At 45.1% G+C, this 288,358-nt stretch overlaps 1 protein-coding gene across 8 annotated transcripts; it reads right to left on the reverse strand.

The window, feature by feature from the left end:
* Positions 1-22,097: 22,097 nt before the first annotated feature.
* On the reverse strand, positions 22,098-233,516 carry gng7 (guanine nucleotide binding protein (G protein), gamma 7). Of its 8 annotated transcripts, none has more exons than XM_086004477.1 (6): positions 233,436-233,506; positions 190,901-190,965; positions 158,301-158,407; positions 87,719-87,789; positions 53,731-53,851; positions 22,098-30,484 (listed from the first exon to the last, which is right to left on the reverse strand). In XM_086004477.1, exons 5-6 carry the CDS (start codon positions 53,809-53,811, stop codon positions 30,359-30,361), a joined length of 207 nt encoding a protein of 68 aa, XP_085860603.1. In that variant the 5' UTR covers positions 53,812-53,851; positions 87,719-87,789; positions 158,301-158,407; positions 190,901-190,965; positions 233,436-233,506; the 3' UTR covers positions 22,098-30,358. The 8 variants fall into 8 exon arrangements, with proteins under 8 accessions (XP_085860603.1, XP_085860604.1, XP_085860606.1 ...); XM_086004478.1 differs by lacking the exon at positions 233,436-233,506 and adding an exon at positions 233,228-233,369; XM_086004480.1 differs by lacking the exon at positions 190,901-190,965 and having other exon boundaries at positions 233,436-233,516.
* Positions 233,517-288,358: the final 54,842 nt, after the last annotated feature.

Genomic DNA, 288,358 nt, shown 5'->3' on the forward strand with positions numbered 1-288,358 from the left:
TACGAGACCTCGCACCCTCGGGGACCGCTGTAACCCACTACCCATTACCACCCCCCCCCACGACCCGATATCCAACCCCAGCAGCCGGCTCGCCTTGGACCGTCACCCACGAGGACTACACTCCAGGGCCCCAGCCTACACGGGACGCGACGCCGGAAGCTCCACCACCCCTGCCGTCGCCACGTCGATCACAGCGGCAGACAAGACCTCCGGAGAGACTCCAATACACGAACTTTTAAATACACTTCACCCCGCCGGACTCATTTTTAAACAAGGGGTGAATGTGGTAAACCACTGTCATACCTGTCTGTGTCTGTATGTGTATTCCACTAGGTACAGGTCTGGACATGCCTCGGCTGACTCCTCCCACTATTCCAGGTATATAAGTGACTACCTCCCAGTCCCTTAGTATTCTGGACGGGTCGACCACTCGAGACAAGACCTTCATTCTTTAGTTAATAAAAGCCTGATTGTTACTCGCTCAACTTCAGTCTTTTGAGTAATTGATGGCGCATCAGAGGGTAACCCAAATGGTTTGGTAATCCTCTTTGGCAAGTACATTATGTAATTTGAGACAGCTTAGTCTCTTGTTTCCGGAGTCGCTATCGCTATTCTGGTCTTCGGAGCTACTGTCCGCCATCATTTGTACCTTCCTGTACTTTTCTTTATTGATTTTTTGTTTTCTGTCAGTGGATTTATTTTGTCCAGATTGGCATACCCGTGCAATGTGTCCAATCTTACCACGTTGCCTGCATGCTTTGCCCTTGAACCAGCAGTCCCTCTGGTTATGGGTGGATCTGCCGCAGCGATAACATCTTCCGAACTCCTGTGTCATTTTATGGGTGCCGAAGCCCTGTGTCTCTTGTTGTATCTCTGCAGCTCCTTTTGCTGCTGCTTCGTATGATACAGCCATACTGAAAGCTTTGTCCAATGTTAAATCTTTTTCAGAAAGCAGTCTTTTTTGTGTTCCTTCACTTAAGAGACCGCAAACAAATTTGTCTCGAAGATAATCCGATAGTCCTGCTCCGAATTGGCAGTACTTTGATGGCTTTCTTAATTCAGTTAGGTAATCAGCGTTACTTTCATTCTTGCGTTGATTTCTCTTGAAGAACTTGAATCGTTCCGCTATCAGCAGCGGTGTTGGGTTTAAATGCTCCTGCAGGGTATCAACAATTTCTTTAAAAGTCTTGTCCTTTGGTTTGGCTGGAGTGATTAAATTTCGTAACAGCCCGTATGTCTTCGCGCCCATTAAGTTCAGAAGTACTGAAGCTTTTTTTTCATCTGTTATTCCATTTGCAGTGCAATAAACCTCTACTCTTTCCACGTATGTGGTCCAATCTTCTATTTCGCCATCAAAAACCTCAATATTACCAGATTTAGGCATTTCAGAAAAGATATGGCGCTTCCTGCGCTTTTTTTTTCTCTCTGTAGCAACGATATGGCGCTTCCCGCCGCTGCTACCGATAACAACGCTGTTTTACTGTGGTTTCCGTTTATTCACTGTTGGAGACTCGTTCCTGACGGAGGTCTAAACGCTGAACTGCTTGCCGCGCCAGCCATCTCTCGAGTGCACCCTCCCAGTCCGTTATTGCTTGCCTCCGATTTCGCTGCCTGTCTCAGCTGTAGAGCCTGCCGCTGGAGCTCCAGCCTGATGCCCAGGAAGGATTAGCGCAGTACCGGTCACCAGCTTGGCCAGCTGGTGAAACCACAGTTTCTCTTACTTCCTTGAGTCTTCTGGACGCTGGAGGAATCGATGTCCTTGAGGTGCTGCCGAATTGCAGGTAAGTCCGTTTCCACTTCGTCGCCACTGTAGTGTCCGTGTGTAGATAAAGACACTGAAGACAGGAGTTGGTTCATAGGTATTTACTAAGCAAGTCTGGGGGGGGGTTTCTAAAGGATATACACAATACACAGGCTTATATAGCCCAAGTGGCAATTACCGGCATTACGCACACCTGGGGCTCTTAAAGGCACATACACCATAATTGCTCTTAAAGGCACATACACCACAAAACTGGGAATCAAACCTGAGACCTGATTGGTCTGCAGGATTTAGTTTCACACTGGGTTGGCAGGCTATAACTAGTGGGGTTCCGCAAGGATCAGTGCTTGGGCCTCAGCTATTCACAATCTGCATCAATGCTTTGGATAAGAGGACCAAATGTAACATATCCAAGTTTGCTGATGATACAAAGCTGGGTGGGAATGTAAGTTGGGAGGAGGATGCAAAAAGGCTTCAAGGGGATATAGACAGGCTAAGTGAGTGGGCAAGAACATGGCAAATGGAATATAATGTGGAGAAATGTGAAGTTATCCACTTTGGTAGGAAAAATAGAAAAGCAGAGTATTTTTTAGCTGGTGAGAGATTGGGAAATGTTGGTGTTCAGAGGGACCTGGGTGTCCTTGTAACCAACTACCTATTGATTGAGCTCCCCGTTTTCTTCCAAGTTATTTCGGTTCATTTTTTTTCTCGTCTTATTCGGCTGTTGCCAATTACAGTCGAGATGGTTGATCAGTTTCCAGGTTTCTACCAAACACTGCTGTGCACAGCATCCCCACCTCCCCCAATAAGATTTTTATTTTAGAATAAAACTAACGAGGTTTGTGAAAATATCATTAAACACTTTGACATCTTTGTGCACAATTTTTTTTTAAATTACACTTTATTTCAGGGGGTGGGTTAATAACCTTTTGGAATCCTGCAGCACCTCAACGGGACAGAGAAAATAAACCGGGAACAGTACTTTGATACTGCTGAGAAGCAGGATAAGAGGGCGCGTTTAGAACAGATGTCAAAAAGTATTTCTTTGCAAAGAGCCTGGAACAGACTGCCAAGAAAGGTGGTTCGGGCCTAGGGCAGTGGACTCATTTAAAGAACAGTCCAATGCTATAACGTGAAGGCTGGCGTTGTGGAAGGATGAGATCAAATGGGCAATTAGGCCTTTGTGTGAACACATCTGGTGATTATTTTTAGAATCAGATTCAAGGAAAATAGGATGCATTATAGCTGGGCTGGAACTTATTGTGTTCCCTACTGATTCAACTTTCTGAAGCCAAATTCCACCCATAAGCAATATGGAAAATTATGCTTTGTTCATCCGAACCATAATCTTGAACTTTCCGTCCCGAAACTGATTGTGTTCACCTTGGAGACGCACACCCTGCTGACCTCCTCAATAAAATACAAGGAGATTCTTTTTTTTTTTAATTTAAAAAATTCAATACATTATTTTTTAACATATTTTCAGGGTTCCCTGTTGGCTTTATTGTGCCTGGTGTGAAACTGGAGCACACAGCCCGCACAGGATGGCGGTGAGTGAGCTGATTTGAAAAGAAATAACACAATTGGTCGTGGGTTCAGGAGGGAAGAGAGAAATAAAACCAGCCAGGGCTGCCCGTTCCTGATCGCTCACCAGCGATCCATATCGGAATGTCAGGTGAAGACAGGACAGGGTTCGGCTGTGATGGTTGAATCGCCTGCTGACATTCACCATCTATGGTCACACGTGAAGAATGACGACTGGAGTCAGTGGCTGTTGTGCCTGTGAGACTACATTCCAACATGAGTCGGTGCTAGGCAGGAAATTGGGGAAGGAAGGAAACACAACTCAGTGCATCTTTTATTTTAAGGATGATAAATATATTTTCAGGAGATTATTCTCTTAATGAGCAGTCTGAAAATTATAAAATCTTTGGTTCTAAGCAAGTTTCCCCACAGAACACAAGCATTCAATAAGAAAATGTTTGGCATATAGTGCAGAGACCAGACATTGTAGACATTTCAGTTACGTCTGATACTTAGGATTCGTGTAGACTTTTCAAATTCCCAGTCGGATAAAACAATTAGACTAAACATCCCCGTTATCCTGTCTGTTCTCCTTCCCCCCACACCCGCCTCCCACCAGTCTGATGCACTGAAATGGTACACATTCGGTCTCTACTGTACAATAAAATGCTGCTATAGTCTGTTACTGCTGCAAAATATCTTCTGTCTGGCCAGATGCGATACAAAATTTCCTCAGTCTAGCATACAGTAAAATATCCACCCAGCTTGGCCTGTTTTCTTGGAACAAATTCCCAGTCTGGGCAGCTGGAATTGCAAAATACACAGTCTCACTTTAATGCAAAAATACTTTCATGTCTAAGTAGGCAGAACATTATTTTGAGAAAAAGAGAGAATTCCCAGACTGAGGAGAACAACAACACTTGCTCCAACAAACTATATTGTTTCGTGCTCTCATTTTTAAAAAAAATCACAGACACAGGAGGTGGGTTTTATGAGCGGTCTAGTCTGTTCATGACTGGGAGTCATCTGTCTGCTTGCTCATGCGTGGAGCTTCACCAGCGTGTGAAAGCAAAAACGTCCTGGCCCTTTCCCCGTTGGCCCAGGCTTCTCAGCAGTGTGGAAATTCCTAGCATTTTATTCATTGCTAGCCTCTTGCTCACTCTGACTTCACCTAGCTTGGAGAGCTTCTGGAATCTTGTTTTTATCAGAAGTCGAAGGAAATTACCTTTCCTTCCTACACAAGAGACTCGGGGGTTTACCCTCCCAACTGCTGTCTTCCATTCAAACCCAGATTTCCAATCAGTCCTGATACAGATGCCAGCCTTTCTGGAACAGACAAAAGTTTCCAATTTTATTTTTCTGCAACGTATTATTTTTGGCATCTGTACTGTCCATTTATAAAATTATTTTCTTACATTCCTGAACAAAGATTTTCATGAACTATAAACAAAAGAAAAATTAAGGGGGAGGGGGGACACCACAGAATTTCCTATATTTTGTTTTCTCTGAAATTTGAATTTAAAAAACCCTGTAAACTGAGATTGTGCCAACTGTTGTAATCCATCAGAACCTGTCATATATTCAGACCGCCTACAAATTGGCTGCCGCGTTTCCTACATTATAACAGTGACTACACTTCAAAAAGTACTTCATTGGCTGTAAAGCGCTTAGGAACGTCTGGTGGTTGTGAAAGGCGCTATAGAAATGCAAGTCTTTCTTTCCTTCTGTTTTTTCCCCATTTCTCCCTCTTATCCTGAAGGTGCTGATTCCCTGTTGGCATTGGCTGCCCTCCAAACTTTTGCACGTGGTCATTCCTCACAAGAGCCTGGACAGTGAGTGTCAGTGGGCCGGTTGACCATGGGGGTAGGGGTGGTTGGGGTGGGGGTATCACAGCTGATCAATCCTTTCCACACACGAAATACACACATTTTGTAGAAGTCACCGGGAGTGGAATTAGGAGAAAACAAATTGTCCACTGTCCTGGCTGAGATCAGCTACCTCAGAGCTCATAACCACCCGGAACGGTACATCTACTCATTAAGCCATTAGTACTTAGTACAGGTAAAAAAGCAAATCATGTCTTTGTACGTTGATTATCCCCTTTTCTGTTTAGGCTAGATGCTGCTACTTCACCCTCAGTTAGGAGAATGATTGCAGATACATCCACTGCATCTCTGAATGCTATTAAAGAGATGTTCCATGCAATCTAATGATGGTTTGTTGGATAGATGCACCTTCTGGTGTGGCTGGGTCTCACCTACTCAGGATCACATCATGTTTAATCCCCAGGGCTGTGTTCAGTTACCTGATCTGAGCTGCAAGTATTAAATTGGTCTTAGTTCTGCTGCACTAGGGAAGGGGAATATAATATACAAGGATCCTGCTCCCGGTCACTATCCAGCTACATCTGTGAAAACTTGTGAGCTTCCCTTGACGGTCTTGCAGGTATAGGCACAGCTGGTACAGTACCAAGCCATAGAGATCCGAAGGTCCCAAGTTCACTGAAAGGACACAACAATTAGCCTTTGCCGGAGTAGGGAAGAAAAAATCTGCCAGAGTTCCTGCTCTTGATCACTCTCCAGTGAATCCTGCTTGAAGGTGTACATGTCTGGATGTTAAGTGGATAGGACTGGAGTAAGCTCCATGATTGAATAGTCTGATGGCACCTTCTTACCTCCAGACTCAACGATTCCAAATCTCTCCCAGCCAGCCTTCCACTATCCATAAACTTCAGCTCATCCAAAGCTCTGTTACCCATATCCAATCCCACACCAAGTCCCATTTACCCATCACCCCTGTGCTCCTGCTCAAACCCTTTATGGTCTCACCCCTCTCTATCTCTGTAACCTCCTCCAGGCCGACAACACCCCCAGAACTCCGCGTTCCTCCAATTCTAGCACCCTTTGCAACCGCCTCACCATTGGTGGCCATGTCTTCTGCCGTCTAAACTCTGGCATTCCCTCCCTAAACCTCTCTGCCACTCCAACTCCTATAAGACCCGCCTTAAAGCCCCACCTCTTTGCTCAAGCTTTTAGTCACCTCTCCTCATAGCTCCTTCTTTGACTCAGTGTCTGATTATTATTCTGTGAAGAGCCTTGGAACATTTTTTCTATGTTAAAGGTGCTATATAAATAAATACAAGCTGTTGCTGTTGTCTAGATTCACACATGTAGACTAGTCACTTGGGCAAAGTACTGAATGGCTGCCAGTGACTGTCAAGATGCATTCCAGCAAGAGTCACCATCATAAGAAAATAGAGGAGGAAAGAGGGGAAAACTGGAAAAGAAGATACCTTCTCCCAGCAAAAAAAATAAAAGTGCATGTTTATGGTTAATGGGCGAGGACAGGATCTGGTTTGGCTGTTTTGTCTCTCTTGGTACATTCACTGGAAAAGCTCATTAATGAAAAGCACTCATTTGGAGAAGGGCAGTTACACAGAATTACATACATGCAACGTCTTTCGGCCCAACTGGTCCACGCCAGTGTTTATGCTCCACACGAGCCTCCTCGCACTCCTCTTCATCTAACCTTAGCCTTCTACTCCTTTCTCCCAGGTGCTTACCTAGCTTCCCCTTAAATGCCTCTATGCTATTCACCTCAACCACTCCTTGTGGTAGAGAGTTCCACGTTCTTACCACCGTGTCTCAACAAGAGTTAATGCCTTCATGAAAGGAGGGGGGGGGGGGAAATGGAAAGACAAGGAAAAATTACAAGTGCCCCTCTAGCCCCAACCTGTCTAAGGTCATTCTTGTGCACCACTTAGTCGCAATATCAAAAGTAACCGCGGCAAATGCCTAAGAGGTCGGGTGGTTTGCCACCCTTGCAGCTATGGGATGGTTTTGCATTTCAGGGAGACGCCACTAGAAGGAAAAAGTAAAATGACTGCCCTATTTAACATTAAGCCAAATAGACTAGGAAATATTTCCACAGTGTGCCCCAATAGGCAGTAACAATTTCAATATTTCAATTTGGCACATAGATGTATTTTTCACAATTTAAAAGTTTCAGCTTTGTCTTAGTGAAAGTTTAAGGTTAAATTCACACCCGTTTGAAAATGATGATGGTTAAGGATTCGCCCAATGATTCTGTGCATCCGTTGTGCAAAATTAATACAAAAATCAGGATTTTTTTTGGGGGCGCAGTCTTCTCCCCTCTGCCCCTGGCTACATCGAGTGTTGCTGGAATATTAGGAGAAATTGTCTCCTTTGGTGCTCCCAGTGCATGTCAGGTGGGAAGCTTGGTACCTGTAGCTAGTGAGTTTCTGTCCATTAATTTTAATGGATGGAAAATTGTGGGCTGGGGGTGGGGGAGGGGGGTTATGTAATCTCACTCAAGTGAACAATTTCTCCCATCATTCCATGGGCAGCAACTGCCCTCCACGTGCCTTGCCCAAGTGCACTGTTCCCTCTAAGCTGCATGCATGCGCGGCCGCGCAGTAATCTACAAGGTCCTGCGCAGGCCGCTCGCAAGCTTTTACATTGGAAATACTGCTCATGCGCAGAAATTTAAAGGGACCGTGCATTGAAAGAAACAGGTCGCGCAGACCATAGTGCAGTTTACAGGGAACAGTGCCCAAGCGGCCATTCATATTTGAACATGGTCAGAAAGGGGTTAATTTTAACCTAACCCACTTGGGATCAGATCGGTCACCTGTTTTACACCCCGCCTGATTTTACTTTCCTTTGATTTCAATGCAGGGAGGAGGAGAGGTGTATGAAAAAGCATACTTATATCTTGTAGAACAACAGGGGAAATTATTCCAGTCTAATCAGTGTGAAATTTCCAATGTATGGCTCGTCAACAGTGGAAAATAACTATTGTGATAAGGGAATAAAAAAGGATTTACCCACTGGAAAATTCAGCCTCACCAGTTTATAAAGTAATAGGATTTTAATCCCAAAGGTGGTCATTAGGGGCAGTTTCTCTGAAACTCTATTTTTAGCTTTGAATTTTGCTCTTTTGAGTACTAGGTTAAAGCGTGAATATATTCATTCTTGTGTCTTTGAGTATATTAGCAATGCAGTTTCTATTTTTACATTATGGTGGAAATTTACTATTGCAGTTCTTGAAGAATTATGTAATTAAATTTACAAGCACGAGAGCTTCTGCTATAAGTCAATTTCTGAACAGCTTGACTTTCAGTATTTGATATTCTTTACAATTGATTACAAATGTACAGTAGAATATATGAAAACACAATACTCCTTGCAGTAACACGAGAATCATTGCTTAGGTCCCCCCAATGGCTAAGTTGATAATAACACTGCCCAGTCTGGTACTGTGCTTTCTAGACCAGGAAGGCACCAGTTTTGACCCTTGATTTTTTAGCCGATCTGTCAAAGCAATAGGTATAGTACAACTGATCACTGTATTCACAGACTGGCGAAGGAAAGTTCCCGTTCCTGATTGGTACTCCTACTGGAAGTGCATCTATGGATTTTGGGCGAGAACAGGTTTTGGATTTGACTGTGATGGTCCTCACAGTCAATTAGTCTGCCAATACATAATGGCCCAGAAATTCGGGTCGGGGGCTTCCCGCAGGTGCAAGCCCCCGACCTGCACTTACCTAGTGCGCCGGCCGTTGAGCTGTGGGCCCGCGTGGGATTCCGATCCTGGGCCTGCTCCAACTGCCAGCGCGCAGTGCTTGCGTATCCCAGGGGCGCAGTTAGTTCGATGCATCCCCTGGGATCACGTGGGCCATGGAGAGCCAATGGTAGCAGGGAATGCTTCATTCATAAGTTTGACAGGAAGAGCTGTCAAACCTATAAATACTATAAGCCCCAAAACATCACTAAAACCTCAAATAAATTTTAAAAAAACATCACATTTTTAAAATAAACTATAAATTACATGAAATAACTATTTTAAACAATAATTTAAATTTTTGAAAAGTTTAATTACATTTTCTAACGGGGCTAAAAATAAACTTATCTTTCTTTAAAGTATTTAAAAATAATAAACCTGTGGAAAAAATGCTTTAATTTTAATTAATTCACCACTTACCTTGTTAAAAGCAGGCCTTGCACCTGCTTTTTAAAAGTGTAACTGCTGGAGACTTACCCTCCCGGAGAAACCTGCAAAAAAAAACGCAAGTTCAATGCGCACGCGCTGCCTCTCCGGCGCACGCGTTCGACTTCTGAACCCCTTCTTTCAGGGGAACAGAAGTGCCGGTTTCCCGTGCATGCGCAGTGCATGCATGAAACCGGCACTTTCGCTGGGCCTACGCGTGAGTACCCTGTGCGTACTCACGCGTTGGGACCCGAATTTCTGGGCCATTGTGTGGGCTCTCACATAAACATAATAAGGTACCAGACGGTAACCGTACTCCAGCCACAATCATAGAATGATACAGTACAGAAGGAGGCCATTCAGCCCATCATGTGTGCCTGGCTCTTTTTGAGATTTATCCAATTAATCCCATTCTTCTGCTCTTTCCCCATCGTCTTGTAAGTTTTTTCCTTTCAAGTATTTTTCCAATTCTCTTTTGAATGTTACTATTGAATCTGCTTCCATCACCCTTTGCAAGCAGCGCATTTCAGATCACAGCAACTTGTTGTTTAACAAAATGTTTCCTCCTGTCACCTCTGGTTCTTTTGCTAATCACCTTAAATCTGTGTCCTCTGGTTACTAACCCTTCCGCCAGTGGAAACAGCTTCTCTTTATTTACTCTATCAAAACCATTCATGATTTTGAACACCTCTATCAAATCTCTTCTTAACCGTTCCTGCTCTAAGGAGAACAACCCCAGCTTCTCCAGTCACTCCACATAACTGAAGTCCCTCATTCCTGGTACCATTCTAGTAAATCTCTTCTGCATCCTCTCCAAGGCCTTGATATCCTTCCTAAAGTACGGTGCCAATAATTGGTCACAATACTCCAGCTGAGGCTTAACCAGTGTTTTATAAAAATTTAGCATAACTTCCTTGCTTTTGTACTCTATTCCTCTATTAATAATACCAAAGATCCCATCTGCTTTTTAACGGCCTTCTCAACTTGTCAAAGATTTGTGTACATCCACCCCCTGGTCTCTCTGTTCCTGCACCCCCTTTAAAATTGTACCATTTAGTTCATATTGTCTCTCCTAATTCTACCGACCAAAATATATCACTTCACACTTCTCTACGTTAAATTTCATCTGCCATGTGTCTGCCCATTTCACAATCAGCACTTTCTGGAAGGGTATTGAAACAAATATAAATGTAATATTTTTGTTAGTTAAGGCCCTTTGCATCTTATACAGTTTTTGTGTGATCTTGCAGTTTTCTCATTTCCTGAAGGCACTGACTCTCATTGGTTACAGTTCAATGGGTATCTCGCTGAAGAGATCATTTTCGTGTGCAACTCCAGACAGCAAGTGTTGCCAGGCTATTTATCCAGGGTGCATCACAGGTGAGTGTGTCCCACTAAACATGAATGACTCAACAGAAGTTCAGATAGCGATCAGGAGTGGGACCGTAGCTGCCTCTTTTCCCATCGCTAGACCAGACACACAGAGGCAAATTGCAGCACCCCAACTGAGATCACTTAACAGCACAGACTGGAGACTGAATCCGGCATCGTCTGGCTTGGATGACTTAGTACCTCTACCCATTAGGCAAGCTTACATGTTTTCAGTAATCAAGGTCCTTTTTAGCTTTCCATTGTAAAAAAAACATTTTTCTTCACCTCCTACTCTGAAGGCACTTACTCTTTCTGTGGTACAGTAGCACAGACTAAGAATACCTTCCAGGACTACATGGCTCAGTACCACATCAAGTGATACATTTATTGTCATTTAGTATTCTTGAGATTTGGGCAACCCTGGCAAGATAAGGCTGCACTGAGGATTGGGCGTCCTCAATTGCCCCGAGAAGTTGGTGGGCCATTCTTTTAATGATTTTTTGAAATCTGAGTGACTTGCTAAATCAGTTCAGAGAACATTAAGAGCTAACCAGGCACAGTCGACTAGACACACGTAGGACGTGAGAAGCAGTTGAGGTTTTTATAACAACAGCAGCTTTCACGGTTATTTTTCCTCTGCTGCCAGCCCACAAATTACCTAATTTATTGAAACCAATTTCCCAACTTGGCACAGGGTTTGAACTCAAATCTATGGCTACTACACTACCATACCCATGTGTTCTATTAAGGGGCATAGCACTCTATGTATTAGTAGATGTAGGCACAGTACTAGGGATAGGCATTATCTTTAGAATCCAAGTCCATTTAAAGGTGGCAAGATGTCAGCAGGTCCTCCTCGTGAATGCCAGTGGGTGACATATAGGGGGAAAAATTCAGTATCGCCCTGTTTGGGGCGCCATTATCGGCCGTTCGCAAAGTTTAGCGCATGCCGCTAATTATCGCCTCCGACGGCAAACTTGGCTTTTATCGCCCCTGGAGGTGATTGGAGCGCTAAATCAGGCGCTTCACACCTGTCTTAAGGCGCAAAGGCCAAGGAGCTACCTCAGAGCGCTGGCGAAGTTCACGTGATGTCAGTCAGCAATGGAACACAGACACAATGGCGCTGGCCAGTTCTTAAAGGGGAGGGTCGATCTTGCTCTCCATCCACATCCTGCTCATTGCAGCCTTGAATCTCGGCCTGGAGAGACCTGTACATTAAATCTGCTGGAAAGAACAATGGAGACACCCAGGGAAAGAGCTCAGAGTGCAGCCCCCACAGTCTCTTCTAAATCGATACAAGGGCAAATCAAAATGAACCTGCAAAGTGCTGCTTAGTACCCAAAGCTCCTTCACACAGCGTTGAATCTCTCCAGAAGTCTCTCTCTCTCTCAGAATGCGTGATGCAAAAATGTCACCAACAAAAAAAGGCAAGAAGCGGTCGCCTTTAAATAGCATTCCCCCAGTCCCTTCCTGATTGCAAAACGCTCCCCTCAACCTGTCGTTGCTAGCGGCAGGCGGTAAGGCAGGGGGCGCCACTCAATATCCAGTCTGGGGCGCTACCGGGGCGTTGCACACTCGACTAACGTCACGATCTGCCGGCGCAGGAGATCGTGGCGGTAGTGTTTAGCGCCGCCGCAAAATGCCTAGTTAATTTCGCGAGCGGCGCAAATATCGCCGCGCCTGGGCGCTAGTTGCTTTGCGCCCCATTAGCACCCTCTTAAGGCGCTACCGGGAAGCGCAAACCAACTGAAGTTTTCCCCCATAGTATGAACAATTATGTATAGCCGGTGAAGTACACTTCACTTTTATTTTCCTGCAGTTAGCTTATTACATATTAGTAATTACGTGAATTGCTTATTTAACTGGACGCTGAACTGTTCAAAGGAGGGTAAAAAGTTCTTGTCACGTCTCACTAATGTAATGCAATCTGCAGGACACTCTAGAGACTCTGGCAGTCAGGATAATGATGTTAGTACAGCGCAGCCAAGTTACATCTCAGGAAGTTTAGCATCCCATTCTCATCCAATAGAGTCACTGGGAACTGACAAGTACAAAGGCCCCATGGGGAATAATGACGACATCTTACTGGTAAGCCTGTGTAGTAATGAATTATTGACTGTTTGGAATACACTGGACACGTAGCATACATTGGCCTCAGCTTTACACAGGCTTATGTAAAAGAATAACAAAAAAATCTTTGTCTACTTTCCTTCAAGTGTGTTATTTCATCCCCGTTTAACCCTAACACTGCAAGCTTACATACTTTCAGGATTTAAAGTTCCTTTTCAGCTTTTCATTGTTTAAACCTATTTTTTGCCCTTCTCCCCTAGAGGTACTAAGTCTTACTGTGCTCTCATTCCATGGATGGCAACCCTGTACCTTGCCCAAGTGACTATTCTTCACGTAGAAGCCAAGACTAAGTAGATATTCATCCATGAAACAAATTACAGCCAAACTCAATTCTGTCCTAGCCTAATATATACACACAAACACACAGCTAGCAGGAGTAAGGATCAGGAGCAAGAATTCTTGCTGATATTTTACTTTCCCTAACCCATCACCTAAAAACAAATTATCTGGTCGTTATCACATTGCTGTTTGTGGGAGCTTGCTGTGTACACATTGGCTTTTTAAAAATTTGTTTATGGGATGTGGGCGTCGCTGGCAATGCCAGCATTTATTGCCCATCCCTAGTTGCCCTCGAGGTGGTGATGGTGAGCCGCCTTCTTGAATCACTGCAGTCCGTGTGGTGACGGTACTCCCAGTGCTGTTAGGTAGGGAGTTACAGGATTTTGACCCAGCGACGATGAAGGATTAGCGATATATTTCTAAGTCAGGATGGTGTGTGGAGGGGAACTTGGAGGTGGTGGTGTTCCCATGCGCCTGCTGCCCTTGTCCTTCTGCTGCGTTTCCTACATTACAACAGTGACTACACTACAAAAAAAATACTGCATTGGCTGTAAAGCGCTTTGGGATGTCTGGTGGTTGTGAAAGGTGCTATATAAATGCAAATCTTTCTTTTTACTGCCAGACTTGCTGAGTAGCTAACACCACAATCTGAGGATCAAGTATAAGACCTTCCAGAATTGCAAATGCCATTTGTTGCAGAATGCCTTAGGTCCAGAGTGTCGGGAGTCACACATGAAGAATTAGTTATTTGCAGGCAGTGCTAGAAAGCAGGTGGCACTTACAAAATTGGATCCCAGCATGAATCGCCACCTTTGGAAGAGGGTCGAATGTTAGGAAAAAATCCTGATAAAACGGTTCCTTGTGTAGGGGTAAGTGTATATAGTGCGAGTACCTGTCTGGGGCAGAGGGGAGGTGGAATGAGACAATGGTAAGTTTCCCTAACCAATGTTACCCCCCAAATTTTTTTTGGGTGCGTGGCCCCTTTAAGTGGCTGCGCGGCCCATTCAGTTTCCCGCACACGCAAAATTTAACACTGCAAAAGCCGGTCCCGGGCTGCGCGTGTTCCCTCTAATGTACAGAACACCTGTTCCATTTCCATGCTGAGAACTACTAAGCCAAGCATATTCGTAGGAATTGGAACTCGCAATCTTCTGGCTCAGTTTCAATTCCTGAACTGCTGAAGTTCCCAGGAACAGAGCGTGCGTGGGGGAGGCAACGAGACGTATAGGAAATAAATAATTTCTATATAAAATTGAACACAATTTTGGGGCTTTTCATGTTGTGATAAAGTAAGAGTGTGAAGCTTGAACAATTCACAGTATTTAAAGCCCAATAGCGTAATGCATCCCACGCACCAGAAGGGACTGTGGAACTGTACCCTAGCAAGAGCCAATGTTTTCAACAGAGGAAATAAAGTGGGCCAAATAAACAATGCATCTTGCCATTTACTAAATTTTTTACACTGATCATAAAAATAGGTATTAGCCATGGCCCAATGGTAGCACTCTTGCCTCAGAGTCAGAAGGTCATGGGCTCAAGCACCACTCCAGACTTGAGCACATAATGTAGGTCAACACTCCAGTACAGTACTGAGGGAGTGCTGCACTGTTGGAGGTGCTGTCTTTCAGATGAGACATTAAACCGAGGTCCAGTCAATGGAAAAGAAAATAGGGTGCAAATTTAAAGCGGGCTGCTGATTTGCTATCGCCCGTTTCGTACTTTTGCCGAAGATCAATTTCAGCCTCATGACCGCCAGTTTGTGCCTCTCCTTAGTGGCATATCTGAAACTGGAATTCCACCACACTATAGCACTGCCATTCTTTAACCAGGTGCCTCCTTCTCCCCTGACCAACTTTTATGACTTGCAGAGGCAAGCAGGAGTGGTGGAGAATGTATATTGTAACAGTCCACAACACAGTTCACTGGCACAATAACCCACTGTGCCACAATCCCCATGGCACTTTATTGTAAAGAACAAACTTGAAGACAGGATTGAAAATGTGAATATTTTATTGTGTTATCAATCCATTTTGTAACATTTCCACAAAAAAATTAACACTGTAATGAACTAGGCTATGGCACATTGGAAAAAATGAAGATTAAAGCTAAATTAACAGAGAAAGAATGCTACATACACACTTCTATTTACCACAGTAAGAAATTCAGACAGGTTTGGCAACAAGGTCAGAATTTGGCAAACAATTTTGCTACAAAAACATTCTTAAATGATCTTAAGTATTTTCTTTAAATGCACTTTGCGAATCTGGTTAACAGGTTAAGTGCTAAAGCTCTAGATTATCTGCATAAGGTTATCAGACAACCGAGGTGAGAACATGTACATTCCTGTATAAAATAAAATGAGTTGTAGTTTTCCCCCCCATTAATATAACCCCACAGTCTGGCAACTATCTGTCATTCATACAGCATGTGACCTTAGAGCCAAGCAAATTTTGACATCAACTTTTAAACCTTAACTTTTAGTTTTGATTGGACAAAAAAAAGTTGGGATGCTACAGTAGAGACGAGTACTTCCTAGCAATGGGGAGGGGGATGAAACGGGTTGGTTTCAGACTCCTGATCTGTATCCACTGACTGCGGAGTGTGTGTGTGTGTGCACGTGTTCGAACCACTTACTTGCAATCATTATCTAAGCTCACACATGAAGAATGGCCTTTGATGGAGATAATGTACCAGTGAAACTATGTCTGAGCAGGAGTCTCTGCTGTTTGAGGAGGAGCAAACTGACCAAAATATTTTTCAAAAACTGGCCAGCCACTTGTGGCAAGGAGTCGATTTTCTGCCTGTTGACTATGAATAGGTAGAATCTATCCCAAGTATCAGACTTGAAAACATAGGCATAACTGAAGAAAGTGGGGCAAGGTGTTGAAAATTAAAACCCATAGGGTTAACTAGATGTGAACAAAGCATGGGGGGTAGTCAGAGGAACAGGGTACTGTTTGTACATTTCTAAAAATGTTGACAACTAAATATATCTAATTTCAGAGTCACCAAAGATTTAATTTCTTCCTGTTCCCCCACGGAAGCTAAAAACCACAAAATAAATCAATACAGAACAGCCACAGGGAATATGACATCAACTTTCTGTCAAATAGGGACAGGATGACAGGTTTATCTCATTTCTCAGGAAGGTTTGAATAGCTTGCCCGAGGAAGATGGTCCCAAAGAGGTTACGCAGTTTGCTGAGTAGTGGGATAAGAAAACTGTTTACAGCTAATGATCGCACAATCTGATTAACTCACGCCTCTGCCAGAACAACTTAGGAACATCTCCTGAGCCTGTATGGAATGGGATTATTACTGGACTCGTCAAAACCTCTCCTGAAAGAAATATAGTGTATCCCTGTCAGGGCACATCAAATTTTCTGTAATACATATACTGATGACTACATAAATGTGCTACCATTTATATTGCAACGCTGCCTGTGGAGGCACAGAATGCTATCTCACAGTGTCTTCACTCACACTCTATTGGAAACACATGTCTATTGTTATTGGGTAAACTTCGGATCAGGTCTGTTGCCAGGTCCCCTCCAATTGTGAAATAGTTTGCTCCCACTTATAATGGTCACTTGGACGAGGTCCAAAAAGTGCCTTTAGCCTGTGTAACTCTTCAGGAGTAAAAGGTGAAGGGAGAAATTTGACAATGGAACAGCCACCACCTCCCCCCAGCAAAACAAAATGTTGCTTTGTTTATATTGTGCATGCGCAAAATCTCCCATTGAAGAGCCAGTAAGCGGCCTGCTTGGGGCCTCTAGACAATTGGGCGGCCACGCAGCTTAGCAGGAACTTGCTCTACACTACATAATTTGGTGAAAACTAAAGCAGTAGCTTCTGATTTCTCATCAGTAATGATTCCTCCCCTTCATCACCAGCCCAATAACCAGTCAGCTTAAAATACTTCTCAAAATCAGATGCCTACAGATTGGGTGTCTCGGTTTCCTTGCTTTTTCCTGCCTACCAGAGCAGCAAGGAGTCTAAATACTGGTTAGACAGCAATCTTTCGCCGGTGTAGAGGCAGTTAGGTCAGGAAGGTCCAGAATTGTTCCCCAAGCTGTGCTGCGGTCGCGGATCCTCAGCTGTGACAGCAATAGGGTACTACAACTGACCTCAAGGTGCCTAGGCTAGGGAGAGTATAATTCAGGCAGGGTTCCTGCTATTGATTCCTAACCAAGACTCCTGCAAAAGTGCACACACATTGACATTAGGTAAAGACTGGATTAGACTTGGCACTAATCCCTTTGCAGATTAAAAAGGAAAACTGTTAAATATGAAGACGTTGAGGATGCACTAGTCACGTGGTTTACAGAAAAATTCACCCAAAATCCCAACATCACAATGGATCGTGACACGTTTATTGAGAAGGCGCAGTTAGGCGTGGAAAATCTCATCGCCAGAAATGGGTGGTTTAGTGACTTCAAGGCTCGGCATGGTATGGTATTGCCTACAAGAAAATTTGTGGCGAGGGAAAAAGTGCCAACTTGTCTCACCTTAACGAGTGATAGACTTGTCTCCACGAAATTCAGGATTATAATTCGGGCCATATTTATAATGCAGATGAGACAACCTTGTTCTTTATGAGCATCCTGGACAAAATCTACTGTATCAAGGAGGTAAACAACATAAAGGCAGTGTTTCAATTCTCATCACCATAAACATTACTGTAACAGATAAGCTACAGCTTCACGTAATAGGGAAGTCAAAAAAAGCACGATATTTTAAAAAGGTGAAACATCTACCAATTGATTACGAGGCCAACACCAAAGTCTGGATGACGAGATATTTTCACAAGATGGATCCAAAAATTCAATCAAAAGATGACTGTTTGATTCGAAAATAGCATTAATAATCGATAACTGTTCTGTCCACCCTCATGTCAATAGTATTTGAGCCATTAAGTTAGTTTTTCTTGCTTCAAATACCATGTCCTTAATCTAGATAATGGATCCCTAACTGAAAGCTTTTAGCTAATACAAAGTCGACAGCCATGGACACCAAGGAACAGCTTATGGAAAACCTACTTGGAGGCTGTGCAACATTTTAAAAAAACCTAGTGATTGGTAAAACAAGAGACAATGCAGAATTGTTTTATGCGTGTTTTTTTCTACAACCCACGATGATGACTTCCGTGGATTCAAAGCCAATAAGTGCTGAAGTGCTGAAAAAGATGCTGATCAGGTTCTGTATAAATTCCTTGACTTGCAAAAATGAGGGGTTCGTAACTCTTGCTTTTAATAAGGATACAAATGAGCAGTGCATTGTGACACTGGCAGATGAAGGTAACAGTGCCTCAGCAAACAAGGGTCAAGACGACAGCTAGGAAGCCGAGGAACCTGAAAGGAACAGTCCAACATCGCCAATATTTGGCACATGATGTGCAAAGAAGGGTTGCAGACATTAATTTCTCAATAGGAGCCATTGAAAGAAAGGGAAGCAGCAGCTAAGTATTTGGATAAACTACAAATGCCAATCTGAAAAGAACGTGTCATGTTTGAGTTAGTATAGTCTTAAATGATGTTTTGTAAAAATAAGTTAAGGAAAATTTATGTAAATAAATGCACAGGAATTTTAAATTCAGAAACTCAGTGTCAGTGATCATATATTTATATAATTATGTCCTCTTATTTTGACAAAACACTTGTGAACAGAATTACAATAGCACCCAACATGTCGACACAAGTGGGTAGGAACACATACACGTACTATATTTATGATAAGCTTCATTAAGTTTTAAAGTAGGAAGCATGTGGAAGATGTACAAATTGTGGAATTTTTCTTAACAGAGATTCAGTTATTGCCAAGGATGGACATGTCACATGAGCGAACTGCTAGTGAAAGCAGGCTTACGAAATAGTTAAAAAGTATTATTGCTCCAGAGCTTCAGGATTTTCCTCCAACAAAATTAGATTTGCTCACTCCAGTGTAAATAGAGAGCCCTGCAGCCAGAGCAGCAATCTGGGTCAGGTGAGTGATCTGTTCACTATTATCACAACAATGTGCTGCCACAGAGCAGTGAGTGGGGTGGAACTGTGATGCGGGTGAAAGTGGCTTTCCTGGCTGGTGCCGGCTGTGTGGAAACAAACAATTTAGTGATGGAAAAAATGTAGTGTGAAAAACGGAGTCCTAAATTGCAAACCATGCACAATGCTGTGTTGAGAGACAACAAATGGAATGTATCCTCAGTGTTGAAATCAGGCCTCAGAGCACTGCCTCCTCCCCATCTCATTCATAGAATCATAGAATAGTACAGCACAGAAGGAGGCCATTCGGCCCATCGAGTGTGTCAGTTCTTTCAAAGAGCAATGCAGTTAGTCCCACTCCCCTGCTCTTCCCCCATATCCCTGCAATTTTTTTCTCCTTCAAGTATTTATCAAATTTCCTTTTTGAAGGCTACCAGTGAATCTGTATCCACCGCCCTATCATGCAGTGCATTCCAAATCCTAAACACTCGTTACGTAAAAAGGATTTTCCTCATGTCTCCTCTGGTTCTTTTCCCAATCACCTTCAATGTGTTCCCTCTGGTTATTGACCCTTCAGCCACTGGAAAAGGTTCCTCTTTATTTACTCTATCAAAATCCTTCATGGTTATAAACACCTCTTTGCCAGAACCTGAATGCCATGGAGTCCCCTAAATCCTACCCTTTCTGATAATCTAAAGGTGAACAGCCAAGCTTACCTCATCTTCCTTCCTACTCTGTTCAATCTTGGGGTGCCCTGCACTATGACCTCAGTTTCTCAGTAAAAAAAAAATGGAATGATGTTTCATTTACTCTGCAAAAAAAATACAAATTTTGAACAGGATAGGCATTGCTGCAGATCATGTACCTGTACTCATCTCAAATTGTACATGATGGGGATGGAGTGTACTTTTTTCTCCTACCAAAGCCAATCAATAATTTGAGTTTAAAAAAAGTAATTGACAACAGACTTTTCTAATTATCTGCATTTCATGAGTAACACACTGATTTCTGAAGAGTTACCTGCATGTACTTTATTTCCCTCAATTAGTTTCATGGAGTATGTTGTATTAAACAGAATAAATAAAGTGTTTTTGAATACCAACATTTTAAGGAAGCCTAAAGCAATTCTTAAATCTCAGACAATTTAGCTACATCTTATGCTTTGAGCAGTTGGCAAGAGTCTGCACCATCAAAACATCTCTCAGGTTGGAAGGTCTGATAATGGGAGACACTCCTTACTGTTGAGGGAAACCACACTCAATGAGCACAGAGTTAATTAGGGTGAAGTGTGCTTTTGGTCACCCACTAAACTGTATTATAAACATTGCTGTTAGGAACAACCAACAACTGATTTCTATTAATTATAAAATGTGCTAATCACAAAACAACTTCAAAACCTTTCCTTTACAGAAAGACAATATTAAAGATTTATAGATACTGGTACTTTGGTAAAGTGGAATTATCTATCGATCAGACACTTGTTTAAAATGAAGAAGTTAACTGAATTAATGAAAAAGCCCCTTTTACTGATGCCAATAACGTTCAATGAGATCAAACAAAACTGGGAAGCCCAGGAGGAAACGAATTACAATACAGCCTTCGACTGAAATTCCCCATCCGATAACTTACTGACTCTTGGCTGTGGCACTAAAGGATGGAGATGGACATGAAGTCTGCAGATTGGCACCTGCTCAGATGGAAAGAACCAGGGGATGACTCCAGCTGGCCTACTCATGCACATTCTAGTTTAAAAGTGACATTTGCAGAGGCTTGAGAGCAAGTCACCCTCTTGCTCTTTTACTCAAGAATAGGGCATAGCAGGGGCATCGAAGCAACTTAATACCCTTCCTACATTACTCTTTTTGAGCTAGAAAATCTCCAAATTTGGCCAAAATCTGAAGCCAAAGGCCTAGTACAGGTAGACTATCCTTTATCCGAACTTCCGAAAACCTCTAAAAACCGAAAGTTTTTTCGTTCAGCGTAAGTCGTGCGCACGACATGACCAGAGTGGCGCACGACTTACGCTGAGCAGGGCAGAGGGTCACAGAGTTCCCTCCTGGGTAGGAGATTGCAGGCCGAGCCAGGCAGTGTGAAGGAGGTACCGGGAGAGTGAACCCAACAATACAGCAGCCCGTCCGATATTCTTTTCTCCCCCGACCCGACCCGCGGCCCGTCCGATATTCTTTTCTCCCCCCACACCCGACCTGACCCCCGACCCGTCCGATATTCTTTTCTCCCGACCCGACCCGAACCGCGGCCCGTCCGATATTCTTTTCTCCCCCCTGACCCGGACCCCCCCCACCCCGACCCCCCCCCCCCACACCCCGACCTGAACCGCAGCTCATCCAATATTCTTTTCTCCCCCCCCCCCCCCCCCCACCCGACCGGATTTGCCGGCCAGCTTAGTAGGAGTCAGCCAATATCCGGCTTTCCAGAGAAGCAGGAAAGGGAATGAGACACGGAACAGTCGCAAGAGGTAGCCTGAACTTTTAAAATTTATATTAAATACAAATTTCCCAGTTTTATAATAATACCTTCTGAAATCCAAAAAATTCCAAAAATCGAAACTCAGCTGGTCCCAAGGCTTTCGGATAAGGGATAGTGTACCTGTATAGCAACCTTGTAGCATTCCAGAGTCCTCGCTTTTTGAAAAAATTAACTCCTGGGTCAGATCTGTTTTGCCTACAGTAAAACTGCCCGAGTTTCTGAACTTGATTTTTCACCCCATTAATTATAGAGATTGAGGTCACCATGTCATTATACAACACATTATGGTGGCAACTGGCACATTTTGCCTTAAGAGCCACGTAATAAATGTTGGCATTAATGTTTGAATTGCAGATTTTTTTTATTTGGATACAAAAATGAATTTCCCATTTGAGGAAATTACCACAAACACTTAGGTCAGAAATTTCACCCAGAGTTGGATCTTTTGAGAATTTGTCACTCACTTTAAATCAAGATCTTGGTGACATAGCTAAATTAACTTTAAAAAAAATTATAAACATTCTTTGATCAAATAAAGATTGACCAATTATTCAGCTATTTATAATGCAGAATACATTTTAATATAAAGATTTCATGCTCTGAATACATAGGTGGTATCTTTGTAAACTGCAGAGTCTGTCTTCCATTGTCCTTTCATTTTGAAATATACACATAAGCCAGTAACATTTTTAAACTTATCCAGTTAAAATAATAACCGTGTTAAAATAATCTGCCAAGTCGTCTATAGTTGTAAAACTCAACAAAAGTTTGAGCTGCCAAATCGGAGGGGAAGAATGAGAACTTTTCCTTCTCAAATTAGAAATTTAAACAAAAACATTCAGGTCACTTAGTCTCCGATTGATGCCATCTTCAATTCGAATGGGACCACAGGACTCCGGGTTGCTCCAATGTTTGTCCTTTTAGAACAAGGGTGTCCAAATGAGCTTATAGATGTGGTCTCCAAGCCCTGCCATTCTGGCCCACAAAGCCCAACAAAATCTAGTCACATTTAGATTTTTATTTAAAGTTGTTACATTTCTCCCGTTTTAATTTTGTGGGACCGTAGGTTTGGAAAGGGCTGTCTTAATACTGTTTTTTCATTAGTGGATAGATCCTAAATCAGAAAACCAAGAACTAATAATCTTGAAATACATACAATTTAATGGGAACATGGATTTAAAATTTATATGTGGCCCAAGGCTCATACAGACAAAAAGTTTGGATAAGCCTGTTTTACAGAAAGTTTTAATTCAAGCAACTGTCTTATTTTAGATGCTGAATATCAAAAAAATCTGTACTTCAATTTTTCTGACATTTTTGGCACCTTTTTGTGTTCCCCCACCCCACCCCTCAATTTTCTCCACTTCTCTGAAAGGCACTGACTCAACAACAACTTTTAGTTATTTGGCGCTACTCATGTGCAAGATGATGTCTCTGAATGCTTTACAATAGGAAGGGGATATGGTGGACCCAGAGCATGGGGAAAGGGAAGTGGAATGGATGGGATGAAGAAATTGAAAGAACAATTGAAGGAGGATTTTGAGAAGATTTTTGAAAACAGTGAGTGGATAGCAAGGCTGAGGGAGCTGGGTAGAGAATTCCAGTGGGAAGGGTGGCACTGGTTGAACAAACAGCTGCTCATGGTGAAATGGAGGAAGTGTCTGGGTTAAGGCTTCACAGGCAGTAGTTGCCCTTAGGTACCTCATCTAATAGCCAATGTGCCTCACAATATCAGCAGGCAATTTGACTGTAATGGGCATCTCAGCCAAGCCCAATCATTTCCTCAGCTAAGGTTCACAAAATTCACTTCTAGCAGGGGTTCTTGGATTTCAATCAGAAGTGGGAACCCTGATGATTTTCCCCATTTAAACTTGGGGCAATGAGGCCAATCATAGTGCCACTTCCAACGCCGTGACTGAGGACAACTAATTCAGCACAGATTTTGGGTGGAACCCAAGAGCTTCCTGGTCCAGTTACTCACTGGATAAACTCACTGAACAACTTGGGGGGGAGGGGAGGGAGAGAAATTTAACACCTTTAAAAAAAAAAAAAAAAAAAAAAATTAATGCAGAAATTTTTTCAGGCCATCATTTGCACTTAGTAGTTTTGAAAGGCGTAGTATCAAATGCTCAATGTTCTGAATGGTAAAAGAATGCTTATTGATTAGGAACATTCCAAACCCAGGAAGAATGGTTGTTAGTGAACTGAAAGCACTGCTGTGTCCTGCTTGTTATTCTTTTCAGGATATAAATATGTGTGTGTGTGTGTTGGGACACACAGTTCTGTTATTTCTACTGTTACTAATTAATCGTATAAAATTGCATTTAATATGGTTTATATTGTATTCATTAGAATTCATTTGATTAAGGGATCAACTTTTTTATGTCTTAACTCAGTGTTTTTTTAAATTTCATACTCCAGTAACATTTTTGGTAAGATTTTGGTTTTAGCAAATAAATATTCAGGGTTTTATTAGCAACCTGAAATAAAATGCAGTTCTTTACAGTTCAGAAATAAATTGTAGCACAACGTACTTTTGCTAACACACAATATAATCATCGGCAAGTAACTGTCCTTGAAGTTGTAAACATTATTTACAGGGGAGAAAAACTTGACTAACTGTGTCCTGATCACATTTTAATTTGAACATTGTGCATTCTAAATTTCTCTTCTGCAAGCAAATATCAAGGACTTGAAACAAATTGCTCCTTTAAAAAAAATTCTCTTCTCGCCTGATGTGCTGACTTACAGTAGCACACCCAAATAGCCAAGTTTCATAATGGGCAGTCTGCTTAACTGAGCCACGAGTTGAGTTCTACAACTGAAGGTTAACAACATGTTTAGAGAGCAAGGGCTATCTGTTTGATTGACATCATTATGTAGTGGTGTATATCTAACCTGGAGACCTCCAAGGACCCAGTTGAGATAATCACAGTCCAAGCTCACTCATGAACAATGGCCACTTAAGCATTAAGCTGGAAAAAAAAATCAATGAAAAACAGGAAGAAAATAATTAAAATGACCAGCTTGGGACACAGACCAAATAGAAGTCAGTGGCTGAACTGGGGACAATATTAACTATTGTTTGGCAACTACATTTCCAGAGAATAGTTCTGGGATACCACCAGTATTAAGCATACGTGTACCTGAATGCTGAAAATGAGAAGATATCCCATGATATCAAAATGATGGGAAGTGCTAGACTGACCCTACTGCAGAACACTTGTAAAGTGGCATTTAGTTATTAGTAATCAATACTTATTAAAATTGAATATATTTTAGTGTGATATTAATAAAAAAACATGCTAGACTGGGCACAATGATTCAATTTATGAATTAATTATATCATTTTGAATGTTGAACCTACCTCTATACCTTTAATAATTAGAATCGTAGGAATTTACGGTACAGAAGGAGGCCATTCAACCGTGCCAGCCGAAAAAGAGCTCTCCAGCCTAATCCCACTTTCCAGCTCTTGGTCCGTAGCCTTGTAGGTTACGGCACTTCAAGTTCATATCCAAGTACTTTTCAAATGTGATGAGGTTTCTGCCTCTACCACCCTTTCAGGCAGTTAGTTTAAATTATTACAAATAAAAATATTTCAAGAAAAAAATATTGAAAAAGTTCCTTGGTAGCATGCCAATGGAGTATGCATTACAGGTAGTTCCAGAAATGTATGTTCAACCTACCCACCATCAATTATGAGATAATATCTCGATCAAACTCCTCTTTTTTACAATTTCAGATGAATGTATTACCTATGAATTGATTCAAATGAATACACCAACATGCCAAACATTTGGACGTAGGATTCCTAATTAAACCCTTTTGTACGGGGAATGCTACAAGTGGCCTCAGTATCTCCAGGCTAGGGAGGAAAACGATCAGTCAGAATTTCTACTCCCAAGTGCTGCCCAGTGCACATGTGTGGACATTCAGTAAGTACAGAGTTAGACTGGCTGCCTATGATTGAATAGTAGTCCTGATAATCTAAGTTTACACATGGAAAATGGTCACTTGGGAAAGGTACTGGAGGGTTGCTGGCAATCATATCCCAGCTTAAGCCATCACAGGGAGCAGCAAAAGGGAAAAAACAGAATCAATATTGGCAGATAAAATCAACTCATGCAAAGTAGATTATTTGTGTGTTTAACCATGTAAGCATTTAATGGGAGAATCTACACCAACTTGAGTCAATGGCAGCCTGAAAAACTGATCATTGGTCAGCTAAAATTAAGTCTAGGTAACTAAAAAATGCAGCCACACCCAATCCAAGTCAAATTATTTTTGCATATACAATGACTACTAGTAATTAGAGTTTGAAGGCCACTATCAGAAAAGGGGTTATATTTTATGTTGTGTAACGACTGTGCTGTGTGAATGATTGTAAGTACGGTGCACAAAAGTACTGCCAATATTTATAGATTTTTTGTGCATAGATATTGAAACATGTTCTTGTAGTTCCAGGTCCAAGGTTAGACTGTGGCAGAAGGACAGACCACAGTAAGGTTCTTTCACAATATGCCTTTCTAACTCTCCTCCCCCCCCCCCCCCCTCAGTAATTTCTTTGATAACATTTTGGACTATTTCTACAAGTACAGTAAAATTCATCTATGAAGTGTTTTAATTTTTCATTTGGGGAATTTATTTTTCCCATTTGTCCAATGACTGGGGCAGAATGGCAACTTGTTTGGATATTTTACTCCCATTGAAAATAACAGGGACTTGAGTACACAATGCATATTTTTATGCCCCTTGGGCTCCAGCTGCAGCTGACTGGAACATGTCCTACAACATTTTGCATTGCAAAAATAGAGTTTTTAAAATTGATGGAATGTTTCCTGATCTAGCAAAATTTTGTGGATTAAGTGTCCAATTTGCATCATAAATAGATTCCAAATTACATCACACTTTTTAACCTTTGGCTCAAAACACTGGTTCAAAGGGTTGGGCTGGTGTCATAATGCAGTCCACTGGCACGCCAATATGCAAGTTCACACCTGCAATGTGCCACATTTTGAAGTTTCAATCTTGGTCACTGTGGTTAAGTTAGAATTGTTTGGATCATTTACATAAAAATCAGATTGTGTTTTTGATCAAGATATTGAATTGATCAGTTTTCTTAATTTAATTAGAAGCTTTGTTCCTTTGATTCACTGTAGTTTATTCCATTGTGAAGATTTGTATAATCAATGGAGCTGTGCAAGTGTTCATATATTTCAGGATATTCAATATTCTGCTGATATGTATGAAATAATGTTGTGTTTGTCTGGAAACCTCTGCAAAGAGTTAACAGAGGTGTTGGTTTCGACAGCAAAGGAAGGGATTTGAAACAGAAGAGGGACTTATTTTGAAAGCAGTTGTTTGAAGCGAACAAGAGGTCTCAGAAACAAGGCCTGCAAAAAGGTGAACAATGAGAGTGAACAAGAGGCGTAATGAAATTACTACTCGTTATTAGAAATGATTGAACTCAAGAAGCTGTTCTTAGTGCAAGTCTATGTAATAACTTTAGGTAATATGCTCTATTAGGGACTTCTGCTACATAGATAGTATTTATCTCATATTCCTTTGCCGGACAGATTTTCATCTTTCATCACCTGGGCAGTAAGCATTGTCAGGGAGGAGAGCAGAGAGGAAAATTGGGTGGGGAGGGCTGCAGGCTTGTTATTGAAAACACACAATTTTCCTACCATTAATTTAAATGGAAGGAAACTCGGGCGAGTTCTGTTACCAGTGTATAATCTTCCATGCCCGATTTTTTTCTTGGTGTTCTGCCCAGGATGCTTAACACCAATTTTCCCCCTAAGGTGCGTGGGTGCACAGCCACACATCAATCAGTAGGTCCAGCACAGGCCTCTCGCAAGCCGTTGCCACTGGAAGATAATGCGCAGCAAATCTAAAGGGACAGCGCACAAAAACAAAATTAGAGGGAACATTGCTTAACACCCAGGCAGTAAAGATGAAAATGTACTCTGTTGTTTGTAAATAAAGAAATTAATTGTTGTTTCTAAAACCGCTTGTCTGTGTGGCAGTATCTGGCATTGTAAAGAGAATTTGGCAATGTGTAGATGACTACTTCCAGTAAACAGATCACTGGAAGTAGAGTCAATGTTAGCCCCTCTGGTTCACACCTTTGCAAGAGCATAGAAAAGGTACAGCACTGGTATCAAAAAGGTACAACAGTGACTGCACTTCAAAAGGGATTCACATTGGTTGTAAAGCATTTTATAACATCCCATGGAATTTTTAAGGCGCTATATAAATCCAAATTCTTTCTTTCCAGATTGCGGGGAAGAAGGGTTTGCTTACTGGTGTTAAGACAGCAGAGAGGGGTGATGGCACTAAAAACCTTAAACAGCCACGGTGGTTGGGGATGGCAGAGTTGAAGCCATGTGCTTCCCACAGGCAGGAAAGGACACAGCAATGAAGCGGTCACAAATTCCCTCAGACTGTCAGCACAAGTAGCAGTGCCCTGCCGCCTAGTACGAAAGCAACTTCAAAAATCATCCAGATATGTACACTATGTATCTTGCAAAATAGAAGTAGTGCCGAGTGAATTAAAAAAATACAATAATTTCAGCTTAGGGTTTCTGAATAATATTCACCATCTGAACATCTTGATGGAATTATTACCTCCAACACTTTCAGTACTGAAAGAGTTGAGAAAGTTTGAGTTTGCTGTGAATATAATATGGATAGTTATTTACGAGGTTAATGGATCCGTGTGCGTAATGCAGACTGGAGGGTTAGAAGACATTGCAAACTTTAAACTCAGGCAAGTTGTTTTGTCACCTACACCCTGAAACTGAATGAATGCTTATAAATTCATGTACACATAGATTTTGGTTATCATTTATAATATATACACACAAGACAGTGAATTTCCATTTCAATTTTCCCTTACTACTGCAGTCCATTTCTTTGATGTGGAAGCCTTCCAATGTTGGTAGGGCAAAGGCTATTCTCAGTTGTATGAGGTAGGACCTGAAGGTATATTAAGATCATGCAGCATTACCAGGTAGTTATTTTTATCCCACAGGAAAATTCACTATCTGGGTAGATATCATTCACATTTGGCAGTTGTGATTAGAAGGAAAACCTCTCCACAAGATACAAAAAAACTAACTTACAAATGCATGTAACTACGACCGCTGTATAAACGCTACACTTTCAAATTAGGAATTTAAAAAAAAATTTAAAGACTGTTAACAGGGAAAGTACAAAGTAAAATCCCAGTTGGCACTAGTACTTTCCCATTTCATCTGGTGTTGCGTGAAGAATCAAGCTGCTCTTACACTAGTTTGTTGGCTTTAAATCAGCAGCACGCATTCTCTATCTCAACACATGTATTGGGATTCTATCCCTATAGTTTTGTGTGAACTCACAACAACCAGGAAGCAAGCACTGTTGTGTTGGCCAAGTAATCTGCACTGAAAATAGGGATACCAGAACTTCCCTGTTTTTTAATAATTCTATTTTGAAATACAATCTGTAGCACTTGCTGATTTCATTTGAAGATTGGGGTTTTCCCAAAATTTAATAGCTTCACAGTCCATAAAAAAACGATGGATTTAATAACTTCCCCAAATCAATAATTCAGTCAAATCTTAGCCAATTAGAAAGCAGATCTATGTCCAAAGAGAGACGAGAGTTAGCAAGGCTACTTAAAGTTTTAAATGTATGATTTTTACTATTTCAGCATTTACTACTCTCAACAGTGTTTTGAGGGTCACCAGAGGAAAGTAGTAAATAAGTTAGGTGCAAAATACATTGCTCTCCCAGCCAGTCTTGGCCATTAGTGATCTCTCCACCTCTGCAAAATGCCAAACAGCCAAATGCGCTTTAGCATCATGTGAATATATTTTTTAAACCAATACTGATGCCAATATATGCAGTGTTCAATATAAATTAGCAGTTGCCAGTGTAAATTAAGACACACTGCAACAGATTCTATTCTTTACCACACAACCTAAACCCAAAATGTTAATACAAAGGGTTAAACTGCTTCTGATCTACCACACACACAAAGTTACACTCTGGGAACCCTTGCTGCACACACAGTACTAATTTAACAATGTTCAATTTTCTAAAACACATTTTCTGACATATCCTTGATTGAAACGGATGTAGATGCTTGGGGCGATAATATTATTTCACTAAAAGCTCTCACCATTGAGCAGAATTAATTAAACTTTCTAACAAAACTAAAGCACCCAGTATTAGTCAAATTGAATAAATTGAATAAGCAGAGTAACTTAAAAGTGCCCTTATTTACAAACCCCCGTTAAGTACTTAGTAATGGGTATAAACTATTTCCTCTTCATTTTACGTTTAGAAATACTTAAGACATTTAATTTAGGATCTCTATTTTGTGTTAAGTATTCCAAAATTTATTAATACCAAAAGGTGCTCATACTGTACAATTCCATTCAATTGGGTTTTCTGGTAGTGAGAGAGCTTAACAGATCCTTTTCTTCCCTCTCGCCGCACCCCCCCCCCCCCACCCCCAACTAAAAAAAGGGACAACAAATTTATCAACTGATAATTCAGTCAAACCGTAGACAAATTAGAAAGCAGAACGATGACAAAACATACCCCTTTAAAAGCCCTCCCTTGCTTGGTCTGGTGAAATTAATTCTCACCGGCTGAAATTTCTAAACCCCCGTTGCTAGATTTGCAATCGTTGTTCAACTGTAGTTCTGAAAAAACAAGTACAATCCCTATTTAGACACCTGTATTCATTGTTTTGAGTATTTCTTGCTGTTGGCAATCATGAATCAGATTCTAATGCGCTGTGCTTCGTCTGTCTGTGGGCAAGGCTATAGGATAATGCAGGGTTTTTTCTCCTTGAAAGGATTCTCAGACGTCGGGACTCCAAGAATCAGCGGGTCGCTCCGGGCATGCTGCTCGCAGTAATTCATAAGGTCTACAGCAGCTTTGGATACCTGTTACAAGAAAACAATTTAAAGAAATCATTCAATAAAATTATCCTGGGTATACAATGTGGTAACATTAATATTCCTTGCCCCCTTCCAATTTCCTGCCTTCCTTACCTGAAGGAGTCAACTCTTGCTGGGGAACCATTTCACAGACAACAGCAGCCCTCTGGTGCCTTGCTCACGTGTGAGCTTAGACAGTCAGCAAGCTATGTTGTTCCATGGGCGTCCGTCACCTTCTGGTACCTCACCCAAGTGGGCACACTTTATGTGAACCTAGACAACAAATGCCAGGAGGCTATTCATCCTTGGTGACATCATAGATGAGCACAATTCTGACGTTGCTCAACATCAAGATACAGATCACTTCTAGCAGGATTAGTAATAAAGAGAGGGACCTCCAGATGATTTTCCCCTCCTTAACCCAGGAATGCTGGAATCAAATGTGGCACCCGTGTCACAGTAGCAATCAGCTAACTCAGTACTGACTAAGTATTGATTAGTAATTTTCCTGCTCTGCATATGTTAACTATTTCACTCTTTTAACTAGCTGAGCCATTGGTAAAACCTTACATCATTTTTAAATTTCACATACACCGCAGAGGAATTGACCTGGATTAACCCAGATCATATTTGCATATTGACAATTTACCCACAACGAGAAAAGGAAAGCTGTCGGCAATCAAAGTGGTGAGTCACACCCTTCTTTTTCACCACCTCCAAGTTCCACACCATCCTGACTTAGAAGTATATTGCCGATCCTTCGTCACTGGGTCAAAATCCTGGAACTCCCAACCTAGCAGCACTGTGGGAGCACCTTCACTACACGGACCGCAGCGGTTCAAGGCGGCGGCTCACCAACACCTTCTCAAGGGTAATTAGGGATGGGCAATAAATGCTGGCATTGCCAGCGATGCCCACATCCCATAAACAAATAAAAATATATATATATTTGTACGCCATGCACACGTCAATGTGTTGTTGACAAACCAGGAGGCAAAAATGGTCATCTGTGCACTCTCAGATGCATTTGCAATGTCTTAACATTTACAGAGCAAAGCTTAGAAATTCGGTGGGCTGCGCCACCAGTTAGCACCCAAAGAAGGCACTTAGTGGGTTTAGCGCCACTGGCCACGCCTCCCGCGAAATTTAGAGGGGCACTAATGGCGGCGTTAGCCGGTAGCGCTGCGCTGCCACCGATGAAGTCATCGATGTGCGCAGCGCCCCGCTACCGCCCCGATATTTGGTAGCGCCCCCCCCCGCTGTAACGCCGGTCGTAATTTGCGACCGGTTCAGGGGGGCCTACCTGCGGCAGTAGAGGCGCAAATTAAAGGAGGTGCGGGGCGGCCATCTTTGTTGTTGGCCGCCTGCCAGCACCTCTCTGCGCTTCTGTCCCCGGCCTCCTAACCCCACCCCCGCGTTGTGCCGGCTGTGTCCCAAGAGCCTGGCACTTCTCGGTGCCGGGCTCTTTTGCCGGCACTCGTGATCTCCGATCGCGCTGCAGCAGGCCCCTCCCCTTTAAGAAGGGGAGGAAGGCCTGCAGTACTGCAGCGCGCCGTGCCGCAGCGTGGCGCTGCGGCACGTTGCGCTGCGATTTTCAGTTGCAGCGCCCCAAGACGGATGCGGGGCGCCGCGCTTCCGTTTGGGACGCTCAAACTGAATATCTGGCTGGCGCTCACGGCTCCTTCCGGGGCGGTACTTCCGGCGCCCAGGCGAGACTGGCGCCCCAAACAGGGCACCACCGAATTTCTAGGCCCAAATATTTTATTGTGCAAGAACACTATCTATATACGGACAATACTGATTTTGCCATGGAAGGACCGAAATATAGGAAGTTTAAAAAGGGCTCTCCCATAGTTGTGTGGGTTTAGCCAGTGAGTACCTGAGCCATAAAAAACAGGAAGCTCCCAGGTATGAGTTAGCTGATCAGAGTTGCAGTGGCAGTAGTGGTGCTACAATTAGCCTCAATGACATGACTTGTCCGTGATGCCCTCGTGGTTGACAGTCTGCTGAAACTCACCGTCAATGGTCATACATGAATAATGGCCACTTGAGTGAGGTAGTGGAGGGTGATTGGCATCCATGGAACCATACCCTAGGAAGGACTGAATGCCTTCAGGAGAGGAGGGAGGAATTGATAAAAAAAATTTTTTTTAAAAACAGTGTTTGCAGAACAGCTTTGCATTAAAGTACCATTCATTAGTATGAATGATGATAATAGATTTTGTATGTGGCTGTAAATATTTATCAATAGTACATCTGATTATTGAAAATGAGCTCAGTGTAACTGAGAAGTTTTTTTGAAAACAAAGCATAGCTAAACAGCACAAGCCCTACCATACAGAAATATGTCTTCAGTTAGCCCATCATGGCAGCTCTGATAGTCTATAAATAATCCTCATCCGAGACGTCCAGAGCTAAGAGAGGAAGCATGGTGGCAGGAGGAAGCATGGTGGCAGGAGGAAGCAGCGGGGAACTGTAGAAGCTTCTTACAAAAGGAAACCATACAAATCTAGACATGGAATTTCCCTGTGTTCCTGGTGCAGATTCAGTACTGTAATACAGTACAGTTAAAGTTTTATAAAATCAACTCAAGAACTCTATAAATAAAGTTGATCTAAACAGGAAATTGGTCTTGTACCAACATTGAAACTGGTTAGTCTGGCGCTTGTCCAGTGAGCAGAAAATAATTTTAACATATAACTGCTGTGCAATATTGAATAACTACTAAGGTGATCTTAGACAGGACAGTAGTAGGAGTGATAAAATTGTTCTCAATGCCCCTTTTGGGGGTGTGGAGAAAAGGGAAAGCAACCAGGGTTTCTCTTGCTGACCACAATCCAATGCCCCATGCTCGAAGGTCAAGTGTGGGACTCAGGTGAGGACAGGCTTTGCGGTAATGCCCCCTGTTGTTGAAGAGTAGACCATTACTAAGCATCAAGGCTTCCATGCAAATAGTCTCCACACGGTAAGGTACTAGAGTGCACCAGATGCATGTGGAACTGTAAGGAGAGGGAGAAGTTTCAGCCTTGGCTGAGTGGTAGCACTCGCACCTCTGAGTCAGAAGGTAGTGGGTTCCAACCCCACTCTAGAGAGTTGAGCACATCATTTTGGCTGACATTTCAGTGGAGTACTGAGGATGGGCTGCATGGTCAGAGGTACTGTCTTTCAGATGAGATGTTAAACCGAGTTCTCGTCCACCCTCTCAGGTGGACATAGGCCCCATGCTACCATTCACAGAGTGGGGGAGCTCTCCTGGTGTTTGGGCCAATGTTATTGGTGCAACCAACATCAATGAAAAAACATTCTGGTAATTTCTCTCATGGCTGTTTGTGGGACCTTGTGCATAAATTGGCTCCTACATTTTACTGCATTATAACAATGACTACACTACAAAAGTACTCCATTGGCTGTGAAGTGCTTTGGGATGCCCTGAGGATGTGAAAGACTCGATAAATCTCTCTTATATTCACATTGCATGTTGCTGTTTTTGCCTTTATAAATCTGCAGAGTAGAATAGTTTCTTGTGTATCCTGCCTTCACATGTTTTAACAGTATTTTCAGGCACAAGACTGAACACATCACCAAAAGTGGTTCTGAATTGTTCTTTATCAACCAGGCCAAAAAAATCTCAGTAGTAAACATGTCTGCCAGACTCAACATTTCCCAGTCTCCCTGGCAATGATGATTCACTTGTTTATTGAATTTGGCGATATGATGGTCCAAGTAATTTTTGCTTGATGTAGGAATGCATGAATGTATGGAATGCACTGCAGTGGGTGACCCTAGTGTCTGTAACAAGTTGCAAATTAAAAGGAAATATTGATCTGGCTACCAACCAGACTGACTCAGTGATAAGTTTCCAGTCTGGGAAACCCCCCCAAGAAGAATACTGCATCTTCCTCAAATCAGGTATGGATTTAAAAAAAAGGTAAAGAGAGAGTTAAATATAGCAGTCTTTTTTGTGGGAAATATTTATTGCTATCTAATGGTCCCTGTCCAGTGCTAGCACTGTGGTGTAATATTTGAAGTAATGAATAACGGCAGCAAGATCAAGTTAAATTATACTATACTCAGGTAAACAACTGCTTTGAAATAAGAACAGCACTGTACAACATGCAGTCCACCCCAGTCTTAATATGGCAGCTAAAAAAATGTGCTCCTTCTACTTTTTGCCCATCTCTGAAAGATACTGATTATGCCGGAGGAAGAAAAGAGAAAAGGAGAAAAAAGGAAAGAAAGAAAAAGGAAATAAAGAAAGAAAAGAAAAAGAATAGAAAGAACAGAAAGACTTGCATTTATGTAGAGCCTTTCATGACCTCAGGACGCCCCAAAGTGCTTTAAGTACTTTTGAAGTGCAGTCACTGTTGTAATGTAGGAAACGCGGCAGCCAATTTTGCACACAGCAAGCTCCCACAAACGGCAACGTGATAATGACCAGATAATCTGTTAGAGTGATGCTGATTGAGATAAATATTGACCAGGACACTGGGGATAACTCCCCTGCTCTTCTTTGAAATAGTGCCATGGGATCTTTTATGTCCACCTGAGAGTGCAAACAGCACCTCTGACAGTGCAGCGCTCCTTCAGTACTGCACTGCAATATCAGCCTATATTTTTGTGCTCAGTCTCTGGAGTGGGATTTGAACCAATAACCTTCTGAATTAGAGGCAAGAATGCTACCAACTGAGCCACAGCTAATGCCAAAAGCCTAGGCAGGTTAGTTAATTGTGGATGGCCTTGCAGCCAAACATGACCCCATTCTCACACGACATTCATACGTGCATTTTTCCACAGGATCCATTAAGAGATATCAGGATCTCCTCCCTAGCCCAGGATCATTCCCAATGAATACATTTAAACGTCTGCAGTAGATTTCAGTTATAACGGCAGAGATTTTCTTTACCGCGGCGGGCAACGTTGGTGGCGGCTTCCTACCCCGCTGCTGGCTCCATCCCGCTCTGGAAAATGATTTTACATTGATGGGGCTTGTTAAGCCCGCCCAGTGCTTTTGCTGGTCCAATTAGAGGAAGCGGGTCTGGTGACGTCATTCATGACTCATCATCGGCCGGTTTCCTTAAAAGGACCATGGCCAACTTTCTTTTAACATTTGTGCTGTCAGTGTTCCACAGCATTGAAGTGCTGCAAACACTGACAATGACGGCATAGAGGTGCAGGACTGCACCCAGGTTCTCCCATGACTCCCTCCATATGACCTCCTCTTCCCATCCGATGGGCTGAAGACACCTCCCCAGGAGACCAACACAGCCTGGTTGCACATTGCACAGGAAGGCACAAGCAGGGATGTCGTCAGAAGGACCTGGGTGCAGTGGCGCAAACCTTTCAATGATCTCAGTGGATCATGAAACATTAGTACAAAGCCACACTCACCTTCATCTTGCTGTGCCTCTCATCACATCCCCATCACGCTGCCTTCCCTACCCTACCCCTGCACATCCTTACCCACACCAACTTACCTTGCACCTCCACCTATCCTTCTCTCTCTATCTATATTATCACATCCCCATCTCACTAGCCACCCCCCATACTAGTGCAATCATACCAACTAACAACACACAAGGGTAGCCACTTTGGCTTTTTATCCAATGTTCATGTAAAGTTTCTGTCAATGCGCTGTCAAACATTGAAACCTTTATTTTCAACACTTTGCATTCTTGGGACAGATTTGTGCGCACCTTTGGAAGTGGCTTAGTGAGTTGCAGTGAATGAATGGTGAGACATAACAGTACCTCCCGCAATGGTGATGAGTGTGAAAGGAATGGCTTGGACATTGTAGGGATGCTTTATGGTGTTGGTGTAGGGTGCTGCCAACCTGGCGCATCTTGTGGCAGCCAAGGTGTACAGCATCAAGAGAAGTAAATCTGGCCATGGTGAGGCCATCCCTGGCCTCCCGGGCAGCAATGTGCTCAGGTGCTGATGCCCTGTGTCCTGTGCAGCATCAGGTGATTGCGGAGAAGGTTGGTGTTGTTGTTGGTGCTGCTGATGTTGGGGCTGATCGTGCTCGGATTCTGAGCACCAAGGTGAGACAGTATAAAGGGTACCCATGTTGATGGAATAGATGGCAGGTGAAGTAGAGATAACAGAAGCATTGTCAATGGTGAGAGAGTTCCTCCAATGAGGTAAGAGTGAATGGAGAGTGCAAAGTGGAAAACCTGCTGGAAATCGACTTGAGAAACAGCTTTGTGGCTGAGGAAAGTGATGTCAGCTGGGAGCTTTTACTGTACGTTTGAAGCTGTCAAGTAATCAGCTGCAGCAATGGCCACTGAACTCCCGCCTCAGGTTGACAGCCATGGTCCCCGAACAGCATGGTTCCCGTGGTCAAAGTTAAAAGTGAAAAGGTAAGTTTAAAAAGCCTGTGAATGATCTGTCAACTAGATGGTAAAGATGTTAATTGGGTCCCCCAATGCTGCCTGTCGGGTCTGCTCAGCACCGACAGACCCGACATAGGGAAAGGTGTGTTGCGGCGGAAATTAGGGATAGCATAAGATCCGAGAGGACATATAAATTGGCCAGAAAATGCAGCAAACCAGAGGATTGGGAGTAGTTTAGGATTCAGCAAAGGAGGACAAAGGGATTAATTAAGAGGGGGAAAATAGAGTATGAGAGTAAGCTTTCAGGGAACATAAAAACTGACTGTAAAAGCTTCTATAGATATGTGAAGAGAAAAAGATTGGTGAAGTCAAGTGTAGATCCCTTGCAGCTAGAATCAGGGGAATTTATAAAAGGGGAACAAAGAAATGGCTGACCAATTAAATAGATACTTTGGTTCTGTCTTCACAAAGGAGGACACAAATAACCTCCCAGAGATGTCGGGGAACATAGGGTCTAATGAGAGGGAGGAACTGAATGAAATCAGTATTTGTAGGGAAATGGTGTTAGGGAAATTGACGGGATTGAAGGCCGATAAATCCCCAGGGCCTGATAATCTACATGCTAGGGTACTTAAGGAAGTGGCCCTAGAAATAGTAGATGCATTGCTGGTCATCTTCCAAAATTCTAGAGACTCTGGAACAGTTCCCATGGATTGGAGGGTAGCTAATGTAACCCCACTATTTAAAAAAGGTGGTAGAGAGAAAACGGGGACTTATAGACCGGTAAGCCTGACATCGGTAGTGGGGAAAATGTTAGAGTCCATTATAAAAGATGTAACAGCAGAGCACTTGGAAAACAGTGACAGGATCGGACAAAGTCAACATGGATTTACAAAAGGTAAATCGTGCTTGACTAATCTACTGGAATTTTTTCAGGATGTAACTGGTAGAATAGATAAGGGAGAACCAGTAGATGTGGTGTATTTGGACTTTCAGAAGGCTTTCGATAAGGTCCCGCATAAGAGATTAGCGTGCAAAGTTAAAGCACATGGGATTGGGGGTAAGGTACCGACTTGGACAGAGAACTGGTTGGCAGACAGGAAGCAAAGAGTTGGAATAAACGGGTCTTTTTCCGAGTGGCAGGCAGTGACTAGTGGGGTATCGCAGGTATCGGTGCTAGGACCCCAGCTATTCACAATATATATTAATGATCTAGACGAGGGAACTAGATGTAATATCTCCAAGTTTGCAGATAACACAAAGCTGGGTGGTCATGTGTGCTGTGAGGAGGATGCAGAGAAACCCCAGTATGATTTGGACAGGTTGGGTGATTGGGCAGATGCAGTATAATGTGGATAAATGCGAGGTTATCCACTTTGGTGGTAAAAACAGGAAGGCAGATTATCTGAACGGCAATAGATTGGGAAAAGGGGAAGTGCAACGAGACCTGGGTGTCCTTGTGCACCAGTCGCTGAAGGTAAGCATGCAGGTGCAGCAGGTGGTTAAGAAGGCAAATGGTATGTTGGCCTTCATAGCAAGAGGATTCGTGTACAGGAGCAAGGATGTCTTGCTGCAGTTTTACAGGGCCTTGGTGAGATCACACCTTGAGTATTGTGTGCAGTTTTGGTCCCCTTATCTGAGGAAGGATATTCTTGCCATGGAGGGAGTGCAGCGAAGATTCACCAGACTGATACCTGGGATGGCAGGAATGACGTATGGAGAGAGATTGGGTCGATTAGGCTTATATTTGCTAGTGTTCAGAAGAATGAGAGGGGATCTCATTGAAACTTATAAAATTCTAACAGGACTAGACAGACTAGATGCAGGAAGGATGTTCTCGATGGCGGGGGAGTCCAGAACCAGGGGGTCACAGTCTAAGGATAAGGGGTAAGCCATGTAGGACTGAGATGAGCAGAAATGTCATCACCCAGAGAGTGGTGAACCTGTGGAATTCTTTACCACAGAAGGCAGTTGAGGCCATTCATTAAATATATTCAAGAAGGCGTTAGATATATTTCTTAAGGCTAAAAGGATCAAGGGATATGGGGAGAAAGCAGGGACAGGGTACTGAATTTGGATGATCAGCCATGATCTCATTAAATGGCGGAGCAGGCTCGAGGGGCCGAATGGCCTACTCCTGCTCCTATCTTCTATGTTTCTATGAAACTAATTTTCCACCCAACCCGCCACTGATCCCCCAGAAAATTCCAGCCAAAGTGTCTGTCTAGTTACAATGCATTTTTTTGGCTGAACCTCAAACACTATTCTAAGAAGGATCCACTGCATTATTTTCAGATGTTGAGCACAGTGCAAAGGAAAATCAGATTTGAGAAAGAAAAAGTTTGAGGGTCATCATCATAACATTTTAGGCAGATATTTAGAAATGCTGGGCTGCTGCCCAGTTCCTCCTGGGTAGCAAACTAGTTAAATGTACCACAAAGAGTAGTAATGAGCCCAGAAGATCAAAAAGGTACCATTATCTGGTCCCTGGACCCAGTTAGTAAATCAATTTCAGCAAAGGTAGCAGTGTGTGTTGGGGGCAGCATTAAGACCCACCCTAGTGTCTCCAAGATAGGGAGGTGGTGGGTGGGGGGGGGTAGTATCAGCCAGGATTTCTGCTCCTGATTACCAACCAATACCTCCTGCTGGCAGTGTGCGCCACTATTTGAGGGATTAGGTTTGGGGATCAAATCGGATGGCTATTAAATGGAACAGCAAAAGTTGACACTATCTGATCAATCTCCCAATTGGCTGAATTACCAGACAGCCATCACTACAACATGGAATCGAACTTCAGCACCAGTTGCTATCTTAGAAAAAGTGATAAAAATCAGAGGACAAGTTAGAGGTTGAGGTTTCAGAAATCAAAGAGAAAAATTATGTACATTGGGCTTGAAATGGGATTCCATAATTGTCGGATTTAAAAACATGTTTTTTCCCTTATTTTATCTGGATTTGAACGACAAACACTGCTGTTGACTTTGTCTCCCTACCCTTGGCTGGCAAGGGATCCCTGTAAAAGTTACTGGTTTGCAGTTTTCAAAATGGAATCTCTAAAGCACCTGTTAATATTCTAGGATTTCTCGATCATAAACCAGTAATCCTAATTATAAATGGATGCAATTATAGAATGTGATCCCCAAAATACCAGAAGAAAAATCATAGATTCCCATATCATTAAAAAATGGAATTTGATTTGTTAATCACTTTAAACCAGTGGCTGTAGTCTTTGTGCGTTAACTTTGCCATTTACATATTAACACATGCAGAGAATACAGGTGAAACAAGGAATAATTTTTTTTTTCTCAAGTCCTGATCTGAAATTTGATCTAGTTTCACCCCAGCACCAAATTTTCACTGTTTTTGAAAGTTCCAAAATACATCCTGAAAAATTCCTGGAAAACTTTTTCAAAAATAAAACCTGAAACCACGCATAATACAAGACTGGATTCAGTGCATAACAGGAAGGCTTGTAAAATATCAGTGTAGTCCAAACAAGATCAGCTGTTCGTTGCAGATTATAAACGCACCCGCTAGTACACCCATTTAATCCTCTGGCCCACTTAAAACAAGTTTCGACAATAAATCAGTAACATCCTGTATGTGTCAGTGATGTTTTGTGCTGCCGCTATTTTCACCCCGTAAATCATATTTAATATTGTCCTGAAGTGAAAATGTTAGCTCATTGCGACCTCTAATAGTTGAGAACTACTTCACAGTAAACACAGCACCAAGTCCCACCCACTCCAAACTCAGAGTTTGAAAACACACAGTTGACAATCACTTCAAGCCACTTTGATATTGATGATGGGGTGCCAGGAGAGTGGCATTAAGTGGAGTCCCACAACATTCAAGCATCAAACTCCACTTGTTATTATAGCAGCATGCAGCTGGCCCAGTCAGTGGTCCAAGAGTATGAGTTGCATGCTTTCCACTGCCTCCAACAGCCAGTCTTGAAATACAGGAAAAAAAGCATGTAGTATAGGAGGCATGTAGTTTGTCTATTTTATTATTGACTAGCTGAAGTGCCCAGCGGGGCCGAGGGATTTTTGAGGGCATGTTGTTGTTGGAAGCGAGAGAGCGGGCGGAAGAGAGAGAGCGACTGGGGGGGGAAGAGAGAGAGCGACTGGGGGGGGGAAGAGAGAGAGCGACTGGGGGGGGGGGAAGAGAGAGAGCGACTGGGGGGGAAGAGAGAGAGCGACTGGGGGGGGGAAGAGAGAGAGCGACTGGGGGGGAAGAGAGAGAGCGACTGGGGGGGGGAAGAGAGAGAGCGACTGGGGGGAAAGAGAGAGAGCGACTGGGGGGGGAAGAGAGAGAGCGGCTGGGGGGGGAAGAGAGAGAGCGGCTGGGGGGGAAGAGAGAGAGCGACTGGGGGGGAAGAGAGAGAGCGACTGGGGGGGAAGAGAGAGAGCGACTGGGGGGAAGAGAGAGAGCGACTGGGGGGGAAGAGAGAGAGCGACTGGGGGGAAGAGAGAGAGCGACTGGGGGGAAGAGAGAGAGCGACTGGGGGGAAGAGAGAGAGCGACTGGGGGGAAGAGAGAGAGCGACTGGGGGGAAGAGAGAGAGCGACTGGGGGGAAGAGAGAGAGCGACTGGGGGGAAGAGAGAGAGCGACTGGGGGGAAGAGAGAGAGCGACTGGGGGGAAGAGAGAGAGCGACTGGGGGGAAGAGAGAGAGCGACTGGGGGGAAGAGAGAGAGCGACTGGGGGGAAGAGAGAGAGCGACTGGGGGGAAGAGAGAGAGCGACTGGGGGGAAGAGAGAGAGCGACTGGGGGGAAGAGAGAGAGCGACTGGGGGAAGAGAGAGAGCGACTGGGGGGAAGAGAGAGAGCGACTGGGGGGAAGAGAGAGAGCGACTGGGGGGAAGAGAGAGAGCGACTGGGGGGAAGAGAGAGAGCGACTGGGGGGAAGAGAGAGAGCGACTGGGGGGGAAGAGAGAGAGCGACTGGGGGGAAGAGAGAGAGCGACTGGGGGGAAGAGAGAGAGCGACTGGGGGGAAGAGAGAGAGCGACTGGGGGGAAGAGAGAGAGCGACTGGGGGGAAGAGAGAGAGCGACTGGGGGGAAGAGAGAGAGCGACTGGGGGGAAGAGAGAGAGCGACTGGGGGGAAGAGAGAGAGCGACTGGGGGGAAGAGAGAGAGCGACTGGGGGGAAGAGAGAGAGCGACTGGGGGGAAGAGAGAGAGCGACTGGGGGGAAGAGAGAGAGCGACTGGGGGGAAGAGAGAGAGCGACTGGGGGGAAGAGAGAGAGCGACTGGGGGGAAGAGAGAGAGCGACTGGGGGGAAGAGAGAGAGCGACTGGGGGGAAGAGAGAGAGCGACTGGGGGAAGAGAGAGAGCGACTGGGGGGAAGAGAGAGAGCGACTGGGGGGAAGAGAGAGAGCGACTGGGGGGAAGAGAGAGAGCGACTGGGGGGAAGAGAGAGAGCGACTGGGGGGAAGAGAGAGAGCGACTGGGGGGAAGAGAGAGAGCGACTGGGGGGAAGAGAGAGAGCGACTGGGGGGAAGAGAGAGAGCGACTGGGGGGAAGAGAGAGAGCGACTGGGGGGAAGAGAGAGAGCGACTGGGGGGAAGAGAGAGAGCGACTGGGGGGAAGAGAGAGAGCGACTGGGGGGAAGAGAGAGAGCGACTGGGGGGAAGAGAGAGAGCGACTGGGGGGAAGAGAGAGAGCGACTGGGGGGAAGAGAGAGAGCGACTGGGGGAAGAGAGAGAGCGACTGGGGGGAAGAGAGAGAGCGACTGGGGGGAAGAGAGAGAGCGACTGGGGGGAAGAGAGAGAGCGACTGGGGGGAAGAGAGAGAGCGACTGGGGGGAAGAGAGAGAGCGACTGGGGGGAAGAGAGAGAGCGACTGGGGGGAAGAGAGAGAGCGACTGGGGGGAAGAGAGAGAGCGACTGGGGGGAAGAGAGAGAGCGACTGGGGGGAAGAGAGAGAGCGACTGGGGGGAAGAGAGAGAGCGACTGGGGGGAAGAGAGAGAGCGACTGGGGGGAAGAGAGAGAGCGACTGGGGGGAAGAGAGAGAGCGACTGGGGGAAGAGAGAGAGCGACTGGGGGGAAGAGAGAGAGCGACTGGGGGGAAGAGAGAGAGCGACTGGGGGGAAGAGAGAGAGCGACTGGGGGGAAGAGAGAGAGCGACTGGGGGGAAGAGAGAGAGCGACTGGGGGGAAGAGAGAGAGCGACTGGGGGGAAGAGAGAGAGCGACTGGGGGGAAGAGAGAGAGCGACTGGGGGGAAGAGAGAGAGCGACTGGGGGGAAGAGAGAGAGCGACTGGGGGGAAGAGAGAGAGCGATGGAGAGAGAGCGACTGGGGGAAGAGAGAGAGCGACTGGGGGGAAGAGAGAGAGCGACTGGGGGGAAGAGAGAGAGCGACTGGGGGGAAGAGAGAGAGCGACTGGGGGGAAGAGAGAGAGCGACTGGGGGGAAGAGAGAGAGCGACTGGGGGGAAGAGAGAGAGCGACTGGGGGGAAGAGAGAGAGCGACTGGGGGGAAGAGAGAGAGCGACTGGGGGGAAGAGAGAGAGCGACTGGGGGAAGAGAGAGAGCGACTGGGGGGAAGAGAGAGAGCGACTGGGGGGAAGAGAGAGAGCGACTGGGGGGAAGAGAGAGAGCGACTGGGGGGAAGAGAGAGAGCGACTGGGGGGAAGAGAGAGAGCGACTGGGGGGAAGAGAGAGCGACTGGGGGGAAGAGAGAGAGCGACTGGGGGGAAGAGAGAGAGCGACTGGGGGGAAGAGAGAGAGCGACTGGGGGGAAGAGAGAGAGCGACTGGGGGGAAGAGAGAGAGCGACTGGGGGGAAGAGAGAGAGCGACTGGGGGGAAGAGAGAGAGCGACTGGGGGGAAGAGAGAGAGCGACTGGGGGGAAGAGAGAGAGCGACTGGGGGGAAGAGAGAGAGCGACTGGGGGGAAGAGAGAGAGCGACTGGGGGGAAGAGAGAGAGCGACTGGGGGGAAGAGAGAGAGCGACTGGGGGGAAGAGAGAGAGCGACTGGGGGAAGAGAGAGAGCGACTGGGGGGAAGAGAGAGAGCGACTGGGGGGAAGAGAGAGAGCGACTGGGGGGAAAGGGGAGGGGAGGGGGGAAAGGGGAGGGAAAGGGGCGGAGGAGGGGAGGGGGAGGAAGGGGGGAGGAAGGGGAGGGGGGAGGAAGGGGAGGGGAGAGAGGGGAGGGGAGGAGAGGGGAGGGGAGGGGAGGAGAGGGGGAGAGGAGGGGGAGAGGGAGAGGAGGGGAGGGGGAGAGGGAGAGGAGGGGAGGGGGAAGGAGGGGGGGAGAGGGAGAGGAGGGGAGGGGGAAGGAGGGGGGGAGAAAGGGAGGGGGGAGCCAGCAGTCCCTCTCCCCTCTGCCGGTGAAGGCTCCGCTGAGCTCCGTGCCGCCCCACGCACTGACATGCCGAGCGCAGCGCCCCAGTCAGCCCGAGCCCCGCCCTCTCGAGGCTGGGCCTGAGGCGGCTTGAGACGGCCGATTGCGGCTGGCCGGGCCCGGTTGCCTTAGTAACCCTCCTCCCCTCTCCGCCTCCCGATCTCCGGGACTGGGCCTGAGCGGCTTGCGACGGCCGATTGCGACTGGCGAGCCCGGTTGCCAGGGTAACCCTCTCTGCTCCCCCTCCCGAGCCCCGCCCCCCCTAACCTGCTCGCTTCCCTCTGGCCACGCTCTGTGTGGAGGTGCGCGTGCGCTGTGCAGCGCGAGCGCGAATGAAGCGCGAGGAGCTTGCAGTGAGCCCAGCCAGCCTTTACCAAGATGGCTGGCCGCTGGTTCGGAATCGGGCCCAGCCGGTGGGGGGGTGGGAGGAGCTTGCCACAAAACAATTGCCTAGGGTCCAGCATGGCTGGCAACAGACGCCCAGGCTTCGGGGCCTACCTGCAAAAACGGGCAAAGGTAGGAAAGTTAATGAGATTAGAGAAAAAGATTTAGAAAGTAATTAACTTAAGAAAACAATGTGTGTTTTAAAAGCAACTTTTTTTTTTGAAGACGCAGAAAGCGGGAAAAAGAAATGAAATGAAAAGTTTGGAATCAAGATGGCGGCGACTCACCTCGGTTCAGAACGATAAGGCCCGCCCACACACGCACCGATTGGTCGACCGCCAGGTCACCGAAGCGTAGGATTGGTCAATCGTCCCGTCACTCGACTCTAGGAGGGCCCGCCCGCACGCGCCAGGAACCCGCCCCCGCCACGCAGCGATTGGTCGACCGTCGGGTTGCTCGACCGTACGATTGGTTGACCTCGACGTCACTCAATGCTAATGAGCAGATAATGAGCGGAATTTTGAACGTTTTTTGGATACCGCGGGCACAATTTTTGTCTCACCGAAATGTAAATATGCTTACGACCGTTCTGGAATCGTAAGCTTTCTTTTGATGTAACACACGTGTAGGTACGCTCTATAACTTTTGATTGTATAGCCGGACAGAGAGACAGAAAGACAGACAGAGCGACATACCGTTTTATATATATATAATACAATATAATAATAATGTGCTGCTGCTGGGGTGGGTGAAGGGAATCTCTTTCAACGTAATAATTTTATACATCTCTACTTGGCAGTAGCCAGCCCAATTTTGTACACGCAAGAACAGTCAAATGTAATATTTGCCAAGTCCATCTCTAACTGGCTGCCTTTCATTTCACGAGATATCATAATTCCAGTTCTCGGTTAACTGTGAATACACATGTCTACTCACATGCACTTCCAGCAGGGGACACTAGATAACAATCAGGAGCAGTAACTCCATCGTCCCCTCCCTAATCTAGGAGTGCTGAAGCCAATTGGACCATCCCTACTGCTTCCCCAGTTGAACATAAGAAATAGGAGCAGGAGTCGGCCATTTGGCCCCTTGAGCCTGCTCCGCCATTCAATAAGATCATGGCTGATCTTCTACCTCAACTCCACTTTCCTGCACTATCCCCATATCCCTTAATATCCAAAAATCTATCAATCTCTGTCTTGAATATGCTCAACGACTGAGCCTCCACAGCCCTCTGGGGCAGAGAATTCCAAAGATTCACCACCCTCAGTGAAGAAATTCCTCCTCATCTCAGTCCCAAATGGCCGACACCTTATCGTGTGACTGTGATCCCTGGTTCTAGACTCTCCAGCCAGGGGAAACATCCTCCCTGCATCTACCCAGTCAAGCCCTGTAAGAATTTTGTATGTTTCAATGAGATCACCTCTCATTCTTCTAAACTCTAGAGAATATAGGCCCAGTCTACTCAATCTCTCCTCATAGGACAATTCCCCCATCCCAGGAACCAGTCTGGTGAACCTTCGTTGCACTCCCTCTATGGCAGGTATATCCTTCCTTAGGTAAGGAGACCAAAACTGTACACAATACTCGAGGTGTGGTCTCAACAGGGCCCTGTATAATTGCAGTAAGGCGTCTTTACTCTAATACTCAAATCCTCTTGTAATAAAGGCCAACATACCATTTGCTTTCCTAGTCGCTTGCTGTACCTGCATGTTAACTTTATGATTCGTGTACAAGGACACCCAAGTCCCTCTGAACACCAACATTTCCCAATCGCTCACCAGTTAAAAAAAACTCTGCTTTTCTATTTTTCCTACCGAAGTGGATAACTTCACATTTCTCCACATTATATTCCATTTGCCATGTTCTTGCCCACTCACTTAGCCTGTCTATATCCCCTTGAAGCCTCCTTGCATCCTCCTCACAACTTACATTCCCACCCAGCTTTGTATCATCAGCAAACTTGGATATATTACATTTGGTCCCCTCATCCAAATCATTGATACAGACTATGAATAGCTGAGGCCCAAGCACTGATCCTTGCGGAATCCTACTAATTACAACCTGTCAACCAGAAAATGACCTGTTTATTCCTACTCTCTGTTTTCTGTCCGTTAACCAATCCTCAATCCATGCTAGTATTTAACCCCCAATCCCATGAGCCCCAATTTTGTTTAATAACCTCTTGTGTGGCACCTTATCGAATGTCTTCTGAAAATCCAAATACACCACATCCACTGGTTCCCCCATATCTATTCTGCTAGTTACAACCTCAAAAAACTCTTACAGATTCGTCAAACACGATTTCCCTTTCATAAATCCGTGTTGACTCTGCCCAATCCTATTATTATTTTCTAATGCCCTGTTACCACGTCTTTAATAATAGATTCTCGCATTTTCCCTATTACTGATGTCAGGCTAACTGGTCTGTAATTACCCGTTTTCTCTCTCCCTCCTTTCTTAAATAGTGGGGTTACATTTTCTACCTTCCAATCCACGGGAACCATTCTAGAATCTATGGAATTTTGGAAAATTACAACCAATGCATCCACTATCTCTATAGTCACCTCTTTCAAAACCTTAGGATGTAGGCCATCAAGTCCAGGGGATTTATCGGCTTTCAGTCCCATTAATTTCTCCAGTACTATTTTTTTACTAATACTAATTTCTTTCAGTTCTTCATTCTCGCTAGACCTTTGGTTCTCCACTATTTCCGGGAAGTTTTTTGCATCTTCTTCCGTGAAGACAGACACTGGGGGAGGGGGGGGGGGGATTTTAACTCGGGTGCGGGATGGTGTCGTGTTATCCGAATTTCGTGTTTCCCCACACGAATCTAAATGGATGTGGGAGATTGATGCAATTTTAACTGAATTGGCCAATTGATTTCCAACGTGTGGGAAGCCTTTGCAAATGGGTTTTTCATGACTGAAAGTCCCCTCCGATGATGTCATCATTGCTGCTGCATTTAAGGTCCACAGCAAGCCTTGGTTCTTCTACAGACTGTCAAGCTTCTTGACTGTGCAGTGTGAGGGAGCTGCAGCAAATATGACAAGCAGGAGGGCCAGATCAGCTTCTCGCTTTGACGAGGTGGCACTGCAGGCATTAGTGGATGGGGCTAGGGCCAACAGGGAGGTGCTCTTCCCTTCATCAGGGAGGAAGTGGCCTCCCACTCAGACCAAGGCAGTGTGGATGCAGGTGGCTGAGGAGGTCAACTCCTTGGGAGTCACCCGCAGAACTTGGATACAGTGCAGGAAAAGATTTCATGACCTTCAGTGCACTGGAAAAGTGAGTATGAATTTCCCATCACCCTCAATCTGATCCCCATTGCCTTTCCTCACCAGCACTCAGCTTTAGCAATCTCTTCCTCCACATCCCACTTGACACTGACATCCATGCACCCTTACCCATTCCCTCTCTCTCTATGCTCACATTCACGTAACTATTCGACCATGCAGCCCTCACACTCCCTATCACTCTGATGCTTTGAGCACAACTGACAACACACAGGGAGGGCCCTTGGTCTTGCAACCTCACTCCATCTTTGTCTCCTTCTAAGTATCTATGCTATGCAATCTCTACACTCACTCCTTCATTCTCACTCAACCTCCACTTGTCTCCCTCATTGCAGGAAAAGAGAGCTCACAACAAGAAAGCGCGAGCCAGGACAGGAGGAGGGACAGCCTCAATAGCCCCCCTGACCCCCTGGGAGGAGGCCGTCCTGGAAATTATGGGAATAGAGGATGATTCGCGCGTGGGGGACGGACAGACGGGTGTAACACAGCAAGCTGGTGACAAAAAAGTTTCCCATCTCTCTCTGACATTGCATGAGTCGCTGATAATGATTGTGAAGCTCTAATAGATGGACTTATGAGCATCTGCAATATGCAATGCGCATGTAACCTTGGCATCACATCTTTGACTCTTTCCTTTACTCCCCCACAGGACCATCACAAGCATCCGTCCCCCCTAGCCAGGAAGAGGCTGAGCAGCCAGACTCCTCAGAGGAAGCTGCAACATCTGAGGGCGCAGCATCAGCCGAATTTAGCGCACCCAGCACCAGCGCAGACACTCACACCTCGGTGGGACCTTCGGGACATAGAGTAGTGCTGTCACCTGGTGTATCACAGCTCACAAGTGAGCATCAGCAGATTGTGGAGACAGGGACAGCAGTGGAGAGTCCTAGTCGGAGGGCGCAGGACTCTGCCAGCTCGGCTCAGCAGCATGTCGACCCTCTGCCTCTGGGTCCATCCACAAGATCAGAGGTGATGGAACTCCAGGCACAGATGCAGGAGTCTCTGGCAGGTTTTGTCTCTAGGGTCGCTGCGAGTGTGGAGCAAATGGAGGAGTCCATAGCGAACATGAGCAGAACCTTTGTGGAGTCATTGGCGCATGAACGCATCACCACGGAAAGGATGGCTACCTCTGTGAAAAGGATTGCTACCGCCGTGGTAAGGCTGGCTACCGTAGAGGAGAGGATGGCTACGGCCATGGAGCAGCTTAGTCGCTAGGGTATGGAAAACATGGTCATTGTTCAGAATAGAATGACATCTCTTGAGGAGCGATGGGCATCTACTGAACAGAGAAACCAGACCTTCATGGAAGTCCTTCTGAGTAGGACTGCCATTGCAGATACGGGTCCCCATGGCCCCCCTGATGTGCAGCAAGGGGCTCTCCAGCCACTTCCAGGTGCTGGCTCCTTCTGGCCTGTGCAGCTTCAGGTGGGTGAGCAGCAGCCTGGCGCTCCTGCTGCTGTTGCTCCTGGTTCTGCTGCTGCCGCGGCTGGTGCTCGAGCTCCTCTAATGCCCAGATGGGAAGGAAATAAATGGCTCCCATGCTTCTGGTATATGCCTCCGTTGAGGAAGCGCTGAGTGAAGGTAGCGAGAGGAATTTCCCAGGAGGTCACACTGGAGATGGGTGTCAGGCTGCAACCTTCCACAGGTTTGGTTAAGCCTTCTAAAAGTTGCCCCAGACCTGAGACCACTAAGTCCTGCCACCTGCAAATCTTGGCTGATCAAATCTCCTCTCTAATGGTTGACCTGCAGTTGATAGTCAGCAATCCAATCGTGCTCCAGCCAGGTTTCACATTCGGGTTTCCCACCAAGCGTGTTTCATGTGGGAAAAGGGTTAAATTTGCAAGGGCCTTTCAAAATAGGATTATATAAAGGCCATTTAGTGGTTGTTAAGGGCCCTAACGACCAGTCCCGCCTGTTGGATGCGGGACGGAGTCGGGACCATCAGACACGACTGAGTTAAAATTGCTCAGTCGGGAACCAGGCCGGGGGGGTCCCGCCCGCCAGTTTTTGCGATTTTAACCCCCCACACAACTCCCAGCCCGCCTCCACGGCTCAATGAAAATCGAGCCCAAAGTATTTGTTTAATTTCCCTGCCATTTCATTATTCCCCATTATAATTTGTCCTGTCTCAGCCTGTAAGGGACCCTCATTTACTTTCGCTAATCTTTTCCTTTTTACATACCTATAGAAGCTTTTACAGTCTGTTTTTATGGCTGTTGCTAGTTTACTCTCATATTCTATTTTCCCTTTCTTTATCAATTTCTTGGTCCTCCTTTGCTGAATTCTAAAATCCTCCCAATCCTCAGACTTACTACTCTTTTTGCCATCATTATATGCCTCTTCCTTTGATCTAATACTATCTTTAACTTCTCTTGTTAGATCAGCTAATGGCAGAGGCCAAGGATTGAACTTGGTCTGTATTACCCAGGTACTTAAAAGACAGACTCCCCGTTATATAGCGCCTTTCACGACTTTGACATCCCAAAGCACTTTACAGCCAATTAAGTACTTGTAGTCACTGTTATAATGTAGAAAACACATCAGCCAATTTGTGCACAGTAAGCTCCCACAAACAGCAATGAAATAAATGGCCAGATAATCTGTTTTTGGTGGTCATGGTTGATGGAGAAATGTTGGCCAGGACATTGGGAGAACTCCCCTGCACTTCTTTGAAAACTGCCATGGGATCTTTTACATCCACTGTAACCAGCTAAGCCATCAGCATAGTCTGAGCTTTCTATTTCAACTTAAACCGATTGATGTTAGAAGATTTTTTTTTTTTCTCCCAAATTGGCCATTGGGTCTTTATCTGGTTTTTCGCCTCTCCCGGGAGATCACATGGGTTCAGGTGGATGCAGAGTGATAGAAGATTTGAGGTTAGGATCAGATCAGCCATGATCTTATTGAATGGCGGAGCAGGCTCGAGGGGCCGATTGGCCTACTCCTGCTCCTATTTCTTATGTTCTTATGCAATTGAATGTGCTGTGACGTCCTTATGCCACTGGGATTTTCATTGCATGCTGCTCTGTATACATTAGGTTTTCTTCTGGCGTGGACAAAAGGGTTAAATTTGCAAAATTCTGCAGTTAAAATGGCAGTCGAATTGAACGACTGCCAGAGTCCAGTCTGGCAGTCGTTCAATTTTCCCCTTCTTGGAAAATTTCCATAATTAGGATTCGTAGAAGTACATTTGAGAATAATCTTTTGCAGAGACGGAAGAAGCTGAATTTGAAATAATTTGCATGATTCAATGGGTGGGATCCACCGTCTAGTTCAAAACACACACTGTTCAGAGTTTGAGAGTTACATGTCATTAACTGGCTCCAGACTCCAGACTGTTATGTGCTACGCCTGCAGGGCTTTGATTTAAATAGGCAAATTAAAGTACAGAACCTCAGGAGTCAGGCAGTAGGGTTTAAGTAAATGTTAAAAAGTAAAACAGAAGCTAAATTAAAAAACACATTGCTCTATGATAGCTAAAAATATTACTATGAAGAACATTTCTGGAGTCTAGGGTAAACATTAATCTCTTGTATTATGTGACTGGCACTGACCCAAGCAAAGAAACAATGACTCCTTCATGCAAAAGCTGCAGAAAACTGGAGTTAACATTTGAAGAGATGCAGTGTACATGAAAGCTGGGCTACAGCTGAGGCAGAAATGCAACATGTGCAAGACTTGAGTGTGCAAAAATGCAGCATGTACTGGAAGTGCACTGCCTAAAGGATGGTGGAAGCAGATTCAATAGTAACTTTCAAAAAGGAATTGTGTGTATATACTTGAAAAGGAAAAATTTGCTGGACTATTGGGAAAGAGCAGGGCAGTGGGACTAATTGGATAGCTCTTTCAAAGAGCCGGCATAGACATGATGGGCCGAGTGGCCTCTCCAGTGCGGTATGTTTCTATGATTCTAAGTCAGGGTTCAGTTTGTGTCCAGAAATGCAATGCACCTGGAAGTTAATTCAAACATCTATCCACTCTGCCTGCCATTCTCTCACATACCTTTCCAGTCTACTGATTCGCTCTGGCAAGGCTTGGAAGCTAAGCAGAGCCAGGCCTGGTTAGTACCTGGAGGGGTGACCATCAGGGAAGACCAGGTGCAGAAGGTCACGGAAGGAGCCCCGAGGAGGGGCGGTTGGTGAGAAAGTCACGGAAGGAGCCCCGGGAGGGGCGGTTGGTGAGAAAGTCACGGAAGGAGCCCCGGGAGGGGCGGCTGGTGAGAAAGTCACGGAAGGAGCCCCGAGGAGGGGCGGTCGGTGAGAAGGTCACGGAAGGAGCCCCGGGAGGGGCGGTTGGTGAGAAAGTCACGGAAGGAGCCCCGAGGAGGGGCGGTTGGTGAGAAAATCACGGAAGGAGCCCCGGGAGGGGCGGCTGGTGAGCAGGCCCGGGCGTTGGGCTGAAGATTGTCGGACAGGAGGAATGGTGGAAATGGAATGGCGGCGCGCACAGACGCAGCGGCTTTGCTTCTCCCAGGACGGTGCTATTTACGTTTAATGTTAATGTTATTTGTACTGGACTCATGGGAGCTTGCAAGATCACATTTCGTTGTGCATTGTACAATGACAATAAAGTTGAATTATTATTATTATTATTATGATGCAGAAATGCAACATGTACTGGGGTGGGATTCAACCTATGTGGAAAAGTATAATAGTGTAGAAGCTGAGATTCAGTCTGTGAAGAAATACAGTATGAAATAAAAAGACTTGCATTTTTGTAGCGCCTTTCACGACCACCAGACGTCCCAAAGCACTTTACAGCCAATGAAGTACTTTTGAAGTGTAGTAATGTAGGAAATGTGGCAGCAAATTTGCACACAGCAAGCTCCCACAAACAGCAATGTGATAATGACCAGGTAATCTGTTTAGTGATGTTAGTTGAGGGATAAATATTGGGCCAGGACACTGGGGAGAACTCCCCTGCTCTTCTTTGAAATAGTGCCATGTGATCTTTTACGTCCGCCTGAGCGCGCAGATGGGGCCTCGGTTTAACGTCTCATCCGAAAGACAGCACCTCCAACAGCGCAGCACTCCCTCAGTACTGCACTGGCGTGTCGGCCTAGATTTTTGTGCCCAAGTTTGCATAGAAACTGGAATTCAGTTTGCATACAAAACAAGCGAGTGTCCCAATGGCTCAGCTGATGTTCAATGCAAACTGTGGAACTGTGAGCCATGCAGACAAGGGAAGTTCCACGTTCCAGCCTCAGTATGTGCTGAGTAAGGGTGCTACTATTGGCCTCCAGACTTTGGGAGTGAAAATTAGCCAGAGTTACCATATCTGAACCGCTCATCAACTAAGTTGGTGTCATTAGTAAAGACGGGGGAGATTGTAGCAGAAACAAAATTAATGCAGTGTGTAAAATAATCACCCATTCCAATGCGATAATGCTTAAGCAGTAGCTCAATGGTTCTATAAGTTCATCCAGTGAGTAGCTGAGCCAGTTTGATCCTTCACCTCTGCTGAGTTAGCTGATCTCAATCAGGGTGGTAGCAGTGGCTCTACAACTGACTTTTATTTAGACAGAATAATAATAAAAAATCAGCCTGGATTATTCGTTTGATCATTATACAGCGTCTCTTAATTGGAAGTGCACGTGCAGATCTCGGGCGAGGACAGGATCGAGCTCTGCTGTGATGTTGTCCATAGTTGAAGTTGTCTGCTTGACCTATTGTCAAGATAGACACATGAAGAATGACCACTGGGCAAAATACTAGAGGGTATATGCCCATGAAGCAGCATCCCAGCAGAGTCAATGCCTTCAGGGGAGGAGGAGGAAGGATTGTTAAGAGACAAAAAAAAACGAACCAATTTTACTCTCTCGTATAACTCATCTCATCTGGATTCTTTTAATGTGCCCTAATCCATCCCACAGATCCTTCCTGCCCTCTTTAAACCATCTCACCTTGATTCTCTCAATGCCTGCCTCAATCCTCAGCTGTTCCACCAGTTTCCGTGCTTGTGCTATATTGTTAGTTGTTGACATTGTCTGCCATCTATTCTAGGCCAAGGCCAAAGCGAGGATGCTGTAAGAGGAACAAAACACAGAATATCAATTTTTTATAGGAGACTCAAAACATCAAAACTTCCAATACTTGATACAATTTTGTGTTTCAAGTCCAACTATCCTTTTATTGAAAGAATTCCTTGAATCCAAAAATTGTCAAAATGCCAGCGTTGCAGTAGTTTAATGATTATTTTGTTCAACTTAATCCTATTTTTCCACAGAAGTCCTTGTGATCCTAAAGAATTCCTCTCAGGCTCTTCGCTAGCCCATCATGTTGGTTAAAAAGCTTTCCGTGCTACATTCACACTGCTGTGAAGTCCTGTATGAAATGTTCACTTCAATCAATACGACATCTTTTACATCCAGGAAGCCAGGTTGGACAAGGCCACAGACAGCATAGCTCAATATGGTCAGAAAAGGTAGCCAACACCCTTTCCTCTCTTCCACCCGAGATGAAGAGTTCATTCCCTTATTTGACATTCCCCCTAAAGAAAACAGTGGCATTCCTTCTACCAGCTTGAGGATGAACTGAACAAAAGCATTTGCAATAGTTTGTGTTGGGCATCTGATTTAAATGTAGATGCTCACCCCACAATCTAATCTATTGGGCCAGCCAAGCATTTCTGTATCTAAAGATAGTGTTAAAGATTGCACTGTTTTACTTTATTTGGAATGTTCTACAAGCTGAGGAAAATTCTATACCATTCATAAACCATACAAGAAAGACTTGTATTTATATAGTGCCTTTCACGACCATCGGATATCCCAAAGCACTTTACAGCCAATGAAAAGTTTTGATACAAACACATATACTTTTAAAAGCTGCAAAGTATATTCAGTAACCAGAAGGTTTGTAAATAAACCAATGTCTTCTATAAGGTATTTAAATGCAACAAAGTGATAACGTACCTGCTTTTATAGTGGCGCTATTTTAATTCAGATTCCAAGGGAACAGTAATTTTGAGCCAGCTCTTGGTGTTTACACTGCTAAATTCAGCTCCCTTTTCCTGGCAGCAACCCTGTAGAGCCAGTTTTCATAGGTCTACAAGTCTGCCACTCCAATAAGGGAGCCACATTTAGTAGTGCAAATGCTGCGAGCATCAAAACCAGTGTCCCAAGATCCAAGTTAAATATGTACCAATGTAAAAGCAGCTGGTAACAAGCCTCTCTCCTCCTTCCCCACAAACGTGAAGCCTTACATTGGGCTAAAATAACAGGAAGGTTTAAGGGTGGGTGTGGTACAGCAATGTTATGAAGCAGCAAAATGGAGTGCCATGTGGTGGCAAAATGCATCCTCAATCCTCCACTCTGCTGAACTCACAATCTGAGAGGTACTGCTGTGGAAGAGATGAAAAAAATAAACCAGAGGCTTGATTATCCTTGAGCTGTTGTTGTGACCTCCTGGAAGCCAACTTAGAGCAGCAATTGTCGAGGCCTGGACTGGCCATCTTGGCAAAAGTCAGTGTGTAGCCTGAGGAGACCAAAGGGGCTGGGGAATAAACAGAGGACTTCAGATTGTAATGGGACATCTCGCTAAAAGGTTTCACATATAAAGAAATTAATGTATGCTATTAAATTGGGTGCAGTGTAGCACTTGATCTAGTACTAAACAATTAAAGATGAAGATTGCCAATATGTGCTCTCCATTCAAAGAGGTTTGGTAGTATATCAAAAAATTGCATTTTTAAACAGCGTTCATGTCACTGAGAATTGGGCCTTCATATTATTGTATCTTGTGCATAAATACTACTGCAACTGGCTTACAGAACGAACAGTCACACTGACACTACTGTTAACTATGGCAGCCTCAGTTGCTCTGAGCTGTTCCAAAACCAGAGGAAAAAACATAGCAGAGCCGATTTGATTTTTTAACAAAATGTGCTGGGCATGTTACCCTACAATTCAGTTTGCACTGTCATTTTTCTTAAAGAAATATTCTAGGATAAACCTCTACAATGGACTCATCCCGAGTATTTATGCAAAAAACGCCCTGCATCAGAGGAAAAGCTGTTGAATCGCAAGGTCTTGGTTACCAGTTATATTTTATTGCTTCCACTGGAGCAGCACAGATGCTGGAGCTGCAGCTGGGGACCTTGGCCAAATGACCACTGTTCATTTGTGAGCCTTGTGGCAGGCTGTTTATCAAATCATACTGCATAGTAGGAGGCCATTCTGCCCATCGTGCCTGAGCTGGCTCTTTGGTAGAGCAATCCAATTAGTCCCACTGCCCTGCTCTTTCCCATGCCCCTGCAAATGTTTCCTTTTCAGGGGATAGCATCACAGCAAAGTCTGAGCTCTCAGCTCAAATCTAAGCTCTCACCTTCGATCGAACACACGTGTATTCTTCAGAATGGGGCCACAGGACAGCTATCAGGAGCAAGAAACTTGGCTAATCTTTCCCTGCGGTGTGAAGGCCAAATGTACTCTACCCCAGCTGACATCAGTTAACGCAGCACCTGCCAGGGATACAGCTTCCTTACCTGAACTTTTTTTCAAATTAAATAAATGAAAGGTATTTTTAGTTGAAGACAAGTCTTCTGTGTCCTTTAAAAATAGTATTTTACAATTTTTTTGTGAATGAATGGGATAATACTCCTGGATTTGAAAGCTACTTGTTTAAAAAAATTGAGTTACATAAAAATACACCTGTCTTGATATCGGGGAAGAGAAAAGGCTGCAGCTGGCTGTTAATACTTTCATCTGCAGCCTTTTTTAAATGCATGGGCAGATTTTAAATAGAGTGCCCATATGTGTTATGGACTAACTCTTGCCAATAAAAACAAAAAACAAAAAAGACATTCACGTGACTTAGCAAAATGTACTAAACACACAAATCTAGGTCAGCGCTTAAAGTGTACAGTCATATTTTAGTATTTCAGTAAACATGTTTTTTTCCCCTAAGTTCCAAAGAATCCCAGATGTTTTTATTATACTTTCATTTGAAAGAGAACAGATATTAGCTGATCTCAGCCAGGGGCATTTATTTTCATTTGAAAGAGAACAGATATTAACTGATCTCAGCCAGGGGGGGGGAGAAAGAAAGCAAGCAAGCAAAGAAAGAAAGCAGCAGCCAATTTGCGCACAGCAAGCTCCCACAAAATAGTGCCATGGGATCTTATGTCCACCTGAAAGAGCAGACGGGATCTCGGTTTAACGTCTCATCCAAAAGACGGCACCTCCGACAGTGTAGCACTCCCTCAGTAATTGAACCCACAATCTTCTGACTCAGATGCGAGGGTGCTACCCACTGAGCCACAGCTGAAGACGCACCAATCTGTGTCACCGGTCCTTTGTGTGGGGGTGGAAAAGAAAATGAGCCATGGTCCCATCCTGATGACTAGTGACCCCAACTGGAAAGCATACCTGCATGAATGTCAGGTTAGAACAGGATCAAGCTCAGATGAGATGCCCGCCACAGTCAAACAGCTGCTGATTGTTAATGTCTTGGCTTACACATGAGAAATGGCCACTTGGGCAAGCTCTATGGAAGAGTACCTCAACAGTTAATGTTTTCAGAGAGGTAATTGAGAGAGGTTAGTAGCTTTTAAAGCTAAAATACAAATTAAAAACCTTTGGGGGAATTTCAAGCTATAATTTCCACTTACAAATCTTAAGAACTATAAAGAAAGGAGAAAATGCAACTAGAATATACTGCCTCTTTTGAGGTTTCCAATATGATCAAAACTAGTCTCTAACAAGTGGGATTTAAAGATTTAGGCTGTTGGTGAATAATGTTTATTTATTTCAAGTCACTAAAGAAAGAACTTGCATTTTTATAGCGCCTTACATGACCTTATTACTTCCCAAAGCATTTTACAGCCAATGAAATACTGTGGAAGTGTAGTCACTGTTGTAATGTAGGCAAATGCAGCAGCCAATTTATGCACAGCAAGCTCCCACAAATGCCAGATTTTCAGGGTTAAATGTTGGCCAGGACACTGGGGGAGGGGGAGGGGAGGAACTCCCCTTCTCTTTGAATATTTTTTATGTCCACCCGAAGGGGCAGAATGGGTCTCTGTTTAACTCACAACCTTCGGACTCAGAATGCCATCACTGCACCAAGGCTGACACGAACAGCCTTGCTCTCATCAGTATTGCAGCCTGTGTAGGGTTAAGACCAGAAAGTTCTCATGTCAAAAGCAGGCTGAAAGTTGTAAAATTTAGGTCTGGCAAGTGCAGTAATCACTGCGATAAAAGCCTATGAAGTGCGCCTTTCTTTATAGATCATTTAAAGCTATGACAAACCTAATATAATTTCCAAGCGCTGTATTGAAAACTAAAATGGTTGATTATAAATGGCTTTTGCATCCAAGGTCAACAATGTTTTAATCAAGAAGAAGTTAAATTAGAGGCCATCTTTGAAGGGGAAGGAGTATTTTAAATGCTAATTCAGTGATCAGCACCCCAGATAAGAAGTGCTGTTTGCAATTGGTATGCCAATAACGCAAGTAGGGATGGTAATCCAGCATCCGAAATTGGCTGCTTAAAGCATAATCATTTGTTTACGTCTGTCTTGAGGAAATGAAGCCATTGCAAATAGTGGTTTGGATTGGCATTGCTGTCATGGAACACTATTGTTACGCAGATGGCTATACCCCCTGTAATAATAAAACATGATTCGCAATACCATCTTCAAAGAAATTGCATGAATTTCGAAAGGGAAAATATGCTTTTTAAGCGCTCTTTAGTCTTATGTTGACCAATCCACTACAGATAGCTGGATCAAGTTCCATTAGCAGCACTTAAGTACCCATAAGCTGTCACTTTTCAAGAGTTTGCTGGGAAAAGTTGGAAGAACTAAAAACTCAACAGTCAGTAGAGTTATATATAGGATATCTTCCTACACGTGAAGAGCACTGCGTAAATGCTAGCTGTTGTAATTTGCAGACTTGTGCCCGATGGCATCTGGGCTTTTTTTTGCTTCTATAAATCATTTTATTTGTAAATATATCTGGACAGTAGTTTAGTTTCTACAAAGTGGGCTAACAGTGTGATATTCTCTATCAATCCATTTAAGAGGAGGCATAGTGGGCATTCTGTGTGTTCTTCATAAGCAACTTACCACAATTGGGGTTGATTCTTAGTCCCGGGTCATGCAGCAGAGAATAAGAGACGCGGTTGGCTTATGGAAACTGTTGCAATGCCGTTAACGAGAAAATGGTTTTGGTAAAAGCCTGAACTGTACCATATCTCAACATTTGTCTCAAGTCAAGTGCTGTACATATTTTATGTACTTTTATATGTGAAAATATGTCGTTTCCCCCTCAATTTTTCTCACTACTTTTCCTGAAAACAGGTGGGGAGCAAAATTTCAACAGGAGGGCAGGATCAGTGCGTGGGAGGCCCAAAGTGAGCAGCACATCGGAAGTTCAGAAGCAAGTAACTCCTGGCTGATTTTAATACTCCTGCTCCCCATAGAATCTTACCAAAGAAGAAAAAAAATACTTACCTTACCTGCATCCCACTAGGTTTCTCTGGCAGGTTTGACACTGGGTGGGCCTCCCCCCGCCGATTCATCGTAAAAATCACATCACAGCGGTGATATCACCTGGACGCCACTTTTAGATTTAAATTATTCCCCTGCTTGCCTGCAGCGCGAGCTTCCAGCTGACTTCAAAGTCGGCAACGATAAGATGTTGCCGGGCAGAAACTGTGAGATCTCCGGCCAGTAAGTGGATGATCCTAACCTCTCCCACACACCGTTCCTGCTCTTCTACCCCATTCAGTTTCTTACTTTCTAAGATGTAGGTAAAGTTTCTATTTTTCCGACCAACGTGCATCACCTCACATTTATTTATGTTAAAGTTAATTTGCCACTTAAGTGTCCAGTCTGCAAGATTTCTGATGTCTTGCATTATGTTGCATTCTTCCTCAGGGTTAGTTATACCCCCTAGTTTCATATCATCTGTCAACTTTAATATTGAGTTACTTGTTCCCAAGCCAGAATCACCCAAGGTTGTTGGAGACGCAATTTAAAAATATAAAAGTTATATACAGTAATGGAGTTCTGAACATGGCAACAGTACTGGTGAGCCTGCACAATATTTAACATATTTTACAAACTTGGATAAAAACTTTATATTGGAGAAGTTAATTGGAGCCCACCCATGTGTCTGGCACACCTAGTTAAGAACACAGATGCGGCCGGACCTGCTGTGATTTCCAGCAAAAAAAAAGTTTTTTTTGTCTGTTTTTTGTTTTTCATACAGACCCCAGCATCTGCAACATTTGACCCCTTGTGACCCCACCTCATTGTTCTTTGATGTAATGTTTTCCTGACTGACCTGTTTGGACACCATTCACACCATTGATCGCTGTGATTATCTCTCTGCCGAGGTGTGATAAATGGCAGTTAGAAAGATTACCTGTAATCATCTGGCATTATTCTCTGACTATATAAGCTGTGTCTTTATGCATCTCTCCGCTTCACCTGATGAAGGAGCAGCGCTCCGAAAGCTTGTGATTTCAAATAAAACTGTTGGACTATAACCTGGTGTTGTGTGACTTCTTACATTTGTCCACCCCAGTCCAACTCCGGTATCTCCACACCAAGAAAATGCATGCATGCCAGTGGTTGAGTGTCATTACATCTTATCATTTAGTCACTTAACAGGTTTTGTTTTTAAATTTAAATGCAATTTCATTGAATGCAAAGGATGCATTTACAAAATATGCGCTATTTTTGTACAGCTTGCAGATGCATTGCTGTACTCTACAAATTTTTTCTATGCAGATCAACTACTCTACAAAATAGATTGCAGTTAGCTGCCCCGATGGCACACTTGATAAGTCCACTACCCAGTGTGGACTGAGCCATCAATACCAGAAGATCTCAGTTTCCACCCCTAGTCTGTGCTGGACTATCTAATCTCCGCTAGGAAATGCCTTGGCTGGGAAGGATATTTTCTAAAGCAGCTATGGTGCTTACTCCTTATTACCATCCAATGACTCTTGCTCGAAAGTGTGGAAAATGGGTACGGACAGAAATCAAGGCTCAGCTGTGATGCCCTCTATGGCGGAATACCCCATGATCATTCACTGCCTAGTCTCACCTGTAAAGAAAGCCACTTGGGCAAGCTACTGGAAGGTAACCAGCACAATCAAAATTGTAATCTATGATAAGACAACTCCTTCAGAAGACAATAGAGGAGAAAATTGAGGGCTTTAAAACAAAAAATCACAAATAGGTTTTAGCAGTGGACCAGTGAATTTTGAAGCAAAATATAATAAAACAAGACATTGAAAAGTGGTTCTCTTCCTCATAACAATTAATGATGGAAAATTGCCCTTAACAGGCAGTATACACCCACCATGCTGAAATGTGTTTTTCTTGTTTTTCCCTGGGATTTTACAACAAGTTAAAACGAGTGCAGGTATTTTTTCTTAGAAGAGGAGTTAAGGTGTGTAAATTCAGTGTTTTAGCAATCAACCACAGCCCAGATATGACACAGCAGAGCACCCTGGTCTGGTAGCTACAGACATTGCTTGGAGTAGCGCTTTAGTGGTGTACTCTTCAAGGAAATGGGGGGGGGGGGGGGGAAACAACGTTCAGGAAAGATCCCTGAAACTTGCAGGGGAAAAAAAGTTAAGAGGCAGAGTTGAGGGGATTTTACTTTGCATTTAGTCCTAGCTATAACTGATCGAGGAGTTCTTGATCCTGGGGAGTGGGACTAATTGGAAAACTCTTTCAAAGAGCCGGCGCAGGCGCAATGGGCCGAATGCCTCCTTCTGTGCTGCAAGATTCTATTCTATGTTCCATTCCCAGCATTGACATCTTCCACCTCGCTGAGCACACACTCCGCCACTGGCTAACCACCCAAACAAAGTGACAACATTCAAATTACAAGAATGAAAACCCTAGACTTTCTAAACTATTGTATTTATATCTGCAGCAAACCTGCAGCAATAAAGCAAGTAGAGCAAAACAATAAACAGGACAAAAAGGAAAACAAGATTAAAAGTAATGATAAACTGGTCTAAATGGTACTGTTGTGAGTAAATAAGCCAGGTCAGGTTCTATAGCGAGTTGTCACGAATGATACTGTGGTTTCGAGCTATGAAACAGATGGAAATAGGGAGGGTAACTTGTCTGGGCCAGCAAAAACAAAGACAAGAACTGGGTGGGAAAGAGCAGAACGGCTAAAATTATCTTCCAAGTAAAGCGGGAAGGTGGGTGTAGAAACCATGAATAGCGAGAGCCAGTTCCCTATATACATTAACTAGCTTTGTATTTAGAATAACTATTAACACTGGCTCCAAAAACACTTCACCTGAACAATATACATAAACAATGCAAGTGTTTTGCTTTCTCCACCCCTCCCCTCAAAAGTCAATGCACTAATGTGAAGTGCTAACATTGTATTCTTCACTTGACTGGGTTTCAGCCTTGAAAATGATGGTGCAAGATAGCAAATGGGAGCTTGCAGGGCTTTTGGCATTGCGAGGGTTAACTGCTGGGAACCAAACCACAAGCTCCATCTCCAAAAGACTAGTAGTTAGTGGTTACAGATGCAGACAGCAGGCTGCATGCACACAGCAGTGAATAGACAGCTGCTGCAGGATTTCTGCAGTCCGTCTACCTTTTGTGATTACATTTTATAAATATACTAGAAAATTAGTTGGGGGAAAGGAGTGCAGGGAGACTAGAGTGAAAAAGTACAATATTATGTTGACTGGGTTTTCCAATACTACTCCCGCAAGTGCAAAGAGGAATATTCACAGTACACTAGGATAGTCATAATTGCAGCTTTGAACCTATTTGCACCTCACAAGTTCCAAGAAACTCCTAGGGGGCAAGAGTATAGTTTAAAGGGATACTGTCTTTCAAGAAAAAATGCTCATCAAACCATTTTGTTTGGGTAATTAGAAGTCATTACAAATGCTTGTGTGCGTGAGTAGGGTGATAATAGATTTCAACATGATTTACAGTCTCCTGATAATTTGAAGGTGAAATTTAGTGCCAACAAAATTGAATTAGGTAATTTGAATGAAGTAACTTCAAATTAACAATAAACTGTACTTCATTGTTTATGTTTGAAAATGAATGGAAAAGATTTTGCCAAACACTTTTTCCAGAAACACTGCACCCCTTGAAGACTTTCTTATCTTTGCCAATTTTCCCTCCTTTCCTGTGAGAAAGTGTTTAGCATCCAGTGTTGTCTGGTGACATGGGGGCCAATTTTCACTTCTGGGCGGCTGACTGGCGGAGCGCGTCAGCCACCTGCTCGTCAAGTGAGCAAGGAGGCCCAAGGCATTTTGAGCTCGGGCCTCATTTAAATCTCACCAACGTGCTGTACGCTCTGAATGGGCATCCTACTGCAGCTTGCTGGCTCTGGACTAGTGCAATATCGGGCAGCTCAACACCGCGCCAGTCCCCGCAGGTAGATCTGGGCGAAGTGGAGGTGCCAAACCAGTGAGCCACAGCATTTTGTGGGACTAGGAGAAGCACTGCGGTTCTTCCAGGCTCCATAAATATATAACCCAGAAACATTTGTGTGCATGGTGCACATTCCGCCCATATGTCCCTGAAAATTGCAATCAGAGTCTTAACTGTTGTAGGAACCTAATTTGCATAAGGAGGGTAGATGAGGGTAGTGTGTTTGATGTAGTGTATATGGACTTTAGCAAGGCTTTTGATAAAGTTCCACGTGGCAGATTGGTCACGAAGTTAAAAGCCCATGGGATCCAGGGCAAAGTGTCAAGTTGGATTCAAAACTGTCTCGGAGGCAGGAAGCAGAGGATAATGGTTGATGGGTTTTTTTGTGACTGGAAGGCTATTTCCAGTGGGGTTCCGCAGGGCTCAGTACTAGGTCCCTTGCTTTTTTTGGTATATATTAATGATCTAGACTTAAATATAGGGGGTATGATTAAGAAGTTTGCAGATGATACTAAAATCAGCTGTGTGGTTGATACTGAAGGAGGAAGCTGTAGACTGCAGGAAGATATCAATAAATTGGTCAGGTGGGCAGAACAGTGGCAAATGGAATTCAATCCGGAGAAGTGTGAGGTAATGCATTTGGGGAGGGCTAACAAGGAAAGGGAATACACATTAAATGGTAGGACACTGAGTAGTGTAGAGGAACAAAGGGACCTTGGAGTGCATGTCCACAGATCCCTGAAGGTAGCAGGCCCAGTCGATAAGGTGATTAAGAAGGCATACGGAATGCTTGCCTTTATTAGTCGTGGCATAGAATACAAGAGCAGGGGGGGGGGTTATGCTTCAACTGTATAAAACACTAGTTAGGCCTCAGCTAGAGCACTGCGTGCAGTTCTGGTCACCACATTACAGGAAAGATGTGATTGCACTGGAGAGGGTGCAGAGGAGATTTACAAGGATGTTGCTGGGAGTAGAGAATCTTAGTTACGAGGAAAGACTGGATAGGCTGGGTTTGTTTTCCTTGGAACTGAGGAGGCTGAAGGGAGACCTTAGAGGTGTATAAAATTATGAGGGGCCTAGATAAAGTGGATAGAAAGGACCTATTTCCCTTAGCAGAGGGGTCAAAAACTAGGGGGCATAGATTTAAAGTAATTGGTGGAAGGTTTAGAGGGAATTTGAAGGGAAATTTCTTCACCCAGAAGGTTGTGGGGGTCTGGAACTCACTGCCTGAAAGGGTGGTAGAGGCAGGAACCCTAACCACATTTAAAAAGTACTTGAATGTGCACTTGGGATGCTGTAACCTGCAGGGCTACGGACCAAGAGCTGGGAAGTGGGATTAGGCTGGATAGCTCTTGTTGGCCGGCGCGGACACGATGGGCCGAAATGCCCTCCTTCCGTGCTGTAACTTTCTATGATTCTATAAACAAGAGACTTACCACCTGAAACAGGTGGGCGCTCTGGTTGCCCCAGGGAATTTCCCATCCCTAATCCAACTACACTGAAGCTAACTGTAGCACCAGATTGTACTAGAAATCTTTTGATTTGTATGGCTCAACCACACACCAACTGAGGGCGTGGCTAAAACCTGGATTGGCCACATACAGTTCTTGAAAGTAAAAACCTATGTGCTAGCACTACATAGGGGCACCGACAAATTGCACAATTGCGTCTGCCACTATATTAAAACATAAGAAGGTGGGAACAAGAGTAGGCCATTCAACCCCTCTCATTTACACTGTTGTTTAGGTCGATGTACAGGATCAACACAGACCACTTTATTTCCCTCCTGCCTTGCCTAAAAATGTACAATGAGAGATACCAAGAAACTTGTAAAGTATGAAATGTATTCCAAACTAAAAAACACTGCCTTAAAAATGAGTTATTGTGTGTCTACAAAGCATTATTGCTATAAATTATATTGGCTCAGAGAAAGGATCCTTCTGAAAGTCTAAATTGTCTAGATCTGGGCATTTTTTCCAGTCACATTGCAATAGGTCTGCACTATTATGCAAGAGGTCATATGCCCAAATTCGTTCAAAGTTATTTACATACATCTGATTTTGATGTACAAAAATGTTAGAGACCACACACGATTTAAAAAAAAAACTCTCTTTTCTTCACTGCTCTCCTAAAGGAGTTGATTCTTTGCTAAGGTACGATTTGATACCAGTCAACCTCCAGTACTTCACCAATTGGCCATTAATAATCTATGATAGTTAACAGTATTGACAGGTTGTTTGATCACCGGGAATACAACTGAGCTCAATCCCATCCTCGTCCAGCATTAACACACAGGTACTTCCAGCAGAGGTAGTATTTGAAGAACAGAAACCCTAGTCACTATTCCCCTCCCTAAGACAGCAGTGCTAGGACACCCCTACTGTTGTCCAGGCTAAGATCCATTAACTGAAACGCAGATCAAAAATTGAGCCTAGGACCTTCTGGTGTGCATGGCTCAATTACACACTTCTTTTCCAAATGAACCATCGGGGTGCCTGAGGCCAGAAATCTGAAGAGAATACCCTTTACAACGATTTGGCAAAATGTTTTAAAGTTGTCATAGGAGGTAGCTCTAGTGACTAAGCAGAGTGATCCTAGTCTGCACATCTCAGTAATTTATCAAAAAACTGTTCAATGGTCTATACTTCAACAAATGGTATGAAGTGCTACACAAACAGCATTGACAACTTAGGTTTCTGTACTGCCCTTCTTACACAAACATCTTCGAATGCTTTCCAAGGCAGAGGGAAAAAAAAAGTGAACACCAAGCTGAAGGGAGACAGGAGACAGAATGAGTTTTTGGGGGGGGGGGGGGGGGGGGGGCGGGGGGCAGCAGTGGGGGAGGGTGAAAGCAGTGAGAAATATGGGAAAGTGGAAGTGAGGGAGTTCCAGAGGATAGATGGAGTATAAAACTGAAAGAGCAGCCGCCAATGAGAGAGTGGAGAGTAAGTCGGTGTCAGAGAATTGGAGGGTGTGTATGTGAGTGTACAAATGGAGAAAACCTTTTAGATAAGTTGGTACAAGTTCATGTAGCGATTTGAAGGTAAAGAGGGTGATTCTGGAATCAATTCTCTAGGGCACAATGACAGGGATGATTGAAGTGCAGGCTTTGCCTGAAAATGTCTCCATATCCTGAACCGGGTCAGCGAAGCAATAAGTACTTGTGGTATTTTACAGGGTAGCAATGGCATTACAAATCAAGCTGCATTTCGACTGGTACTCTGAAGACAAGTACCTGACAGTCCCCTCAACATCAGGGATGTCAAGCCCAAATTATCAGTCTACTAACCTGCATTTTAACATTGAAATTAAAGTCAAATGATCTCAATGGCAGCACATCTATAGCACCAGTCAGTCTGGACTGCGTGCACTGCCTCTAGGCTTTACAAGGGAACATGGGAATTAAGTACAATAAAGTCACCTGAAAATGAATATTACCAGCTAGAAACAATCTGATATCCATCTCTGCAACAGTAATATGATTAAGAAGAACAGACATCCCCAATGGCTCAATGAGCTTACCTAGTGACTCACTGAAGCTGCATTTGTATTGTTGCCTGGAGATAGTAAGCTAATTATATTGCTCTTCCATATTTAGCTTTGCAACGTGCAGTTAGTCCTCAATGCATTGCAAAGGGCTGCCATTCTGTACCTGCATAGACTACTTGTGACATAAAGGCCAGTTAGCAAACACGAATAGAAACTCATGACATTGTATCATGATATTACTGCCATATGCTGTGCATTAACTGGCCCAAGGAACACTTGGTCTTTTTAAAAAAAAAAGTCCACTAAGTATATTTTGATATGGCCGCTTACTGTGCAGATCATGCTCTACAAGTTCTAGCAACTGAGCTCGAGTCATACAACTCACTAAGGTCCCAAGTTCAAACACCAATCTGTGCTAATTTAGCACTATAACTGCATTAGTGCATCTTAGTTAGGGAGAGGAAAACTGGTGGTGCTTCTACTCAATAGCTATCCAGTAATCCTTGTTAAAAGTGTGCGTGGGTGAACGTTGCAGGAAGACAGAATTGGGCTCAGCTCGAACACCAACATTCACCATAAAGGCTCACATATGAATAATGGCCACTTGGGTGAGGTAGTAGAGGACAAATAATGCCTATAGAACCATACTCCACCTAACAGACAATTACTTCAGAAAGGTAGGGGGGAAATCCCCATAAAAAGGTTAAGAGTTAGGAGAAAGTTATTACTGAAAAATTAAAGTAAATTTTCTACTTGCGCACTTCCAGTGCACAGCCGTGCCAGCCAGAACACACGTGGGGAAATTGCGTGCAAGGTACAACTGTTCATCCATTTCAACATTTCCCTACATTACATTTCATGTTGAGGGGACTGTGTCAGCAGGTACCTGTCTTCAGAGTACCAGTGACTGCACTTCAGAAGTACTTGATTGGTTGTGAAGTGGTTTAAAATGTACGGAGGTTGTGAAAAGTTTTTTCTACTGATAGGCGAATTCCCAATACAGCTTGAGGATGGAGTTCCACACCAGGAATGCACAAGCTGAAAATGTATCCCATATTGTCAGACAGACTGCACACACAGTGTTCACTCCAGACTTAATTGACTATAAACAATCTCATTGTACTGATTCTGGAGTAAATGCCAGTGGAGATTTTGTATGGTCAAACAGCTTGCTGACTCTGTCTAGGCTCAGGCATGAAGAATAGTTATTTAGGCAAGGGATTGGAGAGCACTGGTGCAAGAAGCAAGGAGTCAAAAGTCTTAAGTCTTGGCAGAAGAGGGGGGGGGGGGGGCCGGGGAAGAGGGAGAATATTTTCATGAATAAAGAGGAAGGGGAAAAACCTGCAACAAAATTCTATCAATCTAACTTTATTACAAGGGAATGGTTGCACAGTGGTTATGTTACTGGACTGGTATTCCAGAGGCCTGAACCAAATCCCACCATGGCCGCTGTAGAATTTAAATTCAGTTACTTAAATAATTCTGGACTACAAAGCTAGTATCAGTAATGGTGACCATGTAACTGCCAGATTGCCGTAAAAACCCATCTGGTTCACTAATGTCCTTTAGGGAAGGAAATCTGCCATCCTTACCCAGGCTGGCCTATAATTAATAGGATTACATAGGATACACAGCACAGAAACAGGTCATTCGGCTCAACCAGTCCATGCCGGCGTTTATGCTCCACTCGAGCCCCCTCGCGTCTTTCCTCATCTAAATCTATCAGCGTAACCCTCTATTCCCTTCTCCCTCATATGCTTATCTAACCGCCCCTTAAATGCACCTATACAATTCACCTCAACCACTCCCTGTGGTAGCGAGTTCCACATCCTCACCACTCTCTGGGTAAAGAAGTTTCTTCTGAATTACTTATTTGATTTCTTGGTGACTATCTTATATTGATGGCCTCTAGTTTTGCTCTTCCCCACAAGTGGAAACACTCAGGGCTGGATTTTGTCAATGGCGAGCTTTTGGAGGCGGGACTCCCACTTGTTGGGTTTTAGTCCCGCCTCCATCGACTTGTGGCCAACCCACGCTATTTTCCCTTGATTGACCTCGTTAAGCCTGCCCAGCGGGCTCAGCAGGCCAATTAAGGGAAAGCCAGTTACAGGTGACGTCAGCGAATGCGGTTTCATCTGTCAAGAGCTTTTGACAGATGAAATGTCATCTGTGAAGCTGTCAATCACTGACAATCTGTCTTCTAAGTTGTGTCTTTACTCAAGATTCAATTAGAAAGCCTTCCTGACCAGAAAGCAGAATGCTGCAGCTTTTGACAGTTCAGCGGCCATTCTGCTTTCTGTGCCAGTGAGCTGAGGGACTCCCGAGACCTGAAGGGAGGAAGCCTGTAAAGGTAAGTAAAACTGCTTTAAACACACCAAACGTACTTACCTCTGTACTCATGCACCCATCACTCACCTGAACACCGGACATCTCGACCCCTCCAAGCCCTTCAGCCCGCCTCGCTAACTTGGTGTGGTTTGGAGCCGTCAGGAATCCCACACTTCAAGAATGAAAATAGGGATTAGGCTAAAAACTGCCTGTTAACAGGCAGTTAATTGGCACTAATCCCTTCCCGCCTCGGGGAGGTGGGTCCCAGTGCGGGTCGGGTACCCGCCTCCTTTGAAACTGGCATGGAGGTGGGTTGGGGGCGGAAGAAGGTAAGTAAAAACTTATTAAAACACTTTACACACACCTCACACACTTACCTCTGCACACATGCACCCATTACTCACCTGCACACCAGACATCTCGGCCCCTCCGACCCCCGCAGACCGACGGCCCGCCTCGCTGACCCTGGCGAGGTTCGGAGCCGTCGGGAAGTCCACACTTCAGGGCTTAGCCAAAAAACTGCCTGTTAACTACCTGTCAACAGGCAGTTAATTGGCATTAATCCCCTTCCCGCTTCGAGGAGGCGGGACCTGGTGCGGGTCGGCTACCTGCCGCCTGGCAAGATGGCACCCACCCCCATTTTCCTGGCAGTCCCGTCTCCAAACCTGCCTTCCCAGGGCTGGCAAAATCCAGGCCTCTGTGTCTACAATATCAAAACCTTTCATAATTTTAAAGACCTCTATCAGGTCACCCCTCAGCCTTCTCTTTTCAAGCGAAAGGAGACCCAGCCTGTTCATCCTTTCCTGATAGGTGTACCCTCGCATTTCTGGTATCATCCTTGTAAATCTTCTCTGCACCCTCTTCAGTGCCTCTATATCCTTTTTAAAGGTAAGTACTGCAGGAAATACAGGGACAGAGTGATCTCCTGGACGAGTTTCGATCGCCTAGATGGGAGAGAGAGGAATTTCCCAGATTTTTTCTCCCAAATTGGCCATTGGGTTTTTATCTGGTTTTTCGCCTCTCCCGGGAGATCACATGGGTTCAGGTGGGATGGAGAGTGGAAGTAGATTTGAGGTTAGGATCAGATCAGCCATGATCTTATTGAATGGCGGAGCGGGCTCGAGGGGCCGATTGGCCTACTCCTGCTCCTATTTCTTATGTTCTTATAATATGGCGACCAGGATTGTGCACAGTACTCTAAGTGTGGTCTAACCAAGGTTCGAAACAAGTTTAGCATAACTTTCTTCTTTTCAATTCTATCCCTCTAGAAATAAACCCTAGTGCTTGGTTTGCTCTTTTTTATGTGACTTCAGACTAATGTGGTCGACTCTTAACCAACGTTCCCCCTAAGGTGCGTGGGCGCGCAATCAGGAAGCCCTGCACCGGCCGCTCACCAACTGTTCCGCTGGAAAGAATACCGTGCAGTAAATTTAAAAGGACTGCACACACAAAAAAATAATTAGAGGGAACATTGGCCAGTAAGCCACTCAGTTGTACCAAACCGCTACGGCAAAGTAACTCCCTCCCTAACAGCACTGTGGGAGTACCTTCACCACACTGACTGCAGCAGTTCAAGAAGCTGGCTCACCACCACCTTCAAGGAAAATTAGGGATGGGCAATAAATGCTGGTGACACCCACAACCTGTGAATGAACTAAAAATAGTGCATGCTGGAAATCTATAGGTGGTCAGTCAGCATCTTAAGAGGGAAAGGTAAATGTTTTGGGTGGCACGCATCAGGTTCTGAAATGTTAACTTTTCTCTTTCGGACTCTGATCAACATGCTTCTAGAATTTTCTATTTTTATTTCAGATTTCCAGCTTTTACCGTAACCGGTTAGTTATGTTGTTTTTGGGGGAAGCTTTGTAGTTTCCCATTGACACAGCATCAGCATTATTAGAGATCATCGTACTGCTAAAGGGGACTATGTTATAAAGGGCCAAACACAGTGGGCAGAAGTTTGAATTTTCTTGGCCCAGATGCAAGTAAAGCAACGGTATTTGATCTGGAACTATAGAAACTTTCTCCCCGCCTTCTCTCGAAGGCAGCAACTCTTGCTGGGATATGGCTCCACAGCTCTCCAGTATCCCTCTGCCAACAGTCACGGTCTAGGCTCGTGCGATTAGATTATCTGACTGTAGAGGACATCATCGAGTCCGATTGCATCCACAAGTGCATTTTCCAGCAGGAGTTGCTAGATACCGATCAGAGCAGAAACCCTGGGCAATATTTGTTCCCTCACCCGGAGGGCATCGAGACCAACTGTAATATCCCTGCTAACTGAAATGAGCAAGCTCTGTACAGATTGGCAGGGTATACAAACATTACTTTGCCATTGACATGGAGCATTGTAGCATAGTATATCTGTGGCTAGGGGTGGAAAATGCTTCGCTCCCCCTTCTCCATCAGTACTTTGCTGCTTTAATCTTACAGGTTGTCATCTATTTCATATTAGACAATGTTTCTGGGTTTAAAAAGGTTAAACAAAGCAAAAATAAAATGCTATTGGTGCAATCATGCAGTGTGGTGTTCTCCGAACTCGAGGGCAGTGTGACAGGTTAGCATGCCGTCCCAGGGAGTTATCGTTTGGCCTTGAGACCATGATCCTCTACAGGGCGAGTTCCTCGCCTTGGCCACGCGGTTGGTATAGGGGACAGCAGAGGAGTGCAGGTTAGATGATTATTCAATGGAGGGAAGTGAAAAAATAATGCCTATGGACAAACAATCTTGCAATGTTCTTACTCAACTATTTGTGGTTAAAGACAGGGTGCTAAATTCTCAAACTCAGCTATGTTACTTTAAGACAATAAGTGCAAGTCCCACACGGGCAGAGGGAAATTAGAGAGTTGCCTCTCACATCCACTATTGCACACCGTAAACCATTTTACACGAACTATTTAAGGTTGGATTCTGCGAGACTGGTCTGTGCGTGTCAGCATTTACACTACTAAATCTGGCCCTTTTATCCTTATTTGTAGGTCAAAGAAAAACTGGTTCTACAATTCTGCTACTGGAGGATGGGGATTGGATCTAGAAGTGTAAATGCTGGGATTTGGCTCACTGACTCTGATCTCTTGGATCCAACCTAAGCAACAGCAAGTATAAAATCAGCGTTGCAGTGGCCAGTTTACAGTGCCATTGGAATAGACCTAGATCAAGTCATTCATTTGCCTTCCTGTCAGCAATTTACATATAGACTGGGGAGAACAGTGTAATATTACCCTTAAATAAAAACAGATGACTCTCGAAGCTTAATGCCATAGCAACATTGTGTTTAGATTCAACTTAAGCAAACTCGGCCTCAATCTGATCTCTAAACTGCATTATATTCAGGTTCATTTGTGCACTTTGAAGTTGTGCTGGTGTAAAGCAGACCTGCTGCAGGATTGCTTTCCACACTAGCACTGATCTGATGCATGTCAGTGCAACTTGGCAGTAAAATCAATGATGAAGTGCCATTACCATGTGTTGAATTCTCCACCCCATCTTTTCCTGATTTGTCCCATGTACATTCAATATATTAAATGTTGATTACTGCAAAGTCTCTATTTAACTGTAACATATGATCTAAATTTATTGTTTTGATTACTTTTCCAAGTCAGTTTGCTTCCTTTCTGTATCCAAAAGTAGTGCCTCTTATTAGGGTACCATTTCGCAGATACCAGTTACCCTCTGGAACCTCATATATGGCCACTCTTCAAATGTAAACATCAGCAGGCTATATGTCTGCTGAGGCTAAGGGGAGATTTAATTGAGGTGTTTAAAATTATGAGGGGCCTAGATAGAATGGATAGGAAGGACCTATTTCCCCTAGCAGAGGTGTCAATAACCAGGGGGCATAGGTTTAAAGTAATTGGTAGTAGGATTAGACGGGAGTGGAGGAGAAATCTTTTCACCCAGAGGGTGGTGGGGGTCTGGAACTCTCTGCCTGAAAGGGTGGTAGAGGCAGAAACCCTCATCGCATTTAAAAAGTACTTGGATATGCCCTTGAAGCGCTGTAACCTATAATGCTATGGACCAAGAGCTGGAAAGTGGGATTAGGCTGGGGAGCTCTTTTTTTGGCCAGCACAAACACAATGGGCTGAATGGCCTCCTTCTGTGCCGTAAACTTGTATGATTCTATGATTGACCATAGGGTATCCCACTTTCCAGCAGGGGTCTGAGGATAGTAATCAGGGACAGGGACCCTGGAGGGTTTCCCCCCTGCCTGATCCAGTCCAACTGCTGAGGTCAGCTAACGCAATACAGAATCTGGGACCTTAGTGTCTGTATGGATTAATACTACCCAGGTGGTGCCTTTACCCACTAGGAAATACAGCTGTCAGCAGAAAGCATATTGAACGCAAATGCAAAACTACTGTACTTTTACCTTGATAGGGGCAACATTATTGTACAGAATAAGCACAGCTTCACTGTAACACATCCAAAATGTCAAAGCATTTAGGTTTCATGTTGTACTGTTTTTGTCCTTGTTAAAAAGAAATGGATATTAATTTTACCTGGGATTTTGTTGGGACTTATTCCACTTTCTACAAATCCAATAAATGGGCATGTAATTAAAACAGTCAAAGTACCTGGAGGGCAGAAAAGATGACTATGGAATGAAAACAAACCTCGTCACTGCCTACTGAAAATATCTCTCAGGCACGCGATTGTCTTTCGGTTCACATTCCAGCTTTCACCTCAACAAGGTTTCTGCGACTATTAGTTACCAACTTTCATGAGTCACTTTCAGCCAGCTTTAAAGCTCGAGGGAGCATAGGATTATTTGCAGTAGGTGGAACACTGAACTCGATTACAATGTAAATGATTAACTCTGAATTAAATTATATGACAGAAGTTATAATTTAGTTTTTCTTCTGAGTTTGTCTCTTCTTGAAAAAGGAGGTTGGGAGGGTGGGTAAGTGTGTGGTAGACATTTGTTAGTTTGTTTGTTTTTATTTCATCCTGAAGGCACAAACTGTGTGCTGGGATACCGGGGTAGATTTTCCTCTTGGAGGCCTTGGAACAGTGCTGGGAAACTGGAAAATCTTGCTAGAATACAAGATTTGGTCACTTGCAGCTGAGCATGATTTTCTTGCAGGTGTTTTAGACAAGCCTAGTGGTCACCAAAAAACAGCCAGACTTTATTTAATTCTAATGCATTTCAATTAAGCTTAACATGACTTTCCATTTACTTAGGGGAGGATTAAGATGGATACTCCCTTCGCCCATCTGAGGCTTGCTGGTCTTTTTGTTTTGCAGCACATTTTTAATACAAGGCTTTATTAATTTTTGTTGGGATTTTGATGTGTTTTTTAGTTCTCTTGACAGTGCATAATGTTTGTTAAATCTAAAGTAGCTAACTATTGTCCACTTATTCACCAGAAATCCAGTTGCAATTAAAGTATTTACAAGATTTCAGCACAACAGGATGGGCAGGAAAAAAGGACAAACAAGGTGCTTGCACAAGCTGCTACCTTCCAGAGGGTGCATCAGGCGAAGAGTTCTGAACAGGAATGTTCACCTTTGCACTCCTCCTTATACATGAACTTCTTGCACATGTGCTTCAATCCACTATTTTCAGGAAAATAGTACCTCATTGCAGCAACAACAAAATCCCATCCCCTTTAATGGCATGCAGCAGCCCTTTAGCAGCTGTTACCTCAATATATTCACCCTCCTCCCCATACCATTCACTGGTGTCCCTGCATTTGCACCGAGAGCCTGTTACAATTAGGAGAAGGGGGTGACTTGAAGATCCAGCCAAACCAACCTGGAGAAAGGCCCAGGCTTAGTCCTAGTCTGGGTTGGGTTAGCTGATCTCAGCCAAGACAGTTGGAGGTTTGCTATATTAGGCCAGTGCTCGTAATGTAGTGAAAGTTCCTGTGTCAAATGGCCCTGGCTGGAAAGTACGTATGTGTGGAAAATCAGGCAAGGATAGCATCAGGCTTCGATTAGATGCATCTATAGTCGAATATTCCACCAACAAATTATTTAGGCTTACACAGGAAGAATGGCTACTTGGGAAAGATAGTGGTTGGTGGCTGGGGCACTGCACCCCATCAACAGTCACCATCTTCGGAAAAGTAGGTTCACATTTACTGCATTTTAGCAACACGTGTAACATGGTATGCAAGTGTAAGCAGGTGAATGTGCTTTTGTTCATTCAGAAGGTTGTGGGCTCAAGCCCCACTCCGGAGACTTGAGCACATAATCTATGCTGACACTTCAGAGGAGATGCCACTCAGTTGGTGATCTCATAGCACTATTCAGAGAACAGCAGGGGAGTTATCCCGGTGTCATGGATTTCATTTAGCCCTCAACAAACATCACAAACAGATATCTGGCCATTTATCTCATTATTTTTTGTAGGAATTTTCCGTTTGCAAATTGGTTGCCGCATTTCCCTACATTACAACATTGACTACACTTCAAAAGTACTTCATTGGTCGTGAAGCACTTTGGGACGTCCTGAGGTGAAAAGTGCTATGAAAATATAATTTTTTCTTTCTGTGCTGTGGTACTAAAAGCTTTGATGAATTTATTTTAAGCCCGGTTTCCACCCTGTTCTGAATAACTTCAGGGCTGTACTGGCAATGACTGCATTATTACTGGGGTGTGGCAAGACTCATCAATACTCATCCATTCCTCTGACAGGATTCAGAGAATGCTCTATATATACTTTAAGACTGTTTACATTCTAATTACACCAATAATCTATTCATTCTTGCATTCCATTGGGACATTCTTAACATCTAGCTTGTGGTACCTTATAAGCGGAAAAAGAAATTAAATCTGCAAAGAGTTCACACTTGCATTTTCATGACATCAAATTTAAAGCTTAAAAAGTACTGCATTTTTATGTAATTTAAGATGACAATACAGTAAGGTTCAAACCTTTGAACAGAAAAGCTGAGCAACTGCTTTCAAGAACTCTTCAGAGTTAACATGCATGCCGAGCACAACCGTAACTATTAATACTGAAATAATAGTATTTCTGTATCCAATTAAATTAAATATTTAGTTTATTCAAATTCAAAAATTATTCAATTTTTTCCTCTACATTTCTTCAAAGCCATCCACATTCCCATGAGAATGCAGGCTAAAGACTTGCTGCTAGGCCTCTCCAAAGCGACTCTGTAAAGGCTCCCTTGCTCATGGTACAGCTGGGATGCTAAATGTGAAGGGGCAACTTCAAGGACAATATTAGAATTCTGGGGCACCAAATTCACAAGGAATGTTCCATAAAGCTTCCCCGATAGTTTTGTGGGTAAATGGACAGTGTGGACTTAAAGGGTTAAATAATGACAGGTTGGATAAACTTGGCTTGTATTCCCTTAAGGTTAAAAGGTTGTGTAGTGATCTAATTGAGGATTCAAGAGTAGATACAGAGAAGTTATTTCCTCTGGTGGTGGAATCCAGAACAAGTGAGCCACATCAAGATCCATTCTCAAAATTAGAGCTGGTCATTCAGGAGTGACATCAGGAAGCCCTTTTCACACAAAGGATAGTGGAAATCTGGTATTCTCTCCTCCAAAAGGCTGTGGATGCTGAGTCAATTGACATTTTCAAGACTGAGATTGACAGATTTTTAAAAATTAGTTAAGGGTATCAAGGGATATGAATCAAAGGCAGGTAATGGGGAATGGTAGCATAGTGGTTATGTTACTGGACTAGTAATCCAGATGCCTGGACTAATGATTCGGAGACGCGAGTTCAAATCCCATCACGGCAGCTGGGGAATTTAAATTCAGTTAATTAAATAAATCTGGAATAAAAAGTTAGTATCAGTAATGGTGACCATGAAACTATCAGATTGTTGTAAAAACCCATCTGGTTCACTAATGTCCTTTTAGGGAAGGAAATCTGCCGTCCTTACCCGGTCTGGCCTCTATGTGACTCCAGATCCACAGCAATGTGGTTGACTCTTAACTGCCCTCTGAAATGGTCTAGCAAGCCATTCAGTTGTAACAAACTGTTACGAAACACAAGAATAAAAAAACCGGACAGACCGTCCGGCATCGACCTCGGCTATGGACACGACAACGGCACACCCAGCCCAGTCGACCCTGCAAAGTCCTCCTCACCAACATCTAGGTACTTGCGCCAAAATTGGGAGAGCTGTCCCACAGACTAGTCAAGCAACAGCCTGACATAGTCATACTCTCAGAATTATACCTTTCAGCCAATGTCCCAGACTCCCCTATCACCATGTCTGGGTAGGTCCCGTCACACCAGGGGTGGCGAGACAGTGGTATATAGTCAGGAAGGAGTGGCCCTGACTCTGGACCCCATGACGTCTCATGGCTTCAGGTCAAGCATGGGCAAGGAAACCGCCTGCTGATTACCACCTACCGCCTTCCCTCAGCTGATGAATCAGCACTCCTCCATGTTGAACACCACTTGGAAGAGGCACTGAGAGTAGCAAGGGCACAGAATGTACTCTGGGTGGGGGACTTCAATGTCCACCACTAAGAGTGGCTCAGTAGCACCACTACTGACAGAGCTGGCCGAGTCCTGAAGGACATAGCTGCCAGTCTGGGCCTGCAACAGGTGGTGAGAGAACCAACATGAGGAAAAAAAACTTACTTGACCTCGTTCTCACCAATCTACCTGTCGCAGATGCATCTGTCCATGACAGCATTGGTAGCAGTGACCACTGCACAGTCATTGTGGAGACGAAGTCTCATCTTCACACTGAGGACATCCTCCATCGTGTTGCGTGGCACTACCACTGTGCTAAATGGGATAGATTCAGAACAGATCTAGCAGCTCAAAACTGGGCATTCATGAGGCCCTGTGGGCTATCAGCAGCAGCAGCAGCAGAATGGTATTCCACCACAATCTGTAACTCATGGCCCAGCATATCCCTCACTCTACCATTACCATCAAGCCAGGCGACCAACCCTGGTTCAATAAGGAGTGTAGAAGAGCATGCCAGGAGCAGCAGGCATACCTAAAACTGTGGTGCCAACCTGGGGAAGCTGCAACACAGGACTACATGCATGCTAAAAACCAGAAGCAGCATGCTATAGACAGAGCTAAGCGATCCCACAAATCAACAATCAGATCAGATCAAAGCTTTGCAGTCCTGCCACATCCAGTCGTGAATTGTGGTGGACCATTAAACAACTAACTGGAGGAGGAGGCTCCATGATATCACCAGCCTCAACGATGGTGAAGCCCAGCACGTGAGTGCAAAAGACAAAGCTGAAGTGTTTGCAACCATCTTCAGCCAGAAGTGCCGAGTGGATGATCCATATCAGCCTCCTCCGGAGGTCCCCACCACCATAGAAGCCAGTTTTCAGCCAGTTCGATTCACTCCACGTGATATCAAGAAACAGCTGAGCGCACTGGATACAGCAAATGCTGTGGGCCTCAACAACGTCCCGGCTGTCGTACTGAAGACTTCTGTTTCAGAACTAGCCACGCCTCTAGCCAAGATGTTGCAGTACAGCTATAACACTGGCATCTATCAGACCTGAAAGGAGTCGGCAGCCCCGGAGAAGGCAGAGGATAAAGAGCGCGGGAGGCCGAGGACAGCGGACCTGAAAGGAGTCGGCAGCCACGGAGAAGGCAGAGGATAATTCAGAGCAGCTGAAGTCAGTTAATTAGGGAAACTATGCCTATAAAAACAGGCTTCGCAGTGCGATCTACACGGAGTGTGGTTTGCAGAGTGCTGAGAGTTGGGTGAGTGAGGGAGTTAGGAGGAGCTCCCTTGCTTCCTCTAACTTTTCACCCTGTAGGATTTGGTTCTTACTTTACACCCAGGAAAGAGTCCGAGAGCGGGAGCAGTCAAACAACAACAACTGCAAAACCGCTAAAGTGACGTCACAACAAGGGAAGGAGCTGATTGGTAAGTAGGACCTGGTGAGTATTTCTACAGTCCAGTCGTTAAAGTAAGGTCTCTAGTTTAGAGTGAGTAGTGTTTAAAGTGAAGTAAGGTCCCAGTGTATTTAATATTCTTTAATTTAGAGGAAGTAAAGGGAGTAAATTAACAGTAGGACAGGGCAGGGCAGCTCGGCAGTGTAGAGTGCTCCTCCTGTGCTATGTGGGAAGTCAAGGACACTTTCGGTGTCCAGGGCGAACACGTGTGCAGGAAGTGCCTCCAGCTGCAGCTGCTCGAAATCCGCGTTTCGGAGCTGGAGCTGTGGCTGGAGTCACTGTGGAGCATCCGCGAGGCTGAGATTTTTGTGGATAGCACGTTTAACGAGGTGGTCACACCGCAGGTAAAGAGTGCACAGGCAGAAAGGGAATGGGTGACCGCCAGACAGAGTAAAAGAACTAGGAAGGTAGTGCAGGAGTCCCCTGGGTCCATCTCCCTCTCCAACAGATTTTCCGTTTTGGATACTGCTGGGGGAGATGGTTTCTCAGGGGAATGCAGCAAAAGCCAAGTCTGTGGCACTATGAGTGGCTCAGCTGCACAGGAGGGGAGGAAAAAGAGTGGGAGAGCAATAGTGATAGGGGATTCTATCGTAAGGGGAACAGATAGACGTTTCTGTGGCCGCAGACGTGACTACAGGATGGTATGTTGCCTCCCTGGTGCCAGGGTCAAGGATGTCACTGAGCGGCTGCAGGACATTCTGAAGGGGGGGGTGAACAGCCAGAGGTCGTGGTCCATATCAGTACCAACGACATAGGTAGAAAGAGGGACGAGGTCCTGCAAGCAGAATTTAGGGAGCTAGGAAATAAATGGAAAAGCAGGACCTCAAAAGGTAGTAATCTCAGGATTACTCCCAGTGCCACGTGCTAGCGAGAGCAGAAATAGGAGAATAGACCAGATGAATATGTGGCTGGAGAGATGGTGTAGGAGGGAGGGATTTAAATTCCTGAGGCATTGGGACCACTTCTGGGGAAGGTGGGACCTGTACAAGCTGGACGGGTTACACCTCGGCAGAACCGGGACCAATATCCTCGCGGGGGGGTTTGCTAGTGCTGTTGGGAAGGATTTAAACTAGTTTGTCAGGGGGCTGGGAACCTAAGTGTGGGCCCAGAACGGAGAGAAACTGTTAAGTCTGTGTGTTCCAGTTGTATTAAGATTAATTACTGACACAGACTACAAGAATAAAGTTCAACAGGTCTTTACTAGTTGGAGGTCAGGACTATACTAAATACAATATCACTACACAGTACTTATATACCGGTGGTCACCACCGATATTACGTATACAGCAGCCAGAGAAAGTAGTACATCTCAAGGTGGAACAGCCTTAAGTTCTCTTAAGGTGGAACAGGTTACATACACCACAGAAACAAAGCTGGAAGTGCAAGTTAGAAAAGTAGTCAGCAAAACTAGTAGGGAGCAGGAACAAAGGCCAACAGAAAAGAAAGTCAAAGTGCAGAAAAATATTAAACAGGCAAAGTTGAAGGCACTTTATCTAAATGCATGTAGCATTTGCAACAAGGTGGATGAATTAATGGCACTAATAGAAGTAAATGGGTATGATGTAATTGCCATTACAGAGACATGGTTGCAGGGTAACCAAAGCTGGGAACTGAATGTTCCAGGGTACTCAACATTTAGGAAGGACAGACAAAAAAGAAAAGGAGGTGGCGTAGCGCTGTTAATAAGGGATGAGATCGGTACGGTAGAGATAAAAGATCTTGGCTTGGCAGATCGTGATGTAGAACTGGAATCAGTTTGGGTGGAGCTAAGAAACAGCAGAGAGCTGAAAACATTGGTGAGAGTTGTGTATAGGCCACCAAACAGTAGTGGTAATGTAGGGCACAGTATCAATCAAGAGATTAGAAGTGCATGTAACAAAGGCAATACGGTAATCATGGGGGACTTTAATCTACATATTGACTGGGCAAATCAAATTGCCACTAATGGTGTGGAGGACGAATTCTTGGAATGCATTGCAAGATGGTTTCCTGGATCAGTATGTGGAGGAACCAACCAGGGAACAGGCTATTCTGGATCTGATATGGTGCAATGAGAAAGGGCTAATCAATAATCTTGTGGTAAAGTTTGAGAGTGATGTAGTCCAATCTGAAACTAAGGTCTTCAATCTAAACAGAGGAAACTACAAGGGTATGAGGGACAAGTTGGCCATGGTAGATTGGGAGACTACACTAAAAGGTTGAAGGTGGACATACAATGGCTAATATTCAAGGAAATAATGCATAATTTGCAACAAACATATATTCCTCTAGGGCATAAAAACCCAAAAGGAAGTGATCCAACCATGGCTAACAAAAGAAATTAAAGCTACTACAGTATTGAGTCAAAGGAGGAAGCTTATAAAGTTCAGAGAAGCGGTCAGCCTGAGGATTGGGATGTTTTTAGAAATCAGCAAAGGAGGACCAAGAAATTGATAAAGGGAAAATGGAATATGAGCACAAACTAGCGAAAAATATAAAAACAGATCGTAAAAACTTCTATAGGTATGTGAAAAGGAAAAGACTGGCGAAGGTAAATGTAGGTCCTTTACAGTCAGAGATGGGAGAATTTATAATAGGGAATGAGAAAATGGCAGAGAAATTAAATACTTTGTTTCTGTCTTCACGGAGGAAGACACAAAAAACCTCCCAGAAATACGAGAAAACCAAGGGTGTGGCGAGAATGAGCAACTTAAAGAAATTATTAGTAAAAAAACAGTACTAGCAAAATTAATGGGACTAAAAGTTGATAAATTCCAAGGACTGGATGACCTACATCCTAGGGTTTTGAAAGAGGTGGCCATTGGGATAGTGGACGCATTGGTTGTCATCTTCCAAAGTTATATAGATTCTGGAATGGTTCCTGCAGATTGGAGGATAGCAAATGTAACCCCGCTATTTAAGAAAGGAGGGAGAGAGAAAACGGGGAACTACAGACCTGTTAGCCTCACATCAGTAGTTGGGAAAATGCTGGAATCTATTATAAAGGATGCAATAACTGGGCACTTAGAAACTAATAGTCAGATTGGGCAGAGTCAACATGGATTTATGAAAGGGAAATCCTGTTTGACAAACGTATTGGAGCTCTTTGAGGATGTAACTAGTGGAGTAGACAAAGGGGAACCGGTAGATGTGGTGTCTTTGGATTTTCAGAAGGCCTTCGATAAGGTCCCACACAAGAGGTTGGTGAACAAAATTAGGGCACATGGAATTGGGGGTAATATACTAGCATGGATTGAGAATTGGTTAACAGACAGAAAATTGGCTAACAGACAGAAAACAGAGTAGGGATAAACGGGTCTTTTTCATGATGGCAGGCTGTGACTAGTGGGGTACCGCAAGGAACGGTGCTTGGGCCCCAGCTATTCACAATCTATATCAATTATTTGGATGAGGGGACTAAATGTAACATTTCCAAATTTGCTGATGACACAAAGCTAGGTGGCAGTGTCAGTTGTGAAGAGGATGTGAAGAGGCTTCAAGGGGATCTCGACGTGCTCAGTGAGTGGGCAAGAACATGGCAGATGGATTATAATATCGATAAATATGAAGTTATCCACTTTGGTAGAAAAAACAGAAAGGCGGAGTATTTCCTAAATGATGAAAGATTGGGGAATGCAGATGCTCAAAGGGACCTGGGTGTCCTTGTACATGAGTCACTGAAAGTGAATGTGCAGGTGCAGCAAGCCATTAGGAAGGCAAATGGTATGCTGGCCTTCATTACAAGAGGATTTGAGTACAGGAGTAAAGAAGTCTTACTCCAATTATATAGGGCCTTGGTGAGACCACACCTGGGGTACTGTGTACAATTTTGGTCTCCTTACCCAAGGAAGGATATACTTGCCCTAGAGGGAGTGCAACGAAGGTTCACGAGATTGATTCCTGGGATCGAGGGACTGTTGTATGAGAAAAGAGATTGAGTAAACTAGGCCTGTATTCTCTTAAATTCAGAAGAATGAGGGGGATCTCATTGAAGCATACAAAATTATTACAGGGCTTGATAGGATTGATGCTGGGAGAATGTTTCCCTTGGTTGGGGAGTCTAGAACCAGGGGCCACAGCCTCAGAATAAAGGGTAGGCCATTCAGGACTGAGATGAGAAGAAATTTCTTCACACAGAGGGTGGTGAATCTTTGGAATTCTCTACCCCAGAGGGCTGTGGAGGCTCAGTCATTGGGTATATTCAAAACAGAAGTCGATAGATTTATGACTAGTAAGGACATCAAGGGATATGGCAATAACGCCGGTGAATGGAATTGAGGCAGATCAGCCATGATCTCATTGAATGGCATAGCAGGCACGAAGGGCCGAATGGCCTACTCCTGCTCCTATTTCTTATGTTCTTAATGGGGAAAACTGCCCAGGTATGTCCTGTCCACAAAAAGCAGGACAAATGCAATCCGGCTAATTACCGCCACATCAGTCTACTCCCAATCATTGCAAAGTGATGGAAGGCGTCATCGGCAGTGCCATCAAGCAGCACTTACTCACCAATAACCTGCTCACTGATGCCCAGTTTGGGTTCCGCCAGGACCACTCGGCTTCAGACCTCATTACAGCCTTGGTCCAAACATGGACAAAAGAGCTGAATTCCAGAGGTGAGGAGAGAGTGACTGCCCTTGACATCAAGGCAGCATTTGACCGAGTGTGGCATCAAGGAGCCCTAGTGATGTGCCATCAATTACTCAAAAGACTGAGGTTAAGCGAGTAACAACCAGGCTTTTATTAACTAAAGAATGAAGGTCTAGTCTCGAATGGTCGACCCGTCCAGAATACTAAGGGACTGGGAGGTAGTCACTTATATACCTGGAATAGTGGGAGGAGTCTGCCGAGGCATGTCCAGACCTGTACCTAGTGGAATACACATACAGACAGGTATAACAGTGGTTTACCACACCTAGTAAAACTGAAGTCAATGGGAATCAGCGGGAAAACTCTCCACTGGCTGGAGTCATACCTAGCTCAAAGGAAGATGGTTGTGGTGGTTAGAGAAAAGAACAGGCATGGTCGGGGGATGGGCAGTTGGCTCAGGTAACTTTAACCATGCAGCTTGAACTTGCAGTTAGGGATAAGAATGCGCCCACTATTCGAGCCAGGGGAACTTAAACAGCAGAAGAGTGGAGACTGTGGGGAAAGAGAGCAAAGGATGGCAATGGACTGTCAAGGATGGCAAAGGAGCTCCCTAGGGAGCTGCCAGGACGAGCGCAACAGCGAGGTCAAGGCCCAGGCGTGGCGCAGCGTGGACCAGCAGCGGGGTCGGGGCCCAGGGAAGGTGCGTGGACCAGCAGCGGGGTCGGGGCCCAGGGAAGGTGCGAGGTCGGGAGGACCACAATGCATCCTACGAAACGCATGCAGAGGACCTGCGAGTGAGTGAGTGAGAGTGTGAGTGTGAGTGTGAGTGTGAGTGTGAGTGTGAGTGTGAGTGAGTGAGTGTGAGTGTGAGAGTGAGAGTGAGTGTGAGTGAGTGAGTGTGAGTGAGTGTGTGTGAGTGTGAGTGTGAGTGAGTGTGAGTGAGTGTGAGTGAGTGTGAGTGTGAGTGAGTGTGTGTGTGTGTCCGGGAATCGATAGAGAAATCGTCTTGGATCCCCTTGCCATTGGACCAAGACCTTGCTCCGTCAAGCCCGTGTGGTAGCTGGTGTGCAACGGCCACCCCACGTTAAAAGAATTCACGCACAGGCATCTTCCACCCTTTAAAAGTCATCCTCGGTTCCGAGGGACTGCCTAAGAAGAGGTTAGAGGTCAATCATCACAGCCCAGAACATCGCTGCAGGAGTTCCTCAGGGCAGTGTCGTAGGCCCAACCATCTTCAGCTGCTTCATCAATGACCTTCCCTCCATCATAATGTCAGAAGTGGGGATGTTCGCTGATGACTGCAGTGTTCAGCGCCATTCGCAACTCCGCAGATAATGAAAGTCCATGTCCCCATGTAGCAAGACCTGGATGACATTCAGGCTTGGGCTGATATGTGGCAGGTAACATTCGCGCCACAAAAGTGCCAGGCAATGACTATCTCCAACAAGCGAGCGTCTAACCACCACCCCTTGACATTCAACGGCATATCCTGTGGGTCACCACTGACCAGAAACTTAACTGGACCAGCCACATAAATACTGTGGCAACAAGAGCAGGTCAAAGGCTGGGTATTCTGCGGCGAATGTCTCACCTCCTGACTCCCCAAAGCCTTTCCACCATCTACATGGCACAAGTCAGGAATGTGATGGTACTCTCCACTTGCCTGGATGAGTGCCGCTCCAACAACACAAGAAGCTTGACACCATCCAAGACAAGCAGCCTGCTTGATTGGCACCTATCCACCACCTTAAAAATTCACTCCCTCCACTACCGGCGTACCGTGGCTGCAGTGTGTACCATCTACAAGATGCACTGCAGCAACTCACCAAGGCTTCTTCAGCAGCACCTTCCAAACGCGCGACCTCTACCACATAGAAGGACAAGGGCAGCAGGTGCATGGGTACACCACCACCTCTAAGTTCCCCTACTAGTCACACACCATCCTGACTTGGAAGTATATCGCCATTCCTTCATTGTCTCTCGGTCAAAATCCTGGAACTCCCTCCCCTATAGCACTGTGGGAGTACCATCACCACAGGGACTGCAGCGGTTCAATGCAGCGGCTCACCATTACCTTCTCAAGGGCAACTAGGGATGGGCAATAAATGCTGGCTTTGCCAGCGAAGCCCATATCCCATGAATGAATTTTTAAAAATGTAGTCCAGGTACAGATGAGCCAAGATCTAATTGAATGGTGGAACATGCCTGAGGGGGTGAATGGCCTACTCTTCTTTCTATGTTCCTATACTGAATCATATGGACCAGTAAGGTCCAATCTTTGATCCCAAATCCGTATTCAGTTGGCTATCAGCCAGGTCAGCAGGTGGACAGCAATTGGACTCAGCATTCTTGCGACACAGGAAAAATTAGCCAAGATTCTCACTTGATCACTATCCAGCAACACATGCTTAAAAAGTTCGCACATTAATGTTAGGTGAGAATAGGATCAAACTCAGCAGTGATGCCGCCGCCGTCGTACACGGTTCAATAGACAACCAATATTTACGACCTAGGATTCACACGAGAAAAAGGCTGCTTGGGGGTGGTTCCTTGTTGCTGGTGCCTGCAAGAGTCTGTTACTCACCTCCTCTACTGACGGAAATTAAAAGAAAATTGGCAATAAAAGGAAAAACAAATAATTAGAACCGAAAATGTCAGTGGAAAGAGCACGATTGCAACCACGAATGGTATAAATGAGGTGCTCAGCCTCTGGGAAGGAAAATTGGATTGATAAAAATAAAAATGTCTCCTGCAAGCAGAAACTCACAAATACAGAACTGTATTCTTGAAGGCCCTAAATTCTTAAACACAATCTCTCTTTTTTCCACATTTACCATGGGAGAAATGATTTAATTTGATCAGTATGCGATTATACGCCGAGAAAATGTTGGCAAGAGCCACGGAGAGAAACCACTGCAGACATTTGGAGTTTTAATGGCCTCTGCTTCCTTTCTTTTGTACTTGTCACAGGACAAAGAGCTTGTTCCATTTTTAGCTTCACCCAAGTCACTGAATAGCTGAATAAGCTATTCAACTCGGCAACCACAGCAGTTTGAGCTGAATTTTACAGGAATGAGACAAGGATGAGAACATTGGCCACTCTGATTCTTTGTGCATACATCTATATTGGGTGAACAACTAAGAGCATTTGCATTCATGTCAGGAGAAAATAGTTTACTTACTGTTCAACAGTTGACACAATCACAATGTGAAAAACATGTTTTTTTTGTGTTGTTGACAGCATGTAAAAATTAGTGACTAATTCGCTGAAGAGACAGAATCATAATCCGGATTGCAAGGGTACATAAAAATAGATTCCATAACTCACCACATCAATCAATTGACCACATCAATGGCAGCTTACAAAGGCCAACTATTAACAGCTTAAGAGCCATTTTGAATATTCAGCATCTGTATGTTTTCTTATGCATAACTTCAGAGAGATTTACAAGTTTACAGTACTGATTACTGTACAGCAGAATTAGAGAAATGTATAAGACCATAGGATATTGCTGAATTCACAAGGTAAATAATAAAATTCTAAACCTGAGTTTGGCAGTTCAGCGACATGGTGCGGTAGAACCTGGGTTTGCACCTGCGACTCTGTGCACGCGGTTTCTAATGAGGCGTGGCCAATGTAGGAGGGAACAAGTCAACTTCATCGTAGAGAGGAGAAGTCAGAGGGTGGATCACCCATAACTAGTAACTGGCCACAGAGTGGCATTAGCAGAGACCTACCCTTTCAGCAGGGGAACAAATGACATGTTGGGAGAAAGTGTATAAAGGGCAAAATAAAGTTTGGAAGCTGTAAATTTTAAGACAGTATTCGATCACCCACACTTCTCAGGCAAAAATAAAAAAAGTTGCATCTCTCTTACTGCGATTGCCTCTTTCCTCATCTCCCACTGTAATTCTGTGCCTCATTCGGTCTTTATTTTTTCGCCCCATCTCCTTTATTCTTGCGCTATATCTCGGTATGTCGTTGACTCCAGTCTCTCTCGCTTTAGGTCTCCTTCTCCTGTCACCCTTCTATATATTTCTAATTCTCTCTATGTCTCAAGGAGCAAAGAAGCCAAGCACTTGGAACAGACCGATAGTCTCGCCAGAATTATTGGGACGATCCTGGTAACCACATGGCTAACATTATGTCAATAGACAAATGATTAACAGAAACCAAATTTGCTAATCACCAGGCTGCCACAAGCTAAAAAATATTACGTTACAAAAAATGAACATATTTGTAAAACTATTTACTTACCACACTGGCGGTCTTTTTTGAGCTGCTTGGTCAGCTTGTGTACCTTGCTGATCGGCAGTTTTTTTTCTTATCTGGTTAATGAATGAAAATGGTATTTGAGCAAATTAGCATCAATCACTTAAATAGGATTTGCAATTAGGCGGCTTTTCATCCAAATGATATTTGAGTCATAAAAGCATTTGTGGTGTGGCAAAAATTTGAATTGCAGATTTAAAATGCGACAGACACAAGTTACATGCAAAACATTTAATGACATAAAATAATTGATATTACACAATAATAAATGGTATTAGAGTTGCTTTGGAGAATAATGATTCTCTGTTGTAAATGCAAACTGGAGATAGGGAGCAGAAGCCAGATGCATGCCCAGGGAGCAGAGCACAGACTGGACTAACGCCCGGGGAGTGGAGCAGATGCCAGTCCCATGACTAGGAAGCAGAGTGGAGGCCAGGCCTTGGGGCAAAGCAGAGGCTGGGGAGCAGAGTAAAGGCCAGACCTGAGCCTGGGGCATGGTGCAGAAACAGATCCAGGTCCAGGACGGAGAAACCTGTTAGGGAGGCCGAGAAAACAGGGAAGAGCAGGCAGGTAGTGCAAGAGGCTTGGAAGAGCGAGAGCAGAGACCTGAAACTCTCAAAGGGGAAAACCATTAGCCTCAGGTTGGCGAGATGGATGCAGAAGCAACACCTGGGGTTTGGGGCTCAGGGTTTTTTGGGCATGTTATTTTCTTGCACAGGTGCAAAAGGTAGCTAACAAAGAGGTTTATGATGTTGTAAATTTTATTTCAAGGCTTGTATAATGCAGGTGGGCAAGGAACTGTCCATTTATATTCCTGCAATGTAATTGGTTGAATTACTTTTAGTTGCAACGTGAAGTTTTTTTGCTACAGTGCAATGGGGAGAAAGGATTTACACAATATGACTATTGAATAACGAACAGAGAAAATAACCAGTTAGATAGGAGGAAAACACACCATAATGAGAAGAGGAAACTTGACAAAGAATGAAAGAATTTGCATTTCTATAGTGCCTTTCAGGTCCTCAGAATTCTCTAAAGTGCTTGACAACCAATGAATTATCAATTAAGCGTGGTCACCATGACGTAGGCAAATCAAGCTGCCAATTTTCACATAGCAAGAGGCCACAAACAGCAAATAGATAAATAACCAGTTAATCTGTTTTGGTGGTGTTGATTGAAAGATAAATGTTGGCCAGGACACTGGAAAACTCCCTGCTCTTCTTCAAAAACGAGCCAAGGGGCCATTTGCATACACCTGAACAGCCAAACAGGGCCTCAGTTTAACATCTCATCCAAAAATGCAGCACTCCCTCAGAATTGCACTGAGGTGTCAGATTATGTGCGTAAGTCTTTGAGTGGGATTTCAACCTACAACATGCTGACGCAAATGTTAGCTGCCATTGAACCGAGCTGGCAGACAAGAAACAATGGCCATAACTTAGATGACAGACTATACACGCATGGTAGTCAAAAAAAAGTGCTTGAAGATACTTTCATAGAACAAAATAAGCACAACTGTCAAACCACAACAATTCTTTGCTGCACACTTAATAACAGTACCTTTAGTCAGCTACAAAATAGAAATTCAATGATATATTTGCATGCAAACAGTTAAAAGGAGTTAAAAGTTAGGATTTACTTGAACCCTTCTACAAGAAGGGGTGACTTGAATTCTTCTACAGGAAGGGATGATCTAACTATATATGCAATCCGAAGCAACCTTTAAAATGCTGCAATACACAAATACCATTGCATCAGTGTTGCCAGGTTCTGTTTCAGTCTGTTGCAAAGAAATGCCTGGCATTTTTTCTTCTGTTGGTCAACAATCTACCAGCATTCCCCAAAATACCACACAAGCTAAAACCCAAGTTAAAAATGTGTTGTTTGAAAGGTTTGTGCATAAATGTAACTGAATATAGAAACAGATAAAGAACCTCCCCACCCCACCAATGCAGTGATGACCTGAAGATCACTGCCAACGTGTGACTGACGTCGCCAGGCAGAGGGCAACAGCTGCTGTTATACAATGAATCTCTCTCTGCACCATTTAAAATGCGAGTGAATAGCAATGACATCATACAGAATGCCACAAGAATAATGTCAGCACAAAGGCTTTGAGAACTCTTCCTGTTATCCCACACAGAGGCAGCATTCCCATGTATGGCTGCTGAGCAAACACTACATTGGAGCCAAATGGAGGGGGATAGGATGCTGGCTCCTACATACTGACAGTAAGTATTAGACTAGGAGATCCAAAAGTATGAAATGCATGCTTTAGAAGGCAAGTTTTTGCAAAGTCTGCTGTTGCAATCAAGGCACTAATGCTGGGTAAATTCCAGAATTGTGAATTCTCATCTCAAGTGAATTTAAATATGAAAATAAATGGAAACATGTAAAATGTCCCCAAGATTCAGTGGAGAGATGTGTAGCACAATTACAACAAATTGAAACTGAATTTTACTTTCTCAGAGAACAGAAAATGAAAACAAGTACTGGGAATGTTCCAGTTTTACAGATAAAACCTTTTTAGCATAAAATCTTATTAAAAGGGAGAAACATTGGCTTAGAAATTGGATTGTGCACGATCCGTATGCAGCACATGCTGCATGCGCCTGTTAGGCTGGCGGCAGGGCCACGGCAAATTGGTCTGGCGGCCTCATTAATATACAGGAAACTCTCTTAACCGGCACCTAAATAACCGGAAATCTCTGTTGACCGGCAAAATTCAGGAGTAGGTTCAGGTAAGTTTTACTTCATATTAGTGGCAGTTCCTGGATCTGTGGCTGTGTTACTGGGGTTCGTGCACTTGTTGCTAAGCAACAGGGACGTTTGGTCTGTGGCCGGAGTTCCTGCACATGTTGCGAAGCAACAGGGAAGCCTGGATTTGTTGCTGTGTACGGAGCTCTCGTACCTTTCAAACTATACCTCTCTGTAATCCGGACTTTCTGATAAACCGGCACCACGCCAGTCCCGTCGGTGCCGAATAATAGTTTCCTGTAGTACCGGCAAGCTGCTTATACTAGCTGCTGTTGCTGCCCCAGAGGTAGACCGCTGGTCACCGAGGAGGAAGCAAGACCGGCTGGCTGGGATGCCAGCCAAGAGCCTAAGGTGAGACTGGGGAGTTGGTGGGAGGCAACTGGGAGGTGGGGCGAGCGGTGGCCAGCAGTTTTAATGTGGAACCAGGAGGACCACCCCTGCTCTTGCAGGCTCCATAGTAACGTGAGTATTTTGTTCAGGGTGAATCAATTTCCCGTTTGGCTCCAAACACAGGCATTAGTCCCCTTATTAGCATATTCAAGGAGCTCGACGCCTGCTGTAGGTGGTCACCAGGGATGTCTCTACAGCGCACAAACGCATATGACAGACCGGTTTCCGATGCTGTTCGAGCGCAGGAGGTTGGCCGACTAAATTGGACGACTTTGCATCTGTTTTCCGCCTGGGTACAAGGTTCAACTTCACACCCATTATCTTGCAAGTAAACAACTCCTAAGCTACAGTAAAGTACTCAATTTTTGGTTTAGAATTTATATTTAGTGATTAAATGGATGGTACTTTGGATTAGGACACTGTACCTTTACTTCTGGGAGGTGGGCTTTAATCTGGTCTAGACTGTCGGAATAATATTCTCTCCTTTCTGCCAGCTACGAGGGCGATACCTGAAATGAGCTTGGCTAATTAATGGTCCTGAATTCACAGCACAAAATAGCTGGTAACTTCGCACCAAACTACAGCACTGCTCGAACAAAACACGAATGGCGTGAAAATTCAAACTGGCATAGTGGGGGGGTGGGGGTGCTTCTCAGAATTCAGGCATATGTTAGTCCAGAGCAGGGGATTTTTAATAGATCACACCTCAAAGTGTTGGTGACTTTCACTGGATGCCAATGGGAAAAGTTCCATTCAAGCACCAATATCGTTCGCCATGAATGTAAATCTCAGCCAACAAATGCAGCAGTGACCACACCACATAAATGAACAGCAAATAAAAACAGAAAACGCTGGAAATACTCAGCCGGTCAGGCAGCATCTGTGGAGAGAGAAACAGAGTTAACGTTTCAGGTTGATGACCTTTTGTCAGTTATATCTCTAACTTGTTTCAGTTCTAATGGAAGGTCATCGACCTTAAACGTGAACTGTTTCTCTTTCTCTTTCCACAGATGCTGCATGACCTGCTGAGTATTTCCAGCATTTTCAGGTTTTTATTTCAGATTTCCATAATCCGCAGTATTTTGCTTTTCTATAAATGAACAGCAGATTGATACGTATCTTAGAGAGCAGCTTATCTTTGTCTTTCAGGTGCTGTTCAATCTGCTGTGCTTTTCTGGTATTTTCCACTTTTATTCATTAGCAAAACCTGCAAACTGCTTCCAAATTATTACAACAGTAATCTATTTAAATTGACAGCAAGTAGTCATCCCATAACAAAAACAAATTGGAAACTTTTCCACTGTCTAGCACTGCTGGCACACTCCATCAGTAGAAGTTACAAAGCACTGATGAAGCCAAACAAACATTCTCTCCATGCCACGAGCAGTTCTTCTTCGGCTGTCCCTCGGAACCGAGGATGACTTGCTTCCACATTAAAAATGAGTTCTCGTGACTGATGAGTCCAATGCGGGACCTACAGTCTCCATCACAGGTGGGGCAGGTGGGTGGGGTGTATGGCGTTCCGGTCCGTCACTGTTGGGGTTGTCCATGAGGGTCCTGACGTTCCAGGTCCCGAACTTCATTTTAAAGGGCGGAAGATGCCTGTGCGTGAATTCTTTTAACGTGGGGTGGCCGTTGCACACCAGCTACCACACGGGCTTGACAGAGCAAGGTCTTGGGCCAATGGCAAGGGGATCCAAGACGATTGGAGACCAGGCTCTGCTACAACGGCCTAGCATACACACAAACATACTCCTACTGTCCTCCTCCCTCCTTCCCGCAGGTCCTCTCCGTCTGGGTTTCGTAGGATGCATTGTGGTAATCTAGACGGCAGAGGTGTCTGGGAATTTGGAAGCTAAGTTTAAGTGAAGAGCCAGTGCTCACTGATGAAAGAGTACAGTGATACCCACCTTTCCACCCAGCAAAGGATGACTGCAAAAAATGGCATGTGTGTGGCAGGGCTTTTAGATTGTGTTGTAAGGTCAGTATTGTTCAACTAAGTTTCATCACCTCAACGAAACTCTGCCTGTCCTTACAGCTCTCAAATTCAAAACCTCAGCTACTTCCACCTTCGTAACATCACAAGTCTCTGCCTCTGCCCACCTGCTCCTCAAACCCTCAGCCATGCCCTTGTTACCTCTAGATTTGACTATTCCAATGCTCTCCTGGCCCGCCTCCCATCTTCATAAACTGCAGCTCTGCTGGTCACATCCGAACTCGCACCAAGTCCTGTCCACCCATCGTCCCTGTGTTCGCTGACCTACATTGGCTCCTGGTCCAGCAATGCTCGATTTTAAAATTCTCATCCTAGTCATCAAATCCCTCCATGACGTCGCCCCCTCCATATCTCTGTAACCTTCTTCAGCCCTACAACTCTCCGAGATCTCTGTGCTCCTCCAATTCTGGCCACTTGCGCATACCCAATTTATAATCATTCCATCATTGGCGGATGTGTCTTGAGCTGCTTAGGCCCGAAGCTCTGGAATTCCCTAAATCTCTCTACTTCCTTTAAGATGCTCCTTAAAATCTACCTCTTTGACCAAGCTTTCGGTTACCTGTTTCAATACTCTTATGTGGCTGTGACAAATTTGGTTTGATAACAATCCTGTGAAGCACCTTGGGATGTTTTACTATGTTAATTGTGCTATATTTGTTTAATATTAAAAGTAAATTAAGAGACCATAAACTTCCAAACATGGAACCATTCAATTAAACGTACATCCAGTCAAGCTGGGGTTTTGTTACACAGGCATCAATCATTCTCCAGAACCTCACCCTCTTGGCAACCCCGATTATGTAAAGCTTACATTAATGCCCAATGCGGTCCTCATCTAACGTATACATGCAGCTTCCAGCAGGATTCAGGTTTAGGATGGGAACTCTTGCTGATTCCCCCTCCCCCCCACCTAACCAGGAGTTCAAGGCCAACGGCTAAACTGGCTGAGATCAACTGAATCAGCACAGACTAGGAATCGAACCAGAGTTCCTCCTGGTCAGTATACCTCAGTACCACATCATCCTATGCATATTTACTCACTGAGCTGATTACACATTATAAATGATTGCACAGATTATAATTTCCAGTGGTGGAAGAAACACCGGTGATAAGTAACAGATTATTGCACAAATGGGTAAAGTAAAGTACATTGCTGTGTACTATGCAAACATGGCTTGCAAAGCATGCAGTCCTCTTACCAACACTGTATGCACGTGCTCTGAAGATGGACAGTATTACATTTCGCACTAAGTAAAGGGAGGTTTAGCAGAAATAATCTGCATTCACACTTTGCCTCTCAGCTGAAGTGCCATTTCAGACTCGAGAAACAATTTTAACATTGCCAACATGTGAACTGCTGTCCCTGCTCCCTAAAAAGGGAGGCACCATTATTACAACACAAAAGCAAAATATTGCAGATGCTGGAAATCTAAAAAGCAGGAAATGCTGGAAATACTCAGCAGATCAGGCAGCATCTGTGGAGAGAGAAACAGAGTTAACGTTTCAGGTCGATGACCTTTTGTCAAAACCATGTCTGCACTTCACTTAATTTTGTCCTGGTCTGCTTCAACAAACTAGTTAATATTCTCTTACCCCTAGATCGTTTCACACTTAGCAGGGCCCGAGAGGTTGGATGAGCGGGATTGTGGCGTATGAATTATACTTTTATTTACAGAACAAAATGACCCTACCAAGGCAGATATTCTTTCATCTTCATTGCACATTTTTACACAATATAGGATACATCAAAGTAGTGCAACTTAGGATCCTGAAATGGCATTTCAAAACCATAAGAAACATAAAAAATAGGAGGAGTCAGCCATTTGGCCCTTCAAGGCTGCTCCGCTATTCAATAAGATCATGGCTGATCTTCTACCGCATCTCTACTTTCCTGCACTATCCCCATATCCCTCGATTCCCTTAATATTCTAAAATCTATCGATCTCTGCCTTGAATATACTCAACGACTGAGCCTCCACAGCCCACTGGGGTAGAGAATTCCAAAGATTCACCACCCTCTGAGTGAAGAAATTTCTCCTCATCTCAGTCCTAAATGTCCTACCCCTTATCCTGAGACTGTGACCCCTCGTTCTAGACCCCCCCAACCAGGGGAAACATCCTCCCTGCATCCAGTCTGTCTAGCCCGGTCAGAATTTTACACGTTTCAATGAGATCACCTCTCATTCTTCTAAACTCTAGTGAATACAGGCCTATTCGACCCAATCTCTCCTCATACGACAGTCCTGCCATCCCAGGAATCAGTCTGGTGAACCTTCGCTGCACTCCCTCTATGGCATGTATATCCTTTCTTAGGTAAGGAGACCAAAACTGCACACAGTACTCCAGGTGTGGTCTCACCAAGGCCCTGTACAACTGTAGTAAGACATCCTTGCTCCTGTACTCAAATCCTCTTGCAATGAATGCCAACATACCATTTGCCTTCCTAACGGCTTGCTGCACCTGCATGTTTGCTTTCAGTGACTGGTGTACAAGGACACCCAGGTCCCTTTGTACAGCAACATTTCCCAAGCTATCACCATTTAAATAATACTCTGCCTTTCTGTTTTTCCTACCGAAGTGGATAACATCACATTTATCCTCTTTATACTGCATCTGCCATGTATTTGCCCACTCACTCAACTTGTCTAAATCACTTTGAAGCCTCTTTGCATCCTCCTCACAACTCACAGTCCCACCTAGTTTTGTGTCTTAATTTACCCTTTGGCTCCCTACCTGCAAGATGGCAGTATGCACTCAAGACATCAAAGAACAAAGTCCAATATCAGGCAGTGCCTCTCTAGCAGTAGAACCCCCCCTGCATTTCTTTCAAGGACACGACTGCTACCAACGACAAAGTAGTTGCACATGCGCAGTTTCAATGGTTTCTTGGTTGTTCTTGCCAGACTTCGTAGGCTGTGGTCGCTGATAAATTAATGTGGTTTGTTCGTGAAATAAATCATCTTTGTAATTATTAGAAGTAAAGATACTCGCGGTTTCCAGTAATTTCGAACGCATTTCTGGTCGCCGATGTGGTGGTGCGATGGTGGGGTCCGGCTCGGCTCCGGGTTCCTCATGTGTAGCTGGTGTGCTTGAGAAGCAAAAACTCCTGGAGTTTGTCAACAATCAGCATCCACCATCCACCACAAATGCAAGTAATAATAGACATGGTGTAATGTTAAAAATTAATAGGGAGGGGGTGGGGAAAAAGAGATCGCTGCTGCTGAACTGAGCAGAGAGAGAAAGCCTATGAGAAGAGAACAGTTATGCACTGCCGAACTGAGCCGAAAAGAAACTTGAAATTGGCATTTCTATCGGCTTATGTTGAATTGGTGTTTCTATCGGATTAATGTCGCAGAATTCCAGCAGCTTTTGGCAGCTTCCGGTTCTTTGGCAGCAGTCACTCCGTTCTTTCAATTAGTTTTGAAGACAAAAAGTTGTTTATAGCACCAATCTGGGAACACCACCACCAAAAGAACTGCAGCAGTTCAATAAGGTCCACCATCTTCGCATGGCAACTGGAAATGGGCAATAAATGTGGCCATACCAGCGTCGCCCAATCTTGAGAATTAAAAGAAATTCAGATAGCAACGTTGCTGCATTGGTGTGCCTCAAAAAGAGTCTGACTTGACTATGTACAAACTCTATGGTAGTCCTATGGATTGAAGTAAACAGCCTTCCCCGATACTTTCTATGATCAATGATTTCAAATTTGGTGTAAAATACCAATGACAATCTAGGAAAGTCATTATAGGGTTAAATTTTTGCCTGTGTTCAGAGGGTAGAACCCTTAAGTGTAAATGTATACCCCAAGGGATGGGCTGCTCTGCAGGGTATATGATGCCAATGGGGCCCATCATCTCAGTGGGTGTTGCTAGGATTGTTAGGTGTCCAGTCTTGCAATGTCCCCTTATGTGGGAGACTCTCACGCAATACTTGACACAGGGTGCCACAGAGGTCGTCTTGGTGCCAGCTGCTGTCAAGTTCTTAATGCACTGTGATGCTTATAGGTCTTGCATGGTCCTCAATGCCAATAGAGCAGTGATGTCATTCATTACCAGTCTAAGACTGGTTCTGGATAGTGTCAGCTTGGGGCTGGTGCCAGGAAGCATTATCTTAAGGCAGCTGATCGTTCTCGATGAGTACCATGCCATACCAATTTGGTTCCCTTACCCAATCTCTTTATTGGACACTCATTACCCATGCTCACAAGATATATGTAGCACCCAATGCCAATGAGGATTCTATGGCAAGCAATCTCAGACCAGATGCTCCAGCTCTTTATGTGGTATTCAATTATTATTGTATGCATTTTACATTTTCTGGGTCATTGTCTTTATGCAAGCTAAGCAGAGTCCTTGTGGTTGACAGAAGCCGTAGCAGGTGCTGAAATTTTTGGGACAGCAGAATGAACTTTATATGTACACCTGGTACAGAGAATGGGCTATTAAAATTTGTACAATGCTTGAAACCTTCCACAGGGGGTTAAAATACATATACATCTCATTCAAAAATTTATAAGATAACTGTCCACTGGTTTCCTGTATTTATTTTTTTGAAGCCTAACCTGAACAGGATATTAGAAACTTGATGATTTACTTAAAAAAGTAGACATCACCTATTCTTAGAGTCAGGTCCAAGAATTAAAGAGATTAACAATATTAGGAAAAATTATTAATGTTGGAGTTGGGAAAAAATAACTAGTGCACAGGTGCATGCTCGCCTTGTAAGAAACGGGAGCAGCAGGCCACATGTCAGCACCGGTACAAATGCAAACATTTTTGTTTTACATCAAACATCTGGAAACAATTTAGAAAAGGGTCAGGCGACTGCAAGGTGCCGATAATGTGGAATGAAAAAGAATGCAAGCCACGCCATAGAAATTCAACAGAGACACTCTCAATCCAGTGCAACTTACTAAACCCGGTTTCCTGATCATTGTACATTTGACTAGAGATTTCCGCACAATAAATAGCTCACTGGGTATTGAGTTTAGTGTAGTGTGACAACCCTGGCACACTTAACCTTCCTTCCTAGGTATAATGCAATGGGAATGAAAGAGACCACATCAGTTACAGTAAAAGCAGGGAATGTTTACTGCAGCTTCTGTGATCTGCCGAAGGCATACGTAGAATATGAAACAGAAATAGGTTTCCTAGAATATCATACAAAACTAGCATAACCTGAACTACTGCATTTATCCTTATGGACTCAGAATACGTCAAGTAATTGTCAACTTAAATAACTAATTTAAAAATGACATTTAACTGCTTCTTGGTGTCTTCTAATGCCACTAAAAGCCAATAATGAACAGTCGCCAGTCCTCAAATTTCTTTGCTTGTCTGAAGAAATTCCTCACCTCAGCTCAGCACCGCCCTTAAACAGCTCAACTGAGATGGAGCACTAAGCATTGGTGAAATCATGGGAATTAATACCCACCTCATCACCCTGCAATCCCATAGCCAATGTACATTACTACTGAATCACTAAATCATTGAATAACTATTACATTCCCCACAGTGTATTCACGGGTTGAAGATCTGATGGAAATGGTTGTGGATCTGATGGAAATGGTTGTGGAGGAGGCAGAGAAAGTTTTTATAAAAAGCTGAAGTTGACAGCAAGAACCTGGGATTAGTCCCTAACTATTTGAACAATTCCCTACATTACAGCAGTGGCTAAACTTCAAAAGTACTTCATTGGCTCTAAAGCACTTTGGGATGTCCTGAGGTTGTGAAATGTGTTGTATAAATGCAGGTCATTCTTTTTTTCTTTAAATAATACATTAAGTAAAGTGGTTACAACAGACCAATGAGAAGATATGCACAAGATACTTAACATTTTTGTAATTGGATATTTAATTTTTAAAATATATTTTTGCAAACTTTATATTTTCATTTATGTATTAAATATTTAGAAAAAATATATTTCTGTAAAGAATTAGATGCAAAAAATTAGGAATTAGCTGTAAAAATGGTTATTTATGTACAAATATCAACTGTCTCCAGTCAGAGTGCACCACTGGAGCATTTAAAGGTGAAGAGTGAAGACCCAGTGAGCAAGGTGCAGTGATTATAGTGCTGTTGCCAGGTCTGTGAGGCAGCACCTTCCATAAACATAGCCAGCCTGGTGCTGTTCTATTACGATAGCAAAATACTGCAGATGCTGGAAATCCAAAATAACAACAGAAAATGCTGGAAAAACTCAGCAGGCCAGGCAACATCCGTGGAGAGAGAAAGAGAGTCAACGTTTCAGGTCGAAACCCTTCGTCAAGACTAAAGAAGCACAGGGAATGAAATAGATTAAGAGGCCAGGCTGGGAGAGAACAAAAGAGAAGAGACATTAAGAGGTATTCAAAACGAGACAAGATGGTGATAGGACTAGTGGAGACAAAAGACGGCTCTAGATTAGGTGTGGAATGTGCTGGCAGAATGGGAGACAGCTGCCATGTGGGAGAGAGAGGAAAAAAAGGGGGGGGGGGTGGGAAGGCCAAAACAAAGGTGTGGATAAAAAATATAAGTAAAAATGTAATAGGAACCAAGGTTATGATCTGAAATTGTTGAACTCGATATTGAGTCCGGAAGGCTGTAAAGTGCCTAATCGGAAGATGAGGTGTTGTTCCTCGAGTTTACGTTGAGCTTCCGTGGAATAATGCAAGAGGCCGAGGATGGTGAGGTCCGAGTGGGAATGGGGCGGTGAATTAAAATGACAGGCGGCCGGAAGCTCGGGGTCACCTTTACGGACTGAACGGAGGTGTTCCGCAAAGCTGTTCTATAACTTGCTGGTGTAGAAAGTGACCTTTCCCCAGGAAGCAATGATCTGCTTGATCTACTGGGAAGGTCAACGTCGACAAAGCCAGTGCAGTCAGATGGGGAGCAGAAACTAGGTTGTTAGCACAGAAGGCAGGATACAGAGACAAGCCTGAAGTTGGATGCAATACATTTACAGTCACATACATGGCTACAATTAACCAGCGAAATGTCAATGGACATACAGTGCAGACAGGACAAACAGAATATTTTTTAAACTGCAGATTTTGTCTGTAAAACCTAATTATAAAGCAGGATTGTTTGTGCAAAGCAAATACATGGGCTAAGTGGAATGATCCACTTGCAACATCGGTGATTTCATGTCCAACAGATTTTGGCAGTTATTAATGTGGGAATAGATGTGCTCTGTATTGCAAGACCTCAAAAGCAAATAACCCCATTTATCTAAAAAAGTCAAATATCAAATTTACACAGACTGGGTTACCAGAATGATTTTGGACTTGTGCACTTTTGCATTTGTACCACTGAAGAAACATTTTAATTCTTTTCTTCAGAAATGCTTTTAAAACCAGTACGGTCTTCCACATTCATGTGATTGCAATTGTAAGGCTGCTTTGCCATACAAACAAAATAATTATTTTTAAAAGTCTTTAATGCCTTCCAGTAAAGTTGACCCTCCCCAACTTGGAAGAACTCCCATCCTGTTGCACAAAACTCAATTTGCAGTATATCGCAAATCCACTGGAACTCGTGACTTGACTCACATTTGTCTCTCTGCACTGCTCTGCTGTCTGTGAAAGGCATGACTAATCATCATGTGAGACCCGTGTCCCAGAAAACTCCTACATTTTCCTTCAGAAACTGATCCAAGGAAAAACAACGTAGACATGATTTCACCTCATTGTGTGAATGAAGGGTCCTCTTAGAACCCAGCTGTATTGCAATTCAAAGCATTGTATTGAAGTTACTAATATATAACACTTTTAAGACCAGTAACTGACATCATTGTTTGAACTTTTTCTATAAATAGAAACTTACTGTGCCACACATCACGTGCAGTACTTTTAATGATATTGGGAAAGGAAATATGACTGTCATTTGCGTTGCAATAAACCTTTCTTCAGTGTTTCGAACACTAAGGGGGCAACATTCCTGAATTTTAATGAAAGTAGATGCAAGTAAAAAGTGACAGATTGGATGTAAAAAACCCACTAATGATCTATACATCGGTGTTCAGTATTGCTCTTACGATTCCGACCACTCCAAAAATAAGTTAACCAATATCAGCAAAAAGTGAGGGGGGAGAAAGCCGACGAGCTTGCTAAGCACTTTGTTAAAGTCATTGAGGAACACGTGCAGCTTTTTTCCAGTTGGTGTCAATGAATAGTAATATTTGAAAGCATCATAGCAGTAATAAAAAGAAATATTATGTAGAGGTACTTTTTTTTTTTGCAGAATATTGATGTAGTAGCTATTGATTGAAATTCACATCAGAGCAGGAGGGGGGAGGGCTTCTTGAGCACGGGCCTTCGATGCAAGCAAGATAGTCTCGGAAGCAGTGGCACACCGCAAGAATCAGCTGCCTGGGCATTATGGAGGAACAGTGCACGGGCAGGAAGACTCCGTGGGGAGTGATACCTGGTCCATATAAACTTGTAGCTAGTCAGTCATCTGCAATACATTATCCGTGGTTGTGGAGGGTCACTACTTTCCTCAATTTTAATGCAACAAAGGCCTTTTCGGCACCCAGAGAACATTTCAGAGTGAGACACTGTCTTTTGTGCAACTGATGATTTCATAAATCACACATTGTAAGAGTAAAGGTTAATTTTTTTTTCCAATTATGCACTGCTGTGTGTGTTTAATTTGGCACATTTGTCTCTTATGTGCCTGAATCTCTCTGTGCTGGTTGTGCATGTGGAGAGTCTAGGACTAGGGGACATAGCCTAAAAATTAGAGCCAGGCCTTTCAGGGGTGAAGTTAGGAAACACTTTTATACACAAAAGGGTGGTAGAGGTTTAGAACTCTCTTCTGCAAACAGCAGGATGCTGGTCAATTGTTAATTTTAAATCTGAGATTGATAGACTTTAGTTAACCAAAGGTATTAAGGGGTATGTGGCAAAGGCGGGTATATGGAGTTAGGTCACAGATCATCCATGATCGCATTGAATGGCGGAACAGGCTCGAGGGGCTAAATGGCCTCCTCCTGTACCGATGACAATCTCACCGTTATGGTAATGTGTAGGTTAGCACCAGAAAGAGGAGCTCTGAAAGCTACCAGATGTTTTAAAAATCCAATGTCCTTTGGGGAAGGGATCAGTCATCCCTATCTGGCTTACATGCAATTGCAATGGAGCAGGTTGGATATGAAAATAAATTAAAACAACCAGCCCAAGCACACTCCATCCTTCCTGTGAGACATTAGAACAAGCGTTCCTCATTCTCAGAGGGTGTTTATTTGCTGCTGTGGTTGCCTGGTGTTATCAGTAATAAACAGTGCGACAGCGGGACCAGTGAGAGCAGCGGAGATAAAAGGAGCAGCGCCCCGAGCCTGAGAGCACAGCGAGAGTGGTGGGGATAAAAGGAGCAGCGCCCCGAGCCTGAGAGCACAGCGAGAGTGGTGGGAATAAAAGGAGCGGCGCCCCGAGCCTGAGAGCACAGCGAGAGCGGTGGGAATAAAAGGAGCAGCGCCCCGAGCCTGAGAGCACAGCGAGAGTGGTGGGAATAAAAGGAGCAGCGCCCCGAGCCTGAGAGCACAGTGAGAGTGGTGGGAATAAAAGGAGCAGCGCCCCGAGCCTGGGAGCACAGCGAGAGCGGTGGGAATAAAAGGAGCAGCGCCCCGAGCCTGAGAGCACAGCGAGAGTGGTGGGAATAAAAGGAGCAGCGTCCCGAGACGAGAGTGGTGGGAATAAAAGAGTGGCGCCCCGAGCCTGAGAGCACAGCGAGAGTGGTGGGGATAAAAAGAGTGGCGCCCCGAGCCCGAGAGCACAGCGAGAGTGGTGGGAATAAAAGGAGCAGCGCCCCGAGCCTGAGAGCACAGCGAGAGCGGTGGGGATAAAAGGAGCGGCGCCCCGAGCCTGAGAGCACAGCGAGAGCGGTGGGGATAAAAAGAGTGGCGCCCCGAGCCTGAGAGCACAGCGAGAGCGGTGGGAATAAAAGGAGCAGCGCCCCGAGGCTAGAGCGAGAGCGGTGGGAATAAAAGGAGCGGCGCCCCGAGGCTAGAGCGAGAGCGGTGGGAATAAAAGGAGCGGCGCCCCGAGCCTGAGAGCACAGCGAGAGCGGTGGGAATAAAAGGAGCGGCGCCCCGAGCCTGAGAGCACAGCGAGAGCGGTGGGAATAAAAGGAGCGGAGCCCCGAGCCCGAGAGCACAGCGAGAGCGGTGGTAATAAAAGGAGCGGCGCCCCGAGCCTGAGAGCACAGCGAGAGCGGTGGGAATAAAAGGAGCGGCGCCCCGAGCCTGAGAGCACAGCGAGAGCGGTGGGAATAAAAGGAGCGGCGCCCCGAGCCTGAGAGCACAGCGAGAGCGGTGGGAATAAAAGGAGCGGCGCCCCGAGCCTGAGAGCACAGCGAGAGCGGTGGGAATAAAAGGAGCGGCGCACCGAGGCTAGAGCGAGAGCGGTGGGAATAAAAGGAGCGGCGTCCCGAGCCTGAGAGCACAGCGAGAGCGGTGGGAATAAAAAGGAGCAGCGCCCCGAGCCTGAGAGCACAGCGAGAGCGGTGGGAATAAAAGGAGCGGCGCACCGAGCCTGAGAGCACAGCGAGAGCGGTGGGAATAAAAGGAGCGGCGCCCCGAGGCTAGAGCGAGAGCGGTGGGAATAAAAGGAGCGGCGCCCCGAGGCTAGAGCGAGAGCGGTGGGAATAAAAGGAGCGGCGCCCCGAGCCTGAGAGCACAGCGAGAGCGGTGGGAATAAAAGGAGCGGCGCCCCGAGCCTGAGAGCACAGCGAGAGCGGTGGGAATAAAAGGAGCGGCGCCCCGAGCCTGAGAGCACAGCGAGAGCGGTGGGAATAAAAGGAGCGGCGCCCCGAGCCTGAGAGCACAGCGAGAGCGGTGGGAATAAAAGGAGCGGCGCCCCGAGCCTGAGAGCACAGCGAGAGCGGTGGGAATAAAAGGAGCGGCGCCCCGAGCCTGAGAGCACAGCGAGAGCGGTGGGAATAAAAGGAGCGGCGCCCCGAGCCCGAGAGCACAGCGAGAGCGGTGGGAATAAAAGGAGCGGCGCCCCGAGCCTGAGAGCACAGCGAGAGCGGTGTGAATAAAAGGAGCGGCGCACCGAGGCTGAGAGCACAGCGAGAGCGGTGGGAATAAAAGCAGCGGCGCCCCGAGGCTAGAGCGAGAGCGGTGGGAATAAAAGGAGCGGCGCCCCGAGCCTGAGAGCACAGCGAGAGCGGTGGGAATAAAAGGAGCGGCGCCCCGAGCCTGAGAGCACAGCGAGAGCGGTGGGAATAAAAGGAGCGGCGCCCCGAGCCTGAGAGCACAGCGAGAGCGGTGGGAATAAAAGGAGCGGCGCACCGAGCCTGAGAGCACAGCGAGAGCGGTGGGAATAAAAGGAGCGGCGCACCGAGCCTGAGAGCACAGCGAGAGCGGTGGGAATAAAAGGAGCGGCGCCCCGAGGCTAGAGCGAGAGCGGTGGGAATAAAAGGAGCGGCGCCCCGAGGCTAGAGCGAGAGCGGTGGGAATAAAAGGAGCGGCGTCCCGAGGCTAGAGCGAGAGCGGTGGGAATAAAAGGAGCGGCGCCCCGAGGCTAGAGCGAGAGCGGTGGGAATAAAAGGAGCGGCGCCCCGAGGCTAGAGCGAGAGCAGGACCAGTGAGGATAAAAGAAGCGGGAGCGAAGGAGAGAGCAAAAAAAAATCAAGGGAATGATGTCACAGGTCAGCACGTAGGTGATTGGTTGATGATTGGTTGATGAGTATTAACTTTTTCCTTTCTCTAACCTAGGACAGTGGTTTAAACTATAATGTACTGTATTAAATGTATTGCTTAACTAGTTAAACTTATTAATATAATGCTAAATAATCGTTGAATAAAGAGTTTAACTAATTAAATAAATAAAATAAGGCTAAACTAAGATATGGCAGGGCAGGTTGTGTGTCTGGACTGCAGTATGTGGGAGTTTGTGGGCAGCGAGTCTGTCCCGAGTGAACACGTCTGCAGGAGATGCCTCCATCTCAAATCTCTCCGGCTCAGAGTCATTGAGCTGGAGTGCGAGTTGGAGACACTCCGACACATAAGGGAGGGGGAGGAATTTCTCGACAGTTTTATCCAGATTACAGTCACACCTCAGAGGAAAGCACAGGTTCAGGAAAGGGAGGGCATGACTGTTAGGGAGATGGGTAGCAGGGATTTAGGAGAGGTTGAAAAGGAGGTCCTGCAGACACTGGTCCTGTCCAACAGGTATGATGTACTCGCTACCTGTGAGGACAAGGAGAAAGACTGCAGGGAGGACAGCCACAATGCTGACCAAGGCACTGTGGCTCAGAAGGCTGTGGTGGGGGGGGGGGGGGGGGGGGGGGGGGGGAGCAGAATAGGAATGTGGTAGTGATAGGGGATTCTATAATTAGGGGAAGAGAGAGCAGCCTCTGCAGCTAAGAATGAGAATCCCAAAGGGTGGATTGCCTACCTGGTGCCAAGGTAAGGGATATCTCATGGTAGCTGGAGAGGAACCTGGAGAGGAACTTGGAAAAAGGGAGGGGGTAAATCCAGTTCGTGGTCCATGTTGGAACAAATGACGTAGGCAGGAACAGGGAGGAGATCCTGCTGAAAGAGTACCAGGAGTTAGGCTCTAAATTAAAAAGCAGGTCCTTGAGGGTAATAATCTCTGGGTTACTGCCCGAGCCATGTGCAAATTGGCATAGAAGCAGACAGATCAGGAAAATTAACATGTGGTTGAGGGCTGGTGTAGGAAAGAGGGGTTCATTTTCAATGGGACACTGGCACCAGTTCTGGGACAGGAAGGAGCTGTACCGATGGGACAGGCTCCAACTGAACTGGGATGGGACCCATGTCCTAGCGGAAAGGGTAAATAGGGAGGTGGCAAAGGCTTTGAACTAGTAAGATGGGGGGAGGGATCTACAAGAAATGTAACCAGTCTAAATATAAACAAAACAGGGAGAGAGCGCATAGGAAAGAATAAAGGAAGGATGACAAGGGAATACATAGTGTTACAGAACAGGAGTCTAAAAAGATGGTTAAACATAAAGTGAGAGGAAATCCTATTAAAAACGAGTTAAACTGTCTGTACAGCAATGCACACAGTGGCCTAGAAATTCACTGGCCTTAGCGCCGCTTTTGAGGCGCTAGAGGGCCTAGCACCGAAGTTATGGCCAGTTTAGAAATTGACAGGGGCCCTAAATCGGCGTTAGGCCGGTAGCGCTGCGCCGGCACCGATGACGTCATCGGTGTGCGCAGCGTCCCGGTTGCCATGGTAACCCGCCCGAACTCGGAAATTGAGTTGCGGCCGCCTCGCCCGTGGCAGCCGCAAGCAACGTTCTGGCAGAGGTGCCTTACAGAACTTTGCGCCGGCGCATTAAAGGCCCCGCGGCGGCCGGCCGCTTTCCCGCCGGCCGCCTGGCCGCAGCTGCCTCCCCGGACTTCCCCCCCCCCCGGAACAGAAGCAAGCCCGGCACTTGTCCGAGGTGCCGGGCTCATTTTTAAAAAGATTATCGCGGGCCGCGGCCGGGTGCAGGCAGCTCCTCCTTAACGGAAGGAGGAGGCCTGCACTTCCCGAGCCTGCCGCACCGCAGCGGGCGCCGCAGCGCCGGAATAGCGTCGCAATGCGGCGCGTGTTTTGAGGCGCTGAGACCCCTCAGTAGCGCCGGCAGCCGTTTGGGCGTGGCGTTACTGAATTTTTGGCGCGCGCAGGGGGACTTAGCGCCGGCACTAACTTCCGGCGCTAAAGCCCTCGCTGCGCCAAAACCGAATTTCTAGGCCAGTGTCTGTAATAAAACAGGGGAGCTGGAGGCAATCATGCTTTGCGAGGAACCAGACATAGTAGGGATTACCGAGACATGGCTGCCGAAAAATCAGGACTGGGAATTAAACATTGCAGGGTATAACATATTTAGAATATAGAAGGAAAAAGGGGAGGTGGAGTAGCTGTACTTAATGGGATAACATAATGGCAGTAGAAAAAAGTGATGCAGCTATCAGCATGACAAAAATAGAATCTTTATGGCTAGATATAAAAGATAATAAAGGATCAATCACACTAATAGGCGTAGTCTACAGGCCATCTAATAGTGGAAGGGAAATGAGTAAAAAAAAAAATCATGGGGATTTCAACTACCCAGATATTAATTGGACAGAAGAGGCAGGTGAAGGGGATAAGGGAATAGAGTTCCTACAATGGGTACAGGACTCCTTCCTAACCCAACAGAGAATATGTAAAAAAGAGGATTCGCTATTGGATCTAGTAATGGGGAATGAACCAGAGCAGATACGAGAGGTAAAAGTAGGGGAACATCGAGGCAATAGTGACCATAATATAATACGCTTTAAGATGATAACTGAGAAGGACATAAGTATGACAAAAAACACATTAATACATTGGAGAAAAGCTGATTTTGAGGGGCTGAGAATAGAACTTAGAAAAATAAAATGGGCAACAATATTGACAAACAACGATGTAGAACAGCAATGGGAAGCATTTAAAATGGAGTTCAACAGAGTGCTGAAAAATATATTCCGCTAAAAGAACTAAACACTAATGAGACTCCATGGATGAATAAAGCCATAAGGGAACAATTGAGGGTAAGGAAAGAGGCATACATTAAGTGCATGATAAGGGAGAATACGAAGAGATTAGGAGAGAAGTCAAAAAAAATTAGGAAGGCAAAGAGGAACTATGAAATTAAATTATCAAGGAACATAAAACAAAATAGTAAAATATTTTACAGGCACATCAATTAAAAAAGGATGGGATGGGAATAGGGCCATTAAGGGATAGACAGGATAATGCCACAGGTAACAATAGAGAGATGGCAGAAATATTAAATAACTATTTTGCTTCAGTATTTACCAGGGAGATAGAACAGGTGGACTTGACATTGGATGATGAGATTAGTAATGAGATAAGTGCATTTAAAATAAAGAGGGGATATATTAAATAAAAACTAATCAAACTCAGAGGATAAAACCCCTGATCCGGATGGATTGCAGCCACGCATTTTAAAATAAGCTAGGGAAGAGATAGCAGAGGCATTACGATACATATTTAATAATTCGTTAGAAAAAGTTATAGTGCCAGAAGACTGGCGGATAGCTAACTTAATACCTATATTCAAGAAGGGGGATAGGTAAGAGCACATGGGATCCAGGGCAATTTGGCACACTGGATCCAAAATTGGCTTAGTGGCAGGAGGCAGAGGGTGATGGCCGAAGGTTGTTTTTGTGACTGGAAGCCTGTGTCCAGTGGTGTACCGCAGGGATTGGAGCTGGGTCCTTTGCTGTTTGTAGTGTACATTAGTGATTTAGATATGAATGTAGGAGGTATGATCAATAAGTTCGCAGATGACACGAAAATTGGTGGAGTGGTAAATAGCGAGGAGAGAAGCCTCAGGCTACAGGACGATATAGGCGGGTTGGTCAGATGGGCAGAACAGTGGCAAATAGAATTTAAGCTTGAAAAGTGTGAGGTGATGCATTTTGGGAGGACTAACAAGGCAAGGGAATATACAATGACCTTAGGAAGGACAAAGGATCAGAGGGGCCTTGGTGTGCATGTACATAGATCCCTGAAGGCAGCAAGACAGGTAGATAAGGTGGTTAAAAAAGGCATATGGGATACTTGTATTCTATGCCTTGGCTAATGAAGGCAAGAGCAGGGAGGTTATGATGGAGCTGTATAAAACGCTAGTTAGGTCACAGCTGGAATACTGTGTGCAGTTCTGGTCGCCACACTATAGGAAGGACGTGATTGCATTGGAGAGGGTGCAGAGGAGATTCACCAGGATGTTACTTGGGCTGGAGCGCTTCAGCTATGAAGAGAGACTGGACAGGCTGGGGTTGTTTTCGTTAGAGCAGAGAAGGCGGAGGGGGAACATGATTGAGGTGTACAAAATTATGAGGGGCATAGACAGGGTAGATAGAAAGGAACTTTTCCCCTTAGTAGAGGGGTCAATAACCAGGAGGCATAGTTTCAAGGTAAGGGGCAGGAGGTTTAGAGGGGATTTGAGGAAAAACTTTTTCACCCAGAGGGTGGTTGGAATCTGGAACTCACTGCCTGAAAGGTTGGTAGAGGCAGGAACCCTCAACATTCAAGAAGCATTTAGATGAGCACTTGAAACACCATAGCATACAAGGCTACGGACCAAGTGCTGGAAAATGGGATTAGAATAGATAGGGCTTGATGGCCGGCGTGGCCACGATGGGCCTCTTTCTGTGCTGTATAACTATGACTCTAACATGTCCAGGGAATTATAGACCAGTCAGCTTAACATCGGTGGTAGGAAAAAAATGGAATCACTACTAAAAGGAGAAAATAGAACATCTAGAAACCAAAAACTTAGTAATGAATAGTCAGCATGGATTTCAAAAGGGAAATTCTTGCTTAACCAACCTCAATGAATTTTTTGAAGAGGTAACAGAGAGAGTAGACAATGGTAATGCAGTAGATGTAATTTATCTGGATTGTCAAAAGGCCTTCGATAAGGTACCCCATAATAGACTGATGAATAAGGTCAGAGAATGCGGAGTCAAGGGACAAGTAGCAGAATGAATAGCTAGCTGGCTTCAAGACAGAAAGTAGAGAGTGGGAGTAAAAGGTAGCTATTCACAGTGGCAGAAGGTGGGTAGTGGTGTTCCACAAGGGTCAGTGCTGGGACCACTGTTGTTCACAATTTAGACTTTGGAATCAAAAACACAATTTCTAAATTTGCAGATGTCACCAAATTGGGGGATAGTCAATACTGGAGGAGGACTGCAACAAATCATAGGAGGACATTAATAAACTTGCAGAATGGGCATATAATTGGCAAATGAAGTTCAACGCAGATAAATGTGAGGTATTACATTTTGGTAGGAAGAATAGGGAGGTCACTTATTACTTGGAGGGTGCGAGTCTAGGTGGGGTAGAGGAACAAAGGGATCTCGGAGTAGAAATACACAAATCACTAAAAGTTGCGACAGGTTAGCAAGGCCATAAAAAAAGCAAACCAGGCACTAGGGTTTCTTTCTAGAGAGAGATAGAATTGAAAAGTAGGGAAGTTAAGCTAAACCTGTATCGAACCTTGGTTAGACCAAAGTTAGAGTACTGCGTACAGTTCTGGTCGCCATATAAAAACAATATAGAGGCACTGGAGAGGGTGCAGAGAAGATTTACAAGGATGATACCAGAAATGTGAGAGTATACATATCAGGAAAGGGTGAACAGGCTGGGTCTCTTTTTCTCTTGAAAAGAGAAGGCTGAGGGGTGACCGAATAGGGGTCTTTAAAATTATGAAAGGTTTTGATAGAGTGGATACAGAGAGAATGTTTCCACTTGTGGGGAAGAGCAAAACTAGAGGCCATCAATATAAGATAGTCACCAAGAAATCCAATAGGGAATTCAGAAGAAATTTCTTTGCCAAAAAGAGTGGTGAGAATGTGGAACTTGCTACCACGGAGTGGTTGAAGCTAATAGTACAGATGCATTTAAGGCTCAAGTGGAGCATAAACGCCGGCATGGACTGGTTGGGCTGAATGGCCTGTTTCAGTGCTGTATATCCTATGCAATCCTATGCGCACCTAATTTTCTGAGACAACAAAATCTTAGAAGATGTTGAAAAAGAGCGACTATTTTCATGTTTTGTAATGGGCACTCGCGTGACCAGTTCACCCGTGGTTATAAATAGCCAAAACCGTTTGCATATTTATAGTTCCTTTCTCTAACTGTTTTTCAGTCTCTGTGATTCTGTGTTTATCAATGTGACCAAAAGGTCCTCTACCTCTCAACTCCTTTCTCCCTCACTCTCCCATCTGATGTGTCTGTGCTTCTAGCTTGACAGCTCCCTCTTTGCCCGAACTCTTCTTTCCTACAATCTTGTTTTTTCCTGTCTTGTGCTCTTCTTTTGTCTACATCTGTGTATCTTAAAGTGTCTGGATTACCGCTCCCTTAACGTGTCTGAATTCTTTCTTTGTGAGTCTGAACACTGGCTGTCTAAACTTCTGTTTCCCTCTCTCTCTCCCCGCCACCACCCCCCCCCCCCCACAATCCATGTCTGAACGTCTATCTCTCTCAAACCTCTCTTTGATAAAGTTCTCCTCAGTTAGGTAAAATTCCCAAATCACCCTTAAAATTCATTCAATATTTCTTGAACACTATAGATCACTCCTGGCAGCCTTTGCATACCCTGTCTGGTAGCTTTGTGTTGCTGGGTCTCTCTTCTCATTCCCTTACCCCATGTATTCCTGTCTCCAGACTCTCCACTATTCGTAGAGAGTCACCGTTGTGGCAAACGCCCCTCTCTGTCTCATCCAGTCTGCTGTCCCTTCTGTTCATTTCCAGAGGGGTGTCTTACTAATGGGGCTCCTGTGCCTTTCCAGCTCTTGCATTCTCTTACCCTTCTTTCTCCATCTCCCATCACCTTTTTATTCCTTCACCCTTCCTGCTTCTCCTTCATTTCCCCTCCCCACTGTTGCCTTGCATCCTTTTCCTCTGCTCCTACCTTCCCTTTCTTCTCCCCTTTTCCACCCTCACTGGTCAGGGTGCACCGCACAAGAGGGGTAGGGGACTGCTACTTTCCTACTACTTCTTGGGGCTTTGAGTTGATGGGCTGCTTCTGTGCTAAAGGGACAATTTGCTGGAGGGGTAAGTCAGCCAAAGCTAGATACGCTGTTTGAGGAGCCACTATACAAACAACTTGCACTTGTGTAGCAACTTTAATGTAGAAAAATGTTCCAAGGTGCTTCACAAAGGCACAATCAGAAATGAAGGACACCAAGCCAAAGGAGGTATTAGGAGAGATGACCAAAAACCTGGCCAAAGAGGTGAGTTTTAAGTAGGGTTTTAAAAGAGTAGCAGGAGGTTGAGAGGCAGGTATGAGAGAGCATGGGGCCAAGGCATCCGAGGACATGGTGGGGCAGGAAATGGACAAAAAGGTCAGAGGAATGGAAAGATTGGGAGGCAGGGGAAGGAAAGCGGCGTTGTAGGAGGAGTTTATAGAGATAGGAAGAGCGATGTCACGAAGAGATTTAAACACGAGGAAGAGGATTTTAAATTGGAAGTATTGGGGGACTGGGAAGCCATGTAGGTCAGCAAGGACAGTAGTGAGGGGCATTAAAAAGGAAATCGAAGAGTGGAGGATGGAAGGCCAGCTAGAAGAGCATTGGAATAGTTGAGTATGGAGGTGACAAAGGCATGGGTGAGTGTTTCAGCAGCCGGTGTGTAGAGGCAGGTTACAGAAGTAGTAGTAGGCAGTCTTTGTGATGGAAAGGATATAGGATCAGAAACCCTTCTCATGGTTGAATAGGACATAGAAGCTAACAGCCTGGTTGAGCCCAAGACATTGAAAGGGGAATGGAATTGGTGCCAACAGTACAGAGTTTGTGACAAGGGCCAAAAAACTATGCCTTTGGTCTTCCCAACTGGAGACAATTGTTGCTCAGGCAAGACTGGATAGCAGACAAGCAGTGTGACAACAGCAGCAGTACAGGGGTAGAACTGAAATAACAGAAAATGCTGGAAACACTTAGCAAGTCAGGCAGCATCCGTGGAAAGAGAAATAGAGTTAACATTTCAGGTCTGCGACCCTTCGTCAGAACTGGAAAAATTAGAGATGTAACAGATTTTAAGCAGTTGCAGAGGCAGGGAGAGGGGGGCGGGAGGAAAGAACAAAAGGGAGGGTCTGTTGTGGTGTATGTAACCTGTTCCACCTTAAGAGAACTTAAGCCTGTTCCACCTTGAGATGTGCCACTTTCTCTGGCTGCTGTATACGTAATACCGGTGGTGACCACACCGGTATATAAGCACTGTGTAGTAATATTGTATTCAATATGGCCCCGACCTCCAACCAGTAAATACCTGTTGAATTTACTCTCTTAGTCTGTGTAGTAATTATCACTACAACACACAGGCTTAACAGTCGCGACGAGTCCGATTCTTACCCTGCGGCAGTTATTTCCACGGCGGCTTCGTCCACAGACAGGACGTCGAAGAGAGGTTTCCACCCTCATCACCCTACTGGAAGACACGTCGAGCGGCAGGCATCAAGAAACCGGAGTGCAGAAGACATCCTCACCTCGAAGCCTCCATCAGCTTTCTTCTTCTACCTCGGTGGTGGGTAAGCCGGGCAGCGACGCGACAGAAAGTCAACCGCGTTGGCTGTACAGACGGGGCTGGGAAGACGGAGGAATAAGGGCGGTGAGATCGATCGCGACCGGAGATAAGGGCCGGGCCGCTTTCGAGCGAGAGGCACAGCGCGGGGACATCGATCGCGACCGGAGATAAGGGCCGCATTCGGGCTAAAAGGCACAGCGTCTGGGGAAACTGAAGGCGCGAGAGCCGCGGTGAAGCGGAGACAGCGTCGGGGGACAGTTGAAGACCGCCAAGCGCGGGAAAACCGCCATTTTGTGGGCGGAGGACGACGACGACAGAGCGGGAAGCCGCCATCTTGGATAACATAAAAATACAATAAATTGCAACGATGCCTAAACATGGGAACATTAATACCTTTGACAGTGACATCGAAGATTGGGCCATGTATGTAGAACGCATACAAAATTATTGTAAGGCAAATAAAATTCCTGATGCAGATAAAGCACTAACATTATTAAATTTAATGGGTGCGAAGACATACGGGCAATTGAAACACCTGTTATCACCAGATGAACCGGCGGATAAGACCTTCGATGAGATTGTTACTGTCCTGAAAAATCATCTAAACCCCACGCCGCTGATGCTAGCGGAACGATTTAAATTTTACGACAGAAGGCAGCTGCAGAATGAAAGCAATGCTGAATATTTGATGGAATTACGTAAGCTAGCAAAATATTGTAAGTTTGGAACGGGACTGACAGAGGCACTACGAGATAAATTTGTGTGTGGTTTATTTAAACAGGATACACAAAAGCGACTGCTCGAGGAGAATCAGCTGACGCTTGAGAAGGCGGTCACTATGGCAGCAGCACACGAAGCCGCAGCGAGAGGCACGGCAGTAATGCAGCTACGGTCACCGGAACTCGGTACAAACAAATTGGGGTTGAGTTCTGTCAAATGTTATCGTTGTGGAAAGACAACGCACGATCAGAACCAGTGCTGGTTTAAAAACCAAGAATGCAGAACGTGTGGCAGGCTTGGCCACATAGCTAAAGTATGCCGGTCAGGAAAGAAGACCAGCAACAAAAAGTCACCGCAAGGAAAATACGCAAAAGTACACAAGGTGACAAAGAACAGTTTGACCGAACAGAAGTCAGATTCAGACGCTAGCAGAAATGAACTGGATAGCTTAAGAGTACACAACGTTGGCAAGGATGCAGATCTCCAGACAATTTGGGTCACTCTTCAGATAAGCAGGAGTCCAAGTAAAAATGGAATTGGACACTGGATCGGCATTGACGGTCATGAATAAGAAAGATTACAGAAGGTTATTCCAACATATTCCCCTACAGGATACGGAGATTATATTGAAAACATACACGGGGCAAAGTGTGTATCCCATCGGAAAAATAGAGGTAGAAGTGGTCCACAAGGGCGAAGAAAGCCAAGTAATGGACTTATATGTGCTACCTGAAGGAGGTCCACCACTACTAGGACGGGAGTGGATTAGGAAAATGAATATGGACTGGCACTCCTTGAAGGCACTAACGGTAGATTCCGGGGAAACAGATGTCAAACCTAAACGATTGTCCAGAATATTGGATGATGCTAAAGAGGTGTTCCAGCAGGGACTGGGAACACAGAGGAATTACAGCAAACATCAAGATTGATGAACATGCACAACCAAATTTTTTTAAAGCCAGACCGGTACCCTATGCAATACGACCTACTGTTGAAGCGGAACTGGAAGCACTAGAACGTTCAGGTGTACTGTCTAAGGTAGATTGGAGTGAGTGGGCTACGCCCATTGTTCCCGTTATGAAACGTCCTGCGAGCAACAAGCCAGGAGATCCAGGGAAGGTTCGCATCTGTGGAGATTTCAAAATCACCGTTAATCCGGTGCTTCACACGGTGCAGTATCCGTTTCCACGGATTGAGGATATTTTCGCTTCATTGTCTGGCGGGAAACACTTCACCAAGATAGACCTGGCGCAGGCGTACTTGCAGATGGAGGTTGAGGAAGAGTCACGCCAATACCTCACGATCAACACGCATCGAGGGTTGTACCGGTACAATAGGCTGGTTTTTGGAGTGGCATCGGCTCCAGCAATTTGGCAGAGGGCCATGGAGCAAGTATTAGAGGGAATTCCAGGCACACAATGTTACCTGGACGATATTCTGATCACAGGTGATGGTGATGAACAACATCTCGCAAACTTGGAACTGGTGCTCAACAGACTGAAAGAGTATGGACTTAGAGTAAATCGGCAGAAATGTGAGTTCTTCCAGAAGCGGATCTCGTACTGTGGCCATGTCATTGACCGGGAGGGGCTTCATAAGTCTCCTGACAAGATTGAGGCAGTTGTAAAGGCTCCCGCTCCAGAGAAAGTCTCTCAGTTGAGGTCGTTTCTAGGATTAATTAACTATTACCATAAATTTCTGCCAAATCTATCCACGGTACTGCACCCGTTAAACGCTCTTTTACAGAAAGGGGTACCATGGGAATGGGGCGAAAACTGTAAGAAGGCATTTCGCAAAAGCAAAGAATTGATCACCTCAGAGGAAGTGTTGGCTCACTTCAACCCGACACTGCCTATGCGGTTGGCTTGTGACGCTTCTCCATATGGTATTGGGGCAGTACTCTCACACAAGTTGCCAAATGGCACGGAAAGGCCAGTCGCGTTTGCATCCAGATCATTGACCTCCGCTGAGCCCAACTATGCGCAGATCGATAGGGAGGCTCTTAGCCTTGTATGGGGAGTGAAGAAGTTTAATCATTACCTGCAGGGCCAAAAATTCACACTTCTGACAGACCATCAACCGTTGGTATCCATTTTTAACCCTAAGAAGGGTGTTTCGGTGATGACAGCGCAGTGTCTCCAGAGATGGTCTCTTTTCCTAGGGGCACATCAATATCAAATAGAATTCAAAGGTACGAAACAGCATGGCAATGCTGATGGGCTGTCGCACCTGCCGCTACCTGAAGAAGAAGACACGACAAAAGTTGACCCTGTTGAGTTATTTCATTCGACCATCAGAGTGTTTACCAGTCACCAATGCAAGTATTGAAAGAGAAACCAGGAACGACCCGACACTGTCCAGAGTCTACGAGGTGACAGTGAAAGGATGGCCAACACGGGGTGATCCTCTGTTACCGGCATTTTCGGCAAGGCGAGACCAGCTGTCCGTCTGCCATGGTACCTTGATGTACGGGACAAGAGTGATTATTCCTCCCAAGTTAAGGGAAAGAGTTTTAAACGAACTGCATGAAGGTCATCTGGGGGGGGGGGGGGGGGGGGGAAGTTAAAATGAAAAGTCTTGCTAGGGCTTATGCATGGTGGCCGGGTATTGACCAACAGATTGAGGAGTTAACGAAAAGCTGCGCTGGGTGCCAAAAAGTGCAAAATGCACCTCCGATAGCACCGCTACACCCATGGGAATGGCCTTCAGCCCCATGGCAACGCGTACACATTGACTTTGCTGGTCCATTCATGGACTCCATGTTCCTAATCGCAGTGGACGCACATTCCAAATGGCCAGAAGTCATCAAGATGAATACCACTACTTCAGAAAAGACAATTGCGGTGTTAAGAACAATATTCGCAAGGAACGGATTGCCAGAACAGATCTGTTCGGACAACGGACCACAGTTTGTATCGGAAGAATTCCGACAATTCTTAAAGAAGAATGGAGTAAAACATTATACCTCTGCCCCATATCATCCGGCAACAAACGGGTTGGCTGAAAGATTTGTCCAGACATTCAAAAAGGCAATTAAGGCCATGAACGATGATCAGATTCCGCTGCAACACAAGGTCGACAAGTTCCTGATGTCATATCGAAACGCCGATCATGCAGTGACTAACCAAAGTCCTGCCATGATGTTTTATAACAGGAGGTTGCGGTCAAAGTTGGACTTGTTAAAACCAAATGTGCGGAGGGAAGTGGAAAACCAAATGTGCGGAGGGAAGTGGAAAACAAACAGTTTCGGCATATTAGCAACAAGACCACTCGAACTTTCGACATAGGACAACCAGTGTTGGCAAGGGGCTATGGAAACGAAAAATGGCAGTCCGGAACAATTCGGGCCAGACAAGGACCTCTGATGTACACAGTAGATATTGGTCATAATGTGATAAGGTGTCATGCGGATCAACTGGTAGAGTCGAGAGCAAGGGTCGAACCCATGGTTGTGACAGAGACAACTGTGGAAGACGTTAATGAACCTGAAGCATCTACCTCGGCAGGGAATGTACTTGATGATGATGACACCCAATACATTGGAAACCAAATAGAGGAGGCACCTCAACAACAAGAATCAGAGACTACTGAGAGGCGTTATCCAAGCCGCATCAGAAAGCCTCCTGAGAGACTGAACCTTTGAACTGTTATACCTGAAATTATATATGTATATATGTTATTATGTTATGTTAAATGAGGATATGACTGTTAAGCTAAAAAGGGAGGATTGTGGTGTATGTAACCTGTTCCACCTTAAGAGAACTTAAGCCTGTTCCACCTTAAGAGATGTACTACTTTCTCTGGCTGCTGTATACGTAATACCGGTGGTGACCGCACCGGTATATAAGCACTGTGTAGTAATATTGTATTCAATATAGTCCCGACCTCGAACCAGTAAAGACCTGTTGAATTTACTCTCTTAGTCTGTGTAGTAATTATCACTATAACACAGACTTAACATCTGTGATAGGGTGGAGGGCAGGAGTGGTGAAATGTTGCCAATGGGGATGGCAGAATCATCAACAGCTGCCTGAAAACATAGGGGCCGAGGTTATGATCTGAAATTGCTGAACTCAATGTCGAGTCCAGAAGGTTGTAAAGTGCCTAATAGAAAGATGAGGTGCTGTTCCTCGAGCTTACGTTGAGCTTCGTTGGAACAGTGTAAGAGGCCGAGGACCGAGAGGTCAGAGTGGGAGTGGAGCGGAGAATTAAAGTGACGAGCGACCGGAAGCTCGGGGTCACCCTTACGGACTGAATGAAGATGTTCCGCAAAGCGGTCACCCAATCTACGTTTGGTCTCCCCAGTGTAGAGGAGACCGCATCGTGAGCAGTGAATACAGTATACTAGATTGCAAGAAGTACAAGTAAATCGTCATTTCACCTGGAAGGGGTGTTTGGGGCCCTGGACAGTGGGAAGGGAGGAGGTAAAAGGGCAGGTGTTGGATCTCCTGCGCTTGCACGGGAAGGTACTGTGGGGAGGGGCGGGGCGGTTGGGGGTGATTGAGGAGTGGACCAGGATGTTGCGGAGGGAGCAGTCTCTTCTTCGGAATGCTGAATGGGGAAGGGAGGGGAAGATGTGTTTGGTGGTGGGATCACGCTGGAGGTGGCAGAAATGGCAGCGGATGATCCGTTGAACGTGGAGGCTGGTGGGGTGAAAGGTGAGGACAAGGAGAACCCGATCGTGGTTCTGGGAGGGTGGGGAAGGAGTGAGAGCAGCAGTGCGTAAATGGAACGGACATGGTCGAGGGCCATGTCAACCACGGTAGAGGGGAATCCTCGGTTGAGAAAAAAGGAAGACATATCGGAAGCACTGGTATGGAAGGTGGCATCGTCAGAACAGATGCGGCGGAGATGGAGAAACTGGGAAAATGGAAGAGAGTCCTTACAGGAAGTGGCGTGGGAGGAAGTGTAGTCCAGGTAGCTGTGGGGGTCAGTGGGCTTAGTGGAATTATAGGGGTAGAATTGGGGGTGTTTCTCCTCGTTTCTCCTTCTCCGCCACATCTGCTCCGACGATGCCACCTTCCGACATGTCTTCTTTTTTCCTCTTCGTGAAAAAAAAAATGCAGTTAATATTAAATACCCTTTGAACTTTTCCATTTTATATCCAATTAGTTTTTAAATTATTTAACATTTTATGTTCTGAACTTCTTGAATTCAATGTTTTGTATTGCAGCTTATGTCTGACCCAAAGTGTTCCATGGTACGCAGCCAAGGGGTCCAAGATGGTCAGAGGCTTGACCACTTCTGCCTTAATGTGTCAGAGGAATAGCAGTCTTTACACAAACAAATTTTGATTACCATTTACATCATATAGAAGCACAGATTCCATTTGGAGACATCGCATTGGTAATTTGCTTTCAACCGTTAAAGAGCGAAATAGAATATCGCTACTGCCATAGATGAAGTTCTTTGCAACACTAAAATAAGGTCAATACGGAATACTTGACCATCTGGCACATTTATTCAAAAGGCTTCAGTTATTACCAGGTCCAGATTAAGCAGGGATACTTCCTGGAACTGTACTGTTGCGAACTGAAGTGTCCAAAAAGGAGTTAACAGATCGCAACCAGAGCAGCAGTTGGGAAGCTATGAATTAACCAGTATTTTTGCTCCTGACTGCTATCCAGTGACCCCTCCTAGAAATTGCAGGCATGTGGAAGCTGAGGACAGGATCAGGTTTAGCTGAAACACTCCCACAGTCTGCTCAAGTAAGCTCAAACATGGAAAAACAGGCAATGGGGAAAATGATCAGAGACCAGCATCAGTGGAACAAAATCCCAGAAGAAATCAGTCGCTTCAGGAAAAAAAGGGAGGGAGGTGGGGGAAAAGAAAAAAAAAAGTAGGCCAAATCAATATATTGCCCATATTCACCTGCCCTGCCATAATCTGATGCAAACACTAGACCAGTGCTACCTAAATTGAGTCTTGAAGATTTGTTTTGATCCTCTAGTTCAAAAGTTATTTTCTACCCCTTTCAAATTCACCCTCTACTTTATCATGGAATGACAAGATGCACATTTGTGTATGCAATCTGCCCCCCCCCCCCTCCACCCCCCCCGACAGTTTAGCAGGTAAGCCACTTGGGGCTCCTTTAAGTTTCCAGTTTTGGCAAAAGGTCATCGACCTGAAACGTTAACTCTGTTTCTCTCTCCACATATGCTGCCTGACCTGCTGAGTATTTCCAGCATTTTCTGTTTTTACACCACTTGGGGTTGTCAGTTTGTGCCTCTAAGCATTTTAAAAATATATTTCTTCAAAGTGTGGGCGACAATCGGCTAGGCTGCATTTATTGCCCATCCCCATTTACCCTGAAGTGGTGGATCACCTTTTTCAACAACAGCTGTCCTTACTCTCAAGTTTAAATTCAAAGGAAAAAGAGAGAAATTAAAACCTCAGGTGGGGTAGAATGCGAAGACTGCCACGCTGGGGTGCTAGGTTTGAACGTCAGCCTTATTCATCTTCAACCAGTGAGTTTGGTCACAGATAGTTTGCCCAATAGAAATGGAACAAGTCTCAAAGGGTAGGGAGAAGCCAGAGAAGCAAAGAATGGGTAAACTGTGAAAACCTAGTCCTTCCCTGCAAAAAGCATGGCCGCATCAGATGCACAACACAATGCATGTGTGCGGTGCAAAATGGTGTTTCGCTGAAGCAGGATTCTACCAGCAATGACATCATGGGGTAAGGAGAAGTGACCGGGGGGGGGGGGGTTGTGTTAAACATGTGTATAATTGATTTTCAATTAAATTAAAGATAATTGCATTATAGTATTTTATTTCATAATGCAGTTACACATTTTCTTTATTTTGCAAGGTACATAGAAACATAGAAGATAGGAGCAGGAGCAGGCTATTCGGCCCCTCGAGCCTGCTCCGCCATTCAATGAGATCATGGCTGATCATCCAAATTCAGTACCCTGTCCCTGCCTTCTCCCCATATCCCTTGATCCCTTTAGCCTTAAGAAATATATCCAACTCTTTCTTGAATATATTTAATGAATTGGCCTCCACCGCCCTCTGTGGCAGAGAATTCCACAGGTTCACCACTCTCTGGGTGAAGAAATTCCTCCTCATTTCAGTCCTAAATGGCTTACCCCTTATCTTTAGACTATGACCCCTGGTTCTGGACTCCCCAGCCATCAGAAACATCCTTCCTGCATCTAGTCTGTCCAGGCCTGACAGAATTTTATAGGTTTCGATGAGATCCCCTCTCAATCTTCTAAACTCCTGTGAGTATAAGCCCAATCGACACAATCTCTACTCATACATCATTCCTGCCATCCCAGGTATCAGCCTGGTGAATCTTCGCTGCACTCCCTCCATGGCAAGAACATCCTTCCTCAGGTAAGGCGACCAAAACGGCACACAATACTCAAGATGTGGTCTCACCAAGGCCCTGTACAACTGTAGCAAGACATCCTAGTTCCTGTGCTCGAACCCTCTTGCTACGAAGGCCAACATACCATTTGCCTTCTTAACCGCCTGCTGCACCTGCATGCTTACCTTCAGCGACTGGTGCACAAGAACACCCAGGTCTCTTTGCATTTCCCCTTCTCCCAATCTATTGCCATTCAAATAATAATCTGCCTTCCTGTTTTTGCCACCAAAGTGGATAACCTCACATTTATCCACATTATAGTGCATTTGCCATGTTTCTGCCCAATCACCCAACCTGTCCAAATCGTACTGGAGTTTCACGACATCCTCCTCACAGCTTACCCTCCCACCCAGCTTTGTGTCGTCTGCAAATTTGGAGATATTACATCCAATTCCCTCGTCCAGATCATTGATATATATTGTGAACAGCTGGGGTCCTAGGACCGATCCTTGCGGTACCCCACTAGTCACTGCCTGCCACTCGGAAAACGACCCGTTTATTCCAACTCTTTGCTTTCTGTCCGCCAACCAGTTCTCTATCCAAGTCAATACCTTGCCCCCAATCCCATGTGCCTTAATTTTGCACGCGAATCTCTTATGCGGGGCCTTATCGAAAGCCTTCTGAAAGTCCAAATACACCACATCCACTGGTTCTCCCTTATCTATTTTACCAGTTACATCCTCAAAAAATTCCAGTAGATTAGTCAAGCATGATTTACCTTTTGTAAATCCATGTCGACTTTGTCCGATCCCGTCACTGCTTTCCAAGTGCTCTGCTATTACATCTTTTATAATAGACTCTAGCATTTTCCCCACTACCGATGTCAGGCTTACCGGTCTATAATTCCCCGCTTTCTCTCTACCACCTTTTTTGAATAGTGGGGTAACATTAGCTACCCTCCAATCCATGGGTACTGATCCAGATTCCATCGAATGTTGGAAGATGATCAGCAATGCATCTATTATTTCTAGGGCCACTTCCTTAAGTACCCTAGGATGTAGATTATCAGGCCCTGGGGATTTATCGGCCTTCAGTCCCATCAATTTTCCTAACACCATTTCCCTACAAATACTGATTTCTTTCAGTTCCATCCTTTCATCAGACCCTATGTTCCCCGGCATCTCTGGGAGGTTATTTGTGTCCTCCTTTGTGAAGACAGAACCAAAGTATGAATTTAGTTGGTCTGCCATTTCTTTGTTTCCTATTATAAATTCCACTGATTCTGACTGCAAGGGACCTACGCTTGACTTCACCAATCTTTTTCTCTTCACATATCTATAAAAGCTTTTACAGTCAGTTTTTATGTTCCCTACTAGCTTACTCTCATATTCTATTTTCCCTTTCTTAATTAATCCCTTTGTCCTCCTTTGTTGAATCCTAAACTGCTCCCAATCCTCAGGATTATTGCTTTTTCTGGCCAATTTATATGTCCTCTCCTTGGATCTTATGCTATCCCTAATTTCCCAGCTGGCTTTACAAGAGACAGAACTTTTGCCATACACCGTACAGACTTGGGAGTGTTCTGGCTATAATTGCATAGGATGATCAGCACTGTAATGATTTGTAGGTTAATTAAGTATGCGCAGGAAAATACCACTTGATTTTCAGCACTGAGATTTATTAGTTTCAGATTTAAAACAATAACATTCCAGATCTGAAGAACTCTTGATGTGGATGAATGCTTACCAGCAACTGGATTCATTTTTTAGTAGCAAAGCTGCTAGTTAAAGACATAATTTGGCATTATTTCCATTGCAACCCCCGAGCTGGGGCAGTTATCAGATTTATCTTTGTTGCAGCTGTGCAAAATGGATGAGGGCTGTAGTGAATAGCACAATAAAATGGTTACAAGACAGCAGGATCTTTCACTCCCTTTGTCCAATACGGAAGAAACAGCAGCTCTACCAGAATTATACCAACAGCTGTTTTATTTTAAAGGTTAATTTTGTTGTGTACTATACCATTCTGGAAATCCCAGACAGTTAAATTGAAGTGAAATTATTAGCTGTGAACAGCAGTTTTAAATATACTGCAACTAATATTTGATGTTACTTATTTGGGATTGTGTAACAACGCAACAAATCATGGCGTTCAGTTGTCAAACTACAGTTTAGGTGCGCCCCCACCCCCCAACCCCATCCCCACGGCTGAATGAGTTCAGGCATTGCTTAGTGTGTAGCAGTACTAAGACACAAAGAAAAAGACTTGCATTTATATAGCGCCTTTCACGACCACCAGACGTCCCAAAGTGCTTTACAGCCAATGAAGTATTTTTTGAAGTCTAGTCACTGTTGTAATGTAGGAAACGCGGTAAACAATTTGCACACAGCAAGCGCCCACAAACAGCAATGTGAGAATGACCAGACAACTTGGGTTTTTTTTTTAGTAACATTGATTGAGGAATAAATATTGGCCAGGACACCAGGGAGAATTCCCTTCTCTTCTTCAAACTAGTGCCATGGGATCTTTTACTTCCACCCGAGAGCACAGACAGGGTCTCGGTTTAATGTCGCATCCAAAAGACAGCACCTCAGATAGTGCAGCACTCCCTCAGTATTGCACTGGGAGTGTCAGTCTAGATTTTTGTGCTCAAGTCTCTGGAGTAGGACTTGAACCCACAACCTCCTGGCTCAGGGGCGAGATTGCTACCCACCGAGCCCTAACTGAAACCATGAAGTCTTGTGTTTGATCTTTGGCCTGTGGCATCAGCTGATTTCATCCGAAACAGCAGTTGGGACTTCGAACACAATTGGCCTCAATCCCCGAGCTAGAGACAGGGAAAGTTGAGAGCCAGGGTTCTTCCGATTGCTATCCACGGCTGCGATGACCTCCCCGATATAGCATGCCAACACACAAAATTTAGGCTCATACAGGAGAATAAACACTTGGCAAGGTTGCCAAAAGGTAGCTGGTACATGTATAAATTGTACCCTGCATGAGTTAACACTTTAAAAGGAAAATTGAGGGGAAAAGCCATTTAACAAAACTGAAAGATTCTTCACTTTGGTGCACAACTCATTCATAGTCATGCCTGAAGCCATTATAAAGAATAATTCACATTGAAAATCAGCTCATTACAGAAAGTCAACATTTTTATTTAAGCACTGACAATCAGTCATTAATGCAGCTCTTTACATCTGTTGAGGGGGGTGGGGGGAAGGAAGAAAAAGATTGTCTTATGCAGGGACTGTTGGAAATAGTATCCAGTTTCATTAACTCAATCCTGAATCCTCAAGACACCCATACCATACATTAAAGACTTCATCTGGATGTGAATGTTATTAAGTTTGCTGCACTGTGTATGTAATATAAATGTAGTATAAACAGAAAGAGCAAGGGGTGGGGAGACTATCCAAATGTCACACAACAACATGGTGAATTAATGTTTAACTGTTGCTGCCCTTTGAACTCACAATCCAAATAACAATTATTCACAGCAACCAACGCTTTAGGAATGTGAAGAATGCAGCATTGTTTGGCAGGCGTTAAGCGGTCTACTGGAAATTTTAGACAGGCATTGTATGAACACTTCTCTGCTGTAGTGTTACTATGGAAATGGCCCCTCCCTATCCTCTACCCAGGCTGAAGTTCTGCGAAATGTATTAATGTTCTGCAGAATTTGTTCTGAGTTAACAGCTGCAAATTGTGTAAAGAAAAACTATTGCCGCACCTGCAGATCACTAGATATGGTGAAAGGGAACACTTGCTCATGGTGGCAGCACCAGCCAAGAGGTTGCACGATGGACCAATATTATTGCACAGATAAACAAACCAATCTTCACTGTTGCAATGACTCGCACCCATGCAACATCTTTATAAAAGGTGTCAGCCGTGGCTCAGTTGGTTGCACCCTCGCCTGAGTCACAAGGTTGTGGGTTCAAGTCCCACTCCAGACACTTGAGCACAAAAAATCTAGTCCGACACTCCAGTGCAATACTGAGGGAGTGCTGCACTGTTGGTGGTGCCGTCTTTTGGAGGAGACATTAAAACCGAGGCCCCATCTGCTCTCAGGTGGATGTAAAAGATCCCATGGCACTATTTGGAAGAGCAGGGGACTTATCCCCGGTGTCCTGGCCAATATTAACCCCTCAATGAATCAACATAACAAAAACAGATTATCTGGTCATTATCACATTGCCGTTTGTGGGAGCTTGCTGTGCACAAATTGGCTTCCACGCTTCCTATATTACAACAGTGACTCCACTTCAAAAAGCACTTCATTGGTTGTAAAGTGCTTCAGAGGCAAAAACAACTAGACACCAAAAAGAGTGGTGAGAAAGGTTAGCAGTAGATGAAGGCAGGGTCAGAGGTAGAGTTTGAGGAGGCTTCTGAAGGAGGGGGGAGAAAGATGTGGTATGGCAGAGGGGGCTACAGCCTGGCATCTGTCTGACCTAGTGGCTCCCCATTCTCCAATGAATCAAATTCAAAACCCTTGTCCTCATCCATCAATCCTTCCATGGCACTGCCCCACCTACCTCTGCAATATTTGCCAACCTTATATTCTTCTCCTAAACATGCCCCATCCTACATCTGCAGCATCAAAGGACAAGCTTCAATGATAGCCTAGGTGGTGAAAGTGTGCAATACTAGAAGGTCCGAAGTTTGATTCCGTCTGTAATGAGCTAGCTGATCTCAGCCAGGGCTACACTTGGAGATTCCAAATCGGCCTCAGCTCAGAGGGTTTTTGTGCCTGGTCATTATCCAGTGAGCAGTGCTGGAAAGTGTGCATATCCAGACTTTGGACAAGAACACAATTTAGCTCAACTGTAATACTCTACATAAATGAATAGCCCACCAACATTCTCACATGAAGAATGACTATTTATGTAAGGTACTAGGGTACTGCTACAACCTGTAGAACTGTGATGCATAAAAGTCAGTGGCCACAGAAGTAGTAGGGAGAAAACAAAACTACTTGTCCCCCACTTCACCAATTTTCTCCCCTCCTGAAGGCAGAGATCCATTGTTGGGGTTCAGTTCGATGGGTATCAGTTACCTTGTTGACTGAGCGCAGCAGGCTATTTGATCATAGGGGGAATATCATCCAATTTTGATCATGAATGATAACACAGGTGCACCTCCAGCAGGGATTACCAGATAGTGATCAGAAGCAGGAACCCGATCTTATTTTCTCCTCCCTAATCTGGGAGTACCACGGCCAACTATAGAGCCCCTATTGCCACCCTAGCCAAGACCAGCTAACTCAGCTCGATTCACATAGTCCCTGCTGGTTTGTGTGGTTCAGCTACTTGATGGATAAACTCAGTAAGTTATTTTAGGAGCTATATTAGTTTTTAAAATTAACTAGCCCCATCCTGTCGCATAACATTCACAGCCAAGAAGTGGGAGGTGACTGGTTTCAAGATTTTCAAGATTGTGCAAGAGCGCAATAAAATTAGACTTTCCTTCAGAATTGCTTCTCCATTTCTCAGACTACAATAGTACTGCAATCAAGACTCACTGTATTGGAATCAAATGCAAACCTACACCTTACTGCTACAAAGTGCAGCAAGCATGCAGTCTTTTGACATCACCCACAGCACAAAATACACATGCATTAGGCAACAATGATTATGGGGCTGAATGACATTATAATACTATTTTTCTTTTTCCAAATAAGAAAATAGACAATGGTTTTCAGGTTGTGACCTGCCACAAAATGGTTTCCATGTTGTTTTCGATAGCTTCTTTAAGTCTTAAATTAAAGAAGCTAAGAGCTTTTATACAGCAACAGCAATTTTGCACTTCCAATAACCTGCATGTGTTGACTTAGAAATTGCATAACATTTAAGCAGCCTACATGTTTTCAGAATTCTCCTTCATTTAAGTGCCGTGCAAGGCTAAAAGCACTGCTTGGAACAGTGTTTGTACAAGTCTACATCAGCGTCATTAAATGTACATTTACTAAGTAATGCTACTTATGAAGACCTTTTACAATTGCAGAAATTGAATGATAAGCAAATAAAATTATAATACAATGCCTTTCTCCAGGTGCAGTTGTTTTGAACCCAAGGAAATGCTAATTTCGTTTTTGGTTAATTTCCTTCTGAATTTACATAGTCTTTTGTATACAAAATCAGCAGATAAATGTGTTCACAGCACAGGAGTTGGAAGGCTCAGGAGATTTTTAACAAAAGCATTTTCCTTCACTCAGCACCTGTAAATTCACAGCATGTTATGACTTAATCCTTGCTTCAAAACCGTTAAGCCATAAAATTAGAAATTCTCTACAGGTCATAACAAATCTGCAGAGGAGGAGGGATTGATTGATTAATTGGTAAATTTGTAAATTGGTAATCTCTTGCTCATCAATAAATCTGTTTTTATTTCTCCCTTCCAGCCTTGATGGCGTGGATTGTTGATGGGGTCCGGCTCCTCGCTCTCGTCCAAGACCATTCTCTGTGTGCAAACCTAGACAATGTGCCAAGCCCAATCCGGTCCTGATCCAGAATGCATATACATATTTTCCAGCACAGCTTACTAAACAGCAAGAGCACAAACCCGCACTTATTTTTCTCCTGTCTTAACCCAACAGCACTGAAGCCAATTGTAGCAGTCAACTGTTACCCCAGCTGACATCAGCAAATTCAGCAGAGATTGGGAATCAACCTCAAACCTTGATCTGTATTGTTCAGTGATTAACCAAGTGGTAACCTTCACAAAAACTTGGTTCATTCAACAACTCACTAACTTATGCTCCTGATCATCAATTTGTAAATCCTTATGCAAATTTCTAAAAATAGTACAAACTAGGAAAGATAAAGCCGTGTAATCATTCATAATCAAACAATCTGAATAAAACTAAGGGAGGGTATTTGTTACACAACTTTCTACACAATGCTGATTCATTATCTAAATTTTGCATAATAGCTTGGAAACAGCAATTAAAATGTCCTCTCCACACCTAGCATATCTGCATTACTACTTTTTAAAAAACAGATCGTGCAGGAACTTCGCAAGAATATTCCACTCAAGCAAATCCATCAAGTGACTCATTCACTCTTTGGCCGTTCCGTTTCTTTCCCCACCCCACACAAGTTGTTCTATTCTTGCATGCGCCTTTTCCTTCAGGGCTCCTCCTTTCTTTCTTGATCTCTCCCAACATTTCTTCCTCCAAACTGGAAGCCACACGATTTCCATCTTGATGTGTTCTAAAAAGGGTGCAAGGATAAACGCAGCAACTACAGGCCAGTCAGTTTAACCTCGGTACTGGGGAAACTTTTAGAAATGATAATCGGGATCACTTGGACAAGTGTGAATTAATTAAGGAGAGCCAGCACGGATTTATTAAAGGCAAATCGTGTTTAACTAACTTGATTGAGTTTTTTGATGAGGCAACAGAAAGGGTCGATGAGGACAATGCAGTTGATGTGGTGTACATGGACTTCCAAAAGGCATTTGATAAAATGTTACATAATAGGCTTGCCAGCAAAGTTGAACCCCATGGAATAAAAGGGACAGCGGCAGCATGGATACGAAATTGGCAGTGACAGGAAACAGTAGTGAACGTTTTTTTTCCGAACTGGAAGAAGGTACACGGTGGTGTTCCCCAGGGGTTGGTACTAGGACCACTGCTTTTCTTGATATAGATTAATGACTTGGACTTGGATTTGGATGTACAGGGCACAATTAAAAATTTTGCAGATGACACAAAACTTGGAAGTATAATGAAAAGCGATGAGCAGAGTGTTAGACTTCAAGACAGACAGGCTGGTGGAATGGGTAGACATGTGGCAGATGAAATTTAAACACAGAAAAGTGCAAAGTGATACATTTTGGTAGGATGAGGTGAGGCAATATAAACTAAAGGGTACAATTCTAAAGAGGGTGCACGAACAGAGACCTGGGGGTATATGTGCACAAATCGTTGAAGGTGACAGGGCAGGTTGAGAAAGGGGTTAAAAAAGCATACGAGATACTGGACTTCATAAATACAGAGGCATAAAGTACAAAAGCAAGGAAGTTATGATGAACCTTTATAAAACACTGGTTCGGCCTCAACTGGAATAGTGTGTCCAATTCTGGGCACTGCACATTAGGAAGGATGTGAAGGCCTTAGAGAGGGTGCGGAAAAGATTTACAAGAATGGCTGCAGGGATGAGGGACTTCAGTTACATGGCTAGACTGGAGATGCTGGAGTGGTTCTCGTTCGAGCAGAGAAGGTTGAGAGAAGATTTGATAAGAGGTGTTTCAAAGTCATGAGGGGTCTCGACAGAGAGAGAAACTGTTCCCATTGGCAGAAGGGTCAAGAACCAGAGGACACAGATTTAAGGCGATTGGCAGAAGAACCAAAGGCGGCATGAGGAAAAACTTTTTTACGCAGCGAGTGGTTAGGATCTGGAATGCACTACCTGAAATGGCGGTGGAGGCAGATTCAATTGTGGCTTTCAAAAGGAAATTGGATAAGAACCTGAAGGAAAATAATTTGCAGGGCTACGGGGAAAGGGCAGGGGAGTGGGACTAGCTGAAGTGCTCTTGCAGAAAGCCGGCACAGGCTCGACGGGCTGAATGGACCTCTTCTGTGCTGTAACCAATGATTCTGATATGCTTGAAGTAAAAGACTTGGGATTGAGAATGACAAACTAAGTCCTGACATTGTAAACAGACCCACATCTTCCCACACTGTGGCATTGTGCACTAGAACATGAACTAGAGTGAAGCACATTTCAACTTTGTACTCATTTCACATTGGTAGAACGTTAGAAGTGTGAATTTTATGTAAATTAACTACATGGTACACTCGGGTAAAAAAAGCAAGTGATGGTACTTTTATATTGCATAACCAGTTCAAGCAGTGATTTTGTGGTGTGTTGGCGCTGCTGTGACCCATTGTGGGTTGGTTCCCACTGAACCAGTGACAAAACTATTGGTCATTTTCATTTCTGGCTCCAGATCTTCCAAATGGCTGGAGAAGGTCCATACCGGCCAACAATGTAAAAAGTGCAATTTATGAAAACCAGAGAGAAAAAGTGGCAAACTACATTTGCTGCCAACACTGTTGCCCCGGTGGAGCAGATGAAGGCCACCTTTCAAGGTGGTACTCCTCGTCTGGTGGCAGCGATGTAATACAAGTCATTAAATCTAGAATAATTTGCATGTCATTGTACCTATGGTTTATTCAAGCCTTTAATATATAATTTGACCTAGATTTTCCAATTGGTATCTTGACGTCAGAGGTAACCAATTTATTTTAAATTGATTGAGGCCCATGTTACTATATCACCAATCACAAAATCTAGGCTTCTTTGTGCTAATGAAAGGCTTACACACAAAAATACTGGAGAGTCCAGGATTAATCAGGGAAGCAGGAAGTAAATGCTTGCTTTTGTTTCATACCTCTTTCTTCAACAGAAATGTTAAAAGTCGGCAGAAACTGATTAATGATACAGGCTATGCATGCAAACTTGTGGAATACATTTCCCTGAAGGCATGGCAGCATAATCCACCAATTGCAATACCTGAAAGCACAATAAAGTCTTGCACCTCTGCAGTGCTGATGTTAGATTAAAAAAATTATTTGACCTGCTCTTTGCGGTACTGGACATTGGAATAACACAACGGGTTAAACACAAATGAAATGCAGTTCAACTCTGCCCACTCACAATCCTACAAGTTTGCTGCTGCACAAGTGATCCAGAGTTAAGTAGGGTGTCTTACGAGAGCTCCTCCAATACCATTGAATAGCCTGTGATGGCACCTACGATTGAATAGCCTGTGATGGCACCTACGATTGAATAGCCTGTGATGGCACCTACGATTGAATAGCCTGTGATGGCACCTACGATTGAATAGCCTGTGATGGCACCTATGATTGAATAGCCTGTGATGGCACCTATGATTGAATAGCCTGTGATGGCACCTACGATTGAATAGCCTGACGACACGAAGAATAGGCATTTGAATGAAACACATGACAGTCCTCATCATGATTACTGCTTTCAAATAGATTGTGGGTCAATATGCAAAAACCTTCATTGTGGTAAACATCATGGTTTTACAACAACTGCCCTTAAAAAGTATGTTCAGAATTAGCCAATGAATACTGGAAAACAACAGGTCTACTTTTCATTTGTATTACCTGGCTACCAGGCAAAGTGCATTCCTGATCTGCACAATATTGAAACTGACACAGCAACTGTTAGCTTCGCATGCCGAATAAAAGTTATGTTTACTACAGTTTTTAAAAATGAAAATGTCTGTAAATCGTAGGTTCCTCTCCCCCCCCCTCCCCTCCCCTCCCCCCCCCCTCCCCTCCCCTCCATTTTTCGGATTGGTGTTGTATTTACAAATCAGTGTGTCTGTGGGTAGAATCTTTTTTTAAAAAAGGTTTCCAAACGAACATTTGAAGGCAGTCACTCCACCTCCCATGACGAGCATGTTATGTAAATGAAATGACGCAGTCGCTGCATCAGAGATGCGGCCTTTAAGCAGAGGGATCCCTCCCACGCTTCACACCACCTACACAATGAGAAGATGTTAATCAACCTACACCGAAGCTCTAGTTCTGCTGGCACATGGTGTATAGTAGCTGTCTGGTGTATAGTCCAAATGAAAAGACAGCAGTGAATCACACCAACACTCTCATCACACAATGAAACATCAAGCCTTTACACAGGAAAGGTTAAGGTTTGGGGTTTCTTTAGTACATTTCGATACAGAACAGCAGATTCACATACACGTCAGATGATGTAGGGGAAGCATGGAGGCTGCACTGTACTGGTTATTAACCCTCAGAAGGCTGCAATCGTTTTTTTAGACAAAAATATTTGATTTAAAACATTGGGCCTGAATTTGCGGTCGGCGGCTTCCCACAGGCAAATGCCTCTGAACCGCAGGAAAAGTACGAACCTACCTGATGATCCCAGAGGTTCGAACACTTGCGCTCCTGGGCCTCTACGCGCACGCCTGCATAAAGGCCCACGTATCCCAAGGGCACACGCGCTTCACCTGCTTTTACCAGGCGTAGGAGTTTCATGGGCATTCGCTGGGCAAATAGTCCAACTCTTCGCCAGCGAATGCCCATTTTCCGGGGATGTGGTAGATCTGTCAAGCTGAAACTTGACAGATTGCAATTTCCGTTTTTGTGCATGTGCATGCACATCGCGGAAACCCAGAACTTGCGGGCACTTACGGCCACGTACACACCACATACACAGTCATAGGCCCGGAAAATCTGGGCCATAGATTTTGTACAGGAAACTGGAGTATTGCAAACAAAGGATGCTCTAGGTGCTGCTAATTTGATTTAAATTTACCAAAAATCACTACTACAGATATTTTGTTCCCCCACTGCCATAACGAAATCTGGTATCTTCCTAGTCTGTATGACTAACTTGCATCAGATAGTGGGTTTATTCACTTATGGGAGAATTCTTGTAAATGTCAATGCCTTCAAAACATTCCAAGTCTATGCTGAGTTTTCCCCATCATTGAGAGTGGCACTCTGTGCTACAATTGGCCTCCGAGCCCCTGGACAAGGGCAGGAAAAATGAGCCAGAGGTTCTACTTCTGATCAGTATCCTTTGATCCTTTTTGTAAAGTGCGCAAATGTGGACACTAGGTAAAAATCTTGACCGGTTTTACAATGACCCCGAAGGTTGAACAGCCTGGAAACATTCACTGTCCATCTCGGCCAACACATGAAGACCGACTATCTGGGTGAGGTCCCGGAGGGTGCTTCGGACCGGAATCTCAGCAAAGAAATAGAAAACTAAACATCTTAAAAATTAGTTAGTGACACTGTACTCTGCTGGTTAAATGTCAGTTCAAAACAGAGGCACATTTACAACCAGAAAATGGCAATTAACCTTTCAATGGAGCAAAAAAAGACAAACTGATGTCATGAATCACAAATTGGCATTTTAGAACATTTTAACTGGTTCTTAGCCTACATTTTGTGAAACCAATCCAAATTAAGTACTAAAGTAGGCAGGCTAAGGAGGATCCCTCTGCTTATGTAATTTGTGTACGTCTGCTTCTCCGAAATGGTTAAATGCAAAACTAAAGGTGCACTGCAGCTTTTGTTAATGCTCATCATCTGCCTTACTGGAATCATAAAGATTGAATGGGGACACATTCGTTTTTAGTCTCACTCACCATTTTCTCTGGTACCTGCCTACAATCGCCCCTAAAAGCACATTCTCGTACAGTCTGTAATGATCTGACCAATCAGAAAAAATTTTCATTCCCAAAATCCAATATCTAGTCAAAACTTCTCAAAAAAACCCAAATTGTTAGAAGCTGAATTAAAATGGTCAATCAAAAGTAAAACTAAGCAGAAGGACATGAGTTCATTGCAGTAATTAACCTCAAGCAAGATGCTGTTGATGTTGCCCCAAGCAGGGAAGGGAAACATCTTTTAAAAAATATACTGTTAGAATTACTACAAAAGTGGCTAACTCAGAGTCAGCTCAAGCTCAATACTGCAAGAGCTCGTATCTTAAAATATCCCTAATAAAATGCCACCTATTTTATGAATGCGTGATAGTAGCAAAATGCATACATTAAGCAAAAAAGGATAATGCAGTATTTTGATTTCTAATCAACTTCTGTATTTGATAACTTCACCCCTCCAAGCCATGACACTAAGCTCAATGCCGAAGGAAACACACACACGCAGCACGCATGCCCAAACAAGGAGGTTCCCACTCCACAGACCCGCCTCCGCTGCCCACAAGGTAATCCCCACCACAAGGTTTCGTCAGCACGTTCCAACCACGTAGTTTTACTGTTCCATTGCTCATTTACTGTAGTTTGATGATCAGTCACTGGAGAATTCCATCTACTGAAATTGAACATTTTGTGTCTATTAACAAGATAAATGCTGGAAATAAAATATGAAGTTGCTATGCCGGAGTTCATTTTAAAAAGCCAAAGAAGATTGGGGTTCATTTTATAAAGCCAAAGGGAATTTTTGTTTTTAATTTTAGAAGAACAATTTCCCACCCAACTTTCTTCCCTCTTCCATAAGTGCTGACTGAAGGTAGGATATGGTCCCACAGGCATCAGCAGCCCTCCAGTACCAAGTTGCCATTTTCCAAGTTACAGCCTCAACAGTGAACAGCAGCAGGCTCTCGTCATAGATGGCATCACAGCGAAGCTAGACATTGAACCAATATCTACACAAGCACTTTCCAGCAGAAGTTACTTAGGCTATACAATACTATTGCTGATGTGTTACTAAGCTTATAAATAAGTACGTATGGCTCAGTCATACAACTGGTGGTCTATTTGCTCAAGTCATTTGGCACATACTATTTTGCCACATTGCAATTTCTTTAGCATTTGGAACTGTGATGGTGTCAAGTCAGAGTCCTTGACTGGTGTTTACATTGAGCATATAAAATTCACAAGAGTCATAACTTTGATCAAATGGAGACCTAACCCCAATCTTACTATCAGCATGTGCAAGGGCATGGCTATGCCTCTCCCACCAGTCACCGTCTGGCTTATATATAAAGTATTGGCACTTGGACAAAGAGCTGACAACATCTGTGGAACTGTACTCAACAAGATCACAGGTTTCAGCAGAAAACAGAAGGGGAGAAGAGTGAAAAACAGAGGGGCAGAGCGAAATACATGAGTTGATGTTATGCAAGAGATGGTGATATTTTCAAGTTAGAATATTCTATTGATTATTTTATATCCATAAGTAGGACTGGCAATGAGGCTTCAGGACCTTGTTCTGCTATTTGTAACCTTTTGTTGTTGTTCTTTATGTTGCCACTCCAGAGGGCCACTTTTCTTTATAGCCAGTGTCCCTCCTCCACTTTTTTCTCTTCTCTTCTCTTGAAGGCACTCACTTATGCTGTGGCATGGTTCTATGGGTGCGATAGCAAAATACTGCAGATGCTGGAAATCCGAAATAACAGAAAATGCTGGATAAACTCAGCAGGCCAGGCAACATCCGTGGAGAGAAATTAGAGTCAACGTTTCGGGTCAAAGCCCTTTGTCAAGACTAAAGAGGCACAGGAAATGAAATAGATTAAGAGGCCAGGCTGGGAGAGAACAAAAGAGAAGACAGGTCTCTTCTCTTTTGTTCTCTCCCAGCCTGGCCTCTTAATCTATTTCATTTCCTGTGCCTCTTCTTGACAAAGGGCTTTGACCCAAAACGTTAACTCTAATTTCTCTCCATGAATGTTGCCTGGCCTGCTGAGTTTATCCAGCATTTTCTGTTATTATGGTTCTATGGGTGTTAGCTAGTCTGCAGCCTTGCTAAATAAAGGTAATTCTTCATGTGTGAATCCAGGTAGTAAGCTGGTAAGCTATTTTATGAAGGAGTATGCTTGATCCTATCCTTAGTCTACGTCTAAACACATGCACTTTCCAGCAGGAGCTACTGGATAGCAATCAGGAGTGGGAAGCCGACCTGATTTTTCCCCTTCCCTAGCCTGGAAGCCAAGACTAATTGTAGCACAGATTGTGATCGATAGATTTTTGGATACTAAGGGAATCTAGGGATATGGGGATAGTGTGGGAAGGGGGAGTTAAGGTAGATGATCAGTCATGATCTTACTGAATGGTGGAGCAGGCTCGAATGGCCTATTCCTGCTCCTATTTCTTATGTTCACTCCTGGCTAAGATCAGCTTTAGCTCAACATAGGCTGGGGATTGAACCTGAAATTTCCTGGTCAGTACACTTATCAATTGGGCTACCAGGGTAACTACAGTCATCATGCGGAATGTGATTTTTGTACATGTGCATTTGCATTAATGTCTTTATTTTCACCAGTAGATAATGTTGGAGACATTGAAAATGGCAGCGGATGTGACAGATAATCTGCTAAGTAACACTTCCTGTTTTTGCTAGTATAAGCCTCTTTTGCATAGCAGATTGGAAAGTATGTTACTGTGCATCTGATTCCAAAATGATGAGTGTTGAGTTACAGTTTGCAATGCAACTCTATTCCATTCAAAATGAACAATTTCTGAATGTTTTAAAAATTCATGTAGTTCCCAGGATGCTTTCTTCCCCCCCCAAAAACATTCCCTTTCCTTCCCTCCTGGCACCTCTTGAAGGAGCCAACTCTTAGTTGTATATAGTTCAACAGCTCCATCAGTCTTCTGGTACCTTGCTCAAATAGACATTCCTCTCATGAGCCTAGTTAAGCGAATGTCAGCAGGCTTTATAATCATGGGGATGGAGTTTGGTGGTTAATGCACAGCCAAGCCCAATCCTGTTCTAACCCGACCTCCATACATGAGCACTTTTCAGCAAGTCACTGATTAGTGTATTGGCAACCCAAGCTGCTCCCTAGCTCATGGCATAGAAGCAAATTGTAGTGCCCCAACTACTACCTCATTCAACTGTGGAGCACCAACACCTGCTCCAGCTATCGCAGCACAGTTGGGGGACAGAAGCTAATGTCTTTTGTGCTACAGTTCAGTACCACATAAAAGTAGTATATTTATGCACAAAGCCAAACTGTTAAAAACATTTTTTTTTTTTTTTTTTTTATAAATGAAGAACAACTTACATTCTCCCCCTGCCTCCAATGGCTTAGAACTAATCAGATGTACCAGAAGGTCCCACAGTTTGATTACTATGTTGAGTATGTTTATCTCAGCCAGTGTAGCAATGGAGTGCTACAACTGCCTCATTATCGCTGGGGTAGGGAGAGGAAAAGAAAAACAGTAATTTGGCACAGGAACGTTGCTATCTCGGGACTTCTACTGGAAAGTGTATGCTTGGATGTCAGGTGAGAATATGACTGGAGCTCGGATGTGATGCCCTCTACCAAGACTGAAATTACACAAAGAAAATTCCACGAGTGGGGGGTGGGGTGCAATTAAACTCATTTTCACCATCTTTTGACCTGCCCACAGCACCTGGGTTATAATCTGTTAAAAACCATGTCACTGGAATGCTACTGAGCAAGTTTCTTTTCAGGTTAATTGTAATTTCATAAAGCACGAGGCAAACAGGCAGGAATAATACAGAACTGCTGAGACTCTCCAGGAAACAATGAACAGACTATCACCATGCAGTTGATGGGAGGACGAGGTGGGGAGTGGACAACCATCTTCTTCTTAGGCAGGCCCTCGGAACCGAGGAGGACTTGCTTCCACATTAAAAATGAGTTCTCAGGTGACTGATGAATCCAATGCAGGATCTACAGTCTGTCACAGGTGGGGCAGACGGTGGTTGAAGGGGCGGGTGGAGTGCTTGGGTTGACGTGTGCGCCTTCCGCTTGCTGCTGGCGAATAGACTTAGTGTATGCGGCGCCTTCCCAGATGCTTCTCCTCCACTTTGAGCGGTCTTGGGCCAGGGATCCCTAGATGTTGGAGGGGGTGTTGCACTTTTTCCAAGGAGGCTTTGAGGGTGTCCTTGAAGCGTTTCCTCTGCCCACCTGGGGCTCTCTTGCCGTGTCTGAGCTCAGAGTAGAGCGCTTGTTTTGGGAGTCTCAATCGGGCATGCGGACGATGTGACCCGTCCATCGGAGTTGATCAAGCGTGGTCAAAGCTTTGATGCTGGCCTGAGCGAGAACATGGACGTTGGTGCACCTATCGTGCCAATGGATTTGCAGGATCTTGCAGAGGCAGCGTTGGTGGTACCTCTCTAGTGCTTTGAGGTGCCTGCTGTACACGGTCCATGTCTCTGAAGCATACAGGAGGGCGGGAATCAATACTGCTCTGTAGACCATGAGCTTGGTGCTGGGTTTGAGGTCCTGGTCTTCAGTCGCCTGAGGAAGAGTGTTCGAAGGCTGCACTGGCACACTGAAGGCGGTGCTGGACTTAGTCATCAACGTCTGCCCTTGCTGACAGTAGGCTCCCGAGGTATGGAAAGTATTGTCCAAGGCCTCATCGTGGATTTTGATAATCGGGGGGCAGTACTGTGTGGCGGGGGCAGGTTGGTGGAGGACCTTTGTCTTACGGATGTTTAGTGTAAGACCCATACTCTCGTACGATCCATACTCTCGTACGCTTCGGTGAAGGTGTTCACGATGGTTTGGAGTTCGATTTCAGTGTGCGCAGACGCAAGCGTCGTCTGCATACTGTAATTCGACGACAGAGGATGGGACGATCTTGGATCTGGAGGCGAAGGTTGAACAGTTTCCCGTTTGCTCTGTAGATTAGTTCCACTCCAGCGGGGAGCTTACTGAGGGAGAGATGGAACATTGCAGCAAGGAAGATCGAGAAGAGCGTTTGTGCGATGACACAGCCTTGCTTGACCCCGGTCTGTATGTGAATTGGGTCTGTGGTGGCTCTGGTGGTCAGGATCACGGCTTGCATGTCGTCATGAAGCAGGCGGAGGATGGTGACAAACTTTTGAGGGCAGCCGAATTTGAGGAAGGCACTCCATAATCCCTCACGGCTGACAGTGTCGAAAGCCTTTGAGAGGTCAAAGGTGGCCATGTACAGCGGTTGGTGCTGTTCACCGCGTATCAAATACAAGCAAAATGCAGGGAAGATAATGTCCATTGTGCCCCTTAGTGGGCGGAATCCGCATTGAGACTCTGGGAGAAGCTCTTCAGCCACTGGAAGACGATTGAGGAGGATTCTTGATGACTTTCCCTGTGGCAGACAGTAGGGAAACTCCTCTGTAATTACCGCAATCGGACTTATCACCTTTCTTGAAGATGGTCACGATTACGGCGTTTGAGAACCCCTGGCATGCTCTCTTCCATCCAAATAAGAGAAATGAGTTCATGCATTCGCGCCAATAGTGCTTCTCCGCCATGCTTCAATGCCTCGGCAGGGATTCCATCTGCTCCTGAGGCCTTGTTGTTCTTCAGTAGCCGGATAGCCTTTTCAACCTCATGCCGGGCTGGGGTTGTGCCGAGGTAGTGGCGGGTAGCATGCTGCGTGATGGAGTGGAGGACAATCGCGAAGAGTGCGTCTCGGTTAAGGAGATCTTCGAAGTGCTCCTTCCAGCGGGCACTGACTGCCTCTGTCCTCGAGTACCTCTCCACTCTTGGCCCGCAGTGGGGTAGGACCTTGGGCTGTAGGTGGTCTTGACTGCACTAAAGAATTCACGCACATCGTGGTTGGCAGCTAGCTGCTGGATCTCCTGCACTTTCTCCACCCACCATCTGTTCTTTAAGTCGCGAGTTTTTTGTTGGACCTCGGCCTTCAGGCGTCTATAGAGCTGCTTTCTTGCTCTCGGGTTGTGTTGCCGTTTCCAGATCAGGAATGCCTTGTGCTTGCAGCTTATTAGCTCCTGGATCTCCTGGTTGTTCTCGTTGAACTAGTCTTGGTGTTTCCTGGTCGAGTGACCGAGCGTCTCTTCACAGGTGCTGTTTATGGAGGCCTTGAGTGCAGACCAGGCGCTGTGGACACTGTCTGAATCACTGGGAGTCGTCAGGTTAGTTGAGAGGCGCAGGCCGAATAGGGCTTTCTTAGCAGGGTCTGAGTGCTCCAGCGTTGATTTTCCTGCGGCATTGTTTCCGTTGCCACCACTGTTTTGGGGCTACATTGATGGAGATGACAGAGCGGATTAGGCGGTGGTCAGCTCCCATCATGGTGCGGGTGATGCGGACACCCTTGTGGTCCCTCACTCAGACGATGACGTAGTCCAGCAGATGCCAGTGCTTGGAGCAAGGGTGTTGCCATGAAGCCTTGTACTTTTCTCTCTGACGGAACAAGGTGTTGGTTATGACAAGGCCATGTTCTAAGCATTGACAGAAGGAGGGCACCGTTGGAGTTGGCTTTCCCTACAGATCACACCTCCCCAGAGGTCTGTGTCCTTTCCAACTCTGGCGTTAAAGTCGCCAAGGAGGATCAGCTTGTCGCCCGTTGGGACAGGGATTGTTTGAAACTGGAGTAGAATTCCTCTTTGGTCTCATCTGCATCTTCCAGTGTTGGGGCATACGCACTGATGACTGTAGCGCACTGGTTCCGGGCTAGGGTGAGCCGAAAAGTCGTGAGACGCTCATTTATACCGCTAGGAGAGTCTCCGAGACGCCCAACCAGTTCATTTTTTAGGGTGAAGCCTACCCCATGGAGGCAGCACTCTTCTTCAGGTTTGCCTTTCCAGAAGAAGGTGTAACCACCGCCTTGCTCCTTGAGCTGGCCTTCCCCTGCCTGCCGGGTCTCACTTAGGGCAGTGATGTCTATGTCGAAACATAGTGAGCTCCTGGGCAACAGCAGCAGTACGGCGTTCCGGTCTGTCGCTGTTGGGGTTGTCCATGAGGGTCCTGACGTTCCAGGTCCCGAACTTCATTTTAAAGGGTGGAAGGTGCCTGTGCTGGGTGGCGAGTGGGCAACGATATACAATAAACAAACTGTGTGAATTGGGGAAAATCTGTGTCCCAGGAGGCTGTGCCTCAATTAGTTTGCATTTATATTAATGCTGTTTTAAATCTAGATTAGAGGAGACTGAAAAACTAGGTGTACAAGTCTACCGCTGGGAGAAGCAGGAGACAGAGCTAGCAGTGTAAACATCAGTGCTGGAATTTGAATTAAAACAAGGCCAATTAAATGCAACTAGAAAATCTGAGTTTCTGGAATCATGTTTTCAGATTAAATGCGGATACAGGCCAACTACAAACTTGATAATGTTGTTTGGCTACAAGGCAACACACTCATTACATGTACTGAAGGCAATATATCCTCAATGGGTCATGGTCTGGCTCTCCTGTCTCCATATGTAATTCCGAACACAGTGCATGATCAGTTTCCACCGCACTCTGCGGCTGATGCAACTGGTCAATGATATTTTGTAACTACGACTGAAAATAGCATTTCTACCAAGTTTTATTTAACTTTAAATCCACTTCCAAGATCGATCATCGTACATATACACTCAGCATGACTTCAAATGGGTAACTCAGTTAATGTCCATAAAAAAAAATCTCAAAATGTGGTACTCATTACAACTGTTCTGACCTGAAACAATGTGTTCCTGTTGAAGAATCAGACCTAAAAAGGTACAGCACAGTGATGGGAAAGATTCACTGCAACTTTTGAACGTTCTGTTAAGGACTCTGTGGCATTCACAGAAACAGGAGCAATGAGTTCAATTGGCAACAAAAATGACAACTATTTTTTTCTGCAAGTATGAAAAAAGTGAAGTTGTAAACTGTACAATTCACTGTATTACTAAGTACTGTAATAGGATAGGCAGAAACAGCCTTCTTTTACACAGATTACCTTTTTTAATAAACAGAGATTGACATTTTAGATGCTCAGGGCCAAAAACAAACAACCCAGAACAACTGAATGTGCTTGCTCCATGGGAGTAATGATCAGTCTCTCACACAAGACCATTCTTTTTTCTCTCTAATGATACTGCTGCTTTCAAACTTTTTAGTGCACTAACAGAACTGCTTTTGAGTTCATTGGCAGGCTAGTGTTTATTAACTGGTGCTATGATTATAGAGTCCTGATACTAAATCATAATGCTCAGATTATGCCAATTCTGAATTTAGCAGCATGGTCTTCAAACAGGATAGTAACACATGAATTTTCAATGTTTTTAGATTGCATGGTGTTTCAGTTCAACTTGGTACAGATAAAACCTATCCTGGAGTGGACCTTGGTTAACTCCATCAATTTGAAAGTGCCTTTCACAACCTCAGGGCGTCCAAAAGCACTTTACAGCCAATTAAGTATTTTTTGAAGTGTAGTCACTGTTGTAATGTAGGAAACGTGGCCGCCAATTTGTGCACAGCAAGCTCCCACAAATAGCAACGTAATAATGACCAGATAATCTGTTTTAGTGATGTTGGTTGAGGGATAAATATTGGCCAGGTTCATATAAAATTATGAAAGGTTTGGACAAATTGGATTCAAGTGTGCTTTTCTGCCATGTACAGAATTTCAGTACAAGGGGGTCATATTTACAAAAGAATAAACTTGTATTTATATAGCACCTTTCACAAACTCAGGACATCCCAAGCCGCTTCACAACCAATAAAGCACTTTTGATGTGTAGCCACTATTGTAATGTAGAAATCACAACAGTCAATATGCACAAAGCACTGTCCCACAAACAGCAATGAAATAAATGCGCAGGTCATCTGTTTTAGGTGTTCGTTGACAAATTAACAAAAGAAAATAGGAAATACAAGAGGAACTTAAAAAAAAAACACGGTGGAAAGTATGTGGAACAGATTACCAGCACAGGTCGTGGAACAAGAAACCATAATGGATTTCAAAGAGGAACTAGAGAGGTTCTTGAACAGACAGGTTTTTGTGGAGAGACTAAAGAAGCTGGGATTGCTCTCCTTAGAGCAAAGGTTAAGGGGAGATTTAATACTTATTTTGATTAAGTAATGGAGCAACTGTTTCCACTGGGTCGGTAACTAGAGGACAGAGATTTAAGGCAATTGGCAAAAGAACCAAAGGGAAGCTGAGGAGTTTTGATCTGGAATTCACGGCTTGAAAGGGAAGCAGATTCAATCACAACTTTCAAAAGGAAATTGGATATATACTTGAAGAGGAAAAATTTGCAGGGCAAGGGGGGGGGGGGGGAAGAGCAGGGGAGCGAGACTAATTGGGTAGCTCTTCCAAAGAGTCAGCGCAGGCACGATGGGCCGAATGGCCTCCTTCTGTGCCATACAAGTCTATGATTCTATGAAGTGGCACTCATTATTAGAAATGTATCAAGAATACAGTGGATAGGTGGGCTAGATGGACTGAAGGTCTCCTGCCTTAAACTGATACTATGCTACTATAAATCAGCTGCCCTATTCACAACCAAGTTTGATGTAACTTTCAAAACCGAGCATTAGCGTCACTCAAAGCAGGATTGTTGGGTTTAGTTTAAACTAGAATTGCTTGACTAAATGATTGACTAAGATTATATTACATTGCGATACATAGGATTAATGACCATTACTTTGCGAATTTGCCAATGTCCACTCATGATGGGTCTCTGCTTTAAGTAACAATTAAAGCTGGGAGCTAAGTGCGTCAGGTATTCCTTGATCAGTGCTGACAAAACGCAAAACGCGCCCCCCCCCCCCCCCCACACACGTGCACACAATCCTCTGACATTTACGCTGTAATATTCTTATTACACAAAATGCAGGAACTGTTTGAAGTGGCTCAATAACAGGTCTATGCTTGCGATAGAAGTCTGGTGTTAATAAAAAAGAGTATTATCTGCTTCATTAATTCTTGATACTGTAGGAACTGGGGTTCCTAGCCGAAGAATTGAGATCGACTCAGAAAATCAAAAACAATAAAATTTAATGAACAAAGCTGTACATGAAACTGCAGGATACAATGCAAATAGGTCTGGTCTGCTTGAAAGCCTCTCTGGAAACTGCTAGAAGGTTCCGAGCTCAACTGCTAGAAGGTTCCGAGCTCTGACGTCATGACGTCATCACGTTCTTCCCGCCGTTGAGAGATCACGTGACGGACTGCATGATGTCATCACGCGGAGTACAGGAAAGAAGCCCTAGTACAGTTAACAGATACATTAAACGTGCAGCCCCCAGCTGTACTACATTGCTGTAAAAGGAATTATATACAATTGTCCGTAATCCTCTGGTGGTTCCGCCACATGCGCCCCCCCCAGAATTGCTTTTAACAGAGAAGGTAAGGAGAGAAGGGGGTCTGACAAGTCTGTCCGACCGACTGCGATACCCCGGCAGCTGGAACGGAGCGCTAGAAGACGAACTGGCCGTTGGCTGTGGTTGGGATGACGCCGCAGGCGGAGAAGAGGAGGCCGGCTGTGGTCGACCCGGTGAAGCGGGCACTGGCGACTCGGCGGATGACTGTGGCTGTACTGGACCGGCAGTCGACGGTGGACGACCACGACGAGGCGGCGACGACTGGTTCGCTCAGATCTAGATGCGCCGGTTTCAACTGGTCGATGGAGATGTGGTCAGGCTTACCGCCGACGTCAACTGTGAAGGCCTTGTCACTGACGAGATGACGCGGAACAGACCTGTGTAAGGCGGTTTGAGCTGGTTTTTGCGAGCATCCTGTCGAATGAACACGTATTCGGCGCTCTTAAGATCCACCGGGACATGGGAGCGCTGCAGGTCATGATGCGACGTAGGCACTGGGATGAAATTCCTAGCCGCTTCCTGCTGGCTGACGAGCTGCTGAGCTGGGGACCAGGGTTCCGTGTGAGGAGGAAGAAAATCGCCAGGCACTCAGTGGTTGGCCGTAAACCAGCTTTGCTGAAGAAGAATGCAGGTCGCCTTTAGGCGCCGTGCGAAGACCTAGCAGCACCCAAGGGAGCCTGTCCACCCAACTAGGCCCACGGAGACTAGCACGCAGTGCGGCTTTAAGGGACCTGTGGAATCTTTCACACAGACCATTCGCCTGTGGATGATAGGCAGTGGTACGATGAAGCTTGGCGCCCAAACCTTGAGCTACGGCGTTCCAAAGCTCAGAGGTAAATTGAGGCCCCCGGTCGGAGGAGATGTCAACCGGTATCCCAAACCGAGCTACCCACGCCAAGATGAAGGCTCTGGAGACGTCTGCCGCTGTGGTGGCAACCAAAGGAATTGCCTCTGGCCACCTGGTGGTGTGGTCTACCACGGTGAGGTGGTGAGTGTACCTGCGAGAGGAAGGGAGAGGACCAACCAGGTCAAAGTGCACATGGTCGAATCGACGCTCCGGAACCGGAAAAGTGGCGACTGGGGCCTTAACATGGCGTTGTATCTTGGACTTCTGGCAACTCACGCAGGTATTGGTCCAGTCACTGACGTCGAGATGCATGCCCTTCCAGACGAATTTCTTTGCCATGAGTCGTTGTGACGCTCTCATGCCAGGGTGACAACCCGTGGATAGTGTCGAAAATTCTCCTGCGCCATTCGACTGGAATGATTGGACGTGGGACGCCCATCGAGATGTCACACAGGAGTGTGGTCCCTGCGGCCTGGAAACTGACATCAGCCACTTGTAAGCTGGAAGGTGTGGTCCGGTATGCCTGCACTTCAGGGTCTGCCTTCTGTTCTTTTGCCAAACCAACAGTCGACTCCCAGGTGTACTGCGTGGAGCTGGGCGCGGGAGAGACAATCCGCCACCAGGTTGTCTTTGTCGGTTGTAAATTCAGATATGAAAGTAAGATGACGTTGTTGCCGTGTCTTGGCCATCAGAAAAGTAAGTGGCTTGTGGTCTACAAAAGCCATGAATGGGCGTCCTTCCAGTAGGAAGAGAAAATGGCGGATGGCCAGAAACAATGCCAACAACTCCCTATCAAAAGTACTATACTTGCGTTCATTCTTCCACAATTGGCAGCTGAAGAAAGCCAGTGGTTGCCATGTGCAGTGGACCCACTGCTCCTGTACTGCCCCGATGGCATAATCAGATGCGTCGGTGGTAAGGGCAATGGTTGCGCCCGGAAGTGGGTGTGCCAACATGGTCGCAGCAGCCAAAGCGTTCTTAGTGTCGAGGAAAGTCTGGTCCATCTGGGTGTCCAATTGATCGGGTCTTTGCCCAATTTACCTCTGAGGGCCTCGTACAAAGGTTGCATCAACAATGCCGCCTTGGGGACGAACCGATGATAAAAATTGACCATTCCCAGAAATTCCTGGAGGGCCCTGATGGTCTGAGAAAGAGGGAACGAGGTGACTGCTTCCACCTTCGTGGCCAGCGGGACGGCGCCTTCTGAGGTGATTGTGTCCCAGGAAATCAATGCTGTGCAGCCCAAACTGGCACTTGGCCGGGTTGATGATAAGGCCATGTTGGCCGAGACGAGAAAAAAGGGTAATGTGTTCTTTCGTGCTGTTACTGGCAATAAGGATGTCGTCTAGGTAGACGAAGATGAACGGCAGATCACGCAACACGGAATCCACGAGACGTTGGAAGGCTTGTGCTGCATTCTTCAGCCCAAACGGCATACGAAGGAACTCAAAGAGCCCGAAAGGTGTGATGACAGCAGTTTTGGGGACGTCCTGAGGATGCACGGGCACTTGATGATTTCCAAAGTAGACCTCGTCCGAGGCGAAGATGGAATTCCCTGCCAGATGGGCCGAAAAATCCTGAATGTGAGGAATTGGGTACCGATTCGGTGTGGTAGCCTCATTCAGGCGTCTCTAGTCGCCGCATGGTCGCCATCCGCCGCCTGGCTTAGGAACAATGTGTAATGGCGAGGGCCAAGGACTATTCGAACGTCGAATAATCCCCAGGCGTTCCATTGTATGGAACTCCGCCTTGGCGGCCGCCAGTTTAGCAGGTTCCAGCCTTCAAGCTCGCGCATAAACGGGGGATCCTGTCGTGGTAATGTGGTGCGCCACACCGTGCCTCGCGACTGAAGAAGAAAATGTGGGCCTGGTGAGCTCAGGGAACTCACTGAGAAGACGAGAGAACTCATTTGGAGATGGGACTGCACAGGCAACTGACCAAGACATCGCGGTGCTTCGGTGGCAGGGGACAGAGTGAAAAGTGGAGGCACTGATTAGCCGGCAGTGTCGGACGTCGACGAGAAACCCGTTTGCGCAGAAGAAATCTGCCCCCAGGATGGCTTGTGAGACTTTCGCCGTGATGAACTCCCAAACAAAACGTTGGCCGCCAAAACTCAACTGGACCCTACGCTTTCCGAACGTGCGAATGGCCGCACCATTGGCTGCCTCGAGGGGGGGGGGGACCTTGACCGCCGGATTGAAGATCTAGCTTCAACGCTGGTAAGATACTGCACTGGGAGCCAGTATCAGAGAAAACGTCGCCCTGACAGGGAGTCTGTAATGTATAGGAGTTTCCCTGCTGACCCAACGGCCATCGCAACTCCGGCGCGTCCCTTAGGCCTTATTGATCTTCTCAGAAACCGCTGGTTTGAGGTAGGTTTTTTTTTTTTTTGTTTAGAAACTGCAGGGCGGACGGCAATTTCTGGCCTTCGCGCCGAAACGAGCGTGGTATGCACGCCAGCCTGCAGGAGTCGTCGTCAGATTCGCTCTTGTGGGGGATGGGCACCTCGTGGCTGCACAAGATTGTTGAGGCGGTGAATATTTTATCCGCTTCCGCGGCGAGTTCAGCACAATCCGTGATCGCGGAACTGGCCAAGGCCGTCTGTACTGACTCTGGTAGTTGACAGAGAAACAGCTCGTGGAACAGAAAACATTGCGATTTGGAGCCCAAAAGCGTGAGCATTTGGCTCATGAGCTCTGAGGGTTTTGAGTCCCCAAGGCCGGACATGGAGATAAGTCTGTGAGCGCGCTCCGACTTGGACAGACCGAAAATCTGCAGTAAACGTGCTTTTCAAGCTTCATACTTGCCATCGTTCGGTGGACTCTCGAGGAGGCGGACGACCCGCGAGGCCGTGGCGCTGTCGAGGGTGGAGACCACTTAATAATAACAACGGGTCGAATACGCTGCTACTCCCCGGATTGCAAATTGGGCTTCCGCCTGGAAAAACCACGCGGCCGGTTGTTGCTCCCAAAATTGCAGCAGTTTGAGGGCGACGGCGTTCGTGTCCATGATGTAACTTCAACGAAAATTGTTCGAAGAAATCGGGGTCACCAATGTAGGAACTGGGGTTCCTAGCCGAAGAATTGAGATCGACTCAGAAAATCAAAAACAATAAAATTTAATGAACAAACGAAGCTGTACAGGAAACTGTAGGATACAATGCAAACAGGTCTGGTCTGCTTGAAAGCCTCTCTGGAAACTGCTAGCAGGTTCCGAGCTCAACTGCTAGAAGGTTCCGAGCTCTGACGTCATCACGTTCTTCCTGCCGTTGAGATCACGTGACAGACGGCATGACGTCATCATGCAGCGTACAGGAAAGAAGCCCTAGTACAGTTAACAGATACATTAAAAGGTGCAGCCCCCAGCTGTACTACATTGCTGTAAAAGGAATTATATACAATTGTCCGTAATCCTCTGGTGGTTCCGCCACAAAACCGTCAATAAAAAACAATTTCAAATTAATCATATCCTTATTTTTGCAATAGGAGTCGTTCCATCAACATATGGAGCAAAATATGACTAAATAGGTGACGGACTTCCTAATAAGCAGAAAACTGGTGTGAAACTTTCTAGGGAGTACTTTAACGCGTAAAGCATCATTTTTTGGCTTGTTCCCAGCAAAAATATTCCTAATTTTAAAAAAAAAATTGGTAATTGATGCATTCATTTCTGGGATGCCACTAAACAGAACTTAGCAACTTCAGTATGAAAAAACAGTAAATCCTGAAGGATCAATGCATAAAACCATTGCCTGATATGATCACGTTTGCCCCATGTGACATAAGTTAACAGAGTTCAGCCTAGGCTGCAGTGGGGGTACCACAATTGACCTCTACATCCCTAGGCTTTGGAGGAGGTAAGATTTAATTACTGAATACAACTCCTGTTTCTGTCGATGTTGTACGTGGGAATGATTGGGATCGGTTACAATGATCCTCAGTCAATGCGAATTCTCGTTGTCCAGGTTCAGGCGTGAGAAAAGCTGCACGGACATTTCTTTAAAATATGATTTTCTTAATACTTTCTGCTATGAAGTTACGCAGGAACTATGGAGGAATGTTGGCCAGGACACTGGGAGAAGTCCTTGTTCATTTTGAAGAGCACGTTGGAATCTTTAACATGTCTGAACCAGCAGATGGGCCTCTATTGAATCTGCCTAATCAAAACAACAGCATTTCCAACACTATCACTCCCTCAGTATTGCACAGAAGTGTCAGCCTAGGTCATATGGGCTGAAAGTGAGTAGGATTTAACCCACAACTTTGACTCAGAGGCGAGGTGCTACCAACTTAGCCAACCTGACATTTGTGCTTTTTGAAAGGAAAAAAAAAAAATGGCACATTAAGCAGAGTCTAAACCATGTGCGTGGTTTTGGTTATGATGGTCTCCCCAGTACAAATAACGTCACATGATTTTTTATTTTTTTTTATTTACAGGATTTCCACCCCCTCGACAGTGAGCAGGGGAGCAACAAATGCTTGGCTATAGTGAAAATGCTTACGTAATGGGCAACATTTCCCCACTCACACTCCTACTGCTTTACATACAGGCCTCACCCAAACAGACAGCCCGACACACAGACCGCCCCCACACAGAATGCAGAAGTGTGAAATGCAAGTGACCACAACATTTTATGAAAGGCAAATGGTACCGTTGAAGAAACAGCTTCTAAATGTTGTGTGCTTTTCCCCCAAATTTTCCCCTCCTCTGTTGAAGATGTGGTCTTTTTTAGTACAGTTTCACAGGCACCACCAGCGTTTTGGTACTTCACACAAGTGCAAACTGCATGGGAAGAAAGATGGATATCTAAAAGATAGATATCTAAAAGATAGATAGAAAGGGAACGTTTTTAAAAGTGCCTGATCGTCCTCAGGATGTTCCAAAGTGGATCACTAGTTAATATTTTCTTGGTAGTAGTCATACATATAGGCAAACGTAGGAGCTAATTTGCAGAGGTCCCACAAACAGCAAATGAGATGAATGATCGGCTAGTCGGCTTTGGCTAATGTTGGTTTGGGGAAATGTTGACCAGGACACCAGATATATTCCCCTGTTCTTTAAATATTGTTATGGGATCTTTTATATCTACCTATATAAACAGCAAGGTGGAACCTTGGTTTAAGGTCTCATATGGAAGAGGGCATATTAGACAATGCAACATTCCCTCAGTACGGTGTTGAAATACCGAAATCTACTCAGTTGAACAAAAAAAAGTAAATGCAGTATTTTTATATAATGGAGATTCCTTTGCGGCTCTGCCATGTTTGTGCATCTCCAAATATAGGCATGTTCAAGTACAGGGAACTGAAAGCACTTCTGAAAAGATCTGTCTCTATTGTTCTCTGGAATGAGGTGCAAATACATTTGAAGTGAGATGTAATTTTCATTAAATAAACAGAAAAATGCTGTAAATACTCAGGTCAGATAGCATCTGTGAAGAGAAAAACAAAGTTAACATTTCAGGTCGATGACCTTTCATGATTTCCAGGTACAACTGTTGAAGCTCTGGGATTAGGTCTTCCTGCAAATATTGCAAGATAAGCACGACTTAAGACTGCTGCTTCTGTATTCATTCTACTCTGGGGAAAAAAGACTCAAAACTACCCAAATGATCAATACCAGTTTGTTGAGTCACAAATGGGAGTCAAATTACCATCATGGGTGAAGTCATCTACTATCCTACTCACTATTTACTATGTTGCCAAGTTTTGTATCATCTGCAAACTTCAGATTTGTACTACCTACACCCAAATCCAGGGCTATAACACAAGAAAAGCAATGGTCTTAATACTGACCCCTGGGAGACCCCACGGCATACTTCTCTCCAGTCAGAAAAACATCCAATCACCACTACTCTCTGCCTCCGATCCCTTAGCCAATTACGTACCCAAGTTACCACCATCCCTTTACTACCATGTGCTTCCATTTTCTGAAAAAGTCCATTATGTGATACTTTAATGCCTTTTGAAAGTCCATATATGCAATATCTACTGCACAACCTTCATCAACCCTCTCTGTAACTTCATCAAAAATCTCAGGTTAGTCAGACAATTTGCCTTTTTCAAATCTATGCTCGCTGTTCATTTTTAACCCGTGCCTCTCCAAGTGAGAATTAATTCTGTCCTTGACAATGATTTCTAATAGTTTTCCCCACCACTGACATTAGACCGATTGGCCTGTAGTTACCAGGTTTATCCCTCTCCCCTTTTTTGAACAGGGGTGTAACATTTGCAATCCTCCAGTCCTCTGGCACTACTCCCATATCCAAGCAGGATTGAAAGATTGCGGCAAGAACTTTTATCTCCACATATATCTGCTAACTCATCTCCTTTCTATAAAAGGTCATCCGCCTGAAACGTTAACTCGGTTTCTCTCTTCACAGATGCTGCCTGACCTGCTGAGTGTCTCCAGCATTTTCTGTTTTTATTTTAGGTTTCCAGCATCTGCAGTATATATTGATAAATGTGCCATCGCTGGCAGAAGTAACAGGCACCCACTGCAGACAGTATCAATATGAAAACCCCTTTACAGCAAGGCCCAAGAATGGCAGGCAGATATAGCCATTATCCTAGACCAGCCAATTCCAAGCTGTCTTTTGTCTCCACTAGTCCTATTACCATCTCGTCTGGTTTTGAATACCTCTTAATGTCTCTTTACTTTTGTTCTCTCCCAGCCCTGCCTTTCGATCTATTCCATTTCCTTTCCAGTTTTGCAAAAGGGTTAGACCCAAAACGTCGACTCTAATTTCTCTCCACGGATGTTGCCTGGCCTGCTGAGTTTTTCCAGCATTTTCTGTTGTTATTCAGCCAATTCTGTAGTTTTTTTTTTTTTTTTTTTTTTTTTTTTTTTTAAGCGCAGCAGAGAGTTTAAAGAGATGGAGTAGGAGTTAAGGTTTGTCAGAAAGACTGAAGTAAAATGGTGCACATGTAGGTTGTACTAGTGCAGGAGTGTGCATACTACAGCCCACACACCCCAACAAATTTAGCCCAAGCAGCCCAGAAAACTGTTCAATTTGCACTTGTATTTCTTATTCCTCAATTTGTCCTATTTGAATTTTGAGAGCTTAGCAGCTTAGAAAGTACTGTTCTTCGCATGGATTGATAGATAAATTGTAAATGTGAACACCTAGATATGTTTGTATGTGCAGCTTCAGATATTTACAAATTAGTGGGATTGATTTAAAATTTAATTGCCATCCCACAGGCTCCAAATGCTGTGTGCTCAAGTGGTCCATGAAAGTTTAAAAAAACTTGGCACTCCTCTACTAGCGAATAGGTTTATTTATCAAAAGTTTGCAGAATCTGGTTTGGTAGCTGTAACAGTAGAACAATAGATTTCAGTTTGCAGGGGTCATAGCATGATTTTCAGTGGGCTAATTTAAGTAGCTTTTAAGGCAGGCCACTAATTGGAACCTCAGTCCTAAGGTAGCCTAGCTTACAGGGAGAAAAACATAGCATGCAGAAGCAAACTTCCTGTAGGGCCAGTATGGAGAAGCATCTAGGACAACTGTGGAGAAGGCCACAACCGTCAACAGTCCTACCCAACCTCGAGGGAAGTGGCAATAGCCATTAAACGGCAACGTGAACTTCAGGAATCCAATCAGGGAGAAAAAAAGGCTAAAGCTTTTTAAAAAAAAAAAAACACCAATGGGAATCTACAAGATTTATTGCTCAGTATCATGTGGGAATCTCAGCCAGGGCAGAACGAGGGTGACAAGCAGAAACTTCCTTTCAGGAAATCAAGTCCAGTCTGCATTTATGTGCACATAACTCCTATTGGGTTATTGCAAGTTATCTGAGAGAGGCAGGAGAGCAGGTCACCACAAACTCTCATTCTGGGAGTGTGGCATCAGAGGGGTGATGGCACCGATATATGTAAGTGTTCAAATCTATATAAACATATTCAAAAATGCTTATAGAAATCACATTAGACACTTCAGTGAGTTAGTTAGAAACCAGGAGTCTGAATTTCCCCACCTACTCTCATACAATCAATTGGTATTCAGTGGTCAATTTAAATTAATTTTGTGTCCTTTCTTGTAAAATGCAACATTTGAGAGTTTGTGTTCTAAATAAAATTGTGCCTCAACTCTCCCCGGAACTACTATTTAGAGGTCAAAACCGCAACAGCCTGAAATCTAGAACAACGTATTTTTAATGTTATCATAACCTGATCATTTCAGAACCATGAATTTACCCAAATGAAAGAGATACTTGATAAATGATTCATACAGCTACAGGAGGAGCACACACACATCTTACTGTAATCTCAATGATTACCCTTTGTGACTGTGTACATTCCTCTCCAAATGTTTTCAAAAGTCACCATCAGAAATGTAAATTATCCGACTAGAATCTAGTTATAAAGCCATAAAACTATAAACATTTACTGCACAATAGGAAGCCATTCACTGCTTCTATAATGGCTCTGCTAGAGCAATCAAAAACAACTACCACTGCCTGAGAGAGCGCCAGAGAGCAAGCGTGCGCGCGCGCCCACGCCAGAGAGCAAGCGCGCCCACGCCGGAGAGCACGTGTGAGAGAGAGCACGTGTGAGAGAGAGAGCCAGAGAGCATGAGTGAGTGAAAACATGGAAAGAGGGAGGGGGAAAACAAGGGAGAATCTGTGATGTAAGAAAACTACTAGGCACTTGGTCTAAGCGTTAAACAAAGCTTTAATCAACTGTTTTACAACATGGAGGTCTAGTTGTGTCCTTCACTAGTTCCTGTTAAGAGGGTCCTGCGCAAGCTGGGCCCGTGCCCGAGTATTTATACTCTCCCTGGACTGCGCCACCCGTAGGCCGCTCAGCATTATTTCATAAGTCTTTCTTTCATGAATGACTGATTCATGTCAATCTGTCTAGCCATAAATAATCACAATTGTGTTGGAGAGGATGTGTTGTCGAATACATCCACCCATCCCATACATAGAATATTCTTCAAAAACCGGTGAAGAAATTTCTCATAACCCTCAGTCAGGGTGAGAATTTTCAGATAATTTTCTTTTTTTTTTAAAACCTGCTCAAAAATAATAAACCAATATGGAAACCAAGGAACAACATCTTGTTGGATACCCAGATGGGCCACCAATATAACACTGTGGAAAAAGGAATATTACCTCAGAGCCAGAGATGGGAGAGGAAGTTGTACTTGGATGACCTCACCACAAACTTTCTGCACCTCCTCCAGGAAGAGAGAGAATGAAGCAAAGTCACAAATTACCACCCACTGACCCAACTGGAAACACAACAATAAGTATGTGAAAACATAGAAAAGAAATAAATGAAGAATTATTGCATTGATCTTTGAACAGCTAGTAGCAAACTCCCCTATGAATTAGGCTGAGTTCAAGACCAAGTTCCAGGATTTGAGCACATAATCCAGTAGTACTTCAGGAATGCTGCATTGCTACAAGTGCTATCTTGAGGTGTTAAATAAAAGCCTCAAGTCACCCATTTAGTGGGATGTAAAAAGAGTCCAACGCATATTCAAAGATGTGCAGGAAGTTCTTCCAGTGTCATGGCTGACATTTTTTGACCAGCCAATACCAACAAAAAAGAGTGAACTGGCAACTCATCTCATTTATGGTTTGTAATAATTAGCTGCTATGCTTGTATACATCATAATAATGTCAATACCTCAAAAGTAATTCACTGTTTGTGGCATACTTTGAGATGTCCTGCAGATAGGTAAATGCGAGTTTGTTCTTTTTACAGCCATGACAACTTTCAAAATTTAACTTTCGTGACATGCTACCACAGCCACATTACAGTTGCTATCCAAAACATTCAGACATTTGTGAATCCATATGGTGCTTGATTTTATCCAAACACATCTTCTATTCCAAATAGACCAATCCAAAAGTCTACACAATCATGGAAATTCAGGGACATTTGTCTCTACAAACTAAAAAAACTTGAGAAATACTGAGTTTATGAAACCCTGTGGAAAATTAATACCATCTTGTTCTTAAGTGGATACCAAAGAAATTAGTTTTGCATCACCTTACATTGGTGGTATTGGATTGGTTACAATGAGTCTGATGATGCACTATTTTATACTGTGTATACAAGGGCTACTAATTTATAGTAGGAGCGTTCATAATATTTTAACTCAGAGCATATTTATATGGAAACTGGCTTAGATTACAGTAGTTAATTTTATGTCTTGCTTTTTGTAAAAGCCCAGGATACAGATTATGATAATGAAGATGTTCCAGGTGACAGGGAGGTAGGAGACAGATTGCAAGTACTGCGAGAACCAGGAAGGTATTGCAGGGGAAGAACTATGAGGGGTGATCTTGCTGTTGGGAAACACCTGAAAGGGGATACGGACAAAAAAGTGTGGAAGAAGGCTTTTCTATGGGGAAGGGAGATAGTATTAGTGACTGGAGTAGCTGAGGATAGGACTGGGGGTGAAGGAGAATGAAATTCCCTTTACTTTCCAGAAGTGTAGAAAAGGGTTTCCCCAAACAGTGGCCTGGGAAATCTGCATTAATTAAAATAGAAACAGATGTTCCCGATTGTGTATGTTCTATAGAGACAATGAGCAGAAACAGATGAGGGAAGAGGAAACTGCTGCCACTGGAGAGGCAGCAGGCAGCAATGGGCCTACCTTGGGAGACCAAACTTCAAACTCTTAGGAGGTAGGTAAACCAAAGATAAACGTAACGTGACGAAGTGTGGTAGAAATAGTGCAACAGTGAATCTGAGTTACTAAAAGCAACTACTACACTTGCAGAAAGCACAACAGAATTCATTATCAAATTTAACTGCTAAAGTCGGATTAGATTTTTCTTCTTGTTGGAGCCTCTATGGTCTATGCCTAGTCCTACAAATCTGCTTCATCAATGCCACTATAGGAACTTTCACATTGCAGAAGTACAGCCGACAGCAAATCGAAATGTTCTCACCATAGCTTGCATTTGGAAATATAGCAGGGCTGACTTACGTCGTTCACTGGCAAAACAGATCGACTTTTTCATGGGTCATCAAGTGCCACCAGATTTAGGAACTCTGCTTCTGGTCAGTTTATGGCATGGGTGAAAGAGTAAATGGGGCGATCAGCCTCCGGAGGCCAGTAAAGCACCACTCTCCTGACAATGCTGCAGCAATACAAAAGCATCTTAAAAAGTGGCTGACCGAGACTCCAATTATTTATTCCAGTCACTGAATTGAAGCATCTAGCCTCTGTTCTTCACCTCCCCATTATGGTATAATGGAGACTGAAATCACTGCAAGCAAGGAATAATGAATGAGTGCATCTCCTGTTGTTCAGTGATACAGCTCCAGTGTGCATGACTGTGCCACTGAACTGTTAAACTTTCCATTTCCAAAAGTTTACTAATTAAACAATTCAGTCATTACTAAAATAATCAATGAATGTACTATTCAACTTACTGAAACTGTAGAAAGGCCAGTCTACTGAAACTGATATGGGCCCGGAATTTGTGGTCAGCGGCAAAGCGACTGCGCTCGCCACTGACTTCGAAGAAAGTTGCCCACGACGACCTAACGATCTCTGGCGTGAATTTCAGCTGTCCCAAACTTTGTTTGGATCTGCCGCCAAATCAAGCAATCCCATGTGCCTTAATTTTGCACGCTAATCTCTTATGCGGGACCTTATCGAAAGCCTTCTGAAAGTCCAAATACACCACATCCACTGGTTCTCCCTTATCTATTCTACCAGTTGCATCCTCAAAAAATTCCAGTAGATTAGTCAAGCATGATTTACCTTTTGTAAATCCATGTTGACTTTGTCCGATCCTGTCACTGCTTTCCAAGTGCTCTGCTATTACATCTTTTATAATGGACTCTAGCATTTTCCCCACTACCGATGTCAGGCTTACCGGTCTATAATTCCCCACTTTTTCTCTACCACCTTTTTTGAATAGTGGGGTAATAGCTACCCTCCAATCCATGGGTACTGTTCCAGAATCTATCGAGTTCTGGAAGATGACCAGCAATGCATCTACTATTTCTAGGGCCACTTCCTTAAGTACCCTAGGGTGTAGATTATCAGGCCCTGGGGATTTATCGGCCTTCAGTCCCATCAATTTTCCTAACACCATTTCCCTACAAATACTGATTTCTTTCAGTTCCACCCTTTCATCAGACCCTATGTTCCCCAGCATCTCTGGGGAGGTTATTTGTGTCCTCCTTTGTGAAGACAGAACCAAAATATGTATTTAGTTGGTCTGCCATTTCTTTGTTCCCCATTATAACTTCCCAATTATGACTGCAAGGGACCTACGCTTGACTTCACCAATCTTTTGCTCATCACATATCTATAAAAGATTTTACAGTCAGTTTTTATGTTCCCTGCAAGCTTACTCTCATATTCTATTTTCCCTTTCTTAATTAATCCCTTTGTCCTCCTTTGTTGAATCCTAAACTGCTCCCAATCCTCAGGATTATTGCTTTTTCTGGCCAATTTATATGTCCTCTCCTTGGATCTTATGCTATCCTTAATTTCCCTTGTTAGCCACAAGGGAAATTGGGTCGATTGGGTTTGTACTCGCTGGAGTTTAGAAGAATGAGAGGGGATCTCATCGAAACTTATAAAATTTTGACAGGACTGGACAGACTAGATGCAGGAAGGATGTTCCGGATGGTCGGGGAGTCTAGAACCAGGGGTCACAGTCTAAGGATAAGGGGTAGGCCATTTAGGACAGAAATGAGGAGGAATTTCTTCACCCAGAGAGTGGTGAACCTGTGGAATTCTCTACCACAGAAGGCAGTAGAGGTCAATACATTAAATATATTCAAGAAGGAGTTGGATATATTTCTTAAGGCTAAAGGGATCAAGGGGTATGCGGAGAAAGCAGGGAATGGGTACTGAATTTGGATTATCAGCCATGATCGCATTGAATGGCGGAGCAGGCTCGAGGGGCCAAATGGCCTACTCCTGCTCCTATCTTCTATGTTTCTATGTCTAACATTGTGTTTGGTATATGGCTTCAAATGAGAAAACAAATGTTGTCATGACTATCCCAATAGGTTAGCTCTTAAGGTGGTGAGTATATGTGACATATATAGTAGACTAGTAAGATCTCAGGTTTGATCTTTGGTCTTGAATTTAACTGATCTCTGCTAGCGAGGATATAGAACCACTAAACTGACCTCCACACCCTGGGGTCAGAAGGAGATTGGTCAGCATTCCCACTCCAGCGACCTTCAATAGTAGTACTACTTATTTGGGCATCAGGCAAGATTGGGTTCAGCCGTGATCCCTTGTGATCTCTTACCATAGAGGTTTACAAATTAATAGTGGCCATTTAGTTGAGATACCGGAGGGCACGCAGCACCCTAATTGGGAGCCAGGAATCGTCAGGAAGGAGGAGAGAAGGAAAAAAAGGGTTAAAGTTTTATTAATAATGGAGAGAAGCAGAATAAAAAATTTCAGGCATGAACACAGGTTTTTAAACATATGCGAATTATGTCAAACAATAAAGGATATTTTTTTTTTTTAGGTGATTTCTTCAAACACAAGTAGAAAACTGTTTTTCCAATGAATTGCACACACACACTGCCACCTTATGCAACTGTTGAGACAAAGAAACAAGAGTTCAGTGGTTGTGTTGGCGGCAGTGGAGGGCGGGAAGGAGGGTGGAGGGGAAGAGGCATTGAAGTACAGACCGCTATAAACAATAGCCTTACGTTACTGTTGAGAAATGTATAACTGTACTCACTTCCTGTAGTGTGGTAGTTTGACTATCACTTGGCCCCACCTCACCTGTAGCAGGTCACGTGCTGCTTTGTGGAGTCTCTCTTAGGTCACTGGATCAAACTCGGAGAAAAATTTTAATCCTGTACAGGGCTGGCTCAAGCTGCCTCCTACTAACCACAGTATCAAAGTCTACTGCGTGATAACCAACCCAAGCTGCTTTCTTTTTGTGTAGAAAGGTCACAACTGGCTCAGTGTACTTCCCACAGATAAAGATCTGGATTAACGTTGCATAGCCCAATCATATCTAATTACTACAAACCACACATACATACAAATAACTTGCCTTCCAAAGTTCAGCAAGCTGGGTTTAACGCCACCTCTTACAGCCCAGCTCCATCAGGGAATTACGGGATTTTATTTCTCTCTCCAATATAGCAAGTCCACAAAGTCCTATTATTAACAGAAAAATAAAATGTAGGATAAAATGATTTTCAAAAGCAGGATGTGCTTGTTGTTTACACACACGACACACGCGAGAATCAGGGAGAAAACTCTCCACTGGCTGGAGTCATACCTAACACAAAAGGAAGATGATTGTGGTTGTTGGAGGTCAATCATCGCCACCCCAAGACATCGCTGCAGGAATTCCTCAGGGTAGTGTCCTAGGCCCAACAATCTTCAGCTGCTTCATCAATGAACCTCCCCGCCCCCCCCCCCCCCCCAATCACAAGGTCAGAAGTGGGGATGTTCATTGATGATTGCAGAGTGATCATTTCTATTTGCAACTCCTCAGATAATGAAGCAGTCCATGCCCACATGCAGGAAGACTTGGACGACATTTAGGCTTGGGCTGATAAGGGGCAAGTTACATTCGCGCCACACAAGTGCCAGGCAATAACCATCTCCAACAAAAGAGAGTCTAACCACTGCCGCTTGACATGTAACGGCATTTACCATCGCCGAATCCCCCACCATCAACATCCTGGGGGTCACCATTGACCAGAAACTTAACTGGACCAGCCACATAAATACTGTGGCAATAAGAGCAGGTCAGAGGCTGGGTATTCTGTGGAGAGTGTCTCATCTCCTGACTCCCCAAAGCCTTTCCACCATCTACAAGGTACAAATCAGGAATATTCTCCACTTGCCAGGATGAGTGCAGCTCTAACAGCACTCAAGAAGCTCAACACCATCCAGGACAAAGCAGCCCGCTTGATTGGCACCCCATCCACCACCTTAAACATTCACTCCCTCCACCACCGGCACACCGTGACTGCAGTGCGTACCATCTACAATATGCACTGCAGCAATGCGCCAAGGTTTATTTGGCAGCACCTCCCAAACCCTCAACCGCTACCACCTAGGACAAGGGCAGCAAGCGCATGGGAACACCATCACCTGCAGGTTCTCCTCCAAGTTACACACCATCCTGACTTGGAAATACATCGCCATTCCTTCATCATTGCTGGGTCAAAATCCTGGAACTCCCTAACAGCACTATGGGAGCACCTTCATCACACGGACTGCTGCGGTTCAAGGTGGCTATTCATCACCACCTTCAAGGGTAATTAGGGGTGGGCAATAAATGCTGGCCACATCCCAGGTACAAAAACAAAAAAATGAGCCAAGACAGAGAGTGTGGGAAACAGTTTGATAACAGAGGGGGGTGGTGTTAAAAATCACCAAACATGATTGCGTCCTCATTCACATGCACTTCCAGAAGCCATCAGATAGTGATCAGGAGCATAAATCCTGGCTGATTTTTATCCCTCCCTAGCCCAGGAGTGAAGAGACCAATTACAGTGTCCCTACAACCACTGACTACACAGACATCTCTTTTTTAAAAATCACTGGTATTTATTGCCCCGCTCTAGTAGCCCTTGAGATGGTAATGGCGATAGTGGGCAGCCTTTTTATTTTACAAAGTATTACAGCACAGAAACAGGCCATTCGGCCCAACAGGTCCACGCAAGCCTCCTCCCACCCTTCTTCATCTAACCCCATCAACATAACCTTCTATTCCTTTCTCCCTCATTTTTAAAAATATCTAGCTTCCCCTTAAGGACGTCCTGAGGTCGTGAAAGGCGCTATATAAATGCAAGTCTTTTCTTTAAATGCATCTATACTATTCGCCTCAACAACTACGTGTGGTAGCAAGTTCCACATTCTAACCACTCTCTGGGTAAAGAAATTTCTCCCGAGTTCCCTATTGGATTTATTAGTGACTATCTTATATTTATGGGGCCGAGTTCATGTCTTGGTTGCAAGTGGAAACATCATCTCTATGCCTTCTTGAACTGCTGCACTTATTGTAGTGAAGGTGTTCCCACAATGCTGTTACGCAAGGTGTTCCAGGATTTTGATCTAGTGACCATAAAGGAACGGCGATGTGTCCAAGTTAAGATGATGTGTGACTTGGAGGTGATGTCCCCATGCACTTGCTGCCTTTGTCCTTCTAGATGGTGAAAGTCATGAGTTTGGAAGTTGTTGCCAAAGAAGCCTTTGAGTTGCTGCAGTGCATCCGGTAGATACTACACACTGCAGCCATGGTACACCAGTAGTGGAGGGGGTGGATGTTTAGGCTAGTTGATGAGATGTGGATCAAGCAGACTGCTTTGTCCTGATGGTATCAAGCTTAGAGTGCTGTTGCAGCTATACCCATCCAGGCAAGAGGAGAGTATTCCATCACACTCCCGAGTGTGTCTTATAGGTGGGAGATGATGATTTGGAGTCAGGAGGTGAGCCACTTGCCATAGAATGACCAGTCTCTGGCTGCTCTGGTAGCCACACCATTTATGTGGTCAATGGTGACTCATGATGTTGAGGGTGGGGAACTCAGCAATAGTAATGCCATTGAATGTCATGGGGAGGTAGTTAGAATCTCTCTTGTTGATGATCATTGCTGGTCATTTGTGTGGCACGAATGTTACTTGCCACTTAGCCAAGCCTATATGTTGTCCAGGTCTTTCTGCATGTGGACATGGACTGCTTCAAGGAATTGCAAGTGGAGCTGAGCACTGCAATCATCAGCAAATAGCTCCACTTCTGACCTTATGATGGAGAGAAGATCACTGATGAAGCAGCTGAAGCTAGCTGGGCCCAACATGCTGTCCTGAGGAACACCTCCAGCAAGATCCTGGGGTTTCAATGAATGGCCTCCAACAACCACCATCCTTTGGGCTAGGTATGACTCCAGCCACTGGAAAGTCTCCATCCCCCACCCCCATCGCCAATTACTTCAGTTTTACTAAGGCTCCTTGGCACCACACTCAGTTAAATGCTACCTTCAGATCAAGTCATTCATTCTCAACTCACCTCTGGAATTCAGCTCACGCACATGTTTGGACCAAGGCTGGAATAAGGTCTGAGAGGAATAATCCTGGCAGAACTTAAAATGAGCATCAGTGAACCAGTTATTAATAAGTGCTACATGATCTCACCATTGACAACTCATTCATCATTTTGCTAATGATTGGGAGTAGGTAGATAGGACAGTAATTGGCCAGGTTGGATTTGTCCTGCTTTTTGATCTGTTAACAGGGCAAAGATCAGGAATCAAACCAGGCACATTTTAGCTTGTATAGGTCAGTTACATGTTGCCTTTACCAACTAAGCCAAACAAAAGCTCAAGGAGGATAACTGGTACCAAATTATTCACTCAAACAGTAGTGGAAACTGTGCGTCAAGATCCAAGTTCTCTGCGAGCCCCCCCCACCAACCAATGATGTATTGGGTGGAAGCAGTATGTGGTACATTATTGAAATCTACAAACTGAACATCCTAGGTTTAAAGCCTGGGATATGAAATGTTAGATAAACTCAGGCATGCTAGTGGAAGAAGAGGATAGAGACAAAATAATGAGTGTATTGTTTTAAATTACAAAATCCTACGATACAAATCTACTAATCTAAACTGTAAAAATCAAACATCAATACATGCACTGGGCAAGTACAATCTTTTGAATCTTAGTAATGACTGGAAATTTAGTGCTGGCAGGCAGAGTCTGGGCCACCCCTCTGAACAAATCTAGAAGAATGGAAATAACAAAATGCTGGAAAAACTCAGCAGGCCAGGCAACATCCGTGGAGAGAGAAATAGAGTCAACGTTTCAGGTCGAAACCCTTCGTCAGGACTGAAAAAACACAGGAAATGAAACAGATTAAAAGGCCAGTTTGGGGGCTGGGAAATGGGGATGAGAGAACAAAAGAGAAGTGAAGAGACATTAAGAGGTATTCGAAACCAGACGAGATGGTGATAGGACTAGTAAAGAGACAAAAGACGGCTCTAGATTAGGTGTGAAATGCACTGGCAGAATGAGAGACAGCGGCCATGTGGGAGAGAACAAAAGGAGGAAGGGCACAAAACAAAGGTGTGGATAAAAAATATATATAAAAATGTAATAGGGGCCGAGGTTATGATCTGAAATTGTTGAACTTGATATTGAGTCCGGAAGGCTGTAAAGTGCCTAATCGGAAGATGAGGTGCTGTTCCGAGCTTACGCTGGGTTTCCGTGGACCAATGCAAGAGCCCGAGCATGGTGAGGTCTGAGTGGGAATGGGGCGGTGAATTAAAATGACAGGCGACCGGAAGCTCGGGGTCACCCTTACGGACTGAACGGAGGTGTTCCGCAAAGCGGTCACCCAATCTGCGTTTGGTCTCCCCAATGTAGAGGAGACCACATCGTGAGCAGCAAACACAGTATACTAGATTGCAAGTACAACAAGTAAATCACTGTTAGAAGAATGGAAATCAGTTTGGGTCACCCTGACCCAAATTGATTGCAATCTCCATAAAGTGGAAGTATAAAAACTGCTCGGATATATCCTTGCCAGTTGTTTGCCTTCATTACAAGGGTCAGCCCATGAGTCAGGCTGGTGTGCTGCCTTCCTTCTCTACCCTGTGATAAGCACTCCAATTCAAAATCGTTAGCACATCAACAAGATGAGAAACTTGAATATCTCATCCACTAAAAACTCACCCCCCACGCCCTCACCTCCAGCAAGCTTCTTGCAAATGTTAGCAACTCACTGATTCTGATAAATATCAGCTTTTCAGTAAATACAATCAAGCACATACGTGTCGGCAAGCTAATCTCCACAGTATAGTCCAGCCTCCTCCGCTTCTGCATTTACCGACCCACATCTCCCCTTTGATGAGTGCGATCACTCATTAACCCTGGTATAGTGCATCTCGGGGTTATTTTAATTTCTAAAGGCTGTACATTTTCAAGCTTGTTCCAAGTTGCTTGGCACCATCAGCACACAAGAATTTTTCTGCTTGGTCACCCATCAGAAAATTGATAATTAAGTAGAAAATTGATAGGCATAATTGCTTATTACATTCAAAAGGGCTCAAGATCATTTACAAATTTTGCTTAGGCCATTGCAAGCTTTACTGATGGTCAATGAATGTTCCATTGCAGCTAGAAGAATACTTTCACCAATTAATTTGGCAATATATGTAGTACTATTGACTAGTGATTCATAACGACTAAATAATACTGTGCCTATATATGAAGTAATACAAAGTATTGCATCAAACTTGAGAATTAGGTTACTAATTAAAGGATGCCTCTGTGGTCAATGGTATTATGTACTCGGGTAACAATTATCCAAAGCTTTTAAGGTATGCATGCAATTTTCTATCTCCCCGCCCAATATGTCCCCAAAGAGGCATTGTTACTAGGACAAAGGAAAAATACCGCAGATGCTGGAAATCTGAAATGTAAACAGAAAATTCTATAAATACTCAGCAGCAATAAACAGTCTCAGGATAAGAGGTCGGCCATTTAGAACTGAGATGAGGAGGAATTTCTTCACTCAGAGGGTTGTGAATCTTTGGAATTCTCTACCCCAAAGGGCTTTGGAGGCTGAATCGTTGAGTATATTCAAGGCTGAGATATAGATTTTTGGATTCTAAGGGAATCGAGGGATATGGGGATCAGGCAGGAAAAATGGAGTTGTGGTCGAAGATCAGCCATGAGCTTATTGAATGGTGGAGCAGGCTCAAGGGGCCGTATGGCCTGCTCCTGCTCCTAATTCTTATGCCCTTATGTTTAAACGAAGTGTTTCAGCCTTTGCATGTTAAAATTGGGGACCAAAGTGAATGGCCCAAAAACTGGGGTAAGTACTGCAGAATCATTTTAAAAAAAGTGATGTCAATCGGGTCCCTTGTAAAGGGGGATTGATTTTCTGGTAATGCTTGCATTTTTGACCAACATCGATGCCTGCACCCTCTGGTTAATGGCTTGTTTGGCTGGTTATTGCAGGTAATACTGGCTGCTTTGCATAAACCAGGCTGAGAATGAGGAAATTCCTGACATCAGGGGCCATTTTTGGGGCAGATGAAAGTTCTGTCTCAAACAAGTCCCCACAGAAACTACCAACAAAGGCCGAGGCCTGTTGGATCCACACCCTGATACAATTTCTGGCCTCTCCAAAAGGACTTCCAGGGGACTTACCAGTGGGGCTAATTGCCCTTTGTTAGTAAAATGTTTCTTTAACTTAACACTACGCTCGTTACTGGCCAGGATTGCGTGCTGACAAGCATTTGGATTGTTGAGGTACTTACCGACTTACCTTTGACTGTCTAATAACCCCCTCAGGCTGCAATCGCAATCCCGCAGCACACCGAAGCTTCGCGCCGGCGACAGGAGGCGGCAGCTGCGCAGTAACCGCCCCTCACTGGTAGTCGTCCGATTGGTAGCCATCTGATTGGCATGCCAGTCCAGCCAATGACATACTTCGGGAGGGAATGGTGGTCACGGGTACCATATTTCGAAGGATACGCTGAACTGAGACCTCTCTGCCTTCCCATGGCATTGTTTGAAGAGCAGCAGGAGGTTCTTCTGGCGGCCTGGCCAATATTTATCCCCCAATCAACATCACTAACAAATTATCTGGTCATTTATCTCATCGTTGTTTGAGACACCATGCAGTGCACTAATTCACTCCTGTTTTTTCCTATTGGTTATGAAGCACTTGGGGACATCCCAAGGTCATGAAAAGTACAGGGAACTCTTTTAACCGGCACCTAATTATCCAGAAATCTCTCAACCAGCAAAATTCAGGAGTAGGTTCAGGTAAGTTTTACTATGTGTGGCCATGTAACCGGGGTACCTGGATCTGTGGCCATGTAACCGGGGTACCTGGATCTGTGGCCGTGTAACCGGGACTCCTGCACAAGTGCCGTGTACGGGGCTCTCGTACCTTGTTAAATATACACCTCTGTAATCCGGACTTATTGATCAACCGGCACCATGCCAGTCCCGTATAAAAAAAAAGTTTCTGTAAATGCAAGCTCTTTTTTCTTCCATTACACAGTTATAATGGTCTGAATTACTTTTGCATGCAGAACAGAAATGTCTGTATACAGGAACAAGTTTGAAACAGCAAAAAGATATTTACATAAGTCTGCCGGCTATTTTTCTTCCAAAACCATGTTTCATATAACAGCTGTACATCTGTAACCATTTTGACAGTAAATTGCAGGGCTGGTTGCCCTCACTATTTTTGCTGCTAGGATTTGCAGGCAATACCACTTTAAATTTGTAACAATCTCACTTTACTATCAGAACGCATCTTAAATGAGAGTTTTAACACTTGTACTAACAGCATCACCTGCATCATCCATATGGAAGTGGCCTTTCTCACCTCTTTAACACCATGTAATGAGGTCCCTGGTCCACCAATATACACAGTTGCATACACCACAGAGGCAATAGTATGTCTGGTTTTCACAGGTGAAGAGGTTTCACAGTCTCAAACACCTTCAGCATTAGAGTTGGAGGAAAGTCCAGTCTCTCACCTCACAAGATATTTGTGTGAAGCTGCTAGTGAGATAATTGTGCATCTGCCCAAGGCTCATTAATGTAGATATTTTTAAAAAAGTGGTAGGATATCAAGTCAATAGAAAATCTCTACAAAAGTTTGCAAAGACACTAGGCAAACAATACCTCCTAAACACCATCGCAAAATCCTGCAGATTTAGTTTCCATCACAGTTCAGAAAGTTTGTGGAGGTCATTCATCCCCCCCTCACGAAAAAATTGGACATCACTTCCTGCTATGCATAGCTTCATATAGTTTGAGCAGAACTGATGGATAAACAGCCCAGAGAAGTGGAGGAGGGGAGGTGGCAGGAGAGTTATTTTCAAGGGATTCTCAACCTCAACATTATCTGGTCATTATCACATTGCTGTTTGTGGGAGTTTGCTGTGCGCACAATTGGCTGCTGTGTTTCCCACATTACAACAGTGACCCAAATAATAGTGGAAAATCAGGGGGCAAAAGGGAGGGAGGAACTTAAAACAATCACTAGAGAAAAAGTACTAGGCAAACTAATGGGACTAAAGGCTGACAAGTCCCATGGACTTGATGGTCTGCATCCTAGGGACTTAAAAGAAGTGGCGGCAGAGATAGTGGATGCATTGGTTGTAATCTTCCAAAATTCCCTAGATTCTGGAAAGGTCCCAGCGGATTGGAAAACCACAAATGTAATGTCCATATTCAAGAAAGGATGGAGACAGAAAACAGGAAACTATAGGCCAGATAGCCTAACATCTGTCATTGGGAAAATGCTGGAATCCATTATTAAGATAGTAGTAGCAGGACATTTAGAAAATCATAAAACCATGTTGACTCTGCTCGATTGTATGAAAGGGAAATAGTGTTTAACAAATTTATTCGAGTTCTTTGAGGATGTAATGAGCAGGGTGGATAAAGGGGAACCAGTAGATGTAGTGTATTTGGATTTCCAAAAGGCATTCGATAAGGTGCCACATAAAAGGTTACTGCAAAGCTAAGAGCTCATGGGGTTGGGGGTAATATTAGCATGGATAGCGGATTGGTTAACTAACAGAAAACAGAGAGTTGGGATAAATGAGTCATTTTCAGGTTGGCAAACTGAATGGACCGAGTGCACTGTAGCCAAATTTGCTGAAGATACAAAGATAGGTGGGAAAGCAAGTTGTGAGGAGGACAAAGAGTCTGCAAAGGGATATAGATAGTTTAATGAGTGGGCAAAAACTTGGCAGATGGAGTAGAATGTGGGAAAATGTGAGGTTATCCACTTTGGTAGGAAGAATAGAAAAGCAAAATATTATTTAAATGGAGAGAGACTACAGAATGCTGCGGTACAGAGGGATCTGGGTGCCCTCGTACATGAAACACAAAGTTAACATGCAGGTACAGCAAGTAATTAGGAAGGCAAATGGAATGTTGGCCTTTATTGCAAGGGGGATGGAGTATAAATGTAGGGAAGTTTTGCTATAACTGCACAGGGCGTTGGCGAGACCACACGAGTACTGCGTACAGTTTTGGTCTCCTTATTTAAGGAGTGATATACTTGCATTGGAGGCAGTTCAGAGAAGGTTCACTAGACTGATTCCTGGGATGAAGGGGTTGTCTTATGAGGAAAGGTTGAGCCTATACTCATTGGATTTTAGAAGAATGAGAGGTGATCTTATTGAAACATGTAAGATTCTGAGGGGGCTTGACAGGGTAGATGCTGAGAGGATGTTTCCCCTCTTGGGGAATCTAGAACTAGGGGCATAGTTTCAGAATAAGGGGTCGCCCATTTAAGACGGAGATGAGGAGGAATTTCTCTCGGAGGGTCGTGAATCTTTGGAATTCTGTACCCGAGGACGCTGTGGAGGCTGAGATAGAGACAGATTTTTGAACTACAGGGGAGTCGAGGGTTATGGGGAACAGGCAGAAAAGTGGAGTTGAGGCCAAGATCAGATCAGCCATGATCTCATTGAATGGCGGAGCAGGCTCGAGGGGCTGAATGGCCTACTCCTGCTCCTATTTCTTATGTTCTTATGTGACTGCACTCAAAGTACTTATATGGCTGCAAAGTGCTTTGAGACGTCCGGTGGTCGTGAAACGCACTATATAAATGCAAGTCTTCTTTCAAGAAAGGAGGAAGATGGCAGAAACTATACATTCTGAAAAATGTAATAATGCAACAAAGTGTCAACTGATTTACAGGAAACTTTGGTTTATCCGGAGGTTAACTGTCCGGAATGCTCGAGCCACCGGCAAAAATCAGGAGCCGTTGTTAGTTTTTTTTTCTTTTCGTTGCTTTTTTTCCACCAGTCAGGCTCTGCAAGGTCTCGTTGAAGCTGTTGCTAAGCTACAGAGACGCTTGCAAGGTACGTCCGACTGTTTAGAAGCTGTTACTAAGCAACAGGGTTTGTTGCCAGATACGGAGCTCAAAATCTCCGTATGTTTCAACATTAGCACTGGTTTGTCCGGCAGTTTTGATGGGACGGCAACAGCTCGGTCCCGTCGGTGCCGGATAGCACAAAGTTTCCTGTATTATGAATTTTTTTGATTTCAACTGAAGAGCTGTTAGTTTTAAGGACTTGACTATTATTCAGCGCCACAATAGAACACCAATTTTAAATGGGATAAATACTCATGGAGATTTTTTGTTCTTCTTAAGACTTTCTTCCTGATGTATAATTCTAAAAGCACCCAAATGGCTAGACTTCATGCATGACATTAGATTGTGTTGACAAGATATCTGACTTGAGGGCATCACAGTTGAGCAGATTTTGCCTTCACCTGATGTGCATGCATGCACGACCTCCTGCAAGGATCACAGGATAGCAAGTATTAGCTGGAATCCTCCCACATTATAACAAAGATAAGCACTTTGTATTTCATGAGATAAAACAGAAAATGGCAATACACATAGCAGAATCTTGTGACTCAAATTGTAACCAATGTCACCGAAACCACAGAATGATTGTGACCTTTTTACCCTTCCTCCCCTTCAAGGCACACTCTTGCTAGAGTACAGTTGCACTGGTGCTGGCAGCCCTCAAGATTTCACTTAAGGTAAAATATTTGTTGCAAAGCAATCTCCCAAGGCTGGCAGTGTACCTACCCTAAAGGTTTCACTGAGGCGTTAACTCCCTTCAAAGTTCTCAACTACTGCACAATAAACAGTAGTCGATTATACAGATACGCAAACAACCACTTTAAGGAGGATTGAACAGAAATACAAGATGGAAATGGACCATTCCATGTTGGTGTTTATCCGCCACATGAGCAGTAGTCCTAATCCCATATCAGTTCATTCCCCTTCCCTTAAATCTGCTTTCTCCTTCCAATCAAAATTTACCCAACTGAATAATGTCCGAACCCAATCGATTATCTTCAGTTTCCTTTGGTATGGAATAAACTCCATTCATGTAATAATTGTCTGTAAATCGGATGCTTAAACAAAGACTTACTGGAGGTTTTAGTAGAAAGACTTGGAAGAAGGATCCCAGAAACATTGGAAATACAAAAAAGGAAGTTAAATTGAAATCCATGGAATAAAAGGGACAGTGGCAGCTTGAATACAAAATTGGCTAAGTGACAGGAAAGAGAGAGAAGAGAGAGTAAGAAGAACGACGGTTGTTTTTTGGACTGGAGGAAGGTCTACAGTGGTGTTCCCCAGGGGTCGGTACATAACATAAGAAATAAAGTTGCCAGGAAAAGCGGTCAGCCTGAGGATTGGGATCTTTTTAGAAATCAGCAAAGAGGGACCAAGAAATTGATAAAGAAAGGGAAAATGGAATGAGTACAAACTAGCGAAAAATATAAAAACAGATTGTAAAAGCTTCTATAGGTATGTGAAAAGGAAAAGACTGGCGAAGGTAAATGTAGGTCCTTTAGTCAGACGGGAAAATTTATAACGGGGAATGAGGAAATGGCAGAGAAATTAAATAAATACTTTCGTTTCTGTCTTCATGGAGGAAGACACAAAAAACCTCCCAGAAATACGAGAAAACCAAGGGTGTGGCGAGAATGAGCAACTTAAAGAAATTATTAGTAAAAAAACAGTACTAGCAAAATTAATGGGACTAAAAGTCGATAAATCTCAAGGACCGGATGACCTACATCCTAGGGTTTTGAAAGAGGTGGCCATTGGGAGTGTGGGCGCATTGGTTGTCATCTTCCAAAATTCTATAGATTCTGGAACGGTTCCTGCAGATTGGAGGATAGCAAATGTAACCCTGCTATTTAAGAAAGGAGGGGGAGAAAACAGGGAACTACAGACCTGTTAGCCTCACATCAGTAGTTGGGAAAATGCTGGAATCTATTATAAAGGATGCAATAACTGGGCACTTAGAAACTAAGTCAGATTGGGCAGAGTCAACATGCATTTATGAAAGGGAAATCCTGTTTGACAAATGCATTGGAGTTCTTTGAGGATGTAACTGGTGGAGTAGACAAAGGGGAACCGGTAGATGTGCTGTGTTTGGATTTTCAGAAGGCCTTCGATAAGGTCCCACACAAGAGGTCGGTGAACAAAATTAGGGCACATGGAATTGGGGATAATATACTATCATGGATTAAGAATTGATTAACAGACAGAAAACAAAGTAGGGATAAACAGGTCTTTTTCAGGATGGCAGGCTGTGACTAGTGGGGTACCTGCAGTGATACTTGCCCTGCTGTATGCCTCAGAGACATGGACCATGCACAGCAGGCACCTCAAAGCACTGGAGAGGTACCACCAATGCTGCCTCCGCAAGATCCTGCAAATGCATTGGCAGGATAGGCGCACCAACGTCAGTGTTCTTGCTCAGGCCAACATCGAAGCTCTGACCACGCTCGATCAGCTCCGATGGACGGGTCACATTGTCCGCATGCCCGATACGAGACTCCCAAAACAAGCGCTCTACTCGGAGCTCCGACACGGCAAGAGAGCACCAGGTGGGCAGAGGAAACGCTTCAAGGACACCCTCAAAGCCTCCTTGAAAAAGTGCAACATCCCCACCGACACCTGGGAATCCCTGGCCCAAGACCGCACAAAGTGGAGGAGAAGCATCCAGGAAGGCGCCGAACACCGAGTCTCTTCGCCGGGAGCAAGCGGAAGCCAAGCGCAGGCAGCGCACGTCAATCCAAGCATCCCACCCACCTGCCCCTTCAACTGCAGGTCCCGCATTGGACTAATCAGTCACCTGCGAGCTCATTTTTAACGTGGAAGCAAGTCATCCTCGGTTCCGAGGGACTGCCTAAGAAGGACCACAAGGATCGGTGCTTGGGCCCCAGCTATTCATAATCTATATCAATGATTTGGATGAAGGGACGAAATGTAACATTTCCAAATTGCTGATGATACAAAGCTAGGTGGCAATGTCAATTGTGAAGAGGATGTGAAGAGGCTTCAAGGGGATCTTGACAGGCTCAGTGAGTGGGCGGGAACATGGCAGATGGAACATAATGTGGATAAATGCAGAGTATTTCCTAAATGGTGAAAGATTGGGGAATGCCGATGTTGAAAAGGGACCTGGGTGTCCTTGTACATGAGTCACTGAAAGTGAATGTGCAGGTGCAGCAAGCCATTAGGAAGGCAAATGGTATGCTGGCCTTCATTACAAGAGGATTTGAGTACAGGAGTAAAGAAGTCTTACTCCAATTATATAGGGCCTTGGTGAGACCACACCTGGAGTACTGTGTACAATTTTGGTCTCTTTACCGAAGGAAGGATATACTTGCCATAGAGGGAGTGCAACAAAGGTTCACGAGATTGATTCCTGGGATGGCGGAACTGTCGTATGAGAAGAGATTGAGTAAACTAGGCCTGTATTCTCTTGAATTCAGAAGAATGAGAGGGGATCTCATTGAAGCAGACAAAATCATTACAGGGCTTGATAGGGTGGATGCTGGGAGAATGTTTCCCTTGGCTGGGGTGTCTAGAACCAGGGGCCACAGCCTCAGGATAAAGGGTAGGCCATTCAGGACTGATGAGAAGAAATTACTTCACACAGAGGGTGGTGAATCTTTGGAATTCTCTACCCCAGAGGGCTGTGGAGGCGCAGTCATTGGGTATATTCAAAACAGAAGTCGATAGATTTCTGACTAGTAAGGGATATGGCGATAGGGCCGGTGAATGGAGTTGAGGCAGAAGATCAGCCATGATCTCATTGAATGGCGGAGCAGGCTCGAAGGGCTGAATGGCCTACTCCTGCTCCTTTTCCTTATGTTCTTATAGCTGAAGTACTCTTGCAGAGAGCTGGCACAGGTTCGACTGGCCAAATGGCCTCCTTCTGTGCTGTAACAATTCTATGATTCTATGATTGTTAGCAACCTAGTTGGTCAAATTTCATACAAGCAGACTTAAAATTACAAAATAGAACTACATCTATGCCTAAACTGGTTGCACATTTGGCCCCCGTATGATATAGAATACATACTGAAAAGCAGCAATGTCAGTACTATACATGACCATTCTAGAACCTGAAGAATCCATTTCCTTTCCTGCACTCCATCCCAATTTTCTCCCCTCTAAGCACCAAGTTGACTTGGGCAAGAGTGTCCAAGCTACAGATCTCAGCCCACATGTAGCCCAGGTCCTGAAATTCATCCCTCGAGGTCAAAGCAACTCTACTTGCTGACTTTTCCTCTTCAAATTTGTGGACCTGGTGGTTTGAAAAGGTCTGCATTGAAATCAGAATAGCAACATGGGTTAGCAAGCAACTTAAGATGTATGCAAATTAAATGCAACATGATGCAATATGTGGTATAGGGCCAGACATCTAAATGCAGGAACCATCATCAATAAAAATGGAATGACAGATAGAAGAACCACTTATACCAAAAAAGGTTTTAACACCTGTAATGGTCCACTGAGACAGCAGCCCTCCAATAGCTTGCCTAAGTGGCCATTCAACATGCGCGAGCCTAGATAGGAGACACTGAATAGTGGCCAAGATCAAAGAATTGGGCCAGTTTATCTTTCCTTAACAAAGAACACTGAAGCCAACTTGACCATCTAAACCGCTGCCCCAGCAGAGTTCAATTAGCTCACACAGTAGTATTCAAACCTTATGGCTTAGTGCTGTACTGGACAGTACTTTTACCTATTCGGCCATAAAAGAAATTAGAATTCATGGCTAAAGAATACAAATCTGGGATCTATACGTTAGATTACATTAGATCAATCGAGTAAAGCACTGTTAAAAAAATTAAGTTTAAAATCCAAATAATATTAAAATGAATCAGCGGCAGTTCTTTAGTTTATTGATTAGGATGATTTGCATCTTTAGAATCTGTAACAAATACATTTTAATCACAAGTTGCGAAATAGAATATGCACGACACAAAATGGTGGAAGGTATAACAACATGCATTTATATAACTTAACGTAGTAAAACATCCCAAGGAGCGTTATCAAAATTTGACACCGAGCCACATAAGGAGATATTAGGACAGAGGTTGGTTTTAAGGACCATCTTAAAAGGAGGAGGGAGAGGTACAGAGGCGGAGATGTTTAGGGAGGGAATTTCAGAAGTTAGGGCCTAGGCAGCTGAAGGCATGGCCACCAACGGTGCAGCGATTAAAATCAGGGATGTGCAAGAGTCCAGAATTGGAGACTCGCAGAAATCTAGGAGGGTTGTAAGGCTGGAGGAGGTTACAAAGATAGGATGGGGTGAGGCCAGGTGGAATTTGAAAACAAGGACGAGAATTTTATAATCAAGGCATTGTCTGACCAGGAGTCAATGTAGGTCAGCGAGCACGAGAGTGATGGGTGAACAGGACTTGGTGCGAGTTAGGACACGGGCAGCAGAGTTTTATAATCAAGGCATTGTCTGACCGGGAGTCAATGTAGGTCAGCGAGCACGAGTGATGGGTGAACAGGACTTGGTGCGAGTTAGGACACGGGCAGCAGTGTTTTGGAGGGTGGAAGATGGGAGGCCGGCCAGGAAAGCGTCGGAAGAGTCACGTCTAGGAGGCAACAAAGGCACGGCTGAGGGTTTCAGCATCAGGCAAGCTGATGCAGGGTCGGAGACGGGCGATGTTACGTAGGTGGAAATAGGTGGTTCTCAGCATGAAGCAGGGTCGGAGACGGGCGATGTTACGTAGGTGGAAATAGGTGGTTCTCAGCATGAAGCAGGGTCGGAGACGGGCAATGTTATGTAGGTGGAAGTAGGTGGTTCTCAGCATGAAGCAGGGTCGGAGACAGGCAATGTTACGGAGGTGGAAGTAGGTGGTTCTCAGCATGAAGCAGGGTCGGAGACGGGCAATGTTATGTAGGTGGAAGTAGGTGGTTCTCAGCATGAAGCAGGGTCGGAGACGGGCAATGTTACATAGGTGGAAGTAGGTGGTTCTCAGCATGAAGCAGGGTCGGAGACGGGCAATGTTACGGAGGTGGAAGTAGGTGGTTCTCAGCATGAAGCAGGGTCGGAGACAGGCAATGTTACATAGGTGGAGGTAGGTGGTTCTCAGCATGAAGCAGGGTCGGAGACGGGCGATGTTACGTAGGTGGAAGTAGGTGGTTCTCAGCATGATGCAGGGTCGGAGACAGGCAATGTTACGGAGGTGGAAGTAGGTGGTTCCCAGCATGATGCAGGGTCGGAGACAGGCAATGTTACGGAGGTGGAAGTAGGTGGTTCTCAGCATGAAGCAGGGTCGGAGACGGGCAATGTTACATAGGTGGAAGTAGGTGGTTCTCAGCATGAAGCAGGGTCGGAGACGGGCAATGTTACGGAGGTGGAAGTAGGTGGTTCTCAGCATGAAGCAGGGTCGGAGACAGGCAATGTTACATAGGTGGAGGTAGGTGGTTCTCAGCATGAAGCAGGGTCGGAGACGGGCGATGTTACGTAGGTGGAAGTAGGTGGTTCTCAGCATGATGCAGGGTCGGAGACAGGCAATGTTACGGAGGTGGAAGTAGGTGGTTCCCAGCATGATGCAGGGTCGGAGACAGGCAATGTTACGGAGGTGGAAGTAGGTGGTTCTCAGCATGAAGCAGGGTCGGAGACAGGCAATGTTACATAGGTGGAAGTAGGTGGTTCTCAGCATGAAGCAGGGTCGGAGACGGGCAATGTTACATAGGTGGAAGTAGGTGGTTCTCAGCATGAAGCAGGGTCGGAGACGGGCAATGTTACGTAGGTGGAAGTAGGTGGTTCTCAGCATGAAGCAGGGTCGGAGACGGGCAATGTTACGGAGGTGGAAGTAGGTGGTTCTCAGCATGAAGCAGGGTCGGAGACAGGCAATGTTACGGAGGTGGAAGTAGGTGGCTCTCAGCATGAAGCAGGGTCGGAGACAGGCAATGTTACGGAGGTGGAAGTAGGTGGTTCTCAGCATGAAGCAGGGTCGGAGACGGGCAATGTTACGGAGGTGGAAGTAGGTGGTTCTCAGCATGATGCAGGGTCGGAGACAGGCAATGTTACGGAGGTGGAAGTAGGTGGTTCCCAGCATGATGCAGGGTCGGAGACGGGCAATGTTACGGAGGTGGAAGTAGGTGGTTCCCAGCATGATGCAGGGTCGGAGACGGGCAATGTTACGTAGGTGGAAGTAGGTGGTTCTCAGCATGATGCAGGGTCGGAGACAGGCAATGTTACGTAGGTGGAAGTAGGTGGTTCCCAGCATGATGCAGGGTCAGAGACAGGCAATGTTACGTAGGTGGAAGTAGGTGGTTCTCAGCATGAAGCAGGGTCGGAGACAGGCAATGTTACATAGGTGGAAGTAGGTGGTTCTCAGCATGATGCAGGGTCGGAGACGGGCAATGTTACGTAGGTGGAAGTAGGTGGTTCTCAGCATGATGCAGGGTCGGAGACAGGCAATGTTACGTAGGTGGAAGTAGGTGGTTCCCAGCATGATGCAGGGTCAGAGACAGGCAATGTTACGTAGGTGGAAGTAGGTGGTTCTCAGCATGAAGCAGGGTCGGAGACAGGCAATGTTACATAGGTGGAAGTATGTGGTTCTGGTGGCGGTACAGATATGTGGTCAGAAGCTCATCTCGGGGTCAAACAGGATGCTAAGGTTGCGAATGGTCAGGTTCCGATTCAGACAGTGGCCAGGGAGGGGGATGGCGTTGGTGGTTAGGGAACAGAGTTTGTGGCGGGGACCGGAGACAATAGCTTCATTCTTCCCAATATTTAATTGGGGGAAATTTCTGCTCATCCAATACCGGATGTCAGACAAGCAGTGTGACAAGCTTTTGCTCAATAATTTTCAAAAGCCCATAGCTGGGGAGGGAAAAAATGAATGTTTCACATTTCCCAAATATTAGTTAAAACAACAGTTAAAACAGCTACAATACAAAAAGTAAATACTGCAGATGCTGGAAATCTGAAATAAAAACAGAAAATGCTGGAGAAACTCAGGTCAGGCAGCCTCTGTGAAGAGGGAAACAGCTTCCTTCTCCGTTTCGCAGAAAAAAATAAAAGCGGTTCACTATTTTCTAGTGCAGGCAAAACTGGAAGAGGGGCCGTGTTAAAACATCATTGTTAGCACCTCCACTATCAAAAAATGTCAAAACTCAAGTAAAACCACAGTTAAAAGGTTAGGTTGAGCAAGGGTGTAAGTCTGTGTGGAGGAGAGAAAGGGCACACTGAATCAGCAGTGGTCACCCCCTCATTTATCGGTCATCGAGATCCTCCAGATTCACAGTTACTTTTTTGATTTATAAAGAAGCACTTTACAGAAGTGTTAACACATGTCCTAGTAGATTGCAATATTGCAAAAGCTTTTGATAAAACAGATTTGAGATCTGGTTGTGGTTGATGCTCTTACCTACTACACTTGGCTGGTTTTACAATCTCAAAAAACTACACATTAAAATTGCATCAAATTCAGATGCATTTCATTCCCAAAACATGACTTAGAGAGGAAAGATTTCAATTACCACACATTAGCAGTCTCACTGCAATGCAACAATCCGATGTACTAGCTAGGTTCCCTAAAGCCATTAGATAATAAGTTAATGAATGGGATCCAGCCATGGCAATATTAATTTTTTTTTAAGCAGTTTGTGCAAGTAGCTATGAAGGGATAGAAGGTGGGCTGCTGCTTACAGATTCCACAGTGAGAGCTGCTGATCTTGACTGAGTACACAAAACCACAGAAGTCAAAAGTCACTAGAGAAACTTGCATCTCTAAGCAGCCAGCACAGGAGTGGCTGTGGCCACTTTAGGTATTCACTTGTATTTCCTCACTCAGTTACAAAATGGCGTACATGGTAGGGACGACCAAACTGGGAAAATGCATCAAAATGCCAAGATTAAAACGAAACTTACAATAATTATTTTTAAGGTGCCTTATGATGCTTTCAGAACCTATCAAAGTCATCTACCCCACTATCTTTTAAAGTTCTAGTATATTTCCTTTTCATATGGCAGACCAAGTCTAATTAAAAAGGATATTGTTATTACATGTTAAATGAATGGAACATGTGCCACAACCGAGGGAAAGCAAATAACGTGTGTGCAACAAGTTCTAGAAAGAAAGAAGTTACGTAGGTTCCCCGCAAACTAGATTAGTTCCACATTCGACTGCTGGATTGCCAAACTTTCCATTTATAAATTAGAGTCTTTTATAAAATAGTTTTTTTTTTTGTTTTAATGTCACTAAAGTAGTTTCACATGTGCAAAACTGACATCACGTCTGCCAGTTATGACATGGAAAGAGAGCATAATTCTACCCAAAGGGCAAGTTCTGATTGAGGTGACCATGAGGGGTGAGGGGCAAGAAAGGAGACGACAGAGGAGAAAAGAATAAGCCGAGACCGTGAATTCACACCAGAGAGAGGATGCATATCTAGGGGCACACAAGAGCTTTGGTGAAAGTTTAGGAGCACATCACCAGCCCAAACATAGCTGGAGAATTCTCCTTTGCAACCTACAGAATGGAGTTCAAGTCAAAGCAATTATCAAAATAAGAAACCAAAAGGTTCCCTTGATGAATCAATTTGTAAGCTCAGTGCACTGTGTGCATCAGAAAGATCTCTGGTTCGATTCAGAGACTATCGCCATCAATGTAACAACATAGGAACAGGAGTAGGACATTCACCTTCGAGCCTGTTCATTCAATTAGATCATGGCAAAATATGCACTACAGTCTCAGGGCTCTCGCTCCCAAACTGCTCAAGTACTCATGCTAGAAAGGATGTGCAAGTAGACATGATGGGAAAGCAGGGCCAGGTTCAAACAGCCAGCTGACACTTGCTGCTTAGGCTCAATCACATGAAGAACAGCTGCTTGGTTAAGGTAACAGAGGGTAGGCAGCTGATAGAACTGCACCCCAGCAAAAAGATCAGTGCATTCAGGAGAGGAAAAAAATTGGAGCGCGAGGTGAAAGAAGGGATTAAAAGTAAGAGATGTAATAAATCTCCATACAGAAGCTGGTGAAATACTGATTTACCTCAACATTTGTAAATAAATTGCAAATAAACGTGCAGTTAAGTCACAAACTAAAGATGTATACACTGTTATTTGTGGAGGCTGCTAACATCTGACTAAACAGACCTGAAGAATGCAGAGCTGGCAGATTGAAACATTATTTCTAAATGAATTCTTCTATAACATGAAGCAATAGTGCCCTCTAATGGGCATAAAGTATAAGAAAACATTTTAATTAATTTAATTTAAATAAAAATTAAAAAAGTAATGGAAACAAAAAACAAAGTATGGCAGAAGATGGATAGAAGAAAATAACAGGAAAAAAACTGGAAACACTCATCAGGTCAGGCAGCAGCCATGGAAAAACAACAATCAACATTTAAGGCCATCGGACCTTCCTCAAGACCATTTATATATGGGTATACTGGACAAGACGTGTCAGCCTTTCCGCAGTCCATGTAGGTGATATTGAGTGATCTCAGATGTTACATACAATTAAAAAACATTAGCATCAACTTTTGCAAGGCTGCTGTTCAGAGATAATTTTCTCAATATTAGCAATAACTATTGGGAGTACAGTATAGATTTACTGGGACGCTGTCTGATATGAGAAAACACAAACATGATGCAAAACTTGGAAATCTGGGGCTGGTTATGTCAGAACAGATATTACTGGGTGATTTGATAGAGGTATTTAACATTGTAAAGGGATGGGATAGGGAACTGTATATAGAAACAAACCGTTTCCAATGTTTAAGGGGTCTAGAATGAGGGGGGGAGCATTATTACAAGATTAAATACAAGAGATTTAGGACAACATAGACCATTAACATGGAGTTGGTTGGGCCAAGCAGCCTGCTTTTATGTTGTAATTTCTGTGCAATTCTTCTCTGGCATTTTGTGCAGGCAAAATGTATGCCAAGAGTGCAAAGGCAAATCCAGCAAAGTAAAAACAAACGTACACTCTGTTACTGAGTAGATATAATCATTAAACACTTGTTGCAGGGAATGAAATGCACCACTTTTGAGGAACAGTCTATTCTAGGATAAGATTTGGGTGTGGACAAAATCTGAAATGTAAAACATTTTAAAAGCCTGTCCTTGCTCAAGGAATTAAATAACAGTGAACATCCATAAAACTGAACTCAACTACCTACATCAGTACAATAGCAAAATACTGTGGATGCTGGAAATCTGAAACAGAAAATGCTGGAAACACTCAGCAGGCCAGGCAGCATCCGTGGAGAGAGAAACAAAGTCCACGTTTCAGGTCTGGGACCCTTTGTCAGAGCTGGAAAAAGTTAGGGATGTAACAGGTTTTCAGCAGGTGCAGAGGCAGAGAAAGGGGGGGAAGGAATTAAAGGGACGGTCTGTGCTAGGATGAAAGGCAGGAGAGATTAAATGTTGCAAATGGGGATGGCAGAATCAACAGCTGCTGCTGAAAAAAAATGGGGGCCGGAGTTATAGTCTGAAATTGTTGAACTCAATGTTGAGTCCAGAAGGCTGTAAAGTGCCTAATCGAAAGATGGGGTGCTGCTCCTCGAGCTTACGTTGAGCTTCATTGTGCCTACATCAGTACATGACCCAGAATATGGCCTCGCTTTGTACAACATGAATGTTAGAACACACAATCCAGGTCACTATACTGCAGTAAATGGTCAAGTATCAGCAGATCTGGAAAGTCTAAAGCACTTAGCAGAGGGGAGAAACTGGTCAGGGAGGGATGCACGCTTGGCTGACATTTTACCTATGCAAAATGTCAGAAGAAATGCATAGAAATTTCAACACAGAAACAGGCTGCTTGGCCCAACCAAGTCCATATTGGTGGTCTATATTGTCCTAAATCTCTTGCATTTAATCTTGCAGTTATGTCCCCACCATTCTAGACACCCCCCCCCCCCCCAAAACATCTGAAACATTTAATTTCTAAATACCCTATCCCACCCCTTTACAATGTTAAATACCTCTATCAAATCACCCAGTAATCTCTGTTCTAATATAACCAGCCCCAGATTTCCAAGTCTTTCATCGTGTCTGTGTTTTCTCATATCAGACAGCATCCTATTAAATCTACACGGTACTCAAGTGTCACTGGTCAAACACCATAAACAAAGAGCAGCCTTAATTAAGCTCGTGGAGGGGTAAATTATGGTTTTAAAAAAACTACAAAAAAAGGCCCCAAGTTATGGAAATAAAGAAAGAAATATTTCCTGGGCCAAGGGGGCACGATAAACATGAAATGAATACCCTCTGCCCCCTCCACAGTCTTCAAATTCAGTTGGGGGTAGGGGAGAAAACAAGACCTAAAACAAAAAATAAAATGAATTGCACAGCAACTTGCAACAAAAACAAACTAAACTTAGCCCAATGTAAACATTAGCAAACATGTATATACAAATTAATAATAAAGTCTGGGGAAAAAATCATCAGCATATTTGCATGTTTCTCTATGAGAGCGCACACATGCGTTTGGGATTGAAACTTCAGCACAATCTCATCTGAGTCAGAGATCGAGTTCACGCTCCAGACCAGGGCTTGAACACATAAGCAGAGACTCCTTTACAGTACTGAGGGAGTGCTACATCATTGGAGGCACCGAGATATTAAAATGGTGCCTGCCCTGTCTGCCTGTTTAAGCGGGAAAAAAAATCCCATGGCACTATTCGATAAAAAACATAAAATTTCTTCCACAAGTGACTTGATGAATACATCTTTTTTCCCCCCCAAGCAAAACACAAAAACAGTTAACTGGTCATTCATCTGTAGGATGTGCAAAATGCCTGCTGTTTTTGTTTGGATTGCAGTCACTGCATTTGTTCATTCTACGTGAAATGCTTAGAGACAAGGCAAGGTGGCACATAAATGCCAATTGTTCCTCTCAACTTGGCATTGATAGAAACCATGTTTAACCAGATTCAATTCAAATTCTGAAATTAATAAAATATTTAGTTACAGCAGAGGGGAAGGTTGCTCCCTGGAGCAGAGTGTTCTAACCCAGAGTGGAATTGCTGAGTTCAGTGTACACCAAGATCAGGCTTCAAGGACAGCAAGTTCTCAAAGTTCATCACTTTATGTAATCTTGGTTAGAAAGATGCCAAACTAAATAAACAGACAAGACAAAAGAGAGTCGTAACTTTGGATGGCATGTTAAAAATGAACTGAAATTCCAACTATAGGGTTCAGTAAGTAAATGGGCCACGAGGCAGCAGCAAACCTTGTATAGGCCAGGGAGGTCCTCAGTTTCATCTGTACTAAATTAGCTGACCATCGCCAGGGCAACAATGGGAGCAGAACTGGCCGCAATGCTCTCAGGGTGAAAGGAGAGAGAAGTGGTAAGTCACCCAATATGTTCTAACTACTATAATTATCTATTGGAAAATAGGGAGACCAGTTTAGGTGATAGCATCCTCACAGATGGCCTATTAAAGCTCAACATCCAAGTTTAAACAGGAACAGCAGCACTGTGGTGAGGTACTGGAAGGCCAGCAGTGCCGGCAAAACCTTACACCAGCATCAGTCACTCCCCTCAGGACAGAAGGGAGGAAAAATGGGGGGGCGGGGCAGAGGGAAGGGTTAAGTGAAGTTTGGCACCAACAAACTACTCCATGTAAAACCCCGACTGAACAAAGGGGTAGAAATCTGAACATCTGTAGTATAACCAGGAACTACAACACAAAACAGCCAAACATTAGTTGAATAAACTATTCTACTCATAATATACAAGCAAGCCACATTCAATAGATGTCATTAATAGGTTGGGAAGCTTTTAAAAAATGACACACATGTACATACACGTGCGTGATACATCTCCCTACTCCCCTATCCAAGTCTGTGTCTCTAAAATCATTGTGTGATGGTGAATTTGCACCCATTGCTTTAACTGACAAGATTAGAAAATTGTTCCCAAGCTTCAGCCCAAGATGAGTTCTCAGCAATTCCAGTTTCCAGTCATTTATGCAGCAGAATAATAAGCAGCTTGAAGTAGAGCACATTCAAGAGGGGGAGGTTATTTACCAGCACTGACAATGAGCTGCCGGGAAGGTGTCAGCTCTTTCACTGTTCCAGCAAATTATTCAATGCAGAAAGGACAGGATAGAAGTTCCTGGTACGAGTCTTATCTTCCAGTAGGGACAGTGACGCCTCATGAATAGGAATTAAAATTGATATTTAATGTGGCAGATGTTCCAGAATGTCAGCATGATGCAAAGTTTAGAGATCTGCTTGCACCAATCACATCACCTCCACAATAAAGGATCTGACTATGCCACTAAATCATCAGAGTAAAATGAACCGGCTGCTACTCTTGGCAGAAATGCTTGTTAAGTCTATAGACTCTGGCACAGTTCCCATGGATTGGAGGGTAGCTAATGTAACCCCACTATTTAAAAAAGGTGGGAGAGAGAAAACGGAATTATAGACCAGTAAGCCTGACATCGGTAGTGGGGAAAATGCTAGAGTCCATTATAAAAGATGTAATAGCAGAGCACTTGGAAAACAGCGACAGGATCGGACAAAGTCAACATGGATTTACAAAAGGTAAATCGTGCTCGACTAATCTACTGGAATTTTTTGAGGATGTAACTGGTAGGATAAGGGAGAACCAGTGGATGTGGTGTATTTGGACTTTCAGAAGGCTTTCAATAAGGTCCCGCATAAGAGATTAGCATGTAAAGTTAAAGCACATGGGATTGGGGGTAAGGTATATATTAATGATCTAGATGTAATATCTCCAAGTTTGCAGACGACACAAAGCTGGGTGAGCGTGTGCGCTGTGAAGAGGATGCCGAGAAACTCCAGTATGATTTGGACAGGTTGGGCGATTGGGCAGATGTAGTATAATGTGGAAAAATGCGAGGTTATCTACTTTGGTGGCAAAAACAGGAAGGCAGATTATCTGAACGGCAATAGATTGGGAGAAGGGGAAGTGCAACGAAACCTGGGTGTCCTTGTGCACCAGTCGCTGAAGGTAAGCATGCAGGTGCAGCAGGCGGTTAAGAAGGCAAATGGTATGCTGGCCTTCATAGCAAGAGGATTAGAGTACAGGAGCAAGGATGTCTTGCTGCAGTTGTACAGGGCCTTGGCGAGACCACACCTTGAGTATTGTGTGCAGTTTTGGTCGCCTTATCTGAGGAAGGATGTTCTTGCCATGGAGGGAGTGCAGCGAAGATTCACCAGACTGATACCTGGGATGGCAGGAATGACATATGAGGAGAGATTGGGTCGATTGGGCTTATATTCGCTGGAGTTTAGAAGAATGAGAGGTGATCTCATTGAAACTTATAAAATTCTAACAGGACTAGACAGACTAGATGCAGGAAGGATGTTCCCGATGGCCGGGGAGTCCAGAACCAGGGGTCACGGTCTAAAGAAAAGGGGTAAGCCATTTAGGACAGAGATGAGGAGGAATTTCTTCACCCAGAGAGTGGTGAACCTGTGGAATTCTCTACCACAGAAGGCAGTTGAGGCCAATTCATTAAATATGTTCAAGGAGGAGTTAGATATATTTCTTAAGGCTAAAGGGATCAAGGGATATGGGAAGGCGGCAGGGACAGGGTACTGAATTTGGATGATCAGCCATGATCTCATTGAATGGCGGAGCAGGCTCGAGGGGCCGAATAGCCTACTCCTGCTCCTATCTTCTATGTTTCTATGCTTACAGCAAAATCTCACTCCAGAAATAAAAACCTCTTAAGGAGGCTGAAGGGATGTAACCTGTCACCCCTGATCCTCTCTAACTTTTACCGCTGCACAATAGAGAGCATCCTGACTAACTGTATCACAGTATGGTATGGCAGCTGTAGCTACTATGACCGGAAAGCCCTGCAGCGGGTAGTCAAACCTGCCCAACGCATTACCGGCACCCGGCTACCGACCATAGAGCACATATACCAGAAACGCTGTTTACGGAGGTCACGGTCCATCATCAAAGACCCTACCCACCCCAGCCACAGTCTGTTCGCCCTCCTGCCATCTGGGAGACGCTACAGATGCATTCGCACCCGTACGACCAGATTTAGGAACAGCTTCTTTCCCAGGGCTGTCATCCTACTGAACTCCACAAATAAACTCTAAAGCCTGCACATCTGCCAATGCACTTTATTATGGTTATGTTTATGTTAATGTATTACAAGCCAAATGTATGTTGAATGTTTAAATGTCTTAATCTAAATGTACACTCTCGGGAGCCGCAAGCCTACATTTCGTTGTACTGCACTTGTGCACTAACAATGACAATAAAGGTGATAATAATTATAATAATAATAATCATAATTACATTTTTTCCCCTGATTTCCAGCAGTTTACTGATGATTTTTAATTTGGGAATTCACCTCAATAGCCCTGGGGCTACATACATTAATAGTTTTCACTAAGTATTTCAGTAGCAGATTCAGCTTCAAAATCCTCAATCAGCCCACTTAAAGTGCAAAAATGGGTTTCAAAACCCCTACAGAAAATGGCGTTACTTTCTTAAAAGTTGCATTAAAACAGTAACCTGAAAAGGCTTCTTCTTAAGCAGTCCCTTGGAACCAACGATGACTTACTGCCACATTAAAAATTGAGTTCTCGGGTGACTGATGAGTCCAATGCGGGACCTACAGTCTCCGTCACAGGTGGGGCAGACGGTGGTTGAAGGGGCGGGTGGGTGGGGTGCTTGGGTTGACGTGCGCGGTTTGCGCTTGCTCCCGGTGAAGAGACTCGAGATGTTCGGCGCCTTCCCGGATGCTTCTCCTCCACTTTGTGCGGTCTTGGGCCAGGGATTCCCAGGTGTCAGTGGGGATGTTGCACTTTTTCCAAGGAGGCTTTGAGGGTATCCTTGAAGCGTTTCCTCTGCCCACCTGGGGCTCTCTTGCCGTGGCAGAGCTCAGAGTAGAACGCTTGTTTTGGGAGTCTCGTATCGGGCATGCGGACGATGTGGCCCGTCCATCGGAGCTGATCGAGCATGGTCAAAGCTTTGATGCTAGGGATGTTGGCCTGTGCGAGAACACGGATGCTGGTGTGCCTATCCTGCCAATGAAGAGGCTTACCATACTACAGAATCACTGCTTTAACTGCTTTTCTGCACCAGTTAAAATGAAATGGTGGTACTGTATACGTCAGTGCGAGAAATTGAAGACTAACTCCATTGTCCTTCAATTAAAATTGAAACTGGAGGCGCAAGTACACTTAGCGCTAAATAATTCATTTCTTTAGGCTTCCTGAAAGCACTATCTTAAATGCTTTTACATATATGGAGAGTGTTGTTATTCTCCTTTTCAAATCACATAGCACACTTGCAAAATTTAAATCAGGCAAACCTGATTAAGTACTATAGCAAAATACTGCAGATGTTGGAAATCCGAAATAACAACAGAAAATGCTGGAAAAACTCAGCAGGTCAGGCAACATCCGTGGAGAGAAATTTGAGTTGACGTTTCGGGTTTGACCCTTCTTCAAGTCTTTTCCCACTTTTTTCCCCCTCTCCCAGTCCCTCACATGTGTAGCAAATGCCCAAAAAGAGTGCAAACATTCTCAGCTACCACTCACTAAGTCCTAGTATAAATACATCTAACATCCAATCAATAATTGCAATAATCAATGGATTCGTCAAAAATGGGAATGATTGGCACAGCCATTAAGTACTGCTCAGTTTCAGCACTTACATCTTTTGTTCAGTTTTCCCCTTCTCAAAGAAATGCAAATGTATGTGGCAAGATTCCACTCACAGTGGCTGCCCTCCTGAAGTTGGCCATTCTTCAAGTCCAAGGAATGTTGACAGACTATTTAACTATAGAAAGAATCACAACCTGGTCGCTCACTGTCCTCACCAGACAATCATGGATGCATTTTTCCAGTAAGGATTGTAAAATAGCAATCAGGAGCAGCAATCTTGGTTGATCTAGCCCAAAGGGTACCAAGGCCAACTGGATCACACGGAGATCAGCAGAGATGACAAATCAAAGCTGGGACCTTCTACTCAACAGGCAATTAATTTAGGCATAAGGGAGGATAAGTTTATTTAATGCAGAACAAATACTACTTAATGCATTTTTAAACTATGTTAACATATACAGAAAACACTTCCTTAGCTCAAGGGATTACGCGAGTCAAATTATGTTACTGCCAACATGGACATATCCCAGATATGTCTGAAAGCCAAAAAGACGGGGGGGGGGGGGTGTTAATGAAATGGTGAGATATAATTGTTCTGTTTTGAATGTCCTCAAGAGGCCATTTGAAGAGCACGGAAGCATTTGTGGAGAACAAAAACATTGGGCTACAGGTTACCAACAAAATGGTAATTCAAGAGAAATTTCTGGACGGTTTACAGAATTTAAAAAATCTGACCTCAAGGTATGACCTCTGCATATCAAGGATAAACTGATCATACTTGCAACTGTATAAACTGGAACACATATGCAATCTATTAGTTGAGTTATATAAAGTTTAAAAAGGGAAATGTTTTAGGACACATACATAACAGATAGAAACAACATGTACAACATCCATCACCATATTTCAAATAGAAAGCACATTCAGGGTTGGGGGGGGGGGGGGGGGGGGGAAGAAACATGCACAACATTCCAGCCATGCTCTGCATACATGGAGCTGTTATTTATTCTGTTCATCATGATTGCAGTCTTTTCCCACTTTTTTCCCCCTCTACCAGTCCCTCACATGTGTAGCAAATGCCCAAAAAGAGTGCAAACATTCTCAGCTACCACTCACTAAGTCCTAGTATAAATACATCTAACATCCAATCAATAATTGCAATAATCAATGGATTAGTCAAAAATGGGAATGATTGGCACAGCCATAATCTCATGACCCAGAGTTTACTGTAAGCCCAGTCAGCAGACATAACCAGTCTAGGCTCGATTTCCAGGAAGAAAAACACCATCTACTGGTGGTGCAATAGCCTCCTCCTGCCACATGACCAGTACATTCTGACAGTGACACCGCAAATTGTGACTATGACATTAAAGGAGGAACAGAAGTGCCAGCGAGTGCTTCCAGCTCTCGGGCAGATAATTTTACTGTACCAACTCCTGGAACCTGCATTTAAGTTGGAGTTTACAGAAGGTGAAAGATAAACGAACGGGTAATTTAACAGGAGGAACAGAAGAGTCTGATGGTGACAAAGGCAGTTTACTTTTGCGTTGCAGGTAGTTGCATGTATAGCAACTTCGGGAGCCTCCACCATTAGCTAAGTGTTGGCACAATATCAATGCAGTCTAAACACAACATACACAGCGTGTGAATTGACTATTGGTGCAATATATTTCAGTAGAGCTGAGAAGCGCACACTATGTCCAGTCAGATGCACAAGCTATCATACAAAAGTAGCTGTAACACTACATACATACTGACAATAATTAAGGCACTACACTCATACACAATGAATGTCTGAAGGATCTCTCATTTATTCTTTTAAACTGCCCTCAAGCCCCCATTTGGATGTTGGAAAAAATTCTGATATACTGTCGTACATTGTATGAAGAAGAAGCACCTACTCCTTCCAACCTCTCCTGAAAACGAGGATTCACCACACAATCTCACTGGGGCTGTCCAAAGAAAGTGGACAGTGTAAATCACATTGCTGCAGAGCAGAAATACCACTCCTGGCCCCCCCTTAAGCTGCCTATAGAAAGGCAGGTCAAGTGCCTGTCCTGAACTGGGAGCAGTGTGCAGGGAAAGTGCAACTTTTCTAAACTCAGGTGGAGACTAATGTAATAAATAGATCACTTTTTACACCAAACCAAAACAAACTGCTTTGCAAAACAGTAGCTTTAAATGTGTACAAGTGGATAATTCTGTTTCTTACTCACTACAGGACATATTATACTGTATTAATAGTCACACACACAATCCCCATCAATTGCAATAACAGCATTTCATACTTCATTATGTTACCATGCCACTAAATTCACAAACAGTACCCTTTCAACATGTACAGGGTAATCCATAAGTACACCCAACTGTAACTACGATAGTCATTTAAAAAAAATTGATCCACCCATATTTTGTAGCATGTATTGAAATGAGTGATTAAGTGAGCACAAGCCTGTTTTTATAATTGCTACACTGGTTAACTGCTAGTTATAATACATGACTAATTTAGAACATTTAAACACCAATCTTTGTACATTACAAGCTCTATTGCAATGACCAATTTACCTTTCCCCTTTCTGTAGGCATGATACAATAAAAGATAACTTGTGCAAAAATGACTTCAAACACCAATTGATACATGGATTGAATAGTAAATGTGGCGCTTGCAGTATTGTGCTTTGAAATGTCAGCAAACCATACTTGAACTGTTTGTTCACTAGATTGTCATAAGGTGTGGATCGCTTGGTTCATTCTTTCACTGGCAACAGCGCCACCTACTGACCAACTTTGTCACATACACACATACCACTCAAGCTCAAAGTGCAAGTATATTACCAAATCTTTAATGAAACAAACCCACCAGATTCACAATTAAGTATTAAAAGCCAACAGTTTAAAAAAATAATATAGCTCTTGGTGACTGATGGATTTGGATATCTTATTAAACTATTGACTCCATGGCAAAGAAAACATGCAAGACATTAAAAATGCTTATAATGTTACGCAGGAAATAGCGGTTTGTTCCACTGATTGTACTGCAAAACAGTTAGCTAAACGTGGTAGATCTCGACGTGTCACCTGGCTGCATATGGTTCCAGAGCCTCCAACTGTACTCACTGGCCTGGAGTTTTCTCCTTGGGCACAACCTGGATGTTAGACCCGAAAATGCATCCAAAGTTGCCCTAATTTTGCAGATGTCAATTTACATCCAAGTACGCTCCCAATCTCATTAGAATACACCCAGACTCAGTTGGTCAGTTTGGTGGGTGAAGATTCATTTGGACACAAGGTTCGATGGACAGACGTAAAAGTTAGAGGATACAAAAGCAAAATACTGCGGATGCTGGAAATCTGAAATAACAGAAAATTCTGGAAATACTCAGCAGGTCAGGCTCTCTCTCCACAGATGCTGCCTGACCTGAATATTTCCAGCATTTTCTGTTCTTATTTCAGAGTTCCAGCATCCACAGTATTTTTTGTCTTTTAAATCTGCCTGCCTGATCTATTCTTACACTATTTAAAAAAAATTATCTTTACAAATGTGAAAATATTAAAAAGGAACATTACACAAATACAATAAAACAGGTTGATATATAAAGTTTGAGGAGACTTGGATGTACTGTAGGTATGTGGGTAACTCACTTACACCCAAAATTTCACGATCTTTTAAACCATGTAAACCGGTTTGCACCCAGAGATTGTGGACATACCTGGGCGCAAATGCAAAAGAAACACTGGGCCACTATTTCAAAGTTACCAAAATATTTCATCTTAAATGCACTTACAGAAAAACAAAAAATAACTTCTCCCCACACTAAGGCACCAACTCTGGCTAGATACATGGATGCCAGCTGCCCTACAGTACCATTTCCTATGGCCATTCTTTGTGCACAAGTTGAGATGGCGAATGCAGGCAGTCTATCTGACCATGCAAGGCATAACAATTGAACCCAATCCTGTCTTCCACACATTTTCCAGCAGGTTTGCTGGACAGCAAGTAGTTAAGGGCTTCCCTCCTTTGGCACAGTGCCCCAAGACTGTGGGTACAGCTAAGAATTGAATCTGGGACCTGGTCTCCTATGATTTACTGCTTCATCAGGCAATGCCACTGGTGAAGCAGCACACAAGATAATTTCTTTCCTCCCCCCTGCCAATTTTCTCCCTTTTCCTACACTCCTGAAGGAACCGACTCCTTGCTGGGGTTCAGTTCCACAAGAAATAGGCATCATCTGGTACTTTGCCCAAGAAGCTACCATTCTTGCATGAGCTTAATAATATTTTCAGCAGCAGTCTATACTGTGGGTGCGTTACAGCCAAGTCATCAATCAGCCAAGGATCAGAACAGAAATCTGGACAATTTTCTCCCTACCCAGGGGCACTGAGGCCAATTGCAGTATCCCATCGGAGATCAGGAATAAACTAACTCAGCATAGACCAATGATTGAATCTAGGACCTTCTTGATCTGTAGAGCTCAGCTACTCACTGTGACATCAAGGTAAACAAGGTAACTTAACCGATGGTATAAAATGCAGCCCTGAAAAACAACATAGAATCATAGAAATTTACAGCACAGAAGGAGGCCATTCGGCCCATCATGTTTGTGCCAACTGACAAAGAGCTCTCCAGCCTAATCCCACTTTCCAGCACTTGGTCCGTAGCCCTGTAGATTACGGCACTTCAAGCGCATATCCAAGTACTTTTTAAATGCAATGAGGGTTTCTGCCTCTCCCACCCTTTCAGGCAGTGAGTTCCAGACCCCCACCACCCTCTGGGTGAAAAAAAGTTCTCCTCAATTCCCCTCTAATCCTTCTACCAATTACTTCAAATCTATGCCCCCTGGTTATTGACCTTTCTAAAGGGAAATGGGTCCTTCCTATCCACTTTATCTAGGCCCCTCAAAATTTTATAAACCTCAGCATCCAAGATTTCTGAATTTCACAGATGTAGTGCACCCTCTTCTGGTTCTGCACACTAAAAGGACTCCAATCCATCCTTTCATGGTCATAATGGTAGCTAAGGGGAACATGATCTAGGTTAATCTGAGCCACCATCACTGGTAAAATAGGCATTGTAAATCCTAGTCATACACAATGGAAAAACAGAGCTCCAGCATTTACACTTCCTTCTTTCACAATAGTTAGGCATAGTTGAACTATTCTCATGTTGGCTTACTAGCATTATAAGCCATCACCAAGATCTCTGCTTTAATAACATTTATTTAAAATACTGACCTTATTAACTGATCCAGCTAGAACAGTGAGACTTCACTTTATACTCCAACAGAAACGAACACTTCCTGGAAGCGGTAAAAAAAATCATTTAATTTCTATCCATCACAGCAAGGATATTTTAATTTAAAATCAAGTATAGAAGGGATAATTTATTGAAAAGCAAAACCACAGTTATTTTAAAGCCAGCATTGTGTATGATAGCAAAATTGTGTATGTATGTAGCTCAACATATTAGTATACATGTATAAAAAGCTAATATGTTGAGCTACATTTTATCCATTTTTTTATATATATATATATATATATATATATATATATATATATAGCAGGTTACCCGATGCCCACACTTCCAGCAGGGGTTACTGAATAGTCATCAGGAGCAGGAACCCTGGCCCATTGTCAATAGCCTCATACCAGGCCAACTGCAGTGCCCACTGCCTCGGGTGAGATTAGCACAGTACAAGCTTGGGGTGAACTCACCCACGTGAGCTGCAAATGCTATTCAACTATGGAGGGCATCATTGGTAAGCCAAACCCATAACCAAATACACAAACTTCTCAACAGGAGTCAGTGGATTGCAACCATGTAACTTGCATTTACACAGCGCCTGTAAAGTAGAAATAAACATCTCCAGCATGATCCCACACCAAAAACATCTTCCCCTCCTCCCCCTCTTTCAGCATTCCAAAGGGACCGCTCCCTCCATGACACCCTGGTCCACTTCTCTATCACCCCCAAAACCCAATCCCCCTGCAGCTTCCCATGCAAGCACAGGAGATGCAACACCTGCCCTTTCACCTCCTCCCTTCCCACTGTCCCGGGCTCCAAACACTCCTTCCAGGTGAAACAGCGATTTACTTATACTTAAGTCATAACTCTTGCAAATTGTACACTATATTCGCTGCTGACGATGCGGTCTCCTCTACATTGGGGAGACCAAACGCAGATTGGATGACCGCTTTGCGGAATACCTCAGTTCAGTCCGTAAGCGTGACCCCGAGCTTCCAGTTGCCTGTCACTTTAATTCTCCACTCCACTCTGATCTCTCGGTCCTCGGCCTATTACACTGTTCCAACCAAGCTCAACGTAAGCTCGAGGAACAGCACCTCATCTCTCGATTAGGCACTTTACAGCCTTCTGGACTCAACATCGAGTTCAACAATTTCAGACCATAACCTCGGCCCCTATATTTTCTTTTTTCTCTCACATGGCAGCTGTTGAAGATCCTGCCATCGCCATTTACACCTCATCTAGAGCCATCTTTTGTTTCTTAACCTGTCCCATTACCATCTCCTTTTGCCTCGCACCATCATCCCTTTTGTCTTTTAACCTCTCCTGCCTTCTATCCTATCACAGACCTTCCCTTTGTTCTTTCCTCCCCTCCTCCTTTTCCCTGCCCCACAGTTGCTTAAAAATCTGTTACTTCTCCAACTTTTTCCAGTTCTGACAAAGGGTCATCGAGCTGAAACGTTAACTCGGTTTCTCTCTCCACAATGCTGCCTAACCTGCTGAGTGTTTCCAACATTTTTTGTTGTTTCAGATTTCCAGCAGCTGCAGTATTTTGCTATTGTATTTGTAACCTCTATCTTTACATCTGGTGTGTTGTGCTCGACAGAGATTTATCGCCACCATGAGGCTAAAAGATGCATTACACGTAATATTGGCAGTACTTCTGCACTTTTCTGCATCATTTCGCTCCCTCCTACAGATTTCTGCTCAAGCACATGCCCAACTTACTAAGCTTTTGAGTACAAACTGGAGAAGATTTATGAAACAAATACATTACATCCAAATTCTATAAAAAACTTGGAGACTCAAAAGTTTATACATTTGGCAACAATCTCACTTGAAGTACCTAGAACTGTAACCGTGCTGGGCAAGAACACATTTCAGTCAAGAACCCATACACATTGATAACTGAAAATATAGCATCCATCAGAAGATACTACTTGATCATCTAGGATCAGTTGCACTTTTCTAATGAAGTCAAAGTTGCCATCCCCCACCTCACTGTGGATGATTGTATAGACATAGAAACATAGAAGATAGGAGCAGGAGTAGGCCATTCGACCCCTCGAGCCTGCTCCGCCATTCAATGCGATCATGGCTGATCATCCAAATTCAGTACCCTGTCCCGGCTTTCTCCCCATATCCCTTGATCCCTTTAGCCGTAAGAACTATATCCAACTCCTTCTTGAATATATTTAATGAACTGGCCTCCACTGCCTTCTGTGGTAGAGAATTCCACAGGTTCACCACTCTCTGGGTGAAAAAATTCCTCCTCATTTCTGTCCTAAATGGCCTACCCTTTATCCTTAGACTGTGTCCCCTGGTTCTGGACTCCCCGACCATCAGAAACATCCTTCCTGCATCTAGTCTGTCCAGTCCTGTCAGAATTTTATAAGTTTCAATGAGATCACCTCTCATTCTTCTAAACTCCAGCGAATATAAGCCCAATCGACCCAATCTCTCCTCATACGTCATTTCTGCCATCCCAGGTATCAGCCTGGTGAATCTTCGCTGAACTCCTTCCATGGCAAGAACATCCTACCTCAGGTAAGGCAACCAAAACTGCACACAATGCAAGATGTGGTCTCACCAAGGCCCTGTACAACTGCAGCAAGACATCCTTGTTCCTGTACTCAAACCCTCTCACTACAAAGGCCAACATACCATTTGCCTTCTTAACCGCCTGCTGCACCTGCATGCTTACCTTCAGCAACTGGTGCACAAGGACACCCAGGTCTCGTTGCACTTCCCCTTCTCCCAATCTATTGCCATTCAGATAATAATCTGCCTTCCTGTTTTTGCCACCAAAGTGGACAACCTCACATTTATCCACGTTATATTGCATCTGCGATGTTTCTGCCCAATCACCCAACATGTCCAAATCATCCTGGAGTTTCTCGACATCCTCCTCACAGTGCACACGCCCACCCAGCTTTGTGTCGTCTGCAAACTTGGAGAAATTACATCTAGTTCCCTTGTCTAGATCATTAATATATATTGTGAATAGCTGGGGTCCAAGGACCGATCCCTGCGGTATCCCACTAGTCACTGCCTGCCACTCGGAAAAGGACCCGTTTATTCCAACTCTTTGCTTTCTGTCTGCCAACCAGTTCTCTATCCAAGTCAATACCTTGCCACCAATCCCATGTGCCTTAACTTTGCACGCTAATCTCTTATGCGGGACCTTATCGAAGGCCTTCTGAAAGTCCAGATACACCACATCCACTGGTTCTCCCTTATCTATTTTACCAGTTACATCCTCAAAAAATTGCAGTAGCTTAGTCAAGCACGATTTACCTTTTGTGAATCCATGCTGACTTTGTCCGATCCTGACACTGTTTTTCAAGTGCTCTGCTATTACATCTTTTATAATGGACTCCAGCATTTTCCCCACTACCGATGTCAGGCTTACCGGTCTGTAATTCCCCATTTTCTCTCTACCACCTTTTTTGAATAGTGGGGTAATAGCTACCCTCCAATCCATGGGTACTGTTCCAGATTCCATCGAATGTTGGAAGATGATCAGCAATGCATCTACTATTTTTAGGGCCACTTCCTTAAGTACCCTAGGATGTAGATTATCAGGCCCTGGCGATTTATCTGCCTTCAATCCCATCAATTTCCCTAACACCATTTCCCTACAAATACTGATTTCTTTCAGTTCCTCCCTTTCATCAGACCCTATGTTCCCCAGCATCTCTGGGAGGTTATTTGTGTCCTCCTGTGAAGACGGAACCAAAATATGTATTTAGTTGGTCTGCCATTTCTTTGTTCCCCATTATAAATTCCCCTGATTCTGACTGCAAGGGACCTACGCTTGACTTCACCAATCTTTTTCTCTTCACATATCTATAAAAGCTTTTACAGTCAGTTTTTATGTTCCCAGCAAGCTTACTCTCATATTCTATTTTCCCCTTCTTAATTAAGCCCTTTGTGCTCCTTTGTTGAATCCTAAATTGCTCCCAATCCTCAGGATTATTGCTTTTTCTGGCCAATTTATATGTCCTCTCCTTGGATCTTATGCTATCCCTAATTTCCCTTGTTAGCCACGGTTGAGTCACCTTTTTTGTTTTATTTTTGTCCCAAACTGGGATGAACAAATTCTGTAATTCATCCATGCGGTCTTTGAATGTTTGCCATTGCCTATCCACAGTCAACCCTTCGAGTGACATTCCCCAATCAATCCTACCCAACTCATGCCTCAGACCATCGTTGTTTCCTTTATTTAAATTTAGGACCCTAGTCTCTGAGACAATTACTTAATTCATTCTCCATCTTAATGAAGAATTCGATCATATTATGATCGCTCCGACCCAAGGGGCCTCGTACAACAAGATTGCTAATTAATCCTTTCTCGTTACATCCCGCTTTGACAAACTCAGCTCACAGGTAGCAACACCATGCCCCTCACCAAAACCTTTCCACCTGGCTATATTTTCCACAACCTGTTCTGCCCAAACCAGTCGCAGTGAGGCCCTCATCAAGTCCCATCTTGGTCCCTGCCACTACTCCTCTGGAACCTTCTCCATGCACCACCTCACCAATGCCAACCTTTTTGCTACTACCTAAAAACTCTTATCTGCCAAACCCCCTCACCACCCAAGGCCCACCAAGTTCCTTCCAGATATCCTCCCTCAGCTTCTAGACTGAGCAAAGCCTTATCTGCTATCTCATCGCCTCTTTCTCCCCACCCCGCTGAATTCACCACCCTCCTGTCTGCCCTAAACCTGTCCCTTCACATGGAATATGGGTAGGAGAGGCCAAGACTAAGATCGACAGATGGCATCAAGGGATACGGATCAAAGGCAGGGTAAAATGGAGTCGAGGTACAGATAAGCCATGATCTCATTGAATGGCGGAACAGGCTCAAGGGGCTGAATAGCTTACTCGTGTTGTTATGTAAGATCCTAAGACACCTTTCAAAAGAAGAGAGAATTCTTCCCATGCCATGGCTGACCTTTCAACCACCCCCCAAAAAAGTTAATTGGTCATTTAATTGCATTGCTGTTTGTGTGATCATGTATGCCAAACAGCACCTGCATAACAGTCTGTATTCAAATTAATTCATTGTGAACTGCTTTGAGACGTTTGAGAGGTGCCATATAAATGCAAGCCTCAACTTTAATGCCCCTATTTTGCCATATGCTTTTGGAGAGAAAACGTTCAAAGTCTGACATCTACCTGCATAAACTGGGATGGGAGAAAACAAAGGTATAAGCAGAAGCCTTGGTGCCTAAAAGAAAAATGTTATTCATATTCAATAGTATAACACAATTCTGCCCGAACAACACTTGCTACAGTTTAAGAATCTCTTTCACAAAATATTTCATAGGATACATAGATACATAGAAGATAGGAGCAGGAGTAGGCCATTCGGCCCTTCGTGCCTGCTCCGCCATTTAATGAGATCATGGCTGATCCTTTAATTCAGTATCCCGTCCCCGCCTTCTCTCCGTAACCCTTAACCCCTTTTGCCCGTAGAAATATATCTAATTCCCTCTTAAATATATTTAATGAGCTGGCGTACACTGCCCTCTGTGGCAATGAGTTCCACAGGTTCACCACTCTCTGAGTGAAGAAATTCCCCCTCATCTCTGTCCTAAATGGTTTAGCCCTTATCCTTAAATTATGTCCTCTAGTTCTGTTCTCACCCGCCAAGGGAAACATTCCTTCTGCATCCAGTCTGTCTAGACCTGTCAGAATTTTATACACTTCTATGAGGTCCCCTCTCAATCTTCTAAACTCCAGTGTGTACATCCCTAAACTACATAGTCTCTCCTCATAGGTCATTCCCGCCATTCCTGGTATCAGCCTGGTGAATCGCCGCTGCACCCCCTCCATGGCAAGAACATCCTTCCTCAGATGAGGCGACCAAAACTGTACACAGTACTCGAGGTGTGGTCTCACCAGTGCCCTGTACAGCTGCAGCAAGGTATCCCTGTTCCTGTATTCTAACCCTTTTGCTATGAAGGCCAGCATACCGTTTGCCTTCTTGACCGCCTGTTGCACCTGCATGCTCGCCTTCAGTGACTGGTGTACAAGAACACCCAGGTCTCTCTGTACTTCCCCCTCTCCCAATCTATTGCCATTTAAATAATAATTTGCCCTCCCGTTCCTGCACCCAAGGTGGATAACTTCGCACTTGTCCACATTATAGTGCATCTGCCATTTATCCGCCCAATCGCCCAGTCTGTCCAAATCGCTCTGGAGCTTCCTGGTCTCTTCCTCTGAGCCCACCCCACCTCCTAGTTTAGTGTCGTCTGCAAATTTGGAAATGCTGCATCCGACTCCCTGATCCAGGTCATTAATGTAAATTGTGAACAGCTGGGGGCCCAGGACAGATCCCTGTGGTACCCCACTTGTTACTGCCTGCCATTCAGAAAATGAGCCGTTTATTCCAACTCTCTGTTTTCTATCTGACAGCCAGTTCCCTATCCACGCCAAAACTTTCCCCTTTATCCCATGAGCCTCAATTTTCCATGCTAATCTTTTATGTGGGACCTTATCGAAGGCCTTTTGGAAGTCCAGGTACACCACATCTACTGGCTCTCCCCCATCTATTCTACCAGTTACTCCCTCAAAAAATTCCAATAGATTAGTCAAGCACGATTTACCCTTTGTAAATCCATGTTGACTCTGTCCTATCCTGTCCCCATTTGCTAAGTGCTCCGCTATTTCATCCTTAATGATGGACTCCAGCATTTTGCCCACAACTGATGTAAGGCTTACAGGTCTGTAATTACCTGCTTTTTCCCTACCCCCCTTTTTGAATAGTGGGGTAACGTTAGCTACCCTCCAATCCATCGGCACTGTTCCCGAGTCTAATGAATTCTGAAAAATCATCCTTAGTGCATCCGCTATCTCTAGGGCCACCTCCTTCAGTACCCTAGGATGCATGTTATCAGGCCCTGGGGATTTGTCCACCTTCAATCCCTTTAGCTTCCTTAACACCATATCCTTAGAGATATTGATTTGCGTCAGTTCCTCCTTTGCCAATGTCCCTATTTTTCCCGATATCCCAGGGAGGTTTTTTGTGTCTTCCTTCGTAAAGACTGACCCAATGTTTTTTTATTTTACAAACTATTCACATGTTCATAGAATCATAGAAATTTACAGCACAGAAGGACACCATTCGGCCCATCTTGCCTGTGCCAGCTGACAGAGCTCGCCACCTTAATCCCACTTTCCAGCTCTTGGTCCGTAGCCCTGTAGGTGACGGCACTTCAAGTGCATATCCAAGTACTTTTTAAATGTGACGAGGATCTCTGCCTCTACCACCCTTTCAGGTAGTGAGTTCCAGACCCCCACCACCCCCCTCTGGGCGAAAACATTTCTCCTCAAATCCCCTCTAAACTTCCAACCAATTACTGTAAATCTATGCCCCCTGGTTATTGACCCTACTGCTAAGGTAAATCGGTCCTTCCTGTCCTCTCAATCTAGACCCCTCAATTTTATACACCTCAATTAGGTCTCCCCTCAGCCTCCTTTGTTCCAAGGAAAACAACCCCAGCCTATCTAATCTTTCCTCATAGCTAAAATGCCCCAGCCCAGGCAACATCCTCGTAAATCTCCTTTGCACACCCTCTGGTGCAATCACATCCTTCCTGTAAGGTGGTGACCAGAACTCCATGCAATATTTTAGCTGCAGCCTAACTAGTGTTTTAGTATAAAGGGTTGAAAAGTGAAACAATAAACTTGGGATGGGGGGGGTGGGGGGGTGATGAAAAGAGTAATCATAAAAAAATGCAGCAACCATTTTGTACCACAGGTTTTAAATCTGAATTGAACAAAATGTAAACAAGACATTAATCACCAAGCTTCTGCTCGCATTACTTTTTCATTCTTTTGTGCAAGGACCCAATCACAACAAATAGGCAATTTTAATTCAAAGAAGTTGATGAAATGAAGATGCCAAGGGAAAATAACTTGAGCTTCGACGGCTTCTCCGTAAGCGCGAGCTAAAAAAGGTTAACCCAGTCAAGAAATCACAAAAAAGCTGGGACTCACAGGTACAGTAAAGCCCCAAATACAGAGTTCCTGGGGCCGGACGGCTTAATTTACTATAATAAAATATCCTGCATTATAGTGTAATTCAGTTTTATGAATCTGCAACAAGCCAGCAATTCATTTAGACAGCAGTATTGTCGTGAAGGGCAGCATATAAAGCTTCCACTAACTACATAATTAGGGCTTCCATTATGAAACAAATGCTGTTCTTAAATAAGATTCAGAATGTAACAAACAAACATGCTCAAAGTTGCAAAACTAATCAGAGATTCAGGTAGCATCATACACAGCAATAATGAAGGTCAAGTAGTTCATAGTCATCGGACTTCAGATTCATTTACCACTTTGCAGCACCATCACTTACATACACATTTATAAAAAGTGGTGCATTGCATAAGTTGTTGACTAGCTGCAGAACAAAAGCTCTTGCAGAATTTAACATATTTTACTGCCAACATGTTTCATCATTCAGATCCATTCATTGCTGGCTAGTAAGACAAAATGTTTTTTTGCCTTTTTGTAAAAAAGTACCAGGAACATTCTTGGCTGTGTACAAGACAAGGGCAGATTGCTCAAGGCTATATACTCTCCCACATATTTGATTACTGGAAGCAGCAATGCCAAGGTGCTGTACGTACAAATGGAACCAAACATTTGGTGGATTGGAATATCTCAAAGTGGTCTATGTGGATGTTAAATGATATTATCGTACACAGTCAGCAGAAATAAACCATAAACAATTTACAAACACATTCACTATATGAACGTAAAACTCAAGTAAAACCAACACTCTTAATGCAATAACATCACTGGCCTGAAAATGCCTCCTGCCCCTCATTTACATTTTATCAGTGACACTATCCACAAGCACAGGGTCAGCCTCCATAACCAACACAAACATTGAACTTTTACTCTCACTACTGTTGCTGTCAGATTAAGTTGTGCACAAGCCAGAATTTTCTCCAGGTTGGCAAGATGGTGAACGTCCTATGATGCTTCCACTCGAATCTGCATGCTACAGAAGGTGCTAATTCTACCCCTGCATACATGGTATGCAATTTTTATGTTCTGTTGACCCCGAGACAAGCTTTAAACCCCACATCTGGTCTGTTACCAACACTATCGACTTCTACATTTCACAGCATTGCACATCTGCACCCACTGAAGCTTTTACCCATGCTTTAATCACCTTCCAACTTGATTTATCCAACATACGTCATTGGCTTCTACAGCTCAACCCTACATAAACTAGATAATCTAATCCAGACCACTACCTCTCATATCCTATTCCAGACGCCAATCACCTTCCCATCCCTGTGCATGGACTTCAAAACGCTAATTTTCCAATTCCCTCCATGACCATGCTCCTCCCTACCTATGTAATCTTACCCAATCCTACATCCCAGCATACACCTTCCACTTCACCACCTCCAGTCTACTGCATGTTCTCTACCATCCACTCCATCATAAAACAGCCTTAAAACCAGCGCAACCTTGGACTCAAATACTGTTCCAAACCACCCTACTTAACTATCTTTCCCCCACCTTCAAAAGCCTCCACAAAACCCATCTCTTCTGGCCATGCTTATGGGCGCAGCCCCGCCACTCTGTCTCCTCTTCCTTGCGTAGGGGGCTGCTGAATCTACTAGCACTTGGGAAGAGGGTACCAGGCTATGTTATGACCATAGCACTGAAATGCAGAGACAATATGGGGGGGTATGGGAAGCAGAGAGAGAAACAGGCACGGAAGGCAAGAGGGAGCAAAAGATGGTGGGGGGGTGGGGGTGTGAAGAAGAGGAATGAGTACGTGACAGGATTAGAAAGAGAAGTAGCAGAAAAACACAGGCACTCTGGGGAAGTGAGGATGGGAAAGAGATTCATACTCCTCTCCCAGAAGAGTATCATTTAAATAAAACCAGGCTTTCCCCAGAGCTTGGAAAAGCCCCATAGGGGAACACCACCTCTGCACTAACAAAAGCCAAATTCTTAATTCAAGCAGAACCTGCCAATGGTGCCTTAAGCATTTGGAAGCAGGGTGACACCAAGCACAGGGCCACAGTGCAGGACTCAAATCTAATGAAAAGTAAAGATAAAAATTACAAGTTTAAACGGATATAGAAAGCAAAGCCAGGCATAACCAAAAGAGCAGGACAGAATGAGTAAATATTTTCAGGAAGTACACACTACAACAATTTATATTTATATGGCGCCTTTAACTTAATAAAACATCCCAAGGTGCTTCACAGGAGTGTTATAAAAAGAACAAAATTTGACACCGAGCCATACAAGGAGATGTTAAGACAGATGATCAAAAGCTTAGTCAAAAAGAGGTTGGTTTTAAGGAGCGTCATAAAGGAGGAAAGAAGTGGAGAGGCAGAGATATTTAGGAAGGGAATGCCAGACTTTAGGACCTAGGCAGCTGAAGATACAGACTATATACAAAAAGTAGAGATACTGGGACAGATTTTGCTGGAGCAGGGCATCCCGTTAGTTACATTTGTTCATGCATGTTAAGGCTTTAAAAAAATTGCCCACAAAGTTGCTGGAAGTGCGAGCTGATAATGGTGCAGTGAGGGTAACGGGGCATCTGGGACCTTGGTGAACAACGGGACAAACCATGCATCTCCTTAACCAATGAGATTGAAGGATTGAGAAATAAGAGGAAGGACCGAGAAGGAGAGTGAATTAGAGCGGGTGAATTTAATGTCAAAACAGGTACAAAGAGAGAGATTGGATTAGAGGGGGAAAGAGACACAAAGGAAAATTAAAAAAATTTAAATGGTGACATCTTTAAAATCTCCTAAAACAATTCACAAATTGAAGGAATGAGACGCCACAATTATAATGGTTTACTTTTGCGCAAGGGGGGTGGGTTGATTGGCAGGCAATAACAATTATCACATCATTAAAAGGGTGCTTATGCTGATAATTACTAGCCTTAACTTTGTGGTGAGTTTAATGGGCAATTAATGTGCAAATACAGCAGCTTCATGGAAATCTCAGGGATGTTGAAAACGAGGATGCTGTTTTCGCAAACGCAACAGCAGAGCGGCGCAAATCGGCCATCAACTTGCAGGGATTCGCAATTCATGGGGCATCTCTTCCTTGCTATAACCTACTAGCTGATTTGCACATTAATAACGATGTGCATCGCTCTAACTACAGTAGCACTGTTCACAGATTTTATTGCTGACGTACTCACTTCAGCATCAAGGCTCTGGGGCATTCCTATTTATCTTCATAATTTTACTTTGTTATCCATTCTTCTGGGCATTCCTTCTCTTCCTGTCCTCCCTTATTGACCAAGGAGCAACACTGACAGCATGTGTGTGCAATTGCTGGGAACTTTTTTTTAAAAATACAAAACTTTGTTTTATCTCAAACCCTCCTAAAAATTACTTTATCACTTGGCAAAGAGGAAAATTAGTCTAAAATGTGTCAGCCTTTTTTTTTTTTTTTTTAAATTCGTTTATGGGACGTGAGCGTCGCTGGGAAAGCCAGCATTTATTGCCCATCCCTAATTGCCCTCGAGAAGGTGGTGGAGTGCCGCCTTCTTCAACCGCTGCAGTCCGTGTGGTGAAGGTACTCCCACAGCGCTGTTAGGTAGGGAGTTCCAAGATTTTAACCCAGCGACGATGAAGGATCCGCAATATACTTCCAAGTCAGCATAGTGTGCGACTTGGAGGGGAACTTGGAGGTGGTGGTGTTCCCATTCACCTGCTGCCCTTGTCCTTCTAGGTGGAAGAGGTCGCGGGTTTGGGAGGTGCTGCCGAAGAAGCCTTGGCGAGTTGCTGCAGTGCATCTTGTAGATGGTACACACTGCAGCCACGGTGCGCCGGTGGTGGAGGGAGTGAATGTTTAAGGTGGTGGATGGGGTGCCAATCAAACTGGCTGGTTTGTCCTGGATGGTGTCGAGCTTCTTCACAGTGCTGTTGGAGCTGCACTCATCCAGGCAAGTGGAGAGTATTCCATGACACTCCTGACTTGTGCCTTGTAGATGGTGGAAAGGCTTTGGGGAGTCAGGAGGCGAGACACTCGCCGCAGAATACCCAGCCTCTGACCTGCTCTTGTTCCACAGTATTTATGTGGCTGGTCCAGTTAAGTTTCTGGTCAATGGTGACCCCCCAGGATGTTGATGGTGGGGGATTCGGCAATGGTAATGCCAAGGGGAGGTGGTTAGACTCTCGCTTGTTGGAGATAGTCATTGCCTGGCACTTGTGTGGCGCAAATGTTACCTGCCACTTAAGCCCAAGCCTGAACGTCGTCCAGATCTTGTTGCATGCGGGCATGGACTGCTTAATTATCTGGGGAGTTGTAAATGGCGCTGAATACTGTGCAGTCATCAGCGATCATCCCCATTTCGGACCTTATGTCGGAGGGAAGGTCATTGATGAAGCTGCTGAAGATGGTTGGGCCTAGGACACTGCCCTAAGGAACTCCTGCAGCAATGTCGTGGGGCTGTGATGATTGACCTTCAACCACAACAACCATCTTCCTTTGTGCCAGGTATGAATCCAGCCAGTGGAGCGTTTCCTTCCCCCCCCCCCCCAATTTCCACTGACTTCAGTTTTACTAGGGCTCCTTGATGCCACACTCGGTCAAATACCAAGGGCAGTCACTCTCGCCTCACCTCTGGAATTCAGCTCCTTTGTCCATGTTTGGACCAAGGCTGTAATGAGGTCAGGAGCCGTGTGATCTTGGCGGAACCCAAACTGGGCATCCATGATCAGGTTATTGGTGAATAAGTGCCGCTTGATAGCACTGTCGAAGACACCTTCAATCACTTTGCTGATGAGAGAGTGTAGACTGATGGGGTGGTAATTGGCCGGGTTGCATTTGTCCTGCTTTTTGTGGACAGGACATACTTGGGCAGTTTTCCACATTGTCAGATAGATGCCAGTGTTGTAGCTGTACTGGAACAGCTTGGTTAGAGGCGCGGCTAGTTCTGGAGCACAAGTCTTCAGCATGATAGCCAGGATGTTGTCGGGGTTGTATCCAATGCGCTCAGCTGTTTCTTGATATCACGTGGAGTGAATCGAATTGGCTGAAGACTGGCTTCTGTGATGGTGGGGACCTCGGGAGTAGGCCAATATTGGCATCCACTCGGCACTTCTGGCTGAAGATGGTTGCAAACGCTTCAGCCTTGTCTTTTGCACTCACGTACTGTGCTTCATCATCACTGAGGATGGGGATATTCATGGAGCCTCCTCCTCCAGTTAGTTGTTTAATGGTCCACCACCATTCACAACTGGATGTGGCAGGACTGCAGAGCTTTGATCTGATCTGTTGACTGTGGGATCACTTCGCCCTGTCTATAGCATGCAGCTTTTGCTTTTTAGCATGCATGTAGTCCTGTGTTGCAGCTTCCACAGGTTGGTACCTCATTTTTAGGTATGCCTGGTGCTGCTCCTGGCATGCTCTTCTACACTCCTTATTGAACCAGGGTTGGTCCCCTGGCTTGACAGTAATGGTAGAGCAAGGGATATGCTGAGCCATGAGGTTACAGATTGTAGTGGAATACAATTCTGCTGCTGCTGATGGCCCACAGCGCCTCATGGAGGCCCAGTTTTGAACTGCTACATCTGTTCTGAATCTAGCCCATTTAGCATGGAAGTGCCACACAACACAATGGAGGGTGTCCTCAGTGTGAAGTCACTTCGTCTCCACAATGACTGTGATCACTGCTACCAATACGGTCATGGACAGAAGCATCTGCGACAGGTAGATTGGTGAGGATGAGGTCAAGTAGGTTTTGCCCTCGTGTTGGTTCTCTCACCACCTATCACAGGCCCAGACTGGCAGTTATGTCCTTCAGGACTCGGCCCGCTCTGTCAGTAGTGGTGCTACCAAGCCACTCTTGGTGATGGACACTGAAGTCCCCCACCCAGAGTACATTCAGTGCATCTTCCAAGTGGTGTTCAACATGGAGTACTGATTCATCAGCTATGGGGGGGCAGTAGGTGGTGATCAGCAAGAGGCCCGGAGTCAATGTTGAGGACTTCCAGGGCCACTCCTTCCCGACAGTATACCACTGTGCCGCCACTGGTGGGTCTGTCCTGCCGGTGGGACGGTGATGGAGGAGTTTGGGACATATGATTAGGTCAGGCTGTTGATCGACTAGTCTGTGGGACAGCTCTCCCAATTTTGGCACGTCCCCAGATGTTGGTGAGGAGAACTTTGCAGGGTCGACTGGGCTGGGTGTGCCATTGCCGGGTCCGTAGCCAGTAGTCTGTCCGGTTTCATTCTTATTATGTTTTGTAGCGGTTTGTTACAACTGAGTGGCTTGCTTAGGATGGAGTCAACCACATTGCTGTGGGTCTGGAGTCACATATAGGCCAGACCAGGCAAGGATGGCAGATTTCCTTCCCTAAAAGGACATTAGTGAACCAGATGGGTTTTTACGACAATCCGATAGTTTCATGGTCACCATTACTGATACTAGCTTCTTATTCCAGATTTATTTAATGAACTGAATTTAAATTCCCCAGCTGCCGTGGTGGGATTTGAACTCACATTGCTGGATCATTAGTCCAGACCTCTGGATTACTAGCCCAGTGACATTACCACCACGCTACCGTTCCCCTGGAGGAGAGAACTAAAATCTATATCTATAGACAGATTTTTTTTAAATCTCATGGCCATTATTAGAACAGGGGGTTCTCCCAGTGTCCCGGCCAACATTTTTCACATCTGCCTTCCAGCCACAACACCAGCAAAACCAAGTTAATTGATCATTCATTTAATTTGCTGTTTTCAACCTTGGTGTGCAAATTGTATTTACTTACAATTCATTCATGGGATGTGGGAGTCATTGGCACGGCCGGTAATAATGATAGAATTTCACATGACTTTTGAGAGTGACTTGTCCAAGTCCAAAACTAGAGTCTTCAACTTAAATAAAGCCAATTACATAGGTATGAGGGGGCAAGTTGGCCAAGGTAAATTGGAAAAATAGATTAAAAGGTATGGCAGCAGATATGCAGTGGGTAGCATTAAGAAATATTTCATAATTCTCAACAAAAACTCCACAGGAAAAGTGAGCTAACCAAAGTAGTTAAGGATAGCATTAGATTGAAAGCAGAAGCTTATAATGTTGCGAAGAACAGTAGTAAGCCTGAGGATTAGGAGAGTTTCAGAAACCAGCAAAGGATGACAAAAACATTTATAAAAAGGGAAAAAATAGAATGAGAAAACTAGCAAGAAATAGAAAAGTAGATTGCAAGAGCTTCTACAAGTATGTAAAAAGAGTAGCAAAAGTAAATGTTGGTCCCTTAGAGGCTGAGACAGGAGAAATTATTATGGGGAATAAGGAAATGGCAGAAACGTTAAACAAATATTTTGTATCTGTCTTCACAGTAGAAGACACAAAAAGCATACCAAAAATGGTGGGGAACCAAGGGTCTAATGAGGGTGATGAACTTAACGTAATTAATATAAGTAGAGGAAAAGTACGAGAGAAACTAATGGGACTAAAAGCCGACAAGTCCCCTGGACCTGACGGCCTACATCCTAGGGTTCTAAAAGGAGGTAACTGAAGAGATAGTGGATGCATTGGTTTTGATCTTCCAAAATTCCCTAGATTCTGGAGAGGTCCCAGCGGATTGGAAGGTCGCAAATGTAACACCACTATTCAAGAAAGGGAGAGAATACAGGGAACTACAGGCCAGTTAGCCTGACATCAGTCGTCAGGGGAAATGCTGGAATCCATTGTTAAGGAAGTGGTGTCAGGGCACTTAGAAAATCATAACATGATTAGGCAGAGTCAACATGGTTTTATGAAAGGGAAATCGTGTTTGACAAATTTATTACTAGTTTGTTTGAGGATTGAAATAAAGAATAGATTTGCCTTTCTAATCTAGGCTTTATTAACTTTAAAATCCTGTAGCACATCTTTCCACACCCAGTCCCAACCAAAGCAAGAAAGAACTGAATTTAAGATGGCCACCACAAATCACATGACATCAACTACCAATGCGATTACAGCATATATCCCAAGGCAGGAAACAAACAACCAATCACAATACTTCTTACTAATAATCCCCACATTCACCCCTCCTTTTAAAATATACTCCAACCTAAATAACCTTTACAATTTATAATTAATTATTTACAACTAAAACTATGCACAGACAAAATAAAACTATTCAACATGACACAGTACTAAGTGACAATCACAAATAGTAACATTGCACATAAGTATTAAGTATCTCTCAACTAAAACAATATAATAATATTTCAACAATTTTAAAACACCACTATCAATTTAAAAGTCCATTTTCAACCGGTCGACCGGATATCTTGTTCGTGTCGACCTTCTTAACCTTGGTGAAATTCCTTGCCCTCCCACACCAGGAGACACAGAAGTATCTTCTGCAGGAAGGCTATCCATATCCCGATTCTCAACGGTTTCCGGATTAGAAATCCCATCAGGAGGTAAACTGGGACGGTCATAAACATCCATCGAGGGCTAACTAATAGAAGTATAATTATCTGCAATCGGATTGGAAATATTCATAGTATCTGTAACAGCATCCATATTATCTGAATCATGACTATTGTTAATATCCTCAGAAGAGGGCTGGCCACCACAAGGAGCCAAGTCTTTAATTGAAACGGTACTTTCTTTCCCATCTTGGAATCGAATATGAGCATATTGGGAATTTGCCTCCAACAGCTCCACCTCCTCCACTAAAGGATCATATTTTGACAATCTAACATGGCGTCGAAGCAGCACAGGTCCCTGCATAGTAAGCCATGAAGGTACCGAATATCCCGTAGTAGATCTCCGCGGATAGTTAAAGAGCCTTTCATGGGGGGTCACATTAGTAGCCGTTGAAAGCAATGATCTAATGGAATGCAGGGCATCAGGCAGTACCATTTCCCACTGTGTATTCTTAAGGTTCCGGGATGTCAAAGCCAACATAACTGCCATCCAGATCACCCCATTGTATCCCAAGGCAGGAAACAAAGGCAGGGTAGATAAAGGGGAACCAGTGGATGTTGTATATTTGGATTTCCAAAAGGCATTCGATAAGGTGCCACATAAAAGATTACACAAGATTAGAGCTCATGGGGTTGAGGATAATACAGTAGCATGGAGAGGGGATTGGTTAACAGAAAGAAAGCAGAGTAGGGATAAACGAATCTTTTTCAGGTTGGCAGGCTGTAACTAGTGGGGTGTCTCAAGGATCAGTGTTGGGGACTCAGCTATTTACAATCTATATTAATGACCTAGATGAAGGGACCAAGTGTAATGCATCCAAGTTTGCTGATGATACAAAGCTAGGTGGGACAGTAAGCTGTGAGGAGAACAGAGTCTGCAAAGGGATATAGATAGACTGAGTGAGTGGGCAGTAAGGTGGCAGATGGAGTATAATGTAGGGAAATGTGAGGTTATTACTTTGGTAGGAAGATTAGAAAAACAATATATTTTTTTTTTTTTTTTTTTTAAATGGTGAGAAACTTTCAAATGTTGGTGTTGAGAGATTTGGGTGTCCTCATGCAAGAAACACAGAAAGCTAGCATGTAGGTACAGCAAGCAATAAGGAAGGCAAATGGCATGTTGGCCTTTATTGCAAGGGGGTTGGAGTACAAGAGTGAGGAAGTCTTGCTACAATTGTACAGGGCCTTGGTGAGACCACACCTGGAGTACTGTGCACTGTTTTGGTCTCCTTATCTAAGGAAGGATATACTTGCCGTGGAGGCGGTGCAACGAAGGTTCACTAGATTGATTCCTGGGATGAGAGGGCTGTCCTATGATGAGAGATTGTGTAGAATGGGCCGATACTCTCTGGAGTTTAGAAGAAATGGAGGGGTGATCTCATTGAAACATACAAGATTCTGAAGGGGATTGACAGGGTAGATGTTGAGAGGTTGTTTCCCCTGGCTGGAGCGTCTAGAACTAGGGGGCATAGTGTCAGGATAGGGGTAGGCCATTTAAGACTGAGATGAGGAGGAATTTCTTCACTGAGGGTTGTGAATCTTTGGAATTCTCTGCCCCAGAGGGCTGTGAATGCTGAGTCTTTGAGTATATTCAAGGCTGAGACACAGATTTTTGGACTCTAGGGGAATCAAGGGATATGGGGATCAGGCAGGAAAGTGGAGTCGAGGTCGATGATCAGCCACGATCTTAATGAATGGCGGAGCAGGCTCGAGGGGCCGTAGGGCCTACTCCTATTTCTTATGTTACGTTCTTAAGGCCAGCCTCTATTGCCCATCCCTAATTGCCCTAGAGGTGGCGGTGAGCCACCTTCTTGAACCGCTACAGTCCATGAGGTGAAGGTACTCCCACATTGCCGTCATGGAGGAAGTTCCAGGATTTTGACCCAACGCCAATTGCGAAGCTTTTTGGGGTGTCCCAAGAACACAATAAGGCATTATGGAAATGCAAGCTCTTTTGTACAGGAAGTAAAACGGTGCATGCAGACACAGAAGAGTAATTACGGTTAGGAGATGAGAGAAGAGCAACTTAGAAGCTGAGGAGTTGCTTCAATTTTCTGTTCAACAATGCAATGTACCCTGCCCTGAAAACATAACATGAGCAGGAGTAGGCCATTCAGCCCTTCCAGCCTGCTCCGCCATTCACCAAAATCATGCTTGATCTTCTACCTCAGCTCCACCTTCCCGCCCATTTCCTCGATTCCCTTAGTATCCAAAAATCTATCGATCTCGGTCTTGAATATACTCAATGACTGAGCATCCACAGCCCTCTGGGATACAGAATTCCAAAGATTCACAAACCCTTTGAGTGAAGAAATCTGTCCTCATCTCAGTCCTAACTGGCCAACCCCTTATTCTGAGACTGCGACCCCAAGTTCTAGACACCCCAGCTAGGGGAAACATCCTCATAGCAATGAATGTAAGCGGGCCTTTCAGAAGAGTAAGGGCCTAATCACTTCAAGAGAAGTATTGGCTCACTACAACCCATCACTACCGATAAGACTGGCGTGTGATGCGTCTCCCTACGGCATTGGGGCGGTACTGTCACATAAATTCCTTGATGGTTCAGAGAGGCCATAGAAACATAGAAGATAGGAGCAGGAGCAGGCCATTCGGCCCTTCGAGCCTGCTCCGCCATTCAATGAGATCATGGCTGATCATCCAAACCCTAGCACCCAGTCCCTACACCGACAGCCATCCCACCCAAGCCCTATCCCCGTAACCCCACGTATTTAATCCCCCCTAACACTAAGGGTCAATTTATCATGGCCAATCAACCTAACCCGCACATCTTTGGCCGATAGCTTTTGCGTCACGCTCGTTAACTTCAGCCGAGCGTAACTACGCCCAGATTGACAGAGGCCCTCAGCCTGATGTGTGGGGGGGGGGGGGGGGGGGTGAAGAAGTTCAATCACTACCTGCACGGTCAGAAATTTACTCTGCTAACAGATCATCAACCTCGCATCTCCATTTTCAACCCTCAGAAGGGCGTACCGATAATGACGGCACAACGGCTGCAGAGTTGGTCCCTTTTCCTAGGGGCACACCAATATGACATCGAGTGCAAAGGAACTAAACAGCATGGGAATGCTGATGGATTGTCGCGCCTACCGTCGCCGACGGTGGAAGAAGAACTGGCAGTGGATCCAGTGGAGTTATTCCACTCGACTATAGTCGAATGTCTCCCTGTGACGAATGCAAACATAGAAAAGGAAACACGAAATGACCCGACACTCTCCTGGGTCTATGATTTAACGGTGAAGGGATGGCCAGCACATTGCGAACCACTGCTGCCAGCATTCTCGCCGAGAAGAGAACAGCTGTCAGTGTGCAGAGGAACCTTGATGTGTGGATCCAGAGTAGTAATTCCACCTAAATTGAAGGATAGAGTGCTCAATGAGCTTCACGAGGGTCATCTGGGAGGGGTAAAAATGAAGAACTTAGCCAGAGCGTTTGTGTGGTGGCCGGGAATCGATAGAGAAATCGAAGAGATGACCAAGAGCTGTACAGGATGCCAGAAGGTCCAAAACACCCCACCACAAGCCCCTCTACATCCATGGGAGTGGCCCTCATCTCCATGGCAAAGGGTGCACATTGATTTTGCTGGTCCCTTTATGGACTCGATGTTTTTAATTGCGGTGGATGCACAAAGTGGCCAGAGGTAATAAAAATGTCCTCAACTATCACAGTCTTACGAACCATATTCGCCAGGAATGGGCTGCCTGAACAGATTTGCTCTGACAATGGACCACAGTTTGTGTCTGAAGAGTTCCGGAGGTTCTTAAAGAACAATGGTGTTAAGCATTACACATCCGCCCCATATCATCCAGCCACCAATGGATTGGCCGAGAGGTTTGTTCAAACATTCAAGGCGGCTATTAAGGCAATGTGTAATGAAGACATACCCCTACAACACAAGGTGGATAACTTCTTGTTTGCCTACCGGAATGCGACACATGCGGTTACCAACCAAACTCCAGCCATGATGTTCTTCAATCGAAGACTACGATGCCGCTTGGATTTGGTTAAGCCAAACGTCAGAAGAGATGTGGAGAACAGACAGTTTCAGAATATGAATGAAAGGCCGACCAGGAGTTTTAAGATAGGTCAACCAGTTTTGGCCCGGGACTACCGCAGAGAGAAAAGGCAGCCAGGAACGATCTGTACACGGCAAGGACCTCTAATGTATACCGTGGACGTTGGCGATAGCATTGTAAGACGCCATGCTGACCAGATTCTAGAGTCACTGGAAAACGTCAACTCCACACCACGATCTGATACACCTGGCGATGAAACCGAAGTACCAATTGCATCTACCGCAGAATCGGTGATATTGGAAGCAGACGAACCAAACAACGACATTGATCCTGACTCAACCTTGCCAGAAGAACCTGATATCCCAAAGAGGCGTTATCCAGACAGAATCAGGAAGCCTCCTCAAAGACTGAACTTATAATTGCTTAACTTCAACCAATGTATCTAGCAACCGTAATTGTAATTAGTTATTATTTAGTTGTTAAATGAGTGTTATGTACTGTTTATCTAAAAGGGGAGGAATTGTTGTGTATGTACCTTTAAGGGAATAACTGGTCTCAGACTGCAGTACCGGCAGTGACCACCCCTGTATAAAAGGCCCTAGCAGGCTTCTGTAGTTTTCAGTTCCAGGTTGTCTCCATTCAGTAAAGACTTGTTATAATCAACTCCTGCAGTCCGTGTCTCAATTATACACGGACATAATAAGCCCCTTAAGAATTTTATAGGTTTCAATGAGATAACCTCTCATTCTTCTAAACTCAAGGGAATATAGGCCTAGTCTACTTAATCTCTCCTCATAGTACAAACCCCTCCTCCCAGGAATCAGTCTAGTGAACCTGCGTTGCACTCCCTCTAAGGAACGTATATCCTTCCTTAAGTAAGGAGACCAAAACTGTACACAGTACTCCAGGTGTGGTCTCACCAAGGCCTTTATAATTACAGTAAGACTGAGATTGAGTACAAGTAGAAGTTGTACTCTTGTAATCCCTGCCCCCATTTTTCATGCAGTATGATTTTGCCATTCCCATTTGCAACATTTTCACAGTATGGTCTTTCAATTCCTTCCTCCCCTCCTAAACCCCCCCTCTCCTCCACCCACCCCCCCCCAAATCTCAGCACCTGCTTAATATGTTACATCTCCAGCTTTTTCCAGTTCTGATGAAGGGTCCCAGACCTGAAACGTTAACTCTGTTTCTCTCTCCACGGATACTGCCTGGCCTGCTGAGTGTTTCCAGCATTTTCTGTTATTTCAGATTTCCAGCATCTGCAGTATTTTGCTATTATACAAGTAGTAGTTTCCTGGGCAAACAATTCTACTGCCAAAAAAAACATGGGTACAGCATCAAAACAGGAGGAGTAAGAAAGTAGTTTAAGAACACATTTGGGAAAAAAATCTGCTTTAAAAATCACATTTTAAAAGCTCAACGAGAAGCATCTTCTTCCAATAGATGGTGCCATCACACAAGAACAAAAGCACAGGCTTCATTTTAGACAATGTCTAGTCTTAAAAATATAGACATATATTGCAATTGTGCCCCTATCACAGGTGAAACCCACTGCCATAGCAAAAATGAGAAATAAAGCAAGCTCTTATCCCACTGGTACAAACATGAATTTTATTTTGTAAAGCCTCAAGTCAAACCAAAAGATGCAGTTCTCAGTTCCCACCACTATAGGGAACTAGAGATGTGTGTACAGGCTAAAATAGAACTACAATACATTAACAGGATTCATACAATGCATGGAAACTAGGATTGGAAAATCCATTCAGTAATTCTTAGGAGGGAATCATAGAATGGTTACAGCACGGAAGGTGGCCATCCAGCCCGCGCCGACTCTCAGCTAGTCCCACTCTCCTGCCCTTTCCCCGTAGCCCTGCAAAAATGTTTCCTTCGGATACTTATCCAACTCCCTTTTGAAAGATGATTGTGTCTGCCTCCACCACCCTTTCAGGCAGTGCATTCCAGATCTTAACCACTCGCTGCGTAAAAAAGTGTTTCCTTACGTCGCCTTTGGATCTTTTGCCAATCATCTTAAATCTGTGTCCTCTGGTTCTCGACCCTTCTGTCAATGGGAACAGTTTCTCTCCATCTACACTGTGCAGACCCCTCATGATTTTGAGCACCTCCATCAAATCTCCTCTCAATCTTCTCTGCTCCGAGAACAACCCCAGCTCCCTCAGTCTATTAACATAACTGAAGTCCCTCATTCCTGGAATCATTCTCAAATCTTTTCCACACCCTCTCTAAGGCCTTCACATCCTTCCTAAAAAGTGTGGTGCCCAGAATGGGACACAGTACTCCAGTTGGGGCCAAACCAGTGTTTTATACAGGTTCATCATAATTTCCACACTTTTGTACTCTATACCTCTATTTATGAAGCCATGATCCCATAAGCCTTTTTAACTGCTTTCTCAACTTACCCTGCCACCTTCGACAATTTGTCCACACATACCCCTAGGTCTCTCTGTTCATGCACCCCCTTCAGGATTGTACCATTTAGTTTATGTCCTCTCCTCATTCTTTCTACCAAAATGCATCACTTCACATTTTTCTGCGTTAAATTTCATCTGCCATGTCTCCGCCCATTTCACCAGCCTGTCTATGTCTTCCTGAAGTCTATCACTCTCCTCCTCACTGTTCATTATACTTCCAAGTTTTGTCTCATCTGCAAATTTTGAAATTGTGCCCTGTACACCCACATCCAAGTCATTAAAATATATCAAGCAAAGCAGTGGTCCCAGAACCGACCCCTGGGGAACACCGCTGTTTACCTTCTGCTAGTCCGGAAGCAAAACTATTTTAAGAAAACCCAATGCACTTTTCTGTTGGTCAGGTAATGCCGCAAATGTTGCTCCACTGGAGTTTCATTCTCATCTCTCTACGTGGATAAGTACTAAAGTATGAATTTAAAAAAAATAAAATAAAAAAAATTGCTTCTAGCCAAGGCTCAATTTGCATTTGAGATGAGCAGAGACTGATCTCAAACCATGAAGTTCATTTTTCACATTGTCTTAGGATTTTTCCTCCTTGATGTACACTTGGTTCTTCCTCCCTTTAAAAGCATTTTTTTTTTTTTTTAATAAAGAGCAGGTACTCATTCCATGCAAGGACTTGCAGGAATGACTGCCATATTTCACAGCCAAGACAATACTAGTTAGGTGTGAAAACATTTTGAGCCACTCCATCCCAGCACATCAAAACCACACACAAATTGCACACATCATATTCACTCAAGTCTGCAAGTTAGTTACTGGTATCCTGACAGCAACATGCCACTATCTCAAATGCCAGTTATACCCAGCAATTTCCTGAGTAAATGAGAACCTGCTCATGTTTTCTACCTATAGAATAATCATTGATTTACGGGATTTATTTATTCTCAAAACAAGCAAAACTAAAGCTGTTCTGCTCCAATTTCTCTGAATTAATTAACAATCTACCCAGTTTCAGAGGTGCAGTGCTTTACGGAAAGCCACAGGGCTTTCATTTATAAATCACAAAATTAAGTGTTCTGGAAAATTTAGCACTTAAATTTTATACCAATTGGATGGTATAGGCAACACTGCAACTGGTACAGCAAGTAGCAGTCTAGTTAAATATATTTACATACATTTATAGCACAGGATTTGACCTGTCACACCTGTGCTAATTTTCTGAAAGCTATCCACTTATTCTCATTTCCCTGCCCTTCCCCAAAGCGTTTTTCCCCCTCAGTATTGAATATCTGCAGTTTTAAAAATCATTTACATTTGGAATCTTTATTGAAAACAAACATTCCAATGGAAACAAATAATTTTGCCACATAAATTCTAATAGACAGGTAGAACAGGCTTCATACCTCCTCCCCCCCATAAGCACTATGACATAAACCCATCACCTAACCACTGCTGGGATGCAGATAGCACAAGATTCAAAATTATCCTAATTCAGTAAAAGAAAAATCAACACGTCAAGAACTTTTGAAATAAGCCAATAAAAGAAGTTACTAAATAATGACTGAAGCTGAAAGGTCATCTGTTAATTCTATTGCATTTAGCCAGTCCTTTACATAGAAACATAGAAGATAGGAGCAGGAGTAGGCCATTCGGCCCTTCGAGCCTGCTCCACCATTCAATGAGATCATGGCTGATCATCCAAATTCAGTACCCTGTCCCTGCCTTCTCCCCATATCCCTTGATCCCTTTAGCCTTAAGAAATATATCCAACTCTTTCTTGAATATATTTAATGAACTGGCCTCCACCGCCCTCTGTGGCAGAGAATTCCACAGGTTCACCACTCTGGGTGAAGAAATTCCTCCTCATTTCAGTCCTAAATGGCTTACCCCTTATCCTTAGACTATGACCCCTGGTTCTGGACTCCCCGGCCATCATAAACATCCTTCCTGCATCTAGTCTGTCCAGGCCTGACAGAATTTTATAAGTTTCGATGAGATCCCCTCTCAAATCTTCTAAACTCCAGTGAGTATAAGCCCAATCGACACAATCTCTCCTCATACGTCATTCCTGCCATCCCAGGCGTCAGCCTGGTGAATCTTCGCTGCACTCCCTCCATGGCAAGAACGTCCTTCCTCAGGTAAGGCGACCAAAACTGCACAGAGTACTCAAGGTGCGGTCTCACCAAGGCCCTGTACAACTGTAGCAAGACATCCTTGTTCCTGTACTCGAACCCTCTTGCTACGAAGGCCAACATACCATTTGCCTTCTTAACCGCCTGCTGCACCTGCATGCTTACCTTCAGCGACTGGTGCACAAGAACACCCAGGTCTCTTTGCACTTCCCCTTCTCCCAATCTATTGCCATTCAAATAATAATCTGTCTTCCTGTTTTTGCCACCAAAGTGGATAACCTCACATTTATCCACATTATAGTGCATTTGCCATGTTTCTGCCCAATCACCCAATCTGTCCAAATCATACATGAAACAATATTATTTTTACAAGGAAATGAACTCTGTAATCAAACATCTCATTTTAAGTACGCAGGGATAAACTTCAAAAGAACTCTCCCAAGGAGATTAAATAAATTAGGTATTCATAATACTCTAACATACATGACCTGTGGAAGGAATGGACTACATGGAGTTTTCTCGATCCATATTTTATGCTCAGCATGCTCCACTGCCAGGACTTTCCACTTCTGCACTCCGCAGCAGAATTATTTTCCTTGGAGTACAGAAGCTGCAAGTCTTGGATTTATATAGTGCCTTTCATGACCACCGGACATCCCAAAGCGCTTTACAACCAATGACGTACTTTTTGAAGTGTAGTGACTGTTGCAAAGTTGTAATGTAATAAAGTCACAATGACCATTTTGGCAAAGGAAAGAAAAACTGCAAGCAGTAAGAAAGGTTTATGGCACAAAGCCACATCAGGCCTGTAAGCAGTCTTAACTTCATGCATATTGTGCCGCACTCAATGGAAGAGATCAGCATCTAGAACTTAGAGCACAAGAGTCAGCACACATCAAAATGTACACTGGTTCAGGCTATTATGCTTTGGTCAAGACTACAGGGCAAAAGAACAGTTTCTCAGAAGCACAATTAAGTATTGCAACACCTTATTCTTGCCAGTGGTCAATAGTCATAATTTTTGGTAAGTAGTTTTATGCTATGGACATGTGCCGACAAGAAACTGGACTCAAATGAGTTTCGCCAAAAAAAAGGTAACTTTACAATTGTCAAAGAGAATACTTTCAGCTCATCAGTCTGGGCGAGACAGGAACTTAGGTCCCAGAGGTGAAAGAGTAGTATGAAGCCACTTACCTAAAAGATACTACTTTTTTTTTTTTTTTTAAGTTAAATGCGGACAATGAGGAGGTGGGAAATAATAGATTAAAGTAAAAGATACAGAACACTTAAGTTAACCTCAATTCTTCCCAACCAAATATGCCAGCATAAAATATAATTTACCTTCCTAAAAGATTCATAAAAAGTGATCAAGAGCATAAAAGAACTCAAATTGAATTTTCACTTGCAGTCACCTAATCACCTCTCAATTATTAGAGACTAAAATCACATTCTTAAACTTGCGTTGAGCCCAGTGTACAGTTATGTTGAATACATTGCCACGTTGAATAATTCATTGTGCAGTTTCATTTTTAAACTGTAGTTATCATACCTTGGCAGTCAGATTTACTTTCCTCAGATTAAACTACATTTTGGAAATGTACAGGAGACAAGGAGGTGCTGCAATTTGGACACAAATATTCTTCACATTTTCCAGAAAGTGAATTTTACTGATGGATCATTCCCAATGGTCTTAAACCAAACAGTTTCAACAATTCCAGGATGTTCTAATGACCAAACCCAATAACAAACTGGCCAAGTGAAACATTTGTCTTTACTTGGAGGATACAAAGAACAAAGTAACCTAATGGTTACACATCATACATATAAGTAGGGCAATCACAAGCAAGGATTTAGATATGTAAAGAACCAACTTGTCACAACACAGTATTGACAGGTGTAGGAAGGGGTTTACATTTGCTTCAATGTCACATATCTGAACTTATAACTGTATAACTTAATAGTACATTTCTTCAGTTTCATTGTCACTTTGGGATTCCCAACATGGAAGAAGCTGAGCACCATGTTGTGTGGTAAACCACTGTTTGTATTCCACTGTGTACATGCCTGGACATGCCTCGGCTGACTCCTCCCACAAGTCCTAGTATAAAGGTGACTGCTCCCCAGCCCTTTGTATTTCTGGACCGGTCGACCACTCGAGGCAGACCTTCATTCTTTTGTTAATAAAAGCCTTTAGTTACTCTCTTAACTCTGTCTTTTATGAGTAATTGATAGCGCATCAATTTTATTAACAAAATTTTTATAATGGAGAAGATCCTCACACCAGCATGCCTGGACTCATCCACCAAGTTTACTCACTGGCTTAAGTGTTTCAAAAAATTCCTGACCGCCTCCGCAGCAATCAAATCGGACGAGGACAAACTGGATGTCCTGACCTCCAAAGTGAACCACCGTGTGCACTCGGTCATCCAAGACGCGACCTCGTACGCGGACGCTATCAAGCTCCTCAAGGACCAGTACACGCGCCCAGTGAACGAAGTGTACGCCAGGCACCTTCTGGGGAGTCGTAAACAACAACCTGGGGAATCGACCGTGGAATACCTTCAGGCACTGTCTGTACTTGGCCGGGCCTGTGGTTGTAAGGGTGTAAAGGCCGCCGTGTACACAGAGGAACTTATCCGGGACGCTTTTGTAGCGGGCCACAGATCCAATTACACCCGACAGCGACTGTTGGAGCAGAGTGACCTCGACCTCAACAAGGCCTCTGAACTCACACTATCATTGGATGCAGCCTACCGGGGCATGGATGCCTACTCCTCTGCACCGTGGACACCGCGGGGAATGACAGCCTGGGACACGGTAGGACCGCCTCATAGCGCCGTGCCACCCCAGCCACACCCCAGCAACGGCCCAACTACCGCAGCAGTGTCCCAAGGCCAGACAGCAGTGCCCCAAGGCCAGAAATGCTACTTCTGTGGCCAGGCAAAACACCCCAGAGCGCGCTGCCCGGCGAAAAACACAATCTGCTCGGGCTGCGGGAAGAAGGGACACTACGCTAACGTCTGCAGGGCCAAAGCCACCCCGAACCCCAGCAGCGCCGCGTGTGGGCCATGCGGGCCGCCATCTTGGGCCTCCCCGGCCATGTGCGAACCACCGGTACAGCAGCCATTTTGGACGCCTCCAGCCACATGGGGATCTTGGACGCCACCATCTTGGACGACAGCCGGAACGCAGCAGGCCCCCAACACCGCCTCATCTGATACCCGCAGCGACACACCGACCCCTACGCTGGCATCCGTTACACTGGACCAAGCGAGACCGCACCAGCTGGCCAGTTCCACAATGGACATTAAGGTAAATGGCCACGATACAATCTGCCTTTTTGACTCTGGGAGCACGGAGAGCTTCATCCACCCCGACACGGTGCGGCGTTGCTCTCTCCTAGTCCTGCCTGCGCACCAGCGGATTTCTATGGCCTCCGAGTCCCAGTCGGCGGACATTGGCGGCTACTGCGTAGTGACACTCGTAGTAGACGGGACCGTGTACGATCATTTAAAACTTCTGGTCCTGCCCGACCTCCGCGCTGCCGTCCTGCTGGGGCTAGATTTTCAGTGCCACCTTAAAAGTGTTACGATGGCGTACGGTGGACCCCTACCCCCACTCACAGTCCGCAGCCAGCAGCTCCCAAATTGCCCGCCGCGCACCAGGTGCAACCTCTCCACACAGAGTCACCCCCCCCCCCCACTGTTTGCTAACCTCACCCCCGACTGTAAGCCCATCGCCACAAAGAGCAGGCGATACAGTGCCGGGGACAGGGTTTTCATCAAAACCGAAGTGGAGCGGCTCCTGAAGGAAGGGATTATTGAGGGCAGCACCAGCCCCTGGCGAGCCCAGGTTGTGGTCGTTAAGACCGGCGAGAAGCAGCGCCTGGTCATCGACTACAGCCAGACAATAAATCGCTACACCCTGCTGGACGCCTACCCGCTCCCCCGCATAGCTGATATGGTCAACCAGATCGCGCAGTACCGCGTCTTCTCAACCATTGACCTGAAATCAGCGTACCACCAGCTCCCTATCCGCCCTGAGGACCGCCAGTATACTGCCTTTGAGGCAAACGGCCGCCTCTACCACTTCCTTAGGGTTCCCTTTGGCGTCACCAACGGGGTCTCCGTCTTCCAAAGGGAGATGGACCGGATGGTAGATCAAAATGCGTTGCAGGCCACTTTCCCATATCTGGACAATGTGACCATCTGCGGCCGTGACTTGCAGGACCATGACGCAAACCTCGAAAAATTCCTCCGCACCGCCCAACTCCTGAACCTGACATATAACAAGGAGAAGTGCATATTCCGCACAAACCGCCTCGCCATCCTTGGCTGTGTTGTGGAACACGGAGTCATCGGCCCCGACCCCGACCGGATGCGTCCCCTTATGGAACTCCCACTGCCCCACAGCCTCAAGGCCCTGAAGAGGTGCCTAGGGTTTTTCTCCTATTATGCCCAGTGGGTCCCCTACTATGCGGACAAGGCCCATCCGCTGATCAAGTCCACCTCTTTTCTCTTGACGGCAGAGGCCCGCTTAGCCTTCCACCGTATCAAGGAAGACATTGCCAAAGCCACCATGCACGCAGTGGACGAATCCATCCCCTTCCAGGTGGAAAGCGATGCGTCCGACTTTGCCCTGGCCGCTACCCTCAATCAGGCGGGGAGACCCGTGGCCTTCTTTTCACGAACCCTCCAAGGCCCGGAGACCAGACACTCCGCTGTTGAGAAGGAGGCCCAGGCGATTGTGGGGGCTGTGCGTCATTGGAGGCACTACCTGGCCGGAAAACGATTTACCCTGCTCACTGACCAACGTTCAGTTGCTTTCATGTTTAACAACAAGCAGAGGGGCAAAATCAAAAATGACAAGATCTTGAGGTGGAGAATCGAACTTTCCACCTACAATTACGAGATCTTGTACCGGCCCGGGAAGCTCAATGAACCCCCGGATGCGCTATCGCGTGGCACCTGCGCCAGCGCACAGATCGATAGACTGCAGGCCCTCCACAATGACCTCTGCCACCCGGGGGTCACCAGGTTCTTCCACTTCATCAAGGCCCGCAACCTGCCTTACTCTATTGAGGAGGTCAGGACCATGACCAGGAACTGCCAAGTCTGCGCTGAGTGCAAACCGCACTTTTATAGACCAGACAGGGCCCACCTGATAAAAGCCACTCGCCCCTTCGCGTTGATTTTAAAGGGCCTCTCCCTTCCTCCGACCGCAATGTGTACTTCCTCAATATTATTGACGAGTACTCCCGTTTCCCGTTCGCCATCCCCTGCCCGGACATGACCAGTGCCACGGTCATTAAATGTCTGAACGACCTCTTCACCCTGTTCGGTTTCCCCAGCTATATCCATAGCGACCGGGGCTCATCGTTTATGAGCGACGAACTCCGTCAGTACCTGCTAACTAGGGGTATTGCCACAAGCAGGACCACCAGTTACAACCCCCGGGGGAACGGACAGGTGGAAAGAGAAAATGCGACAGTTTGGAAGGCCGCCCTGCTAGCCTTAAAGTCTAGGGGCCTTCCAACCTCCCGCTGGCAGGATGTGCTCCCCGATGCGCTCCACTCTATTCGGTCACTGCTCTGCACTGCCACTAACGCCACCCCTCATGAGAAAATGTTTGTCTTCCCAAGGAAGTCCACATCGGGGACATCGCTACCGCCATGGCTGACGTCCCCAGGGCCGGTCCTACTGAGAAGGCACGTGAGGACCCATAAAACGGACCCCCTGGTCGAGAGGGTCGACCTCCTCCACGCCAACCCCCAGTATGCTTACATTGCATACCCGGACGGGCAGGAGGACACAGTCTCCATAAGAGACCTTGCACCCTCGGGGGCCGCAGTAACCCACTACTCACTACCACCCCCCCCCCCACGATCCGATATCCAGCCCCAGCAGACGGCAGGCCTGGGCCCCGCGACCCGCTCGACACCTACGAGGACGACATGCCTGTGCCACAGCCCACGCAGGACTCGACGCCGGAAGCTCCACTACCCCTGCCGTCGCCACGCCGATCACAGCGGCAGACAAGACCTCCGGAGAGACTCCAATACACTAACTTTTAATACACTTCACCCCGCCGGACTCAATTTTAAACAAGGGGTGAATGTGGTAAACCACTGTTTGTATTCCACTGTGTACATGCCTGGACATGCCTCGGCTGACTCCTCCCACAAGTCCTAGTATAAAGGTGACTGCTCCCCAGCCCTTTGTATTTCTGGACCGGTCGACCACTCGAGGCAGACCTTCATTCTTTTGTTAATAAAAGCCTTTAGTTACTCTCTTAACTCTGTCTTTTATGAGTAATTGATAGCGCATCATGTTGCAACAATGTAGTGCAACAGAATCTCACTCCAGGATTTTACTTTTCTCATCCCTTTTTTTCCCCCTCCCTCCCACACTAAGCTCCATCTCAGCTGAGTCACTGTAAGGCCACTGGTACACTTTGAACCTGGTTCAAAATAGCAATGGAGGAAGTCTGGGAGCAGGTCGCCCACCTCTTTCCCCCCTCCCCAGGCAGTTATGGGCAAGAGAAAGAGAGGGGGAAAGCCATGGAATGACAATGTTGAACAGTTAATTAATACCTAGTTTACTTTAGGAAGTAGGCGCAAGTTACAGCCAAGTTTGTCTGCATAAACACAACAAGCCCTTTAACAGAAGTTTCAAACAGCAAATAGTTAATTCCACTAAATTTTCTGGCCGTGTGCCTTTAAATACTGCCAGTGTTCCGCTCGACAACATTTCAGCACAGAACTTCTGCCGCTGCAGATTTAGATTTATTCCAGACTGGTACTGCAATCTGTCTGACTCGTACGTAGACTTCTATTGTATGGAAAATTCAGAGTCTTGTCAGCAAATGGGCTTGAATTGCCACCAGTCATTACACAATTTTGTGGACTTCTGAGCACAACCATCAACATTAGTGCACTAAAGTATAAACTTTGACTCATAAAACAGCAATTGCAAACCAGAAATGAAGAAATTCAGGAGAAAAACTTAGCATGCTAGTTAAAAATGTTTTGTTAAATAAAACAAGTTATACAAGAGCTTGTGTCAATTGCTCTCCCATACATGGACCCCACATGGAAGCAACTGATACAACTAAATTTCAAAATACAGTTTAAAAGGTTGGCTACAGTTACAGACATACAAAAAGGGAAGCAGAAAGTAGTCACAGGAATTCATCCCAGCTGCCAGTCTGGGGTCTCTAGACAGGATAGAACCAGACAGTCTCACCCCACAGCAAGGTCAAAAACTCTTAGCCAAGCCAGAGTGATAAGACACAATAAATTACAAAGCCATCTGCTTCCCACTCACCTGCCCTGAAGAGTTTGTGGTCATTATGATTCATTACCATACAATACATTTACCCCTAATTTATCTGGAAGCTATAGAGAACAGTATGGCCTTGAGTCCAGAGTTTTCTTGGCTGTTGTCCACATACTCTGAAGTTTGGTCAACACTTTAAGCTTGGTCCCCATTAGAATTTCTATTCTCAGCCAGGTGCTAATGAAATATGGGTACTCAAATGATATGAGAGAATGCCATTAAAAAATCAATCCAAATAGAAATCCCAATTAGCATTTGACTCAAAATTTTCAAATCAGTAATTGAACCAATTGCACTCTATGGCAGTGAGGCGTGGGGACCGCTAACACAACAAGAATTTGCAAAATGGGACAAACACCCAATTGAGATCCTACATGCAGAATTCTGTAAAAGTATCCTCCGGACTCAAAGGAAAACCGTAAACAATGCATGCAGGGCAGAACTAGGCCAATATCCATTAATAATCACTATCCAAAAGAGCCACCAAATTTTGGAAACACCTAGAAATGAGCAACCCCCAATGCTATCATTACGAAGCCCTGAAATGCCAAGAGAGGACCATAAAGAAGAATACCCTCAGTCAACTAGTCCTGGGACTCAGTGAAGTAACTAACAATAACCAGCCCCAGGACAGTGACAGCGTAACACAAAGAATTCGACCCAACACAATCGTCGCTAAGCAAAAGGAAAAATATCTGTCATATTGGGCAGAAACAACAAAAACCCAAAGCAAACTCAATTGCTACTTGGCCCTAAACAGACAATACAACATGGCTGATTACCTGACCATGGTAAAGGATAGCAAACTGAGAAAAACTTTGACAATGTACAGACTTAGTGAACATAACCTGGCGATCGAAAAAGGTAGACACAGGCAGACCCGGCTACCAAGAGAGGACAGGATATGCTCTCACTGCAGTCAGGGAGTGGTGAAGACAGAGATGCACTTCCTCACAGCTTGTAGAAAATATCAGGGCATAAGGGAGAATTTCTACCCAAAATTCACAAAAATATGCCCGGAATTCAGAAATTTGAATGACGACCAAAAACTCCCATACCTACTAGGGGAAAGAGAGAAATTGTGTAACACTAGCGGCACACTATGTTACAGCTTGCCATAAACAGAGGGACAACCACTAAATGTAAGAAAAGAGTATATATAAATTATATGAAAGTATATTTATACACTCAGGGATATATCTGTTTATACACTGTATGGATAGATCTGTATTCTTGTGAACAAACATGAATGTTTTTCGATGCTTTGGCAACATAAGATGTAACTTGTCATGCCAATAAAGCGATTTGAATTGAATTGAATGAAACTGACATGCTATACAAGACAGTCTGTTGCTCTTATTTACTTCAGTTGCACAAAGACATAATAAATAAAACAAAGACATCAAACTATGTCATCTTAAATCAATTCACAATTAAGATTGTTGCACTTTTAGCACTACAAGAGTAGGGGCAAGGGGGGAAATGTTGTGTGTTAACTCCTGCTGGGAAATGCACACATGTGCATCAGTTGGGAACAGGATCAGGCTGTGATCCCAACCATAGCCAAATAGTAGAACATTCACTGCCTAGACTCATACAAGAAAAGTCACGCAGTCACAGTACTGGATGGCTACTAGCACCTTTAGAAAAATACTTAGTGACAAAATTGAAATACTTGTGTGTGTCTAGTCTTTCCTGTCTACAGTGCCTTTAAATCTAGTCACAATACACAAAGTTTTTGAAAGGAACTATAGCCATAATATAGTCTCAAACTCAGCTTGATACAAATGTTTCAAGTTTAGTTCAATTGTCTGTAAAGCTAAGCAAGGAGCCAAGCTTTCAAACAAACACAAACAGTACATTTGTTCAGTTATATGTATAATAACAGACACTTATTTTTTTCAATGTGGCAAAGATATTCAAAAATACAGCAAGGTCCAGTAACTGTTTTGGGGATATTTAAAAAGAGCAGAGCCAAGCAAAATTGAGAGAATCAGCTCGATATTGTCCAGAGAATGCTCCAACCATGCACCAGCTCTCTGAAGTAAAAGAAACAGATAGACACACGTCCTGCTTTTCAGTGAGTCAGGACATGTGGCATAACAAGAGTGCTATGCCATGTAATGGACAACATATTAGGGCCACTGACTTACCATGATTAAATACTGTATGTGTAATTGGAATTTAAATAGGTTCTACTGTAGATACACACTTCTTCCTCAAAATAAATCCACAAAAAATTTAACAAAATCTGAAGTTGTGATGCTCGATAGCCACTGAAGACTAGAGATATCCTATAGGATAATTTCAGTAGCTACAAGCAATTAACAGAAAGGTTATCTTGATAGCTCTCTTGGGCGTGCAACCAAAAGCTTTAGATGTTAAGACTAGTGAAGATAGTCTCAAAAGCAAAGGGGGTTGGGATTCAGCTAGGTCACTCATCTTAGATACAAAATGTCTAGAGTGAGTAGTAAAGGGCCAAGACAACCTACTTCCACCTCCGTATCACTACTCAACTCAGTCCTGCCTCAGCTCGTCTGCTGCTGAAACCCTCATCCATGCTTATGTTACCTCCAGACTGGTCTATTCCAATGCTCTCCTGCCAGCCTCCCATCTTCCACCCTACATAACGGTGAGCTCATCCAAAACTTCACTGCCCGTATCCTAACTTGCACCAAGTCCCGTTCATCCATCGTCCCTGTGCTCACTGACCTATATTGACTCTCGGTCCAACAATGCTTCCATTTTAAAATTCTCATTCTAGTTAGCAAATTCCTCCATGACCTCACTACTCCTCCAGTACTATAACCCTCCGAGGGCTCTGTGCTCCTCCAATTCTGGCCTTTTGCACATCCCTGATTTTAATTGCTCTGCCATTGGCTGCCTACACCCCAATTCCCTTCCTAAACCTCTCCACTTCTCTCTCCTCCTTAAAGACGCTCTTTAAAACCTACCTCTTCCACCAAGCTTTTGATCAACTATCACAGCCACATATCTTTCCTCAGCAACTGTCTCCGGCTCCAACTTACTCCACGTGGATTCCAACTAAAATTCTACCCTTCATGTTTTGGTACACCCAGGACTACAGATATCTCCAAGCTATTCAGCGTTCCTCGAACCACTGCTCTCGCCGTATCCTGAGATCCACCCTGAATGCCATGTGCCGCCACATGAACACTCTCGACCTCTCTTCAGCAGCACCGACTCACTATCTCAATGCTGTCCTGGTCCGCAGTTCCATTTCATCCTTCACCTCATCCAGCGCTTTAACAAAAAACTTTTTTTCTTCCTTTCAGGTGTCAAGGATCGCAAGCTTCAACAACTCTTGGACATCAACACCCCTCCAGAACCTTCGTCCCCTTCACTTTCCTCTGACCCCATCCCTTCTTCCAATCTCACCCCCTGCCGTGTTTTCACTATCCTATTTGACCTTCCCCTCTCTGACCCCGAACGATCAGTCCTCAGCAAAGGCCTGAGCTTCATCCCCTTACGCCCCCATCTCAATGAATTTCGAGCTCGGCACGACGCCGAGCTCTTTTTCCGCCGTCTTCGTGCCCACTTCTTTAGCCAGGAGTTTTCCCCCCGCACAGCTGACCCTTTCTCCCGTTTTCAGAATTCTCGTTCTACCTGGACCCCTCCCTCTGGCCTCTTAACCGCTCTAGATCTTATCATGGCAAACTGCCGGCGTGACATTGGCCATCTCAACATCTCTGCTCCCCTCACTCACTCCAACCTACCTCCCTCTGAACTTGCAGCACTCCGCGCTCTCAGGTCCAACCCCAACATTGTCATTAAACCTGCTGACAAGGGTTGTGCTGTTGTTGTTTGGCGAACCGACCTCTACCTAGTGGAGGCTGAACGCCAACTCTCCGACACCTCCTCCTACCTCCGCCTGGACCATGACCCCACTACTGAACATCAAGCCACCATTTCCAAGACCGTCACTGACCTCATCTCCTCTGGAGATCTTCCCTCCACGGCCGCCAACCTCAGTTCCCCAACCCCGCACAGCCCGCTTCTACCTCCTTCAAGATCCACAAACAGGACTGCCCTGGTAGACCCATCATTTCAGCCTGTTCTTGTCCCATGGAACTTATCTCTTCCTATCTCAATTCTATTTTTTCTCCTTGTCCAGTCTCGTCCCACCTACATCCGCGACTCTTGCGACTCCCTCCGCCACGTCAACAGTTTCCAGTTTCCTGGCCCCAACCATCTCCTTTTCACTATGGACATCCAATCCCTCTACACCTCCATCCCCCACCAGGATGGCCTGAGGGCACTCCGCTTCTTCCTTGAACAGAGGTCCAACCAGTCCCCATCCACCACCACCCTTCTCGCCTGGCTGAACTTGTTCTCACATTGAACAACTTCTCCTTTGACTCCACTCACTTCCTCCAAATTAAAGGTGTTACTATGGGAACCCGCATGGGTCCTAGCTATGCCTGCCCTTTCATGGGATATGTGGAACACTCTGTTCCAGTCCTACTCAGGTCCCCTCCCTCATCTCTTTTTCCGGTACATTGATGACTATCGGTGCTGGTTCCTGCTCTCGCCCTGAAGTAGAAAATGTCATTCGCTTTGCTTCCAATTTCCACCCTTCCCTCACCTTCACATGGTCTATCTCCGACTCTTCCCTTCCCTGACTTCTCTGTCTCCATCTCTGGGAATAGGCTATTGACAAACATTCACTACAAGCCCACTGACTCCCACAGATACCTGGGCTACACTTCCTCCCACCCCGCTGCCTGTAAGGACTATTCCATTCTCCCAGTTTCTCCATCGCCGCCACATCTGCTCTGACGATGCCACCTTCCATACTAGTGCTTCCGACATGTCTTCCTTTTTCCTCAACTGAGGATTCCCCACTACTGTGGTTGACACGGCCCTTGACCGTGTCTGTTCTATTTCCCGCACTTCTGCTCTCGCCCCTTCCCCTCCCGGAACCACAATAGGGTTCCTCTTGTCCGCAGCTTTCACCCCACCAGCTTCCACATTCAACGGATCATCCACCGCCATCTCCAGCGTGATCCCACCACCAAACACATCTTCCCCTCACCTCCCCTTTCAGCACTCCGAAGGGATTGCTCCCTCCGCGACACCCTGGTCCACTCCTCTATCACCCCTTCCACCTTCCCATGCAAGCGCAGGAGATGCAACACATGCCCTTTTACCTCCTCCCTTCCCACTGTCCAGGGCCCCAAACACTCCTTCCAGGTGAAACAGCGATTTACTTGTACTTCTTGCAATTTAGTATACTGTATTCGCTGCTCAAGACGTGGACTCCTCTACATTGGGGAGACCAAATGCAGATTGGGTGACAACACCTCCGTTCAGTCAGTAAGGGGGACCCCGAGCTTCCAGTCGCCTGTCACTAATTCTTCGCTCCACTCCCACTCAGACCTCACCGTCCTTGGCCTCTTACACTGTTCCTCGAGCTTGCGTTAAGCTTCATTGGAACAGCACCTCATCTTTCGATTAGGCACTATACAGCCTTCTGAACTCAACATCGAGTTCAACAATTTCAGACCATAACCTCTACCCCATCTTTTTTTCCATTTCCCCCCCCCCCCTCTCTCACATGGCAGCTGTCTTTCATTCTGCCATCGCCATTCACACATCTAGAGCCAGCTTTTGTTCCTTAACTTGCCCCATTACCATCTCCTTTTGCCTTGCACCATCATCCCTTTTGTCTCAATCTCTCCTGCCTTCCACCCCATCACAGACCCTCCCTTTTGTTCTTTCCTCCCCTCTTTCCCTGCCCCTACACTTGCGCAAAAACCGGTTCCATCTCCAGCTTTTTCCAGTTCTAACGAAGGGTCATCAACCAGAAACATTAACTCTGTTTCTCTCTCCACAGATGCTGCCTGACCTGCTGAGTATTTCCAGCATTTTCTGTTTTTGTTTCAGATTTCCAGCAACCGTAATATTTTGCTTTTGTATCCCAATATCTTGTTATGTGGCTCGGTGTCAAATTTTGTTTGACGACGCTGCTGTGAAGCGCATTGGGACGTTTTAGTACATTAAATTGTTGTTGACCCAGAATTGTTAGTCAACAGCTTCATGGGGAAGAATTGCAGGGGGGGGGGGGGGGGGGGGAGGAAAGAGAGAACAATTATTTTTAAAAGAAACAAAAGGATCATTGCATGTGAACTTTTTACATCTGTTCCCAGCTGTAACCCCAAGCCCAGAACAATGGCTCTCACAGCTAGGTAAAATATCCATGGTTGACTAATTTTTTCGTCATGCATCTCATCTGACCACATTTCAGAGCCACCATTTCAACTTAGCTTTGCTGCAATTCGATATTTAAAAAAATCTAAAGACACTATGCAAGTTTACATGAAGAAAACCTGCTTGAAAAGGGAACCAAAAACGATCAACATACAGACCTGTACTATAGTTCACCATCTTCAAGGAGAGAAAATCAGATGGAACACAAAATCAACTGCAGATCATTACTCAAGAAACCTGCAGTGGTTCAAATAAGTCCTACAGCATTATAAAGTGGTGGAACATAGATTCAGGTGGGGGTTGGGGGGGGAAGAAAGAGGGAAAGAGAAAAAAAAGTGGCCATTGCAATCCAGCAAAGAGTTAACACTTTCAACAGAAGGGGGGAAGGAGAAAAAATTGTTCAACAAAAGAAAAGTACGATATGAAAAATAAAACTTGCACTATATCTGTATAATGCAAGTTTTACACTTGTGTATTACAACACGAAAGTCAGAAACTGTACCATGGAGACAAAAAGGTCAATGAAAAAAAATTAAAGAACCATTTGTAATATTCTAGATTTAATTTCCTAGAAGTGGCGTTGGGTTACATTCAACAGTCAGACCTAAATTAAAACTATTTTTAAGCAACAAAAAGGATTTGTGCTAGAATTTGTCTAAATCAAGAAGTTGAACAGTACTTACCCCTCTGTTCAGCATTATCCTTGGATGGAGCACAAGATAGGCAATTTTGCACCAATTTCACAACTGAGGATAGAAACATAGAAACTAGGAGCAGGAATGGGCCATTCAGCCCTTCGAGCATGCTCCGCCATTCAACGAGATCATGGCTGATCATCCAAACCCTAGCACCCGGTCCCTACACCGACAGTCATCCCACCCAAGCCCTATCCCCGTAACCCCACGTATTTAATCCCCCCTAACACTAAGGGCCAATTTTTATCCTGGCCAATCAACCTAACCCGCACATCTTTGTTTTTCAGGGATATGGCCATTAAGGTTTATTTTTTTACATGTAATACATACACAATACCATTGCTGTTCAGTAACAGCAGCATTGCTAAGAACACAGCAGTGGGATGAATCATTCTGGTCCTCACAATTCACCCCAAACATGGATAAGTCATTCAGTTTAATAAAATCTCCTCACTTGATTACAGAGTTGGATTACAGAATTATTAGCTGATTTCCTATGGCATTGCTCACAAGTAGTTCAGGGCGCAGGAAAGGTTGCAAAAGAGTTAGTAGGGTTAGATGAATGGGGTTTGAGGATAGGCACAGTCAGAGAACAGCTGGGGAGCAACAATAGGTAAGCTGACCAATGCAGCATGTCATTCGGGGTCTATCTTAAGGATAACAAAAACCAGCGGTTGCCCAGGGAACAATAGTAAAATTGTCCACTTCAGCACACAGTAACAAGCAGGAATTCTTATTTATATAAGAAAAAAGGTAAAAAAAATTAAAAATGGCAAAAATAAAAGAATGACTGTCTTTCTTGTGGGGCTTCAACTGCCTCATTGTGTTGAATTACTATAATGGACAGTGTCTTTACCTACCAGGTCATCAGGAAAGTTACACAGTTTTCAAGTGCTATTTTTTTTTTTTAATTAAGAATTTGCTACTTATTCACTTTTTTTTTTAAGTACCTGGATAGCCTATATCAACCATCAATAATTCAAGACTTACTACAATATTGCTACTCTGACATTACATACACATACATACAAATATAATTGAATGCTATGCAAATGAAGCAGTTAAAAAAGTTCTCAATTTTACAGTTTTGCTCTTCAATTTACTGCTGTCCCTATAATCAGTTATAATTAACACAGAATGTACTAAGACCATGTAAACATGAATGCAGTTGTCTAGTGTTACAAATCAAAAAAAAGAGATCAAGACCTAGCAGTAAGCAAAGCTCAAATGGTTTAGTAATGTAGTTCCAATCATGAAAAATTATACTTGTAAATTATTCTGTCTAAAATTTTGAACATTCTTTAAAAAAAGACAGGACATCAATGTCTAGCTAGGATATCAATGCTGATAGTAGCAGGTCCGTGACAATACACACAGATTATTAGTACTTATTATATTAATGATTGATACAGGAAAATACAGTTTATATACATAATATGCACAACATGGAGCAAACTACAAGTTGAAGAATATCAAGTTTCATCTAGCAAACAGTTGACATGGACCTCTTGTGGTTTACATGAAGCATTTGAATACCAAGATTAGGTTATGGTTACAACTTGATAGCATATATACAGTTTCTCCTCAGTTCTGAAGGTACTGACTCCAGTAGCCCACTGGTACCTCACCCAAGTTACTATTCTTGGCAGGTTATTACACCTCGCCCAATGGCCACACACGCACACTTCCCAACAAAAAGGTCATGCGTACAGCAACCCAGAATGGGGAAAAGTGGCTGATTTTTCCTCTCACTAGCCCAGCCAGCGTCACTGATGCCAATTGTTGCACCCAACAGCTATGCCAACTAAGATCAGCTAATTCAGGACAGACCAAGAGCCAAACCTTGCTCAGTGCTTCACCGAGTAGTGTCTTTAAGCGCTTTGGGATGGTTTACTACATAAAAAAAGGTGCTATATAAATACAAGTTGCTGATGATCATCTGCCAGGCCAGTTAGGGAGCTACATGCAGCTTTTAAAAAAAGTTTTTAAATTTTTTTTTTATTTCAGTGCTCATCACTTTTTTTTTTCTAGTTTCAGTGCAAAGCCCAAGGATGTTCACAGAAGTGCATTATACTCTTCTGTGACATTGCTATAGCAAATTTATCAGAAAATCATTTTCTGCAGATGACAGAGGGAATTCCTTACACAGGGCTGATTGCACACAAGACACAGTCTGCAGTGGGTTTCAAGTCAGTCACTCATTTAGGATCCTCGGTGACATTTTGCACCTTGAAGCACAATATATCGACAAACTGAGATTTACCATTTTTGCCAACAGGGCATCATGCAAATAGCAATGGTCAGTGGGATCCTGCAACTGAACCACACAAATGGACAAGCAACATTCTAGATTTACAAATAATTTAATAATCTTAATAATCACGAAGGTTGCTTCTACTCCTGTCACCAGTATTGTAGCTGTTGTCAATGACAATTCCGTGTACTATAAATTTAAAAATCAAATCCATACAAAACTGTACAATCCTCTTACAATACTGTAAGAATTTCACTTTACCCTAAGCCCACTATTTTAGTATTAGCACACTGATGCAGCATCTCAGTTTTGTGCGTGCCTCCCTACTGTAACATGGCAATGCATTTGGATAATAAACACCTTAAATGCACATAAAACCTTTCCAAGAACAAGAAGCTACACGAAGTGCAATTGTACGCAAAATGCAAGTGCGGTGCCTGCTGTAATTTTACAGCTAAAACAAATGCAACAGCCTGCAGAAATACATCTAATAAAATAGTATAGAAGGACCGTCCCGTGGCTTGCTTACTGGCTCGGCCCCGTCTCTGCCTTCACACACAACAGCACCGGAGTTAGAATGGGCTCTGACAGAAGGCACCAAGTGGCGGCGGATGCCCAAGCCCAGCGGCCATTACAGGACCCTCGCCACCCCCGCACTCTGCAAATAGCGTTTATTTAATAATCCCTATTGCACGCCTCAAGAATTAAGGGGGAAGGGGGGGGGGGACAATCCAATTGAAAATAACTAACCCCAGGGTGTCCTTCATACCACACCCCACTCCACTCCACCCTCCGTCTCGTTCAATGGCCTCCCTCTCCCTCTCTCACTGAAATCAGTCTTCACACGGACAGCTCTCTCTTTCTTTCCCCGTCTCCCCTCTTCGGCAAATGGCGCCCAATACCCGCTGCCCCTCCCCCAAACCCCACACCAACCGCCACTTGCCCCGCGCGCACTCACCCCTTGGGTTTAAACGCCCGCACGAGAAGCCAGCCGACAGCCAAGCCGAGCCAGCCAATCTTCACACCGGAAAACTCTCCGCCCCGCCCCGCCCTCATCTGACCGACAAGCGGGCTGACCAATCACAATGCCGGAAAGCTTCCACCCGCCCCCCCCGGGCGCGACCAATGACCACGCAGCTGGGAGGCGGGGCTTCACAGGCGCCAGCCGTTGAGGTTCGGCCGAGTCGGAGACCATGACGTCACATATAACGGGATTGACATGGTCTTTAACCAATCACAATTGCCAATTGTCCCGTTGCTGTGTCTGGAAGAGACAAATCACAGTAGGGAGCTGAGGCGGGACTGCAATGGTTCCTTTCTGATGCATGGAAGTGGAGATTGCAAGCAATAGAAAAATAGTACAACTGTCAGTTCTTTTGGTAATATGCAAATGGTATATTATTTGGGGAATGTATTCTTTGGGGAATTTTCTTTCTTTGGGAAATTTGTGCATCTAGACAGTGCCAGTAAGCAGTAGAAAGAAAAAAAACTTGCATTTATATAGCGCCTTTCACTACCTCAGGACGTCCCAAAGCGCTTTTCAACCAATGAAGTACTTTTTGAAGTGCAGTAGCCCTGCCACCTTCAACGATTTATGCACACATACCCCTAAGTCTCTCTGTACACGCACCCCCTTTAGGATTGTACCCTTTAGTTTATATGTCCTCTCCTCATTCTACCAAAATGCATCACTTCACACTTTTCTGCATTAAATTTCATCTGCCACATATCTGCCCATTTCACCAGCCTGTCTATGTTTTTTTTAATTCATTTTCTGGGATGTGGGCACTGCTGACAAGGCCAGCATTTATTGCCCATCCCTAATTGCCCTATGTCTTCCTGAAGTCTATCACTCTCCTCCTCACTGTTCACTATACTTCCAAGTTTTGTGTCAGTTGCAAATTTTGAAATTGTGCCCTGTACACCCACATCCAAGGCATTAATATATATCAAGAAAAGCAGTGGTCCCAGAACTGACCCCTGGGGAACACCATTGTATACCTCCCTCCAGTCCGAAAAACAACAGTTCACTACTATTCTCTGTTTCCTGTCACTTAGCCAATTTCGTATCCAGGCTGCCACTGTCCCTTTTATTCCATGGGCTTCAATTTTGCTGGCAAGCCTATTATATGGCACTTTGTCGAACGCCTTTTGGAAATCCATGTACACCACATCAACCTCATTACCCTCATCAACCCTCTCTGCTATCTCATCAAAAAACTCGATCAAGTTAGTTAAACACGATTTGCCTTTAACAAATCCGTGCTGGCTTTCCTTAATTAATCCACACCTATCCAAGTGACTGTTGATTTTGTCCCTGATTACTGTTTCTAAAAGCTTCCCCACTACTGAGGTTAAACTGACTGGCCTGGGTTTATCTTCACACCCTTTTTTGAACAATGGTGTAACATTTGCAATTCTCCAGTCCTCTTGCACCACCCCTGTATCTATGGAGGATTGGAATATTATGACCAGTACCTCCGCGATTTCCGCCCTCAATTCCCTCAGCATCCTAGGATGCATCCCATCCGCTCCTGGTGATTTATCTACTTTAAATACAGCCAGCCCTTCTTATACCTCTTTATCAATTTTTATCCTATCAAGTGTCTCCACTACCTCCTCCTTCACTATGCCTATGGCAGCATCCTCTTCCTTGGTGAAGACAGATGCAAAGTACTCATTTAGTACCTCGGCCATACCCTCTGCCTCCATGCATATGTCTCCTTTTTGGTCCCTAATCAGCCCCACTGTAGGATAGATTCCTTCCCCCAATGGTAAAAATATTGGATTATGAAATATAAAAACCCAGAACTGCAGAGCCCGCAAAAAGGACTCAGCAATAAAGGGTTAATTCAAACATTGCAGCCGAAACTACGACTGGATCACAATCTAAAAACTGAACAAGAACATTTGCATATTCATGTACCTTAAGGGGTTACATTGTTCACCTTAGACCATGGCCCCCGAATATCTAGTATCAGTGCAGGCCTAGACTATGGGTCGGGCCTTGAACTTTTTGAATACAAATGCTAACAGAAACCAACAACTTCGCATATGCAGTCACTTTGAGAAGGTTGCATTGTCAGAAAGGTATCTCTAATCAATGGACAATACGAGGGACAATTCACATTTTGAAACAGCCATCGTATGCTCAAGAGGGGGCCAGGAAATGTGTGTCAAGATACTGCAAGTTGGTTTTGGTTTAAAGTAAGATCACTTCGAAGACAGCGTGGGGGAAGACAACGGCAGAGCAGCGAACAGAAAGATTCGGGCCTACAATCAACTCCAAGAGACAGCCGATCGGGAGCGGTGATTGTATGTTTCAGTCAATTCTTAGCGGGGGCTTTTATGATTGAGTCTGAGTAAGTTTGTGAGTTTCAGTCAGACCACAATAAAGGCTTTGTGATTGAGTCTGGGTAACTTTATATGTAACAGTCAAATCGCGGACGGGTTTAACTGTGTCATATTGTGTCAATACAAATGACCCTTGCATAGGGGTTTGTATTTTGGGGTTGTTAGCCTGATATAAATCGTAGGGATTTATACTGGGGAAGTAATTGTGTGTGTGTGTGTGTGTTCAATAAACAAACGAATAAAAGGTTGAGCCAAAACCTTGTGCCGTGTGTATTTTGTTCTAATAAATCCTCTCGTCCAAGAACTGTGTGTAACAGGGGACCAGTATCGGAGAAAACCCCTTACACCACCCCTCCTCTTACTACCCTTTTACTATTTTATGCCTATAGAAGACTTTTGGATTACCTTTTATGTTGGCTGCCATTCTATTCTCATATCCTCCCTTGCCCCTTTTATTTTCTTTTTCACTTCTCCTCTGACTTTTCTATATATAGCCTGATTCTTAGATGTATTTGCAACCTGACATCTGTCATACATGTTCTTTTTCTGCTTCATCATATTCTCTATCTGTTTCATCATCCAGGGAGCTCTGATTTTAGTTGCCCTGCCTTTCTCCCTCGTGGGAATGTACCTCGAGTGTACCCAAACTATTTCCTCTTTAAAGGCAACCTATTGGTCCACTACAGTTTTGCCTGCCAATCTTTGATTCCAGTTTAGCCGGGCCAGATCTGTTCTCATCCCACTGAAATTGGCCTTCCCCCAGTTAAACATTTTTAATCTAGATTGCTCCCTGTCCTTTTCCATAGCTAATTTAAACCTTATGATATTATGATCACCGTTAGGGTTTATTTCTAGAGGGATAGAATTGAAAAGTAGAGAAGTTATGCTAAACTTGTATCGAACCTTGGTTAGACCACACTTGGAGTACTGTGTACAGTTCTGGTTGCCATATTATAAAAAAGGATATAGTGGCTTTGGAAATGGTGCAAAAAAGATTTACAAGGCTGATACTAGAAATGCGAAGTTATATCTATCAGGAAAGGATGAACAGGCTGGGTCTCTTTTCTCTTGAAAAGAGAAGGCTGAGGGGTGACCTAATAGAGGTCTTTAAAATTATGAAAGGTTTTGATAGAGTGGATACAGAGAGAGTGTTTCCGCTTGTGGGGGAGAGCAAAAGTAGAATCAATATAAGATATTCACCAATAAATCAAATAGGGAATTCAGAAAAAACTTCTTTACCCAGAGAGTGGTGAGAATATGGAACTCGCTACCACAGGGAGTGGTTGAGGCGAATAGTATAGATGGATTTAAGGGGAGGATAGATCAGGGAGAAGGGAATAGAGGGTTATGATGATAGAGTTAGATGAGGAAGGAGGCTCGAGTGGAGCATAAACGCCTGTTTCTGTGCCGTAAATCCTATGTAATTCTATGTATTTGTTTCAATCATTTGTGTATTGAAATGGTGTGGTGGCGTGCTGCATTGCAGCTCTGCTGACGGCCGTAGAGAAGTAAGATATGGGTTTGCACCAGTAATTCCCCACAGGATACATTACTGTTCACAGGAGTACTTTCATGTGAGATCCTGAGCAGAAGACAGGTGTTCCTCCACAAGCAGAGACGGAAAGTTGAAGTGAAAACATCCTCAAGACACGTGGTATTTCCTAGCAGCAGATTTCAGAGTGTCACAGATGTAGGTCACCTGCGTATCCTTTTAGTTTGTTTTGCAAGCCACTGGGAGACAAAACAAGGGTAAGGAGAGGAAAAATCAATGCCATTAGAAAATACTGTAGATACATGTTAAGAAAGAAAGAACTTGCATTTATATGGCGCCTTTCATGACCTCAGGACGTCCTAAAGCACTTCGCAGCCAATGAAGGACTCTTGAAGGGTAGTCACTGTCTATGTTCCCTGTCATTTATTTTGGTCCTGCGCGTCCCCTTTAAGTGACTGCACGGGCCATTCAAAATACTGCGCATACGCGGTTTTTACATCATAATCATAATCATAATCAACTTTATTGTCATTGTTAGTGCACAAGTGCAGTACAACAAAATGTAGGCTTGCGGCTCCCGAGAGTGTACATTTAGATTAAGACATTTAAACATTCAACATTCATTTGGCTTGTAATACATTAACATAAACATAACCATAATAAAGTGCATTGGCAGATGTGCAGGCTTTAGAGTTTATTTGTGGAGTTCAGTAGGATGACAGCCCTGGGAAAGAAGCTGTTCCTAAATCTGGTCGTTCGGGTGCGAATGCATCTGTAGCGTCTCCCAGATGGCAGGGGGGCGAACAGACTGTGGCTGGGGTGGGTAGGGTCTTTGATGATGGACCATGACCTCCGTAAACAGCATTTCTGGTATATGTGCTCTATGGTCGGTAGCCGGGTGCCGGTAATGCGTTGGGCAGTTTTGACTACCCGCTGCAGGACTTTCCGGTCATAGGAGCTACAGCTGCCATACCATACCATACCATATCATACTACAGCTGCCATACCATACCATACCATATCATAGTAGCTACAGCTGCCATACCATACCATACCATTGAAATGCCAACAAGCTGGGTGCGCGGGTTCCCTGGAGTAATGCGCAGTCGCACACCTTACAGGGAACACTGGTCGCTGTTGTAATGTAGGGAAACGCAGCAGTCAATTAGCACACAGCAAGGTCCCACAAATACCAATGAGATAAATGACCAGACAATTTGCTTTAGTGCTGTTGGTTGAGGGATAAATGTTGGTCAGGACACAAGGAAAACTCCCCTGCTCTTCTTCAAATAGTGCCCTGTACATGTATCTGAGAGGGCAGACGGGGCCTTGGTTTAACGCCTCATCTAAAAGACAGCACCTCCAACAGTGCAACACTCACTAAAGTGTCATCTTAGATTCCGTGCTGAACTCCTGGAGTGGGCCTTGAACCCACAACCTTCCGACTCAGAAACAAGAGTGCTATTAGTAAGCCACTGCCGACAATATTAAAACTCAGTATTGCTGTAGTCCATCTCAAATCTCTTCAGCACCTATCTTGTGGACATTAACACTTCAGTTCAAACAACATCATTCGATTGTGGAAGATTGGTGCTTCATCTTCTCTGCCACAGGGCCGTGCACTAAAGAAAATTCATCAAAAGCAGGATAAAATTGCCACTCGCAGATTCCACTTGTGTACATATTCGATGCACAACAGAGACTGAAGTGTGTTTCAGGAACAGACGGGATGTTCAGCCAATGCTGAAAAACTGCTCAAATTTAATTCCTGCAATTTATGACATTATCCTGATTCCCTCAAGGTGTTGGTGCCTTATTGCAACACGCCCAAGCCTATCTGCCACTCTATTTCAAATCGTGTTAAAAGATAAAACTTGCATTTATATTGCATCTCACATCACACATCTCAGAAACATGAAAGTGCCCCAATACAATAAAGAAGCTTGACCGTTGTTATGTAGGTGGGGTTGCCAACGCTGGTTGGACATATTTCTGGAGGTTTAATCACATGAGCTCCAACCGCCCTGCCCAGTCATTCACCCTTCTTCAATATTTTTATAACTGATAAAAAAAAGTGCTCAAAGAAAACGACAAAAAAAAAAGCATACGCATGTTTTGTGAGGCCCACATGATTTTTTTTCCCTCCCAGGTAGCTTGCAGCAGTGTCTGGGAGATTAATCTTGAATTTCTGGAGATTCCAGACTATCACACAAAGGCGAGTATAATTCTGGAATTCTCTCCCCCAACAGGCTGTGGATGCTGGGCGACGCTCCCTCTAATGTTTTTTTTTGGGCACGTGGCCCATTCAAAATTCCACGCATGCGCGGTTTTCTCCAATTAAAAGCCGGTGAGCCGGCTGTGCGGAAGCTCCGGAGTGCTGCACGGCCCACAGCTTAAAGGGAATATTGATGCCGGGACAATTCAAAATCAGCTTTGAGCTAATTGAATGGTGGAGTAGGCTCAAGGGGTGGAGTAGGTTCAAGGGGCGGAATGGCCTACTCCTGTTCCTATGTTGCTATAATCCTGGTGAGATAGGAACCTTATATGTCGGAAATATGGCAGGTATTTTTGCACACAGCAAGTTCCCATGATCAGCATGAGATTAATGACCAGTTAAACTATTTTTGTAAAACGTCCCAAGGCGCTTCACAGGACGTTATCAAACAAAATTTGACACTGAACCTTGTAAGGAGATATTGGGACAGATGACCAAAAGCTTATCATAGAACTGTAGACTCGTTACAGCATGGAAGAGGGCCATTCGGCCCGTCGAGCCCGTGCCGGCTCTCTGCAAGAGCACCTCAGCTAGTTCCACTCCCTCGCCCTTTCCCCGTAGCCATGTAAAAAAAATTATTTCAGGTACTTATCCAATTCCCTTTGAAAGCCGTGATTGAGTCTGGCACCACCACCCTTTCAGGCAGTGCATTCCAGATCCTAACCATTCGCTGCGTAAAAAAGTTTTTCCTCATGTCGCCTTTGGTTCTTCTGCCAATCACCTTAAATCTGTGTCCTCCGGTTTTCGACACCTCTGCCAATGGGAACAGTTTCTCTCATATACTCTGTCCAGACCCCTCATGATTTTCAACACCTCTATCAAATCTTCTCTCAATCTTTGCTACTATAAGGAGAACAACCCCAGCTTCTCCAGTCTATCCACGTAACTGAAGTCCCTCATCCTTGGATTCATTCTCGTAAACCTTTTCTGTACCCTCTCTAAGGCCTTCACATCCTTCCTAAAGTACGGTGCCCAGAATTGCACACAATACTCCAGTTGAGGCTGAACCAGTGCTTTGAACAGGTTTATCATAATTTCCACGCTTTTTTACTCTATACCTCTATTCATGAAGCCCAGGATCCTGTAAGCTTTTTTAACTGCTTCCTCAACCTGCCCTGCCACCTTCAATGATTTGTGCACATATACCCCCAGGTCTCTCTGTTCATGCACCCCCTTTAGGATTGTACCCTTTAGTTTATATTTCATCTCCTCATTCTTTCTACCAAAATGTATCATTTCCCATTTTTCTGCGTTAAATTTCATCTGCCACGTGTCCGCCCATTCTGCCAGCCTGTCTATGTCTTCTTGAAGTCTATCACTATCTTCCTTACTGTTCCCTGTACTTCCAAGTTTTGTGTCATCTGCAAATTTTGAAATTGTGCCCTGTACACCCACATCCAAGTCAATAATATATATCAAGAAAAGCAGTGGTCCTAGTACCGACCCCTGGGGAACACCACTGTATACCTTCCTCCAGTCCGAAAAACAACCGTTCACCACTACTCTCTGTTTCCTGTCACTTAGTCAATTTCGTATCCATGCAGCCACTGTCCCTTTTATTCCATGGGCTTCGACTTTGCTGGCAAGCCTATTATGTGGCACTTTGTCTAACACCTTTTGGAAATCCATGTACACCACGTCAACTCCATTGCCCTCATCAAACCTCTCTGTTACCTCATCAAAAAACTCAATCAAGTTGGTTAAACATGATTTGCCTTTAACAAATCCGTGCTGGCTTTCCTTAGTTAATCCACGCTTGTCCAAGTGACTGTTAATTTTGTCCCTGATTATTGTTTCTAAAAGCTTCCCCACTACCGAGGTTAAACTGACTGGCCTGTAGTTCCTGGGTTTATCTTTACACCCTTTTTTGAACAAGGGTGTAATATTTGCAATTCTCTAGTCCTCTGGCACCCATCCCCGTTTTTAAGGAGGATTGGAAGACTATGACCAGTACCTCCGCTATTTCTTCCTTCACTTCCCTCAGTGTCCTAGGATGCATCCCATCCGGTCCTGGTGACTTATCTACTTAGCTTAGTCAAAGGTATAGGTTTTAATGGGCATATAATTGGCAAATGAAGTTCAACACAGATAAATGTGAGGTATTTCATTTTGGTACGAAGAATAGGGAGGTCGCTGATCACTTGGAGGGTGCGAGACTAGGTGCGGTGGAGGAACAAAGGGATCTCGGAGTACAAATACACAAATCACTAAAAGTTGCGACACAGGTTAGCAAGGCCATAAAAAAGAGCAAACCAAGCACTAGGGTTTATTTCTAGAGGGATAGAATTGAAAAGTAGGGAAGTTATCCTAAACCTGTATCGAACCTTGGTTAGACCACACTTAGAGTATTGTGTACAGTTCTGGTCGCCATATTATAAAAAGGATATAGAGCGTGCAGAGAAGATTTACAAGGATTATACCAGAAATGCGAGGGTATACACAACAGGAAAGAATGAACAGGCTGGGTCTCTTTTCTCTTGAAAAAAGAAGGCTGAGGGGTGACCTAATAGAGGTCTTTAAAATTATGAAAGATTTTGATAGGGTGGACACAGAGAGAATGTTTCCACTTGTGAGGAAGAGCATAACTAGAGGCCATCAATATAAGATAGTCACCAAGAAATCCAATAGGGAATTCAGAATGTTGAATGTTTAAATGTCTTAATCTAAATGTACACTCTCGGGAGCCGCAAGCCTACACTTGTGCACTAACAATGACAATAAAGTTGATTATTATTATTATTAGAAGAAGAAACGTCTTTACCCAAAGAGTGGTGAGAATGTGGAACTCGTTACCACAGGGAGTGGTTGAAGCGAATAGTATAGATGTATTTAAGGGGAGGCTGGACAAACATGTGAGGGAGAAGGGAATAGAGGGTTATGCTGATAGATTTAGATGAGAAAAGAGGGGAGGAGGCTAGAGTGGAGCATAAAAGCTGGACTGGTTGGGCCGAATGGCCTGTTTCTATGCCATATATCCTATTTAAGGAGCATCTTAAAGGAGGAGAGAGAAACAGAGAGGCTTAGGGAGGGAATTCTCGAGCTAAGGGCCCAGGCAGCTGAAAGCACGGCTGCCAATGGTGGAGCGGTTAAAATCGGGGATGCGCAAGAGGCCAGAATTGGAGGAGCACAGAGATCTCAGAGGGTTGTAGGGCTGGATGTACAATACCAGTACATCTCTTATACCTGTCATTTACCAAATTGTAAGGAGCACCATTAAATAAGGATTCTGAAACTAAAAGTTCTTTCAGAAGCCTGTGTCCAATTATGAAGAGTGGAATTTGGATTGAAGGAGTAAAATGTTGATCCACTGCATACTTGGACCTGTAGTCAGAAGTAACACGCTCCTGGGGCTCCAAATCACATTCATAAATATTTTGAACTTAGTCGCTCTTCTTTATGATGTAACCTTAACCAGGCGAGTCTTATAATACACACCCAGCCATTAGTTTCCCTCTACGTAACATTAGAACAGGACAAGCAGAAGTGGAGAAGTGTTTTTAAGAAGATGACTATAAGAATATCACTGAGGCAAATTCCCACCCCAATGAGAAAGCAAATTTACATTTTAAGTGACCACGATTTTACTACAAATGGGGGAAAAGTTCAAGTCACACCAGTTACCGGTGCAAAATGGTCGGTACAATCAGAAGACACGCCCGGAGATGTCGACAAGATGCCTAAGGCAATTCGGCATCAGGCCTCGCTTGCATTAAACTGGCAAGCTACGGACCGCAATTGGGCATCCTGATACAGCTCACCGGCTCTGAGGTCAAACCGGCCCGCACGTAGGTCCGAGGGGGAGGGAGGGAGGAAGCCCAGGCTGGCTGCTGCCCATAGTAGCATAAGAGTATGGTAGCATAGTGGTTATGTTACTGGACTAATAACCCAGACTTGAGTTCAAATCCCACCACGGCAGCTGGGGAATTTAAATTCAGTTAATTAATCAATCTGGAATAAAAAGCTAGTATCAGTAATGGTGACCATGAAACTACCGGATTGTCATAAAAACCCATCCGGTTCACTAATGTCCTTTAGGGAAGGAAATCTGCCGCCCTTACCTGGTCTGGCCTATATGTGACTCCAGACCCACAGCAATGTGGTTGATTCTTAACGGCCCTCTGAAATGGCCCAGCAAGTCACTCAGTTGTACCAAACCGCTACAAAGAAATATACTGCAGCGGTTCAAGGAGGCGGCTCACCACCTCCTTCTCAAGGGCAATTAGGGATGGGCAATAAATGCTGGCCTCACGAGCGACGCCCACATCCTATGAATTAATAAAAAAAAGTATTTGTGTGGGAGCCAGGAGGAGTGAACATTCCTGCTCCTCCTGTCTCCAAAGAAACGTAACTTGTAAAAAGTTAGCTGATCACTTTTTATGCAGCCTTCAGCAGTCCCTTTAAGGGCCACTGGTGAGGCTGCTCAAGACCCTGAATAACTGGGCAGAGCTCCATCCATTTGTGCACGGAATTCAATAAAGGTCCAACAATCGGCATTAGGACCCTAATTTGTATACACAAGGCACCTAATACCAATTTCAGACAGGCGCCCTACACACCTAATAGATGTCGGCTTCCAATTTGGCAGCTGGCGCTCTTTCAGGGAAGATCAGGTGCAGGTATTCACAACCTAAAATTTCTCCCCCATCCTTATGTCGAATTTCTCCCCCAATATGAGTTGAGCTAGAAATACAGCAAAACAAGCATACTCCTTGTTTTTAAATATATCCATTAAGGTTATTGGCCTTCACGGTTACTTAATTAAACAACATCTGCCAAATGTGAAAGAAAAATACCAAAAATGCAACACTGGCATATTCTATGTTAAGATTTATGAGAATGGTTAAAGGGACGAGGGACTGGAGAAGCTGGGGTTGTTCTCCTTTGAGCAGAGAAGGTTGAGAGGAGATTTGATAGAGATGTTCAAAATCATCAGGGGTCTAGACAGAGTAGATAGAGAGAAACTGTTCCCATTGGTGGAAGGGTCAAGAACCAGAGGACGCAGATTTAAGGTAATTGGCAAAAGAACCAAAGGCGACATGAGGGAAAACTTTTTTACGCGAGTGGTTAGGATCTGGAATGCACTGCCTGAAAGGGGGGGTGGAGGCAGACTCAATCGTGGCTTTGAAAAGGGAATTGGATAAGTACCTGAAGGAAATAAATTTGCAGGGCGATGGGGAAAGGGCGAGGGAGCGGGACTAGCTGAGGTGCTCTTGCAGAGAGCTGGCACGGGCTTGACGGGCCGAAAGGCCTTCTTCTGTGCTGTAACCATTCTATGATTCTATGCACACATCACCAATTCAAACTGGAACCTCCCTGGTCTGCACGGCAAGGTAGCTATGTGTCCTGAGCTTGTGAGGGATGGAAGGGGAAGCTGTGGTATCAAGTCTTATTTTAGGTTGGACTGAGTATACACTGGCATGAATGAAGCATACCAAGTGCTAGGTACTGTACAGAATGATTCTATTTGGTTAAATCTCTCCCAAGTGCCAAGTTCTTCTTTTTATCACTGACGCAGGAGAAAATTCTTTCAGAAGCCTCTGCCTGTTAAAACATCATTAGGCTGGGTGACACGGTGCTGCGGCACATTGGTCACCCAGTGCTTTTTGCTATGTAGTGACAGGACGCAAGCTGCCGTTCTACTCACTTACACTTATATAGTGCCTTTAACGTCGCAAAACGTCCCAAGATGCTTTACGGTCAGGAGTCAGATCTGACCAGGAGTAGGAGGGAAATTTAGGGGGAGGTGGCTGAAGGTACTGTCAAAGAAGTATTTTTTAAGGCAGTGCTTGAACATGGCGAGAGAACGTAGTGAGGCAGAGGGGCTTGGGGAGCGTTCCAGAGCGTAGGGGCAAGAGGGTATCTACTGACGGTAGACAGGGGGAGGGAGGGGCACATAGTAGACTGGATGTGATTAGTTACATCCGGCACTCTCCTAGAATGCTCCAGACAACAACAACAACTTGTATTTATATAGCACCTTTAACATAGTAAAACGTCCCAAGGCGCTGCACAGGAGTATTTTAAGACAACAAATTTGACACCGATCCACATAAGGATAAATTAGGGCAGGTGACCAAAAGCTTGGTCAAAGGGGTAGGCTTTAAGGAGCGTCTTAAAGGAGGAAAGAAAGGTAGCGAGGCAGAGAGGTTTAGGGAGGGAATTCCAGAGCTTAGGGCCTTGGCAGCTGAAGGCACGACCACCAAAGGTTGAGCGATTATAATCAGGGATGCTCAAGAGGGCAGAATTAGAGGAGCGCAGATATCTCGGGGGGGGGGGGTTATGGGGCTGAAGGAGATTACAGAGATAGGAAGGGGCGAGGCCACGGAGAGATTAGAAAAAAAAGATGAGAATTTTGAAATCGAGGCGCTGCTTAACCGGGAGCCAATGTAGGTCAGCGAGTGCAGGGGTGATGGGTGAACGGGACTTGGTCCGGGTTAGGACATGGGCAGCCGAGTTTTGGATAACCTCAGCTGTCCCACCAGAGATGGCTCAGAGTAACACTTCACCCGGAAGTAGAAGCAGCACCGGGCAAGTTATCAGACACCTCTGCTGCATGCCACCTAGAGGGTGGGTGCAGATCCATCTTGGTGAGATAACCTCCAAATGAACCGCCTAGTGTGTGACTGAGCATTTCAGATCAGGAGGGCTTGGGAGCAAATAACTGCCTATTTTCTCATTTAAGCAATGGCCCATTTTGCAGGGACTCCAGAAAAGATGAGAAGACAGACAACAGCAACTTGCATTTACGTAGCGCCTTCCACATAGAAATGTGTCGCAAGGTGCTTCACAGAGGCGCAAAAATGGATGCCGAGACAAAGAAAGAGATATTATGAGAGGATGACTAAAAGCTTGGTCAAAACAGGTGGGCCCTAAAGAAAACCTTAAAGGATGATAGGGAGGGGGAGAGGCAGAGGGGTTTAGGGAGTGAATTCCAGAGCGTGGGGCCTACACATCTGTAGGCATGGCCACAAATGGTGGGACGAAGGGAGGGGGAAAATGCATAAAAGGGCAGTCAGAGTAACGGAGAGTTTAGTGGGGTGGTGGTAGGGGGGTTGTAGGAGAAATTCTCTCTTTTAGGCTGGCCTCCCACGTTCTACCCTCTGTAAACCTGAGGTGATCCAAAACTCGGTTGCCCGTGTCCTAACTCGCACCAAGTCCCGTTCACCCATCACCCCTGTGCTTGCTGACCTACATTGGCTCCCGGTTAAGCAACGCCTCAATTTAAAAATTCTCATCCTTGTTTTCAAATCCCTCCATGGCCTCCTCGCCCCTCCCTATCTCTGTAATCTCCTCCAACCCCACAACCCCCCCGAGATATCTGCGCTCCTCTAATTCTGCCCTCTTGAGCATCCTCGATTATAATCGCTCAACCATTGGTGGCCGTGCCTTCAGCTGCCTGGGCCCTAAGCTCTGGAATTCTCTGCCTAAACCTCTCTACCTCTCTTTCCTCCTTTACAACGCTCCTTAAAACCTACCTCTTTGACCAAGCTTTTGATCACCTGCCCTAATATCTCCTTGTGTGGCTCGGTGTCATATTTTGTTTTATAACACTCCTGTGAAGCGCCTTGGGACATTTTACTAAGTTAAAGGCGCTATATAAATACAATTTGTTGTTGCTTTTAAAACCTGTCCAGATTTTAATACATATTATCTTGCACATGCAGAGTCGTGCTGAAGGTGTTAGAAACAATATCCAAGACACCGGAGAAACCAACTGAGTTATATAAAATTTTGTGCTGCTTTTGGCAAAACACTGACAGAAATTATTGAAATGCTAATTGTGCTATTTTCTTTCAGACCACACACAGTCTCAATCTGTCTATGGTTCATACAGGTTACAAACCATCTACCCGCAGCATAAAGCTTTCAAAGCTAATAGCCTATAAAATCTTCTTTTAATGACTGTTCCTGTGGATCGCATTAGTGGTTGGCTGGTACATCAAGAGATTGTAAAACAGAACACAAGTCGAAGACTAAGGCCGCGATTTAGCCGGCGCTCAGGGGGGCAGGTTTGGAGGCGGGTCAGGTGGTAAAATTGCAAAAAATGACGGCGGGTTCCGATCCCGCTGTCAACCTGCCTCCGCACAACTTTCCCAAAGGCGGGCTCCCAGACTCCCGTTCGGTCCCGCCACCAAGCAGCGGGATAGGCTCTTAAGGCAGTTAACTGCTTGTTAACTGCCTGGATAATGCCATTTTGACAGCCGTTTTACATTTTACCACTTTTTCTGCATGTTCCACGCCGTTCCCAAACCATGCCAGCTGATTGTGGCGGGTTCACAAGTGGCTGCCTTCTTAACAGCTGCAGCTCCAGCATAAAAACGGAGCTCTCAACAAGGATCAGTTGCAGGCGGCAGAACTTAATTTTTTCAGGTCTTGGAAAACTTTTTGCAGGTCTACTGATCTTGGAAGTGGTGAAGCTGAGATCCATCTCCACTGTGACTTCCTGGGAAAACCCTCTCCCCACATTGACTGAGTGCTTCTTCAACTGAGATATCTACCAGCAGCATGGGAACCATTTATTTCCTTTCATCCTGGTCCTCAGATTCGGAGGACGAGCAGCCGCGGCAGCAGCAGAACCAGGCACAACAGCAGCAGCAACAGCAGGAGCGCCAACCTCCTGCTCAGCCACCTGATGCTGCACAGGGCAGAGGGTGTCAGCGCAGGGCTGCACCTCGCCGCAGGAGATACCCCCAACACAGGGTTTACAGGCCGAGGATGGCCTTCCTCAACATGACTGAGCAGCAGTGCCAAAGGAGGCTGAGACTTTTGCGAGAGGTAGTCGCTGACATCTGTGCAATGCTGCACCAACACCTGGAGCCTAGAGGAGCGGGTGGATACCCCTTACCAGTGGCTGTCAAAGTCACCACCGCCCTCAATTTTTTTGCTTCAGGGTCCTTCCAGGGCTCAGCAGCAGACATCAGCGGCATCTCCCAGTCAGCCGCACACACTTGTATCACGCAGGTTACCGATGCCCCCTTTGCCAAGGCTCACAATTACATCCACTTCTCGACGGATCAAGCAAGTGTAACCATGTGTGTGGTTGGCTTTGCAAATATGGCAGGCTTGCCAAAGGTGCAGGGCGTCGTAGACTGCACACATGTGGCCCTTAGGGCACCCCATCACAACTCAGCTGTTGTTGTCAACCTCAAGGGCTTCCACTCCCTCAATGTGCAGCTGGTGTGTAACCACAGGAAGGACATTTTGCATGTTTGCGCGAAGTACCCTGGCAGTTGCCATGATTCGTTCATCCTGCGGCAGTCTAGTGTGTCTCCGCTCTTCAATCCACCAAACCAACTTTCCAGGTTGGAGACAAGGGCTATCCCCTGAAGACGTGGCTGATGACGCCGTTGAGGAGGCCATCAAACGAAGCTGAGGAATGCTACAATGCCAGCCACATTTTGACCAGATCCATCATTGAGCAAACCAACGACTTGCTGAAGATGCGATTCAGATGCTTTGACAGATCAGGTGGAGCCCTACAGTATTCAGCAGCCAGGGTCTCCAGAATCGTCATGGTCTGCTGTGCCCTGCATAACATCGCACAGCATCGTGGCTTGCAGCTGCCTGAGGAACAAGTGGCTCAGCGTATAGCCTCCTCAGATGAGGATGAGGAGGTGGAGGAGGAGGAGGAAGACCTTGCAGAGGCGGATGCGCCAGTTCCAGCAGCACGCAAGCACATTGCTGCCTGTGATGCAAGGGATGCACTAATCTTTGCCAGATTCGCTTAAGTAGACGAATCAAACAAATGTGGCTGGCATCTTCTTAACACACCATACACAATGTACAAGAACCTGTGGGTTCCTATCACTCTCACCAACATCGTTACAAATGCAAGTCGCCCTGAGCCTTCAATGTGGATCTTCCATTTCTGAGATCACATAGGCCAGAACTTCAACTGTTTGCCATCACTTCTGTTTAATCCATTCACAAAAGGATGACAATGTCAAAAATTATACACAACAGAACAAAACACTCAAGTGACTACCCTTGTGACTAATTGTGCTTTATCTTCCTCTTACGCATGCTTCTACGCGGTGCTTCCCCTGTGGCTTCAGCAGATGCGGAGACACCTTGCTCACTTTCATGTTGCTCCTGCTTCGACACCTTTGGCGGGTGTCCTCTGGGTTTGCGAGCCTATGAGGGCTCGGCAACAGTCTGCTCCTCCTGCGTCTGTGCAGGGGCTGAGACGCCCATCTCAGTTGGGTGAGGACTCTGGTGGAGATCTGACCAAGGGCTACTCAGTGGCATGGGAGTGTGAGCGTTTGGAGAGGAGCCCACACTTCCTTGTTGCCTGCCACCAACATCCCTCTCATGGGTCAGCCCCACTTCAGTGCTAGCAAATGGCTTGACAGCACTTTACTGCACATCAGGGGGGCCATGAGGACCCGTATCTGCACTGGCAGTCCTACTCAAAAGGACTTCCATGAAGCTCTGGTTTCTCTGCTCAATAGCTGCTCATTGCTCCTCCAGAGATGTCATTCTATTCTGAACATTCACCATGTTTTCCTGACTCTGGCGACTTATTTTCTCCATAGCCGTAGCCAGCCTTTCCACGGAGGTTGCCATCCTTTCCGTGGTGGTGCGTTCATGCACCATTGCCTCCACAAAGGCACTGCTCATGTTAGACATGGACTTCTCCATCCTCTCCACACTCACAGTAACCCTGGAGACAAAACCTGCCAGAGACTCCTGCACCTGTTCCTGGAGTTCCAGCACTGCTCTCTTTCTGGATGGGCCCGGAAGCACAGGGTCCACATGCTGCTGAGCCAAGCTGGCAGAATCCTGCGCCCTCCGACTAGGACTCTCCACTGCTGTCCCTGTCTCCACCATCTGCTGATGCTCACTTGTGAGCTGTGATACACCAGGTGACAACACTACTCTATCTCCCGAAGGTCCCACCGAGGTGTGCGTATCTGCGCTGGTGCTGGGTGCGCTTAATTCTGCTGACGCTGCGCCCTCAGAGGTTGCAGGTTCCTCTGAGGAGTCTTCTGGCTCCGGCTCTTCCTCCTGGACAGCGGGGAGGGGGGCTGTCGATGATCCTGTGGGGGAGTAAAGGAATGAGTTACACACGTGATATGAACATAGCATGCACATGGAATAGTGCAGATCATCATAAGTCAATCTGTATGAGCATCAGATGCCATATCAGTCACTATGCAATGTAAATGAGAGAGATACAAATCTATTCTGTCACCAGCTTGTTCTGATGCGCCCGTCTGTCTGTCCCCCACTTCCAGATCCTCATCGGCTTCAAAGATCTCTAGGGCTGCCTCCTCAGCACAGGTGAGATGAGCTATTGAAGGTGGCCCTCCTCGTGTCTTAGCCCTTTCCCTCTTATTGTGGGCTCTCTTTTCCTGCAATAAGGGAGACAAGTGGAGTTTGAGTGAGAATGATGGAGTGAGTGTAGAGAATCCACAGCATAGATGCTTAGAAGGACACAAAGATGGAGTGAGGTGCCAATACCAAGGGACCTCCCTGTGCGTTGTTAGTTGTTGTCATTGCATAACAGTGATAGCGAGTGTGAGGGCAGCATAGTCGAATAGTGAAGTGATTGTGTACATAGAGAGGGATGGTTAAGGGTGCAAGGGATGTAAGGGTAAAGTGGGATGTGGAGGAGTAGGTTGACAATGCAGAGTGCTGGTGATGAGAGGAGATGGGGAGTAGATTGAGGGTAATGGTGATGTTATACCCACTTTCCCTGAGCGGACCAGGTCATTGAACCTTTTTCGGCACTGCACCCAGGTATGACTGCACATCGATCTCGAGCTGACCTCCTGTGCAATTTGCAGCCACACAGCTTTGGTCTGCTGTGGTGGCTTCTTCCTCCCAGAGGATGGGAAGAGTACCTCCTTTTGACCTCTGACTCCCTCCACAAGAGCATGGAGGGAGTCAGCAGCAAATTGTGGTGAGACCTTTGCCCTTGAGGTGGCCATGTCAGTAGTAGTCAGCAGAGAAGTCAATCCACAAGCAAAAAAATGAGAGAATGAACCAAGGCTGCATGGGCCCATTAAATGCAGCTGGTTCACAGACGACAGCAGAGGCGAGTTCCAGGCCCAAAACAGTAATTGGCCAGGGGAGCGCACACACAGGGACTCAATTGCCCAATTAGGGCAAAATTGCAAATTTTTACCGGCTGAAAGTTGATGCGGGCCCGGGACCCGCTGACCACCTGACCCACACCCACCCCGCCACCAATGATAAAATCACGGCCTCAGGCTGTAGCTATGCAATGTTTAAAGGGGCAATAGGGAAGAATTCTTTGACAGCTTTTTGTTGTTTAAGCTCCCTCAATGGATCAGGCGGTAAAGGCAATGTGTAACTGAGCCAACCAAACGCTGGAGTACCACACCTGGAGGACCACACCTGGAGGACCACACCTGGAGGACCACACCTGGAGTACTGTGAGCAGTTCTGGGCACCACACCTTAGGAAGGATATATTGGCCTTGGAGGGAGTGCAGCGTAGGTTTACCAGAATGATACCCAGACTCAAGGGGTTAAATTACGAGGAAAGATTACACAAACTAGGGTTGTATTGCCTGGAATTTAGAAGGTTAAGGGGTGATTTCATCGAAGTTTTCAAGATATTAAGGGACATAGAGTAGATAGAGAGAAACTATTTCTGCTGGTTGGGGAGTCTAGGACTAGGGGGCATAGTCTAAAAATTCATACACAGGGTGATAGAAGTTTGGAACTCTCTTCTGCAAACGGCAATTGATGCTAGATCAATTGTTAATTTTAAATTGGCGATTGATAGATTTTTGTTAACCAAAGGTATTAAGGGATATGGGGCAAAGGCGGGTATATGGAGTTAGGTCGCAGATCAGCCACTGAATGGCAGAACAGGCTCGAGGGGTGAAATGGCCTCCTCCTGTTCCTATGTTCCTCTGTTCCTATATGTTCCTATCTCAGCTGTGGTAGCACTTTGTATGTTAGAATTGGTCTCAGTGCCCCTGTACTGTGGAGGGGAAGAAAAATCAGCCAGGGTACCTGCTCTTGATCTCCATCAAGTTACTGTCCTGCAATGTGTGTATGTGTGCACATTAAGCAAGGGCAGGATTCAGCTCAACCATATTGCCCCTTCCCCCCCGTCCCTCCTCCACCCCCCGCCGCCCCCCACCCCCCCACCCCCACCTTGTGGAATAGCCAACTGATACTCGCTGTCCAGGCTCAAACATGGCTATTTGGTCAATCTACTGGGGAGTAACTGGCAACCATGAAACCCATAAATGCCAACCTTCTGCTTTTCATACGGAGAGCAAGGAAGGTATGGTAAACCTTTATAAATCACTGGTTAGGCCTCAGCTGTAGTATTCTGTCCAGCTCTGGGCACCACACTTTAGGAAGGATGTCAAGGCCTTGGAGAGGGTGCGGAGGAGATTTACTGGAATGGTCCCAGGGATGAGGGACTTGAGTTATGTGGAGAGACTGGAGAAGCTAGGATTGTTCTCCTTTTAGCAGCGAAGGTTAAGGGGAGATTTGATAGCGGTGTTCAAAATGACGAGGGGTATTGATCAAAAAGGATAAATTGTTTCCACTGGCAGGAGGGTCAGTAACCAGAGGACACAGACTTAAGATAACAACAGAAAATGCTGGAAATACACAGCAGGCCAGGCAACATCCGTGGAGAGAGAAACAGAGTTAACGTTTCAGGTCTGGGACCCTTCATCAGAACTGGAAAAAGCTGGAAATGTAACAGATATTAAGCAGGTGCAGAGACAGGGGGGGTGGCGGGGGGTTAGGAGGGGAGGAAGGAATTGAAAGAATAGAAAGAATATCCTGTACTTTTGTAAGAGGCAGGAAAGATAAAATGTTGCAAATGGGAATGGCAAAAATCATACTGCATGAAAAATGGGGGCAGGGATAATTATCTGAAATTGTTGAACTCAATGTTGAGTCCGGCAGACTGTAAAGTGCCCAATCGAAAGATGAGGTGCTGTTCCTCGAGCTTACGTTGAGCTTCATTGGAACAATGCAATAGGCTGAGGACCGAGAGGTCAGAGTGGGAGTGAAGCGGTGAATTAAAGTGACAGGCGACCGGAAGCTCAGGGTCATCCTTACGGACTGAACGGAGGTGTTCCGCAAAGCGGTCACCCAATCTGCGTTTGGTCTCCCCAATGTAGAGGAGACCGCATCGTGAGCAGCAAATACAGTATATTAAATTGCAAGAAGTACAAGTAAATCGCTGTTTCACCTGGAAGGGGTGTTTGGGGCCCTGGACAGTGGGAAGGGAGGAGGTAAAAGGGCATGTGTTGCATCTCCTGCGCTTGCACGGGAAGGTGCCAGGTGAAGGAGAAGGGCTGTTGGGGGTGATTGAGGAGTGGACCAGGGTGTCGCGGAGGAAGCGGTCCCTTAGGAATGCTGAAAGGGGAGGTGAGGGGAAGATGCTTTTGATGGTGGGATCACGCTGGAGGTGGCGGAAATGGCAGAGGATGATCCGTTGAATGTGGAGGCTGGTGGGGTGAAAGGTGAGGACAAGGGGAACCCTATCGTGGTTCTGGGAAGGAGGGGAAGGGGTGAGAGCAGAAGTGCGGGAAATAGAACGGACTTAAGATAATTGGCAAAAGAACCAAAGGGGAGCTGAGGGGAAACATTTTTACGCAGCGAGTTTTTATGACCTGGAATGTGCTGCCTGAAAGGGCGGCGGAAGCAGATTCAATAGCAGTTTTCAAAAGGGAATTGGATATATACTTGAAAAGGAAAAAAATTGCAGGGCTATGAGGAAAGAGCGGGGGAGTGGGACTAATTGGAGAGCTCTTTCAAAGAGCCGGCACAGGCACGATGGGCCGAATGGCCGCCTTCTGTGCTGTAAGATTCTATGATCAGCTTTTTCAGCTCCATTTCACACTGAACGCTGGAAATAGGTGATTTCAGGTTCTCTGAAATCCTTCCATAATATGGCTCACCTTTCCTGCACATGCCAACAGCACAAATGGGGCTGAAACCGATTGCCATGTATGAGAACAGTATTCAACCATGAGTTAGCACATTCAGGAGAGAAGGGGAGAAAATTAAAAGACCTTTCGCATCAGCGCATCTGAGTTGCAACAGTCCATCAGAGTGGAATCGCCCTCATACAATGTCAGGGACTGGGGTGTGGGGGGGTTAAAGGATCCATTTCCTCTCCCATCACTGAGCAAAGACGGGGAACAAAAAACCTTTGTCATGTTACAAGGGTGAGATGGTGGATGAAATTAGTGGACAGCCACCTCACTCCAATATCCCTGCAACTGGCAGCAACTTAGACAAAACGTCACTCATAGAGTTATAGAGTTATACAGCACAGAAAGAGGCCCTTCGGCCCATCGTGCCTGCGCCGGCCATCAAGCCCTGTCTATTCTAATCCCATTTTCCAGCACTTGGTCTGTAGCCTTGTATGCTATGGCGTTTCAAGTGCTCATCCAAATGCTTCTTGAATGTTGTGAGGGTTCCTGCCTCTACCACCCTTTCAGGCAGTGAGTTCCAGATTCCAACCACCCTCTGGGTGAAAATGTTTTTCCTCAAATCCCCTCTAAACCTCCCGCCCCTTACCTTGAAACTATGCCCCCTGGTTATTGACCCCTCTACTAAGGGGAAAAGTTCCTTTCTATCTACCCTATCTATGCCCCTCATAATTTTGTACAACTCAATCAGGTTCCCCCTCAGCCTTCTCTGCTCTAAGGAAAACAACTCCAGCCTGTCCAGTCTCTCTTCATAGCTGAAGCGCTCCAGCCCAGGTAACATCCTGGTGAATCTCCTCTGCACCCTCTCCATGCAATCACATCCTTCCTATAGTGTGGTGACCAGAACTGCACACAGTATTCCAGCTGTGGCCTAACTAGCGTTTTGTACAGCTCCATCATAACCTCCCTGCTCTTATATTCTATGCCTCGGCTAATGAAGGCAGGTATCCCATATGCCTTCTTAACCACCTTTTCTACCTGTCCTGCTGCCTTCAGGGATCTATGTACATGCACACCAAGGTCCCTCTGATCCTCTGTCCTTCCTAGGATCCTGCCATTCATTGTGTATTCCCTTGCCTTGTTAATCCACCCAAAATACATCACCTCATACTTTTCAGGGTTAAATTCCATTTGCCACTGTTCTGCCCATCTGACCAACCCGTCTATATCGTCCTGTAGCCTGAGGCTTCCCTCCTCGCTATTTACCACTCCACCAATTTTCGTGTCATCTGCGAACTTATTGATCATACCTCCTACATTCATATCTAAATAATTAATGTACACTACAAACAGCAAGGGACCCAGCACCGATCCCTGCGGTACACCACTGGACACAGGCTTCCAGTCACAAAAACAACCTTCGACCATCACCCTCTGCCTCCAGCCACTAAGCCAATTTTGGATCCAATGTGCCAAATTGCCCTGGATCCCATGGGCTCCTACCCAACCCCCTCCTCAAATACACACTTAAGGCAGCAGCGCACTGCAAGCCTGCTACACTGTTACCGGAAAGGGACGCGTCGTATAGCAGGCAGCGGCTGTAGAATTGTATTGCATCTCGGATCATGTTGCAAATGCAATTTTGCACAGCCGCATTAAACTATCAAATCTAGCTTTGTCATCTTTTCCCATTTATTGCTGAAAAAAAAATGCATTATTGCAGAGATACCAGTGCACAGTTCTGATTTCCACATTAGAAAAAGGATATAGAGGCACTGGAGAAGGTGCAGAAAAGATTTCCAAGGAGGATGCCGGTTACGGGAATAAGCGGTGTCTCTGCCCAGACATCTGCCGAGGTTGTAGCGGCAGAGCAGGAGCAGCTCCGATAAAATTCAACCCCCATCATTTCATAAAGCAAGAGGCCACTTTACTTCACTGCAAAGTGCATTTAAAAAAAAGTTTAAAAAAAATAAAATTCCTGCAGTCTCCAAAGGGTTAATCAAGCTCTTAAATATAAGGGGTGAAAACGAACCAATGACAAGTTGCCTAGGCAAGAAAAATGTTGAGATGTTCGGGCCAGGACCACAGAGATCGGATTGAGTTTGTTATGCAATCTACATCTGTCAGCGAATTACTGCATTGTTCACGTGACAGTCATTCATACACATCCAGTAGAAACAGCACATCTTTACACTCAGCAAAAGTCAAAGACAAAATGTAACATTGCAAATCATTTGGCCCGATAGTGTTCCATTAACCATTTCATCTTTATTCTTTTCCATATGCCAATTACCACCCCCCCCCATTTTCTCCCTTACTTTCCTGACTCAGAGGGGTAGATTTTAACCTTTGCCCGCTGCCCGTCCTGACAGTGGAAGAGGCCAGAGCCACTTTTGAGGCCCGAGCCTCACTTAAACAGAGCCAGCGAGCAGCCTGTCCCAGGCGGGCATACCGGCGCAGCTCACCAGATTCCAGCATCCCTCCCGGTACCCCAGCCAAGTGCCTATTTTTTTATCTGTGATCCAACACAGTGAAAGACAGCAGGCTATTCAACCAAGGAGGCCATCACAAACAGAGCCATCCCACCTGACATCTATATACTAGTGAAGTGGGGGGAGGGGCGGGGGGGGGGCTGGGTCACAGCCTAGTCATCAGGAGTGGGCGCTCTAAGAACATAAGAACATAAGAAATAGGAGCAGGAATAGGCCACTTGGCTCCTCGAGCCTGCTTTGCCATTCAATAAGATCATGGCTGATCTTGGGCTCAAAGCCACTTCCCAGCCCACTCCCCATAACTCTTCACTCCCTTATCTTACAAAAATCTGTCTATCTCCACTTTAAATGTATTTAATGACCCAGCCTCCACGGCTCTCTGGGGCAGAGAATTCCACAGATTTACGACCCTCAGAGAAGAAATTCCTCCTCATCTCAGTTCTAAAAGGGCGACCCTTTATTCTAAAACTGTACCCCCGAGTTCTAGATTTCCCCACGAGGGGAAACATCCTCTCTGCATCTACCTTGTCGAGCCCCCTCAGTATCTTATATGTTTCAATAAGATCACCTCTCATTCTTCTAAATTCCAATGAGTATAGGCCCAGCCTGCTCAACCTATCCTCATAAGTCAACCCCCTCATCTCTGGAATTAACCTAGTGAATCGTCTCTGAACTGCCTCCAATGCAACTTTCCTCTCCCTTGCCAATTGTAGAACCCAATTACTCCCCATCAGATGTCAGCTATCCCAGCACAAACCAGGGATCCTCTGGTCTATATGGCTCAGTATTAAGCCGCGAGATTACTTACCCACCAAGCTATTAAAAGAAGCTGCTTATCCCAATTTTCGAACGGCAGTCTTACACACCTGCCTTAACAATCCTAAATGAAAAAAAGTCTTGCATTTATACAGCGCCTTTCACGACCTAAGGATGTCCCAAAGCGCTTTACAGCCAATGAAGTACTTTTTGAAGTGTAGTCACTGTTGTTATGTAGGAAACACAGCAGCCAATTGTGCACAGCAAGCTCCCACAAACAGCAATGTGATAATAACCAGATAATCTGTTTTTTGCTATGTTGATTGAGGGATAAATATTGGGCCAGGATACCGAGGATAACTCCCCTGCTTTTCTTCAAAATAGTGGCCGCGGGATCTTTTACGTCCACCTGAGAGAGCAGACAGGGCCTCGGTTTAACGTCTCATCCGAAAGACGGCACCTCCGACAGTGCAGCACTCCCTCAGCACTGCACTGGAGTGTCAGCCTAGATTTTTGTGCTCAAGTCCCTGGAGTGGGGACTTGAACGCACAACAATCTGATCCACAGGCGAGTGTGCTGCCTACTGAGCCACGGCTGACACATACAACACTGAAGGAGGCCATTCGGCCCATCGTGCCTGTGCCGGCACTTTGAAGTAGCTCTCCAATTAGTCCCACTCTCCCGCTCTTTCCCCAAAGCCCTGCAAATTTCTCCTTTTGATCATTAATATCAAATGCCCACCACCCTTTCAGGCAGTGCAACTTTCCTCTCCCTGGCCAATTGTAGAATCCTAATTGCTCCCCATCAGGCGTCAGCTCATAACAACTCGCTGAGAAAAAAAAAATCTCCTCTGGTTTCCGCACCTCCTGATTTCGTATTCTTCAGCAATGTTCCTGTGGCATTTGCTTACATGTTCGGATGTTGCACGGACGTGCACCATCTCCGAATGACATTCACATTACTGCGGCTTCTGATCCAATCAATGTGTGTGCGCTGAATAGTCGAACACGATACATCTGGTGTTAACAATCTCTGCTGATTCAGCTCCTCTCACCCTGGGTCTATAAAATAAAACCTAAACTACAACCGCCAGGATGGGGCAGCACTTAAATCAATTGCGTGGCATAGTTCATAACCAGGACGGTGTCAGTTGCAATCCATAGTCTGTGCTGAGTCAGCTGGTCTTGTGGGGGTGAGGGGAAGCGGGGTGCGATAATGGGACTGTACAAACTCAGTGAGAAAAATAACAATTGAAAAACGGATCCCGTGGGCAGAGAAATAACCAGCCGTGCCAGGTTTAATCTGCATAATTTTTTATTTCAAATGCCTACTATTTCCTCCTTTCTTGCTTAGTTGTGCTGTGGAATAGATTTCATAGGATAAACACGATTCAACAGGGTAGATACAGATAAACGATTTCCTCTGGTGGGGAATCAAGAACTAGGAGGAATAGTCTTAAAATTAGAACCAGGCCATTTAGCAAGGAAATCAGGAAACACTTTTTCACACAAAGGGTAGTAGAAATCCGCTCCCCCAAAAGGCTGGCAATGCGGGGATAATTGGAGTTTGCAAGACCAAGAGCGATAGATTTTATTGGGTAAGAGTATCAAGGGACCATGAGCTAAGGCGGGTAAATGGAGTTGAGGTACAGATCAGTTATGATCTAATTGAATGGAGGGGCTGAATGGTTTACTTCTGTTCCTTATGTTCTGATGTTGGCAGGCAGGATCTGGGCCGCTCCGCTGAACAAATCCATGTTCCTGAAACTGTCAGTGCTCCACAGGCAACCAGGAGTCCTTCACTGGTTGAGCATCCAAAATTCCCATCTCCCCCTCCAAAAGTCTGGCTCCCCATTCCCCCTCCCCGCCACCACCACCGCCCCCACTCCCCTCCCCCCCCCCACCCACTCCCCTCCTCCCCCACAGTCTCACGGTACCCGGACAACCAGAAAAATATTCAAATAAGCTGATCTTACATTATTGGTCGCGGTCAGCTCCTACCAACCTAAGCAAGTAGAGTACTTGAACAGTCCTAGCGCCAGTAGCACTGTGTAGGGGCCGTGTTATCCTCCCTGGAATATCCCTAGCGTATTCACCATAGGGAGCATGACAGTTGATCCCGAACCTGATCCCACATCCACATATGGGCACATCATGTGGCACGGTAGCATAGTGGTTATGTTACTGGACTAGTAATCACAATAAGTCCTCAACTAATGACCTCTGATCGAGACTTGAGTTCAAATCCCACCACGACAGCTGGGGAATTTAAATTCAATTAATTTTAAAAAATCTAGACTAAAAAGCTAGTGTTAGTAATGGTGATCATGAATACTACCAGATTGTTGCAAAAACCCATCTGGTTCACTAATGTCCTTTAGGGAAGGAAATCTGCTGTCCTTACCCGGTCTGGCCGGTATGTGACTCCAGACTCCCAGCAATGTGGTTGACTCTTAACTGCCCTCTGAAATGGCCTAGTAAGCCACTCAGTTGTGTTCAAGAAGGCAGCTCACCACCACCTTCTCAGGCAATTAATGCTGGCTCTGCCACATCCTGTGAATGAATTTAAAAAAAATCCTCATGCATGATGAGCAGGAATTATTCATGATTAGCTTTTTCATTTCGCTGGTCCAGGGAGACTGAGGATAATTGTACATCCCCATTGATAAATCAGCTCAAAGCACAGACTGAATCTGGGACCTACCTGGTTGCTATGATCCAATAACACACCAGGTAGCACATTTACCGACTGAGACATCAGTGGAACACTTTGCACAAGTTAAAGTTGTCCTGTTCCAGTGCAGCTACAGCGATGAACAACACAAAGAAGCTTTCTATTTTTTTCCTTATTTTTTTTACCTCCCTTATTGTTTGGTCTTCTTTGTTTTGTAAGATTTTTAAAAACTTTGCCCCCTAATTTGCTTCCCTCCTGTCCTGAAGGCATTGACATGTTACGGTAAGGTGCCAAGGGTGCTGGCTATGGCCTCCAGTACCTTACTCAAGTGGCCATTTTTCACATGTGTTGGCACCACATGGGCGCCTGACAGCCACACACTTGGGCCTAGAAATTCAGTATAGCCACTTTTGGGGCGGTAAAGTCGGGCGGCCGCTAAAGTTTGCGCCCGGCGCAAAGTGGAGGCCACTTCGCCGATATTCAGTAGCTTTGGCCAAGGTGTTTGCTCGAGCGCTAAAACTGGCGATGCACGGCTATCTTTAGGCGCTAAGCCGGCGGTGCAGAGTGATACCGCCGAGGCCGGGCGCAGCGCAGGTGCGGTCATTTCTTGATTGACAGCAGACACCCTGGCGCCGGCCAGCTCTTAAAGGGGGAAGGGTCGACTTGGTCTGCTGCCACGCCCTGGATACTGCAGCCCTCCAGCTAGGCCTAAACACTGCTGCTGGAGAGAAATAGCGCCAGGAAGGATGCAGAGGGCCCGTGAGCGAGCGCAGCGCTTCTCTGCCCATGATTTAAAGGTGCTGGTTAGGGCTTTGGAGAGGAGACGCCATATCTTGTTCCCGGACAGTGGCAAGAAGCCTGCCACCAGGGTGTACAGGAAAGCCTGGAGGGATGTCGCCCAGAGGGTCACAGCCACCTGCGATGTCCCCAGGTCTGGTGTCCAATGCCGGAAAAAGTTTAACGACCTCACTCGGATTGTCAGGGTGAGTACCCTTTCCAGTGTCCTCCTCATCCTTGCATGTGCACCTCACATTATGGGCAAAGGGACCTCAAAGCCCTAATGGCCAGCCCTCATCCAGCAGCTATGGCACTGGCATGAACATCAATTGCACTTTCTGCACTTTACACACTGGCCAAGCTATTCGACCATGGGAGGCAGTGCATACAGCAACAGGGCACCACACTGGCCAAGCTATTCGACCATGGGAGGCAGTGCATACAGCAACAGGGCACCACACTGGCCAAGCTATTCGACCATGGGAGGCAGTGCATACAGCAACAGGGCACCACACTGGCCAAGCTATTCGACCATGGGAGGCAGTGCATACAACAACAGGGCACCACACTGTACTTAGAGGCCGTCCTTTCTCTTGCAGGCCAAGCTGGCCCAGAATCTGAGAAGCCGGACTGACACCGGGGGAGGCCGTCCCCAGTTCCAGCAGCTCAGTGACCTGGAGGAGCGCGTGGGTCGACTCATGGGTGGCCGGCTGATTGGCCCCGTTGCATGTGGAGATGCCGACCCTGTGCTGGGCCCCAATGGTAAGGACATCACCTTTTGGACCTCTCTCGTTCCCCTTGCGCTTCAGATCTACATCCTTTGCCACTGTCCGACCAATGCGCTGAATGCCACCACTCATGCCTCCCTCGCTGACGCCCTGTCCTCACTCTAAAGCTACTCTTGTGCCTTCCTGCTTTCAGCTGGTGAGGAGGAGGTCCCTGAAGCTGCCAGTGACAGTCCCTCGGAAGAGGAGGACGAGGAGGAGCAAGAGGAAGGCGGCCCATCGGGGGAACCCTCATCCGCGCCAGGGGATGGCAATGGAGGGGACACGTCTTCCCTGGAGGAGAGCCAGGGGGAAGTGTCGGAGGGGGGTGTAGCTCCTGTGCCCAGTGGCGTCCAGCCACGCGGGAAGGGTCGGGCAGCTCGGCGGCCTTCTCCCCAGAGGGGGGAAGTGTTGCAGGGGAGTGTAGTTCCTGTGCCCAGTGGCGTCCAGCCACGCGGGAAGGGTCGGGCAGCTCGGCGGCCTTCTCCCCAGAGGGAGAGTCCGGCCTCCAGTCCGGAGACGGTCCTCGCCCAGGAGGTGCGCCTCCTCGATCAAATGTCCACGGACTCGGATCGCCGGCACACCGAGTTCATGGGGGTTGTGGCACGGTTGCCTGAGGCCATCGAGTCTCTGGCTCATAGTGTGTCCGATTTCGGGGCCTCACAGGCCAGGGGTTTCGAGCAACTTGGGGCAGCACAGGCCAGGGGTTTCGAGCAATTCGGGGCAGCACAGGACGCGAGTCGGGCCGAATTCAGGGCAGCACAAGACGCGAGTCGGGACGACTTCAGGGCAGCACAGGCAGCGAGTGGCCAGTTGATCAGTGGTGCCGTGCAGTCACTGGCTGGTCTGATGCGGGCACAGACCAGGGCAGTACGGGCACTCACTGCTGCCACACTCGCTGTGTCAGCCAGGCATTGCCAGGGCACCCGCCGCGCTGCAGCAGCACAGCGGTCTGGCCTTCAGCAGATTGCTGCGCTTGCTGCAGTGCCAGCCCGGCCGAGTGCCAGTGTCTCAGGCGAGCAGCGAGCACCTGGCATCAGCCAGTTTGCCCCCATTGCTGCAGCCGCCACTGCCACTCCCCCAGTGAAGCTGCCACGAGCTGCTGGAGAGACTGATGCTGCCCAGCCACAGCTGCAGCAGTCAGCAGCCGGCCCCTCGAGGGCCAGAGCTCGTCTAGGCCGACCCCCAAGGGCATCTGCCGTCACGCCATGTGCCCCTCAGGAGCCTTCCCCCAGCCTTGCAGCACCCACAGGGCCCAGGTTGAGGCGGAGCAGCAGGTCGGCCAGGGGCCGGAAAAGGCTGGACAAGGACTCGCCCTCTCGGCACACAAAGTAGAGGGTGTTGCCAAATGTTTTTTTATATGGGGGTGGTTGTGTTGTCTATGGGGGTGGTTGTTTTGGTAAGGCCGAGGATGAAGGCCATTTGGATGGAAAAGTTTTGTTATTCCTCCCCAGGTTGTGGGAGTGAGTCATGTGTTTGACTGTTTTTTGGGGGTGTTGTCTGTTTTTGGGTTTCATGTGGGAAGGGCCCTGAGTTTGTTCAATAAAGCTTTTTCTTTATTCAGCTTGTCCATGTTTGATGTTTGAAGTGGTTGTTGCGTTAACCGGCTGAGGGCTTGCGGAGCGGCTGCATTCATGTCCCTTCATTGCCACAAGCCATTCCCTGACAGGGGGCCTAGAAGTGTCGTTCAATAAGCCGCCGACGGACGGCCCTTGGACCTTGTGGCTCCCTCCTGGGCTGGTACTCCTCCTCCTCCTCCTCCTCCTCCTCATGGTCCTCCTGCTCCTCCTCCTGAGGTGGTGGTCCAACGTGAGGTGGCAGTGCCTGAGTCCTGCGGATAGCCAGGTTGTGCAGCATGCAGCAAACGACGACGAACTGGGAGACTCTATCCGGCGAATACTGCAGAGATCCGCCGGAGCGATCCAGGCAGCAGAACCGTTGCTTGAGGATGCCAATCGTTTGCTCTATGATGTTCCTTGTGGCTTGATGGCTTTCGTTGTATGCCTCCTCAGCAGGGGTCCTGGGCGCGCGGAGCGGGGTCATGAGCCATGTACACAAAGGATAGCCTTTGTCCCCGATAAGCCATCCTCTTGGGGGAGGCTGTGCCTGGAACATGTCAGCCACAGTAGTCTGGCGCAGGATAAATGCATCGTGGCTGCTGCCTGGAAAGCGGGCATTGACAGCTAGGATGCGCTGCCTGTTGTCACACACCAGCTGTACATTGAGGGAATGGTAGCCCTTCCGGTTGCGGTAATCCTCGGCATTGTCGATAGGTGCCCGCAAAGCCACATGCGTGCAGTCAATGGCGCCCTGCACCATGGGGAAGTCCGCGATCCTCGCAAATCCGACTGCACGCTGCTCCTGCCTCTCCAGGGTCATGGGGAAGGAGATGAATTGGTGTCTCCTTGTGAAAAGGGCATCGGTGACCTGCCGGATGCAGCGATGCACGGCGAACTGGGATATGTTAGCTATGTCCCCAGCAGCGGCTTGGAAGGAGCCGCTTGCATAAAAGTTCAGAGCCACCGTGACCTTCACTTCCACCGACAGAGACGTCCTGCACATCAGCTGTGGATGCAGATCTCTGTGAAGCAGCTGGCAGATCTCTGCAACCACCTCCCTTCTGAAGCGCAGCCTCTTAACACACTGCGCGGCAGTCATGGTGAGATAGGACACCTGCTGGCGGTATTCCCTGAGTGGGTAAGGCCTACGTTGCCGACGCCTGATGCCCCCTCTGCATCTAGGCATGGCTGCCCCTCTCACACAGCGTCTGCGAGCCCTTCGCACATAATGCTGGAACTGAGGGTTGGCACCCCATGCAGCCCCCATAATATACTGGCAAACAATGAAATCACAATGAGGCAAATTTCCAAGCTCTGGCCAGAAGCCAAAAATACCTCTCCTATGTTGGGCCAAATCAGTAAGGTCTCTTCCTTGGTCTCTGTCCAGAAATCCGTTGCACAAAAGTCATTGCAGCAAAATGGCTGGCCTTTATAGTTCAGTGTAAGTGCCCTTTAATTAGCGCTCCCCGAGGCCCGCAGGGCCTCTGCTGCGTTCCACTTCACAGTTCTTAGCACCGCCACGCCCACATTGGGCGGGCGCGACTGAAGTTCCGGTTTGGGGCGCACAAAGGGCGTTGCACGACGAAATGACGTCATAAGCTGCGCGCGCAGCTGAGCGCGCGCAAACACTTTGCGCCGGCGCTAAATGTCTACTGAAGTTGGGCGTAGGCGCAGATCGCGTTGCGCCCGGCCGCTAAGTGCCTAGCGCTCGAAGTCTACTCCTCTTAAGGCGCTAACGGCTGGCGCACGCAACTGAATTTCTAGGCCCAGGACTTTCCAGCAGCTACCATTTGGCAGTGCCCAGAGTCGCAACCCTGGCTAAGTTCATACCACACTGGGTTGTGTGTTTCCACAAATCATAGGGGAAGCTTCATTGTGTGTCAGCCATGGCTCAGTTGGTAGCACTCTTGTCTCTGAGGTTGTAGATTCAAGCCCACTCCAGAGACTTGAGCACAAAAATCTAGGGTGACACTCCAGCTGACACTTTTCGAGGGGGATCAAGGGATATGGGGATCGGTCGGGAAAGTGGAATTGAGGTCGAAGATCAGCCATGATTTTATTGAATGGCGGAGCAGGCTTGAGGGGCCGTATGGCCAACTCCTGCTCCTATTTGTTATGTTCTTATGTTCCAGTGCAGTACTGACTGAGCGCTGCACTGTCGGAGCTGCCGTCTTTTGGATGAGACATTAAACCGACACTCTGTCTGCTCTCGCAGATGGATGTAAAAGATCCCATGGCACTATTTCAAAGAAGAACAGGGGGGTTATCCCCGGTGTCCTGGCCAATATTTATCCTACAACCTATATCACAACAACAGATTATCTTGTCATTATCACATTGCTGGTTGTGGGAGCTTGCTGTGCTCAAATTGTCTGCCGCGTTTCCTACATTACAACAGTGACTTTGCTTCAAAAGTACTTCATTGGCTGTAAAGCGCTTTGGGACATCCGGTGGTCGTGAAAGGCGCTATAGAAATGCAAGTCTTTATTTTATTTTTTTGCTAGGTCTTCAACTGTGATACCACAACAGGGTCAAGGTTTCATTTACAATCTCAGCTGGACTGTTAGGTTGACTCCATGATTAGAAGCTATGTGGTGCTTGACCAAAGAGGGAAGGGAGACAGTTGGGCCAGTCCCCTCTGGCTGCCATCTTGCAGTGCTAGTTCAAGACTGGCTTCAGCATCAACTGAAAACAAAAAAAGGAAAAAGACAGACTTGCATTTATATAACGGCTTTCACAACCTGAGGACGTCCCAAAGCGCTTTACAGCCAATGAAGTACTTTTGAAGTGCAGTCACTGTTCTAATGTAGGAAATGTGGCAGCCAATTGCGCACAGCAAGCTCCCACAAACATCAATGTGATAATTACCAGATACTGGCCTAGAAATTCAGTGCCCTTAGCGCCGATTTTGCGGCGCTAGAGGGCCTAGCGCTGCAATTGGCGCCAGCGCCGAAATTGCCTGGGGCCCTTCCGCCGCGGTAGACCGGTAGCACTGCGCCGGCACCGATGACGTCATCGGTGTGCGCAGCGTCCCGGTTGCCATGCCGACGGGCCCCAGCGCCGAAATTCAGTTGCGGCCGCCTCGCCCGTGGCAGCCGCAACTAAGACTCTGGCAACAGAGTCTTACATGACTTTGCGCCGGCGCATTAAAGGCCCCGCGGCGGCCGGCCGCTTTCCCGCCGGCCGCCTGGCCGCAGCTCCCTCCCCGGACTTCCCCCCCCCCCCCCCCCCGGAACAGAAGCAAGCCCGGCACTTGTCCGAGGTGCCGGGCTCATTTTTAAAAAGATTTTCGCGGGCCGCGGCCGAGTGCAGGCAGCTCCTCCTTAAGGGAAGGAGGAGGCCTGCACTTCCCGAACCTGCCGCACCGCAGCGGGTGCCGCAGCGCCGGAATAGCGCCGATATTCAGCGCGTAGCGCCAGTTTTCAGGCGCAAACAGCTCTCAGCAGCGCCGGCAGCCGTTTGGGCGCAGAACTATTGAATTTTGGGCCCGACCAGCGCGACTTAGCTCCGGCACTAAATTCCGGCGCTAAAGCCCTGGCTGCGCCAAAACTCAATTTCTAGGCCAATCTGTTTTAGTGATGTTGATTGAGGGATAAATATTGGCCAGGACACCGGCGATAACTCCCTGCTCTTCTTCGAAATAGTGCCGTGGGATCTTTTGTGTCCACCTGAGAGGGCAGATGGGGCCTCGGTTTAACATCTCATTCAAAAGACGGCACCTCCGACAGTGCAGCACTCCCTCAGTACAGCACTGGAGTGTCAGCCTAGCTTTTTTGTGCTCGAGTCTCTGGAGTGGAACTTGAACCCACAACCTTCTGACACTGAGCCACAGCTGACACAGGGTTATCTATTGCCATATCATGGCTGCAGAATAATGCATTCACTGAGGGGGAACCTAAAAGAAAGAAGGGAGGAAAAAATAAGAAGGAAAAATAGATAGCTTATAGGGCTGTCCATCGCTGTACTTGCACTGGAACACGACACCCAACAACTTTAACCAGTATTGATGAGGTACCTCCAATAATTTCTCACAATCATCTTTGCGAGCAGTGAACTCTGCTGGCTTGCTATCACTCTCACAGCTCTGACACTGCAGCCTAAACCCCATCTTCACAAAACCTAACACAAGAGAGCTCTAACGAAGGGAGCTATCGATAATGTTTGTCTTTGTGTGACCTACTGCAAAATCGAATATCTTTGAAAAGCTTCGACTGATCTAGAAGTGACTGTGCGGCTTGCAGATAAGATTTTTTTTTTGTGTTACTTTTGTTGTCCTTGCAATTTTTTCTCCTTCAAGTATTTATCCAATTCCCTTTTGAAGGCTACTATTGAATCTGTATCCCCCACCCTATCAGGCAGCGCATTCCAAATCCTAACCACTCGTTGCGTAAACATGTTTTTCCTCATGTCGCCTCTGGTTCTTTTGCCAATCATCTTAAGTCTGTGCCCTCTGGTTACGGTGAACCATCACCAAAAGATATTTAATTATGTTTTGTTCTTCTGCGTTCTTTGCCACCGATCGCCGCCCTTCCTCACTAACCTGAGGGCCGTTGCTAGCCTCTTACTCCCTACTTTAGGATCAGTGCAGGGACCACTGTTGTTCACAATTTGTATTAACGATTTAGACTTTGGAATCAAAAGCACAATTTCTAAATTTGTGGATGATGCCAAATTAGCGGGGGGGATAATCAATACTGAGTAGGACTGCAACAAATTACAGGAAGACATTAATAAACTTGCAGAATGGGCATATAATTGGCAAATGAAATTCAACACAGATAAATGTGAGGTATTACATTTTGGTAGGAAGGATAGGGAGGTCACTGATCACTTGGAGGGTGCAAGTCCAGGTGGGGTAGAGGAACAAAGGGATCTCGGAGTACAAATACACAAATCACTAAAAGTTGCAACACAGGTTAGCAAGGTCATAAAAAAAGCAAACCAGGCACTAGGGTTTATTACGAGAGGGATATAATTGAAAAGTAGTGAAGTTATGCAAAACTTGTATCGAACCTTGGTTAGACCACACTGGAAGTAATGTGTACAATTCTGGTCGCAATATTATAAAAAGGATACAGAGGCACTAGAGAGCGTGCAGAGAAGATTTACAAGGATGATACCAGAAATGCGAGGGTATACCTATCAGGAAAGGATGAACAGGCTGGGTCTTTTTTCTATTAAAAAGAGACGGCTGAGGGGTGACCTAATTGAGGTCTTTAAAATTATGAAAGGTTTTGATAGAGTAGATACAGAGAGAATGTTTCCACCTGTGGGGAAGAGCATAACTAGAGGCCATCAATATAAGATAGTCACCAAGAAATCCAATTGGGAATTCAGAAGAAACCTCTTTACCCAGTGAGTGGTGAGAATGTGGAACTCGCTACCACAGGGAGTAGTTGAGGCAAATAGTACAGATACACTTAAGGGGAGGCTAGATAAGCATATGAGGTAGAAGGGAATAGAGGGTTATGCTGATAGAATTAGATGAGGAAAGACGGGAGGAGGCTCGAGTGGAGCATAAACGCCGGCACGGACTGATTGGGCCGAAAAGTCTGTTTCCGTGCCGTATATCCTATGTAATCCCCGCAGCTCACCCCCTTCATAGCAATAAGGCCCAATGCCCAAAATTGGGGCTGCCTCGGGCCTCACCATTCAGGCGTATGGATTGCACCCTAGCACCTCCCCCCGCCCTCCCCCCCAAACCCCATGGACCCAAAAATGAGCGCACCCAAATTTCTAGGCCCATCCATCCAAATTTTCCTTCCTTTCCTTTGCTTGACTTCGGCTCACTGTTTTCCCCGAATGACATGAATTAGGTCAAGAACTCATCATGTGGGGAACCAAAAGGAAGTTCATGAACTTCAGTACTCTATAGCACAGCTCATTAGAACCCTAACTGGCTTCATCACTCTGCCACTGTTTTGATAGAATTCCTTCTTTTGTCCTCCTTCCACTTCTGAGGCTCAGGCTCCTGTTGGGGGACAGATCTGAAGGCTGTGGCTGCCTTCTGGAATCTTTCACAATCTTCTTCAACATATCTCGAGTTGCTGATACTGACAAATCTTTGGTGCTCTCATTTAGCATTCATCCACCCATTGAGGCAACATCACGAAGAACAACCCTTTCCAAAGCTCCGGGCTCATAACAAACAGGGCAAACCAGAAATATGAGCACAATTAGGTCTGAGTTTCCTGGGCTTCAAGGGACGAATTGCCAGGGTTTGGGAGTTGCACATTGCCCGTAAGCCACAGGTGGAAACCGTGCCCCAGTGCATCCGAGCTCGCGATCCCAACATCCTGCAATTTAAAGAAAGTAGCCCCGTGTTTTCCCATGCAAATCCCTTCCATGGTTTAGTCTGGCCATTCTCATATTGGTAAGCCAGAGTTTGGTTGATGCCTATCTGGGATTTCTAAGCATTACTTTCCGCTCCAGCGGTAAAGCTTTTTGGAATTAAGCGAGCTTTGTGGTCCAAGGCACTTAAGCACGCAAGGCGGCCAATGTCGCAGGCTTCCCGTTGCGCTTGGCTCCTGCTCCTTCCGGGTAAAAGGACGAGATGGACATATTTAGGAAATGTAAGATGCAGCTGACCTTGTCAACCATGTGCCGCCCGTTATAGAAATGCTGCTTTAGTACTTAGAGCTTCAAATGAAAGAAAGAGGCAGAGAGAACAAAAGAAAAGAGAAACAAGAATTTCCATTCATACTACATGCCCTGAAGAGATTGCATTCATTGCGCATCAGGATGACCTGAATTGAATGTAACCTCCCAGGGGTTATAGTGAGGACTGGCCGTGTTCAGTCGATGCATTGAGTGCTGGTAAATTTCCGACCTGGCACATGAACTCAGCTTTCGTTTGCTGCACAAAGCGACAGGAGAGACACATTAAGGGGTGATACAGGCTTGATGTGTATCTGCTTTCAACAGCACTGAGTTTGAGGTTTACTCTGAGGTACAGTTCCAGTAAATAACTCTGCCCTGCTTATACTTGACCACTCAATGTCAGCCACTACATAAATGTGGGTGAGGAAAGCCATTCAGCCCAACCTGGCTCATTCATCCAGAAAGACTTCTATCATGGAGCCCAATCATTCCACACTGCTTGCAACCTTGGCGTCCTATTTGACCCCGAGCTGAGCTTCCTATCCCATATCTTCTCCATCACCAAGACCAGCGGCTGCCACCTCCGCCCCTGTCTCTGCTCATCTGCTGCTGAAACCCTCATCCATGCCGGCCTCCCACCTTCCACCCACCATAAACTTGAGCTCATCCAAAACTCTGCTGCCCGTGTCCTAATTTGTACCAAGTCCCGTCCACCCATCACCCCTGTGCTCGCTGACCTACATCGGTTCCCAGTCCGGCAATGCCTCAAATTTAAAATTCTCACCCTTGTGTTCAAACCTTTCCAAGGCCTCACCCCTCCCTTTCTCTGTAACCTTCTCCAGCCCTACAACCTTCTGAGATCTCGGCATGCCTCCAATCCTGACCTCTTGAGCATCCCCAATTACCATCGCTCCATCATTGGCAGCCGTGCTTACAGCTGCCTCAGCCCTAAGCTCTGGAATTCCCTTCCTAAACCTCACGAACTCTACCTCTCTCTCCTCCTTTAAGACACTCCTAAAAACCTATCTCTTTGACTCAGCTTTTGGTCACCTGTCCTAAAATCTCTTTATGTGGCTCGGTGTCAAATCTTGTTTGATAATCGCCCCTGTGAAGCGCCTTGGGACGTTTTACTATGTTAAAGGCGCTATATAAATGCAAGTTGTTGTTGTTTTGCTTCCATCACTCTACCCAGAAGTCCATTCCACGTGCCAATCACTCTTTCTGCAAAGAACTTCCTGCTATCAGTTCTAAATTTATATTTAAACTTTTACCCCCGTGTCCTAATCTCATGATTTAGTTTCAAGTAATTTTTTTTGCATCTACCTTTTCCATATTGCTTATTACGTTCAGCTGTGTAAGTGGGGTAAAGTGGCAGAGAGAGAGAGAGAGATAGTGCACTAATGTCCAATAAACACTAACGCACCCACATTAGTACTTAGAAGATGGAAAGAAAAAATCAATACATGCAAAGAAGCACAGGTAAAGAGAGAGAAGAGGCAGACTAAAGGAAGGAGCGAGGGAAAAATTCAGAGAAAATGAAGATAGACGGAAAGATATAAATGAGGAGGAGAAAGCAAATGGCAAAGAAGAATGGAAGACGAAGTGAAAGAGAAGGAAAGGGTAAATGGGAGAGAAAGAGAAGGGCAGAGTAAAATGGATGAGAGCCAGAGAGAGGGAGGAATGATAAATGGAAGAGTAGCGCACAGCGAGAAGGACAAAGGACAAAGGGAAAGAGAGAAGGTAGCAGGACAGAGATTTAAGAGATTGACAGCTGATCGCTCCCTCTGGGCCGTATATTTCCAGCTACTTCAATGATGTGAACTGAAGCGTTTTCAAAACACGCTGTTTGGAAGGTATTTTATGTGGTGCCTGAGGTGGAACAGTGCAGTTGGCTTTTAAATCTGTTTCCTCAGACTGCAGTGTACTCCTTTTTCAATCAACATATTTTTCAGCATCAAAAAAATAAAAAACACTTGAAAAAAATTCTGATGAAGGGTCCGATCCTGAACGTTGGGGTCGATTTGATCCCACGGGTGTGACAATGGCGGCCAAGCAACCAGTCGGCCTGCCCGGGAGCAGCAGCAGCGAAGCTCGGCTGATTTTTAACGGGTGGGCCTCATTAGTCTGCCGCTTGCCGACTTCCTGACTAAAAGGGCCGGGAAGCCAGCGGGAATCAGTGTGGATGTGTTTGTGGGAATGTGTACCAGTGTGGATGTGTTTGTGGGAATGTGTACCAGTGTGGATGTGTTTGTGGGAATGTATACCAGTGTGGATGTGTTTGTGGGGATGTCTATCAGTGTGGATGTGTTTGTGGGAATGTATATCAGTGTGGATGTGTTTGTGGGCATGTATACCAGTGTGGATGTGTTTGTGGGAATGTATATCAGTGTGGATGTGTTTGTGGGAATGTGTACCAGTGTGGATGTGTTTGTGGGAATGTATATCAGTGTGGATGTGTTTGTGGGAATGTATACCAGTGTGGATGTGTTTGTGGGCATGTATATCAGTGTGGATGTGTTTGTGGGAATGTATACCAGTGTGGATGTGTTTGTGGGCATGTATACCAGTGTGGATGTGTTTGTGGGAATGTATATCAGTGTGGATGTGTTTGTGGGCATGTATACCAGTGTGGATGTGTTTGTGGGAATGTATACCAGTGTGGATGTGTTTGTGGGAATGTATACCAGTGTGGATGTGTTTGTGGGAATGTATATCAGTGTGGATGTGTTTGTGGGCATGTATATCAGTGTGGATGTGTTTGTGGGAATGTATACCAGTGTGGATGTGTTTGTGGGCATATATATCAGTGTGGATGTGTTTGTGGGAATGTATATCAGTGTGGATGTGTTTGTGGGAATGTATACCAGTGTGGATGTGTTTGTGGGCATGTATATCAGTGTGGATGTGTTTGTGGGCATGTATATCAGTGTGGATGTGTTTGTGGGCATGTGTACCAGTGTGGATGTGTTTGTGGGCATGTATATCAGTGTGGATGTGTTTGTGGGCATGTGTACCAGTGTGGATGTGTTTGTGGGCATGTATATCAGTGTGGATGTGTTTGTGGGCATGTATATCAGTGTGGATGTGTTTGTGGGAATGTATATCAGTGTGGATGTGTTTGTGGGCATGTATATCAGTGTGGATGTGTTTGTGGGCATGTATATCAGTGTGGATGTGTTTGTGGGCATGTGTACCAGTGTGGATGTGTTTGTGGGCATGTATATCAGTGTGGATGTGTTTGTGGACATGTATACCAGTGTGGATGTGTTTGTGGGAATGTATACCAGTGTGGATGTGTTTGTGGGCATGTGTACCAGTGTGGATGTGCTTGTGGACATGTATATCAGTGTGGATGTGTTTGTGGGCATGTCTATCAGTGTGGATGTGTTTGTGGACATGTGTACCAGTGTGGATGTGTTTGTGGGAATGTATACCAGTGTGGATGTGCTTGTGGACATGTATATCAGTGTGGATGTGTTTGTGGGAATGTATACCAGTGTGGATGTGTTTGTGGGCATGTATATCAGTGTGGATGTGTTTGTGGGAATGTATACCAGTGTGGATGTGTTTGTGGGCATGTATACCAGTGTGGATGTGTTTGTGGGAATGTATACCAGTGTGGATGTGTTTGTGGGCATGTATATCAGTGTGGATGTGTTTGTGGGAATGTATACCAGTGTGGATGTGCTTGTGGACATGTATATCAGTGTGGATGTGTTTGTGGGCATGTCTATCAGTGTGGATGTGTTTGTGGGAATGTATACCAGTGTGGATGTGTTTGTGGGCATGTATATCAGTGTGGATGTGTTTGTGGGCATGTGTACCAGTGTGGATGTGTTTGTGGGCATATATATCAGTGTGGATGTGTTTGTGGGCATGTATATCAGTATAGATGTGTTTGTGGGAATGTGTACCAGTGTGGATGTGTTTGTGGACATGTGTACCAGTGTGGATGTGTTTGTGGGAATGTATACCAGTGTGGATGTGTTTGTGGGCATGTGTACCAGTGTGGATGTGCTTGTGGACATGTATATCAGTGTGGATGTGTTTGTGGGCATGTCTATCAGTGTGGATGTGTTTGTGGACATGTGTACCAGTGTGGATGTGTTTGTGGGAATGTATACCAGTGTGGATGTGCTTGTGGACATGTATATCAGTGTGGATGTGTTTGTGGGCATGTATATCAGTGTAGATGTGTTTGTGGGAATGTGTACCAGTGTGGATGTGTTTGTGGGCATGTATATCAGTGTGGATGTGTTTGTGGGAATGTGTACCAGTGTGGATGTGCTTGTGGGCATGTATATCAGTGTAGATGTGTTTGTGGGGATGTGTACCAGTGTGGATGTGTTTGTGGGCATGTGTACCAGTGTGGATGTGTTTGTGGGCATGTGTACCAGTGTGGATGTGTTTGTGGGCATGTATATCAGTGTGGATGTGTTTGTGGGAATGTATATCAGTGTGGATGTGTTTGTGGGCATGTATATCAGTGTGGATGTGTTTGTGGGCATGTATATCAGTGTGGATGTGTTTGTGGGCATGTATATCAGTGTGGATGTGTTTGTGGGCATGTATATCAGTGTGGATGTGTTTGTGGGCATGTATATCAGTGTGGATGTGTTTGTGGGCATGTATACCAGTGTGGATGTGTTTGTGGGCATGTATATCAGTGTGGATGTGTTTGTGGACATGTGTACCAGTGTGGATGTGTTTGTGGGCATGTGTACCAGTGTGGATGTGTTTGTGGGCATGTCTATCAGTGTAGATGTGTTTGTGGGAATGTATATCAGTGTAGATGTGTTTGTGGGAATGTATATCAGTGTAGATGTGTTTGTGGGCATGTCTATCAGTGTAGATGTGTTTGTGGGAATGTATATCAGTGTAGATGTGTTTGTGGGAATGTATATCAGTGTAGATGTGTTTGTGGGCATGTATATCAGTGTGGATGTGTTTGTGGGCATGTCTATCAGTGTGGATGTGTTTGTGGGCATGTCTATCAGTGTGGATGTGTTTGTGGGAATGTATATCAGTGTAGATGTGTTTGTGGGCATGTATATCAGTGTGGATGTGTTTGTGGGCATGTATATCAGTGTGGATGTGTTTGTGGGCATGTATATCAGTGTGGATGTGTTTGTGGGCATGTATACCAGTGTGGATGTGTTTGTGGGCATGTATATCAGTGTGGATGTGTTTGTGGACATGTGTACCAGTGTGGATGTGTTTGTGGGCATGTGTACCAGTGTGGATGTGTTTGTGGGCATGTCTATCAGTGTAGATGTGTTTGTGGGAATGTATATCAGTGTAGATGTGTTTGTGGGCATGTATATCAGTGTGGATGTGTTTGTGGGCATGTCTATCAGTGTGGATGTGTTTGTGGGCATGTCTATCAGTGTGGATGTGTTTGTGGGAATGTATATCAGTGTAGATGTGTTTGTGGGAATGTCTATCAGTGTAGATGTGTTTGTGGGCATGTGTACTAGTGTGGATGTGTTTGTGGGCATGTATATCAGTGTGGATGTGTTTGTGGGCATGTCTATCAGTGTAGATGTGTTTGTGGGCATGTATATCAGTGTGGATGTGTTTGTGGGCATGTATATCAGTGTAGTGGTGTGTATCAGTATATTTGTACATTTTGTGTGCACTATGCAGCATTGCATTTATCAAGGTGAAGAATGGCAAGTCTGGAAATAATCAAACATTTTGCACAGCATGACAGCACAACCGGGTAACCCAGGCCCGTGGGATAGATGCAATGTACGGCAGAGCTCTGGATGGAAGATACCTCTCTCCTGTGTGTTACCTTCTAAGTCAATAAAAGCCTTGTTTTGTTTCGCTAACATCGAGTCTCGGATTTATTGAGGCACATCACAATGTACAGCTACCCATAAATTATCTTGACAAGAGAACTCAAGTGCAACGTCAGAAAAATAAAAAATCCTTCAGACTCCACTGTTATTTCCATTTCCATTTCCCACACTCCCAGTAGTGCCAACAGGTTCGGACTCCAGAGGAAATGTATGTGCGGTGCACTTGTGTCCACTCAGAGTTCGGCTCTGCCAAGACCAAAGTTTCCATCCATAATCTTCCTTCCTCCTCCTAACCCCGCCACTCCCAAAGTTCAAGTTCCAGTGGATTCAGCTCACGATCAAACTCATTTTACTGTAATTTACAAAATTTAAAAAACCCAGATAATTGGATCATGTTGGTGCAGAGCTGTATCATCAATGCTTAGCTGTTCCTGAACTGCCCTTTCCTGACACAGTTGAGTTAGTGTGGTTAGTAAACTCGAGAAATACTGTGAGTTAAACTTCATTAGTAAAGGCGCTCCTAAAATAAAAAGTCAAACTTGAACCAGTTGTACTCAGGAGTGTAAATTCCGGCCTGAGGGCAGGAGGATTGAGATTCCATAATATAAAAATAAAAAATGATGTCCTCCAAAAAATGTTTTGCTCTCTCTCCAGATTCACCAGAATGATACCGGGGCTTAGAGTTAAATTATAAGGACAGGTTACACAAATTTGGCTTGCATTCCCTTGAGTTTAGAGGGTTCAGTGGTGATCGAATCAAGATGTTTAAAATGATAAAGGGATCCGATAGGGTAGATACAGAGAAACAATTTCCTCTGGTGGGGAGATTCCAGAACAAGGGGGCATTATCTTAAAATTAGAGCCAGGCCGTTCAGGGGTGAAATCAGGGAAATCGGTTTCACACAAAGGGTAGTGGAAATCTAGAACTAGCTCCCCCAAAAAGCTGTTGAAGCTGAGCCAAAGGAAATTTTCTAGACTGAGAACGATAGATCTTTTTTGGGTTAGGGTGTCAAGGAATATGGAACAAAGGTGGGTACATGGAGTTGAGGTACAGATCAGCTATAATCAAACTGAATGACAGCACAGGCTCGAGGGGAGGACATGAGGGGACTGCGATCGGGAAAGAGGGAGGGAAGCCCCGGGGCATGGGAGGCCCAAGGCTTCCTCGTGGGGCTTGGAGAGCCCTTAATATTGCAATTGATAGGATCAGTGCGGGAGGCCGGCGGGTAAGTCGCCTGCTCCATTTTAAGGGCCCCTATGACTAGATTGGTCACTCTTTTGTTCATGAAGATAGCAAACCATCAACGTCAGGAAATCTTTGTGGAGGTCAGCGTCTGGGATAAATCCATATCAGCAGGCCGCCTAGCTTTCCTCCCCACTTCTCAGACCGCAGCTCCCTCCTGACCTCCTCTCGAGCCTGTTCCGCCATTCTATTAGATTATGGCTGATCTGCACTTCAACTCCACTTACCTGCCTCTCTTCCATATCCCTTGATGTCCTTACCCAACAAAAATTTAGCAATATCAGTCTTGATAATTTCAATTGACCTCCAGCATCCACAGCCTTTTCGGGGGGGAGCAAGTTCCAGATTTCATAAGAACATAAGAACATAAGAAATGGGGGCAGGAGTAGGCCATTCGGCCCCTCGAGCCTGGTCCGCCATTCAATAAGATCATGGCTGATCTTCTACCTCAACTACACTTTCCTGCCCGATCCTCATATCCCTTGATTCCCTTAATATTCAAAAATCTATCGATCTCTGTCTGGGGTAGAGAATTCCAAAGATTCACCACCCTCTGAGTGAAGAAATTTCTCCTCATCTCAGTCCTAAATGGCCACCCCCTTATCCTAAGACTGAAATTTCCACTACCCTTTGTGTGAAAACGTGCTTCCCGTTTTGGTCAGGAAGTCAACCAGTGACAGGTTAATGAAGCCTGGCCTGTTAACCGGCCGGGCCTCCACACCGCCGCTCGCGGCTAGGCTGGCCGCCCGCTCGGCCACATTCCCGCCACGGGAGTTAAAATCGACCCCAGTTACTCCAAGACTAACAAGCCCATTGCTGGATCTTCGGGGGGCCTGGTTCAACAAAAGGATGCTAATGAGACAAAAATAGATTGTGATGATCTGTTAAACTGAGACTATTGACGGGGGACTTCAAGGAAAAAGATTTATGGGTTGTCTTACTCACCTTGAGATGTTTAATTTTATTCATGCACTGAGCTCTGCTCAGAGAAGTGAAATCCTGCAAAAGTGAGTGCATCAGTCCATTTTAATCTGAACACATTCAGTCAGCTGTAAGCTACTAGACAACAGATATTAATCATCCATTTTTAGAATGAAAACCTACTACACAAGTGTTAATAAAATTGCAGGCAAGCACTCTGCGCCATGAAATAATTGTTAAAGTATTGATAACAGCGTAGAGAGAGAGAGAGACTGGGGCACGGAAAGAGACTGAGAGAAAGAGTAACGTAGAGGCGGGAGACACACAGCAAGAGGAAAAACAGACCACAACAGAGGCGGATAATTTGACAATCAAAAAAGTGAATATAAGATGCAGTCAGCAAAGATTTATTTCCCAGGCATCAATTGCAGCTCGTTATTTTGATAAACTGGCATTGATGATATCACGTTTTTTAATCCTGTTGTGTAGTCATTATCAGGGATTAAAGTGATAAAACTCACTGACAGCAAAAAACATAGAATCATAGATATTTACGGCAGAGAAAGAGGCCATTTGGCCCATCGTGTCTGTGCCGGCCGAAAAAGAGCTACCCAGCCTAATCCCACTTTCCAGCTCTTGGTCCGTAGCCCTGTAGGTTACGGCACTTCAAGTGCATATCCAAGTACTTTTTAAATGTGATGAGGGTTTCTGCCTCGACCACCCTTTCAGGCAGTGAGTTCCAGACCCCCACCACCCTCTGGGTGAAAAAAAGTTCTCCTCAACTCCCCTCTAATCCTTCGACCAATTACTTTAAATCTATGCCCCCTGGTTATTGACCTCTCTGCTAAGGGAAATAGGTCCTTCCTATCTAGGCCGCTCATAATTTTATACACCTCAATTAAATCTCCCCTCAGCCTCCTCTGTTCCAAAGAAAACAATGCCTATCCAATCTTAAAAAAAACCAAATTGACCAAAATTCCTCACATTAAGTTAAAACATTTTATGTTATGTATACTAGGGAATAATTCCATAGCAGGAAACTCATTTCAGGATATGGCTGATAGATATAAACCTCTCTGATATGAGGCCATCTGTAGCAGCCCATCTACTGCCTGGGGGAAAATCCTGCTCCTTCCCCCTGCCGGACAGTGGATGTCATAGGGGGGAGAAACACGTTTTGATTCATGCACCAATGACATGAGGCACACTGACCATCGGTGACCTCACGACACCCATAACTGGCAAAATAAAAAGACTTAAAATGGAATCAAACTATCTCCATGAGCTCCACAGTTAATCTCATAAAAATGGACATGTGGGAATGATTGCTGGTCAGCACTCCCTGGATACAGCGATAAATCACTCGCAGTCCGCTCTCACAATTTATGATATCTTCATCGTTCATCAGCGGGATTATTGTCTTGTATTCACTCGTGGGCATTCATTAATCTCTGCAATAATACATCAGGATATACCAGTGTTATGGTCCTCATGGTATGTTCATCAATACGTTTGCTTCATTCAAATCTTGCTGGTCATGAGTTGGAATCCCGGTGGCGATGGCACTGGGATTTAGTATCCATACTTGGGAAAATGTATACCTTTAGTGTTGCAACAAGAATCCAAGATATCAGAGCCACCACCTCCTGTCTGTGACATTGTATATTGTAAGGTGGTTTCATGAATGAGGAGAGGGGTGAAACAGCACGCTTTACTCAGAGCGTGGTGATAGCGTGGATCTCGCTACCATATGGAGCAGTTGAGGCGAATAACGTAGACGCATTTAACGTGAAGCTAGATAAGCTAGACACGCGGAATATAAGGGAATGTTAGAGTGAGACGAAGTAGGGATGGGAGGAGACTCGTGTGGAGCATAAAAGCAGGGCTGAATGGCCTGTTTCTGTGCTGTACATTCTGTGTCTATGTCAGTCTATGGCCCTCCCTTGGTGGTGGTGGGGAGGGACTAAAGCACAGGGCAATGACACTTGGCCCACTCTCCATCTTAGTAATAAGCTGAAACTCACATCAGCTTTCGTTCATCTACAAGGCTCTGGCTTTGACTTCATCGACCTCCTTGGTTGGCCTCTCAGGCTGAATCTGGTGGTGCCGACCTTCGTGTCCTGTTCAACCGTCCGCTGAAATTTTTACCCCAACATCCAGTATGTTGCTAAGATTTTATCCTTCCACCTCTAGAGCATTGCACACCTACACCTCTACCTCTCCCTGTTGCTGCTGAAACCCTAATCCATGTCTTTATGAGTCACAAAAACTCGTCAAAAACTCTTCTTTCTGATTTCCTCACCTCCAAACTTCCCAAATAAGCAGGGTTTCTTTGAGATTCAGTTGGCTCCAAAATGACATGTCTGGCAATTTCTTCAAGAAAGAATAAAGAACTTGCATTTCTATAGCACCTTTCACGACCTCAGGATGTCCCAAAGCACTTTACATCCAATGAAGTGCAGTCACTGTTGTAATGTAGGAAATGTGGCAGCCAATTTTCACACATACAGCAATGTTTATGACCCGATAATCTGTTTTTAGTGATGTTGGTTGAGTGATAAATACTGGTCGGGACATCTGAGAGAACTTCCCTCCTTTTCTTTGAAGTAGTGCCATGGGATCTTTTACATCCACCCGAGAGGGCAGACAGGGCCTCGGTTTAACGTCCCATCCAAAAGACGGCACCTCCAACAATGCGGCACTCCCTCAGTACTGCACTGGAGTGTCAGCCTGGATTATGTGCTCAAGTCTCTGGAGTGTAAGTTCAAAACGAGGTGTGAGAGAAGAGCGACTGCCTTTGTAATTGTAGCCCAGCCAGAGGTCTTCAGTAGAGGAGAAGATTGGAGAGGGAATTAAAAATAAGAAGAATAAATGCAAGCTACACTAAGAAAATAAAAGCTTTAAAAAAAATCTACAATGGGAGGAAAGTGTGTGCGTGAACAGTCATGTTATTCAGCCCATCAGCAAATGTTCCTTTCAACGCAACATAATAACGCTTCATAATAGTGCCAGAGCCAAGCTGCAATTTGAAAATCATGAGGCCGAGGTGCTTTGATATCTAAAGAAGACCAGATTAAATCGTTTCCTTCCTTCCCCCCCCGCCCCCCGACCCTGCAGAAAACATTCCCTCTGGCTGTGCCGTGTGGAATAGATGCATGAAAGGATTCATTATTCCTCAAACATCTATTCAAGCACCTGGCAAAAAAATGGTTTTTAGCCAGGGCAACAGTGATGGGACTAAAGAGACTCTTAAGAGCGAACCTCTCGGTGCCTGTGAATAGGGAAAGAGCTGCTACTGCTGCAACCGCCCTACAAAGGGCACTCACTTTTTCAATTATACTGCAACACGCTCTCTCCGAGCTGTGTTGTTCTTGTCAGCTTTGCAGTGTGATGCTGGGGGGGCGGGGGGGAGTTGAATTTTAATCACCTATTACTCATCTATTTTACCTGCTGGGACTGCTTCTGGAGAATATCATCCCTGCACGGCTGGGGGTTTTCTCTTTCTCCCTTAAAATAAATGAATTTGACGCCTGCCTAAAAATAACACACCGAGGAACATGGTCCAAATCGCCAGCCGGATAATGTAGCCTCCTGCTCTGTGTGGCTCAGTTACGCATTGACTTTATCATCCGAGCCAATTAAGGGAGGCTCAAGTTGACAAAGTGAAAATCTTTACAGCAAAAAAAAACCCCACTGTGATGAGCTTAAGTACCAGACTAGATCAAGTAGATTGGGCCGATGCTCTCTGGAGTTTAGAAGAATGAGAGCTGATCTCATTGAAACAGAAGATTCTGAGGGGGATTGACAGGGTAGATGCTGAGAGGTTGTTTCCTCCTGGCTGGAGAGACTAGAACCAGGGGTCACAGTCTCAGGATAAGGGGTCGGCCATTTAAGACTGAGATGAGGAGGAATTTCTTCACTCAGAGGGTTGTGAATCTTTGGAATTCTCTGCCCCAGAGGGCTGTGGATGCTGAGTCTTTGAGTATATTCAAGGCTGAGATCGATAGATTTTTGGACTCATGGGGAATCAAGGGATATGGAGATCGGGTGGAAAAGTGGAGTTGAGGTCGAAGGTTAGCCATGATCTTATTGAATGGCGGAGCAGGCTTGAGGGGCCGAATGGCCTACTCCTGCTCCTAGTTCTTATGTTCTGATGTTCAGACATAGAGAGGGACTTTACAATGATGGTGAGAAGTCACAAGATCACACGATGATTACAGATGAAGAAATCCATTAAGCCCATCTTAATTCACATTTCCAGAAATATCCTACACTGCCCCCATTGCTGCATAGAATTGTTCCTTAAATAATTGCAACAACAACAATAACTTGCATTTATATAGCGCCTTTAATGTAGTAAAACGTCCCCAGGTGCTTCACAGGAGAGTTACCAAACAAAATTTGACACCGAGCCTCATGAAGAGATATTAGGACAGATAAAAACTGGCTCCACCAATGAGGCCCGACCAGAGGGAGCAGCGAGGCGAGGTGAGGCGGAGCCCGGTATAAAAACCGGCGACCAGCGAGGCCCGACCAGAGGGAGCAGCGAGGCGAGGTGAGGCGGAGCCCGGTATAAAAACCGGCGACCAGCGAGGCCCGACCAGAGGGAGCAGCGAGGTGAGGCGGAGCCCGGTATAAAAACCGGCGACCAGCAAGGCACACCAACTCAGCAGCGAGGAGAGAGGTAAAAAGTAATCAGTGTGTGACGTCACCAGGGAGCAGGTAAGTGATTGGTTGGTGAGTATTTCTCTTTTTTTAAACTTTAACTCTGTAGTTTATAGTTACTAGGGTCGTTTCTGGTGTAGCAGGGACTGCTGGTAGACTATACAAGCGCCTTAGAGATATCTTTAATTGGTGATAGTAAATTAATTTAAATTAATTAAAGGGTAAGTCATGCCAGGTGAGCCCAGCCCCGTGATATGCTCCTCTTGCTCTATGTGGGAATTCAGGGACCCCGGTGCCCCTGATGACCACGTGTGCCGGAAATGCATCCAGCTGCAGCTACTAGCAGACCGCATTGAGGTGCTGGAGCTGCGGGTGGATGGGTTGTTGAGCATTCACGATGCTGAGAGGGTCATGGATAGCACGTTTAGTGAGTTGGTCACACCGCATGCAAGGGCTGCACAGGAAGAAAGGAAATGGGTGACCACCAGGTGGAGCAATAGAAGCAGGCAGGTAGTGCAGGAGACCCCTGTGACCATTCCCCTCTCAAACAGGTATACCGATTTGGATACTGTTGAGGGGGATGACTCACCAGGGGAAGGCAGCAGCAGCCAACTTCCTGGCACTGGGGGTGCTCCTGCTGCCCAGGAAGGGAGGAAAAAGAGTGGGAGAGCAATAGTGGTAGGGGATTCTATAGTAAGGGGAACAGATAGGCGTTTCTGTGGCCGTAGACGTGAATCCAGGATGGTTTGTTGCCTCCCTGGTGCCAGGGTCAAGGATGTCACTGAGCGGCTGCAGGGCATTCTGGAGGGGGAGGGTGAACAGTCAGAGGTCGTGGTCCACATTGGTACCAACGACATAGGTAAAAAGAGGGATGAGGTCCTGCAGCAAGAATTTAGGGAGCTAGGTAGAAGTTTAAAGAGCAGGACCTCAAAGGTTGTAATCTCTGGATTACTCCCGGTGCCACGTGCTAGTGAGTATAGAAATAGGAAGATAGAACAGATGAATGCATGGCTAAAGGGATGGTGCAGGAGGGAGGGCTTTAGTTTCCTGGATCACTGGGTCTGCTTCTGGGAAAGGTGGGACTTGTACAAGTCGGACGGTTTACACCTGAACCAGAGGGGAACCAATATCCTTGCGGGGAGGTTTGCTAGCACTGCTGGGGGGGGTTTAAACTAACTTGGCAGGGGGATGGGATACAGAGTGGAGCTATAGTAGGGGGTGATTTACAGCCAAATACGGAGGAAAACACAAGTCAGCTGGGAAGGCAGAGCAAATATGTGAAGGCAAAAGGGAATATGGCAGGGCTGGAAGGCATTTATTTTAATGCAAGGAGTCTTGCAAATAAGGTGGATGAACTGAAGTTGTTGTTGAACACATGGGAGTACGATATTGTTGCTATCACGGAGACATGGTTGAGGGAGGGTCAGGACTGGCAGCTCAATATTCCGGGGTATAAAATCTTCAGGCGAGACAGAGGGGGGTGTAAAAGGGGAGGGGGTGTTGCAATATTAATTAAGGAGTCAATTACTGCTGTAAGGAGGGACGATATATTAGCGGGTTCCTCTAATGAGGCCATATGGGTAGAACTTAAAAACAAAAAGGGGGCAAGCACTTTGCTGGGAGTGTACTATAGGCCCCCAAACAGTCAGGGGGAGATAGAGGAACAGATATGTAGGCAAATCTCAGAGAAGTGCGAAAATAATAGGGTAATAATAGTGGGGGATTTCAACTTCCCCAATATAAATTGGGATAGTCAGAGTGTGAAAGGCTTAGAGGGTGCAGAATTCTTAAAGTGCATCCAGGAGAGCTTTTTGAGCCAACATGTAGAAAGTCCTACAAGAGAGGGGGCGGTACTGGACCTAATTCTAGGGAATGTAGCCGGGCAAGTGGTGGAAGTGTCAGTAGGAGAGCATTTTGGCGACAGTGACCATAATTCGGTGAGATTTAAGGTGGTCATGGAAAAAGACAAAGACGGCCTGGAAATAAGGGTTCTAAATTGGGGGAAGGCCGATTTTAATATGATAAGGCAGGATCTGGCCAAAGTGGACTGGGAGCAGCTACTTATAGGAAAATCCACATCAAAACAGTGGGAGACTTTCAGAAGGGAAATAGAGAGAGTACAACGCCAACATGTTCCTGTAAAGGTCAAGGGCGGGACCAACAAGCAAAGGGAACCTTGGATGACAAGAGATATACAAAAATGCATTAGGAAAAAAAGGGGGGCTTTTGGCAGTTACAAAAGACTAAGGACGGAGGAAGCCCTAGAGGAGTATAAAAAGTGCAGGGGCATACTTAAAAAAGAAATTAGGAGGGCAAGGAGGGGCCATGAAATAACACTGGCGAGCAAAATAAAGGAAAATCCTAAGATGTTTTATAAGTATATTAAGGGCAAGAGGATAACCAGGGAAAGGGTAGGGCCCATTAGGGACCAAAGTGGCAATCTGTGTGTAGAGCCAGATGATGTAGGCGGGGTCTTAAATGAATTTTTTGCATCTGTGTTCACTATGGAGAAAGACGATGTAGACATAGAAATCGGGCAAGGGGACTGTGACATACTTGAACATATTAGCATCGAGAGGGAGGAGGTACTAGCCGTTTTAGCAGGCCAAAAAGTGGATAAATCCCCAGGCCCAGACGAGATGTATCCCAGGCTGTTGTGTGAGGCAAAGGAGGAGATTGCAGGGGCTCTGACACAAATTTTCAGAACCTCTCTGGCCACAGGGGATGTACCAGAGGACTGGAGAACAGCTAACGTAGTACCATTATTCAAGAAGGGTAGCAGGGATAAACCAAGGAATTACAGGCCAGTGAGCCTAACATCTGTGGTAGGGAAATTATTGGAAAAAATTCTGAGGGACAAAATTAGTCTCCACCTGGAGAAGCAAGGATTAATCGGGGATAGTCAGCATAGCTTTGTCAAGGGTAAATCATGTCTGACCAATCTGATTGAATTTTTCGAGGGGGTGACTAGGTGTGTGGATGAGGGAAATGCTGTGGATGTGGTTTACATGGACTTCAGTAAAGCTTTTGACAAGGTCCCGCATAGGAGACTGGTCAAGAAGGTAAGAGCCCATGGGATCCAGGGTGCCTTGGAGCGTTGGATCCTAAACTGGCTGAGTGGCAGGAGGCAGAGGGTGATGGTCGAAGGTTGTTTCTGTGACTGGAAGCCTGTGTCCAGTGGGGTACCTCAGGGATCGGTGCTGGGTCCCTTGCTGTTTGTGATATACATAAATGATTTGGATGAGAATGTAAAAGGTATGATCAGTAAGTTCGCAGATGACACGAAAATTGGTGGGGTGGTAAATTGCGAGGAGGAAAGCCTCAGGCTACAGGACGATATAAACGGGTTGGTCAGATGGGCGGAAAAGTGGCAAATGGAATTTAACCCTGAAAAGTGCGAGGTGATGCATTTTGGACGGACAAATAAGGCAAGGGAATACACAATGAGTGGTAGGACCCTAGGAAGTATAGAGGGTCAGAGGGACCTTGGTGTACATGTACATAGATCCCTGAAGGCAGCGGAACAGGTAGATAAGGTGGTTAAAAAGGCATATGGGATACTTGCCTTCATTAGCCGAGGCATAGAATATAAGAGCAGGGAGGTTATGATGGAGCTGTACAAAACGCTGGTGAGGCCACAGCTGGAGTACTGTGTGCAGTTCTGGTCGCCTCACTATAGGAAGGATGTGATTGCTTTGGAGAGGGTGCAGAGAAGATTCACCAGGATGTTACCTGGGATGGAGCGCCTCAGCTATGAAGAAAGGCTAAACAGGCTGGGGTTGTTTTCCTTGGAGCAAAGAAGGCTGAGGGGGGACCTGATTGAGGTGTACAAAATGATGAGGGGCATAGATAGGGTAGATAAAGAGGAACTTTTCCCCTTAGTAGGGGGGTCAATAACAAGGGGGCATAGATTCAGGGTAAGGGGCAGGAGATTTAGAGGGGACTTGAGGAGGAACTTTTTCACCCAGAGGGTGGTTGGAATCTGGAACTCACTGCCTGAAAGGGTGGTAGAGGCAGGAACCCTCACAACATTCAAGAAGCATTTGGATGAGCACTTGAAATGCCATTGCATACAAGGCTATGGACCAAATGCTGGAAAATGGGATTAGACTGGACAGGGATTGATGGACGGCGCAGACACGATGGGCCGAAGGGCCTCTTTCTGTGCTGTAAAACTCTATGACTCTATGATAACCAAAAGCTTGGTCAAAGAGGTAGGTTTAAGGAGAGTCTTAAAGGAGGAGAGAGAGGTAGAGAGGCAGAAAGATTTAGGGAGGGAATTCCAGAGCTTGGGGCCCAGGTAGCTGAAGGCACGGCCACCAATGTTGGAGCGATTAAAATCAGGGGATGCGAAAGAGACTAAAATTGGAGGAGCGCAGAGATCTCGGAGGGTTGTGGGGCTGGAGGAGTTTACAGAGATAGGGAGGGGCGAGGCCGTGGAGGGATTTGAAAACAAGGATGAGAATTTTAAAATCGCGGCGTTGCCGGACCGGAAGCCAATGTAGGTCAACGAGCACAGGGGGTGATGGGTGAACGGGACTTGGTGCGAGTCAGGACACGTGGCTGCAGAGTTTTGGATGAGCTCAGGTTTATGGAGGGTGGAAGATGGGAGGGCAGCCTGGAGAGCGTTGGAATAGTCGAGTCTAGAGGTAACAAATGGCATGGATGAAGGTTTCAGCAGCAGACGAGCTGAGGCAGCGGGGGAGTCGTGCGATGTTACGGAGGTGGAAATAGGTGGTCTTGGTGTTGGAGCGGATATCTGGTCGGAAGCTCAGCTCAGGGTCAAATTCGACACCAAGGTTGCGAATGGTCTCGCTCAGCCTCAGACAGTTGCCAGGAAGATAATTTTTTGGCCTTGACTTCTTTGTTTAGACAATTTGGGTAAAACCCAAGGGGGGAGAAATTCAGTATCGCCCCGTTTGGGGCGCAATTATCGGCCGGGTGCAAAGTTTAGCGCCTGGCGCTAATTATCGCCTCCGACTGCAAACTTGGCTTCTATCGCCCCTGGAGGTGATTGGAGTGCTAAATCAGGTGCTACACACCTCCCTTAAGGCGCTAACGCCAAGGAGCGAGGCGCTACCTCAGAGCACTGGCGAAGCTCATGTGATGTCAGTCAGCAATGGAACACAGACACACTGGCGCCGGCCAGTTCTTAAAGGGGAGGGTCGATCTTGCTCTCCATCCACACCCTGCTCATTGCAGCCTTGAATCTTGGCCTGGAGAGACCTGTACATCAAATCTGCTGGAAAGAACAATGGAGAGACCCAGGGAAAGAGCTCAGAGTGCAGCCCCCACAGTCTCTTCTAAATCGATGCAAGGAAGGGCAAATCAAAGTGAACCTGCAAAGTGCTGCTCAGTACCTGAAACTCCTTCACACAGCGTTGAATCTCTCCAGAAGTCTCTCTCTCTCTCTCAAAATGCGTGGTGCAAAAATATCGCCGACAAAAAAAGGCAGGAAGTGGCCGCCTTTAAATAGCGGTCCCCCAGTCCCTTCCCGGCTGCAAAACGTTCCCCTCTACCTGTCATTGCTAGCAGCAGGCGGAAAGGCAGGAGGCGCAGGAGACCGTGGCAGTGGTGTTTAGCGCCGCCGCAAAATATCGTCAATTCCACGAGCAGCGCAAACAT

This window comes from Somniosus microcephalus, chromosome 13 (assembly GCF_052327205.1).
Source record: "Somniosus microcephalus isolate GS21.2 chromosome 13, FLI_Smic_1.0, whole genome shotgun sequence".
Classification (NCBI taxonomy): Eukaryota; Metazoa; Chordata; class Chondrichthyes; order Squaliformes; family Somniosidae; genus Somniosus; species Somniosus microcephalus.

Excerpts from the sequence above, each read along its gene's own strand:
- gng7 (XM_086004480.1), bottom strand. The coding sequence starts at position 53,811 with ATGTCAACAACTAACAATATAGCACAAGCACGGAAACTGGTGGAACAG. Across the intron at positions 30,485-53,730 it reads CAGGCATTGAGAGAATCAAG|GTATCCAAAGCTGCTGTAGA; the intron begins GTGAGATGGTTT and ends TTCTTGTAACAG.